At 26.8% G+C, this 288,358-nt stretch overlaps 5 protein-coding genes and 3 long non-coding RNA genes across 11 annotated transcripts in view; 3 read left to right on the top strand and 5 right to left on the bottom strand.

Moving 5' to 3' along the window:
* The first annotated feature begins 27,063 nt into the window (after nt 1-27,063).
* On the top strand, nt 27,064-28,398 carry LOC107171391 (innexin inx2-like). The gene has a single exon (XM_015521631.2). It carries the CDS (start codon nt 27,256-27,258, stop codon nt 28,330-28,332), a length of 1,077 nt encoding a protein of 358 aa, XP_015377117.2. The 5' UTR covers nt 27,064-27,255; the 3' UTR covers nt 28,333-28,398.
* A 24,385-nt stretch (nt 28,399-52,783) lies between these two features.
* LOC149062376 (uncharacterized) lies at nt 52,784-56,956 on the bottom strand. Its single transcript, XR_016189693.1, has 4 exons — nt 56,628-56,956; nt 56,369-56,533; nt 55,336-55,518; nt 52,784-55,277 (listed from the first exon to the last, which is right to left on the bottom strand). It is a non-coding gene; the product is annotated as an uncharacterized LOC149062376 (long non-coding RNA).
* A 108-nt stretch (nt 56,957-57,064) lies between these two features.
* LOC149062375 (uncharacterized) lies at nt 57,065-60,393 on the top strand. Of its 4 annotated transcripts, none has more exons than XR_016189696.1 (3): nt 57,065-57,627; nt 57,727-57,826; nt 57,907-60,393. It is a non-coding gene; the product is annotated as an uncharacterized LOC149062375 (long non-coding RNA). The 4 variants fall into 4 exon arrangements; XR_016189699.1 differs by having other exon boundaries at nt 57,068-57,376; nt 57,480-57,826; XR_016189698.1 differs by having other exon boundaries at nt 57,071-57,826; nt 57,907-58,120; nt 58,189-60,393.
* A 6,952-nt stretch (nt 60,394-67,345) lies between these two features.
* On the bottom strand, nt 67,346-245,793 carry LOC107167940 (uncharacterized). Its single transcript, XM_089216591.1, has 14 exons — nt 245,091-245,793; nt 238,018-238,282; nt 158,609-158,825; nt 126,958-127,202; nt 124,978-125,124; nt 117,032-117,367; nt 109,136-109,497; nt 99,023-99,221; nt 95,396-95,532; nt 85,843-86,083; nt 84,482-84,925; nt 82,613-83,245; nt 69,190-70,074; nt 67,346-68,183 (listed from the first exon to the last, which is right to left on the bottom strand). The coding sequence occupies exons 2-14, from the start codon at nt 238,277-238,279 to the stop codon at nt 67,897-67,899; spliced, it is 4,395 nt and encodes a 1,464-aa protein (XP_089072717.1). The 5' UTR covers nt 238,280-238,282; nt 245,091-245,793; the 3' UTR covers nt 67,346-67,896.
* LOC149062374 (uncharacterized) lies at nt 167,017-168,421 on the bottom strand. The gene is made up of 3 exons (XM_089221792.1): nt 167,839-168,421; nt 167,390-167,622; nt 167,017-167,312 (listed from the first exon to the last, which is right to left on the bottom strand). Exons 1-3 carry the CDS (start codon nt 168,100-168,102, stop codon nt 167,192-167,194), a joined length of 618 nt encoding a protein of 205 aa, XP_089077918.1. The 5' UTR covers nt 168,103-168,421; the 3' UTR covers nt 167,017-167,191.
* Nucleotides 245,794-263,065: 17,272 nt separating the features above from the next.
* LOC107167941 (uncharacterized) lies at nt 263,066-279,481 on the bottom strand. Its single transcript, XM_089215884.1, has 3 exons — nt 279,463-279,481; nt 265,753-265,849; nt 263,066-264,221 (listed from the first exon to the last, which is right to left on the bottom strand). The coding sequence occupies exon 3, from the start codon at nt 264,199-264,201 to the stop codon at nt 263,884-263,886; it is 318 nt and encodes a 105-aa protein (XP_089072010.1). The 5' UTR covers nt 264,202-264,221; nt 265,753-265,849; nt 279,463-279,481; the 3' UTR covers nt 263,066-263,883.
* Nucleotides 271,997-272,306, bottom strand: LOC149062373 (uncharacterized). Its single transcript, XR_016189384.1, has 2 exons — nt 272,169-272,306; nt 271,997-272,107 (listed from the first exon to the last, which is right to left on the bottom strand). It is a non-coding gene; the product is annotated as an uncharacterized LOC149062373 (long non-coding RNA).
* An 8,312-nt stretch (nt 279,482-287,793) lies between the features above and the next one.
* The window catches only part of LOC149062372 (uncharacterized), a 3,331-nt gene continuing 2,766 nt past the window's right edge, over nt 287,794-288,358 (top strand). The window contains exon 1 of the mRNA XM_089215304.1: nt 287,794-287,812. Within this exon, the coding sequence (XP_089071430.1) occupies nt 287,794-287,812 (19 nt within the window). The remainder of the gene's footprint in view (nt 287,813-288,358) is intronic.

The raw sequence follows: 288,358 nt of genomic DNA, 5'->3' as shown, positions 1-288,358 counted from the left end.
GATATTCTGATATTGTTCATAGTCCATTTAATAATACATTTCATCAAACTGAATTCTCGAATATGATTCATTAGCAATTTGCATATTTGTTTTGGATTGACAATTGATCGATAACTGAAAACAAAAATTGTTTGAATTACTATTCAGTATGTATCAATCGAGTAAATAAACTATTGTCTTATACATTACTCGACAAGTAAATATTTTTAGTATTTTATATAAAAACAGAAGTCAAAATATACAGTTTAAAACAAATTATATCTAAACGATTGATTAATCATGATGAATTCTAGTTTAAGAATAATAATAATACCATCAAAAGATGTATAATATGTTGATCCATTTATTTGTAATTGTTTCTAATTTTGATTGATGAGTTAAAATGAAAACTGGATGAGGTCAAAACAATGTTCAAATGTCTTAAAATCACTTTGAGCAGAATAATGATCTCATTCAGTGGACATTAATATTGCATTGATTGTAGTTGTCTAAAGCTAAATTTATATGTAATGGTAAATTATAACAATTTACATGCTTATATTGACATAAAATTAAATTACACAGTCTGGAGAAAATCATTATAAATACAATATGAGTGCATTCCAGATATTCTGATTGTTCATAGTCCATTTAATAATACATTTCATCAAACTGAATTCTCGAATATGATGCATTAGCAATTTGCATATTTGTTTTGGATTGAAAATGGATCAATAACTGAAAACAAAAATTGTTTAAATTATTATTCATTATGCAATAACTGAGTAAATAAACTATTGATTTTTACATAACTCGATAAATTCACATTGTATGTTTTTTATATAAAAACAAAAGTCAAAATATACAAAACAGTTTAAAACAAATTATATCTTAACCATCGTTTAATCATTATTAATTCTAGTATAAGAATTATAATACCATCAAAAGATGTATATTATAATGTTGATCTTTTTTTTGTAATTGTTTCTATTTTTGATTGATGAGTTATAATAAAAACTGGAAGAGATCAAAATAATGACCAAATGTCTTAAAATCACTTTGACCAGTATAAAGATCTCATTCAGTGGACATTAATATTGCATTGATTGTAGTTGTCTGAAGCTAAATTTATATGTAATGGTAAATTATAACAATTCACATGCTTATATTGACATAAAAATAAATTAGACAGTATGGAGAAAATCATTATAAATACAATATGAGAGCATACCAGATATTCTGATTGTTCATAGTCCATTTACTAATACATTTCATCAAACTGATTATCTCGTATATGATTAATTAGCAATTTGCATAAAAGTTTTGGATTGACAATTGATCAATAACTGAAAACAAAAATTGTTTGAATTATTATTCAGTATGCTTCAACTGAGTAAATAAACTATTGTCTTATACATTACTCAACAAGTGAATATATTAAGTATTTTATATAAAAACAGAAGTCAAAATATACAGTTTAAAACAAATTATATCTAAACGATTGATTAATCATGATGAATTCTAGTTTTAGAATAATAATAATACCATCAAAAGATGTATAATATGTTGATCCTTTTATTGGAATTTTTTTCTATTATTGATTGTAGAGTTCAAATGAAAACTGGAGGAGTTTAAAATAATGATCAAAGTATTAAAATCACTTTAAGCATTAAAATGAACTCCTTCAGTGGTCATTGATATAGCTTTGGCTGTAGTTTTGATGTCTTGCAAACAATAAATAAAATACTAATATATAAGATTAATATTACATAAAATTCGTAATAAGACTTTTCTTTCCGTTACCTAATTAGGTACTAAAAAGTTAAACATTATGCTGAATTTATATATAAATGTTTTTAATTTCAGACTCCTTATTTACCCATTTAGTGGTCAAGAATCAACAGTCTGTAGACTCATTACAATGAAAACTGTATGAGACCCAAACAAAGAATAAAAATTGTATAATCGCTTTAATCAATGTTATGATCTCATACAGTGGACATTTAAGTTGTATTGATTGTTGTTATGGTGTCTTGTCAAATTTAAAAATTACAACTTCTCGATCACTATGGGAATATTTCTGAAGCTAAATTTAAAAATACAGGTCAATTATAACAATTTACATGCTTATATTGATATAAAAATAAATTACACAGTTTGGAGAAAATCATTATAAATACAATATGAGTGCATACCAGATATTCTGGTTGTTCATAGTCCATTAACTAATACATTTCATCAAACTGAATTCTCGAATATGATGCATTAGCAATTTGCATATTTGTTTTGGATTGAAAATGGATCAATAACTGAAAACAAAAATTGTTTAAATTATTATTCATTATGCAATAACTGAGTAAATAAACTATTGATTTTTACATAACTCGATAAATTCACATTGTATGTTTTTTATATAAAAACAAAAGTCAAAATATACAAAACAGTTTAAAACAAATTATATCTTAACCATCGTTTAATCATTATTAATTCTAGTATAAGAATTATAATACCATCAAAAGATGTATATTATAATGTTGATCTTTTTTTTGTAATTGTTTCTATTTTTGATTGATGAGTTATAATAAAAACTGGAAGAGATCAAAATAATGACCAAATGTCTTAAAATCACTTTGACCAGTATAAAGATCTCATTCAGTGGACATTAATATTGCATTGATTGTAGTTGTCTGAAGCTAAATTTATATGTAATGGTAAATTATAACAATTCACATGCTTATATTGACATAAAAATAAATTAGACAGTATGGAGAAAATCATTATAAATACAATATGAGAGCATACCAGATATTCTGATTGTTCATAGTCCATTTACTAATACATTTCATCAAACTGATTATCTCGTATATGATTAATTAGCAATTTGCATAAAAGTTTTGGATTGACAATTGATCAATAACTGAAAACAACAATTGTTTGAATTATTATTCAGTATGCATCAACTGAGTAAATAAACTATTGTCTTATACATTACTCAACAAGTGAATATATTAAGTATTTTATATAAAAACAGAAGTCAAAATATACAGTTTAAAACAAATTATATCTAAACGATTGATTAATCATGATGAATTCTAGTTTAAGAATAATAATAATACCATCAAAAGATGTATAATATGTTGATCCATTTATTTGGAATTGTTTCTATTATTGATTGTAGAGTTCAAATGAAAACTGGAGGAGTTTAAAATAATGATCAAATTATTAAAATCACTTTAAGCATTAAAATGAACTCCTTCAGTGGTCATTGATATAGCTTTGGCTGTAGTTTTGATGTCTTGCAAACAATAAATAAAATACAAATATATAAGATTAATATTACATAAAATTCGTAATAAGACTTTTCTTTCCGTTACCTAATTAGGTACTAAAAAGTTAAACATTAAGCTGAATTTATATATAAATGTTTTTAATTTCAGACTCCTTATTTACCCATTTAGTGGTCAAGATTCAACAGTCTGTAGACTCATTACAATGAAAACTGTATGAGACCCAAACAAAGAATAACAATTGTATAATCGCTTTAATCAATGTTAAGATCTCATACAGTGGACATTTAAGTTGTATTGATTGTTGTTTTGGTGTCTTTTCAAATTTAAAATTTACAACTTCTCGATCACTATGGGAATAAGTCTGAAGCTAAATTTATAAATACAGGTCAATTATAACAATTTACATGCTTATATTGACATAAAATTATATTACATAGTTTGGAGAAAATCATTATAAATACAATATGAGTGCATACCATATATTCTGATTGTTCATAGTCCATTTACTAATACATTTCATCAAACTGAATTCTCCAATATGATGCATTAGCAATTTGCATATTTGTTTTGGATTGAAAATTGATCAATTACTGAAAACAAAAATTGTTTAAATTATTATTCAGTATGCAATAACTGAGTAAATAAAATATTGTTTTTTACATAACTCGAGAAATTCCCATTTTATGTTTTTTATATAAAAACAAAAGTCAAAATATACAAAACAGTTTAAAACAAATTATATCTTAACCATCGTTTAATCATTATTAATTCTAGTATAAGAATTATAATACCATCAAAAGATGTATATTATAATGTTTATTTGTTTTTTTGTAATTGTTTCTATTTTTGATTGATGAGTTAAAATGAAAACTGGAAGAGATCAAAATAATGACCAAAGGTCTTAAAATCACTTTGACCAGTATAAAGATCTCATTCAGTGGACATTAATATTGCATTGATTGTAGTTGTCTGAAGCTAAATATATAAGTAATGGTAAATTATAACAATTGACATGCTTTTATTGACATAAAAATAAATTACACAGTTTGGAGAAAATCATTATAAATACAATATGAGAGCATACCTGATATTCTGATTGTTCATAGTCCATTTACTAATACATTTCATCAAACTGATTATCTCGTATATGATTCATTAGCAATTTGCATAAAAGTTTTGGATTGACAATTGATCAATAACTGAAAACAAAAATTGTTTGAATTATTTTTCAGTATGCATCAACTGAGTAAATAAACTATTGTTTTTTACATAACTCGATAAATTCACATTTTATGTTTTTTATATAAAAACAAAAGTCAAAATATACAAAACAGTTTAAAACAAATTATATCTTAACCATCGTTTAATCATTATTATTTCTAGTATAAGAATTATAATACCATCAAAAGATGTATATTATTATTATGATCTTTTTTTTTGTAATTGTTTCTATTTTTGATTGATGAGTTAAAATAAAAACTGGAAGAGATCAAAATAATGACCAAATGTCTTAAAATCACTTTGACCATTATAAAGATCTCATTCAGTGGACATTAATATTGCATTGATTGTAGTTGTCTGAAGCTAAATTTATAAGTAATGTTAAATTATAACAATTTACATGCTTATATTGACATAAAAATAAATTATACAATTTGGGGAAAATCATTATAAATACCATATGAGTACATACCAGATATTCTGACATTGTTCATAATCCATTTAATAATACATTTCATCAAACTGATTATCTCGTATATGATTAATTAGCAATTTGCATAAAAGTTTTGGATTGACAATTGATCAATAACTGAAAACAAAAATTGTTTGAATTATTATTCAGTATGCTTCAACTGAGTAAATAAACTATTGTCTTATACATTACTCAACAAGTGAATATATTAAGTATTTTATATAAAAACAGAAGTCAAAATATACAGTTTAAAACAAATTATATCTAAACGATTGATTAATCATGATGAATTCTAGTTTTAGAATAATAATAATACCATCAAAAGATGTATAATATGTTGATCCTTTTATTGGAATTTTTTTCGATTATTGATTGTAGAGTTCAAATGAAAACTGGAGGAGTTTAAAATAATGATAAAAGTATTAAAATCACTTTAAGCATTAAAATGAACTCCTTCAGTGGTCATTGATATAGCTTTGGCTGTAGTTTTGATGTCTTGCAAACAATAAATAAAATACAAATATATAAGATTAATATTACATAAAATTCGTAATTAGACTTTTCTTTCCGTTACCTAATTAGGTACTAAAAAGTTAAACATTAAGCTGAAATTATATATAAATGTTTTTAATTTCAGACTCCTTATTTACCCATTTAGTGGTCAAGATTCAACAGTCTGTAAACTCATTACAATGAAAACTGTATGAGACCCAAACAAAGAATAACAATTGTATAATCGCTTTAATCAAAGTTAAGATCTCATACAGTGGACATTTAAGTTGTATTGATTGTTGTTATGTTGTCTTGTCAATTTTAAAAATTACAACTTCTCGATCACTATGGGAATATTTCTGAAGCTAAATTTTTAAATACAGGTCAATTATAACAATTTACATGCTTAATTAACATGATTAATTCTATTATGAGAATTATTTTAATGCCATCAATACATGTATAATATGTTTATCCCTTTCAGTGTAATCATTTTGTATTGATGCGGTGTTAAAATGAACACTGTATGAGGTAAAAATCACGATTAAAGTATTAAAATCACTTTAATCGATACAATAATCCTTATTCAGTGAACATCGATCATTGATTGTAGTTTTGATGTCTTTTCACTAATAAATGGAATGCATATATAAGTTTATTATATCATGCAATTTGTAGTAAGACAATTTATACCATTACATAAATTCTAAAAAGTTATACATTTTATTGAATTCTTACATAAATGTATCTAATTTAGACAATTCATTTACCCATTTTAGTTGTCATGTTTCTATATTTGATTGATGTGTTACAATGAAAGCTGGAAATGATCAAAATAAGAATTATACCTAAGTATTAAATTCACTTTATTCCTTATTATGTACTCTTTCAGTGAACGATTTATTGTAGTTTTGATATCTTTTCGCTATCAAAAAGATCGTTGTAAGAGAATGTTTGGAGCTAAAGGTTATATGTAGAGGTAATATATTATGATTAACATGTGATTATTGATTTTAAAGAATAAAAAAAAACAATTATGTGATATTTATTGTAAACATAAATTAAGGTACATATCAATTATTTTATTCAATCACAGTCCATAAATTGTAGATTTCTACTAACTGTTTTTCAGATATTGAATTCAGTTGTTGAATGGAATTCGTTTTTGATTAGCATTTGAACAATAATTGAAATGTTGTTTATAATTAATATTCAATTAGCTTCGACTGTGTAAATAAACTGTTGTCTTAGTCATGTTTCTAGAATTGTATATGTATATTACACAACAATAAATCAATATATTAAAAATTAAATTGAATACATTTTATTATATATTATTATAATAAGACATTTTTTAATATGATGTTTAGTTTGTGTATTTAGATACTAATAATGTTAAAATTTAAAATTAATTTTACATATAATTATATATATATATATATATACATACTTTACTTTAATCTGCTTTAAGGGACTTGTTTATGAAAATTGAGGTGTTGCAATAAAAAATGTTGAATATCAAAATTAATACTTAATGTGATCAATTTTATTGTCTTCATAATGATTTCATATAGTTGATATTTATGTCTCATTGCTTAAAAATTTGAAGTGATGTTAGTATCAGAAAATAAAACATTTACTGAAAATATTGAATTCCTAAATTTTGAGTATGAAGAATATTTATTGTATTTTTACAATTTAACCAACATTTGACATAAAGTGAGTTAAAATAAAATAGGTAAATAATGTTATAATATGTTTTATGAACTAGGTATGTTTAAACCTCTGAATACAATATAAAATTAAATAGAGTTTTCTATATTATTTTAGGGCTATTAATGCCAATATATGAATACTAGCAAGAATAATAGTGTGACTGAATTGTGTCATAATTATTTCAAATTCCAGTCAATGCTATTATCCCTTTTAGTCAACTTGTTTATATTGTTGATTGAAGTGTTGTAATAAAAACTGGAAAGATCATTAGGAGTTATTAAATCTCTTAAATAGTTATTATTATCTCATACAGTATCAAGACATTTATGTCTCGAGTGCGGTTTAGATTTTTTTTACAATCAAAAAAATAATAAATATCACATTATTATCATACAATGTGTTAAGCTCATCTTTATAAGCAGATGACAGAAGTACACTATTATTATTAATTTACAATTATTAACAATTTTTTGTATGGACTTAATTGAGTGAATTTTGATTAATAATGAAAAACTCTACTTGCCATTAATGATTTGTTTGGTAAATACCAATTTGATGATATTTTTAATCTGACCACTAAATTTTGATTTCACAGGTGGAATAGATTGGTGTTAGTTAACAGTATCGGAAAACAAAAATATCATTTATAAATATTAACAATCTTTATAGTATGATGACAATTCGTTCACACATTCATATGCATAAATACTAAATTTAGATTTTATTTAATATGTTGTTTAATGTCTTGTTACGTTGATTCACTTCCAATTAATATATGTATATTAGTTTCTCCTATTTTCAATATTAACATTTTAATAGGATATTCCTATTTAATAAATTGTAATATTTAAATAACATGCTTACAATACTTACATATTTAATGTGTTTTGTGCAGATCTTGAAATTTAAATGTATATGTTGATTGTAGTATTATTATGTTTACTTAATACGATTAAATTCTAATTAGCTATATTAAAATTACTCAAAATCACTATACCTTATCAAACAACAGACTTTTTTATTTTAGCCTACCTCTCAGATTATATTAATTACTTACAAAAAACAATTATGTGAGTATATGGTGAGTTAGCCTAGGGCGTTTTGTTTTATATTCAAAGTTATGATACACTAAAAATATGAACAAATTATCAAATTTAATAATTAAAAACCACTAAATATCAAATAGGTATTGTAAGAAATTTAGAATCAAATAATCATAAATGTTAATGATGTTCTCAGTCGAATTTTTTTTAATAAAGGTGCAAAAACTTGTTGAAAAATTTTCTAAAACAATGCGTTTTTACTTAAATATTAAATGTGATAATAAAAAACCATTTATAAAATCTGATAAATTAGCTGTTTCTCATTACTATTCTTATACTGTGTAGTGTGTATCTTTAAATTACGTAGGTATAGTCTAATTTTAGATTCTAAGCTCAATGAATGTATTTATTTTACAATGATGTGTTTTTTTTTGTGTCTGTGTACACGAAAAGTTCCCGAAATAATGCTTCGATTTTCATCATCATTAGCTTTTCTGATTGGAAAATGAATCTAATTGGGGCATTGGGGAGGTCAAATTTTGAAATTCCCAGTTGTTTTTAAAAGCACCTAGAAAAAGAAAAAAAAAAGGAATTTTCACGCAAAATCAATTTTTGAGAATATCGATTTTAGATAATGGTGTAACTTTAAAACAAATTACCGTAGACACATTAAATTTTCTCTGAATGTATATACTGGAATTTCCTATCATGATAACATTTTCAAAATATTTAAAATCTTTTTAACTTAATTTATATATATATATATATATTTTTAAGTTTTTGTAATAATCTTAAAAAGGGCCCCATATCATCTTTTTCTCTTTATATTTTCTCTTTCCCCCCACCAAAAAAAAAACAACAAGGCTTCATATTATGAAACTGGTTTAGGCATGTTCTATTCATTCTTACATTCTATGGAAACTAAAAACCGTAACGCATCAGCTTTAACTATTATTGTTTGCGTATGATATGAAAAAAAAATTAACTGCACGATAATATTAATTAACTATAGGTAACAATTAAATTACAAGTAAATTATAATTTTTAAATCAACTAAAAGTAAAAAGCAAATGATTCATATTTTTGAATTCCTGCTATTTTGTCCAATCTGGTATCTAACTTATTCGGTGCTAAATTTTAGAAAATGCAATATGTGTAACCATAGGCGGATAGGCCCACCGGGCAACCGGGCATTTCCCGGTGGGCCCCCTTCGTATTTCGGTAATGGAGCCCTTTACCGAAATACACAGTGTAACGTTATCATTTTAAAGATGTAGGTACTTAGGAGTTCTCATATGTGATATGTGAATCTAATATTTAATCATGAATAATTTTAAATTTATATTACTATAAGTATGATTTACTTCAATACCTCATACAAGATTCAAAGTGTCTTAAAAAATTGGTAAGAAACCACTTCCCGATAATCACATTCGTATCGATCATTGTAGTTATCCAGCAATAAATTATAAAACTAATAACTATCAATTATTTAACCCAACAAAATCACTATGCTTTCTCTGTTATTATTTTTAAATTATGTTGTGTATTATAACATAAAATATAATTATACCCGTCAAGTGGTCGCTTATTGTGTTGCCGGTGCGTCCAATTTAAGGGGTTCATTTTTTTTATATCTATAGCATGACATTACTCAGTCGTTTGAAATCTAATCGATAAGTTCTGGAAATCCCAATAAATAATCAACGTATATAAATAATATTATAATAAATAAAAACTTACTACCATCTAAAGGTGCATTTAGAAAGGATTTGACAAAATATCCATTTTAAAAAGACCCTCACACAAGTATTTTTTAACTATGGAAATCGAAATTTGTTAGTTGCTTAAAAAATGTTACCACACAGTATAGATTATAATGGTTGCATTTTCACTATTCAGCATAAAATTCTAAACTTTTTACTAATAAGCTATGCTATTATTATCACTAAGCGAACGTTGGACAATTATTTTAAGCTAAGTACTTTGCAGTTATACATAAGTACCTTTTATCAAGTAAAAAAAAACATTGAACGGATTTGTGTGCCGATGGTGAATTTATTATGCTACACCATTATCCCCTCCTTAGGAATAAAATCTTTGACAAGAGAGTACCAAAAACTTATAACGCAATTTAGTGAAATTACTCATGGACAACTAGTTAAAATTCTGAAATGTTTACAGATCAAAACTTCAATCCTATAGTATAAGTAAAATACACAGACCAATTAGATTTCAAAAACCACCTCAGCGATATTATCCGTTAGTGATATTATGATTTAATATGTCTTGTGTATTTTATAATACTTGTACAGTTGTATTTAAAAAATACTAAGATAGCAATTAATTATTTTACTAAATAATCTATATACTTTTTTATGTAAGGCTAGGGTTGATGCATATTCAGCATTTGTGTATGTTACATGTAGTACCTATGTATATCATAATATTATGATTGTTGAGAACTGTCTATTGGTCATTAGTGAGTAGAACATTTAAATGTAGTATATACCTATTCATTACGATTTATACAGTTATAAATGACTTTAAATTGTCTGTATTGCCACATGTTTGTGTTATTATTCATACTAGTAATCCAAAAAAAAAATTCTAGTAGGAATTGGAACCTATATTTTTGCATAAAAATGATTGCCATTTGTTACTTGGCAGATGAGGTAAGTTCATGCAGAAAATCTTCACATCGATATGGTCTTGATTAAAGGAAATATACCTTAAAATAAAGGTATGTTTGTAGGCGTGTAGTTGATATATTCAAAAAAGCAAACAAGTGAGAAACTATTTGTCTAGTGAGTTACTGTAATGGGTGACTTAAATTGAATTAAATTATATAAAATCATTCAAAAGGAGGCTATGGTCGACATAATATAATGTTATTAAGTATACATTTTAATGATATTATCGTGATTAAAGCAATTTATTTTACTATTAGCCATTGTTACTAAGGTATGTTAAATTTTTTTTATGAAAAAAATGCATCAGAAAATCGTATTGTGTGTATAAAATATAATAATATCTTGAAAAGTTTCAGAACAATAATATTTTTTAAGTTACAAAAAGAAACTAAAATCGTTGTCTCTGCTTAAATATCTGAATTTGTCAAAGTTTTAACTAATGATTTTAAAAAATTATTGTGGACTTACGCTAAGTTTTTTTTTAAATTTCCACTAAGAACTTATGAGGAACTTTGTATAATATTACATTTTTTAACTAAGCAAAAATTTTTTATGGACATTAATTTATTTAAAAAAAAGTATATATAAGATCCAAAATTCTTTATGCTTAATAGCTCAAAATGAGGTAAAAATATTTAAAATAAAATAAAAAATAAAATTTTTTTATAAAATCATTTTATTAAAATGCTAATATTGACTGACAATTCTGTACTATCAATAGTATTAGCTGGCATTCTTGATTTTGCAAATAGACCATCATATATAAATAAGTAGATAGATCACTATATACATTTATTAAAATGTATCGACATATTTTTAATTAAAATAAATAAATTTATAAATACTTACTTTGAATCCTTTATGATCAGCACCAAATGTTGGACTTTTTCAAAAATGCACAGTGAATATCAATAACAGTAGTGTTTAAAACTGCGGCAGCATTAAATTATCTGGATTTAGTGGTTGTTGGATCGCTGTTGTAATATGGCTTCTTTTTATAACAGTATAATAATAATTTTAAAAAGATTTATAAATTTTTTCGATGATAAGTCACACTAATAATTTTCAGAACAAAATATATGTGAAAAACAGGTAACGTAAAAAAAATAGCCACGCTGAGAGCATATGTGGAAATGTAAGTGAATATTTCAACAGCAGAAAACACGACGACATAGGCGAAACGACTGACTGATAAATGAATATACACGTTCAACCGAATACAACCAGTCTGATGGGTATAGTCGGGCGGGGCGACAAATGCCGATGGTAAACATCCAAACGGTGGGGCGTATTCTGGTGGGGACCGTTGTACATGAGTATAATTCTTTTACAAAGCGGACACTACGGACCGGTCCATTTATGGTCGCTATATTGATATAATTAAATAACGTTACAGCGATCCGTCCTTGTTGGTCTGTCGCTGGTAGCGCTGATGACAAGGGATGATCGTGCGAGTGAGATAGACTTTTAGATGGTCAGGCGAGAGAGAAAAAGAGTGTATCAGAGTTATATTTCCAAGAATTTACGGTCCTGAGTGGCTCCAAGAATTTACGATCCTCAGTGGTTCCAAAAATTTACAATCCACACAAAGTACGACGTATTTATACCTTTTGGGTATATGAACTATAATACAATATAAATACAAATGTACAATATTCATGTGAAATGTTTAACGTTGTATTGCACATTATAAGGTTAAACGGTGTCATATAGTTAGGCACATAATAATAAATAACAATTGAGAACCTTTTAGGTTTATCGTGGGTTAAAAAATGTCATATGAATATGCTACGAGTACGATTATCGAAAAATAAATTTAAGTATTAAAACATATGCATATATAGTGTATAATTGTAGACTGCAGTATACCTAGCTTATAATGAAAATATACCTGCAATGTTTACCTACTTAATAATCAGGGACATGAACCATTTAACCAGCAGTCAATCGTTCTTGTAATAAAATAAACGACTTTTACTAATTACCAGGTTTTATTAAGTAGGCGAAGAAACATAAAATGCTGGGTATTAATTTTAATTTTTTTGTTATTATTATTTAAGTGTTACCGGCTCCAACAACTAAGGTTATAACGTTAAGTAAGCATTAATTTTATGTGTTATACATAATTTTTTTTAAATATCTATGCAATATATTATTGTTTTGTATTTACATTATATGTTTATTAAGCTAAAGTTTATTTGTTAGATTACATTTTGAGATGACTTGGTATAATTGACGATTTTTCTTTGTTGATAATTTCAATGTTATGTGACTAGGAATTGTGGGTGTTTGTTCGTAAGTATAATGTATATATGATAAGGTGATTCTCAAATAAATGTTTTATTATAAAACGTGATTGGTATGTATTGCAAATTGGTGAATGGTATTTATTAAAAAGAAAGTCGTAGCAGAAGTGTGTTCGTTTTTTATTTTGTTGACAGCAATATCTTGACATCAGCTGAGGTCCGGAAGTTTATAGGTTGTAACACATATACATATACTAATCTACCAGTTTTTCACTGAACTTTTGATGCATTTATGTTTATTAGTAATTAAGTCCCATTAGTTAATTCAGCTTAGGTTACTGATTTTTCAGCTTTTTTATGTTTATTTTTTTGTTCGTAAATGAAAGATCCAAGAACTATTCCAATGTATTTAATACATTATAATGAGTTTATATGATTTACGTAGATAGGTATAGCTTAAATCAAATGTAAAAAACAGCAATTAATGAGATATCGAAAATGGAAAATATCAATAGTCATCAGATTAGGACTTTAGATAATGTTGTTAAATAAATGTTTATTGTATTATAGAAGTTTGAGACGTTTGAGTATGTAAATTTACTTACATACATAATTATAAAAGTATATACAACATACAAGTATACATTAATACTTATATGTACATTTATTCATGCATGTAATATATTATGTATTTTGAAATTAAATATAATATGATATATTAATTTCCATATGACTTGGTATCTACCAAGCTAATAGATATAAATTACTATGTTGTAGTAATTTTGATCTTATTTATTTAAAAATATTGATACATGTTAAGTTATGTTTTAATCAATCGATCAATTTAGTTTATACCTTAATTTCTGTTGTCTGTGGATATATTTTTTTTAAATTATATCAAAACTATTAGTATTATAATCTGTACGATGTTAAACGTTTAAATCATGTAACATTATTATCTATGATTTTCAAAGTTCACGTATAGGTAAACGGATTTTGATAGGGGTCACGCGATACAGATATTATAAGATAAGGTTAATATGGTTAAGATTGTTAGGATAGACGTAACATTATAATAGACGTATTATTATTATAATTAATTTAGATATCTAGTGCATAAAATGAATGATTTCACTATGAGGATGATACATATATAAAATATACCTGGTAAATTAATATTGTACATTGTAGACTTGTAGTTAAATCAGACGTCATTGTTTTCGGTCTAAATGTACCCTTCCTTTTTGCCTTTTTGGCCAGTGACAATTTTCAGCCAGTGCCTACAGTTATACATAATATTAGCTTAGCGGCATGAAATATTAATTAGTTTTTGTTTGAAAAATTTCAATGGAAGTTTAATTTCGTTCATATTTGGTGTTATGGAAATAGAGATAAACTAGTATTATTTCTTGTTAGTTGTTTGAGACAATATAATGTAAAAAGTGACCCAATCAGTTATAGTGAAGTACCAAAATACCAAAATGCTTTATCAATGATTTTATGTTGACTATCCTGATGACAAAAAAAAAATTGTGATTTCTTGACTTTCAACGAACGCATATTTTTTTAAATAAAAATTATTATTATATAGGTATTATGAGAGTACCTATATTAATTTTTATTTGATTAATTTATTATGTTATAACAGTTTATTGCCAATTGTTTTGTTTTATTATTTTTTTCACACTGCATTTGTAGGTAATAATTTATTTTGAAAAAACACTGGCCGAAAAGGGAACGGTATATTTTGGACGAAAATGTGGCCGCCCGTTAAATCAAACCCTAAATACAATTACCTGAAAATCATTGGAATTCACCCTCAAACTCGTATCGTATCTTACTACGTGAACGACGGTCGATTCACATAATAAACAGGTTTTTGATACATTCATTTTTAGCATTATATTAACTCGATAGAAAGGACATTGTAGTTGGGTCGTTATAGGTGGGTTTATATATTATCAAGAATTCCTCTTGGCGCCCAGACAATTCCACCACACCCTGTCATCAACAACCAGTGAATATTTCTTTTTATAACAATATTACATTAATATTGTAGCGTAATATGCCTATAATAATTAAGTTAGATTATATGAATTTTAAACTAAAATGAAATACCAGTATTTTTTATTTTGAGAATAGATTACCGAAGATATTTAGAAATACTTAAAATTAAATAGTAATTAACAACTTAAGAGTTGAAACTGTGGAGTTAATATTAATGTGATGTATTGTGTTCAGACGTAACGCAGTTTTTGGGTGTACCTATACGAATATAATTTTATAGACTGTATCATAAGTATAAAATATTATATTTATATGTACCTATAGATATTTTTAATAAAATTAACTGCTAACAATGATTATCGTTGGTTGACTAATTAAAAGTTGACATTACAAAATTGCATATGCAAAAAATCATTAAATCAATTAGCAACCTAACCCTATTCATCCTAGTTTAAGATTTTAGTCGTGCATGGCACAATAATCATATAGGTTACCTGTAAAATGACCTATATGTACCTGTAAATTGTAAAAGTAGTTCACACTACCATGACGGGAGCGACGGGAATGGAATTCTTAGTATAATGGAACGCTATAAATAATTTAGAGTTGATACTAATAGCTTTATCTTAATAAGTAAGTCAAAAATTATGAGCGCCTGCTCACTATAAAATACCAATCTAAAACTACTAACAAGAAAAATAAGAGGTGTATATGTTGTTTCGGTAAATAATTTGGTTTGTAAACAAACTCTTGATTTACGATAATATAATTTAATACATTTATCAATAGCCTAAGAATATATACATATTATTTATGCACATTCATCACGTACTCTTATCGTTTTTATTTTTTAAACTTGTATAAATAAATAATACCCCTCTCATTATTAATGTTGTTTTGTGCATTGAACATGATATTATAATACTATACATTATTTTTCAAACAGATAATAATCATTCTACGGTTTTACTTGGGCAACAGTTGAAGATAAAAATACAATTCACAAAGGTATATTGGTATACACATGCATATCGACAGGAATCCAGGATGTATCTTACTTTGAACAATGCACTGTAATATGTGACAGGTTTTGTTTTGTTTGAATTTATGGTTTACACAGTTTCGTTATACTGAAGAAACTGTCCCAAAGAACAAAGATGGCCTTTCTAAAGTCAATAGGTACCTACAACAGAGTAGTACGAGGTCACGAGGGTTGAGAATACACGTGCAAACATAAAAGGGACTGGTTTATGACAATGAATGGCCTATAGAAATTCTTTAAATTGTTTCCAAGAAAAGAAGGGCCTCAAAATGTTTCTAAAACAGTTGTTTCAGAAGACGATAAAATTGGATGTAATAAGTTATAATATAATAAATATAACGATGGTGTAACCTAACCTATGATGTTGTAATTGATCATCAAAGAAAAACCTCTGTTGGATAAGAAATCGTTATTTTATGCGTGAATATCCAATTTCATCAAAATTTAAGTTTAGGACACTAGTTATTTAATATTTCCGAAATAATTTAACTTTTAATTATAATTCTTGTAAAAAAAAATTATTTCTATTAAATTAAATTAAAATTTTTACAATCAACCTTAGGTACTTACAAATTTTAAACATTTTAAAGGTTCTTTAAACTAATTATGAGTTAGTAGAAAAGAGCCATGCCCATTATTCTAATGCAATTATTTTTAAGGTTGATATTCATTTTTAGGAAGGGATTGTGTTTTTGATAAATATTTTTCTACATAATAGGAAGTAAAAAAATTTCAAACCAGTAATTAATTGATTCCAACTATAACCACTTATAAGTAGGATTTAAATGAAAAATGCATATTTTTTGGTTGATCTCAGATAATGCTTTCTAAGTACATAATTTTTTTCGTGTAGTAATGAGTGTTTCAAAGATATATAAAAATTTATTTTGCGTTTTTGTATATTTAAAGCATTTTTAGCACTATTGAATCATTTTTTTTTTTTTTGTGTTTAATGCATATTTGTTCCATATACTGATTTAGCGTATTTATAAATGTTTATTTAAGTACTTATGTTCAGAATAAATAATATTACTCTAAAACATATGCGTGTTGACATCGTAGCAGCATCAATTAAATTTTTCCAATTTTAAATTTTTTTTTTTTTTTTAATTAAACAAATAATAATTATATTTTATTTGTAAATTCCAAATTAAAATACCAAATCAATAATCGTTATATATAGTGAAGATACCAAATATTTGACACTCTACAGTCATTATGATGATTTATAAGTAATGGTAAGTCAATCCTCAATAATCTTCAATAACATTTAACATAAAATAAATCATCAATAATCAAAAAATCAATATAAATATCAAAATAATCAAATGAGAAATATTGTGATTTGTACTAATTGACACATTGAATGCTATAAAAGCCATAGCATTACAACAAATTCTGTCATTTTAGCGTAACTTTAAATTGGTTTATTTTATGGCCAATATTATCGTATTTATGTTGTCATATGACTTTAAAATCATGACTGCTATACCTTGATGTGACCATCAATACGTTAAATTTAAAATGAGAAACCGTTATATTGTTAAATAATATATTATAGGTAGATACAGTAACAGTATATTATATGGTTTTGTCTGTAAATTACTATATGCTGTCTATAAACTAAACCCTTCAATTAACAGAATAAAGGAAAACTTAACTAACCGAGAGAGTCCAATAACTAAAGGTTTCAATATAATATATGTATATATAATATTATATCTTTAAAACATCTAATACAACATAAGTGAATGGATTTAATATTCTTTACAATATTCAATAACAGTTGTCAATTATTATCTTTTGTATGATAAATTATTATGATGTAGGTACAAATAATTGTATAAATTAAGATTAGTAAAATCGTAAAGATAGTAGTTAGATACATATTAAATTATGCTGTACCCACATTAATTGTTATACAGTCTCTGAATGACAATATGTATTGTCTGTGGCTATAGATACGAACCGTGTGTCCGTGTTCCTATATTATAGTCCTGCAAATGCCACTAGATAGTATGTTCAAAAAAAGATAAGTATATGTAACATTTTACCTTAAACGGTCAACAATGCAGCTGCTATAGCTATGTTATAGTTTTCCGGTATAGCTGGTGCAAAAAATACACACCCAGACACCCAGTAACATTACAGAACATCAGCTGCCTCTTTGACATTTCTAAGAAAACACATTTGAAGTACCTACCTTAATTTACACGAGTCCAATGTTTACCATACGTCCCGCTACAGCTGTAGGCGCCGGTCGCCCATGTTATCATCACATGCCGATCACTGGTGACGGTGGTATTATTGTAAAAACGTTATTGTAATGAACATAATAATATGTTAATATGTTATGTACAGAATATGTGGTGATATGATGTATACGAGTATATTATATCTGTATACATTAACCCGTGTTTCTAATCTATATTCGGTTCAAAGAACACAGATTTCCCTAATAAGTACTTACGTACTATAATTTTGTATTAAGATAATCTTTAATAATTTGAAGCATTTATTTGTTTTAACCGCTATATGATTTGATATTGCAGTGGGTAATTAATGCCTAAATAGGAATAAGCAGTTTTTTCAACACTAAGAATTGAATAAAAATAATTAATGAATTTTAATACAAATTTTTATTAAAGTTGGGTAATCAAAATATCGATACGTCTATAAAATGTAAAATAAATCAAAATTATAAACACAAAATACTGGTGGCACTCTTAATTTTCAGAAGTCCTAAAATATTTATAATGTTGATATATAAATGTATATATATATACCGGGTGATTCTTTTATCATTGAACACTCATTATTTCAAAAAGTATCAAAGTTTTTGAAAATATTTTTTTACAGAGTTTCATGTTGTTAAAAAAACAACATTTTTACTAAAAAATTATGTTATTTTAATATTTTTTATCCTTATAATTTTTTAAGTTTTTTACTTTTTTGAACAACAACATAGAGTTTTAATATCATATTCCAAAGCAGAATATTTTTCTAATTATTTTGATACGTAAAAATCGAATTTTGGACGAGTAGTTTATGAGTTATAAGTATTTAAAGTTTATACAAGTGGAGTAGTGGACAAACATTTTGCGGGGTAATCCCGTACCACTCCACTCCGCCAATCTAAACTTTAAATACTTATAACTCATAAACTACTCGTCCAAAATTCGATTTTTACGTATCAAAATAATAAGAAAAATATTCTGCTTTGGAATATGATATTAAAACTCTATGTTGTCGTTCAAAAAAGTAAAAAACTTAAAAAATTATAAGGATAAAAAATATTAAAAAACATAATTTTTAGTAAAAATGTTGTTTTTTTAACAACATGAAACTCTGTAAAAAAATATTTTGAAAAAAGTAAATACTTTTTTAAATAATGAGTGTTCAATGATAAAAGAATCACCCTGTATAATATATCCATCAGTAATATGAACATTTCAACAATTGGATTGAAAAGAACTTTAAAGTATTTTTGTAGTTAAACAATGTATAGTATTAAGCCATAACATGCAGTATATAAATATTTTATAATATTTTATACTCGGTAACATTATTTTTTAATAGTCTTAACTTTTAAATCCACACACATTACCAGCTTTTCAAATAAAAAACAAGAAATTTGTTCTATTTTATAAAATTAAGGTTTATAAAAAGTACTGGTCATTAAGTAATACACTATCACGGAAGTCCGAAGTACTATGGGCAGATACAGACTGTCATCCACCTCTTTTTAGGATAGTTTATATTTTAAAATAATTTTCTAATTCATCATAATACTAAACCGTACTAATTTTTTTTTAAAAACCTTTTAATTCATTAGTTGCGATTGAATTGTTAACTGTTAATTATAAATATAAATTTTGTCAACTATATTATAGATTTAAGAATGAATCATCCAATAATGATGGTCAATATTTGCATTAATTACTCAATAAGTACTCATGAACATTATGTTTAATGATATTCAGATAGTCTTAATGTTTATTATTAAGATTGTAATATCTAATTTTTAAAAGCTAATAGCTATAAGATAATATACATTCCAATATTGGATACCTATACTTTTGATTAATCTAAAACCATTAATCCATAATAATTACTTATCAACGGTAAACATATAGTTATTATCATTAGGTCCAAACTCTAAACATAGTTTTATATTTTTATTTCAAATTATTAAATTTAATAATTTACAATAATTGTAAATAATTGATTTGATAACGTACAAAACCCAAAGGGATATTAATTTAGGTTCAATGTAGTAATAAGATATAACATTTTAAAAAGCAAAAAATAAAAATAATACAACATAAAATTGAGTGATTACAATAACAATTATTAAATACCTACAGTTAATATTCTGTATAATAATGTATGAAACAAAATTACTTTGACATTAATTCTATAAACACATTGTTTATAGATTGTCTACGTAAGTAACATATTACATAATAAAGCGTAAAAGTTTTGCGCTATTCTCAAACACGTATTATTCTTTCATACTAGTAACCGGTCCATACAGAGTTTGTTTTTAGATTTCTTTCTGTTTTAAAAACAATTCTGGAGTATATGTTGTGAAAAATTGAGTTTATTTTTTGACTTGTACGAGTTCGTCGTTAAAGTTTAACATTATGCATTCTAATATTATTAAACCAAATTTTAGTCAAATCTATACAACATATATAGATATAATAACATAACTAAAATTAAAAATAAATAATTTAAATTAATTATAATTATACATGAATGCATTTTAAATATTTTTATAGAAAGATAATAAGTACCATGATAATATGCAGGGATTGAAACCGAAAACATTTTTTCCGGTTTCGGTTTCGGTTTCGAATACACCGGTATTGATTTTTTCCAAAATCAGTTCCGGTTTTGGATCCCGGTATTATAATTTTCCGATTTCGGTTTCGGTTTCGGATACTGGTATTGATTTTCCAATTCCGAATCTGGTTTTAATATCGACTTTGGTTTTAACTGGTATCCAACATCAATTTGAAACCCAAGATGGTTATTATAATTTTTTATAATGACATAAAATACTGGCGTAGGAACCTACTCGCCAGTCGTCAAACATTGCGTGGCATACGATTTAGCATCTGGTTTTATTAAAAATGTATTCATTGACAAGTCCGTGATATAAAACGTAGAAAAAAACTAAACTATTACTAAAAAATAAACTATAATGAAATACTAATGAGGTACCTAATGGCTAATACACAGTGATAGAGTGACCATATAAACTTACAAAAACTTAATAACTAAAATAAGTCTAATGTCTGGTTAGTAAAATTAATATTGAGTATAAATAATAATATTAGCAGTATTGGCTATAGCAGTAATATAAAGTAGCTAAAGTAATAAGTAATAATTAGTAACAACACAAAATATTGTTTACTATGTAGGTACTGTGTACCTAATATAATAGTATTAGGTTATATAACTTTTATTTTAGCGTATCTCGGCCTCGGCGTATACTGTTATAGAATAGGATTAAACAAATTAATCTATTTAATATTCACCAATATAATATAAAATATATAAATATAATAATTATAATATATTCTACAAAATTATACTTGTCATCGAGATCGTAAGACGAAAATTCAATAAGGTTGAACACTAAACACTAGAGCCAATAGTCAGGTAAAATTACGTGTTTACGGTGGATTGCGTTTTCCATAGCTCCTAGGCTTATAACCCGTAATTATGTAACCAAAACTATACAGGAATATAATAAATAATAAATATGATTGAAAAAAATTTTTAATTTCTCATAGACATTCAAACACGTATCTTGTAGTATGTCTGTTCAAAATGTCTATACTGCTATGTACTTACTAACTACTGTACATTTTAATACCTATTTCTTTACAATTATTAAAAAGACACTATGTTTTAGAATACGTTTTAAAATATAAATAAAGGGTTAAAAGACATTTTGTACCTTCGCCTAGAAAAATTTAAAAATGTGTTTAGTGGACAGTTTGTACTTTTTTAGGCATTAATAAAAGTGTATATGGTGGACAGTTAGTATTATTTCAGGTATAGAAAAAAAATTTGTGCATACCATATAATTTGTAACACAGGTAGTTAACAGACACAAACAAAAATAATAATAATAGTTAATGAATTAGCTAGTGAATTTTCTTCAAGTCTGGTTCGAACTCTTTTCATAAGTTACAGACAGAATAATTCAATTTTTTGATTTTCTACGATAATTAATAGCGCAGTTTTTCATATTAGTTATAGCAAGGGTTTTCAGCTTTAATATTTTATCCCTCGAATCGTGGTTATAATCAGTCCATTTTGTAAATAATTCATACTGTGGTATAAATAACAATATTTAAAAAAATTATAAATATGAAAATAATATAATTTATAAGTTATAAGTATATAACTCATCGGTTCTGTAGTTTGATTTGGCGATGTATTTTAGAGTGTATAGATTATGATCTAATGTATCACCTATCACCAAACGTGATCACCATTCGTGATCTACAATTTTGAGCAATTTGATTTTATCTTATCTTGTAAAATATATTTTCCGGTTTATTTATACCGTTCAAAGTGTCCACGATCGATTTTTATCAATTTATTTTCCCTGCATAAAGTGTCCGTAATAATCAACTCAAACAATATAATAGATGGTACAAAGTGTCCGTTTACCAAATTATGGGTTAGTGTTGTGAACCCCTGAATAATAAAATATTATATTTTATAGTATTAACATCTTATTATAATATTATAGTGTCTGTTGATCAACGGCTTGCCGACAGGAATTCACTGACAAGGGGATTCCGCGTCTGGCCAAGCCACAGCCGACACACAAGAAGGAGGTTATAGTCAGTCGTATTAGAATAGAGCATTGTAACAGAACATTATAATTAACGTATATTTAAGAAGATCATTTTATATATTTCTTTTAAAAATTAGTAAAGTATAATCAGTAATAAAAATCTATATCATTAATATCTAATCGTGCGTTTAATTATTTGTGTTGGAACCGCGGTTCCATAACATTTTTTGGTGGCAGCGGTGGGATACGTTACAGTATACTTATACACTACCACGTTCGACTAGTGAAATTTTTATTAATTATTATATAGTGTGGTTAAGGCGTTAGCCAAATTTTTACTAAAAGTACAAGATATACAGAGCCTCAAAGAACATTCAGAACATTCAGATCAATAAAAAGGAAATGGAACATTTAGGACAAATATTGGTATGTACTAAGTGCGTAATAATAATAATAATAATAATAATTCGTCGGGTATACACGAGTACACGTGAGAGACCGAGAATTAAGACGTTCACTAATTGTACACGTCTATGCACTGGCATTCTAATGGGAAATCATCCGTTCTATGTTACAATACATCTTTCGAAACTTTCAGGTTACTATACAAGTGCTAGTTCCTGAGACGCTCTCGGAAGAGGAACAACTACAAATTATCTGTGAATTCCATGAGATTGGAAATGAGATTTTCTCTCATTCAACGAGAAATTTTTCACAAATTCAGAACAATGGGAAAAATGCAAAAGTTTAAGGGTAGACAAGCTTTGTAAACAAGATTCTCTAATCTATCACCGTTTAGGATCTGACTTATGTGAAATATCCTCACTAATGGACCCCGAACAATTCCTAAGGACTTTCAATTTAAAATACATAAGTTTGAATACGAATATTTAGCACAAGTTGACGAAAACCAATGCATGGTTATAATATTATACTCAATATAGTACACTAGGTACTATCTCATGTGCAAATTCACTTCAGAAATTCCCAATAGAAATCACAAATATGGGTAGAATAAAAATTTCCCAATCTTATAAAATAAACATCGATAACTCCATTTTTATGGCAGAAAGTAAATCAAATAGAAATGTTAAATTAGATATTATATAAAAAAATGTTAGAAACATAACTCGATCTGACATTACAGAAAATTTTTAAGGAGTAGTACCACAGAACCTCATAAACACAAAATGCATTAAAAATTTAAATATTTTTGCAAGCAAAGCAATAGAATTAAGTAAAATTATGAATTTACTACCAAATTCAATATTCACTCAACAAATATAATTTCATGTTATATTCATTTATGTAATTTTTTTGTTTTTTAAATAACAATAATTGTATTTATTAATAAACTATAAGGAAACATTCTATAAAAATGTACAACCCTGAAATACCAGAAGAACCCTAGAATAGTATTTAGGAACACAACAGAGTATAATATTTTTCACTGACATAAATGCATTTTATTATCATATTGTACTTTAATTAATATTATGCTGAACTGATCTCCGACATTCCAAGTTGCAGACTCTTTTAAATTTGATGAAACACGGCGATCATAAGACCCCCGTGTCTCATTAAGAGTGGGGGTGTTGTAAACCCCTGAATAATATTTGATAATATTAACATCTTATTATATTATAATAAAATATTATAATGTGTGTTGATCGATGGCTCGTCGACAGGAATTCGCTGACCAGGGGATTCCGCGTCCGGCAGGCCGACACACAAGAAGGAGGAGGTTAGTCACTAGTCAGTCGTATTATAACAGAACATAATAATTAACTTATATTTAAGAAAATAATTTTATATATTTCTTGTAAAAAATTAGTAAATTATAATCAGTAATAAAAATCTGTATCATTAATATCTAATCGTGCGTTTAATTATATGTATTGGAACCACAGTTCCATAACAGTATATTTGGATTGCTGACCTAAATTAAGACCTACAAACCAAATTATTTCGAACAGAGTTATAGATATCAGAAGATATAAAACTATAAATCAGTCTGTTTTATGAAATTCCAAAGCAAATTTCTTAAAATGTCTATTCCTATGCATTAATTATTAATTATCATTTAAATAAGAATAATAATATAAAATATAATATATTATTTAATTGTTAGTAAATAAATATAATTTCAGTATTAAAACACACAATAAGCCATAATGACTAACATATTATTTAGAAAATTATTATCACTATGATTCAATTTTAAGCAATTTTTATAAGTTTGAATAATAAGTGAAGCTTATGATTAATATATAACTAAAATATTATATATGAGAAAATTTGGTTATTTTTTAGCGAACAATGTCCTTTAGAAATGTAACTATAATATGTTCATTGATTAAATATTGTATCAATGATATTTGTATATTATTAAATGATTAATGATGACGCGACAGAATGGTTATGGTTATTTATCAATATTTTTGAAATCTAAATATGCTTTATTTGTGTAGTTTGTACTTTACTTGTACAATATAATATTAACAGTACGATTAACATTCATTGAATAAATGCATGACCTATGAGTCAAAATGGTGCTTAACAACAGCTGCAAAAAGATAAAAATTGATAATTTCTTCAATATAATATTATCGGTGACGGAGGTCAATAATAATAATAATGGAACGTATACATTATACTGTAAACATATTATAATACGTGTTTACTTCCAATATTTAAAATGCAAAGATATCTAAATAGAGGCTCTTATTCTATCAGTATTTCTTTTTATTGCTATGATTATTTTAATTATATATAACACTTAACAATAAATACCAACATAGATTAGACTAATGATACATCTGAGCAGCTACAAATTGACAAAACTCCCATAAAATTATATTGATAAAAATATTTTTATTTTATTAAGTTATTATGTAAAGAAACATAATTTTGTAATTATTTTTATGACATTCACAATTACACACATAGAAAGTGGTATACTTATGACAATTTAATAATTAAATATATTTAAATATACCTAATATATACTGTATGTCCCAAAAAACAGAGTAGGTACACACATTACCCAATAAATATCTTTCAATTCTGCTTACGGGACATTGAACTAGACTAATCGATCATAAATTCGTATGACTTAAATTTTTTTAAGTTCATGTGTTTTGCGCATGCGCAACAAAACTTCATTTTTTTTAAATGTCAAATCTTACTTAAAATAACATTTTTGGATTTTATACCTAAAAAAATATTTTTAGAATAGTCATAAGGAATTTATAATAGTTAATCATTACAAATATATATGTATCATGGTCTATATTTCTATAATATTATATTCACTTAACTAATTATAATACTAGTGTTCAGGCTCTGATCATATCGCATTTACTATAGTGTACAGAATATTTTCTATAAATATAATAAAATGCTAGATTTATATGTTATTACGTTATTACATCTCGTTACTGAGTGTATACAGTCTTATGAGAATAAAATATATGGATAATTGATTCAATATTCGTTAGAATAATAAGTTAGTAGAAAAACATTTTTTTTTTTCGTTGCATATTTGTAAATATTTTATGGGTTTTGTTAATATTTAGCTTCTTTAACAAATGTTTATATTTTTCGTTTTGTGAAATACTCTGTCCGGTAATGATATTAATCGATTTTTCATAATAACTATGTTTTTAATAATGATAATCGTAATATAATTACAAGCAATTTATTTTATCAGTTGGTACTATTGTTAGTTGTTAATGTTTACATGTACATCATGAACAAATGCTTATTGCAATTTATTTCTGGGATTTATAATACAATGTATAATAGTTAAACAATTATACGGAACTCGTAATCACAACCGTTTAGATATATACCGATATAGATATATATCCGGTATAGATATACCGAGTCCCTTCCTAAAGTAGCCTTTTATGGACCCCTGCCCCTTCTTAATCAACTAATTACAACATTTAGTGTCGTCGGATTCGATTGATTTGTCTCCCATAACGCAATCACATTAATCACAGTACCCACGCACACACACAAGTATGAGCAACGTTTAAAATCTGTCGTCGTCACATCACTAACAGCCACAATTTCTGTTTATTCCATCGTGAGCCGTGCATCTTGTTTAAACGGTCCGTATATATACATTTACCCCAGGCCGAGTAAACAGTATTTTTGGTTGTTTTCAAACGAAATCCCCGAGATTCCATTTGATTGAATATTTCAGCCATCAGCAGCTAGCAACATGATTGACGTTTTTGGATCCGTGAGGGGTCTGCTAAAGTTGGATACCGTGTGTATTGATAACAACGTATTCCGGCTACACTACAAAGTAACCGTCGTCGTGCTGGTCATATTCTCATTAATCGTCACCACCCGTCAGTTCGTTGGTGACCCGATAGACTGCTTAGTGATCGGTGTACCAACTCACATCATGGACTCGTATTGTTGGACACACTCGACGTTCACCGTGGACAAAAAGGTTCGCGGCCGTATCGGCAAAGATGCCGTGCAACCTGGCGTCGGGCCCTACCGGGAAGGCCAAGACCTGGTCAGTTATCAAAAGTATTATCAGTGGGTGTGCTTCGTCTTGTTCTTTCAAGCTGTGTGTTTCTACATACCTAGGTATGTGTGGAAAATATACGAAGGTGGCCGGATACGGGTACTGGTTAACGACCTCAACAACGTTATGATTGACAAAGAGCGAAAGTCCAACAGCATGAGTCAGCTGGTAGAATACTTTGCCGTTAACTTACACACGCACAACTTATACGCTATGTGGTTTTTCTTCTGCGAAGCGTTAAACTTCGTCAATGTCGTCGGCCAGATGCTGTTTCTGAACTACTTTTTTGAAGACGAGTTCAAGACGTACGGTCTCGACGTTTTCCGATTCATCATCATGGATCCCAAGGAACGAGGGGATCCAATGTCCCGGATATTTCCTAAAGTCACAAAGTGCACGTTTGAGAAATACGGTACGTCCGGTACCATTCAGAAATTCGATGGATTATGCCTATTACCACTAAACGCAGTCAACGAGAAAATCTACGTATTCCTGTGGTTCTGGTTCATGTTCATTGCTGTGGTGAGTGGTCTCAATTTAGTGTACCGTACAGCTGTAGTGATATTTTCCAAGTTCCGTTTGTTTTTATTGAGAAGGGAATCTCGTCTGTCTCCTTGGAATGAATTAATTACAATAAACGAACAGTTCAAGATTGGCGATTGGTTTATTTTGTACCAAATAGGTAAGAACTGTGAGCCTAGAATATTCAAGGATCTGGTAACAGATTTAGCTAACAGCTTTAAATGGACAGATGTCTAGGTACATTTAATTTAGTAAAATTCTAAATACATATTAATAAATATTCTTAATTTAATTTAATTTAAAATATTAGGTAGAGAAAACTTGGTTCATACAATAAAATAATGAATAATTAAAATGATACCAAATCTCAAATTTTCCTTAGTTCTAATTTATAATAAGTATATAATATCATTGTTTATCAATATTAAAATTAAATAATAAGGTATCTCAAAAAAACAATATTGTACTTACTATCTATCTATTCTTAGAATTAATATATTCATATTCCATTTTTTTTTTTTATCAAAATATTTTACACTGTATACAATTTTAAAAAAAATGTATTAAAAATATAAATATGTGTATTTTTTGTTTAATAAAATAAAACTATTTTATTTTATTAGTTTTAGTACATTATTGTATATATAAACTATATACTATCATAACTAGAATTAAGAAATTTCAAGCATTAGAATACTTACTAAAAAATCAAACCTCAAATTAAGCCATATTGTCGAAGGTCTATTTTTATCATTAAAAAATTATTCAAATGTAATTAATATGATAACTAATAATTAGATATACTTTTGTGTGCCTCTAGGCTGTATTTAAAAGTGAATATTTTTAATACATGCATATGTATATACATGATATCATTATCATCAATGATAATTATTCATCTTATTCTTATCATGTTTAGTTTTAGTTTATTATATTAAAATACCTATTAGTTACAGAATCCATATTATTGCGATATTATTATTATATTTAAATGAACCCATCATATTTTATATTTTTCACTGTCGTAGGTTATCACTAATGGTTGTTCTATAAGAACTGGAGTAATTTTAATAACTATAGATATATATCCAAAATATTGATATAAATAATAAATCAGTACGTTCATTTAAGAACATACAACACGTATCACAATTCATCAAATTTTTTGAGAGAGTAAAATCTGTTTAATTTTAATTAGACTTTTTATATATTATGTAATTGATTTTGATAATACACATTTTGCAATTTATCTGGTAGGCACTTGCTTTGGTCAAATAAATATTTTTTCTCTAATTTTTATAAATCTAGTAAATACTATTATCACCTGTTGCTTTCTGAAAATTTGACATTAATCATTGTTCAAAAAAAAAAAATCAGGGCATTTAGGCACCAGGCACGGCACTGAACTGTTTAGTAAAAATAAAATTTTTTGTGTAGGTAGAATTATTCAGATACTTTTATATATTATGTATCCACTAATTGTACCTTTAGGAACTGTGAGTCAATTAAAATTATTGTAACATAGGTATTTTAGTCGTTCAAAATACCTAAATCGAACGAAGTATGGAAAAAATTAAGTACCTAGTTAATTAAGTAAACTTTTTCTCTATAATGATTTTGCATTTTTTTATTTTATAAAAAAAAAAAAATAATAATAATATTATTATAATGTTTCACAGATTATGCAATCGTTGATTTAAAAAAAATACATAGATAGTGTTCACCAACTATAAAATATTTTTAATAATAAAAACTGGTCTACTGGTGTGTAAATGAATATCACTCTGCTTTACGGAAAGTGCAGTTAGGTAGATCATTATTCATTGAATTGCATTCATTACACATTAGGTATCGATTAAAAATTTATCTGGTACTAGTAGGTGCCGTAAAAATCAAAAATGTTCTGAGCTATGAATTTCGCTGTCAGCAAATATCATAGACGATTAGGGTTATATGAGTATGAAAATATATATCAAATGAAATTTTCACTTTGAAATATTGAAAAATATAATATTTTAATATTTTTTTTAAATTTTTTTGTTTTTGGTATGTTCGACAAAATGACACACACTGAATTCATAGCTGATTAGTGATTATAGGATCACGATTACGTTTTTCTTTGATGTTTATAAATTATAATGATAATTGATAATAGCTAGGTACTAATATAATATAATATTTATATATTATTATATTCATACCATATTAATATACAAATATTATATTATATTAGCTCTATAGGCTGTAAATTATAAATTATAAAAACACTATTATACTAAGGATTTAATAAATATAAAGTTTTTATTTTATTTTAATTCAAATAGAAATAATATATAAGGTTTTAACTCGTAGACTATTATAATAGGGACTCTGGTTATAACTATGTCTAATTAATAATTATAAAATATTAAATAAACAGGAATTAAGAAATTGGTATAGGTAATTCATGTGTTTTGAAACTTTTTTAAGTATGCTTATTATATATTTTAAGTAATTTGTTTTATGTAGTAGGTATTTGAAAAATATTTCAATAATATTTCTGTTCTAAATTTGAATTAAAATGATTTTTATTATTTTTCATAATATAAATTTCATGACATTTTAGAACCCTATGGACGATGATGTATGATCATAGCTTAAAATGTATTTTAATAATATACGAAATACGAATCTATATAACTAATTTTTGTATTTTTAACGGTTTTTGTTCGTTTTCGGGACATTTTTGTGACTATCAAGGTCATTTTTTTTAGTTTTAGGATATTTTATGAAATAAACTGCAATATTTATCTTTGGATATGTACTATGTGTAAAGCAAAATATTACGTTTTAAATTTTTAATATAATAAAATGCTGCTATTTGCGTATAATACATATTAAAAAAAAACTATGGTTCATTATTTATGAGTTATGAGTCATAACTTATGACTAATATGAGTAATAATTTAATCAATGACAATACCCTGATATATTTTATCACATATTATACCTCTAAATATCCTCAATTTTAAAATATTATTGTGTGTCAATAAGGTTTTAAATGTTTTAATATTCTAAATACCTATATTATATTTTAAATATTCTAAATATCTAATCGTAAAAATTCAATATTTATACTCATTTTTCCATCAAAATTCTAAAATTTTTAAGAAAAATACTGGGAAATATTGACCTTTCAATGTAACAACTATATTCACTCTTCCACGAGAAAAGATATTTAAAGTATTTTTTTCTATTATACAAATAATTTTCAAACGAAAAAAATTGCAAAATCAATACATTATGTGCCACTACGTTATGTACCAAAATATTTAAAAATTAATTTGTTACTTATAAATTATAATATTTTGTTTCCAAACATTTAATTAAGTACTGACTTCTATCTGAATTAATTTCTTTTAAATAGTTAAATAATATTAATTTAGAATTCAATGAAATCTGAACACATTGAAGATATTATTTTTAATATAAGCTGAAAAATAAAAATTATTTTATTGTTTATAACTTATATATATATATAAGTTGGGCGTGCCTCTATGACAGTCTTCCCTATTGGTGTTTGAGAGTCAACAATCCGCCTAGTGTGTAATCAGATTTTAATAGGTAGGTACGCCCGTTTTTTAGAAGGACGTTACATGTAAAACGCAAATGCAGCTACATATCTTTGTTTGTACATTAACATGCACTTATAAACATAACATACAGAAAAATTTCAAATGATTATTGTTTAGTACAGTTTTACTACATTATTAGCATCCAGTTTTGAATGTTAATTTAGTGAATTACCTACGAGTAGGGTATATAATACCTATATCAGGCCTTCTCCATACCACTACACACAAATACACAAATCTAAATTTGTATCAATAAATATTTAATCTATAGCTTAAATTATACTTATAGATGGGTAATTAAGTAAATATAAAATTGTAAAAACAAATGTGTATTTATTCATTTATAAACTAGAATTCTGGACATTTTATTAAATAATGTATAAAAATAAGATGAAATGTAATGATAATTTTATTACATCATATATAAATTATATCTTAACAATACTATTGGTTGTGTTGATACGTATTATATAATATATTAAATTTATTAAATTTTAAAATAAATATCCGTGTTGAATATATTCAAACAAATTTTCCCCTCTCATTCTGAATCTCGTTATGAATCCGTCTAAGGTTAAAAAATAATGTTATGGTAAAACGTTTCTATGCAGAAATTATATTGAATTGGTGAGAAAATATACTATGCACAGATTTCTTTAGTTTATCAATTTAACAAATACACTTAATAAAATGCAGTAGATAAAACTCACAGTTTTTATTTATCTCTCGTAATTATTTTACCTAGGTTTTAGGTAAGGAGCATAATATCTCAATTATGCTAAAAATTGCTGGTTAGCAAAGAAAAATTACAAGATAGGAAAAAGGTACACGTCAACTGTACCGATCGATATTTGTATGTTATAAATTGTGTTCGTCAGTCACGTCAGTTGAATGCAATATATTGTGTACGTCAATAATTGCAATTATTGCGCTGATCGATTCTTAAATTGTTTATATGAAGCAGGGCTTGAAACCGAAAATTTTTTTTTCCAGTTTCGTTTTTGATTTTGGTTATTAGTATTTATTATTTCCGATTTCGATTCCGGTTTCGGATGCCGGCATTGATTTTTTCCTATTCCGATTCTGGTTTTAGTAGTTTAAGTTTTAGTGGGTTTAGTTATTTAATATTGACTTTTTTTAGTTTAATTTTAACTGGTATCCAACATCGATTTTAAACCCAAGATGGTTATTAATGTTATTATAAGTTTTTATAATGACATAAAATACTGGCGTAATAGGAACCACTCGCCAGTCGCCAAACATTGCATGTCGTACGATTTAGTGTCTGGTGTATTATTAAACATTTATTCATTGATAAGTCCGTGATATAAAACGTAGAAATAAACTAAACTATTACTAAAAACTAAATTAATGAAATACTTAGGTACCTAATACACAGTGACAGAGATAGAATTACAAAAACTTAATAACTAAAATATGTCTAGAGTCTGGTTAGTAAAATTGATATTGAGTATAAATAATAATACTATATATTTTTTTTTAATAGCAGTATCGACTATAGCAGTATTATAAAGTAGCTACTTTTAAGTTTTAATAACAATGAATAATAATAAATAATAAGTAATAATTAGAAACACAAAATATTGTTTACTGTGTAGATACTGTGTGAATGTAGATAATAATAATGTAGTTTGATCAAAATCCATTAATATAAAAAAAATGTGAAGCTATAAAATAATTATTATATTGGTGTTGTATGTTAGGTATTTAGGTCACGTTAAAGTATGTACCACAATTTGTATGTAAAAGTAATATATAATAAATTATATAAATGCAATAATTATATTAAGGGCTTTAAAACGTTTTTATAACGTTAAACGATTCAAAAAACGATTGAAATCGTTAACGGATTACATATCGGTAAACGAAAGTTGAATCATAACAAACGTATCAGACAACCAAGGGCCGGTTTCACCACTACTTTAAACTACGATTAAGTTAAACCGTGGTTTAATCGGCCGAATTTGGCCGGTTAAATAACTGTTATCAGTCGATTAAGCGTAATCGACGTTTAAAGTATTTGGTGAAAGCAGCCCTAAGGAAATTACGAAAAAATTAAAAATTATCTGTAGAATAAAATTAGAATTTAATTATTTTTGTAAAACTGTGATGGGATTATAATAATATAGTGACTCTAACGCTGTGTCCTACGTAAACGCGACGAACGCGGCGAGTGCGAACGAATTCTATCCTGACCATGCTGTTCCTTTTTCGCGTCGCGACGCGATGCGACGAAATACAAGCTGTTTTGTTTTTTGCCGCGTTTGCCGCGTTCACGTAGGACACAGCGTAAGATTAGCCATTAGGCACTATAAAAATAATCAAAATTAATTAAATAGTACGTTGTTACTTCAGAAAACAATCAAAACATTCCATTATAAATAATAATACGCCATTTTACATAATTAAATTCTTAGTAATGTATTTTTAAAAAGTAACAATAATGATAATATGGTACCAATATTATTGTTAATAATAGCCTTTTTTAATAATTATTAATAGGTATAGAAAACGGCATTATTTTGAGAAAAATATAAATCCCTACGCTAAGAATAAACACATTATCACATGAGCTATTTTTAATTTTTGATCTTTTCAAAGAGGACTCCTAGGAGACATGTGTGGTCCTGGAGTAGAACCTAGTTGGAGAGTTGGACACTGGATGACAATCGGATAAAATAGAGCCACACAATTTTTGTTTTGCAATTTTTATGAATCATACTGATGTAAGTCATAGTCAATCTCACAACCACGGCGCTCTAACTCCACTTAAGATTTAATAAGTTTTTTTTATCTTATTAAAAATTAAAATTCTTTCTCTGGTAATTTTATGTCATAAATTTTAATTTATAATCACAAATACTTATTATATATCACTTATGAATTTTGATGTGTTGTGGCATCGTATACATATGTAGTATGTTTTTCAATTTAATATTTATTTTTATTACATACTACGTAAATTATAAAATCTTGCCGTCTCCCGATCACATAGCCTGTTGCCAAAAAAAGTATTCTTCGATAAAGTATTCTATCACTTCGAAAAATTTTGTTTTTTGACCAACAATTAGTTTTATTTGTTAAAAAATAAATTACGACATTATCGTTTCCAGCCAACACCACCCACACTCACACCGAGTATCACGGGCCCCCGAGTTTCAGAACAGCGAGTTTTCGATGGCAACTAGTATAAAATATAAATTGAATTAACTAGTAACAAAAAAAGTAATTAGCAACTAGCAAGTTATAACATATAACTAGAAATCTAAGTTTCAGTGGCGTATTTTGGGTGATTTCTCGGGGGGTGTCAACATTTATTGAACCTCAAAAACAAAATTTTTACTATTATTTACTAATGTAAAAAGACATTGAATTAATTTTAAACAAATTAATATGTTAGGAATTGACAAGAAGTTTTACATTTGATAAAAATAGTATACTATAAAATAAGTGACAACACTAATGTCCAATATATTAGGACTTTTTTTTAAATATCGGGGAGGTGTCAAGACATGGAGGACACCCCCCCCCCCAAATACGCCACTGATAACCTTTCACTATTTTTCAAGAGTCATGAGCTCATGACTATAGTGTTTGCTCTTCTAAACAAATTAAAATATAATAATGAATTCTACAATTTTAACAACGTTTATAAGTTAAATTTGAATAATGTTTAATGCTAAATTATTCATAAATTTAAACGTTGTGAATATTTAGTTTCTATAACGTTTAAACGTTAAACGCTATATTTTCATAACGTTTAAATTCTTTATAACGTATATTTATATTTATAATATTATAGCGTATCTTTATATATTTATAAACGCTAAATTTATCGAAACGTTTGCTATCCCTATAACGGTAAACGGTATTTTTTTTTATTTAAGCCCTGATTATATTGTGTATAATAATAATATAATATACTATAGGTACGTCTAATATTTTGTATACCCTGTGGAATTACCTATGCGAACATACGGGTACCCGCAGACGAAGACTACTTGCAGCAGTGCAGCTAGTCAGCTAGACTTACCTACATAATAATATATTTTTTTTTTCCTATTTCGATTTCTGTTTCAGATATCGGTATTTATTTTTTCCGATCTCGATTTGGATTTCGGATACCGGTATTATAATTTTCCTATTTCGATTTCGGTTTCGGATACCAGTATTGACTTTTTCCGATTTTGATTTCGGCTTTTAACGGTTTTAACCGGTAATCGAAACCAGTATCGAATATCAGTTTAAAGCCCTGATATAAAGTCTATAATACTATTTTTATTATAACTACGAATAGGTTTTAGTTTTTTACGCATTTTAATCTGATATATCTATATCATAGGTAGGTACCTAAATTTTAAAACCATTATATTTATCATTATATCATTTTATTATTTGAAGATAAAAGAAAATGTGGAAAAATATTGTATCAATAAAAAAAATAATATATATTTTTACTATATTAATTATTTATACAAAATTCACAATTTTATTATACCATATAAACTAAAATTATATAAAAACTAAAATAACTAAGACAGTTTGTGTCATTGATTGTTAAAATGCTTCAATGCTATTGATGTATACTATGAATATATAGTATATATAGTATATATATTATATATACCTACTTTCTTTTATAACCAGCATATACAGATAATATTATATATGAGTTTATGACTAATACGAGTAGTGACTAGTGAGTAATAATTTAATCGATGTCGATATGGCGATATCTTTTTATTACATATTATTATAATATCTAATCTTCAAATATCCTCAATTTATAATAGGTATATTATTGTACGTCGATAAGTAAATAAAATATGCGTATTATAAAATCGTTATATTAGGTAGGTACGCTATATTTTAAGCTAAAAATAAATTATTTTATATTCCATTATGATATTCATAATACTATTATTGTGTATTTAGGTAGATTAAATATTATAAATATAGTAGAATATCGATTATTCGAACCTCTGTTATACGAATCCTTCGCGTTATCCGAACGCTATTTCGTTTCAATACATTAATACATGTGTCCGAATGGTGTTTTATTCGAACGTCAATGCGTAAAATATCATGACGCACAAGCCTAGTAGGTAGCAGTTAATTAGTGCGTAGAAGCTATTCGTCATATTATTTACTGATCAGTTTGTTAAAAACAAATAATAATACAAACGTTATATTAAGTTATCTTTTTATATTCGTAATAAGTAATAATATAATAATATGTTATAAATTATAATAAGTGCAATAAGTCGATAATATGCAATAATAATTTTATATTCATCGTACAAATAATATTTTTTTTAATTTCCATTATCCGAACTTGTATATATTTATACTATCATAAAATATGTTAGGAGTTTAACGCCTGTCTGAAACTTTTCTGGATCACGTAAACTTAGAAATTTAAGATTACACTATCATAACCATAGTAACTACTTTTAAAAATCATAAATAAATTATTAAATCTTTTGTACATCACATAATGGTGAAACATGGTACCATGACAGAAATGAATATTTTTTTCTCTTCAAATAATATTTGCTTTGTATAAATAAGTGTCATATCTATTTTCACAGAATATAATAAAGGTATAACTGAAAATAAAACTAATGCAAATTATTCATCAGTTTATACAATATTAAATCAAAAAAAGGTTAATTAATTGGTGCTTACAGAAAATATATTTATCGAAAAATTGTTTTTTAATGGTTTGAGTATAAAAGAATACAAACGTTTTCACAACCCAGACTAATTTGCTTATTTCCAATTTTTTACAGGGGTCTAGATAAAATTAAGACCAAAAAATCATGTAGGGGCATGTCTGATCAAAACAGCCATAGCCAGTTTTCGTCAAAAGTATGACTTTCCCTTTTCCATCGATTGACTTTTCCTACCAGTTTTTTTATAAGACAGCGTTTTAAAATTATGTTCAAGAAACAATTTCAAAAAGTTTGTGTTTTCTAAAATAATAAGTGTTTTTTAATAAATTTATCATGCCGTATAATAGTACATTTAAGTATTTAATATGACTTGATGGTCAAATTCATTCTGATCATTAAATATTGTTCTTTCCTATCGTGTATTATTTTATTAGTCAAATAGTTTTTTTTACCAAACAACGGATGTTTGTACAAAATGTTTGAAAGCGTAAAAATTTGTAATTTAAAATAGAATTTCTTAAACATTTGTTACATTTAAAATCTAATTTTATAATTTAAATTGAATTTACAACTTGATGATCTCATATTATTTTTGGTGAGACCAATTTTAATAATAGAGGGGCATAGTCCGTTCAAATCTCTCCTAAAAGTATTTACATCATGTATGTTATATGAAAATTTAGATTTTAAATTGAATTTATTATTTTTAATACAACAATACTACAATATTTCCTTTCTTTCTTAATTTGCTGTGACATTATCAGAAGGTCTTTCGTCCATTTCTCTCTTCAACCAAATAAATTATACCTTAAATATATCTCATACCTAAAAGGAAAATACCTACTTAATGACTAATTTATGGCTATAAAATCACAATGGGAAATGGGAATTATAATATGCGTAGAAGCATTTATAAATCGTTTTTGTTATCTTCTAATATATAATTTAAACGGTCTTTTTTTTGTACTAAATTAGACAATTTAAGGACGAAAACTTACCTGTTATAAAGGGAATTTATGTATAATATGTAGGTATCTACTACTAAGTCAGCGAAATTTCAAAAATAAAAATGTAAGTGATTAAACCACTATTGTTCGTCGTTTGGCATTAATGATACGGTATAATTACAATGTAAACAACATAATAAATAATAATGTATAAATAGCGAAAGCCATTACGGCGGATGTTTAAGATGTAACGCATTATAGAGTAGTTTATTAATCGAATGAATAGGCACAGCAGAATGTAAAACTATAAATTGAATACAATATGTTTAAATAATAAATATATCTAATGCAAACAGTCGTCGTTGGAATGTACACGAGTGTACATTACTGGAGTGTACTAACAACAGTGTATATTTTTTTTATAAGTAGATATTAATATTTACAGCCGATATAATACCGTCTGTCTGAATTGTATAGAAATGCATTAACACATACACGCATTATTAAATGAACTCAATAAGATATTATATATGTACATTTTTACTCGGGCAGGACCCATCGCAGTCTGTAAATAATATAATATATATATATATATTAATATTAGGGCGCAGAATCGTGTCGAACAAACAGGAAGCTATTTCAATAGTCGATTTATCAACTACACGTCTCAATTTATATTGTATATGTAAGACGTGGGTACAATGTGTATAATGTGTGTATAGTATCTATAGGGCTGCACACGCTATTTTATAAAATTTATTTTGCACGCATGTGGTGCACAGAAACTGGATTATTAAAATATACTGGTACCAACTTGAAATAAATATAATATAACTTATTATATTGTTATAACAAATGCTTCTGCAAAGTAGTTTCTAATTCTAAATTTAGATGGAAAAATACTGTAGTTTCGGTAGAGGAATAGAGGAGAGAGTGTCCTTTCGTTCAGGTCAAAATAAAACTATATGTCTGAGCATAAAAGAAATCTCCCGCTGGTCACATTCTAGGAACATCACACACACATATGCACGCGCATGGCTATGTAACGAACAAAAGCACAATATTATAAACATTAAGCCCTGTAGTGACATAAGTTATAGCGGTCAAAAATAATTGTAATACTTAAAATCTACCCTACAAAGGCGACAGTTTCAAATACCCACCCAGCTACAATGACGCCACTAACGTACCGATCATTCACACTGGTTCCATGAACATCCGGACCTCCGACCGTGCCGGATTAAGATACGACCAGTACGTTAACATGTGTTATCTGTTTGTATTCATAGTTTGTACATATTAATGCTGTATATCAGTGGCCTCAAACATACGGCCAGCGGGCCACCTGTGGCCCGCGTACCCTTCCTACGTGGCCCGCAATAAAAATATTTTTGATAATATTAATTATAATAACAGTAATTTCATAATATATTAAGTTAAATTTAGATAAATGGATTTTGTATGTATTTTTGCCTTCATTTTGTCTTTAGTTTTTAGTGTATAAGTATAAAAATGACACTTAAAATTTGGATCGCGAATTTTTTTGAAAAAATAGGTATATGGCCCGTAGGTAATTTGAGTTTGAGATCACTGATGTATATAGTAGATACCCCAATGAGCCACAGGATTCTGTAACAGTACAGTATATTATGAATTATACGCGTCGTATAATATACTTGTGTAGGTACCCGCAGTAAGTATATATACCAATATACCTATATGTTAAAGCTACGACCCATCACGCTATGTTCAAAACTGAAGAGGAAAAATAAAATAAAATCTAAAAAATCGCTCTGCTCTTTGTTTCATGGTTTTGTTTGTGGTATACCTCGTCATTGGCTAGATCACTGTAATAGATATATGAAAATTGAATTGAATATTATAAATCAATGCATAGACCCACGACATAATTCTGAGCGAAGACAGTAGTACATTAAAAATGCTCATAACTCACTTAAAAATTAAATTATCGTAAAAAATCAACGTACAAACACAGATAATGTTCTTACCATCAAGTTTCATAATAGGCCGATTCACTGTAATTTTTAAACTAAAGGCGCTACAACGCTACAAGTGTTCTGCTGAGCGTAAATTTGTTATATTACGCACTGGCAAGACGGAGATAACAAATACCACTGTTACGTACTCTTAATGTGTGATTTGATTTCTGTTAGTTTAGTAACTATAGTAAGTACAGTACGTTGAACTTAATAACATATTTTGCCGAAAATATTGCATAGGACTATATTACATAATAATATTAAATTATTGTGTTATATTAACTTAATTATTTATATTTCAATACCAGTGTACCTACCACGTACCTAAAATATAACGATGTAAATAAGGTTTTGAAAATGTAATTGTGTTAAGAAAATAACTGTTTAGCAAAAAAAAAAGCGCAAATTCTTATAATTAAAATTAATATTTTTGATTATAATAAAATATCTAAAATCTTTAATACGCCAATAGTTTATAGTGATCCATTTCTGAAGAATTCTACAATACCTCCAATCCCACAAAACGTTTTAAAATAAAAACTGTAGATGCGATGAGAGAAACGTTTCTATATTAGGCCCACCCATGGTTAGGAATTTACTTTTTCAATTTTGTATACAGAAAATATGTACCGAAAAAATTCCATCTGAGTTTTTAGTTTAAACAGTTAATCACGCATACAGTAAAATTATTTTTCGATAAACAGGATGTCCCACAAAATACATGGATGTACATTTTTATTTATAACATAATATGCTGATTTAGTGATTTTAGCAAGATTTGTTATAATTTCACAAACACTTATTAAATAAATAATTCATAATATGACGTAGTAATTAGATTTATTATTCCTTTTTTTATGTTTGTACCGACGACGCTGCTTGAACTACTTTCGTATAACTGCAGCGACGACTCATTGCCTCAATCGGTTATTTAATAAGTTGTTAATGACATTTTATTACATTCAGGTAAAAAAACATACCAGTGGAAATACAATTTTTTCAGGTAGTAATTATGTGTCAGTGTAATTTACATGACAAAAAGGTTCTAAAAGTTAACAATCGGTGGTATTTTTATGCGTTCATTCAAACGTACCTATTAGGTAATATTATATATTATTCAATTTATATTTATTTTTTTCAGTTATCACGTAAATTCTGCTTAACGCTTAACATATTCATTAGATTAATATACTATAATACCTACCAACATTTTTTTCTATAATATCTTATCTATACACAAGAGTTGGGTGAAATTCTAATTTTTGAATTTTCACTCACTTAATTGTCTATTAGACATAAATACATTCTATAATTGTCTAATTTAGCACAAAAAACGACTGTTTAAATTCTTTCGTTAGAAGTGCTTGATCGCAGAAAATAATTATTTTATAAGTACTTATTCAAATATTATACTCTCATTAATGATTTATAGCCATATAACAATCATTATTTAGGCATTTCTTTTTAAATAATGAGGTGGCCATCACGGTTTTCCCTCATTATAGTTAATTATCAATAAATTCCGCATCACGGCACTGTGAGTCAAATAAATGGATCAAATAGGTAAAAATGTTTTTGAAGTCAACGCCCAATACATCGTAAATATAAATATAGTTAGAATTCTCCTTCGCTTTCCATTGAGTAGGTAATTGTATACTCGAGTTACTCCATACGACTCATATTGACATAAAAGAATCGTAAAATACAAGGCTAGCATCCACCCACATAACATTTTAGACAGTCGACTTACTAACATTAATATTATTATTTACGTAATTTACATTCAGTATAAAATTATAAAATCTATTTCTCCTCACAAACGAGTAAAATACACAAATCACTAGCATGCATAATAATATCTAGGTATGGTAAATATTATAAAAAAATATCATTTTTATTTATTATACAAATACTATATTGGTCTAAATGTGATTTATTCCAAATTACCGAAACCTTGGTTTTTACTTTTCACAATAGTGCAATATATTTATAAGAAAACCATTTTCGTAAATAGGTAATTTACTTATTACTGATGCTATTTAATAAAATTTTTAAATTTCTACGAATTTCCTGTATAACACATCTAGCTACCTATATCCTATGTATTATATAACTGTGGTTATCTAAGTAACATTGTTCAAAAGTTAAAAACTCGTTTAAATACTTAATTTTTTGATAACATTTTAGTTTTATTTCAATAATTATCAATTTAATATTATTTTACATTCGTAATGTTTTATTTTTATAATCTAATATAAATATTTTTATTTAATTAAATTCATGATTCATCATGTTTTATTTTAATTATAATATTATATAGAGATAAAAAGGTCTATGAACATGTTTTACTCGCAAAGCTTTAATATAATTTGAGCTTGAGACCACTGTATAGCATTACGTGTGTCGTATAGCATAAGTGTGTATATAAAATAAAAGTAATATGTACCGAGCTATAATAATAAAAAAAAAAGTCAATCATTATTAAATTTAAAACAATAATATAATAACTATAAGTATAAAATATGCATTTTTTATTCGGGTAAAAGAGAAAATTAAATAATTTTAAAATAATAAATACTAATATAAAAGTTTATAAATAACAATCAAATAACGTACGTATCTACCTAAATGTTTTTATACAAACAGCTCAGTAATCAGATTTATATAATAATATACTAATAATTAATTAATTTAATACCACCGAGTTAAAAACGGCTGTTTGGGTGGTAATGTAGAAATTGTTTGGACTCGTCGCCGTCGGTGAGAATAATATTACAGTGTGGACGACCACGGGTGGCGGCGACGGCGGCGACGGCGGCGACGGCGGCGACGGCGGCGGCGGCGGTGGCGCGGCGACGAGGATTATATAATAATTGTCTTTGCTTTTGTAGCCGGGACAACATACCAGGACCCTATATTATGGACAATTGACGCTGTTCAATACGACTACACTGGTGGTGATCATTCTCAATCGTATAGCTATAACGACACAATACAATTTATATAGTAGGCCTAAAGTCTCATATTGAAGACATACGCCATAAAATTACAATTATTAATATTTACATGATTTACCTACGTTTAATATAAAATTATAAAATCCCTCTCTATCAATAGCAAATAAGTAAAATAAACAGTAAAACCGTTCACAAACATATAATATAATATTTGCAATTATTTTTAATTATTTTCCACCGCAATTTTTAAGACAAATGATAATCATTATCAACCAACATTAAGTTTGTTATCACAAATATATCTGTAACTAATATATAACCATTATAACTAAATAATTTAAATTTAAATTTGTATACATATGTATTTAAAACTGTTAAAAATGACACTACACTTCCGATAATCAATGATCTGCATTATCAGATCAAAGATGTCATCACTTTCATGTATAAAACGATTGGCATTTGTATGGATGAAAAATGCCTTAAAATTATTTTTAAAACAAATACTATGAAAAAATATTTCTCGATATAAATACTACTCGTAGTAAACTTGTACACATAGACATAGTATTACATTGTCATTACAGCTTACAGAAAATTATTAAAAATCCTGATATAGGTAGCATATTTTTAATTTAAACATATTTCATAACTTTAATATATTTGATTAATACCTAATATAATATTTTAATAGCCAGGAACAAATATGACCCTTGGATCCTGAAACTTTTGATGGCTGTCTTATATTATTTTTACCATATCAAAAACATATTCAAGTTCTGTAATCAGTTAGAATGTAAAAGATAAATTATTTGTATGAGGTCACTAGGTACGTCAGTTCATTTTATTCTATTCATTCATTTTAATCTGTAGACTATAGTCCAAACTCCTAAGTAAAGGTCACTTTGTAGTAGTTTTTACGTTTTATTGTTCAAAATTCATAAGGCGTAAATCGTAGGTACACATTGCACAGGTCGGGTAAAAACGTTCATTCCAGAACGCGGACACTTTGTAATGTTATATCGAAAAAAATAATAATCTTATATAATAAAATATAACAAACGGATATCATCTGACCTAAGATAAAATAGGTAGTATTTATGCTATATAGGTAGTATTTATGCTATATATTTACAAAAATTCAACGGATAAACCAAAAACTGTCGGTTTCGTGAAGTACCATTTAAAATTAACAATAACTTATAAAAATTACAAAATCTTAGTTGAAAAATATCGAATTCTAAAAAAAATTATGAATATGCAATTATATGCATTATGTCCAAAATATGCAAAAATATGCAAAAAAAAAATTGGTCCGATTTAAACGAGAATAAGCCAAATCGTGGACAAATCCGACAACCAATCAATTTGGACTAAAGGAAAAAAACATGCAAATGCATATAAATCCTAGCCCTAGTTATATGCATATAGAAATATTCAAATATGTCATATACATACTACGTAGTTTATATGTAAATATAAATTTTGAAGTAAACAGAGTGTAACAAAAAAGCCTGACAAATAAACATATAAACAAAGATTCTAGTTAAACAAAAATAACGAAAGTTATATTGTTAATTAATAATTTAAGAAATATGACATTATTATATCAAGAAATTCCCATAAAAACAATATTTGGAAAAAAGTCGATGCATTTTGATGTAATTAGCTCTAAAAAAAATATTGATACTTAATTTTTAAAAAATGTGAAAAATAGCTGCTTGACTTAAATAAATGTCTTACGCCAAAATTTGTTTAAGAATTAGGTCACCTAACATCAATTATAATAATAATTGTAATAATACGTTACATTATATTTGATATAATTGTTCATGACTTCAGACTTATTTATATTGTACCTATATGTTATGTATACTTAATACTTTATATATTATAATATAAATAATATAATGATAGCATTTTCCACTTTCCACGTTTCATTTTGTAAAATTTAAATATTTATTTATTTATTTGCTTATTACAATTAATTTTTAAGTTTTGATTACCCACTCTTGATTAACCTACATAATATCGTTATGTATCACATACGCTGTTACTTACAACACTAAAACAAGGCAATATATTATAATTAGGTATTAAAATCGAAGGGGTAATCTATATGTTTACAACCTTGTAAAATCGCATTTGGAGGTAGTAATGATATTATAAGTTAAGCTATTGCTAATATTTAATAGTATCTGTTAGAAAAGCTTCTGCATGAAAAAACTGTTGCAAACATATCCGTGGTTATCCGATACATATTGATTGAATTAGCTATAGATAATCTGGATATTAAATAAGTACTTTAGACTAGAGTACAATGTTAGGTAAATTATTTAGAGATAAATGTAATAAGGTTAATTTACTCTTATATTTACTTTTAAAATAGAAAAGTAACTACGTTACTTTGTGATATTATAGGTACAAACAAATTGGTTGGTATTTTTTAAATTTCTTTTGCAATTTAGTCATTCTATAAATAACGTAACTAGAAATAGGTATAATTGTAAAAACATATACAAAAAAAATAAAAAGTTACATTAAAAATATTAAGCACGGATACACGATTGTTATCGACGAATGGATGAATATCGAATCCGAAATAACAGCTGTTAATTATCTTATTAAATTAAATTTTATTAGTTAATATATTTTTGTATTATTCATTCTGTTAATTTTCAACCATTTAGTATTACCTAATAGAAAAATACCACAATGCGGACGGGCCCTCATGAGGAGTACTGTTATAATTTTTTTTTTGACTGAGCATAACAATGGTGTAATATGGTAACATTAAGTGAACTTAGACTTTTTAAGGGGTTTAGTATAGGCAATCTTAAATTTATTGGATTTTATTTAAGACTTTATAATTAAGATAAAACTGTCTGAAATTTATTTTTCTTTCCTCAGCATCACTTTAACCCTTTGAAGCACAAGTTTTTTTTTTTTGATTTTTTTAATTTTGACGTTGTGTTTCTATTATTTGATTACACCATATTATGAAAAAAATGAAAAAATAAATAAAAAATAAAACTTAAGTACTTAAAACAGGTGGTATACCGTATTTACCACCATGCATTATCCATCGCTCAATATCATAACAATATGTATATTATGTTTGGTAAAAAATATAAAACTATTACCTTCCTCGTAATTTAAATATAAATCTTTATTATCTTATAATGCCAAGATCAATTAAAATAATTTTCCAAAAAAAAAAAAAAATTCCCTTTTATAATAATAAACAGTTTTATAGTAAAAATATTAATAATAAAATAAAGCTGATCATAAGTGTGGCCTTTGTTAGAATTCTTCTTAGTAAAAAACATAAAAATAAAAAAAACAACCTTTTTTTATAAAATAACATTATTATACATAAGTATTTTTTTTTATAGAATAGAATAATAAAATAGTATTGTAACATGTTATGTTTTCAATTTATTTTTTATGATATAATGAAAAACAGTTTTTTTTTCCCAAACATAATGGAATGTTACATGTCTCACACAACCATTCAGTTCTTTTTTGTTTTGCTTTTGTGCTGCATAGTGCACATCTTCTTAGTGTACCACGAGTAGGTTGATGTGCAGAACGCTCAAACCGTACTTCTGGTGCTACATGTGGTTTATGATGAGATACTTGGATGGAGTGATTTTTTTTTTCGTTTGAAGCTGATTTGGAGCCAACAAGCCATCAACTACCCTCCTACGAAAGTCTTTTAGTGAAATCTTTTCTAGTTTTAGTTGTTGATGAAGTATAAAAGAATTTACGAATACAGTTATAACACATAAAGAAAAACACCTAAAACCTAAATACCTAACAGATTTTACTTTAGGTTACGCCCAATCGATTCTTCCCGTTTTTTGAGCCTAATAATACCTATTAGATTGTATTAAACCTATTATTTACGCGTGCGCGCGCACACACACACACACACACACACACACACACACACACACACACACACACACACACACACACTTATTATAAAGGCACTGTACTAATTCAAGTATTTGAGTATATTATACTTATATTTAAGTATATAAAATACCAAATATATTGATAGTCGCATACCGACATGGCACAGTGATGCAGCCCGTTTAATATATATGTCGACATGTCGTATCCACATAGTGAAGTCACTAATTTAATGAACCGGAAATCCATATTGTAAAATTCGTCCAGATTGTGAGTTTTGACGAAAATACATTATGTGGACATCCATTTCATGAAATGGACAATATCTACCTTTATTGTGTACTTTTAATAATTATTAAAAAACAAGATTGTTATGTTATTTTGCAATGAATAATAATATCATATTATATATAATTTATAACTAATCTAAACTATCTAACTAAATATTAATTAATAAATATAAAATAAAATAATATAAATAATAAATTAATAAAATTTAACACAAACGCGTATTAATAACGCGAAAGATTATTATACATGTACCAGGAGCGTATGCTATGATCGTGATGGTTGTCGAACGAGTAAATACTACGCTGCCGCCGCCGTGACCGATGCTCATCGCGAGTCGACGATATTAAACTGAACGAGTAGCGAATATCACATGCGACACTGGTACTGTCGACTCAGTTTTGTATATTTCTGTTCTCGAAATGAACTATCTAAATAAATATTGTTGAAAATTGAAATCTCGATCAACTTTATTGCATGAAAATTGTATAATATTATGTATAAATATATATTATATTATAAAAATGGTATTCTTGAATATTATGATATTATGACCTTTTACACATAGACCAGCCATGATATGAGGGGCTATATTATTGCCGAAAATATTTCAGCCGAAAATATAATAATAATACCTATTAGATTGTATTAAATCTATTATTTACGCACACACACACACACACACACACACACTACTCATTGTGATATATTATTTGTATTATAGAATATAAAATACTTAAATACAATAACCATAGGATTTATTATTGGCTATTTTTTTCAATCGTAAGTAACTTGTTTATTGATATAAGTTTTTTCTAAGACATCTAGGTGTTTCAAGCAACTCTAGTACTTTCGCCTTAAATACATCATTATTAAATATCAAAATATTTAAAAACAAATTTATATTACATACACTACACATTTAACTATTTAATAAATACTATTATATACTATAATCCTACATAATATGTGTTTGAACAAATATTGAAAAAATAGGAAATATAAGCCAGTCTTTAAATTCAAATACATATAATATTTTGCTAATAATGAAATATTTTTTCTATATAATATTCACTAACACCTATTTTTTTAGTATTTAAATTGTTAGTTTTTTACTAAAACTAACAATTTAAATACTAAAGGGTATGAATAAAATCAATTGAAACAAAAAAACTTCTGTAAATTAAATTTAAGTATCTTTTTTTTATGAAAAATTAATATTTTTAAGTAAAAAGACATTAATACATATTAAATTGTTCATGTGTTATTGCAGTTCATAAAATACATTTTTATGAATCTGCATTATATGTCATGTATCCATTAAATTAAAGATAGTATGAATTATTGGTAAAGTACTAAAATAGATGTTGATTTGGTTGCCTATCTACCAAGAGATACATAATAGATACATGTTGCGCTTTTTACATTGAAGGAACATTGTAGAAACGTTGAAGTTTCTTTTAGAACCTGAAAGATTGAAATATATGTAACAGGGACGTATAATGTGATCGTGATGTTCGTTGAATACTTCCACCGGCCGTCGAAACTACGCGCCACGCACCAACGACGCTAATACTGAAGAACGATTATCGACTATAACCCTGGTACCAGTGGCGTATTTTAGGTAATTTCTCGGGGTGATATCCAATGTTTAATGAATATATAATATATAAAATTAAAATAGTAAATTTTAAAATAAATGATAATATTAAGTTTTTTTTAAGTTGCGGGGGGGGGGGGGGGGGTTCAGATATGGAAGGCACTACCCTTATCCCTGAAAAAAAACTACCTGGATCCTGGTACTACTGACTCCGTTTCATCAACGCAAATCGTTATTCGTCACTTATCGCGTTCGATAAAAATAAGGTAAAAAAAGCGGGTAAGTCGTGGATGTCGCTCTGCTGCACAGTAGGTTACAAGTGGGTTACTGTAATGGATGGAATTAAATTTGAATCCAGTTATATTATATCATTGTATACGAAAAACGATTCTGAGCGAAGACGGTTTATCTGTCTAGGATATATTATAGATTATTAAAAATTTTCAAATCTTAGATTTAAAACGAAAATTTTTTATGAATTTCTTGTTTGAAATACTTTGCAGATTTTCGTGATTTTTACATATTATGTTGTCAAAATTCAAACTTTGAATGATTGTAAAAAAAAATTGTGACTACGCATTTCTTTTATTTTTCAATTGCTATTGTAAAAATATGATAGGAACCATGTATTAAATTTTCAAATCTTAGATATAAAACGAAATTTTTTTATGAATTTCTAGCATAAAATAATTTATGAATTTTCATGATTTTTACGTATGTTGTCAAAATTCAAACTTTGAATCCTTGTAAAAAAAAAAAATTGTGACCATGAATTTATTTTATTTTTCAACTGCCGTTGTAACAATATGTTAAGAGCCTTGTATTAAATTTTCAAGCTTTTCTGCCTAACAAATACATTTTTATCGATATTAATTTTAAAAAAACTAATAATGTTTGAAAATTTCAATTGCCTATGAATAGTTCAACTTAAGTCGAAAAATTTTGAAAATTGCATGGTGGATAGAATGTACTTATATAAACATTCGGTGAAAATTTCATGTATCTATGGTCATTTGTTTTAAAATTAAATCAAAAACCAAAATCGATTTTGTCGAAAAATGAGTGTGCGTAAAATTTCCCGTTTTCCCCTTAATTTTTAGTTTGAAAAGTATTAAGAATTTTTTACTTTTGACCCCCCAAAGTACCAACTAGATTCACTTTCTGATCGAATGAGGTACTGAAGTCAAAAATCGAAGCATTTTTACTGCCCTAAAACGTGATGACAGACACACAAAAAAAAAAAACACACATCATGGTAAAATCAATACATTCATCGCTCCGCTCTGAATCTAAAAATTTTTTAGCCATTCGAATTCAACAGAAGATTAAAACTTACATGTTTAAATTGACGATAAACAGCAGTACAGGGATCAGTGCTTAGACATTATTGGAATCATTAACCTTGGGACATTGTAGCCAAATTCGTGCCGTGGGGGCCCTATGGAATATGTGTCCTGGTGTATGGTTTAAAGGGTGGACATCAAAAAAAAAAAAATATATATAGTAATATTTATAATATTTTAAACTATACATAAATAAAAATATGAAAAAGACATTTTTTTCACTTATTTTGGACCTTAACAATAGCAAATTATTTCTGAACAAATTTCCAACTATGGTCGAGTAATCAATTATTTAATTGCAATGTTTTATTCAAATGGTATTTGGATTTATATAAAATTATCGTATTCATATCTTATTCCTATCTACCAATCCGATTTTTGGGGGACGGGATTGTTAACGCAGAAAGTAGATTGTATTGAAATAGTTTGATTTGCAATTTGCTTATTTTTTAGTCGCGATCGCGATCGATAAATACAAATAATAGTATATATATAGGTATAATTTACTGATATTACACATATATTATATATAGTTATAATTTAAAACCATTTTATATAATACATATGGTATTATGCAACTTATAATAGTAAACTTAATAATAAAATACAATTTTTTATTATATATACTATATTATATATATGAAATATATATAAATAACGATGATATAAAAATTAGAATAAATATAGTTTTTTAACATTTTCAAAACATTGGATGGACAATTGATATACAATATTTGACACCTACTAATTTTAAAATGTTGTGACTATATTTGGCATTAAATATTCGGAGATCAAATATTTTTTAAATAACTGTATAATATTCTTGAATAAATATTTGAAGTATAACCTAATTCAAATATTGTGAAAATATTTATATTTTCAAATTGCTGTGTGGGGAAGGATAAAATATTGAATAAAATATAAAATGTAAATAAACTATTACAAAGCTCAAATATTTCAATTGATCAGGCTTCAATAATGTTATATTAAATGTTCATTAAATGTTTCTCTTCAAAAAATGCGTAATTGGGAACGAACAAATTTTAAAGCTATTAGTATTAGTGATTAAGTTAAAATACAATCTGAATTAAAAATTAAAAAGAAAGCAGTTATGGGTGAAGATATTTTTGCAAATCAATTTTTAATATTAGAGAATACCTGCTTCAAAGTTCTTGATAATATTATTATGATGGCTCAAATGAAATGGAGGTTTCAAAATTATCAAATATTGCTGATGATTTTCAATTCATTTCTGGTCATTCACTATCTCTATCTGTTACATAAGTTGAAACATTGAAAAAATGAGCAGCTGATTTAGTAGGTAATCAAATACAATGAAGATATAGGTATGCCAAGAAATAAATTAATGAAATGGAACTTTTTAAATATCAAGATCAGAAACCAAAGTTACAAAACGCAACTGTTTTAAATATTTTAAATGCAATTAAAAATATGAACTTGATTCAACTTGCCAAACTTAATGATTGCATTTAGATTGTCACTTCTAAGGAACACTCTTTTAGTAGGTAAATTGAAATTTAACTAGGACGTATTTACAATCAACCACATATGACATATCGCAAGAAAGATTAACTAATTCAGCAATATTGTAAATTGAGAATGAAATAACAAAACACGTTGATAATGAAGACGTAATTGAAGATTTTGTTTCAAAAGTCTGAGAAAATTAAGTTTTTAACTAAGTACATAATACATATGCACATTTAATATAATATATACATATGTACATATATGTAATTATAGGTAATTCATATTTTCAGATCCCCATTTTGTTGTATAATATGAGTGATTTAAAAAATACTATATCCATATTAAAATCAAAAAGGATATTATCTAAATTTTTATTTTTGTAATTTAACCAATTCTGACTATATGTTTTACTGCTATATTTTAAGCATTGTTGTAATAAATGTATTGTTATGATTTTTCATTAAATTTACTTTAACTTAAAGCAAGTTGCATTACCTAGTATTTCATTATAAAGTGTGTTCAATATTATCTGTAATATCTAAAATCTACTTGACTATACAATAGATCTACTTGATCACTTTAAAAAGTGATAATTATTACGATACAAAAACATTCGATCATTTATTGTTAAAACCATAATAGAATAATATTTTAACAAATATACCTATTAACTAATGAATAATATCTACCATAGGCTTATATTTCCATCTTTCTTTTCTAATTACAATTGTTTATGGATAAATATTTTTAGAATTTAGTAACAAACAATGATCATCATAAATTGTCTAAATAGAAAGATTGTGTATGGCTGGAATAAATAAATAAACTAAAAAATAAAACAAAATTATAAACATTTTATCTTAGCGCCTATGAATAGAATTAGCCATTTTACTAATAGGAACCTAAATACAAATGTCAATAGTTATTGTTTACTACTATTTGTAAAACATATTTGGAAACAGTAGACAATAATAAAAATATTGGTTTTGATTTGTAAAAGGTTTTTTGTTACAGTATAATTTCGCCAGTACCTTATGTTACATGTTACATATAAATTATGAATATATCCAAATAATATTATACAATAATGTATTGTGCAAATATTTCTATCTACACATGTTTCAATATAACAAAAGTTATAGGTAATGAATAAGATTTTATTTTGATTGTACTAATAGCTGAGATAAGTTAAAATGTGAATAATTATTTACTTAAACTATTATATAATAATGTGTTAGTTTTTATAGCCATAATAAACTATACACTTATCACTAATATTGTAACTTAATGCACTGTGTAATATTATAAATCATTAATAATATAATATAATATTTTTATCAGTTTAATCCTATAAAATATTATTATTATACATTTATTATATATTAATAAAAGTGAATAATATAATATAACATTGATGAACATATACAATAGACGTTATTATGGTGACAAATACGTTGCTACTTTAAATTATATTATGTTGTACTAATTATCATTTAAACGTAGTTATATATTTAATGTAATGGACACATATTATTGATATTACTAATAATGTCTTAATATCTATGTTAAAATCGGGTTTTTATAATTATTAGGAATGCAAAATATTTTATTTTTTTTTTTTTAAAATAATTAAAGTATGCTCTAATATTTTAGTTTGCTTTCTAATTTTTTTAAGTATTTCTAAAAATATTTATTTTTATGAATAAGTTATTTTAGACTTTACTGATACTCTATAGGATTAATAAATATTGAAGTTGGTTGCCAAGCCCAGTAGGTATTTGCCAATACATAAATGATAAAACATGTAAGCCAAGAAGTATGAACACTGCTGTAATTATTTATAGGTACACTATTACCTAGACATCAGTCAAAAGTTTTGATTATTATAGAAAAAAAATGTTAATACAAATATGTAATTGATTGGTTAAGTGCTATTAAACAACATTAAATTAAAACGTGTAATTGTACAATTCTACTTATTAAAAACAAAAATGATAAAGGAAAAAAATCAATTCTTTAATAGTATTTTGTTATAAATGTACTTACTATTAATATTTTCAAATTAAATTTCGTTTTTTTATTCATACTAAATGAATCTTGCATATAAATGTTTGATTATGTAAGAAATCGACAATATTATGTAAAATTAAGCAAACCATACTTTGCACAAACCAGATAAGAGGACGACACACATTTGTTGATTCCATCTTATAAGTTCATAACATAGCAAATTTATGCTCTGATCACATGTAGCTCTGTTAGTTTAAAAATTAGAGAGAATCAACCTTATTATGAAACTTAATGGTTGAACATTAGCTATGTTTGTAAGTGGATTTTTACAATAGTTTATTTTTAGCAAGTTATGCTTAATATACAATAGGTAATACAAAAAATTAAAAATGCTCGTGGTTCACTACAAAAACTGAATATCATAAGAAATTCACACGCAACCACAGATAAAACTCTTACTAATATGTTTCATAATAGATTGATTCACTCTAATTTTTAAATTAATAAAGGTAATCATGATTTTTTTAGTGTAAATTTGCAATGTTACTAACTTGTTAGATAGAAACACCAAATGTGTGTGAAGCATTTTTTATCTAGTTAGTGCAGAATACAGTTAACTTAATCTTACATATTATTATTGGGTACTTAAATAGTTAATTATTGATCTTTCAGATACATGTAATATGGATTTTAAAAAAAATTAAAACTAAAATTACATTTTATAAAAAAATTATATATTATTAAGGGGATTTCAGCGCACCATTTGTTTTCTCTTTCTAGCCCACACACAACATACACAAAATGTATTTACGTAGTATCATTTTTTTTTTTATCTTAGAATAAAATCAGCTATAACAAAAAAGATAAGGAATCATATTTTTAGAGAATGACATATCTTGAGACAATATTTAGACAAATCGATATGTTATTATATAATGTATTTATATAATGTTATTCTTTATCATTTTTGTAATGGATGATTTTAAACCAAGCTTACTTAAAAACATAGAAAAAATGATTCTCTGCAAAATACCTTTTGTCCATGTTGCGCTTGAGCCAGAGAGAGAAAATCAATATTGCGTTGAAATCTTCTTAAGCAATTTGTTAAACGGGCTTATTATAATAAAATATCAACTAAAATTAAACATAAAAGATTATGGTTTTTTTTATCAGGTAATTTTTTTCTTTGAGTTTTTTGCAGAAATTCAGTTCAAACATAAGCACTCCAAATCAGAATCATGACCCCTGTTGAGAATAGCTAAGGTGTAATGTATTCTGGCGTTCTAAAGAATGTTTTGGTTTTTCTTCTGTTCTGAAACTATAATTGAAAAATTGATTATACAAATCTTATAGAGTTTTAAGTATTTTATAATTACATGTAGGTTTTTAGCAAAATTTAAATCTTCATATTTCACACAACCAGTGATTTCCAATTTTCAGGTTTCAAGATTTCACATCTCAGTAAATTATATTGCGAGATCGTAGAATAGCTGAATGCTTCAAAACATCCAGTGTACAGTGTAGGAACGTATGGTAGACATCAAAATATCCTTTATTATCTATAATTAGTAATACAATATATTATACAACAGTAAAGTATGAATAGTAATACTAAAACAATATGTATATTATGTGAACAAACATAACAAATTTACAGTCCTAAAACAGGTATCACACATAAGTCAAAATATTTTTTTAAATGAACAAACATTATTTATATAATTCTATTATAGTGATATAATTTAACAATAGTATTTAATCAGCTTAATAAGAAAATTATAAACTACTAGTGAATCCCATACACTTTGTTGCCAGTTAAAAATGTTTTTTAATATTCGGTGTATTGGTGTTCAAAACTTGAAGATTGTCATCGAGACATCGACCACTTGATAATGCAAATGTTGGTAAATGCTTTCTTAGTTAACACTTATAATATGGTTGTGTGAAGGTACTGTGCAAATTGCAAGCCTCAAGCTATCATTGTTTAGGCTCTATGTTGAACAGCCAGTGAGTCGGTCCGGATATATTATTCAACTATATTATATTACAGCCTTACCTAAAATATCCAACCATGATGATACATTTAAACAAACTGTTTTTTGTTTATCAATGCCCGTCAATTTATCCCATATAAATCTTCTTTGTATATTTTTATTACGGCCATTTTGATAGTTTTGACCAAATATAAATACAATCCTTGAATGTTGTACCACCCAATTTAAATTTCTCAATAATTTTTTTTATATTTTACCAAGGGGAAATTATGAGCAAAATTCCAACTATAGTTCAAAAACATTTTTAAGTTCCTAAAAATTAGTGATTACATTTGTGAGTCCATAATACAATCAAATAATCTAACTACCCAGCAAATAATAATTTTTTTTCCAGCAATTATTTACTATAATTTACCTCAAAATATTCCATTATTCTTAACCAAGATATGACTTCATGAGAATATAATTATTTTTGGTCTTCAAATTCAAAGGTCTGGAACAACTTAACAAATTTACAGTCGGCTTCTCCCATAATTCCTTTTTCTGACCTGAGGTGCTGTCGTTTATCAGTGTATGATCACTATTTTCAAACAAATAATACATATATATATATATATTGGAAAATATGTTTGGTATAAAATTATAATTTAATTATTATAACTGTTAGCACTTACACACAATAAAATGTCCAATTCATAGTGTATACTAAAGAACAACAACAATTAAGACTTGGAGTGAATGAAAAAAAAGTTTTTTCAACAAAATATGTTTATAACATTATAATATTATTGCAGCTAGTTTATCACTATCCTGAACATATTTTTAAAGTTAATTTCAAATATAATAAAATTTATAACAAAATCTTGATTAAATAACTAACATAAAAAAAAACATTATTTAATCATAACTTATAGGCAATTATTAGGCATTGACCTATTATAATTTATAAATTTATAATAGGTCAATGCTTATAGGATATAATATTAGGGTAACCAAGAGTCAGTGTCTTCGTGTTAGTAACAGTACTTATCAGCTTATCACAAAACATTGTTCGTCCGATGCGGAGCGTTGAGATAGATAACAATATTTATTGTTTATCATTACAATTTTTTACAATTTAAGATAGTATCTTATCCTAAATGACCTAAATGTCGCTGTTTATCCACGGCGGCAGTCACTGTGGTGGCACGGTTTAAGTCGTTTAAAAAAATTTTAAATTTATATTAATTTAAGCCTCTAATATTATAAGGTATATTATCTTAAATCGTGAGTGCTATAATGAATATTATGTACTTTAGTCACCACTACTATATCGTGTATGAAAAATATATTATCTATACACTCAGACTTGAGCGACGACTCTCTCAACCGAGCTACAAAATGTTCGAGTATGAAAAACCGGTCAACCTAACGTCGTATAAGGGTAGGTTCACACATAGTAGTTGGGTTGCAGCGGTTGAACCGCCTAACAAAATTCAAAATGTTTGATTTTAAATCCAATTGCTTTATATGCGTTCAAACTTTAGCGGTTCAGCCGTGGAAACGGTCGCTTCTGAAAAACCGACTGTTATGTGTGGCCCAAGGCTAATAAATTGGCCATTACACGCTACTCAGACACGAGGCTTACATTTTTCTTTCATCTGGAGGATTCTAAGTTTCAATGATTCCAATCTGGTTAGTTGAAGGTGATACGTGGCAAAACCTACAGTAAATTATTGTATTTTGAGTGCCTTGATATGGATGCCAATAATACCAATACATTTTGTTTATTAGTGGCATCAAAATGCTGCTAAAATCAATAGTAATTAAGTCCTGTCGTGTATTGGCAAACATTATCTTTTATTGCTTTGTCCTAATAATATTGTTTTTAAAGGTTAGTACAATAACTGAATAATTTTATATCAATATATTTAATATTCTATGTCAAATAATGTATTTATTTTTTGTATATAGAGCTGATGTGTATTCAACTTAACAGACAAAAATATTCACTTGGTTCAACTCAAGGTGGCTGACAGTGTGTTGTTAAAAAACATGAAACAATCAACTCACAAATCAAGATGACATCTTATTCCTGCATTCGGTTCATTCACCTACCTCCAATTATGGTTTAAAACTAAACACAGTGTTGTACGTAGGATTTTTCAATGGGGAAGGGGAGGCTTAGGTGAGATTTTTGCAAATTGTTGTAAAACTAACTCGGTCAGTTCTTTTTTATTGATATTTTTGTTAAAGGTAATCCATTAAGACGTTCTTCAATCATGGTTGATCTTAAGTACTATTTTAAATGTTTCAATGTTGAAAATGTTCTGTCTAGAGCACCTGAAATTAGCTTTACCCCCTGTGTACACCACTGTCTATACACATCTATTTTCATGAGGATATTTCAGAGGATGCCATTATCTTGTTACAATGGTATTGTGTCAATTCTACTACAAGAACATTTTTATGTGCATACTTTAGATAGTCTAAGTGTCAATAGCCGCAGTTTTAACATAAATATTTCTATCCAATGTACGCTATTTTAGCTATGAGATTAAAGCATGTGTATTGTGTATGCCAACATTGGCATACTTAGATAGTTTCATATGTACATATAAAAACAACGGGCTTTGTTACATACTTAAAAAGTGCCATAAATTAAATACAATCATATTATTTGAAATATGTTAATTAAAATAGCTTTGAATGGAGGTAAAGTTATCACTTGAACAGTAACTTAACCTTTTGTGAATACAAATTTTGTTTGCTTTAAATAGCAGGAATTTGAAACCATTACATTATTAAAAATATTATTCTTTTTTTTTATACAATTTACTATTATAATTTACTTATAATTTTCCTAATAATCTTGTGTTATATTTTATTTTATTAATTTCTACTTTTTAGAAAAAATTATAGTGTATGTTTGTAAATTATATAATTAATGTATTTAATTTTTGTGTCTTCACTGCATAAAGTTTATGTTAATTATTTTATTTTTGAGTTAAAAAGTATATTTGATAGTATTGATGTATTTCAATCTAAAACTACACTTGGTGTCAATATTTGTGAATTGCCTTTTTGTATTAACATTTAGTATGCAATTGTATTTATTGTTATTAAACTTTATCACTACTCACTACCCTGTATATTAGAGCATCGAGTATAGAACATTGTAACATATCATTTTAAGTTATGAAAAGCTTAAATAGTCTGTATTAAGACCAATAAAGGGATACTGTTAATTTTTAATTTATAAGTAATGCAATCAAGGTTAAGCATAAACAAGTTTATAAGTTAAATATTTAGTTATTTTTAACTTACTATTTTTATGTTTTGATTAACTTAAAATTTTATTTTATATTTCTATTAGCTTAATTTTTAATTTTTAATATTTTTCACAGTATAATATCTTGTTTATTTCCATTATATTTATAAATTAGTAAATATAATATTTTTTTTTTAAAGAAATATGTTTTATTTTTGAAAATTCTTTTTATTGTATACTTATAGATAAACATTAATTCATCCTAATATTAATTACTAATAATATAGAGTAAACATTAGTTGTCCGTATAAAGAGATTATAGTAACAAAGTTTCTACAAATTATATTCATAACACTAACTAAGGTTATTATTATAATTGTTATTATTATTATTGTTGTTATCATTATTAGGTTGTTATTATTATTATTGCTCTATACCAATTTATATTTATCATAGAGATGTACTTACAGATATTTATGATAAATATATTGTACAAAGTATAATATTATACTTTTTAGTTTATTAATTATCTACTCATTACTCTATTTTACTATTATTTAGTATTCACTATTTACCTAATACTTATTGTGATTGGTTAGTCTACTTATTGGTTATTGCATTGTTATTTGTTTCATCGCTTATTTTAGATACTAATTTGCAATTAGCAAATATATGAAATACAAATATAATATGATTATACAGGGTGATTGATTTATCATAAAACACTCATTATTTCAAAAAGTATTGACTTTTTTCAAAATATTTTTTTACATGGTTTCAAGTTGTTAAAAAACCAACGTTTTTATTAAAAAATTTTATTTTTAAATATTTTTTATCCTTATCATTTTTAAAGTATTTTACTTTTTTGAATGACAACATAGAGTTTTATTTCATATTCCAAAGCAGAATATTTTTCTAAGTATTTTGATACATAAAAATCGAATTCGGGGCTAGTAGTTTATGAGTTATAAGTATTTAAAGTTTTGATTGGCAGAGTGGAGTGGTACGACTTTTTGAAATAATGAGCGTTGTCTGAAATGTGAATAGTTTTCTAAATGTTAAAAGCTTTAAATTGTACTTTTTTTTTTGTTTATTTATTAACTGTCTAATAAAATATGAAATTTTAAATATTTGCAATATTTACTATATATTAAAACAAAATACTCTAAATTAAAATTAATTACCCTTAAGTGTGTATTTTTTTTTAGTCATTTGTTTTACTTGATTAGTAACCAAAATGTTAGGTTTGTGCTTTTACAAAAAACTTTTGAAATTATCTAAATACTAGTTGAGTAATTAGTTATTTGCTTAATTTTTCCATAGCGATAATCAAAACTTATATTTATTTTTCTAATGTATTTATTAGTCATTAGTGTTCTTATTTTTTATATTATGAATAGTATCAGTATTTTATAACCAAATTAATTTTTAATTTTAGGCAATAATAATAATTAAAATATTTTTATTCTGTAATGTCGCTTTTTGTTTTTATAATAGTATCTAACTTTATTTTTCAAATACAATGCTTGGAGCTTATAAACAATAAGACATAATAATTAAAAGTTCAATAAATTATTATAATCATTTCTTAAAAGGAACTTCTTCTAATGATTTTGTTCAAACTTTAGAAACATAATGAAAACAATAAACATAGTTCTTTTTCCTTGTGAAAGAACTTCATGTAATTCAGTAAATTTCTTTGACAGACATAAACAATTTTATTTATCAATTGTTCCTAAATACAGGGAATTTAGATAACTTTTATAGGAAAAGTTTTTATGATGTTTTTTTAGAAATCAAGTCAATATTATAATAAGCTATATTATATGATAATAACACTGAAAATGTTTAGGGAAGTCTCATTGGTTTTAACTTTTATGGAATTAACAGATTAAACATTTTAAAAACAAAACAACTACCTGATTAAATAATTAATTGCTACAAATTATATTAATACAATCTTGAAATAATTATGGAATAAAAAAATTCTTTATTTAGGAATGAGGAAAAAAATAGTAGGAGAGCCAGGAACTCAAAATGATTCAATTTCTTTGTAAAAACTGAAAATGAAGTAATTATTTTTTTAAAATAACATGACAAGCACTGTTGATATAATTGTTCATAATATTTTATTATACCTATGGTCTCAATATAACTATAAAATTGTATTATTTAATGGTAAACTGGTTTTGAATTTTGATATAATACAATTAATGGTAAGCGATGTTTAATTTAATTTAATATTATTTAGTCGATATAATATACAATATAATATATTATAATAATCACATATCTTTTTGATAACATTTAATATTTACATATTATTATAATATCACATTTTATCTTTCCTTTTATTAGATTTGATACAAATAATTGTATTTATATAATTTGTTTATTATAGTCTCTACTATTACTTATACTATATTTGTGTGTATGTATGTATCATGTTTACTGTGTATTAATACTTTAACTAAATAACATTATATAATCATCAGAGTTTTTGCCTTTTTGGGATTGTAAATTTTGGTTCATTGTATTAACAAATGAATAAGTGATATCATATTGATGTTTAGGATCATTGTGGACATTTTTATCTTATATTGATTATGGGCTATGGCTGTTGAACTAGTTCAAAGGGAGTAAACTTCATTTTTAGTTGTGGGAATAACTGAGATTCAGTTCTGAGTTTAATGTATAGTTGTAGTATATTATTGATTATAGATATGTAGAGGTTCTTTAATGATTTCAATATTATACATATGATAAATCTTAATTTTCAGAGTAGTACAGAATTCTATTCAATTCTTAAACTAAAACATATATTTATATATTTAATTAGTATTTAGTATCTAAATAAATAAAGTGCATTCAATATAGATAACAACTTATAAAACCATTTTGTTATATTTCCCTTAGGAAGGGACGCTCAACAATTAAAACATAAAAATCCTGACTAGTGACTAGTGATAATGGTATATGGACGTTCCCCCCCCCCCCGTGCCTTCCACTGGGGAATTTTAGTACCCCCCCCCACCCATTCCAAAAAAAAAAAGTTTGTAACATTGTGCGCAAACAGTTCGTTCTTGTGACTTGTGAATTTAATAAATTTATAATGGAAATAATTAATACTATAAGAGGTGGTAAACAAATAATTTTTGAAAATTTTGTATATGTTAAACAAAAATTTGTTAAAGTGGGTGTACGTTGGAATTGTGTAAAAAAATCCAAGAACAATGAAAATAGCTGTCAGGGAAGTATTACAACCGATGAGAGCATCAAAGTTATTATTTCTACAACTGATCACAATCATAGTGCCTGCTCAGTTGAATTTGAAGTATCAAAAACATTATCGTTAATGAAAAATAATGCGAAAAATCATTCTGAGCCTCTTTCTATTATATTTTCCAAAGCTACAATAAATTTATCCAACGAATCAAAGTTGTTAATGCCAGCCGAAAATAGCATAAAACGAAGTTTAAGAAGAGTTAAAAATGCATCTTATCCACCCTTACTCCTTAGTACCTACCAATAAATGAGCTGAAAGTGACTGGTATATGGGCAACAACAGGAGGTGAAAATCCTCAACCGTTTTTATTGTATGACAATCAGAATAATGAAAATAGAATAATAATTTTTTCATCTCCAGAAAGTTTGGAATTATTAAAAACGTCAAAATATTAATACATGAATGGAACATTTTCAACTGCGCCTGCAGGCTTTAACAAAGTTTATATTATTCATGTTAAAATGGGCTCAGTAACAGTTCCTTTGGTGCGTACATTCTTCTTCAAAATAAAACAAAAAATACATATAATATACCGAAATGCTTTCTGTTATTTGTGCAAAATGTCCAAATTGTGAAGTGGTACAAATAACAATAGATTTTGAGAAAGCTGTCGTTATTGCGATTGAAAAAGTACTACCGAAAATAAAAATTCACTGTTGCTATTTTCACCTGTGTCAATCAGTATGGCGTTAAATCCAAGAGTATGGGCTAGTCAAAAAATATAAGGAAGACAAACAATTCCAACGAGATATCGCAATGATAACTAGTCTTGCATTTTACCAGTCAATTATGTCAAAAAAGGTATGTACATTATGATTAATAACTATTTTTTTTTCATAAATAGGTAGATGTAGATTGTGGTTGTGTTTTAGGTATGGAAATTTTATATGAAAAATTTTATAACCAAGATGCTGATCAAATTCTTACGTACTTTGATACAACTTATGTTAACGGTCGCTATAGGAATAAAGAAAATGTAGAATTAAAGTACATATTTACCAGAACACCTCCATTATTTCCACCTTCCATTTGGAACGTGTTTGAGTTAACTAAAGCTGATATAGGTAGAACAAACAATATTTCGGAAGGGTGGAATAATAAATTTGCAACCCTAGTGCGCGAATTAATCATCCAAATATTTGGCTTTTTACTGAAGCTTTACAAATGAGCCACTCAAGTGCTTCAATAAAAATTTTAAATTATAGATCAGGAGCTTTTCGTAGTAATTTAGGAAAAGACGATAGGTTAAAAAAATTATGCGAAAGTTTTTCAAATGATATTTTAAATTTTTTAATTTCCGTGAGCTATATCTTACCAGAATAAAGTGATATTTTTCATTATTATTATTTAACTTTGTATTTTAATATTAAAAATTTCATTTTATTCCGTGATATTGTTTATTATTTAATTTAATTTAATTTTTTAATATTAACAATTTTATTATATTCCGTGATATATTCCGAGGTATATTTTTATATAGGTACACTTTTTAATACAAAATAAATTATAATAATTTAATAATTAATAAATTAATATATCTATAGATAACTGAGATTATTGTGTTTACTTTGTTAACTTTAAATACGTATTTACTACCTACCTACATACTAAATATGCTGATTATTCTATACATATATTTTTAATTAATTTAAATTTAAAAAATAAGTAACTCAGAAATAGCTCTGCTGTATAGTAAGTTTTGACTTTTGAGTTAACCTTGGTACTACCTACTTAGGTACTTAGAACCTAGGTATTTAATATATAACAATATATATGTTATAATTTGAATTCAATAGAAAATAGTTGCATACTTTTTATGATCCAAATAGTATGTAGGACCTTAAAATTACATTGGCGTTGCTCAAACATCTTATTAAATTACCCTACAGTTTATAAATATAATAACTAGTAATATAGGTAATTATAATTATAATATAAAGTGAATTATAAATTATAAAATTATAATATGAATAACATTTAATAACTAACAAATTCAAATTTTCTAAATTTTTAAGTATAAAAAATCTACCTTATTTTCTAGTAAATTATAGGTAGAGGTACCTATTTAGAATTTGTACTCAAGACAAAGAGACTCACGGTGATATCAGAAATCAACTTTTTTTTCAAATAGGAATGAGATTTAATAACTTTGATAACTATCATTTGAGTAGACAAATATTTTAAAATATGTTCATACTTATATTTAAATACACAGGTATTAATATATAAGGTATATTAACATTTTCCAGTTTTTTTATTTTTTTGAATAATATGATTTTTTTTTTAATTTTGAAAATTTCATAGATATGCAATTTTATCGGTTTAAATTTAAAATTTGAAAATCTGGAACGACAAAATCTAGAAGATTTTGTACACGTTTATTTTGAGGAAAAAATATGTTTCTACCACTATAAATGGCTGAGGAAAGTTTGAATTACAAAAGCATGTTTTTACGTCCGAATTTTGTCACCAGAACGGTATCTTAATGTCAATAATTTAATAAATTGTATGGTTGTTTGATTAATACATTTTGATATTTGACAAAAATGATCCTATTAGATTATTATGTATTCAAATTACACTGATGAAACCTAATATTTAGTATTTACTAATGTGAAATAAAAATTGCCTAGGTAATTCTTTTATAACTTTTCAATACATATTGTTATTAATACACTTATTATGAATATCAAGCCTCTCATTGTCTATATTATTAGCATATGTTTTAACTCTGCACAAACAACCTTTCTACAGCACAAATTATTGGTGTTAAACTGAAGTGTATTAATACTGAAATATTTTAGTCCCAATACAATGTTTGACCACAGGAAAAAATTCAAATTATTTTAATAGTTAAGTACCTACCTATGTGTAATCTTGTTGTCACTGTTGTCATCAAGACATCAATGAATATTTTTTATTAATTTCTGATAGGTACCTAGTTATCAAAAAATAAACAATTAATTTTTGATTCATTGCGTATTGTCGTTCATTTCATTACTTATAATATTTATAGATCAATAACGACGTACTAATAGCAATATAGTGTAAATAGGTTCATGCAGATATGCAGTGATATAGCCAAGTAGGTTTTTGGGTATTTACCCCACCACCCCCTCAACCAACATTTTTAATAATGTATTATTTATATACGAAAACGTCGAAAACTGTATAATAATACCATAAATGTGTACCTAATAAAAATGTTTCTATGTTAACTTAACACTTTAAAGATGATGATAATTTAAATAATATAGCGTGTAATGTTTTTGGATAACTATTTTTGTTTTAGTTTTAGTTGTTTGAAATTGTCGATGTTTATTTTCGATTTATGCATAATGTCATAATGAAATGTTTGCTTTGAGCGATAAACCTAAAAATTAACCTACAAAGTTCCTTAATTAAGTCAGTCCACAAGAGTACCCATGTATAGATAGATCGTTTTATTTACGCGAAATTGCTTAAATTTAAATAATACAAAATATAAATTTATTCACCTAATTGTTTTTGAATAACATTATATAGGTATGTTAAAAACCCATTTCAAAGGAATTTCAATGTTTTATTTAATTTGTGTGATATTATAATATTAGTGCAATATTTAAATAATATTTTTTAATAGAATTATTCTTGGTATTTTGGTTATTTAAATCCTTATGCCCAGCCCTAAAATTATACGATTTTAGTTATTTTGTTATTCAATAAATATCATTGAAAACAAGGACTTTAAACTTTAGGCCACTGCGTGTACCTATTAGGTAGGTACATTAACGTCAATGAAGGAAGCTTGGGAGACGTAGCCCTTGAATCCTGATATAGGTTTATATAGTTTATAACTTACTACATAATACTATATTAATGATAGAAAAATAAATTATTGACATTAATATAAAATAAAAAACTTCTGCTTATATAAAGGCTGATACACGATCTCCACTTAGAACTAGTGACTTACGAACCACGATACCAACTATAGAGCAGAGCAACTTTATGGTTTGTTTTTTTTCAATAATTTAAGAAAGCCCTTTGGATTTTCTTCTTTTATTTCCTAGAAGTAGAATAAAGGTGAAAGAATTTATGACACAAGAATCTTTGAACATTTATCAATCTACAAGAATATATATTTTTATAGTTTCAAACTGTTAACGTTTTTTCGAAGATTGTGTTAAGAACCACTGTTTTAACTAGTTTATATGCATATTCTGTTAATATTATTATAATTTATAAGTATATGTGTGAGCCGTCGTCGGACTCAAGGAATGTGCTGATGAAGCCTCGATGGCCCGACGACCGGCCTGGACGCCTCGCGCACAGAACGCGAGTGCTGCAGTCCAGGATTGGAGACAGAGCATTACGTTTGTACAGAACATTCAGAGCCTTTTTCTTATTAATATAGTTGTACGTTTAATTTTAATTAAAAATACAGAAAGTTAACCAGTCCGAAAGTGTTTGTGAAATTATTTGTGAGGACATCTCAGGATCGTCCATAACAATTGTTTGTCAAAATTTAAATCCATCAGTTGCTTATTTTTATTTAACACTAATCAATTAGTGGACATGTAATAATAATAATAATTATTAAGTACCTTATTTTAAATTGTAAGTGTTTATTTTTATTAATTATTATATTACCTGATTACCTCAAAATTCGAACCCTACTACTATTATTATTAAGCAGAGTTATGAATTATTTTGATTATAGGTAATTACATATTTTATTCTATTTAGAAACTTAGGTAATAACTAAATAACTACATAGAAATTCTAAAAGGAACAAATAAGAATAACAGTATGACTTATAAGGAATTGGTTATAAAATCATTATCATAAAAAAAAATATTATTAAAGTACATTGATAAATAATAACACATGATAATATATTGATATATACACATAATATTATAATGACAACGGTAAATCAAATAGTATCAACCATAATACAATATGTTACCTAATATAAATAAATAGTTTTTCTAAAAATAAACAATTCAAAAGTTTAACTAACGTTTTTGGTTGGCCTAAATAATATTCTAACAAGTAGGTAGTAGGTAGGTACATGAAATTAAAGGGTTATACCTATCTTAAAACTTAAATTGGTAACACGTCCGTAGGAATGAAAACGTATCAAGACATATTATTTAACAAAAACAGTAACAGTTTCATGAAAAAAAATGTGGAACCACAATATTATTATACAACGTGGTAATGATCACCGACAAAACAGATAATATTTAGACTTTTAGATATGATAAACACAATAATAAATAAATACAATTTATGTATCTAGTTATGATTACAAATAGACCGAAAAAATAAAGTTAGAGCAAAAAGAGAATAAAGTCTTTAAGACAACGATTATATTTAATATAAAACCCTATATATATAATTTATAAATGAAATGATAGTTTTAGATGGACGACTCTCTATGAAGCGTATTTAATAATACCCGAGATGATACCGATATAGGTTCATCTATTACCGGTTTGATTGTTTTAGATATTGTATGTTTATTTGTTAAGATTGCAGCTCCTGTTGGTGTTAAAGTTGTTGTAAATGTTGCCCTTGAAATAGTAGTTGTATTTGGTGTTTGATTCGGAGGTCGGTTTAATGACCATTTGTAATTGCTGTTCATGGTATTGAATTTTGTTTGTGGTAGTTGATCTTTCTGTGGCCTGTTACCACCAACTGATCTATCTATAATAATATATAATATGAAATGCATTTATGAATAAATAAATAAATACGTACATACATTGAGTTATTATAATTTAAAAATGGATATTATTCGTGCATTCAGTTTAGTTTTCTGAAATCTCGTCAGTACAACGCTTCTATTAAAATAATATACCTATTAGGTACTTATATAGAAGTATAAAATATGTACAATCCAAACGTAGGTATTCAAAAGTTGTATAATTGTAATTTTATTGTAAAGTTGGATGACTCAAACATTAAATTTAGTCACGATTACAGAGTAACGTTTTTTTTAACGAAATATGGTCACCATTGTTCATTTTCCGTGGATAAAAACGTGGATGTATCTAATTTAAACAGGAAAAAAATAACGTTAATTGTTGCCTTAATTGGCGATTCACGTGAACATATTTTGGTTTTTAGCGATAATTACCAATGATGGTAATAGGTGAATAATATTTACGACTAGTCATATTACGTACTTCTATCTTCTTAATTATTATCTATTATAACATTATATTATATTATATACTTTAATGCTGAATGGCACTAAGTACAAATTACTGCAGGAAGGAGGTAGCATGACTGGCTGGCCACGTGAATTGACATAGAGACGAATAATTGCAATAAACATAATGATAAAATATAACATATATAGTCGGTAAGAGAAGTGCGATGGAAGACGAGCAAGTCCGTCATTTATCAAGCAAATGTTTCTTTTTGTGCTAGGCTGATGAACATAATAATATTATACTTACGCATGGAACTGGATAAGAGGTTTGCCAGGAGGAGTGACTATAAAACGAGGATTGATATCGAAGAACAACAATTATCTATCGATAACCGATGTATAATATATAATATGGTATAATATTCTTATTGGGGTGAAAATTACAATATATTGTAGGTATCATTGAATACTGATCTGTAACTTTTATTATTTTTAAATGATAATACCTCCCTTGTTGGATAATGTATAAAGCAAATATGATAAATAGGTGTATACCGGTATCAGCCAAATGCAGTGTCGTGGCCGTCGACATGACGATGTCCGGCCCTCTACCGTCGTCGCGTCGAGGGACGGTCAAGGCGTTGCAGTTGACGGCGGACATGGCCACGTCGGTGGCACGTAGTGCGTTGGCGTCGTAGTTGCCATCGTACTCGTTGCAAGCCACCGGAAATGCGGCGGACAACGGTAGACTCACCGCTTCCGTCTCCGACGCGTACTGCACCCTGCGAGACAACGGTTGCGCATGCAGCAGTGGCGTGCAAGCCCCCGATCGGACGTCGTCGGACGCGGAAGTCGGCATTTGTCGCAATCGTCGCTGACGCTGCTGCTGTTGTTGTTGCTGTAGTAATTGACGCTGTCGCTGCTGCTGCTGCTGCTGTTGTTGTTGCTGATGCTGTTGTTGTTGTTGTTGTTGTTGTTGCTGTTGCAGTAGTCGTTGCTGCTGCTGGTTGGGGTGCTGTTGTCGCATGCCATTGACGTCGGTGACCGATGGCGCGGCGTCCGCGACCTTCAGTTGCCCGACCACAGCGGGTTTTTCGGTACCTTCTTGGGCATCACCGCCATCAGCGCTGTCTTCACCTCCTCCATTACATCCGAGTCCGTACGCGATGTGGCCGCGGTCGCCACGACGGTCGCCGTAATTTTGGCGGCGGTACAGTATTGCCACCACGCCACAAATGCCGCAAGACAGCGCCGCGACTACGGCCACCAGGACGGCCGTCATGGCGGCAGAAGTGGCCCGCCAGCGTTTGTGTGGAGGCCGGGCGCGGTCCTCGTCCCAATCCGGTTCCGGGCCGGCGGCGGACGGCGGCAACACCAAAGAAAACGCATCTACCAGCGCGACGGTGACTCGGCGCCACGCGTATCCCAACGCCGATTCTTCTGCGGAACAAAACACAATAAATTAATGGCTATATAGCGATGATTCACGGTCGAGAGGTAATCCTGCAATAGCTTGGCCATATCATTACTTTAATAGATGTTACCGGAACACCAGCTGTATGATAATAAATATATAAATAGTAATTATAGGTATAGTAGATGGAGTATGTGATGCAAACAATAAATAAAAAAGATTAATTCATATGGTATTTAAAAAGCGAATTTAACGAATGCCGGTATATTCAGATACCTATAGGTACTATAGATGTATCCATATTTTTGAGATTTAATCATTAGTACAATATAATTAATCTTGAATTTAAATTTAACTCTCAGAAACTAAGATTAAAAATTTAATAAAATAAATTCCAGAATTTTAAATGGGTGACTATATATCAATACAACGATGCATAAGGTCAAATGCTTTCAAATATTAATACATTACGTTACGTCTTACGTCGTTACGTTCATTGCTTAATAATGTATAGGTACCTTTTTGTAAATCAAAATGTATTATGTATCGCAAAGTTGGCTATTATAATTGGGCAGTTGACATGTTAAAACAATACCTAATAATAAATTATATAGTATAATTTAGTTACCTATAGGACATAGGTATATTATTCATATTTCCTTTATTGATCAATTAAATCAAAATATCGTATTGTATTAAATTAACAAAGTAACTAGGTGTATGTATGAATTATGATGGTCTATAAATAATAATTATCTAATATTGATTTGAAACATTTATTCGGTACCTATTTAAATATTTCTTAATAATTTTATGTTGCAATATTATTGGTTTCTTTTCACATTTGTCACTAAAATTAAAAAAACGAAACGAATAAATGAGTGGTAAAGTACCGGTTCTTTATAACAGGTGAATCTAGACCCAATTAGTATTGTAATTTATGTCTAGAACGAATTTTTTTTTCCAAAATTATGTTATAATATTGCACTACTACAACAATATTATGGTAATTTTTCAAATAACTACCAATAAAAAAATAATAATAATAATACCAAAAGTATTCAAATATTTATGAATAAGATCTCAAACCATCAACTATAGGTACTTAATATGGGTATTAAATAAATTGTGAGGCAGGTATAGTACAAAATATTTCAAAACACACCTCAAAGAAATAAATCATAAAATAATAAAGTCTAAAAATACTACTATGGTAGGAGAAAGTTGTTAGACTACCCTGGGGATAAAACATAAATCCTAACATAATAAATTGATTGTATTTGCATAGAAAAACTATAATAAAATAAACGATAAAACACCAAGTTATACATAATATTGTTATATATTTTGATACTGATACGGAATTAATATATATATATTATATCCAATATATATCTAATATATATTATAATATTAAATGTAATGTATATAACACATAAAATGTTAAGTACCTATTCGCAGTGGCGCATAAAGGTAATTTAAGAGGACATGTAGTTTTAAAAATTAGTCACCCACCCACCCAATTTTTTATTTATAAAAAATATTTTCACTTATTTATAACTGTAGTTCAAAAAAAATAATTATTGTGGACTATAGTTTATGTTATAAATTTATAAACTTCCCTATGAAACCTGTATGCAGTAATATACACCCCACTTCCTCGAGAACACATGCAGTTGCATTACTCGCTAACCTGCCTCGTCGCCACTGCCTATACGTATTGTATACGACTGTTTGGCAAGAAATAAGTGACTTTTATATCTTCTATAAACAACGTTAGGTTGAGTTAAAACAACAATTGACAACGTTTCGCACAAATATTAGAAACTATATGATTATTAATCATATGCAAATATCGTAAATAGTAGGTACGCTGCAGTATGCATCTGCAGGTTAGACAGGTACCTATATAAAATAATAATATATTATATTATCATGATGGTTAGTTAATTTAATGGTTTTCAAGTTACGTAATGAAATTTAGACTTTTATCCAAATAAATAATAGATAATAACAGGTAAATAGCCCGAAATACACTAAATATACAGTAACTACTTCGAACTATATGAACATTTAAAACCTACTTAATATCGAAACGTCATGAAAATTATCTCAAAAAACGATTTTCAAAAAGATTGATTTATTGTTATGATAATATTATTAAACCAACACAACAGGGTTATACATTTGTTGTTATAACAATAATAAAATATACTAATTTCATTAAAAAGAAAATAACTGATTCTCAAATATTATATTTAAATATTTGATGTCATTGTTTATTATATATTTATCTAGTTATATCTATTATATCTACTTACCCGAACTAAATATTTTTAATTTTTATATTATTCTAAAAAATTTACTTTAATCATTATTTTAATTGTCTTTAGTATAAATTTGATTTATAAAGTGAGGAAACATAAGAAATAAAAGTATTACCTATGTAGTCGTTGGTTCGTTACCCATGATAGTAGGCGCGTAATATTGTTACCTATACCTAATCTTGACATATTTAAATTTTCAAGACGAAATGCAGTGGTGCACTGATGAATTACGACAGCATATGCAATTAACAAATAAGTTCCTCCACGACACCATTCATTCTATTTTTAATATTTAAAAATATATTATCGATATGATAGACAATTTTATACAATTTTTATTAATTAGTCCAGAACAGACAATCTGATATTGCAAACCGGTTCTTATATGCAGTTATCCCTGGTACACAGGGTGTTAAGAAAGTCTGAAAATTGTCATTAGACTAATTAGGAATGATAAACGATAATATAATATAATTAATGTGGTGCAGATTACATATTGTACCTAAAAAATGTGCAACAGTGTTATCTTTTATTTCGGCACCTATGTATAGGTATATAAATGTTACCGGAAATGTTGACATTTAGGAAATAATGACAATTCCTAGTAAATGTGGACAATTCCTAAAATCGGAAGGAAATGATATCATCGCCTAGGAATTGTCATAATTTCCGTAGTTTATTAGGCAATGATATCACTAGGACCCGGAATTTGATGATCTAAAAATATATTTTAAAACATTCATAAAATGACATTTATTTATTTTTTTATTTTTTTTAAATTATATTAAAAATGTATATTTTACTGTAAAAATTGATAAATATTGTTTCGATGCAAATTATAATTATTATAAATCAATTAAATAAAACTATATATTATAGTCCTTTACACCATATATAGTAGACACTATCGAACTCAAATAAAATGAGAAATGGAGACACACGGGTATATAAATAAACTTATAAAATTATTTTATATATCTGTGCGGAGACATGAAATTATATCAAACACGGGTTTATGTCGATTGCGATAACCGATTTTAAATACGCATGTGTGTCCCTGGCATAAAATAGTAAGTTTGGTGTCAACTGTCAATATTTTCCGAGATCTAAAAATATCAGGTGGGGAAATGAGTGATATCGATAAAATGGTTGATTGAAAAATGTCATGGATATCGCATATCGCAGTATTTTATTAAATAAAAATGAGTAACTACGTTGCAAATCATAAAAATATTTTAGAAAGCTTAAATTACATAAATTAAAATGTTAAAAAAATATTTGTTTATTTATTGATTATTTATTAAAGCGATAGTAGATTAATTAATAATTGTTTTTGATAAAAGTAGTATTTAAATTTAGAAAATGTGACATCTTTGTTTACTGTCGTTAGGAAATGATAACATATACTAGGCGATGATACCATTTCCTTCCGATTTTAGAAATTGTCATCATTTCCTAAATGTCAACATTTCTGGTAACATAAACACGAGAACAGTAATTAAAGCGTTCCCAAATTTTCTGAACATCTTGTATCATTGTATAATATAAATATAGTTTATACGAGTAGTATGCTTATAATTCCAGTGGGATGAGGCCCAGAGTGATATGAACTTCTCTTCCTTCCGGTCACATTTTTAACTTTTTCATAATCACTAGCAGTTTAGATGTTTATTAGAAATACACATTTCTATTACCTTTCGTCTTATCATATTTACATAATTACTTTAACCAAGTCTTACATATTTATATCTAGCAAGAGCAAATAGGTTACACCTTAAATGCCTTAGAGTGTAGTGATGAAATATTTAAATAAATCAATAAATCAGTTAATCGCTGTAGTACAAGGAAATTAAGTATTATCATTTACATAAGCTTTCATGTGACACTAGTAATTTACTCATATGTACCTACTGCATGATAACGCAATTTTGAATTTTATTCATAATTTTAATTTAATAAATATAGGTACCTACAATTAATAAATGTATCTATTAAATCTAAAAGGTTTTTTATATCTAGCAAGAGAATTGAAAAGTCAATTTCTTTACTAAGAATTAAAATAAAATTTAAATCGAATAATTTCATTTTCATTTTTCTTGTACACTAATAGAAAACTTAGAAATTAGAATATATCGGTTAACATTTCATTGGATTGGTAGTTTGGTATCTATACTTGGAGTTTTTTTTTTTTATACAACATAATACTTTTTTCATTCCTGTTTTTATCTCTAGTTATACAAATCAAAAAAAAGTAAGAATTTTGTTGAAAATCATGTACAGGCTATGTTATTTCACTTTTCAATGATTTGCTAGTCATTAATCATTATTTGGAGTATACCTATATTATAGTATTATACTATACAAACATTTATCTTTCGTGATTTCCCAACCATCAAAACTCTATTATCGATTATTACATTACTAAAACTTAATATTGCTAGGTACTGATAATGATTGAATACTCTAAACCTCTAAAGTTGAACTTAAACCTTTCTCTTTTTCAAATTTATACCTTTAAAAAAAATCATTTATATTGATAAAAAACAATATATGTATAGACACACATCAAAGTTAACCTATGCTTTTAATTTCCAAACTAATATTATATAACGATTTAAAAGTTTAATTTGAACTATCGTTTCGGTCGAGAAAGGAGGTAATGTTTTTACTCAGTTAACAGATTGAACGTTTCTCCCATTTATCAACGAAAACTGATTTTTAACTTTTATTTACAGAGAGAAAAATACAATAATATTTTTTTAAGGAAAAAAATTAGAATAAAACTACATATTATATATATATATATATATATATATATATATATAAATACATGATGTTTGTGTGTGCGTCTTATAACATGCTAGAACTTAAATAATAAAAAAATAGTAAAAATATTAGTAATCATCCGGTAAACGATTTTTCTTCGTATAATATGTTACGTGTTGTATGTGTTTAATGAGATGTATATGGAGTATATGGAGTGAAATTACGCTTCAAAAACAGTTACCCCCAGGCCCGAGGTGTTTAAACATAGCATTAACGAATGTGTACCTATGTATATGCGATAGTTGTGCGTATATAATACATAATATTATGAACGGTAAGTTGGTAGGTATATTAAAGTGTTGTGTGGCAGAATAAACGTAGATATTATTATGACGGTAATTCAATTACGGTTAAGTAGGTAGGTACTTAGGCAATTATTTAAAAGTTACACAAAAATCACTGTTCGTTTTAAATATTAGCGGATGCAGTACTGAAAGAAATTTCCTATCATGCAACCTAAAAGGCACTATATTAAACTAATATGTACCTGATGTATTACCTACATATCATATTGTCTTGTATTGTGCTCCTGGTGATATAGTAAAATATAGGTAACTGTGATGATCATGACTTGTATTATAATTTGCAGGTATTCGAAATTTTCGACTTGTAATTTGAAGATTAAAATTATTAAATTATACACTCGTTCACTTATTAAGGACTAAGGAGAAGGCAGACGAGGTCTAAACTTTTCTAGTCAATGTGACACCAATAGGGTTCCATTACACTACCATTGAAGTAAAGTTAGTTTATAACTAAATACTAATTATTTTTACCTTAATAAAAATATGCACTGCTGCTGTAGATTAATAATTATTCGACACGAGAATTTCATTTGAAAATAATTTGTGTATGAATTTCTATTAATGATCATAAAGTATGTCAAATGGATAGATGACCTATTAGATACGTATACCTAATCAATATTTAAAATTACTAATTAAATATTCTAAAAATATTTGTATAATTTTAATATTTTAATTAAAAAATTGTTTATTATCGTTTATTTCTATACACCCGCATGTCTGTTTGTTGTATGTTTTTATTCAATTATTTTCGAATTATACAAACAAAATGAATAATAACTATATGCATTATGCATATTACGATAAATTAAAGTAAAATAAAATCAAACCAATAGCTATTAAATTAATGGAGTAATGTAATCATGTCTATGTACGTGTGACACAAAAATAGAGAAAATTACGTAGAAATGAAGTGTACGTTTTTCCTAAAATTTGGGCCTAACTTTCTTAATTTGAAGTGGTGCTGCCAGAAATGCTAGTCTAGTGTGAAAACGTATCAGGTTCAGAGGTAAGCATTTTGAGGGTATGTGACCCATGGGTATATAAATTCATGTAAATAAAAAAAAATAATTAAAATGAAAATTACTTATGACGATATACTGTGGTTTATTACATAAACGTACTACAGCGTAGCCAACACCGAAATATGCGTCTTTTCATTTTACACAAAATGGAAAAAATATGTTTATAATATAATTTGAATAATATTTTTGTAACTTGCTGCGTTATTCGAAAAATAATGTTGGTTTCTCTCTTCTATAAAAGAATAAATGTTTTTATTTCGCCTATAACATTATTTTTATTAAATATTGTTATTTAATATTAGTTATGTCTGTAGAAATTTATGTAAACTATAATATGTATTGTATACTTCTACATTATAGGTTACCTAGATACATTTATATATAGTACGATAAGTTTTACTTTGAATACATACCTACTTATACACTTACCTATAAATACAGTGTATATATTATATTATATACATACATCGTATCAAAATAACTATTAACTACGAATAATAATAATTTATGATATCTTTAGCAAGCACCTTTAATATAAATAATAATCTAAGCTTAATTTTTAGTTCACTTACTACTTACACATGTTTATAAAAATGTACCATATATAAAATCCAATAAGTAGTTTGTTATTATGAACAAATATAGTATACTTAAAAATTATAAATAAATAGTTAAACGATTTATATTTCATCTAGAACTGTTTTAAGCTTGTAAAAGAAATGGATTTAATAAAATCTAATGATATATATTTGTATAATCAAAGAAAAATTTTAAAGAAAACCTCTTACTGTATTTAACCTCTGTATTTAGTTCCTATAATTTATACTATTTAGTAGATAATTATTAACTACCTACCAGCTAAGTTATAATATATTGCTGTCTGTTTTAAAATTTTTTTTTTCTAAGAAATCATTTTTTTTTTAAATTTTAACAACTAATGATATTTTACCGAAATAAAAACATGGTAGTAAGATGGTTACAATCAGTTATCCTGTACATTTCGTAAAATTATGATTTTCTAATGATGACTATTAGTTTAAGAGATTTAAACAACTCGGAACAGTATTTCTAAATAATTTCAAAGTTGGCTTAAAGTTAAATTGTTTCTAAATTAGTTACATGCCGTGCATAAGAATATGAACCACAATAAAAATACATTTTATTATGTTAATCTATTATATATACACTATACACATTCATAGATGCATAAAAATTCATTTTTATTTGCTTTAGTTTTTCAATAAATATCGTAAAAAATTTTCTATTTCAACATCTTGTTAATGTGGGGATTTATTTGTGTATAACATCATGCATTCAGATTTAAGCTATTAAATAGGTAGCTACATTTCAAAATAGTCATGATGCTAACTGGTGGTATTATGATTCAAGCTATTTAAAGTTTGTTTACATAACAGAACTTATTTAAGTTATTATTGCTATCCACAATGCTTATTTCTACACAGTAGGTACACATGCACCTAGGTAGTAAATTTAGTTTGAAAATATAAATAAGATTAACAACTACCTAAATCTATTTTAAAATAAAATAAGATGCATAGTAACTATAATTTTATAATACTCGTATTATTTTCAACAATGAAATCACAATTTTTAATTATTTATAGTGAGTTTTCAAAATATCCCACGAATATCATCAATATCAAAACTCAAGAGAGATCAATTATTCCAATCAACATTTCTTAGAACTTATATTTTTCTTGTAATAATTTAATAAAATTATTTTTTTAATTATTTTTTAATTGAACGTTAAATCTTACCCTTACAGTTAAAAGTAAGTTCAATATATCTACCTAACTAAATTACGATTATGGTGAAACGTGCATGTTTTTGATCGTGTTTTTATAGGTACCTAATGGTTACATTAAATATTGATAATTTTATTATTCTTCATCTATATACCTATATTTTAAAAGTTACTGCACAATATATACAATATGTTTAATGTTTACTCTTGAACACTTTCCAAAAGTATAAAACACCTCAGGGCCTGTTAGCCAGCTCTGTTCTTTGCATTTCGCGTAAGTAATATTTTATATACCAATAATATAGCATATAAAGTGTATATTATTATACGTAGTACCTATGTAGATACAAATGCGTAGTGTAAAACGAAAATTTACATAATATTTTTCCTGTGTCTTCGTTTTATTTTATAGTGTATGGCATGTGTAATAAAATAGCGGAATAATAATATTATTATCATGGGTAAACAACATTGTCGTACGAGTCGGCACTTCGGCAGACGTAAAATGTGTTTGACCAGTACAGCTAGTATCAATCTTATAAATTGCTTTTGGTATCCCTAATATCATAGAGGTTGTTGTTGTTTACAGGATTTTTAAACCGTTAACTAACGAGTATAAAAAATATTATACCTACCTACCTACCTACGTAGGTAAAATATAATCTACCTAAAACAATATATTTATTAGTTAGTTGTACATACGTAATTGTCTACTCACGTAGTAACCTAAAACCAACGTATGCCCTACACACTATCGCTATCCATCTATAATATTATTATGTGGAATAATAATATAATAATATAACCTCGTGCCTCCGGTCGTCTAATATCTCTCGTACACCTGCAGATACACAGTCATATATCTCACGTATTAAACATTTATTCTTGTCTCTTGTACAAGAGTCTATCGTACCGGAAACGCACGTATAATCATTTTACTGCTGTTCGTTCGCTGTCGACAGCCGCGGCGGCAACAGTGGTGTTAAAGGTGTTAAGGTGTATAATGTATATTATACGTGTTTATAAGCATATATATATATATATCCCACTACTTACACTCTATATCACCGTCACCACCCATAACAGATTACTATCTCCAGTTGTCGTCGACTGTATACGAAAATGATGCTCTTTTATTTTGAACCAACGTGTACACACATATTTTGTATAATACACACACTTGTTGTTATAATCAAAAATCACACATCGATAAACACAGCTTCCGATTGCACATAGTAGCTACTATTATCATTGGGTGTGTGTGTGCGTGTGCGGGTACAAACGCTACACTATAATAATATATAGAATATTGTTATGCCAACAACGCCTTCGCGGCGTTTTATACAAAGATTCGTACAGTCACAAAGACTGCGAAAACGAAGGAAGCGATACACGTGGTGCCGGAAGTTAGGAGAGAGGAACAAGGATTATCTCGGCTGTTTCCGGTCCGTCGGGCGTGCACGCCATTACACCAAAGCTCCTCATATTTCCCCTTTCAACCTGCGAGAGCTGACAAAAGTTATAATTCTTATAAATATATTTTATTTATTTTTCATTCACACTGCATTTATATTAAGACACATATATTATTATTATTATATGATTGTTGTTGTGCGCCTATAGTATGCGAGCACGCGTTCATAATATATTAGCGTTAACAACAGATAGTATAGCTGTTATCTATACAATCGTTTAATTTGGGTTGCTCGATTTTCCAGCAACTGATTTTTGCATCACTATTTCATTTAAATATTCAACGCATATATTATAACACACTTTAAACTCACTGGCGGAATTTTTGAGAACGCAAAAACTATTTGATCGTAGAGCGTGTACCATACACGCTGTAAATTTATGACGGTAATTTTTTTTAGTACGTACCGTAGTAGAAGACCAAGTAAAAAATATGTTTACCTACGTTTAATTTTACACATTGTTAAAATATTTTACCTTCTACACATCGTAAGTTTTTTAATTATTTTAGCCGTCAACATTTATAGTCCATGATTTTGTATATTCTATGAATAATAATACTTAACAAGTATTACCCAGGTAAGATAAACATGATAGTAAATATTAATTATAAATAAAACTTAATTAATTAATTATTATAATGTTTCTACAATTTAGTGTTATCAATGGATATGAATACTTTTTTTAGAAATTATTTATGCTTAAATATGCGTATACACAAATCAAACAAATAAATAAATAAATATTATTATTTGTTTTATTGTTACTTTTAAAATATAAATACTCAAGTCACTATAATAAAAATGTATATTATATATGAGTCAAATATTATTAATCATACATTATACCTATGCGTGTTTAAGTCGTTAAGGAATATATATTTTATATGAGCGTTAAGCATGGTCCTATTTCCCCAAAACACTAGTTCCTAGATTTACGTCTTGCCGTTTCCGACCAAAACGAAAAAAGGTACAACCGTCGTTTCCGCTTAAATATATATATATATATTTTTTTTTTTTGAAAAAGTTTCCGTTAAATATTGTTTGTAAACCAAATGTACAAAAATTTAACAACTAACAATATGTCAATATCATATTTTGTTGGTGTGTACACAACAATGAAAAATTTCAGATAATGTTATAACTTACTGTATATCATCGTGTAATCATCTGAAATTAATTTTATTTATAAATAATAATATAATGTGTTTTATCACAGAGAAATATTAGATTAAAAGTGCAATTATTAATCATTATATTAGGTACCTGAATTTAGGTACAAACTACTCTGCTGTATAGGTAACATTGAGAAAGTCATTAGGTATACCTAAGTGGCTAAATCACTATAACGTATGTAGTGTATATTATTATTGCCATAAACTTTTGATTCAACTGCACACTCACCGTATAACGGCGTGGATATGTTCGTGGTATAAATAAGTAATAGCCTAATATTAATCTAAATGTTTTGAAAATATCATATCAAAAGTATAATATAGATAAGTGATATTTTAAAATTTTTTAATTAAAATAATGTAATCACAACCATTATTATTTGTTTATATATCCAATTTCCACCACATTTGACGAATGTCAGATGAAAGAGAGTTCCATTCAAAATTTACCGGCACATTACCACGAAGGCTTCGCACCTACACTCCCTTCAGCAATAACTACGTCAAAACAATAATACATTTTTTTTTAAATATGTGAAAAAAAAGAAAAATAATAACACTCTTTTTTTTTTTTTTAACATAAAATTGATCAATTATTAATAAATTATACATTAAACATGGTTCATACATTTTATATGAACTACCTTGCATAATATAATTTCTTATTGCTGTATTTTATAATTATAACAAATTTCAACAATTATTTTGTTTTGTAGGTAGGTACCCGGAGAGAGAATCTGTTGCCGTATCCTGCTGGCTTGCCCCTTTTTACCATCATCTCACAGGAAGGCCTGTGCCTAAAACCTAACCTGCGCAACGAGCCCTCATCCCTCCCGAGAGTCGTACTCGGGCGCCCTGGTGCCAGACGGATAGCGGCTCCCCGGAAACTCAATTAAGGTTGATCTTTGGGTTTCAAGCGACTCGACAGGTGTTGTCGGAATGAACCACCCACAACCCTATCTCCATCTACTAAGACGTTACCGCCACAGCTCCCGCGAGGCCATCCACAAAGCCCTGGGCGTGCGTCGGTCGGACGCGACAACAGCCGACTAGTCATGGGGATGCAGTGCGCGATCGCCGGGCGCTCGGCGCAAAGCTAGTCTGGATACCATTCACCCACGCGGCCAGCGGTTGCAGCCAAAGGTCACGTGAAATGAGTGGTGGGGCTACTCCAGTGGGATTTCGAAAGCCAAATGTACAAAGAAAAAATATTATGGCTATTATAACTGACAATTTAATAATTCATTAGTAGATATTGCGTTTCCAGTGTTCCGTTTCAAAAGAAAAAAAAATAGAAGAGGTATGCCCCCCCCCCCCCCACCAAAATCAAGCACTGCATACATTTGATATATTTTAAGTATGCAGTGTTAATAAAATAATTTTTGGTATTTAATGAAATTGTTGAAATAAATATAATACATCGCTATTAAAAATACAAAACCTTAACCTTTTTGTATATTAATATAATATTTGATATACATAATGATAATTAGGTAGTAATAGATCAGTATAAAGTTTGAATTTTTTAGTGTAGCAATATCTATCAAATAATATAATCGATAATATGTTGATGTAAAATTGAAATACCCAACACTATATCTTATTAACGTGTGTCTCAATAACGATGAAGCCATTGTCAAAAATAAGTAAAAAAACTAGGTAAACCTACCTGCAGTATCTCCAATGTCGTCAATAATGTAGTTGGACCTGTCGTTGTCATTGATGTCGTTAAACGACATTGCTGCAACATTGATAATTCCTTTGATTATCGCAGATATGGTGCCCCCAAAACTGTTGTAAATCCTTCCTCGATATATTCCTGGTTCTACGTTGTCGTCAATTACGAACACCACTCTCTGGACTGCATTCTTAGTATCCAGATTATAATCATCTTTATTGCTATCCACAACGTCTTCTTCTTCGGGATCAAAATAGTAATCCCCATCGTCTGGTACATTGACAATAGTCTTGCTATTCCCATTATTGTTGTCAGTTAGGGTAACGCCGGTCACATTAAATGCAATAACAACTGTTGCATGCGCTTCTCCAGGTGTAGACTTAAAGAGCTGTAAAACGTAATTGGGCCGCTGCGAATGATATTGCAATGACGACGTGTTCAATGTACAAGTAATGCAAAATCGTGTTCTTCTATTAGTGTTGGTGACGATGCCTTCCACTTTGGTACCACAAGGATATGTTGTAGTTGCATTGGAATCTTCGTTTGATAGTTCTTTCTTTGATATTGACCGACAATCAGTGATTTCTTGAAGATTTTTACTGCCCTGATTGATCATTGTTTTATCTATAAGTATAAAAAAATACAATAGGTTGGGGATACATTTTTAAGTTATAGTGCAATTAAAGTAAATAATGGAAAATATTGTATAGGTATATAGGTAATAAGTAATAGTATTTTGAGATGTCGATAATGTAGAATAATTAGTATGGATATCTAGTTTGTCATTAGAATCTAATAACGAAATAAATAATAATTTCAAGCATTTTAAATTAAAATGCTAATATATTAAAATTGTTAATACATTCACAAAACATAAATAATAATGGTGTTTTAATATACGTTAGCTATAGCCTTATAGGTATACAAAACAAATAAATGAAAATTAATAAGTATATCAGTTTAAAGTTGTATGATATCTATTATATATTTATAACTATATATTAATGATATACTTTCATTTTAAATATTAGAATTTTATGAATGAAATATAGATTGTAATTTTATTAGTCTTGTATTAATATAAATAGTTTTTTATTTAGGAATAGCCAATAAGACTACATGTTTAAATCTTAAATTTACGATTAAAAATTTTTTTTTAATTATTTGTTTATGCATTTTTCATAGAATCAATAACTTTTTTTACGATATAATTATAAATATAAGATCGAAAAATATTAAACTAAATACTTCCAAAACGGCAATTTTCAATATTTAACTTAAAATAACTAATCATTCATCTAAATATATTTTTTTCATCTAATTTCATGACTTAAAAAAGAGGTATGTATGTTAATCTTCGATATTTTATAGAAAATTAAATGTAACTACTATAAAATATTGCGGTTATTCATTAGTAAGGATAATAAATTATATGTTTGACGAATTGAAAACTGTATAATATACAGCGTGCTTTCGTGAATAAGATTATGTTAAATGTTAAGATATTTAACTAAAAAAATGCAAAGTGTTTTTATATATATATAACATATATTTACCTATTTGGGTTGGATTGACTAACTAGGTAGGTACTTAACTGTTATTTATATTAATAAATCTAAAAACTCTTATAAGCGAGACCAACGCTAATGGGTTTTTTTTTATGAGGTTATAAGATTTACATTTTGATAATAAATTAAAAAAATGTTTAAATACGAAAGTGTTCTCCAAAATGTCGATTTAGTGAAATACTGCAATCTGCAGTATTTAAATATCAGTGTTAGTAAATATTTTCGTAAAATGTGTTTTTCTGTAGTGGAAATAAATAACGAATGTTGAGTGTTTAATATTTATTAATTTCACCTGTAACACGATAAACGCAGGGTTTATTCTGTATGCCCATTGTGTTGACGGCTCGGCATTCTAGTCGACCGTGAAGAAAGTTTGGGCGAACTGCGCTTGAAGAGGCTGAAGCTGCGGCCGATACGACTGATAAATACGATTTTAATACTGGCGTACTTGTGGTAAATGCATATGATATTCCACCATCACTGCCTTGGACAGCTGATTCCGTAAGTAATGAGTCTAGTTCTCTTATTGATCGCCCAGTTAAAGTCATTTCATTGGATTCAAGAGTGCCTCTATTGCGAGTTTCCAGTTCTGCTGGTTCGGGGTAAAATTTCCAATGGTATTCGATAGTCGGTGGATGTCCATGTCCTGCCCGACATCGGATCTCTGGCCCAGTGACTGCGTCAGTTTTTTTCGTAATAATATAAATATCTTCACGATGCTGACATACCGGGACATCTTCATGGTTTAAGAAACATACAATTATTAAAATATAATTCAATTTTATCAATATTTATAGTGCTTAAATTGGAGAAAAATTAGAAGTCAAGAGAATAAAAAAAAAATGTTCGTACCTCAATATTTAAATGTCTTTTTAGTTATACGATATTATTAGAAGTGGTACATAAAAATATTTTTTAAAAGAAAAGGGACCTTTCACCTTCCCTCAATCCAAGCACTGACAGTTTGTATGTTGTATCTAATCCATAAAATGTATTTAAATAAAATATTTTATATTTTTAATGAGTCCAAAATAAATTACACTTTTCTAGTTGTTGATTTAATAACGAGAAATATAAATATTTGTTTAAATAAACATAATTTGACGAGTAGAAAGTTATATAAAAATCAAGTTTTGAATTTATTTGACAGACAATTATCTATTATAAATATATATTACCTACATAGCTAGTTTTCAAATAATAATATTAAAATGTATTATTAAATTTAATAATTATTCATTATCGTTGAGATGTAGTAAAATATGTATTATAAACAATTTAGTTGATACAATTTTTTTTTTCATATTGATTCAAGAATATTGTTAATTTTTAAAATATCTTCTAAGTTTAACCACATGACAATTAATGTTCGTATAATAACTATACATGTAATGTTGAACACTGAATTACTTTTCATTTCCTAAAGCTTATTTTGATATCTTTACTTTTTTTGGTTGTTTTTACATATTTTGTGTTCAATATATACTAAAACTGACAATATTAACCAAAGGTAAATATATAAAACATTATATATATAAATATAATTACGAACTATTCGTGTTGATCTCATAGTAGTTGATTGTGAGGTATTTTTTTAATGAATATGTCTTAAATATCAAAATATGTTAATAATAATAATAACATTGTACTCACGTTTCACGTACAACCGAACTGTATTGCTAGTCGTTTTGTTGTCATTGATATCGTCATCGATTCCGTTTGTCGCTTGGCACGAATATTTTCCCGCTGCAGCGGTATTCACGGACTGCAAAACCAAACTACCCAACTGGCTGTACTGTATAACTCGGCCAGCCAGTCTGCTGTTTCTCCTGTCACCCCTTTTTTCTCCGTCGTCCGTCCTTCTTTTCTCCGTCTCTTGCGTCAGCCGAACACCCTACGTTGCAATTAAAAGGGGTACATCGTGTACTCACATAATTTATAATATAATGTGTGTAATTAGCTCTAAATAGTGCAAAAAGTGGTTGTTGGCCACGAATACATGTGAACGACGAGTGAAAACAAATTAGATCTGAATTATTATCGTGTTAGAATACATTTTAAAGCAATTCACTTTAAGAGTGGTTTGACATATTTCATGTATATGTATAGGTAACAATATACATATGGCCATCGATTACATCGCCTCTCGTGCACCGAATAATACGCTACTACGTTAATGGTTTATAGGTAAGTACCACAACTACCATCACATATTTGATTGCGTCAAGCTGCAGACTCAAGCATTTTCTCGAATTTCGATGAATATATAGGTACAGTATGGCGGACGCAATAATTTATTGATTACTAATAATCTCAACTCTATGCAAATCCACCATTACGTCATATATACAATAGTGTTGGGTAGCATAAACTAATAATATGCATTGATTATCGCCTACAAATAACCGTCATTGACATGAATAAATTATTCGAATAAAAGTATGAACGGACAAATTGATTGGCTAATTGTATGGTATAAGACGAAATCATGAAAAACATTATTAAGAATTAGTTAATGAAATGAAAACGTATGAATTTTACAGCTGTTTTGAAACCATAATAATATTAAATAATTACTGATTGTTTTGTATATTAATTGGTTTGGATTGTTGGTTATTCATTTATCTATTTAGATATAATTGCATAAGATTTCATGGATTTAGTTATTAAACTCTATTCATGAGTTGATATAATTTCAATTATTCAGCAGATAGATAGTATGGTTATGGTACCTGTCAAAATGTCAAATTAATTCAAATAATTTATTACATTTTATTATATGATTAAATAAATCGTTAGCAACTAATAACTATTGAATAGGTTTGTATAATCATTAACTCCGATATTTGATAATGTCCTTTTAAAGAAATTGATTGTTGTAAGTTCATGACTCATAAAGTTATGATGTAAGATATGTAACGAAATTGAGTGTGAAATAGTGAATAGCTCACTGTTTTGGAGGTTGTGAGAATAACCCAATAAGTCAATAATCTTTTATACCAAAATTCTTCCTGTTAAATCTAAAATGTGCACAAGGCATAACGATGTTTGGTCAAGTACTATATATTAATAATTATGCAGATACCTGCAAACGGTGTTTAATTTAAGATATGTATTATAAATAACATTCGTTGCAAAATATCTAAGTATATATTTTATTTGTTTATAATTATATATCCTCAAAGTCTAGGACACTTACTGTGAGTTATATTACGTATAGGTAACTACATTAAATTATTATTTACAGTATAATACCTACTATAAGATATTCCTAAAATATGTGTGACGGACAATGGGCTGAATCAAATTAGCCGAATACCGAAGAGCCGACTCCATTTGACCGAATTTCATCTAGCCGAAATAATCGAGAGTCAGAATTTCATATAGCTGCCAAAGGGCTGAATTTATAATATTGAAAAATAAATAAATGCATTTTTGTTTATAATATGTATTAAAATGTATATAGTAATAATATGTGTATAAAATAATAAAATTAATGACGATAAAAAAAAAATAGAATTTAAATTGTAGGAAATTCCTTTTGAAAAATTGATGGCATTTATATAATAAATATCATTATCAATATTTATTTGAAGTTATCGCCTTTTATTTGCTAATTTAGGTTTTGGTTTTTGATTTCCAGATACAATTTTTTATTGACCTATAAATATGAATTATTATGTCTTACTTGAAATTAATTTTTTAAGAATAAAAATAAGTACAATATTTACCTAAAGTATTTTGTTGCTCTTTACGCATTTCAATGATTAAACGATAAATTTCTGTTCAGTGCCTACCAAAATTTTCCAACGCTTTTGCCAGGACTCTAAATTTTGACCAAAAGATGAGTTACAAATATAAAACGACAACTTCAAATACAAAATGTTATTGAATTTAAAAATAATAGAAATACTATCGATTTTTTAAAGGAATATCCTACAATTCAAATAAAAAAAATTTTTTATCTACATTCATTTTATTATTTTATACACACATTAATAATGTGTGTATATAATGTGACATTATTATTATATACATTTTAATACATTAATACAATACATATTATAAACAATTGATTTATTTATTTTTCAATATTATAAATTTGGATCTTTGCCAGCTGGATGAAATTCGGCCAAATGAAGTCGGCTCTTTGATATTCGGCTTAGTGAGATTCGGCCTTATGTACCACACCCCTAAAATATATGATTACTAATAATTAGTCTCAAGTATTGTAATCTGCTAATTATGTGTCGGTGTACTTCAAAGTAAATATTTTGAATTTTTTTTTTAAGTATCATTAAGCATAGGTACCTATATCATTGAATAGTTTATTTAAATCCTATAAAAATATTTTCTAAAACATGTTTCACTAACACTGACACTACTTTCTAGTTTCTAGCAGGCGATATTGCAGCCTAGATTGAATTTAAGTCTTCATATTTAAGAACAAATATTCTAATAATTAATTACCTGTTCATTGTAGGAATAAGAAATATATACGAATATTTATGATCTTAATTACTGATAGATATTAAATATAATATAGAAGTTCTAATAATTATAATACTTACTACCATAGGCGTGTCCAGACCTCATTCACAGGTCATGCACAACAGTGGCATATCTAGGGGATAGAGAAACTGCCAATCCTCCCCCCTCAAAAAATTAAAATTAAAAATTAAAATTTCTGTTAGGGTTTGGGCATATGACCTTGAATCATACACATGATGAAGAACAAAAAATTTATAATGAAATCAGAAATTGAGAAAAAAGGTTCATATTATGCATCAAAATGTACAATGTAAGTTGTTTGATCAAATGACACGCATATTATGCTAACTATACAGACGTCTCATGTATAAAATTATATTTTTAATTATTGTCATGATATAAAAAAATATAATTATCAAATTTATGAAAAATTAAAACAATATTATATATATTGGAAATAAATGTTAGTTTTATTGTTTTTATGACTTTATAGTAAAAAAATGTTAGTTAATAATATGATAAAATAAAATGCTGAACTATTTTAACTGTCCTAAAAGGTGACGACTGGACATAAAAATTTATAAAAACTCAATTCTTTGTAAAATCAATGCATTCAATTAAGAGTGACAGTAATACCGATATACCATGCATAGAATACGTTACCTTTTAAAAAAAAAATTGTATCCAGAAATTATCGAATTACCCGATAATACTGAAACATAAAAAAATTGAACATATCGAAAAAACTGAAACATCGAACATAGTACCTATATCAACTATATTATAATGAAATTAATTCTTTAATATTTCAATCTATTTTTAAATTATATACAATTTCCAATGGGAAAATACTATAGTAGATATCACTATATATAAATAATAATTAATAAGTAAATAACATATTATATAGATATATTAGACTTTGTAATTTGTATTATAGTATATTATAGGTATACTAAATAATAAATATATCTAAAATATCTAAAATATCAATATACCGTGTTGTATTTTCTTAATTTTGTCGAGTGTTGCACTGGTTAGTTTGTATATAAATTGATGATAAAATATATTACTATGCAATTCACAAGAATATCATCAACAATCGTTCGTCAGTTATCACACTGTCACAGTATTAATCCTTTGAGGTACGCCGGTACGCGTTCCTCCTATAGTCTCAACTCTCAAGTGGGTTACGGCAGAGAGCATTTTTATGAATTCGTATTTGAATTCAAAAGTGAAAGTTATTAGCTTCATCCCTAATTAATATATAAATATTACATACTATATATGTATATATTTAATATGTTACTAAATAATGGGTAAACAATCTCCAGTTTGAAACTTTTTTAACAAGATAGTTAAAAGTACCAGCACATGTAACAAATATCATCGTCATTTTGAAGCAAAAGGTAGAAACACAAGACGTAACCTAAGTAGACATTTACAATTTCGACACCCAAAGCATTACTTAGAGTATATCCACCAAAAAGTGCCAAATACAAAAGAGTAAGAAAGTAATGCTTAGTAATTTTAACACGATTAAGTATCATTACCTACCTTATTACTTAAATTATATATTAATTCCCCATATTATATTCTCTAGTTCATTTAAGGCAAAGGGATCGATTAAATATTTTTCAAGAAATAATAATTATTATTTTTCTTTATGTTGATCGGATTGTTTTAATATTTTAATTGCTAAAAAGTTTTCAATATTAATTAAGAACACGTTTATTTTAATAAAAAATAAAAAAAATTATGTCAGCATACAGGAAAATAAGAAATGGCTTTTCCCTATAATTTTTTCTTTCTAAACACCTTTCCATAATTATAGACATGAAAACGGATCTTAGTCCAGAGTTGATGAAGTTTTACCTACACATTAATATTGGTTCTAACATGTCCAATGATACCGAAGAACATAATAACGGAGATGAAAATGTTTGTATGGCAAAAAAATATGTCTCTTATACTTAAGCCAAGTCAAACTTGTGAACTAATGATGATTGGAAGTTTTACCTTAGATATATAAGCTTGGACATTGATCATACAGCAAGTAATGCAAAGGAAATTGTACTTACCTATTATTATAAAGACGAGAAAATTTCGCTTTTAAGAAATTTCAGGTGTTATCACTGATAATGGTACTAACATGATTAAACCAGTACAACTTTTGAACTTATTTCATGTTAGCTACTTTGGCATACTTTGAACAATGATGTTTTGGCTGTTCTAAAGTTTAAACCGATAAATTATATGATAAATCATGTGATCAAAATTTAAAAAAAATGTGCATTGGTTGCTTTAAAAAAAGCACAAAAAAACCGTAAACTTTCAATTATAGTAATCCCAGATGCTTGTGAGACTCGATGGTGATTTTACTTGCCAGCACTTGAGTTAGTAAAAGACCATCATTTACCACGGTTTTATATGAAATTAGTTTAAATTCCAAGACTCTAAAACTGTTTCCAAATAATGATGAACGAGCATTTTTAAATTTAATATGTACAATTTTAAAACTTCTTCAACAAATTGGTGAACATATGTGAGCTGATAAAGTAGTAACTGCTTGTAGCCGCAAGGCACCAAACCCGGGAGTCCTCGTGCTTCAGGATTTTTGTCGGTATATTCTTGTTTAAAAAAATAACGTTTTATGTTTGAAATCTTCTTCATTCACTTGTAGCTTAAATCAAATATTTTAAGAAGCTGAATGTAGTTAACAATTTTTATCTACAGAAACAGAATGTGATATCTCAATTTTTGATTTTGGTACTACAAATTCTAGTTTTCAGACTGTGACAGAAAGAATTGATTAAGAAACTCAAAACAATTTATATTTATTTTTTTATAAACATTAACAATATTAGAACATATTAGTTATCACATTAAAAAAACAAAATTTTGGGTCCACTTACAAAGCAATACTAACACACTTATCAAAAATTGAAAAGTCACAAGTTGTGGTTATGTTGGATCCTAGATATAATTCCAAATTTATTGACTCACAGTAATTGATGGTTTAAACCATGTATTAGGGGGGGGGGAGTTGAGATTTTTAAAATATAAAATGGGCGTTGAGTAACTAAAGGTTGGGAAACACACTGGTTTAATCCACATAAAATTTGAAATGAACACCATTGGACGCTAATAATGTACAAACACTTAAGTTATAATATATACTTATTATATAGGTATTGTCTTATATAGGTTTGGCAGCGTTTTTGTCAATGGAAGTTTCAATAGTCAACGCCAACCAATGCCATGATCTAAACTCGGTCGAATTCAATAAATATCTTGACATAGATCCTATAAATTACGATTCAGATTCTTTAAAGTGGTGGAAAGTGTATCAAAATAAATTTCCAATTTTGACCATACTTGCTAAAAATATTTATACGTAAAAGGTACTAGTGTTTCAAGTTAACGTGTGTTCAGTTGTACTGGTAATAGTACCGATCATAGATCATCTCTAGCAACAGAGCACGCAGAAGAACTTATATTTTGATCTATGAACTATTAATTTGTTTTGAAATGATTACATAAAATATGAATTTTTGACTTTTAAACTTAATGTTTATAAATTATTTATAAAATAAATAAATACTCAAAATAATGAAGCTATGGTTGTAGTTTTTTATTAATTGTATGATAAGTAAATTAAATTGTATTAGTGATGATATGTGATTATTTTTAATGATGATTGCTCACAAGGACCAGACGTTAATCAGATTCACACATAAAAATATATAGTTGGTATTACTTTAATTATTTGAATATACCATACAATTGTATAGCTGAAATTTTAAGATAATCGACTGTACATATATCGGTTCATTGGTATTTTTGGTGTACCCTAGCTATAGGTACTCTTATCGGTAGTAAATTTCATACTGAAATATCAATGTAAAAAAATATCGATGCTTATATTCAATGCTTCGCTTAGAACATAAAATTATTTCGGTATCTAATTTTCATTATTTACTATACTTAAACTACCCTTCCACAATGAATAATTTCTTTGGTACGCCACTGTGTCTCACCATAGTGGAAACCAATAAAGTAAAACAAATTAGTTACCTCCCTACTCAATTTGTGAACGGAGTAGGTACCTAATAAATTATCTTAGACTTGACTGTTGATATAACTAAAATTATTTAAAAGTTATAAAAAAAGTGTAATTCGTCGAGTTTTTATTTTCATGACAAAAATATTAACTTTCTCGGGCTATTTGTTGAAAAATAAATTTAAAAAAAGGCATTTGGATATTTGAATTTATCTAAGTTACTATTTATAGCAATAAATATATATTATTATAAAGCAATGAATTAATAGTTATCTATAATTCTTTTTACATAATTTAAAACTGTAATTTATTACCATACAAATACTTATCAAGTATTGAATAAAGTTGAACTAGGTAATCTAACCACATATTTTAGTAGTATTTTTATCACTAATAATTTGTCTTATCTCTGATTTAATCAGTATAAGTATGTGACTAAAGGCTGAAGTGTATATTATCTTTAATCAACTTGTGAACTTCGAATAATTGTTAAAATAAAATGTAATCATTTTGTAATAATTAATAGAAAAAAGGAACTATTTTACAAGTACTGTCTTAATAATATGTTACAGATTACATTAATTAAGGCACTTATTAAGTTTAAGACTTTAAGTATTATTACTTAGTAGGATCTCATATTGTGAAAATTTGGTTAAAACTTAAATTATAATTTTTCAAAAAAGCTGCATTTGAATGTTCGAAAACCACGTAACAGGAACTAAATATGTTTCTATAATTCTCAATATTAGTACGCAGTAACGATACTTAAATGTAAAAGTCATTAGGGGAAAAAGTAACTTGTCAATTTAAAAGTTAATGTTTTTCAACCGCATAAATGTATAATAGATACTTGTTGGTGTCTGTGTAAACATGTACCTAACTCATTTATTTTCAGTCATGCGATAAAGTGTTATTTTATTTGTTTACATTTCGAAGAAACAATAAATCATCAGGAGCTCAGTTTATTAGGTGTATATAGTGTTATTTAAGGTTTCACACAAATACACAATTGAGGGTTTTGTATTATTTTTATTTTTTTATCCGCGGTGATCACGTTGTTGTCTCTTTTGTATCAATATAGGTCACACGTAAGTATATAGTATACACATTACACCTATATAGGCAGGCACTATATGAATAGCGTGTGTCAATTTTTATACCTACCGTGATTGTTTAAGTGTATACTTTTATATTATTTATCAATGCGAAGTATGTGATTTGTTATTTCCCTCTACCATTTTGGTCCATAGTAGAAACTATGTATAAAAAAAATAGGGAGACAAGTGTATTCACGATAATACATACCTATAGTATAATATGGGATGATGGTTCTATAATATGTTTTTCATTTGTAAATGATACTTTTCAAATCTACCACCCGAGAATTATTGTTAGTATATAGTAAAGATGACAACTACAAAATTACTCTTACGGTATAAATAATAAATCTCCCGACAACGATAGGACCTAGACGGGACGACGCGGTGTGTGCATGGAAAAATAATAATACTTGTGTTTGAGAACATCCGTTTTTTCATACCCTTTAAATCATATTTCAACCCCATATTTTTAGCATTCACGTGTTAATAACAGGCGTAGTTCTTTTTTAAAAAAAAACAATACATCCATTATCATTAATTTTTACAGATAATCTATTGACTAATATAGCATTATGATTCTTTTTTCTGATTATTATGTTTTGATTTAAAAATACAATATTTGGATATTTTTATGTCAAATATAATATATGGGGTGTATTTTAATTTATTTAAGGTTTTAATTTATTTATCACACATTTTTTTTTGTATGTCTACTTGAAGATTTAAGCTATCACAACATACAAATTAAATTGTAGTGCCTAAATAGTTATTCATAGTTCTGAAATACATAATCACGGACCGTTAATGTATTTAAATTATATAAAAATGTATAAATCTCTCATCAATGTTATTTTTTTTTCACCTTGGTACAATTTATAATTCAATGTTTCCATTACTTAAAATTGTAATCTATGATTAATGTTGTTTCACATTCTAACAATGACGAATACTGAATATATTTATAGGAATTTCAAATTCTTGGTTATTTAATTAGTACTTACACAAACTTTGAATGATAACTTAAACTTTGTAATACAGAGTGAACTCTTTTTCAATATAACAGTTCAAACTTTGAAATTAGAAATAATTATCTAAATTTTAATTTATATTTAATATTATTTATTTTATTTATTGTACCTTTTTTGAAACATATTTTTAAACTTGAAAAGTGTATAAATGTTTAATTTTTTATTCGGAACGCAATAAAATTCAATATGTTAGTAATAATTATTATTGTCACTAATACGTGCCTGCATGAAATACTAATGATGTATATAGTCTCAATTTTCAGAAAAAAATTAATTCAACTATATTTAAACTAATCCACAGTCGTCGATTTAAAACATGCACACAATTCTGCACCTATATTTAATTTTAAATTGAGTTTAAAAAGCTTACATGCGAGTGTATAAAACAGAAATATTTTATTGCACAATTTCGTAAGAAGCTGAAGATATTATGTTATTATTAACACATTTGTACTTTATTTCTAAAATATATACGACATCGAAACAAACAATTCAAATGAACACCAGAAAGATCGATTACTCACGTTATGGTACCAACTGTAACGGATGGTAGTTGACGGATTGGCTCGAGCCGCACATTCGAAATACACGTCATCTCCAGGACCAATACTACCGGTGTCCAGCATACGATTTCCAAATCGTAACTCTACTATTGGAGGGTCTTGAAAAAATAACATGAAATTATAAAACAACAAATATATAATAATGATGTTATAAATGCGCGAATAACATATTTTAATGAAAATGTATAGGTATTTCATTTATTATTTGTTTTTAATATAATTAACTATATTATAAAAAAAAAAAAAATATATGAAGTTTTGCTATTCTACTAATAGGTAATATACATAAAATGCTACATTAGTTGTATATAACCGATTGAAATTATGAAAGCAAAAGACTATAATCATTAATATACTTGTTCTTTTGCTTATTAACATAACATTTCCTAAACTAAAAGCATATTTACATATTATTTTAGATGTTATACTATAATATGCACATATTGAAGATAGGAATATTATCTTAGAAACATGAATATTTTGGGTGTAAAAAATAATAATCTTGAGACTATGGCCTCGGATCAATATTGTTTTTTTAACTAACAGACCAGATGCTTTCAATGAATATGATGTGTACATCACATATTTATTACCTGGTATTTATTAGGATATCAGGGACACATAATCAGTAAGACGATGTTTCTTCAAAATATTAGAAACCCCAATATTGTGCAAGTTATAGTGAGTTGTGGATAAATCATAAATCATAAATCCAAGTACAATACACATCATTATAAGTAACTGAGATAGAGACTAACCTTATACCTCATATTATAATTAGTGCCTACAGCATACACGTCTTTCGTTTTTTACTTATGAATATATTTATTTGTATCTCTATTGAATTTTTAAATTACATTTGCTATTTGATATTAAATTCTGAGGATAACGTCAATTATTATTTTCTTGGAATATAAAAAAAAGATTACTTAATTAAATAGGACGATTGACCATCATGCTCACCCCGTTTTTTTTCATAACAACTTTATAAATATTCTAATTTTTTAAATTTTGAAATACATTCGAAAACCAAAATATTTTAAACTTCTTGCGAATTTTCGTAATATTTACGAAGTGCCCTGTGATGAAAAATACTTCTATTATTCAAAATACATCTGCCCTATTGTTTACCATAAATTATTTTTTGGATCATTTTTCTGGAGTCGTCAAAATTTTGACATCAAAATCAAAATCAAAATACGAACGAATAGTTTTTGAATTATTTAAATTTATGTAATAACTAATAAGGTTGCGCATACGTAAATTGTGGCTAAATTTTTAATTATGTTAAAAATGTGTAATGTTCTTAAGCTGTTCCTGATTTTTAATCCATTTTAAAAAGGTATAAATTAAGCTGTATCCAGTTTGTAAATTATACAAAACTTTTAGCTCATTAAAGTCTCTATCATTGTGTAATTATTCAATTATATCACAGACATTTTATTTTTGTCCTAAATGATCATACTATTTTTGTAAAAATATTTAGAACACAGGCCTTATTATTTGTAAAATTTCAGACTGCACGCTTAATTTTACTGCTTTAAACAAAAATTATATGCACAACTATCTTAGAAAAAGCAAATTTATCATAATGTATATAATATAATATACAGGGTGTCTAACGAGGATTTACACATAGCGATATCTCTCGAAATGATGGTGATGTCGAAATTCTGGTTTGGTAATACAACTTACAGGGATAAGAACTACAATTTTTCCATATTTTAATGTTTTAGTAAAAAAGTTAAAAAATATATTTTTACATTTAATTATTTCCAATAAAAATTAAAGATAGCCATTTTGTAGAGTTTATTTTTCTGAAAATATTGACGTTTCAAAATTTTATATTCATTAATCTCCTGATTTTTAATATTTTTTTTTAGTTTTGAGAAAAATCGCGAATTATTTAACACCATAATGTTATCAAACTTATTGTGACCCGCCGCGCCGCGCGCATTTCCAGGCGGTCGAATAGGTACTCTCCGTGTTCCTAATAATAAAATTATAAATATTAAATTTATAATCAAATTTTATTTCATCAAAACTAGAAAAAAATATAAAAAATCAGGAAATTAATGGAAATAAAATTTTGAAACGTCAATATTTTCAGAAAAATAAACACAACAAAATGTCTATCTTTAATTTTTTTGGAAATAATTAAATGTAAAAATATATTTTTTAAATTTTTTACAAAAACATTAAAATAAATTTTTAAACTAAATTATTGTAGTTCTTATCCCTGTGAATCTTATTATAAAACCAGAATTTTTATATCTCAATTATTTCGTGAGATATCGCAATAGGTAAATCCTCTCGGAACACCCTGTATATACATATTTATAAGTATTAGAACTTAACAGTGCAATCAAATCAAACGAAAAAATTCTCATATTTTCTATTAGCTAGCATATTATGTAATTTTTGTTTTGTATACCGTAGCGCACACTTGTACATTTGTGGTGCATATTGTGTGAAGCAGTGTACATATAAAAAAGGGCCTGTTAAAACATTCAATCAATAAAATACATAATAGCCATTGGTCAAATTATAATTAATGAATATGTATCAAAAATATGTTATTACATTTTTCCCTAATAGGTATTGTACTTTTTAAAATTATATATAATTTTTGAATTCGAATTTGAATTATATTAATTATTCATATTATATGACTGTAACAATAAACGATTTAAGTATAAATTAGAGATTAAATTTTGGATTAGTAATTTTAAAATGTTGTTTAATTTTATAATAATATATGGGTTATGTATAGTTATTCAATTTTAAAATTTTAACCTGGAGGAGTTTACATGTCATTTTTATACACTAGATAAAAATTTGTGTGCAGCTTACATCTGTGATTTTGTATATACCCTGTACTTTGGGTGTAGTTTAAAATCACCACAAAGGATAATAAGTCTACGATAATGGAGTTGGCAGATATACGTATGGTGGAAATGGTAACCAAAATAATTTAGTAATTTATATTAATCTATCAGTATTTATAATTTATACAAAAAGGTACAATTTATCATAAAAAATACTGATGTCTGAAAAACTAATCGTTGGAATTTCGATTTTATTATATCAACATATCCAGAAAAATTTTCGGCCAAGCCAAAATAACTAACAGTAAAAAGAGGAATTCTAAATTTGAAATTATTTGTATCACTGCGGAACACTCATCCTTAATTAGTCCAAAAATAGAAAATATGATCTTTGAACGAAATTCGTTGTTAAATGAAAAAAATGGAATAAGCATGTTTGGTGATTCAACCCTGTTTAAAAATAATCATTATAACTATAGATTGGTAGTTAGCTTAAAATAAAAATGTTTGAGCATTGATTTTTTGATGATAGAGAAAATTTTAAAAAATTTTTCAAAAAAATATAGCTTTAAATTACGCGTACAATTACATAATTATCTATTCCATATTTATATCATCACATTTAAACTAATTCTTAAATGATATGTATTTTATATTTTGTTAGGTAAATACTATGTTACCTATAGATACTATTTATAGTATAAATTTTATACATACATTATTTATATGTACTTTACATAATATGTTATTAATAACTTACATTGAACATCCAATGTTATTTTGGTTTCGACATAATGGTGGTTAAATGTTTTGATGACCGGATTGTATGCATGACAAACTAAAGTTGATTCGTTGTCGTCATTTTCATTAATAACTGTAGATTTTGGACCCCAAAGTATGAAACTTAGAATACTTGTGGTCACGACTAATTCATCTTTGTCTGTCACTATTTCTGGTGTCTGGAAAATAAACATAAAATATTATTCCTTTGCACCTACCTACTTAATATCAATTAACCACACATTTTATTAGTTATCGTTACAAATACGATGTACACTTGTGGTAAGTATTTTATTTTATACTCATTAAAATAATTCTGAACAAGGATAAAATAGAAGACCTTAATCTTTTGTTTAATATTACATTATCCCTAAAAATAATCGTAACAAAAACTCAATTCGATAAAAATAATAAATAATAATAAAAAGGAACTACTGAATTTAGATTGATGTCTACTTCAAATTATATGGATCATAAGATAGGTAGGTACTACATAGTTATCTAATATTGAAATTTGTAAATAAAAATTAATATTGATACCTTCGTATCATGTTAATTGTAAGTAAATTATTATTAACATATGGTATGTGTCACGGTTTGGTTTATAAAATAAAAAACTAACTATCAATTGTCCAACAAATAATGTGACTTAATACCTAAAGTTATTTTTTTATTTCGATATTACCTACGTATTTATTTTCCGTAAAATATTAAGTCAAACGATGTTGTGAAACGTTTTTCAACTTAAAATTGTACAAAGCTACTTATTCATATAAAATATAGGTACTCTATTGGTGCTTATGTAATGTAAATATTATTTGATATTTTTGAAACAGCATCGAAGAAAAAAATTAACATCACATTAAAAGTTCAAATATAGCGAAGGTTAGGAAGTATAAATTGAATGACATACAATAGAAGTTCATCGACGTAAACTTTTCGTATGCTATTATAACTTATGTTCTTGAACTTAGAAAATAATAAACCACCAAAAATACTTAAAGTACGAAGGCAATTTCGTAATATGCAGGTGTCAACCATATTGTGAACGTACCAAAATAAATACAATTTATATGATATGTACAAGATACAACATAATATTATATAAACTTTACCCTAATGTTTTGTAATGCTTGTAAATTATATACAGTATAACTTTTAATACATATTTATATTGTTCTAACATAATATCCCTATTTATTATGGATTATTACCTACGAATGGACAGAAATATGTATTTATTTAAATAAAAATAAATCATTTGATTGTATAATGTGAGTGGCAATATTTAAAATAATTTTAAATGATTAATTTCTTAAAAAATATGTTCAAATTTGTTCAATTTGTTTTATTTAATCCTAAGCTTCAAAAACAATGGCTATCAGCTAAATTTATAATTATTTACTTTATTTTATAATACCTAAATTGAATTCGTAAAATTCTATTTGTCGATATTTTATAGTCCAATGATTTCATAATATAATTGGTCTACAGGTATTTTGTTTTTATTCTTTTTTAATCGTAACGGAGACATTACATATTATGACTGTCGTTAAGTATATAATTATATGTTAAATTGTTTCATGGGTTCCGCATATTGGACATTTGAGGGAAAGTATTTAGTATGCCAATTTTATTATTAATCTTATTTTGTAAGTTTTAGTTGATGGGCTATTTCGTAGATTATTTATGTTATTTCACTTGACTTTGAGCTTGGTTTTTTCCCCGTTATTCATTCCATTCATTTTGACACACTGGAAATTGAAGTTTTTACATATATCAATGAAAATATTTTTATTTTATTTGTAATAATACAAATATGTAATATAGTCAAATAAAATGTACATACGGTTTGTAAGGCAAAGGTTATTAATTTATTTGTTCTATATTATATATATTTTTCTATATCGAATATAAAATATTTTTTGTAAAAAAAAATAGAGTATGTAGTTCGTCCTTTGATGCAGCATAACTTGATTTCCTTACGGGAATAATACTTCGAGAAGGGAAGTTAAAGAAAGGAATTCAAATTGAATAAACGTAAAGTTATTAATAAAGTAATATTTGTTTTTACTTTTTTTTTTTATCTGATGACGGTGACCCACTTTTAAAATTAAAATGTTACCCATGGGTCTTGTCTCAAAGAAAAATAAAAGTAAAATCATTGATAATTTTAGTCTTGTTCGGAGATTTTATGCATAAACGGAAAAGTTCTATTTCGTATGTGATATAGAAATATTATTATTTTATAATTTAAACCACAATACAGTTGTATTTATCTTTACCGCTAGTAAAGTATACTTCGTTGTGGCCGTGCGCTGGTACTATATTATGAAAATACAATAAAAACACGTATATAATACGAACTCCGTTTTCCCGTCGCCATCACCGCAGAAACTCTAAAAACTTGTTCTTTATTTATTCACAGTCCGTCGACAAACATAATACACAACAAAGTTATGTATACACTCACCGCTACTACATGGGCGGCGGCGGCAACAGGGGCAGTGTAGGACTCGACGAGGTGGTAGCAGGCGGGTGGGCAATGAATATACATATATGTTTTCCCTGCTGCTGCTGCTGTTGCATAGTAGGTTTGTTTGTTCAGGCCCCCTCGTCTTTTGTTGTATACGTTTTTCGCTACTGCCTCTGAGTTTTCCCGTAGAAGTATTATTGTTATTACTATTATTATTTGTTTACACCAACCCGTAAAACTCGCCAAAAACTACAGTATTTCTACTGCCGCTGTTGATTCGTTCGTTAAAAATGTTCGTATTTGTCTTAATATTATACAAAGTTTGAAAGCTTACTGTAATACACACACACACACACACACACACACTTTCATATACACGATATATATAGGTGCATATGCATACACACGTCCACACTCACCGGATGTTTGTTCGTCCGTACGCTTTACTTATACTTACTTGTGCGCAATACTTTATATTTTCTCAAAGCTTACTTTTTGCTTAGGCAACAGACAACTTTACATTACCCGTTTGGCGTGCCACGCTAGCGAAAAAGATGTTTGTTTTAAGCGGTGATCATCCGATGAATACTATCCGGTCGTGGTGCGTTTATCGCGTGTTTATTCGGATTTTTAGGTTGCTCGTGGACCAACCTACTCTGCAAACATCATATTTTTTGTTTTTTGTTCGTGTTATTATTGTTTCTCGAATAGTGCCCACGAACCGTAACAATATTCGTTTTGGTTTGCACATCCTATTCATCTTTATCGTACGAGTATAGCGATGTGCGTAAAACGTTCTGTATAATATAATTCTGTCTCGTAAATAACATCAATGTTTATCTACACTCACAGAACACATGTTTAGTTATTGTTTTGTAATTTTCATAGGTTTTTTGCGTACATTTTATTGTGGTTTACGTTTAACGGCTGAAAAACGAATTTATTTTAATAATGGTTTTACTTGTTTTTCTTCGTGGTTAGGTTAATGTTTACATCTAATTTCTTTATGATTCATGATTATATACCATGTCATTATACCTGAATGTGTTCTCATTATTACACTACGTATTTAGTTGTAATGCCAAATTTAAGTCTTCAGAATTTTTATTTTTATAAAAAAGTTGATATCCATACATATTACATAGGTACTATACTTATGGTAGATTAACAAAATTGTGAAAACTCGTATCATATAGACATAGTTCATTAGTGAAGTCGAGTACAGGAGACGCAAGTACATGACATTTCGTGACGAATGTTCCCCGTTGATACCTGTCAGCAGGCATTTGATTTCTTAAAATCAAATCCATAAGTGTATTTTATATGAATAGTCCTGAAAGATTTATTTTCACGAATTTCGATTTAATGATTTACCGGTGTGCGGGTCTAAACCATAATGTGACTTAAGATGAATGTGTATGTTATTAATATACGTATATATACGAATACATCTGTGTACCACTTATGCATCATAGAAACGGTACCTATATATAACGGTATGATTTTGTGGAGAACTGTGCGATTTTGATGTATTATAGATTTTAATGATGACTATTTTCTTGAAAATTTGTAGTTATGACGACCGCCGCTATAACATAACGTTCTGAAATCCTGAATTTATTTCGTCAAACATGTGTTTTATAAAATTTCCTTCTATCACATACAATAATCAATTGTACGTATTATAAGTCATAGCGGGGGGAGGGTAAATGAGAAATAACCGGACCGATATATTTATAACTCCCTAAAAAAATAATATTAAATTTTCAAAATAAAAAAAAATTAATCTTATAAAAAGTCCAAACTAAAAAATGGAAACGCAGTTTAAAGAAAAATATATTCTGCGTAATTTTCTTATAATAATTATATGTATATATTTTTATAGATCTAAAGCATCGGAAACTATGGGCATTAGAATTTTATGGGGAGGAGAGGGTTGTGTTTGAGTAACGCGTGTATAGTGGGGTGAGGATTCATCGCTAAAAACTTCTAAATGTATAATACAACTTCCTAATTGTTATTTTTGCTGTTGAAACATTTCGTCATTTTTTTCCACCGTTTATTTTTCATGATTTAACTGGATTCCTAGAGTTTAAAGTATAATATCTATATTATCGTCTATCATGTATTAGGCGTATCGATTGTAACTAGGTATTGCGTTTTACAATCATCGCGAACCTAGGTTAACAAGTAGGTGGGATCATCGGTTAGGTTTTGTATAAGACGAACTATATACTATATTATTATAGTGTAGTTATGGTAGGTATGTCGAATTCGTGTACATATAATGCAACATCTTCACTATATGTATAGGACAACATAAATATATATATATATATGTGTGTGTGTACATATATTGTAGGTATATGTATATTAAGACACGTGAACTTTGAAGGATTTATTGAAATGGTTACATTTTTATTCTGAATATGAACAACGCAATATCTATAACGTATTCAAGCTTTTCCTAAAAGTTTTCAAACATTTATTCGACTCCCACATAAATATTTTTAAAGCATTGATTATACTTGGCGTTGATGACAACAGCTAGTAACAGTGAATGTTTACGGTGACAACAACAATAACATATTTGAGTTTAGGAATGACTACCCTAGTCCTATCCCTAATTCCAATGTTCAGTTACAACAATGATTGATAATAAATCAACGAATATATTATTAAATTCTGAGTAGTTATGAATCGAATTAGTTATTTTGGTCGTAGTTATATTTGATTCTAAATCTAAAATAATTTAGTTGATTTAATGAATCGATTTAACTCTCCATTCAAATAGCCCATGCACAAATTAAATCTTTTCGTATTTTATATTACATAATGCCGAAAACCAGTATTATACTAAAATGTATAACTAATATTTTTTAGATATTACGTATACTTTTGATTTAAGTATTTTATGAAAGTAATGTATTACCTAATTGAGGTAGGTAGTATAAAGTTAAATATACTTTTAATTTGTATACCCTCTGAAAAAATAATGCGTCTTATTTTCTTATTTATTAATAAAATAAAATTGTTAATTTATAATTTAAAAAATTGAATTAGGTACGAATGTTACCTATAAGGCCAAAATACACAAACGCATCTCAAATTTGCAAATGTATACAACTTATAAGTTCAAAAAGTGATAACTTATTAAACAACTCAATAGGATAAACAAATTATGTGTGATATTCCATTATGAAAACTCAAGCCGAATATACATGTATACTGTATAGATAATAAAGTAAAAGAAGATTTTAACGAAGGTGCACTTGTTTACTCCTTATATAGTTATATGTTGCAGGCTGGTAACTTTGCTAGCAAATATATGCTTATATAGACAACTAAAATCATAAATATCTATCGATCAATAATTGTGAAATATAACGTTACGTACTTGCATAGGTTTCAATATAAAATATATTGTTGTGTTTATGAACCACTTTAAAAATTAATTCCCAAGAATAAAAGATTTTTTTGCTCGCGGTTAAATAATTATATTATGGCAAAAACTCATCCAGTTTATACACAGATGTTATGGGTTTTGAAATATGGAATATACATTTAATAATTTGAAATGTTTAATACACATCGTTTATATAGCTTTTTTTTATCCTTCTTCTTAAACAAATGATCATAGATAAATTAAAACCCCATTGTTCTTTATCTACAATAAAATACATTCGCTTTTTTTTATTACTTAAAATAATGAATTTTACATTATTTGTGTACAGAAAAACTCATTAATATTTACAAATCCAATGCATTATATCATCTGTCTGAACAAATAGTAATGTTTATTTAAAATATGGTTGAACTGGTGGCATATTTGCTCAATTATGTCACTCATCATTTGATTAAGGTATAATATATGATATAACTAAGTAATGATATTTGTTAAAATACAAATGTCAAGATATGTATTTATTAATCAAATCTGTTATAGAGTTGTCCATTTGTTTTATATGAAATAAATGAGAACAATATAAATTTAAAAATTAATCATTTCATAAGTAATAACTACGTAGGTACGTTGTTTAGTACCTACATCAATATACAATATTTAAACGTGTTCAAAATGATTTGTTTTCCGTAGTTTTAAGAGTCCTGTGATGGTATGAATCATTTACAATAAGCCATTATAATTATTAGTGTTACACATATTTTTTATTCACTCCAACACAATTTCCTAATACAGTATACATCTCCTGAAAGGATAACTCTGGAAAAATTATTTTGGATGGTTCAAAATCTTATAAAAACCTGAAACTGGTTTTTTTTCCTAACTTACTAGCTGTACTACCAGACTATTTTAAAAATATGTGTAAATTAAATTTTGACTTCATTAAATTCCCAATTCAAATACCTGTAAGGCTTGAAAATAAAATATTCAAAATTGCAATGTTTCTATCAAAATGTAACATCATAACTTCAAAACATTCATATTTATAATAAATAAATATTCTAAAAGTAGATAACAGTCGAAAACAGTGTTTAGTGACAACATGCAGGTAGGTATAAGTATAGGTAACTATACATTTTATTTTCACATGAATTTTCAGTAAATATCTACAATATAATTTGTATTAAATTGTAATAAATACATTTCACAACAAAAAAATAAATAAGTATTTAACATGTGTTATTATTTAAGCTAAAAATCCTATGGATAATTTACGTATTTTTTAACCATGAAGACGGAACCCCCAAAACATATCTGAGCCTGCCATTGTTTTAAGCGCTATATTATACTCTCAAACTAAAGTCATATTACACCTATCTCATTACGTAGTACCTATTTTATCTATTTTAAATTTAAAATATTTTATTAAGTACACGGAATTAGCATACAGAGACTTGTAAAGGCAAACCGTAAAACTGTTGATGTGTAAGCTCAATGCGATTAGTTTACTCATTAACAGTTATTAGTTCATAATATTATATATATATTTCAGTCAGAGCTGCATTAATTATTGTCTTTTGGTATAACAATGTTGAATATACACTTACTGCTTAGTTATAATTTTAGGCTTTACCAAAATAATATATTTCTACCTAGTTTAATCAATAATAGCAGTGTTATTCTTGCTAAAAGGCAAATAGGTACGTAATACGTTTCACTTGTTACGATCGTTGTTAATTATTTATACCAGCATCTCCTTAATGTTTTATACCTACTGTTTTGTATTTTTATTTTTTGGTATGATAAATGATTTTTTTCAATGTGTTTTAGGAAACTGGTGTCTATATTTTGTGATTTGCAAATAAAATTTAAATAATAGTCATTGTTGTCAAGTTAAAGTTGTCAATACATAGTATTGTGTCAGAGAAGCAAACTTAATTTTTAGAACAAATACAAATATCGACGATGATGCTGAAATACATTAATTGATGAATTAACTGAGTTATAGTGGTCCGCTATTGTTTTTGATCATTATTCATTAGCTAGAGCTGTGTGTTTATAATAGAACAATAATGATGATAGTAATAATAATAGTAATTCTAGATATGGAAGTGGTTGTTTTGGGTAAACATTCTGTATTTTGCAACAATCATTAAAATAAAATATGTCATATAATTTGTGAATAGGACATGCACATTTCTCTCCCTGCGATTTTCGATGTAAAATCATAAGAGATAAACTACTTTGGGATTATAATATAGAAAAATAATGATATTATTCATTGAATTTCCATAACTATTTAAAAAAAAACATAGTATAATGTTTCAATGCCTTTTTATACTCCATTGGTATACCGGTAGGTATACGTAGAATTGAATGATCATAGGGATTTTTTAATTAAAAGGATTCATATAAAAATAAAAATAGTAATTTCTATAAATAATATCTAAATTTAAATATAATATGTATAATGTTTACAATTATATTATACTTAACACTTAATGAAATTCATAACTGAAAATTAATTTAAAAAAATGCGATTTCTAATACGATTATACAACTCATTATTATATCTCTATCATTAAACTGATAATCGATTTTATCACGCGATGATTATTATTTCGCAATTTTATCTATAACCTTTATATAAAAATCAACAAAAAAAGGTAATCTCTCAAAGTGTAGGTATATTATTTTCACTCCCAAATCTTTTTGTCAACAACTAAGTAAAATGGCAATGATTATATACACTCATTCCATGAAATAAAAATATTATAGAATCAATTAAATAATAATATATAATATATGTATTGCAAACATAAATATGTAAACGATACATTTTAATAAATATCATAATTATATTTATGAGTAATAGCAATAATGTCAAATTACGTAAATTTAAATAATAGAAATAGATTTATGTTGAATTATCTTTATTTAACATTATTTTAAAAACAATTATTAAAATTATTTTCTAAAGTTAAAAAGTGTAGTAATAGTACCTACTACTGCATTAAGTTTAAGTCAAATTGTTAAAAGACATTTTTATTTTTTATTTTAGAGAATTTTTTAATGCTTCCGCGTACTAAGTATAACTGATAAATGTACGTATTCTTTAATTTACATTACCTACATACCGGTAGTGATATTACATTAATGAACTTCGAACTCCATATTACAAGTTAAAAATATTTGTAAAACATATTTAATAAATAATATAATTCTTTGAAATAGGTATAATATAAGTAATAAGTATGGCCTATTAATAAATGAATTAAAAAAAAAGAAAAATAATATGGGCTTAATATATACGTACCTACCTAATGTTAAACCAATACCTACATTGTTGTTTTGAGAATTTGATTTTTATTGAAAATGTACTGCACTACGTCTCCCCATTAAATATTCAAGATCATTAATGATAAGTGCTATTGAATTATGTAGATGTCCGTTGCTCAATTAATTTTGTTTTAAAAACATGTGAAATTTAGGAATCTCAGCCACATTATAGGTATTGAAATGATTGGTGGCGTATTTTTTATTGAGACTGTTACAACAGTAAAAAATAGTAATTATGCTTTTTGTGTGCAAAATGGTCGGTTACAGGACATGTCTTAATTTCAATCATTGTTATTATAAAAAATACAACGTATACTTATCATTAAAGCGTATTTTATGCATTACCTATAACAATAATCCATTCGCACAAGTGACACATTTCAATTTTAGACAATGAGGTGCGGGAATAATATGCTCACTGACACTGTTATTATAATGGTCATAAAAAAAGTATTAACGACGGTTCATCTATCATGTAATCACTTATGGATACGTGCAAAGGGGGGGATTTATTTTGCATCTAGGTCATTAACAGTTTTGGTTTTATCGAATTAAAAGCATTTTTACAACTTTACAAGACTCTTAAATGTGTGGTCTAACCTATTATGTATACAAATACAATTTTAATATTCTTAGAAAATTAATATTAATATTATATTTTATTTTGTTAATAACTTGTGTACCTAATTTATATGTTTTTTTTTATATATAATTCCCTCCACGTAGAATCCTACACACTGGTTGATCATGCACGAATGTCGTATGCCGTAGTATCCGTGTCAAATACTATTGATTAAAATTCAATGTATATTTTACTTCACGTATAATTCGTTCGATTGTATAATAAAAGTAGAAATAAGAAACGTGTTACTTACTTGTTGTGTTTTCACCACTCCAGAGATTGTACCTTCTAAATTCACTGACGTACCGCCTCGTTGTTCTTCCAATAAGACCATCAGGGACGACACATCCATCGTACGAGTGGAATTGGTCGATAAACCAACGTTAAATCGTTGATTTTTTTTTAATAGATACCATTCGATTGTAGCCAATGGTCTAGATCCTTTCGAACGACACTCGGCTTGATACACCCGGTCGGCTCTTATTGTATATTTCTTGTGACCAACTGTATCTTCTGACGCGGGGACATCATTTTTATCAACCACCGGGCTTTCATTACTTTTCAAATGGTTTGTGTATCGCTTTATTGATATGATTTGAACATCGGTGGGTTTCACTGTAAAATAATTTTTAGTTATGTTATACACCGGCGGTACAAATGAGTTGATTATTTAGTATCTGTAGCCAATAGCCATGTATTAAATGTATTATACGAGACGATATTATTATCTATATCATTGATGATAAAATATAAACCAAAAAGGTACAAATAATCAAAGGAAAATCAATATTTACAACATGTGAATACAATAAACCAATTTATAACGATTAAAGGAATCGGCTTAGATAGTAATAACTTTGAACATTTGGTTTGCAGTGAATAATACGAAATAATTATCAAACATATAGTAGGTAGTAGGTACTATGAATTCAAAGCGATTATTATAGGTATCGATAATAGATGAAATTTAAAAAATACAATGTCGCATTTTTAATACACAGATTTTATAGTGGGCGGAGGGTGTTATTTTTAAGAATATCAGTTATTATAAGCCCCAATAAAATTCAAAAACTAAATTTTAATAAGTATTTAATTTACGAAGGATGTATTTTTATTCTTAGATATAGGTATAACCGTAAAGGATAGATTTATAAGAATAATAATACGATGAATGTTATCAGCATTGGCCGACGCTTCATGTGTTATGAATGACAGTTTGCCAAACCTAAGTAAAATAAGTACCAGTAAGTATTGATGATATTCCACCAAAAAAATTTTAAATACTGTCGGAAATCATATTATACACAATATCTAAAGGTAGTGAAACAAAATGGCAAATAAACAGCATTGTAGAAATATTCTGTTTTTTTATGAATTCAAGAAAATATATATTTATATAGGTAGGTTGACAGGAAGTATACAAGTCAATGGATGGGTACGTTATTATTACATAATATTGGAATTGTAACCAAGCTAGGCTTGATGCACCTATTATGCAACCATAATTTTATAATATTTTGTTATATAGTTTTCTAAATGCAAAAAAAAAAGAACGAGGGGCTCTACCAACACTCCCATAAAACATTTTCTATACTATTATCTTAAAATTAGTATTTTTACTTATTATTAATCATAAGAATAAAAATATTGACTTTATACTTGAAGAATATTACCTATAAATAATTAACATTACATATTATGTGAGTTGGGTCAAATCTATGAAAAAAAAATTGAATAATTGACTATTAATGATCATTTTTCAATTTTTGTAGTTAAATGATGTAAAAAGTTGTTAACAAAATAATAATATTATGTAGGTATTTCTTACAGATTTCGGGTCTAACTTTTAGAACCACTAATATTAGTAGTTTAAAATATATAAATCAATAATAAGAATTGTAATTTTAACAATCAATTTAAATACACAATGAATACATTTTTAATTCATATTTTTTATGTATTATTTATCACATTACATTGTACATATTACCATAGAATTCCCAGAATTCAAATATTTAAATTAATAATTATCAACTATACACCTACCTACTTTTATGTTTTAACAATACTGTTGAAGCTCGTTTATCACAACATGGGTCATGTTACTTACAACTAAACGCAGTGTACAAACTTTTCTTACTGTATACATTATGTATTGTATTGTTCATTAAAATTTAAGGGTTGGATTTATGTTTAATTTGTTTTTATTAATTTATTCAAATACATATAATACCTAATTAAACAATTTTAATAACTTTTAGTAAAAATGATTATGATTATAAGGCGTTATTGAATCCCCGACTAATGAAATAAAACTAACAACTCGTTAAGTGTTTTACAAGCAGAGTAAATTACACCAAGGGAAACATTAATAAGGAAGAATTTTTAAAACTTAAATGCACAATATTACTATACATTTTAATATTTTACGATGAGATTAAGAAATTTTCTGGTGTATGTTTATATACATTTTGAATAATCTTATATGCTACTTATAAAAGCTCTGCATGTAGGTACAACATGACTAAATTCCGAAGAAAGTCTTTCTGGGTTCAAACACTTCAAACTAATCTGATGTTTTTACTATAATATATCTTAGGTACATCAATGTAAAATTAAAATGTGTAATTTCTAAACGTATACTTACATAAGAATTCAAAATAAATAAATAAAAACCACTAGTAAAAATAAATACTTTAAAATTAAGAACTGATTAAAAAATAATGTCTTGGAGAAACAAGATTGTAAAAAACATTATAATTCTACAAGATTACAGTGTTATTTTAATATACATTAATTTCTATAGCTTATTAAAAATAGTTACATAGGTAAAATCTATTAAAGTTCACATCTTACATGAAATAATACAAATTTAAAACTATGAAATATAGATACATATAATTTTAAATTGTAATTACAAATTATTTCATTTGTAACTAGAAAAAATGGAAATGTATGCTATTAATTATTCATATCTTTTATGTGATAAATTATTCTGAAAAGTCAATATTTATATTGAGAAAAAAAATTCGGACTGTCAATAATATGAGGTGCATCTGCGAATATGAAATTTTTGCATGCTTATGTGGATTCGATATTTCGTTCCTTAATAATATTAAATGCATAATATAGTATTTTTTATATTCATCTCATGGACTATACAATATATCAATACAATACATAACAATATGATATTTCTTGTATTATATGTATATCATGAAAAAACTAAATATGCCTGATTGTTCTATTAACTTGAAAATTAAAATGTATGTATTTCGACACTTTATGATTTCCAATACCTACATAAAAAATAATAATTCACAAGATTTTAGATTCTGAAAATCATAATACGATGAAAAAATAATGAGTTTGATCCCTCATTGACTTTTTTTTTGTTTTTAATTTATTTTAGGTAATTACCATTTATTTATAATCATAAAATATCAGTGTTTCATTATAACTCTGGACAAAATATAACAAATCGACATTAAAACAAATAAACTTCCACAAACAACAAGAAAATAAAATTTTGTTGATATATATATAAAAAAATAACAAAGGTTTTTGTGCTTGAAAATCAAATGTTATCATTTTCAAATAACTAAAGGTCAATATTATATTATTTTAACACGTAATAAAAATTATCAGTCATTGAAATACACACTCTACTATAATGTCCCTTGTTTATATGATTTATTGGTAAGTGTACATTGGCATATAATCAATAATTATTAATGTTATATATTGTCTAAACAAATTGAATGTGCTAAAATATTCAAATTTACGTTGCTAAAACGGTAAACACATTTGAATAATACGTAATAAATATTTGGTTCAAATGTTCAATATGAAACTTATTAAATCCATGAAATCAAGTATATAGTTATTAGAATATTCAATGAATTTAACGAGAATTAGACTAAACGATCAGAGATAATAAATACCTAGGTACTACAACAATAACAAAATCTATAATATATTAATATGGGTGTATATTATAAAGAAAATGTAGATTTTAGTGTATCTGCATAGGCAACAAAGTATAGTGGTGGTCAGATACGATGGATATTTAAGGTTAATATGTATTATACTATACAATATACAAACAAATATATTATTAACCAGGGAATGGTAAACATCTACCACATTTTCAAAAATGTATGTAGAACTAAAAATGGGTAAATCATTTGAACAATATTCTACTATACGTACATTGACCACCATAAACAAAATGCTTGAATATAGTTTGTTTAAAACTTATGTTGTTATTGGTAGGTCTCAAGAACTTCTTCACTCGTGTTATTATATATATGGTACCATCTTATTTAATTTTTTCAAATAGGTATAATGGACATTTCACGAAATTAACAAACGAGTCAGGTGACAGTAAATAGTGAGTAAAAAAAATGGTAAGTTAAGTATAATTGAACTTATTTGTCAACTGTTAAGCATAGACAGAGATAATATAAAAAAAACCTAAGTCATATATCATGACATAACGGCATAACAGGTCATTTAATAAATATTATCACATAAATAACATTTTTTTAGTCAAACTAATTTGAATCAGTAAATGAATTAAAAACAATTTTTTTAATAATGCAGAAATAAGTTATGGTATTCTGTAAAAATTAAATTCTGAAATCTCAAAGTATATATTAATTATAAATGAATGTTAATGACACTGTTAAGTAGAACAAACTCTTAAAAATACTTTCGATAATAGCCTACCTACGTGGGCAAAATTACTCTTGACAATTACTCTTAATTAGGATTAATTTTTGAAGTTCAGATATATATATATATATATTTAGAATATATACTAAAACTGTGTGCAAATACGATTTTTAATTAAACTAGATGAAAGTTTATACTTTTGTTGAGTGCAATAACATTTACAATTTTAAAGTGCTAAACTATTGAAATTAGAAATTCATTATTGTTTTATTAAATTAAATACATTTTTTCATCGATAAATAAATATAATTTGAGTTTATAAACATCAATCAAATAAATCTCAATTTTTGCATCGGAGTTTTTAAAACGTTTTAAAAATACAACTACAGCATAATCGAGTCTTCAAAATGTTTTCATATTCTATAGTTCTAAAAGTCATAATTTCAATATAGTTTTTCAATTAGCAATTATTGTACACTATACAGGAAAAAAATGTCTCAGATAATAACAAACTCAGAAGAATGTTATATGCTATAATACATGTTAAACATAAGTTTTATTTTATTTATTCCATATATTTTTGTTTTTTTTTTTTTTTGTGACAAAAGATATTCAAATTTACTTGTACAATTCCAAATTATATTGTTTTAAAAGTATAGAAGAAAATGTCAACATATTTGTTTTTATAAAATCCAAAACTTTTTTGCTAAGTTATAATGGACGGGCTTTTTCTCAATGTATTGTGAGCTCAGTAAATTAGCATTTTTTAATCACCAAACAATTGTTTCACAAACTTATTTAAATTAATTTGTTCTTTAATTATATGATAACTTAATGTAGAATTATATTTTGCTTAACAAATTTTAAAACTTTCTTCTGTATTATTTGTAGAATATTTTTGGCCACATTATTTAACTATTAACTAAATTATCTAATCCACTTTTCTCAAATAACTGCAGTTCATCCATCTACGTATGTGATGGTTATCAGTTGCCATTTGGAATAATTTAATATTATAACTGATTACCTGTGGAATAGAGTGAAATGATATGTATTATTCACAATTGTACATTTCAATTAAAATTAAACATAATAATATAACATGTTCATGTGTTCATGTAAATGTAGATAGTCTGATAATTTAATGATTTAAGTTTGGGAAAGCTGATGAGTAATTCCGTAGAACAGACAAATTCATATGAAAAGTTACTTTGAATATTTGGTGAAGACAAAAGTAAATATTATTGATGTTTTTTTTTTTTATTCTATAATCATAATATCCTAATATATTTCTTATATAATATGTCTATATTACTAAAATATAACTTACTAACACAAAATTGTTTTCGATATTTTGGAGTTAAATTTAAATACACTATTACGTAAATTTATTTGATGTGAACTCAAACAGTTTTAATTTATTGAATAGAAAGTAGGTACCAACAAATATTTAACTTCCTAGTATATAATTTGATAAATTATTGTCTTAAATATTCTTTAAATTTCTTTAATAAGCTGAAGCCACCTGAACTTAACGAGATAAAGCCGTTAGGGCTAAATCGTATTTCACGGTACATCATAATAATATTATTATAGTCCTATACCTAGTATAACCTTAAATTATTTAATATAATATAACAATATTTATATAATTCATATAATATGTTTATAATAATTTAACATAATATTTGTGTCAAAACGTATTTATGTTATGTTATCTTTTGAATTTGTTGTAATTAAAAATAACTAGAAAGGTTACTTTGACAAACATGATGTTACTAATACAGAAAAAATCACATATTTATTATTCTATTCATTTTACTTTTCATTCTTGTCAAATTTTACAAACAATTGTAATTTTATATATATTATATAATAATAATAATAATAATATTTATATTATATTATATTATATATTATATTTTATATATATTTTAATTGTTATTTTATAAACAATATTATTTATTCTTTGATAGAATTATTGTTAATATTTTTTATGTTATTGGAACATATTTTGCAGTTGTATGTCTGCGATATTTTTGAACTATGAACAAGTAACAACTATTCGGTTTTGCTATACTTATGTACCGGGCATTTTTTTATGTATTAATAATAATATTCCATGAAATACTTTAAACTAAACTATGCAATTATATTTAAATATATTTAAAGAATATGTATCTACTTGGAAGTTATTAGTACGGTTCTCCCTTCCCTTTATGACTTATGTTTTTATACGTATTTGGTATTTTGGTGAAACGTCTTCTCAAATCCCCAGATTTGTTTTCGTCCCGAAATAACTCCATATGTATACATTATGTATTTATATTATATACATTTTTATAAATTATTAAAATATTGAATGTAGGTATCTATGGGATAAAGGGCGCGGTAACGGAGGTGTTGCCCCTTAAAACGATTTTTATTTTTTTGTTTAATGCTTATTTATTTTTTATTATATAATATGTTTTCAACAATATATAGGTGCGTTTGGATACTCGTCATGATCTAAGATATAACTTATCAACTTATTATCTTCATTAGAAAGTTATCAACAACTGTTTTTAGTGAATTATTTAACATTTCCCCCTCCCTACCACCAGAGACCAGAACAAAAAATTTTTTTTTTAATTGATCCATATTGCTGTTTCAATAATTGAATTTTTTGGTCAACAAAAAAAAAAAACAAAAAAAACACCAGTTCTGTGGTATCACATACGACATACGACAAAAATATTAACTATTATAAAAAACTTTAAAGCTATGATTTCAGTTTTAGTTATTAAATGTTAAATTGTTAATTATAAAATGTATCATTATAATGTGCAACAGCTATGGGGGTACTTCAGTCTCCGTCTTCATTATTTTTCAATTGTATTGATAATGTCAGTGTTCAGAATTATATTGCTGCGTATATCCGATATTATTATTTAGTTATCGCATATTCATTGCATTAATATTTAATACAATATGTAAAGTGTACATATGTTGTCGACAAATGTAATAGATACCTAAACAATGCCTATAAAAATGTATTCGAGTCTGAAAATAATGACAAAAATATTACAACTTTTATATCTAACGATTTAACGATACAAGGCAAATGATTTTCTGCGGCTATTTGAATTAAAATAACAAATAAAGACCGAGAAAGTAGGTACTATATATAGTGGACTTCAAAATAACATGTTATCTTAGGGTTATTATCAGTGCAACGGATATAAGTAGGTATATGTAATATAATATTATATATTATATATTTTAATGTAGGTACTACGCTTTACCTACTGTATACATACTTTTAGCAAATAGTTTCAAGGACTATGCGCAATAACATGGATAGGTTCCTAAACGCCGATTACACATATCCGATCGCATTCGATTTAAAGCATTTATTAAATGCACAAGTCATAATTGGCGGACAAAATGCAATGTAAGTATATAACAATATTATCGTTATTGATTTACTTACGGTTCAAACGGATAAACGTGTGCTCGGTGGTAGCTGGAGGTGGCAAATTTCCATTTACAGCAATTGCCGAAGGACGGGACACTGAATTTAAAATGCTGTTGCTTGCCTGACATGTCAAACGCGCCGTGCCCAAAGTTTGTTGCCGTTGGCTCATTATCGGGTGCCACCTGGTTAAGTTAGTCAACACCAAACGGTTAACGGTCATACCGGTGGCGGCGGTAATACTGTTGTTCGGTTTTTTTCGGTAACCCCGACTGGGGTTGTCTTCAATTAGTTGATACGGAGAGTGCAATACTGCATTTTCATGGTACCACGTCAGTCGAGGACGAGGCCACCCTGCAAAATAAAAAATAAAAGTGCAATTTATTAATACACTATTGTTTTACATACATTGAATTAGGTATTTCGTAAGATAATTAAATAAAACTCCACTTGGCTATAATAATTTTTCTTCGGTTGTAAAAAAAAAAAAACAACCGAAAATATGCATTCCCCTACATTGTACTCTGAAATAATGGCAGACATGAAATTATGAGTGTATATAAACAATAAATATCATGAAACGTGTACCTACACTATTACACTGTAGATATTTTCAAATGCTATAAAACTTCATGATACCTACGTTTAAAAACCGAATTTTACACATAGGTATCTATTATTATTGAAAATATTAAAAACAAATAATATTTTTAGCTTATATACTATATTTATGTGTTCAAGAACAAAAGTTCTTTGGAATTGAAAACTTTAATATTAAAATATTAAAATATTGTGTTATAAAAGAATAGATAAACTTTCAAAAAAGTAAATAATTGTATTCAGTTTATATTACCTATATTAAATAATAAATATATACATTAAGAGTTTACATCGTGGTCGACACTTTCCTTAATATACTTATTTTTTAAAATACAAACAAGTTTAAACTTACATAGGTACCTGAGGAATAACAAGATTATCTTATTGTAATAAATTTCAACGATGCTCATCAGTGCAACTATGTGAATGTGAGTATATTATTATAACCTTCTCCAAAAAAAAAGCTCCAGTTTTGAATGAAATTTTTGAAAGGAAAACAATTGTATTGATTATTTCATACAAATAGGCTATGAGCATATTTCTTATTTTAAAACCAATGCAATACAGGGAATTATTTAGGATATAATAATTGTTTTAAGTGTTTAAACATTTTTTATTTTAGTGAGAATACTTACCTATATAAAACAAACATATTTTAGGTACTTAATTTTAAATTTAATGATATATTATTCAGTTAAGTTAACCTTATACAAATCAATTTAGTCTTTTTAGTTTATAAACATTTATTTTTAATTATCTAAAAAAAAAACAATAAAAGTTTTTTCTGAACATAGATAAGTACTTATACTATATACCTAGTATATATAACGTATTATAGGTAGGTAATAAATGTTTTTGATCTTCATAAAATATTACATGATATAATATTTTTAACTTAACAATACCTTAAACGTCGATATCAAAGGATGTTGCAATTGGTTATTGTTTTATATTTTAAAGGCATTATAAATACATTTCATGTAATAAAAATAAAATAAACTAAGTAATGTTTTAGGTGTAGACAAAACGAAAAAACTAACCAGATAATTCGGACAAATTGAAAAAAAAAGTTTGTACAAATTATAATTACGAATAAGTAAGCAATTAATTATATAACAAGTAATTTGAAAATGTATCATTATTTAAAATGTAGGATTTTGTTATAACTATAAAAGTAGGTAATAACTTTATTAGTAAGCTACAACATATAGTAGTGAAACAAAACTAATCGCATATAATATGCAACTAAGGGTAAAAAATTTTGTACAAAGGTTTATTTGTTTAATAAATAATTTAAATATTACTATTACATACAAAATAAAATTATAAATTATGAATAATAAAATAATTACTAGGTAAATATACCTAGTTCATACATTTTATTTCTATAACTTTGAAATAAGGTTTCCTAAAGTTTAACTGTACAACACGCTAACAGTTTATTTCAATATATTGTATACAATGTTAACTCAATTTGAACTAAATGTAGTTATAATATTATTAACGTTATGATACTTTAATCTTGCCCGTCATTTTACGCAACATATTTATTATTTCACTTCTAAAATAATGCGTGGTTACATTATAAGTCAAAATACATATTAGTTGCAGCTGTAAAATCCACTGTTGACGCATGAAAATTATTTTTATCAAAAATACAGAAAATGAAATAATAATAGGCAAAAGTGAATACTCGAAATAAAATGTATTATTATGTATGTACTCTGTTCATATTCATATTATTGTACATCTAAATAATTTATCAGCAATAAACAACATAATTATTTTAAGTTGTGACGATGTTTAATGTTTTTTATATATTTTATGATGCCAAAATGTTGTCTATAATTTTATTATCTGTGTGACATTACTTTTCGCAGTAATAAACAACCAAATTCAACATTTTCCAAACACTGCCACGTCGTATATAATATGGGTTAAATACCAGGGCATACGTGTAATCTACGCCATTCATTCAGATAAATTCCCAAACTAAGAGTTATCTACTGTGTTGTTTTTGGTCAATAAATGCACCTACCTAGCTATAGAACCACGAACCTTTTACAACCATGAAAAGGCGTCGCGTAATCTTCGCAAGTAGTATTTCTAATACCTGACCAGCTTCTATTTCAATAATACGAAACTTGTTGAATATTAATTAAGAATAAATTCCCAACATAATTAATGAATATATATACATAAAGCCACTAGTTCTCATAGGTGAGACGGAGTCCCGAAGAACGTTGTCGCATCACGTACCATTATTATATAGATATTAATGTATAGGTAGACAGGTAGGTAGTGATATTATTTCAAGACCTGAGCGCAACAAAAAAAATAAAAGTAGGAATGACAGTCGCGAGTCGGATATTGGAAGGTTAATACTATAAAAACACAATCTAGATAGAATATATTATTACAGACATCCTTAGAAAACTGAGACAAAAATATTGTGATGGCTTTCATAAAAAAAGTCAAGTCTTTCTACGGATTAAGCAGTTAAGCTATCAAAAACAAGTGCGATGATCCAACAATATCAAAATCAAACTATAAGTAGGTATACGATTATAATATTATAGAAACGTATTATTATGTCACAATAATAAAGAATACATTATTGGATTAGGCAATGAATGACTGAAAACTATCTGATTAAAATAATCAATATCATCAATATTACATTATTATTATGTTATATTGTATAATATTACTTCATTGCTTTTAGGATTACGACGTATAACAACCACCTATCAATGAATACATTTATAATATGTAGGCACTAGCATCATATTTTAAACATTACAAGAAACTGATGAAATCATTAGATTTTTGGATGTTTTTTCAGTTGTAATTTATTAATAGTAAGACTGAGAATTGAAGGCGCTATAAATAATATAGCTATACGTTAAAAAATGAAACTTAATTCTCTAAAAAATGCAGTAAATATATGATGAGAAGGTTACATGTTATAATATGCTAAAAAATTAACTTTAGATACTATTAGAGGTTCACATTCCTGATATTATTATTAATCGACGACGTTTAAAGCATATTAAGTATGAACATTTACAACCTATGTGTGTTAATCAACATTTTATACAAACGAGTGTAAAAATTTAAATCTGTGGAAATTGATGAAAAATAATATATATAATAAAATTAAATGAATAGGAAAATTTTCATGAAAAAGCAACGATGACTTCGACAATCGAAAATGTCAAAAAAATCTAAGACATATTTTAAAATTTTAATAAAAAAACTGTTAAGAAATTTAAGCTTAAAACAAAATAAATTTTTATTTACAAATGTATATTGTATAACCCTAATTATTAGTGCTTTTGTTCAGGCATTTTCTAAAAAGAATTTTGTAGGAAACTCATTATAATATGTGACACTTTTTAAAATGCGTGAAAAACAAATAAACTTTAGTCGAGGACACGTGTGTCCGAAACTCCGAATTTGTACTGTTTATATGTGCATACAAAAAAAAAAAAAATCACAAATGCATATTTTATTTACAGAACGTGATGATTTTCACGAAACGCCGTCGGCACTATGTAATAACTAAATTCCAACTATTTTCCGTAAAAATAAATAATTAAACAAGTAAATGAACATTGCTGAATAAAAATTGAATATAAATCTATTTACATAATATATTTAAAACATTAGCACATAAATAAAAAAAAGCACGTAAACACGTGAACACTGTGGACGGGACAATAAAATGTAAGCATCTGAGTACTATGTAGTAAAATATTGCCGTTATTGACAATATAGATTATAAAATAATATTATAGTTGGCATGTACACAACCAAAACTGATATATTATATTGTGCACGTACACATGATGTAATCATTGTGGCGGTCATAACGCGAACGTCGATTAACTATTAAAATTACCATCGTAAAATAGTCGTCCGTAAAGGTAAAGTGTAAAGACATTATTATTGTAAATTCGAGATTATTGGATTGGGTTATTGTATATTGGTGGTAATATTATTTACTCCATATGTCACGGAAATAGGCAAACAACCATGGTGTACTTTATAACGTTGTTATATCGAGTTTAAAACGGTTTGCAGTCGGTAACTGAGAAGTCAGTGAATCGAATCAATCCTAAATATATTTATTCAAGCATTTAAAAACTCCAAAAATATAATAAAAGGGAGGAATAACCGTAATTATGGTCAATAAATTAACCAAAATAATGATATTGATTTGAACATTTTTAAAAGTAATTTGTGACTCTTTGTGATTGATTTTCTAAATATCATTTTTCGTCCAGAATAGATCAGATAAAGTGGTTTGAGATAAGGGACTCAATAGGCTGGGTAAGATGGATTTTAATTTTAAAAACAGAATTTTATACTTTTATCGCATTCATAACGTTACTATATGTTCTTGACCGATGCGATGTAACTTTTAATAATATATATTGTTCTACAAAAATATCAATAAACGCTTGTAATATTTTCTTTTTTGTATTATGAATAACAATGAAAATAGTTTTTGGAATATTAAAACCAATTTGACTTTAATACAGTGAATTATTGTTTTTGTATCGAAATCTGTTTTAAAAATCAAATTTAATCAAAGTTTGTATGCCTTTAGGTCTTGCATTTTGGTCTAAGTTTATCAATATTCTTTAAGGAACATCAAAAACCCCGAAGCGTATTTTTCAATAAATGTGAAATTCAAAATTCTTTGCAAAACATTGATGTAAGCAATTTAATAAAAATAAACTGCATATTTTATACAACAATTTCGCAGCATTTTACACAGTATTTTAAATTTTAATTATAGTTGTTTACATCTTAATACGTTAAAATAAATATTCTTGTTTTTTTGATCATCTAATATGCCTGTACTATTATTTATTATTTTAGGTCATTAATGACTATTCAAATTAATTATTTCAAAGTAGAACTTGCCGCAAAATATTTCATTTTTTATATGACGCGCAAGTCGTCATAGTTATTGTGTGTGTAAACACATAAATATAAATATATTTTCTTTTGTTCCAAAAGATTTAATAAAAATATAATTTTAAACATGTCATCATGAATAATGAATAGGTACGACAAGTTAAATACATTTTTATTAAACAAAAAATATTTAGCTCTACGTAGGTAGGAATAATGTTTATAACATGGATATTATAGGAAATAAAATATTTAAATTTATAAACATGTATATTTAGTACTTAAAATACGAATGTAAGGTGGTTCATATATTACAATTCTACCATGTAAAAGTTGAAGCCATATTTAAAAGACAATATTGAAACTATTGTATTCATACATTTTGCGGTATTTAATTAGTTTAAAAACCAGAACACAGTGTCTTTCCAATTCTATTAGTCCATGCTCAATTACCTCACTTCAATGTAGTTTAAATTTTAAACAAGATCTATTGCATTTTCTTATGTTATTTATCTCATCGATGTAACGTATACTATACTTAAGATGAGTATTTATTTTAAGATTCACATATTATGAAGTGTCACTAGTCACTACTGGGAGGCTTCTTCCAACAACTCCTTCGTGTCATTATAAATTAGCCCATATTCTTATTGTGCCTCAGGGTATAGATTGTATATTTCATATAAAAGATTATAATAAAAAAAAAAATCACATACATTATGTATATTTAAAATATTATCATCTAAAATATTGTATTATTAACAATAATTAATCGAAATATTACAATTGTTTACTGTTTTAACTAGGTATTGTGTTGATTTATTTACCGTATGATACTATGATAGTCAAGACTTATGAATAATCAATGCTTTAATATAATATATTAATTGGGTCCAGCCTTAAACCAGTCTCCTTACCCTCTTTATATACGTATATATATATATTGACATATTGTGTATAGTATATACATGTGTATTGTGTATTTATAGTCAACAGCCGCAAATTAACCCCTTCGACGTCACCGGCATAGTCAACACTCGACAGAACCTCAGTAACAGTCATAAAATAAATTATCTTAATTTATTCATCTGATTCTTAATTTCGTTTTGAATTTGTAATTAATTTAAACGGGGATACAACAAATACTGGAATGAATACCTACACCCCACGATGTCAATATAAATTCCAATCTGCTGTGTACAAAAGTACAAAACCGTAATAAATCATCTATAGTAACCCCGTTACTGTACGAATATGAACGCATAGGTAAGTATATAAAACACAGTTAACCTTTAATTTGTGTATATTATTTAGCGAAGACCAAGAAAAAAATTCGTGATGACGGAATCAACGATTCTAAAATGACTGAAGGAAAATTTAGTTTGTGTGACGTTAGCTGTACATATAATGGAAATTTGCTCAAAGAAGCGATCTGATGAAGTACCTGTGGATGAACAAGCCACCGATTATCGCAGATTTGTCGAAAAACGTCACGATACCGTCTGTCAGGTGAAAAATGGCGACAAGAATCATAACACCCATGTAGGTACTGTTGTTTATATATCTGACATTATAACACTTTATTATGTTAGATAATACTTGGTTTGATACTTGAGAGTAATTATTGTTGCATCAAAAATATTTTCAAGTTAATAGTGTTTGGAGGTGCATGCTTCTGGCATATTCATAACATCCACATAGTATACCTACTCTCACTATTATATAGGTAATATTATCATATTATCATATTATGTAGGTATGTTAAATCTTAATATGCGGTGGCGCCCAGACAGGTTAGCAAATATTGTAATTGCATGTACTCTTGTGAGAGGTGGGTGAAAATTACTGAAAGCATAGAGAAGTTTTAAATGTATATAATAGCATAAACTATTGTCTATAATAATTAATTTTCGCAAACTGCAGTAATCAACAAGCGAGTATAATAGTGTAAATTGAGTATAACTGTGAAGTGCAGCAAGAATTTTTTTTTTTAATACAAAAAAAAAATGGTTGGATGGATGGGTAACATTTTTAAATGTGCTCTCCAAAATGCACACCACAGTTAATGTTTTTTCATTATTATAAACTAGAAATTAAAATAATTATAAAAATCAAATTGTTCAGATTATACTTAAATATGATTCTAAAATATTATCATATTACTTATCTTTTTCTAATTTAATTACCATTTCAATATCTCATACATAATATCAACTGTCACGTAGAATTTCAAAAATATCGTACGTATTAATTTCATATACATTATATGCCATATGGTATAGTCTGTAAATTAATTTATATTTGCATTGTGATTTTTAATCCACAAACTTGTTCAGTATAGCCCACATGACCTCGAGAATATTTGGGTAAATATTTAACAATTTTTCAAACACTATAAGTTTTACATAAATAGCTTTGGACAAAATAAGACTATTTACCTCCAACCACGCGGCACACCAATGTAACAGTTGGACTGCCCTCATCGACAACAATCACGTTTCCGGGATTATGTTGGTAATTTTCTGGACGATCCCTTCCAATAGAATTTCCATACTCGACATAAATGATTGGTCGATCGGGAGCGACTGTAACACATAATACATAATTAAATATGTATATGTTCGTAATTGCTATTTGTTTTTATTGAAATCAATACAAAAATATTATTTCATACAGTGTTTCAATAAATACTCATCATTTGGCAACTTTCAAAAGCTTTATGGGTTTTACAGTTTTTAATAGAAAATACTCATTATTAAAATACTTAAATAAAGTTTTTACTGCACTTGCTTGGAATTTAAAACAAACAAATTTAATAATTTACTTAAAATTGCATTTTTAGTTAAAAGAGATACTCAATACGTCCATTAGACATTTTTGTATTTTAAAGGGAGATCTATTTGCGTACCACGTGAAATGAGATACGTATAGATATCGTACAGATGTTATTTTTAAATTTGTTTTATAAATAGGTCTTGTAATATTATTAACTGTGATCAGTGATTAATTTCAGATATTCAGATATAATCTCCCTTAAGCTTAAAAACCATTAGTAATAGTAGATTTGATGTAACACAATCATTCAACAGAAACTTATTGGACTAAAGTAATAATAAATGAGCCTCCCGTTACTCACATGTAATCAACCAAAGTCTGTCAATACCTGTTTGATTTTGATTAATTATAATTTATTAGTGCACCAGCCAATTACCTATAGTATAGTAATGTACATTCTGTACAAACTTAATATTATTATCTTTAGGTGTTGTATGAAGCACTAACTTTCATGTTTTGTTTAAAACTATGATTTATGAATGATTTGTATTTAAAAATTCAGTAATTAGCGCGTTTAATGACTTGTAAGCTTGTAAAGTATCTGGCCGAGACTTCAACTCCCACCCTAAACCCAAGTATGCCAATGACAGATGTTTCCTTTAAAGTTTTGCAACAAACGATACGATATAGGTAACATGAAGAGCGTTGGTCCTTAAAAGTTATTATTTTCGTCTAACATAAGTTTACATAAAACAGATCATTACTTTCTTATATTCAGGCTAATTTTTAAATTAGAGAATACTACAATCAAATATGAGTAGAACTGTTTAATTTGCAAGAAAAAATCGGCATTTATATAAAATTTTAGTTCATAATAATTTTAGGTTCTAAGTTTAGATAATAAACTATATAGGTAACTGTTTTAAAATGATGATTTGTTTTTGTTTGCAAACAGTTTATCAGGAAGAAGTCTTCTAAAAGTTTCTCTCTATAATGACTCTATCGATTGAAAATTGGCCACAGATTGTACTTAAAAAGGTATTTTGGAGATTCTTTAGTAGTTTTCAAGTTAAAATTATTAAACAACAATCAAGTAACTGAAAAAAAATTGTAATATAACTTGCAACAATACCTTATTATTTATAGATACCTGTTTTGGTTATTTTCTTATAAACTAACTGATAATAAAGCTTTTAGATAATATTTATCAATTGTATAACTGAATGGATTCATTTTAATTAATTTCATGGAGTTAGAAATCATTATTTTAAAATCACCTAACTTTTTTGAAATACATTTAAAGGCTGTAACTATAAATTTTAGATTTAAATTCAAATGCGATCCAAACTATAAGGTTATCTATGGTATGAAGGTCAGTGTAATAGACCAGTAAAATTGTCATATGTGTCCACATTTCTTTTAAAAATGTTTCCTATTAGCTTAGCGTAAACGAGTTCTAGAAATTGCATTTAAATCGTACTTTCATTTTTATCCATATGTATACAAAAACTTACGTTATTATTAGAGTATTTTTATTTTATTTTTGGGAGTTTGAGAACAGACATAGCTGAATTATAAAACATTAATTTAATTAAATAAAAATACTAATTGTGTGTTTCTTTCTTTAAATCTCTTTAAATTACCTATGACTGTTAAGTTAACTAATCTGTGCCTGGTAGGAGCTTTTAAGAAATCAATTCTGCATCTATAAATTCCAGTATCGGTGGCCATAGCTCTATCCACAGTAAGATGATCTACTATATCTTGATCACGATGTAGTTTTTCACCGTTGTCTGAGTGAAAGTATGCACGATCACCAAAACCCATTGGTGAAGACCACCATCTCGGTGGATTCGGAATTTTTGCAGATGTCCGTCTTGTATCATACCTGTAAGGAAAAGTAAAAAGATAAATATTTTAAAAACATAGCTACCAAATAGTTATTACATTAAAATACAAGTTTAATAACACTGTTTCCTATAAAAGCAATAAAATAAACTAAATGTTCACGTCACAATTAAATAAATGAATATTTTAGTCGGTTATTACCTATTATATGATTAATGAATAATAAATTGATAGTACGATAGTTAATAAGAAAGACATAAATACTTAAATATAAAAATCTGATTTTTTTCTTTAATACCAGAAACAACAATTATGCTTCAACAAGGTATAGTTTATAGACATTTAATCGTTTTCTATAATATAATATAACAGTTATAATGCTACTTCAAATTGTGAAATATAAAAGATATAATACTTAAATCGATAGGAATGTTAAAAACCAATTTAGTCAAACGAATAACGATCGTGCATTTTACACAATTTATAATTTCATTTGCATAATACAACGTTTGGTTTAGGTATTTACGTCTATTAAGGGAACGCCACACCTGCAGCTCGAATGAGTTTTCTTACAACCAATGTATAACATAACACTTTTGTGTTTTGCAGAAACAAGCCATGCAGCATTAATATTAGAGTGAATCAACCTATTATAAAAATTAAAGGTAAAATTATTATCTTTGTTTTTACGATGTTTCAATTTTTGAGCGAGTTATGAATTAAACTATAAAATGCACATAGCTTTCTAAAAAATTGAAATATCGTAAAAAACCAATGTGCAAACACAGATGCTTTTACCTTAAAATTTTATAATTGGTATATCATTGGTTATTGGTCTAACAAAGCAAAATTAATTCTTTAAAATTTTCTATGCATTATATCTACGTTCGTAAAGCAGTGGTAACGCATCCTCATAATTATTTGTTGAATTATTTGTTTTTTATAATTTTTTTAAATTTAAATTATAGAGAAAAAACTATTTTTGCACAATACCCTCCATAGATGTGATCTAAATATTTACTAGCTGTAGGATTTCAATAATTCACTTTCTTATTGTTTTGATTAAAAACTTAATTAAAAGTATTAAGTTTGTTTGTTAATCGAATACCTCTATGAAAATAAAAATGGGATTACAATTATGAGTGAAAATATTGATATATATTTTTATCTTATTTTGTAACTAGGTATTTCTTACTAAGAATTCAACAACATAAAAGTAATTTTAATTTTCTATATTCAAATGTACCTACTATATTTATAGTTACTATAATATTATGAATTGACAATAATAATTTTAAAATATTCACTGCTTATACTTAAGTCCGACTTTTGTGTGTATATTACGTACAACCATTTTAAGTTAAACATAAAGTGTATTTACATATCTAAGAACATAATAGAAATATATAATATGTGCTTTCTGCTTATTCATATAAAAATTTGGTAGATATAAGTACTGTACAGTACAGTCTATAGACTTAAGTGTATGTATAAACATTATGATTACCATTATCCACATATTAAAATACTCCAGAGTTTAATATCTGTAAAAGTTTATATTATAATTTATATATCTTAATGTCTAGGAAACATATACATTAAAATTTAAGTATACTATTTACAAATAATTTAAAAGTGTATAATTTATATCTTGTAACAGTACACCATCGTACACATAAAACGGTCCTTTTCAGGACCACCAATCACGTCCCAGCATAACAGCACTACCGGGTAGAATAACTTTGCGCCCTCATTACAGAGCCACAAAGCTATTCCACTCTCTGAACAACAAGGGCTACAAAGGGGGGACTGAGACGCGTCAAACAAAACCATTCTCCATACCTATAGCCCCAAAACTGTGCAGACAACACCACTTCCCGCACAAAACATAAACACAACAGCAACGGCGGCAAACGTTTACGATTACGGCACAGATGCGGTGGGCACAGTTGCGGTCAAAACCTTTTTGGTGGCACTTGCGGTCACTACTTTTTTTACATATTTGAACTGGTTTTTACAATACTGATATAATAATAATAAAGTTAAACTTAAACTATATTAAATTTTCTTCGCACTTTTACAAGCTTAGGACTGGCAATGAATATTATTTAATATTTACTGGCGTGCTTAAAAGTTGTTTTTTTTATATACATAATATATGTATTTATTGTAAACTATTCTGATATAAATATAAAATATATAATTATTAGAAATGTCAGTTAATTGTTTGGGTCTACCCATTTACATGGATTAACCAATAAACCTAACCATCTTCAAACTTCCACCCACTAGTATAGTTAACGGCATAGCCATCCCCCCAAAGCAAAGCACCGACATCAGTCTTCTTTCAACATTCAAACCTTCAACAACTCAAACACTAGAAAGAACGAAGACCAGAAGACCTAAGGATTTAGACGATCCACGAAGCCGCTACAGATCACCGAAAAACCAGCAGAATAACTTGAACGACGAACACCGGCCGCAATTCAACACAGGTCCGGATCGCTCAAGACCGCCGCCACATAGCCACCAATCATCGACTACCACGCACAACCGGCATCAAGAGCCCCGCTGTAACGCGCCATCAAAGTAGAGGACGTTTCAATACGCTCAGAGCACCAGAGTCACAGGTAAACGACAAAAGCAATCATAAATAGATTCACTGAAGACTACATACCAGAAGTCAGAAAACCAGACGCTATCCTTTCTGACAACGGATCACAGTTCACGCCAAAGGTATGGACAACTAAACTAGGTAATAGAATTAAACATAAAAACAGTCTACTCCACAAAATATCACTGCAGTCTAGCCCAGTGGTGAGCTATAACAGAGAAATCGGCAGATTACTCCAAACCTATTGCTACGACCAGCACCCAAATGGCCCAACTATTTGGAAAAAAATGAATACTGGATGAATAGAATGAGGTCAGAAATAACAGAAGCTACCCCACTGGAAATACTACAGGGAAAAAAGCCAGAAAACGTAATTGAAAAATGGATAATTTTTCCCCCACAACCTATAAAGACCAAGATAGAAAAGAAATTTTATGCACAAACGCAGACAGAATTAAGACAAAAGTTAGCAAACGTAAAACAAACAAAAACAAAAACAAGAAATTTATTAAATATTAGGTTGGCCAAAAGGTACTAACCAGAAATCATCACCTATCAAATATACACAATAATGAAATAAAAACATTATTCAACTTATTTGAAGGACCGTTCACAATCCACAAAGTGATAAGTGACACAACGCTGGCCATTATCAACCATAAAACCAATTAAGAAGAGCTAATTAATTTCGCTGAAGTCCGTCCATACTACACGGATAAACAAGCGACAGATTAATATCAATTCAAGACAAAAAAAGGTAATCTTCAGCCAACCATAACACGACGAGCTCTCACCGCGATGGTCCGTCTTCATAGACCGACCGCCGTACCCATGATTCCAGCTACACCCAAATTGTACAATATATATATATATATATATGTAAAATACAGAATAAGACGTAATAACGAAAACTCAAGCATTATTATTTCAGACGATGGTCCGTTGTGACCGTGCAGTCTCAATCTATACATTCTAAATGTTATTAAAATTAATATTATCCGTTCTTTTTTAACATTAATAATTTATATTAGTTCTTATTTAATAAGTATAATATAATTAATTATGCTGGGTTTATTGCGATGTTTTGTTTTACATATAGGACATAGGTAACATAATATTATACTATTTACAATGTACTAATTTTTATATAGTGATGTAATATACACTTTAAAAACGATTTGGAGTTCTCTTTGAAGAAGTAAATATTAGGTACCTATTCAAGATTATCTTTTACAAATAATTAAGACTGACGTCTGACTGTCCAAATTGACAAACGTTTTGTGTATTTTTTTTATAATCACCATAAGTCGTTATCTAAATAATTATAATCAGATAGGTAATCTTTGGAAATAATAATTAAATGATTTTGAATATTCTAATATTGTATACTTATATATGTATATATGGTTTTTTTTTTTTTAGTAGATATAAGTACGCTTAGCTGTTGCTAAGAATTGAATTTTCGATAAAGTGTAGATTTGCTAATGGTTTTATAATAATTGGTATTTTATACACTGTAACGTATCACAAGTACCGGATTGTATAAATTTAAATACAATATAAAATAATAATTGGATAGGTATATTTAAATAGTCCTTTTCATATTTTGACAGAAAAAAAGCGAATATAAATTATTTAATACTTGCAGTTTATCTTAATCACTAAAAAATAACGATGATCGATACATATTAAAGCACAATGAATTTTCTTACTGAGCATATAATCTTTCAAATAAAATAAGATTTTTTATTTAAATTAAACAAACTGTGTGTTAAACAATGGGAGATTTAAGAAAAAAGTATAACAATTATAGCCATGGTTTTATTTTTACTTATGTTGTTGGACATATGGTTTTAAAACCGAATTTTAGATGGAAAATAAACGACTGAACACTATATTGTATTTTGTTTATTAACTATCACCACCATTACTCAACCCTTTTTTTTATTTATATATATAAATAAAAAGCTAAGAGCTTTTATTTTGTTTTTCACAATACACTATTTTGAAATAATAATAGTAATGAAAAATTAGAATTTTTACAAGCGGTCAAAAGTCTTGCAGGGGACAGGAAAATGGAGCGATGTGGTCGGTCAAAAGAATAACAATAAAATAAACCCTTGTACGCATACGATTATTTTATCCCATAACGTTATTGTTTTGTATGTTTTCAACTCGATTATGTTCAGATAACGAAAATATAGTATTCCTGGCTAAAATTCAATAAACGAACTTAACCGTTCCAACGTTCTACGTTCTACCACATTATCAATGACAAAAAAACAATACCAATTCATCAAACATAAGTAAATATGAAAACCAAATTATTCGAATAAATATTGTAATATACCTACTAATATGTTGTGTCATGACTTATAAATAACAAATAATTATAATATTTATAACGAATTGGTCAGTCTGTAGTTATTATTGCAGTTGGTTATAATTAAATTCGTATTACAGTAGATATCTTTAAATCTAAGCATAATAATATTACCAACAAAGATAAAATCGCGAAGTGTATTATTAACAAAGTTGATTCAAAAATATTACAGTAAAAATCAGTGGTGGAAATTTCATGATTATATTAAATAAAACCCATGGAAATATTTTAATTTATAATTCATAGATATCTCATAGTTTCGTGACTAAGTATTATTAGCTTTAGACTTAAACTTTTCATTTTGCGTATTTATCATTAGTACATAAATAAACTGATATGATTGTATTGAAAGCGTGTCAACAGATAGCAATCATTGATCGCAACTAAATTACAAAATGATAGTGAAAAACGATCTGATGCATGTTGCTTATAATACTCACAAGTCTAAACTATTTAATAGTTATTTAGAAATAAACCGTTTAAATGAAAAAAAGGTTAGTTAAAAAATATAAAAAAGATGCAATTAGGTGATAATAACATTTCATGTACATAAAGAAAAAAGATAAAATATAATATGATTATTTTCAAACATTAAGTTACGTGCATATAAATTAAAAAATATACATTTTTTTTTTTGGTTTCAATCAATGATAATATTATTTGTATATAATTTCAGAGAAAGATTGGAAACAGATCATCAACAGTCACTATAGAATAATGATTAGTATAGTTGGCTTTTGTTGAATGTCCGTTGTTTATATTATTTTTCGATTATTTAAGTCAAACAAAAGTAAATTAATTAATAAATCTTTAAAAAAATGATTAAAAATCTAATAAAAAAATCTAATATTTTTTTTTTCATGTTCACCAATGATAATTTAATATTTAAATATTTGATTTAGAATGATGACTTACATAAATTTCTTACTTTAATATTAAACAAACTTTTTTAATACCTATCTACAAAAAATTTAATTGTAAAATGAAAACTGCCTTAAAATGTTAAATGTAGAATATATAGTAGAAAAAAACCAAAATTAAAAAAACTATTTACTTCATTAAAAAATATACATAAATACTATACGTAACTAAATAATGGCTTTGTAGTTGAAATTAATAAAGATATAAAAAGAAAAATGTAGGTTAACACTTAATTTTGTTTTTACAAGACGTGTAAGAAAAATTTTGAAATAAAAAATAAAATGGATTCCAATATTAAACCACAGGTACCTGGTACATCCGTCCGATCATTCAAAATAAAATCAAAACGAATTAATCTAAAAGTTCTAAGTTCTTTTTAAAATTCGAATTATTAATAAATACAAATATTCAAATTTAATATCAATTAAAAACAATATAAAAACGTCTATGTGTAAAATACAATCACAGATATCAGTTAGTTGTATTATAATAGATAAGCAAAAGTAATCAATATTTTTAATTAGTAATACCATAGACTTTATACTAAGGTATAATACTTATACTTATACTTAGTATGAGGTATATGGGTAATACAAAAGTAATAAGTTTTTTGGTTTTGATAATATTGATAATACTAATTACCTATAGTTCCCAAAGAAACTTCCAAAGCATAAATCCGTATACCTATTGATTTTACACTCCAGGTCAAAATTTAAAAATAAATTTCTATAGTCTATTCACTCTTCCTAAGAGGAAAATCGTGATTATAAGGAATACATTATGTACCAACTCCTATATATACCTATACTCTGCTAAAGCTTTAGATTCTGTAGTAAAATAATTTATAGTCAACACTCAACACGCCATTACAAACTCGTAGTTATAATGTATTTTAATATGCATATATAAATTCAGTCAGTACACAAGCCATGAACTCTATTATAGATTGTAGAAATCAAATCTGTATAAAAATAATAATAATAATAATAAATCTGTTAGCTTCTGTCAGGATAATAATATTTTTAGTGATTTTATTCATAAAGCTTAGAAAGTTTTCTAACAACATTATATTATTTAAATATAATATTGAACATTTTTATATAGATTGCTGCGTAAGTATAATATGTAAATCATGCTACAAAAAACCATACCTTTCTTCGTACATTGACTAAGAAGCATTTGTTGGTGTGCTACAAGGAAAAATAATTGAGTGTTGTACTTTAAAGCGCCTAGTATTAAATTTTGGAAGTACTGTGCAAGCATTTTTTTTTTGTGTCTAAAGATGTCAATTAATTATTTAAACATTTAATGTTCAACAATAAATATTTCAATATTAATTACTAACTAAAAATCTAGTAGTAAATACCTGCTTAGCATTTATAATTTTTTATTTATTTATTTAAATTATTATTTGTATTGGCAGTCATAAATAACTATACTTATAATTAAATATTACATGTCTTATATCAATAGTACATTTTTTTATTTAAATATCCCAAATATACCATTTTACAGTAACTGCGAGAAGTATAATACGTCATCGGAAGATGATGATGATTAATATAACAAGTTGGCAAGCCCTGTGCTAATATTTGACTGAACACAGACCGAGTACCTACTATTAAATCAACTGAATATCATTAAAGCGACCAGCAAAATTATGGCGGACAGTAATTTTGACGGCGCAGTATCTACCAATGAAAGTTTATTATCATTGCCTTGGTTAGAAAAAATACTTGTTGATGTAGCAGACGATAATTTAATGATATACAAAACAATAACAACTAAAACGATAAAAAAGAAATATAAACTTTGAAACGGTAGTGGCTGCTGAGAAATCGCCATATAAATGATACTAAGTGGAATACTTTAGTAGAAAATATTATAACCATCGTCGAGTCAGAAAGGTTAGATTATTATAGCACAGCGGGGACTAGTGAAAAAATGAAAAAAATGTATACGAATTTTAATATAGAAAAGTATACGTGGAGTGACCCAACTTCAAGGTAAATTATTATATAAATACTATTTTATTATACTATTAAAAAAAATATGTTATAACTACTATCTCAGTATCTCACTGATATATAATAAGAATAAAAATAATATACAATAATATTGTCAACGACGTTTTAATTAAAATTGCATTAAAACAAACACTCCAGGTATATTGTTGATTTTTATTGACAATAGCTCGCATAATAGTATAACGGTCTAAGTTGCTGCAGCCCGTAAATTATTACTCGTCTATTGTGTGTATTTATCAAACAACTATAGTAGGTATATAAAGGTTATTTAAGAAAAAAAATAGCTGCTGATACATCGCTATAATTAACGAAGTGCAGTTTTAGTACATTTTTTCCTTTCTACAACTATTGTAACCAAATTATGTTTACCTCTATATTAACTTCAGCTAGTTTAGTACAAATTAAGCATACAATTTATTTTATTGGTTGAATAAAAAACAACGAACATCACCACCAATAATAACAGAAAATAAAATCGCAAAAGAGTGCGTGCTTATTTTTTTCTATGCTTTAATCTGTCTGATGTATAAATTATTTCGGTTAAAAAAAATATGCAATTCATCGACTATACAACTGTGATAGGTTAAGTTAGGTTAACCTAGGTTAAGGCTAACTTTCTTCTTAATTTTATTTGGATTTTTAAGACTAGTCATTTAGATTTTTTGCAACTTCCTTATTTCTATTTATTGTTTTCTATTATTTTGATGCCATGCTGATATTGAGTGAGAAATTGGTACAGAGCTCTATGGAAGAGCTTACTATATCTCGGTTTTATTTAAATTGAATTGTTAAATCTTAAGCACATCGCTAGATATTGAGTCATTAACAATTTGTTTACATAAATATATTCAGATAGGCGCTGAGGTATGAGAAAAAATTTGATTAAGGTAACTTGAAAAAAATTTAAGAATTATAAACTATTGTATGACCAGAGTTATAGTGGAAACTATATAATATATTTTCAGTGCCATTTGAAAAGCTTATTTTATTTTATAAAATATTTCATATCTAAAATAAAAGTAAAGAACCCTAAAGAGTTTAGAATATGTGACTAGATATCATCAATTATCATACTAAATTTAAAACGAGAGCCGTGTAGATTTAAATCAGAAGAGAAGTACTTTGAGAATAGATTATCGGATTCATTAGGACAGTTTGCAGTCTCATCAGAGATATTACGGACTGATAAATAGATTGGGAATATTTTCATTACATTTCTTGTTAATATCCAAAATTAAGGTCAACTGGACGATAAATTATGTTCAATATCACTTATATTTAAATTACATAGGCAGTGGCAGTAGGTACTTATACATATTTAAGCTTACATTTTTCAGTTAGTTTATTCCTATACTTTATAGTTATTAGTTACTACTAGTGAGCTCTATAGGTTTATCTACGCCTATTATATATGTTTCATCTTTCGGCTTTGATTCTTCTTCCAATTAACTGTGATTCGTTTCGTACTTAGCTTTACTGTTGGAGTTGCTATTTATAATTAGTGGTCAGCTCTGCCTTTCGATTGCTCAAGATGTTAAAAATCCATGGACAGTGTCTTTTAGTTATCTTTATGCAGTTTATTTGGTTTTTAGATGTTGCACCTGGAAATACTTATGTTTATTTGTAAAAGTTATTTGTTTGATAATAGGCTTAGTTACTGTTAATGATGTTATCACATGATGTTAGTTTCCTTTTTTTTTTTTATATACACTATGGCAATTTTTCTTGTTTATTATTATTTCCATCTCACAGTTCAATTAATTATTAATGGTTCTCAATCTATTCTGACATTATTCAATAATTGTCAAACTTTTATCAAAAATGAATAACTATCTTACCTATATCTATGGTAGAAAATTGATTTTATTTTTAGTTTAATACTATCGATACTAGACACTAGTTCATCTCATTTTCTATTATATGTACCTATACTAATTACCATAGTGTGTAAAAAATATTTTGTTCTCTGATAAATAGTCACTCTTATTGCCAATGTTTAAAATAGTGTTTTAATATTCGAAGTTTCAGTACATACATTTTTAATATTATTTTCTTGCTTCCGTATACCTACATTTTAATGATTTTTTTTTTAGTCAATGACCGAGGTTTTTATAAATGTTTCTTAAAAAAGAATTTTTTAGAGGGATAGGTAGTTGGCCAATCGACAAAAATTCATTAATAAAAGCCCAACTGTATGGTGTGCAACAAAAATACGTATAATATAATCGTATTTTAGATTCTGAGCGGAGCGATGAATGTATTGATTTTACCATGATGTGTGTTTTTTTTTTTTTTTTTTGTGTCTGTCATCACGTTTTGGGGCAGAAAAAGTGCTTCGATTTTTGACTTCAGTACCTCGTTCAATCAGAAAGTGAATCAGGTTGGTACTTTGGGGGGTCAAAACTAAAAAATTCTCAATATTTTTCTAAATAATTGAGAAAAACAAACTAAAAATTAAGGGAAAACGGGAAATTTTACGCACACTCATTTTTCGACAAAATCGATTTTGGTTTTTGATGTAACTTTAAAACAAATGACCATAGATACATGAAATTTTTACCTAATGTTTATATAAGTATATTCTATCCACCATGCAATTTTCAAAAAATTTCGACTTAAGTTGACTATTCATAGGCATTTCAAATTTTCGATCATTATTAGTTTTTTTTAAATTAATATCGATAAAAATTTATTTGTTAGGCAGAAAAGCTTGAAAATTTAATACAAGGCTCTTATCATATTGTTACAATAGCTGTTGAAAAATAAAAGAAATTCATAGTCACAATTTTTTTTTATAAGCATTCAAAGTTTGAATTTTGACAAAATACGTAAAAATCACGAAAATTCACAAATTATTTTAAGCTAGAAATTCATAAAAAATTTTCTTTTTAAATCTAAGATTTCAAAATTTAATACAAGATTCCTTACAATTTTTTCAATCTTTATCACAAATAAAAATTCCACCAGAAATTCAAATTAAATTTTATGAGCATTTGAAATTTAAATTTTTACAACATTGGATTTTCACTTTTAGCGATTTCCTTATTTTGGTGTAACTCTAAAACAAATTACCGCAGATACTTGAAATTTTGACTGAATGTTTATATAGGCGTTTTATATATTTGATAAAATTTTCAAAATATTTAGATTTGTTTTGAGCTGTTTACTGACATTTTAATTTTAAATTTAATACAAGGCTCCTAACATATTTTTACAATAGAAGTTGAAAAATAAAAGAAATACACAGTCACAATTTTTTTTTATAAGCATTCAAAGTTTGAATTTTTACAACATATTATGTAAAAATCACGAAAATTCGTAAATTATTTTATGCTAGAAATTCATAAAAATTTTTCCTTTTATATCTAAGATTTGAAAATTTAATACAAGGCTCATTATATATTTTTTACAATAGCAATTGAAAAATAAAAGAAATATGTTGTCACAATTTTTTTTTATAAGCATTTAAAGTTCAAATTTTGACTAAATACGTAAAAATTACGGCAATGTTCAAATTATCTTAGATAGAAATTCATAAAAGTTTTCCTTTTTGATTCTAAGGTTTGAAAATTTAATACAAGGCTCCTAACATATTTTTACAATAGCAGTTGCAAAATAAAAGGAATACATAGTCACAATTTTTTTTTTAAGCATTCAAAGTTTGAGTTTTGACAACATATTATGTAAAAATCACGAAAATACAGAAATTATTTTAAGCTAGAAATTCATAAAAAATTTTCTTTTTATATCTAAGATCTGAAAATTTAATAGAAGGCTCATAATATATTTTTACAATAAAAATTGAAAAATAAAAGAAATGCGTAGTCACAATTTTTTTTTTTACAAGCATTCAAAGTTTGAATTTTGACAACATATGTAAAAATCACGAAAATTCGCAAATTATTTCAAACTAGAAATTTATAAAAAATTTTCTTTTTAAATCTAAGATTTGAAAATTTTTAATAATCTATAATATATCCTAGACAGATAAACCGTCTTCGCTCAGAATCGTTTTTTGTATACAATGATATAATATCATTGGATTCAAATTTAATTCCATCCATTACAGTAACCCACTGTACAGCAGAGCGACATACACGACTTACCCGCTTTTTAATTTCTTAAATTAAACAATAATTTATCAAAAATCAAAATTAATACAAAAATATTCTGTATACAGATAGGTAATATTATGATGTAATTATTAAATTATAGATAATTATGGGTTTGTTGTTTATAAATTATAACATAGTAGTTATTTAGGTATTAAAGACTTAAGATTAGTGTAATTTGGTGAACAACAGGTTTCGTAATAAGTACATAATATACACATAGCAATAAAATAAAATAATTTAAAAAAATATTTATTTATAAATAAAATGCTTAATCATATTTTAGTAAATGTTTAAAAGACAGACAATCATGTAAAATGAAATCATAGTGTTAATAATTTAAATTATATCTGTTCATAGTTTCCACCTTCCAATAACCAAAAATAAAAATAATAATTTTATAAAAATATAAATGAAATAAATATTAATAAAATAAAATGTTCATTGAATACTAAAAAATTTATCTATGAATCACGATTAAATATTTTTTTTGTGATCAAAATATTATGTTGGAATTGCAAACGTAGGTAATTGTTTTGACATCTATGCACCCGCTTCTGAATGTAAAATGTTTTAATGAAAACCATATCTATTTAAATGGTTTTTAAATTTAATCAAATCTCCAAAGAGTGAACACTGCAAAATAGATTATGTATTTAAGCATATTATCTATGTAAAATGTATTATTTAAATCTATTGACCTCGTTTCTCACGAATAGATGATTGATAAAAGTATCATCAATGACATACATATTATTTTTAGATTCCTGGAAGGGAGTTTAAATTTTATATTTGATTTGTTTTTTGTAATTTCATCTCTAATATTTATTAAATAATTTATTATGAACTTCTTCCAGGTAAATACAATTTGTATTGTATAACGTTTGATGAATGAAAAACATAGTTCGATAATAATTGATTGATAATTTTTAGAATTTACCAATATACGTAAAAGCTGGATCTGTAGCAATAATAAATATAAGTGGTCAATAATCAAAATAGAAGTCGAACCAAGGTTAAATTGATATTTATTAAGTTTGGAAATTAATTATTACTTTATTTCGAACTAATTTGATATTGTTTTCTCTCGGACTTCAATTTACATCATAAAGTAATACATTATTTGTTCAATAATCATTAACTTTTTTTTTTTTTTGAGGTTCGGGGGTGCAATAAACAACCTATCATCACCCAACCATATCTACTTCTCTGTGTGACTGCATAATTATTAATTTATAATTCAATTTTAGATTATTAAATAATGATATTGTATAGATTTAATCGGGGAGAAAAATAATTTATCCATTAATGATATTTAAGAAAATAACAATAGAATAAACGTTTTTCAATGTAATCATAAAATAATTAAATATTGGTTTTTCATCCATAGTTAATCTTTAAAATAATAAAAAAACAATAAAAAAAAAGTGTAACGTATTGTTTTTTGTAGAATAAATGAACTGAAATGACTTAAGGTTAATGATTAAGTACGATGAAGTGTTTATAGTTGTGCTTTGTTATGCTATTTTATATACTTGCTTTTGTTTGATTGTATTTTTATCTCGATGGAATTTTTTCTAAATTTTGAGGCTCATAGAGTCATCAAAAACAATGATAGCTGTTTCAAATATGTATTCAACGGGTTACAAGAATGGGCAACTGTCTCCGGAATCAACATTGAAAGATTTAATATGATAAATTGAAAAGCACTAGTGATTTAATGTAACAATTTATTATAGAGGTAGGATTTTATTGCTATATGCCATAATCTAAAAACTCTGAAAATCGTACTTAAATTTATTATTCATTTTTTTTTATTTGTCGTACTATTATAAATTTGTATTCAATTAATATATTACTATGAAAGAATAAAATAAAATGGTCTTACTCGTGTTAAATTGATGAAATTAACATTTATACCTACGTAATAAACCATAGGTTGACTGACAATTTGGTCATTAAGATAAAAATGAGACTTATATTATTTAAAAACTAGATTGTCTAGATTTATAAATAGTTTAATGCATTATAAAAATAGATAGATATCTTAGATTCTCAACAAAGCGATGAATTGGTTTTACAGTTTTTACAACGATGTGTGTGTGTGTGTGTGTGTGTTTTTACCCTTATAAGTTATCAACTTTTGGGGCAGTAAAAATTGTTTGGTTTGCTTAACAGCATATTTCGTTGACTAGTAGGTACTTTTTAGTGGAGAGGGGGGGGGGAAAGTAAAAAAAATTTCCAATAGCTTTTAAAAGTAGCAGGAAAAGCTGAGATTCTTAAGCAAAACCAGTTTTTGAAAAAATCGATTTTATTTTTTAGATATATTTTTTTTTCGGAAAAGATGAATATTTTACGTATTGAAGTACTGATGCCTAATAGTAAAATAAATTAATTTAACCACAATAATATCATCAAATACACGAAATATATAGGTACTATAGGCTGAGTATATTAGGTTGATAGATCGTTTTCGTTCAGAATCGTTTTTCGTTTACAATGATTTTATATTGTTGAATTTAAATTTAACATATCCATCACAGTGACTGCCTAGACACTTAATGTACAGTAAAGTTTCACCAAATTACCCGCTTTTTATACTTAGATCTAAGATAGATTTTTCATTTTCTTTGTCATATTCCTAGAAATAGGTCAAACATGACCATAAAAGACGTATAAATGACTTAAAACCTTAAACGTGCTTTGTTAATAGTATAATGATAATATTATATTATAGTGGTGCTTATTTTTAAAGTAGTATGTATTTGAAACACATTTTTAACTTAGAAAGCATCATGCTAGAAAATCAAAAAATAACAAAAATGAAATTGATCATCTTATAAATTTCTACCAATATTGATAAGATGAGTGGTTTTTCTTATAGATATTTCTCACAAAAATATAAACAGTGGTTCTTTATTAAGTTGTCTTGAACAGTGGTTTTTATCAAGACTTTTGCCATACTGATTATACCTGTACAATGGTAAGGCGTATGTATATATCAGACATAGCGTTCGACGATCGTGCCTCCTGTCATGTCGGGTTTCTACAGGTACCTAGATAGTATTATCATTCAAATGTCGCTTTGGGAAAAGAAAACCGTCACCATCGCATACAAACCATTATGATAACAGTAATAACAACATCTCTCCAGTGTGTCGGTATGCCTCCTACCTATAAACGTGCATTTTACATTTGTATCATATTTTGTGCGCACGGAAGACAGTTACGAGGTGTGAGGTGGAATAAGGGATATGTGAAAACCTGAGGGGTTGTCGGAGTAAAGTTATGGGTAAAAGAAACCGAGGTAATAAATAAAGCGAAAAAGACTCGTGCAGGTATATGTCTGTGGTGAGAGAAAATATTAAATGTACAAACTTGGTGTACGCCTGTCGGTGTCGGAGGCCGCATGAAATACGTGTAGACAAATATACACGAGTGTAGTACTACTGTATTAAATGTATAGATTTGTTGTTATATTAGTTTAGGGTGGAACTGAAATGGGTTAGGGTGGGTAAAAGTGGTAGACAAAGTATTAGACGGTTTTTGCGAACGAGTGGTGCTAGTGGCAGCGGTGATGGCGGGTTGATCCCCAACTCCCATGAGTTGCAGTAAGTATATATCATTCTTTCAAATGTACCTTGCCTATCTCATAGACGTCTATTTTTTTCGTTTTTTCTACCTCTTTGTTGTAAAAATTGTATGGTGAAAATATATATCTTAACACAACGATGCACTAGGTTTTTTCTCGTTAGTAGAACAGTAGAAAAAAATGTACTTATACGGCTATATCCCATTTTGATTTATTAATAATACTTATTTTATAAACAACCGATCTCATTCAAATTATGCTAAATTAATAAATGGATTATTTGCTACTATTTTTAAATTTATACTACGACTTGAGTAAGAATTCATCAATTTCATAATTCAATTTTACCTATTTATTTTTTACAGTACAAACATATCATATTAAATCAAGAAAAAGTGTCTTAATGAATTACAAATTCATTTAATATATCCTATAATATTATAAGTGTATATCGAAATTACTCTAAACATGCTGTTAAACCAAATTTAATAGATTGCAGTGTATTTTAACTTTATTTGAAAGCAAATCTATTTGTTTACAATATTGTACTTCAGAAAACCAAAAACCTTTTCTAACCATTATAACTAAACAATTGCTATAAGAAAGTTTTTAAAGTTTTTCAGTAACTTTTTAGTTTTATGGTTTAGATTGATATTGCTTACCAACAAGTCTAATGTGTTTTTACAAAATTAAAAAATTTGATTTAGTAAACTTAACATTTTAAATCTGAACTTATCTTGATAAAAATTATAAAATATGTATAAGACCTTCCATCGAATATAAGTAACAACATTAATGTATTTATTTTTGAAAATAATTATTCATAGATGTTTCAGTTGTTTTGAATTTTAATATAATGTCGATATAGGTTATAGTAGGGACTGCAGTAATTAAATATCAACTAAAAATATTATAATACGAATGTCTACATTAATACTGAAGTAATTTAAGCTTCACTCAGAAGTAATTTTTCGAATGTGATGATTTTCTATTGGTATCAAATTACTATAGTAATAATAATAATAATAATGTAACAATGTCTTCCTTCAAGGTGATCAAAGCTATACGAGTGTGCCGACATTCTGTCTCTATATCCCCTGCCCTTTTTCATATTTAAGTCTATTATACATTTTTTTAAGGTTTAAATTAAATGTAGAATTAAATATATGGTAGGTATGTCTTGAATATGATGGTTATTACCTAGAACTAAAGATGTAGGTAATAACTTATATTTTAAAAGAAAAAACGAACTACATAAAAATTATAGAATAAGGAGAACAATGGTATCCTGGATTTTAGAAATCTTAAATTAATTAGGTTTAATATAAAATATACACTAAGTTAAACACGTTTAACCAATTCAAAGGTATGCGGTATGCTGCAAGGAGCTTAATTATTTTTGATAATTTATTTAAAATCAAAAAACGATAAGAAATGTGATTTTTTCGCACGTTTTATTATATCATGCGCGTCATTCTTTATTTATTTCAGTTTTAGGTTACTATATATACTTTATACATAGTACATTACTACATTAATATTTCAATTTTCAAAGTAACTATTTTTCACATTCAAAAGATGAATACAAGTGGGATCAAAGAGTAAATGGTTATCTTGTGTTTATTTCAAACAGATGAATGAGCAGATACAATTTTTATGTACTATTATTAGTAATAGTTTATTACTGTTTATACTCATATTTAAAAAATTTCAATCGACGACATCGTGAGCCATAGGGTATTGAATAATTATGTTACAGTGTTATAAGGTAAGTCTTTGGAGTTAAAATTGTATGAATATAATAAATAATACTAAAGTGGAAAAGTGGGGAAAAAATAATATAATGTAGGTACATTTTTGTAGGTATAGAATGAATTTTAATATTTTACACAGCTGTCGTCATGTTTTGCGTGCGATTTTAATTACGAATATACTTTATTGAAACCAGATGGTAGCCGAAAGCTTTAGGATGAATATTGCTTATTGTTTAACAATACTTAGTTGTTTTAGTTCATTTAATTTTGTGCTATAGATATTTTAAGATAAGTTATAGATACCATATTTACTAGGGGTCTGCGTAAACAATTTTTCAGTAAATCTGCGTTGAAAATTGTTTTATAGTTAATAACTAATAATGGTGTATAGGATTCGTTTTTAATAAATTTATCACAAAACTCAATTATATAATTATTATTTAATTAGTACAGTGAAAACTGTCCAAAGCGGAATCGCATGGGACCAACAAAAAATTCCGCTTTAAGTAGTTTTCCGGATTATTCAATTCAAATAAATATCAAATATCAAAGAATATTTTTCAATTTATCGTTTTAAATAATATAATTCATTAAAATTAAACTAAAATATAGGTTTTATAATTCATTCAAGACAATTAAAATATGACGTATAAACATTTAGCATTTCCAAAAGGCAAAAATTATGAAGAGTTTTTTTATTTTGTGACGGTTCCTGCTATTTTTTCTTCTGAGTGTTGTTTGATCGATGGAACCAATAAGATTATCATCTTGTTGATCAATAGCAAACCGATGTAGATTTTTTATTTCAACTTATGCTTCTTTGTATGTATTAATCGTTGTAACTTCTTCACGCATTACTTCTTTTTCGACGCCAGATGAATTACTTTCACAATCATTTTGTGAATGCATTTCTTGGCTCTCCGTTACCAAAATTGTATCAATCATCAAAAACTCATTAACATTATTATCACTATTTAACGATGTACATTATTGTACATTCGCATATCTATATTTTATACCTTATTTTTGGTTTATATTACACATGCGCGTGCCATTTTTCAGGTTTATGCAGGGTTTTTACTTGCATGGGACTTACAAAATCGTTCCGTTTCCGCGTTATGAAGGTTCCGTTTTATTGGAGATGAGTGTCTATATAAAACTATAGGAACGTGCCGGGACCATAGAAAAATTCCGTATTGGATAGTTTCCGTTTTATCAGAGACCGCTTTAGACAGTTTTCACTTTAATAATATTTTCATGATATTATAAACAATTAACAGTTAAATAAAAATGTATGTGTTTAAATATTGTTCTAGTAGTATCTATTAGTTTAATTTCTTTATCATATTATTTTACACGTCCACCTCAACTCTTCAACCAAATATATTATGAATGTAATAATACTACCATGTACATGAAAACAATTGAAACAATCAGTCATTAAATTTTATCCACGTAATAAAAAATATTGGTAAAATTTACAAAGTTGCCGCTCTAATACCTATCTGTAGTACCTGATCTCTAATATCTACCTAGCCACCTAGGTATTAAGTATGATTATTATAGCACTAAAACTATATTATTAATAAATCAGACACTAACCCTAACGGTTCATTTTTATAAGCAATTTATGTTCCATGTTCATGAATAATTACGGTATTATTATCACTAATATATTCAGTAAATTAACATGTAATAGTTTTAGAATTGTGTTTTTCTTGTAGAGTTTCATCGTATGTAAGTATATAACTTCTTCATGTATTAGTGTTTAATACAGAGATAAATCATTAATTTTCGTAGTAGAAGCTCTGAGTCATTTTTCCATTACAATAATTGATTCTATTAATAATCCTATTATTGCTTTAAAATGCACCGCTATAGTCTACACAGAGCCATGATACTTAATTATAGCTAGACGAGTGTCCAATACCAGAAGTCTCAATATTTGATCAGACATATTTTTTATTTATAGTATTTTCAATTGATCGAGATATTAAAATAATATGATGACCTACTTATATAACGTTCGTTTCATTGTGTAATATCTTAGTTATATGTAAGTACTTACTTACTACTTACTCGTAAATTATTTTAAGAGCTCTTAAAGTTTTAAGAATGTCTTATAAACAATATTATTGGGTATCATCTTTATTAACCAGAGCTGTACAGAAAATATTTATCAAATGCAATTGTTTCTTATTGTCTTCAGATAATACTACACTAGACAATGCTAAATGTAATCAGATCAAAACGAGTGATACAAAAATGCTCAATATATTATATTATAATCTGTGCTGATCATAATTATTTATGATATACGTTTTTACATATGTTTCGCACATAATGTACGAAATAGGAAACTTTAAAAATTATCTCGATTTATCTCGCAATGCTTACCTCAAATGGATTATTATACCTAACCTAAAATTACAAAGTATGGTATACTCGAATGAAAATAAAGCAAGTACCAATTTACATCCCAAAAACGGTATTATAGTATTGTAATATCGCTCACAAGTTGTGCTAGCAGTATTATTGGTTCGTTTCGTTTTTAATTCGATTGCGGAAAAAAATTAAGTCGACGTGTAATCAACGCAGTCAGTGTCTATTGTGTCTCGGTGTGCCAAACAAAACCAGTGTTAACGTTTAAAACAATAAAATAGTTTACGTAGTAACATTAATTACTATTAAAAGGCTTCATCGCCGCTGGGCGAGAGGTGGTGATTGCCGCCGGCGGCAGTGTTGGCGTGACGAGTTTTGCGTGCGTGCGTGCCCCTATTTTGTGCTCTCGCTGTCACCCGGTTACTATAATAATAATATAATATAATACAACTCTGTTGGCGCACACGGACACGAAAAAAAAAAAAAGGTGAAAAAAAGGAAAGAACCACTGTTACGACGGACAAGTCGTGTGTACACAGTATCTCTGTCGACCCCGACGGTGGAGGGGGTATTATTATTATTATTATTATTATTATCATCATTATTATTATTATTATTATTACTATTATATTAACTAGGTATAGCTGCTAATTCTGTTTTTCGGTAGGTATTATTATATTATACCAGTGTACCTATATATACAGTGTTGTTCTACCCGTGTCGTGTTTTCACGCACTCATTAAATTCTTGAACAACACTTTATAATAGTAGGTAATACAGTGGCAGAGGTGGCGGGTGCCGCCAGAACCAGTGAAGGCGATATTATTATTATTACGATAATAACCCCGAAACGCGATTATTATAATCGTATATTTGTATGTATAATAATAAAACCATAGCAGCAGCACCTAATACCTATGTAATAGTTCTTTCACTCGTGTCGGCCCTGCCACCAGCTATATAAATAATATGTATAACATTGTATATAACTACTGCGCTCGGCGCGGGTTCGTCTGTTGCTTTTACCCATACGAAACGGGCAACTAAACCGTCTAACCACAACGGGGCATTTTATTCAAACACCGAAAGGGTTGTAATTTCATGAACATGCCCACCACTAGTTGCGGCTCATTTTCGTCATCATAATCTAGCCGAATCGTAAACATAGTGCATGAGTATTATTTTATCATTTTATATTATTCTTGCAGGCACGCCAAATAACCGCGAGAGCAGAAGTATCAGTACGCGTGATGGAATATCGAATAAAAACGTCGAGTGGGTAACGACATGGTTGATTTATTATATAATGATATATAAAGCGATTGACGGAATCCTTTGAGGTGGCCGAGACGAGGGACCTTGTAGGCTTGTCAGCGTTTAATTTTATTGAATACCGTAAACTTTAGAGTGTTCTGGATGCTTTTTTCCTCGTAGAAATAGATGATTTGAGTGTTCCTATTTACTCGTAAGTACAAAATACATCAAATGTGTCATAAACACGACTCTAGGTACTGAATCATGAACAATTTCATTGGATATTACTTAATTTAATTATTTGTTTAAACCTTCGTCAAAGCAATAGCTGGTACCAATCATGGTAAATAAATATTTTTTTACAGTTTAAAATTTAAATGTATATGATATAAATCGAACATTTATTTTAAACATTAGATATATCTATATCTACTTACACATTTTAAATTCATGTTGCAATCAGACAAGTATTTATTTTCCTTCAAACGTCAACATATTTTATTTAGGTACAATCAAATTTTAAGTACCTAATACTGCAAATTATAATGCAGTTTATAAAACCTAATTGAGCTAATCAGATAATATTTTAAAGCTTAAATCTACACCGGTTTATGGCATATGGCAGGTCGCAGGTGGGAATATTTTTTTCACAAAAGTTTAAATAGGTTTATATCATAGTCAATAATATAGTGTACCTAATGTTAGTAACTGTGAGACATTTATTGTAATGTTTAAGACGTGACGATCCAATAAAATTATAATTATTATTATAATCTTATGACTTTTGAGATTCTCTTTTATTTCAAATTCGCATGACTCTTATGAATAATAAATTGCAATTTTTTTAATTTTTTGTGTTCCTTATAAAATCGGTCATTCAGAATGTAATCATAATATAAAACATATAATGACTCTCTTATGACTCTTTCACAAATTCACAAATATATAAATAAAAATTCAGATAAAACTATACTAGTATAAGCTCAATGGTTTGGTCAATCCCAGTGCTTGTCATAGAGGGTGCAGTGGAACTGAGTAGGTAACTAAAACCAATTATTCAGATATTTTATTGTACTTATAAACTTACTATTATTTTTTTTTTTTGGATTACCGTTTGGATTGGTAGGTACTGCAGTAGGTAATTTAAAATTAAGGAATTACATTTTTTTGTTTTACAAAAACAATATTGTTAACAAAATGCATGTATAGATATTGTGTGGTAATTAACCACGGTAGTAAACAGATTTTTAACCCTATGAGTAATTGATAATCACAAACTAGTTATTTATAAATCATAATATTTTATAAACAAACATTTTTAAAACAGTGTTGATAAGTGATAACAAAATTAATCGACTGTAAAATAAATACCTGCAGTAATCTAGTATTACCTGCGAAAGTCTATCAACTACCACTATTGCACACTTATGGATTAAAGTAAATATCATAAGTTATTAAATGGCTCGTGATAATACTGTTGACTCGGTTGAGAAGATAATATCTAATAATGGTGGTGTAGGGGATGACCCATTTATTAATCACTTTAATAAATAATAACTTAGCTTTTACCAGTTTTGAAAAATAATACGTTAATTTTAAATTTATAAATCTATAGCTTTGGAAACTAATTAGATAAGTAATTAATAATAATTGTTTTTGTTCAATCATAGGTAATGTATACAATAATTTAAAAATAAAAGAAAACAAATAATAATATTCTTTGATTTAAATATTTAATATTTATCTGACATATGACAAGTGTAATTGCCTAAAACTAAAAAACATAAAAAAATAGAAATATTAAGATGCGTTTTTAGCAAAATATTTAGTTATTATTTAAAAAATGTATAAATCACTAGTGCAGCGCAGGTGGTAATTATAAATAAATAGTTTGACTTATTTTTAATGAAGTTTGTTAATATTTTCTTCTATAGCAACTTTAAAATTTTAGAGTTAAATACATAATTTGTGAACTATTAACTTTTAATTAAATATAGTTAATGTACACTTAATATAACTAACTCTAAATTTTATTATTATTACCACCTTTAAGGATGATATGTAGTATAGTGCATTATGTATCTCGTATCTGGGATATTCATTCAATTCAAAAACACCAAGTTTATAAGACTATAAGTAATATTATTGTTTCTAAATAAATAGTTAAACAATAATAATAGGTATATATCTACTTTATTGAATCGTAATAAATTTATTAAATACGCTATACATACATCATTAGATGTTTTATGATACATTTTGCATGAAATTAAATTGATTGAAAAATCATTTTTTTCCTTTTGAAGTACCTATCTAGTTGAAACAATAGTTAACAATTATATCACTCATTCGAGAAGAAAATGTGATGACAAAAATGTTTTGGATATTTATAGGTACATTTAATATACTTACATTTATACAATGTACCTGTATGATAGTTTACTCATATTATCCATACAATATTTGCACATAATTAAATATACAATGACCTGTACTTGTTACCTATATGTATATAGAATAATATTTTTTGTATAATAATATCTGTTTTAACACAACTCGTGTACAGTTATTTATTTTACGAAGTGATATAAATGACTTTTTTAAACGACTTAAAGTTATTTAATTTTAATAGCTTTTCGATTTCATAGAAAAATAAATAAAATAATAAAACATTTTTTTTCTTGAATACTATTATCTAAGTTTATAAAGTTCAGAATATACATTTTAAATTGAATTTTCAAGTCATAAAATTATTTTAGTTGGAATAATATGGTAAAAATGTATGACCATATTTATACTATAGGTATATTATTATATAGTATAGATAATAAATTCATAACGATGATATTATATTATGTGTGATGTAATAATCGTTATCGCTCTTTTCGAAAAAATAATGAAACATTTTCAATTTTTAAAACTAAGTTATAGTACAATCTATAACCAATTCAATCTAGTGATTTGAAAACGTGCCACAACAATGTTTTCTTATTATTATGCACTAAATTTAAAAGAAAAATGTATTCCTTTTAACCACGATAGGTTATAATTTACCATGATTCTATATAGGTACTGTGGCCGTAGTTAAGAAACCCTCGGTATGTGCACAAAAATAAAGGTTTTGTGTTTTAAAACATAACAAAACGAAATTCACTATACAGTTAGTTAAATTAAACAATTTAGGCATCTCACTGTATCTGTGCATTATAAATATAATATAACAATAATGATAGGTATTAATTTTAGAAATATTTGTATTATTTATTTTGCGTATTTAAAGAATGTTATCAAGTTTGAATACTGTAATTAGTAATTACATTTGTTCGGTTTTGTAAAATAATTATTTTTGTTGGATAGTTGGACTTATAGATTAAACGAATTAACTTTTTAAGTCTATACTCTAGGGAGAAATTTCAATGTAAAATCTGCGAATGTTCTCTCTATTTTTTCATTTATAGTCTCATGGTTATAGACTATATTATAATCATCCTACCCCCTCCCAAATGCAGCCGATTCAATAGTTATATATAATAATAGCTTTGTTAATGTATACCTATTTGGATAATATATCAATTTATTCAAATTGAATAATCTCTGATTAACTATAAATGGTATCACTTATGATCCATGAGGTTAATAATTTCAAAATTAGTTATATAATATAGTAGTTTATCCAACACCCAAATCCCCTCAAAAAAAAAAAAAAATGACTACACGAGAGTGTGTGAGCCCACCGTTACATTCTGGGGAAGTAAAACTTCTTTCATAAGTATTGGGGCTCGTGAAATTATTAGTAAATTATAAATTACAAAAACACAATGATAATTCATAATCATCTAGCAGAAACCACTAAAGCTATGGCCTATAAGTATGACAATTATTAGACAATAGTTTCGATTTGTGATATAGACACCCACTAAGAAAAGATTTTTCAAAATTCGACCCCTACAAGGGTCAAAATGGAGTAAAAATTTTAAAAATCACAAAGCCAGAACCACTGAAGCTATGAGTATGAAATATAGTCAGTAAATTCATTTTATAATATAAAACCCCCTATGAAAGGATTTTTTAAACTCAACCTCTACAGGAGTTAAAATAGGGTTATATAATATAAATAAATAAAATGTTAATTTGATTGGTTAGAACTATAATCTCTAGAACTATTTAACTGATTTTAAAATTTTTTTTTATCAAAATTTTGAGATTTTTTTATAGAAATAATAATAATATTAAATATTCTTTGCTATTGGTTATTTTTTCATGTCGTTTCATTTTTCATTACGATTTTTTTTCTCAAGAAAGAAGTTTTAGATACTTCAAAAAAATTACACTTATGTAGTTATGTGGTACAATGCCATTACTCTAGAAATTAACTGAAATGAGAGATGTATTGAATAACATTTAAATTAATTTTCAGTTATATATATTTTAATAAAACCTCAGACACTGTACTAACTCAGACATTGTAAATTGTAATAACTAATAGAGTAATTAAATGAAATATTTTCAGTGTTTTTATTAGTTTATCCAAGATGTTATTCAAAAGCAAATGTTTAAACACATGACGTCATGACATAATATTCATGTTTCTTTCTTTGAATTGTCTCATGAGATTCGCTAACCGCACAGCTGCGGTGTTTTCATAAGAATTCAAATTAGCCAACGGCTATTTTAATTATAAAACCTATATTTCTTGCAAAAAAGAATCATCTACAGTGGGGATTTGCAATCTATCCTGCAATACTGCGACTATTTTTTTTTAATTCACCAGCACAGCTTTTTAAACCCATTTGTTTTTGTTGGTTTTTTTTTGTTTTTTGTAAGTTAACCTCTTCCTGTAAAGTATAGTACCACCCCAAGTAGTCGAACGGCAAACAGTGGCGGTAGTGCATGTAAACTCTATTCGGCGATTATCATCATACCGCCATAGCAACAAAGGCAGTAGTGGCATTACGCCACCAACTGTGATACTCTTCGGTGTGCACGCCGACAGTAATTATATTGCGTGGCCGTTGCGACCACGGGGAAAATTTAACGGCTGTGTGAACACCCCGCAGCGGCACGCGATCTCACGCTAAACAACTCTTTCTCGTAGGTACCGCTGGTGGTTATTTTAATCGAAACCATAAATACACACAATATATTCACACAGAATTATATTATGTGTGGTGTACCTACCTACGCGTTTACAACATTATTTAGTGTTTATACACGAGGCTCAAAATATGATTTTAAAGTAGAATGCGCAATAATTCCAAGTGTCGTCGAACGAAATAAATAATATTATTATGTAGGTATACAAAGACTTGTTCTGCGTTTATAATAGCTACTAATAACTATAGTCGATTTTAAATACAAAATCCGTGTAATTATAATACCTAGTATGACAATAGAGAATACCTACTTACTACGCGATGACGGACAGTCTATATGTTAAATACAAATAATTGAAAAATAAAAGTACCTATGGGCTATATATATAGTATATGTTGATAAGTGTAATACGATACACTGCGATTCGATTTAGAATTAATTAATTAAAAAAGTAAATATTTATCTTGATTGATAATAATTATACATTGTTTGATTAGAATACAAGTCTGTAGGTAGGTACTAGGTATACAAAGAGAAAACTGGGATAATTCAATAATGGATAGAATAGCAAAAGCGTAAATATAGGGGAAGATAACGTATTTTACGATTAATTAGTGTAAATTACAAAAAAGATAATTATTAAGTAAGTCCGTGTAAGAAAAAAAGTGCCTAAAGGAATAACAGGGCAGGTATAAAATACTGAATCAAAAAAAAAATTAAAGATATATCATTTTGCTAATTATGTTTTTGTACACACGAAGAAGCGATATCGCGTATAATATAATTTTTTTTAAATATTTTATGGATACATTGCGTATTGATTTTCATTAATTAATTTATAATATTTTCTTATTTTTAACTGCACGTTTGCATTTCACATAATCAATTTAATTTAAGTATGAAGTACAACATTTTCATTTTAGAATAATATTATTTTTAATAATACAAAAAGTACACTTTTGTTTTTGTACTGTACTATATAGGTAGTATATATTATGTTTATTTGTTCTCTTATAGAAGTATAATGATTCATGTTCTCATAGGTAGTTAAAAGTTACAATGGCCACGTGGCTTTAGGGTAGGTACCTATTTACTAAAAATTGGATATAGTTCGTAATCATAGGCATGTTTTAATTTATACTTATGAATTCTCCGTAGTTAGTCGTTGTGAAAATTGTTCAATAACAGAAATCATATATAATGAAATTATTTAAACAGACAATATTCTGAATTATTTATTTAATTTCAGAACAATAAATAACATAATTCTAATAGAAACTTTGAGTTTCAATAAGGTATTCATTTAAGTGGTATATATATACATATATATATATAATATATATGTCGCATCCATTTAGTGAAAATGACTTTTTACTACACCATATGGACAATTTTTTAACCATGAAGTGGATGAAATTCATTTTATCCACATTGTGTAAAATTACTATTATGCATGAGTATTTTGGCATTGGGTAATTGCACGATTTACACTAGATAATTGTGTTTTAAATAAATATAAGAGTTGTTTGTTATAATTTGTAACTCATACATTGTATAAACTAGTTCGTCAGTTGATCTGGTAATTTCAAGATAAGATATAAAATGACTGTACAGATATATAGCAATATACAGATGTACAGATAGCGTATGATCCCGTTGACTATTGTCTGCCAGTTTGTCTTATACCTGCAGTTGTTGACTTAATAAATATAGGATATAAAATATAAAAATAATTGAACATGAGAATATAAGAATAAAACACAAATTTGGGAAACAGATCCGTCAAATATTATATGTTTAGTTGTTGAAAAAAATTAATAAACTGTATAAGCTAGGAACTAAACCTGGAATGATTAAAGGATGGTATGGAGGGGATTGTTTAAAAATATGTGAGACATTTTTAAAGAGTGACGAGATTATGTTAGACAAAGAGCTAACTGTTCGAGAAACTGTGACAGTCATAACAGGGGTAACAGATAGTAAAAATGACAAAGAAATTTCAATAGTTATGCGCAAATATAAATATGTTGGCACTGAACTAATTACAAAGAACAATTGTATTAATCAAAATATGTATATATGGACCTGATAAGAAGACAACATAATATTATATTATGGTGTTATGCATTCCTAATCGTTGGAAAACATAATGAAATGTTATGTTATCATTGAAAATTTTTACCATCGTCATAATAGTAATGTTAAAAATCAAATCGGAATGCATATGGGTGGTTGTATGTTTTGTCGCACATTTTAAATTATACGAGAATTATATATAATACGCATTTCATATATTTAATTCAATGTATGTTGGTATAATAAATTAATTGTGTAACTTAGGTATCTATATTATTCAATTTCATTTGGCATTTTAATTATAATAAACTCAATGTTAAACTTTAATAGTTATACCTAAATATTTTCGACGTTATTTTACTGTTTACAATAATTATTAACGAAAAATGAGGGTTGCAAATTATTAGAAAATTGCACTGTGTACAATTATTATAAGACATAGCTTTCTACTTAATTTTAACAAATAAATAAAATAAGACGTTTTTCATATTTTGATATTTTTGATGATGGTGTATATCATTGTTTAAATATTTAGATAATTTTTTATTTGATTCCACTTACAATATTTTTTTTTAATAATTTCTAACATGACTTTTTTTCACAAATTCTAATATTTTATGTATTATTTTATATTCTGAGCAATGATGTTTTTTATTTGTGTCTGATATTAATTTTAAGAGCAATAAAATGTTTGAACCTTCAACCATGATGGTGGTTTTTGATATTAAATTAGATCATATTAGTATTTTTTGGGGCTAAAAAAATGTGTTGTATTAAAGAAAATCCAAAATAAAGTCAGTCAAAAATCGTAATATTTACGCAGTACTATACTTCGTTTAGTAGAAATTTAAAACAAAATATAACAATAGATAGTTGATATTTCACCAAAAATTTACATCAAAATTGTCTGGACATCTTGTAGTTTTAAAAAGATTTTGGTTGTTTGGATATTTATAGACATGTGAAACATTTAAATATCTATATTTTGTTTTCGATTGATGTATGATAATTTTTTTGTTTGTATCTAAATCAAAGAGCTTGAATAAATTATACTACTTTCCTCATAAGAGTTTTTCTTACAAAAAAATATCGAATTTACGCCAATCACACTTATGTTTTAACCATTTTAAGTTCAAAATTTGCAAATTATTTCAAAGTTCAAGATTTAAAAGAAAATTAACTTAATTATAATGCCTAATTATGGTAAGCATTTATTTAAATGTATATATATATACTTTAAACTTATATATTGAGATAAACTATTTACATAAAAAAAATGTAGCATGGTGAGAATGTTTGATGAATTACATATTTGATGTGGAAAAAATATTATTTAATAAAGCCACTCATTAGTGACACTTCGATTTGATTACTTGTTATAGGTATTCAATGTTTATTCAGATACGGTACTATAGGAGGCCTAAATAAATTGAATTATTATTTATTATTTTTTTTTTTTGTCAACTAAATAGGTTTAAATCAAAAATTAACTAATATTTCTGTATTTTGAATAAATGGGAACGTCACCGTTTTATCTTAACAATTCTTTCCTTGAATACATTATCAACCAAATTTTGAATTTCATGTTGTTATATAGTACGTATTTAATTTATTTGATGTTTAAAATATGAACATCTAAAATATTATCTGGAAAATTCCAATCCATGCAATTTTAGGCTATTACAATATTATAGATCTAATATAGATAATAGTTAATGAGTTTTTTAGAAATATTTTATGATTGTACACATTCTTAATTAAAAAATGTGTGAACAATTATTATAATAATAAATCCGTTTTAGCTGCAGAAATTATGTAGGACATTCTACGAAGGAGCAAGCATGCCAGTTGCCATCTGGAGTCATCAGTCATGACGCTCCTTAAGTTTCGTGTCCATGCATAGCTATCCACCAAATAATTTAAATAGTAATTGAAAGTGTTAATAGGTAATAAAAATAAATTACCTTACTATAATACACATCATAATATTTTAAAACCAGATAATAGCTATCGCGATTTAATTCTTATTTGAGATTTGAATACGATTATCGGTCAAATACCATAAATTTGTTTAGATGGTTTGAACATACATTTAAAATAAAGTTATACTTTAAAAATAAAATAGGATGATTGTTAAATTTCTTTTCTATTATGAGTAATGAGTATGATATACTATTGGAACACAACGTTTATGTTGGTTTTTTTGTACTTAAGAAAACTATGGTATGTTAACTCCGTGTCTATATTGAAAAATAAAATTAGTACATTTTTATAAATTTTAATTTATTAGTTATAGAACGTTCAGAATTTAAACAAAAATATTAACGTATACATTATGTTTTTATACGATTTTTATTTTAATTTCAATAAAAAATACCGTTGAATATAAATATGCCCTAAACTGTTGATTACCTATTTTAATGTGATTTTAAAAGTTTTCAAATTGAATATAATAGCATAATCTTTTGCTTCTATCTCAACAAGCGATATTAACCAAAATAATTCCTTAACTTAATGCAATCAAAATATTAGTAGTGTTAACTTTATTATTTATAAATTTAAAATATTAAGAGTTTTAAGATCCTTATACTCGACTTCTTAAGATTGACTTAATATTTTTCGTTATGTATATATATATATATATATATATATATGATACTTTATACTCCAGGTATCTGTATCTCATTTTTTTGTACATTAAGTCTCGAAAACTATTTGAAACAAAATCTAAACAATTTATAACTTAATTTTAAAACCTTGGCGCAACATTTAATATTATAAATAAGTAATAATATAAGTTTTTTTGGAAAACCTAAAAATGTGTGGATCAATTTTATTAGTATTTTTAATATATTATATATTAATATATTATAGTTTGTTTAACAGTAAATAATCTTTGCTTATAATCGTTTTTGAATACGGCAATTAATCATTGGTTTCAAATTTAAATAGACAACACGCCTCTAACATGTGTTATTTAATGAAACTGTATATATCAAAAGTATTAACCGACTCTACTTTCTCACTTTATTCCTTACATATCTATTTAACAACATACCTAGTTATGTATCTATTACTATGGGCCTTTTTTAATTTTAGTATTATAAGGTTAGGTAAATAAAATATAAATATATATAAAATCCTTAATTTTTATTTTAATACTTAAGTAGTATTAAAGAAATTATAATAGCTTATTTTATACTTTTTAGGTACCATATTAAAAATGAAAATACTTACGTGAATATTGGTTCACTGGAAGTTGGTAGAATTGAGGAGGATGAAGATGCGGCTGGTTCATAGTTCGGATCATTTAGGTTATTTTCCTTTTGTTCTTTGAACCACATGACCATGAAAAATCCAGAAGAGTCTGTAGACTTTCCCGGATCTTGATTTCGTGTGTCACAGGGCAGATAAGCTTTCCCACCAACCGGAACTGCTACTTGATCGATTGGTACTGAAAAATATGAAAACGTTGTAGATATGAAACAAATGAATATGAATCAAACCTGTATTTATATAACAATAAAGTACGCTCTGACACGTGCTCATTGCTCGGTATACTACTCTGTAATTTAACAGGTAAGCTGTCAGGAATTTTTAACCACAGGGCAATATGGGGTAAACACGAATTCAGACTATTATTATACATCATCTCTTTCCACGGGTCAAGGTTTAAAAATTATTTTAAAATAAGTAAATGTTGAATGAAATACATGACACCCATCTGGGAAAAGTTTATATTTCTGTATACTATATGTTTCATCACGTCAAGTGTTCCGGTGCTTCTCATGCAGATAAATAATTATAATGTCTGGATTTTACTAAGGTATTGAGAACTCTAAAATACAGATATCCTTAAAAAAAAATGTAATATGTAATAACGATTATCTCACGCATAAGTGTTAGAATAAACTATATTTTACTTGCAACAAATAGGCAGCTGGAAAATACTCATAAATACTCAATAATTATAAACCTCCATAACATATTATAATATATACGATTTTTTTTTTTACATAAGTACCTACTTTTTTATATGGTATTTAAAATCAAAGATCTTAACAAATCATCGCTTATTCAATAAAAATATTATGTTATATAATTTATAAGTTATAGTGGTTTTTCTAAAACGATTTCTATACACAACATATTATTAATATTACGTTATTTTACTTCAATAATATAATATAATATTGAAGGAGTTAAATGAGTACAAGCTATAATCAATTTGTGTTACCTTCCTAATACTATTCTTATTTCCTATTGTTATTATAATTTTCATCGAGATAAATAAATGTAAAATAAACTTTTCATTTTTATTGGTGTTTGTATAATAACTTAACTATAGATACCTACAAATTATTTTTTCCCTCACTCGTAGAAATTATTTAAATAACTCTTTAATTTCGATATGAGTATAGTACAAAATAATTATTATCGGTGCTGATATGCTACCTATGAAGTTTAGAATTCATGGCATTTATTTGGTATACCTATATCTTAAAAATAGTTAATAATGAATAAATAATTACAACTTAATAGAAAATTCGTATTAAATACATTTAGTAGTACCTACCTACCTATTATATGTATAACTTGTTTGCTTATCTATACATTTCGGAATTTAGCATCGTTATTTTTAAGTTATACCTTTAAGATAATTTTAAGAGACTTAAAGAATAATGTATATTATGTCTGGTAAATTAATATCAATCATGATCCCAATTTTTTATAAACATAAAAATTAAATTAAAAAAACTTCATTTTTCTAATTTAAATTATATAAGCTAATAAAATAAATAGGCTATAATGCGCTTAATCGATATTATAGACAACCTGCGCTATTTAGTTTATATCAACAACAACAATCTCTAATGCTATGACGTGATACTTTTTATTTTTTTTTCTTATACAAAAATAGTTAACCACGAATAAAATACATATCATTAAGTGTAAAACATTACCAATACCATGTTTTAATCTACATCTTATTCAATATCGTCGTCATTCATAAAATAAATATTTGTGTATAAATATTGTAGATACATTTTCCGTATGTTTAATATTAAATGATCACAAAAATAATTTATCAGTACGTGTGTAACCTCCATCCGATACACACGTGTCCTCTCGGTCTTCGCTTATCGCATTTCTTAACTTCCGATAGCAATAACACATACGATGCAATATGCAACACACTACAATTAAGAAGTTATGTTGTTATACTACAGTCCCCTACAACCAAATAGGTAACAACAACTACCCTCGCCTAAATACTCCATCGTAGACAACTCTAATTCAATCATGCCACCCAAATACCCAATACACAACCTAGCGGCTATCACACACAAAACATTCGCAGAAACAACGGCGAACCCATTCTTTCCGAAAAAAAGATCAAGCAATCATCTTTAATACATTAAATTACATCCCACAAATCGAATACATCAAGCACTCAGCCAGCTTACGTCACATAATAACATAAAATTCACTTCACGCTTATCAAACCATAGATTATGTATATATTTCGCCAGTAAGAGTATCGTCGACCATATTATTTCAAAACAATCACACAATGTTATGCTATATTTGTAAACAAACTGGCCATACCTCAAACCATTGCAAAAAAGATTTTGATAATACGATTCTAACTAATAGCAATAACCCCTCTTCGCCGAAATCCGAAGAAATTGTTATAAATACTAATCCACAAAATGACCCAAATACCACGGATAAGGACAGTACAAACATAGAACATATTATCGAACATAATAATTAACAATTAACCAACAACCCTACTCACTCACAGGAATCAGTTGACCACATAAAAAAACCAATCTCATCATATGCCAGCACCAGCGACACCGACAATGCATCCATTACAGAGAGCCCTATTAAAGTATTAACACAACAACAATCCCAAAGGAAAATCAAAACCACCAAACTAATAATAGTATTCTCACAACAAAGCTATTAGAATTATAATCAAACAGAAAAAAAGCAAATGCAGAAACAACACATAATACACACTCTACACCAATTAACAACACTAAAATAAGCAAACCTAACCAAATCTCAACCCGTTGACAAAAAAATTAAACGCTTCAACTCCATAGAACAAATAGTAGCCAAACTAGACGAAACATTAGGCCCCAGCCAAAACTGCCTTTGAAGGAATTCCCTTCCGAAAAATAGACTTCACTCAACTCAGGTACATTATTGAAAATATTTTCAGTGTGGATGATCCTTCCAATCTGTTAAACCAATTTAACATAAATCCGATGAAAATAATAGAAATATTAGACACGAAACCAGAAAATAAAAACCTTAGAATTAAAAACATACTCACGAGGCTATGCAACTCACTCCTCGAGTCATTATGAAGATGTAATCTCTCTTCATTATAAAGAATTCAAATATCCAAAAAATCACCATTTATAACCAATAAAACTTCAATGGAAGCTCAATGGACTCCATAAAAATATCGAAGAAATTAAACTGATAATAAACTTACACCAACCTATAGCAATATGGCTTCAAGAGACTTACCTCAAATTTGACGAATCTCCACCTAATATAAATAACTACCAATATGGTGGTGTTTGCGCACTCATCAATAACTCATTTGCTTGGAAAGAAATCCCTATCCATTCAAACATAGAAGCTGTAGCAATATCAATCACACTCGAAAGAAAAATTACCCTCTTTCATATCTATATTCCAAATTAATTCAATTTTACACTTACGGAATTAGAAAATATTATCAAGCACTTACCACGACCCTTCATTATTATCGGGGATTTTAATAGCCACAGTCTTATATGGGCTTCATATAAAACTAAAATACTAAGTCAAAACAAGATGTTCAATTTTATCAGTAATTTTCTTAAAATAAAAACATTCCAAGTAAGAATTCATCAAACTCTATCCAAGTCTTTCTTACAGGTGAACGGAGTTCCTCAAGGATCTACAATTTCGGTGATGCTTTTCCTTGTTGCTATCAACAACATCACTCAGAACATTTCTCCATACGAGTGTTCATAACAAAGAAATGTCAAAAAATCTTATTACACGAAATTAAACCACATAAAACATAACACCAATAATTGGACATTTCCCTTCGAAATTCGAAGTAATAATAACCAGACTAAGAATTGGACAGACAAAAGTCTCCCACAGTTTCCTAATGTCCAAAGAAGAACCCCCAATATGCACAACCTGCGGTGCCCAAGTCACCATCAACCACATTCTCACGGAATGCCGAACCTACGACAGTACCTGAAGAAGCCACAACTTACCCAAATCACTATCAGAAGCTCTATGCAATCAACCTCAATTCATTACCAGTATCATTCAATTCTTCACAGCCATCAATCTTATATCCAAAATGTAATGTAACTTATATATACATAATATATGATATATACTATTTTTGTAATTTCTATAGTTTCTGTAATTTATAATTTTCGCACTGTAAGCCTGTAATGGCTCATGTTGCCGCGGGTATTATTAATAATAAAAAATTAATAAATAAATGTAAAAACAAATAATCAGCATTTTTTTCTTAATTATTAAGTTATATTGAATATATGTATATAATTAATTATCATATAAAATTAAAACTTCAAATTCCATTATTACTTACAGACTACAGATCAGGCAGTATTAGAAATATCGTATTTATTCACCGTCAGGAATATTCTAGAACATTAATTTTGGTACTTAAAATTAGTTCTAACTCGTCTAAGTTATATAATTCGGAAAAAAACATGATGTATTAATACAACATAAATTTATAGAAAATTAAATGTTTCTTAATATTTTAAAAACGTGTGGTCATATTATTTTTACAATATTACCGGCTTGCATTAAATAATTAATTATCCTCACACAACGTTATAACATTAAGTAGTCTTTGTGACTTAACTGGCTGCAGTGTGTCAGAAATCAGCATACATTTGTTGCCCGTTTGAAAATTCATAATATTTGCAATACACGGTAGTCTATTAAAATGTAAAATATTAAACATATGGTTGTTGGTCAATAACCGTATTAAATCATTTAACATACATCATAAATAACAAATATAATAGGTATTCTAAATAACTTCATCTGCTCTGTAATGATATATTAGCGATTTTGATTAACTAATTGGTCGGCTTTAAATTAACCAGAAATGTATACCATATCCGCGGTCGCGGATTTGCGGAAATGGCCAGTTTTATGTAATTGACAACTGAAAAAAAACGCATGTGCGTATTCATCCATGAAACTATTAATTAAAAAACATCGACATATTTATCGACACTAAAATAATTGAATCATATAATTAGAATTAGAATTAAAATGGATTCAAGGGGCTACAGTCAAACGTGTTGTAAGGAGCAACATATAAGGGGAATTAATATGATTGTATTTTGGTGACGTGTCAATGAGTGATAAGTAAATTAATATATAAGGGACTGGCTAGTATATATCATTGTGTCAATGTGGACCAATAATATAAACATTGTATCACCAGTACAAATGAATGGTTTATTTTTAATCGGTGTATATACGTACGCTTGGGCAAATGTCAATCAATATTATGGTCACTACTTTCAAGCCAATTGAAACGACACAAAAGATGATAACACCAAAAACTGTAGGACAGGTTGAGTGGATTTTGTTTTCAAACATGGATTTCGGATTCATTTGACTCCACTATATGTATGTTTTAACTGAAGGTATTATGTGACATTTAAATAAATATAAAATTAAAAAAATACCGTTTTTGTTCATTGATATTACAATTGACAAAACAAAATGTTTAAAATCACTTCGGTTAAAACATGTTAAATCAGTTAATGAGTCAAAATCCGTTTTAAATTTTAACTTCCATTCAACCGAAATATTACAGTTTTTCATGCGAAATTGTATACATTTAAGTCTCCTTAATATCAGTTTGCAGATATAGGTAAATATAAATATTGGTAGGGTTATCTGCTTATCTAAAGCTTATTAACTGACATTAAAGACTATTGTAAAAAAAACCAACTATTAAGTCTTATATGAATCAATATCTATATAATATAACCTCAAAAAAAAAAAAAAATTAAAACGTCGAATCGTTTGGTCATTTATGTTTTTTTTTTTAAAAAAGAGGATACCTAGTTAATTACCCTCGTTGAAATAAGTTAATTTTTTTAATATTTGATTAAATATTGTATAACTTTCAATGGAATATACTTAAAATTGCAGTTATAAAAAGTTGAAAGATTTTTTTGACTTGAAGGGGAACCAGAGTAATTGCAGTTAGGTATAGTTATGGAAAAACGGATAAAACAAATTAAGGTATTGTAGCATCGAATATACATTACATTACTAATAGTTACTATTATATACTTACATACATTTTTTTCTTGTTTTGGAATCTTATACAATAATATTATGTACCTACCTACATAATTTATAATCATATAATATAATAAATAGTTTACAACATAATATATTGCATTGACAGAGCTTTAGGTAGTTTATTGTTATATTGGTTTTATATCTAGACATAATAATGTGTCTTTTTTATTGAGATACTTTTTTTTCAACAAAAAAAAGGTAGCTGGTAAAATAAGATTCATCTTTATCATGTAAAACGTGCCTGTAGATAAAAAATTGGTTTCATATAAGTCCATTAGGTACCTTTCAGGCTGTTCATATTTAAAAAATATTCAGAAACTTGATAGTATTAAAAACAAACAGTAAAAATATGTCAAAAAGTGTTTTATATTTTATATATCAGTTAAAAAATCTCCGTATAGTCAATAAATAAATACGTATACATTTTAAGGATAGAGTTTTAAACATTAAATGAAAATTTCAACTTGATTAATAACTGAAAAAACAATGAAAGCTTTGCGGTTACGGAATGTATACCTATATATACTCTATTGATTTCATTTTAGATATATTGATATTTATTTTATTTCTAGATTGATTTAAGTACGTTAAATATTTTTAATTATATTACAAGACATGATTGCTAAAAGTTCATTGCTTGGCCGTATCAAATAAAATTTTAATCAATTCAAAAGAATAATTAATTTTTCATAGGTTCTCTTTATGGGAAATGTACATACATGGATAACCGGTGACCGGTGTGCGTGTATACATTATATATAAGTAGTATAACTACGTAGCATTATATGTGAAATAATTGAATATCAGTCTCGATTCAAATATGGTTTTATTTCTAATCTTGAGATCTCGCTATTATTATAGTTACAACTGACAGCAGTTTTAACTCGAGAAGCTACAAAATCGTTTTCCGACATTTTTGGAAAGCTGGTGGATTCCATAGCCTAGGGTACATGGGATTGATTTAAATCCACGTTCTATCAGAAAACGCACTATAACAAAGTTTTATTGTATATCTTATAGAGTTTAGCAGTACAGCGTATATTACTGCAATTAATGTGTTTTGGGAGTGAATGACATAAACTGTATGGTGGCTCATGAGCCTATAATAATAGTGTGAATAAGGCAGATGTTTAAAAAATAAAATATCCTTCTCAAAACTGTTAACTACAAAGTACATAATCATAATATTAATAATGCTATTTGTATGATAAATATCGATTTGTGACATGTACTTTTCAAATGGTGACATTACAGACAATATTTTGTAAACCAATTGATTGTATCATTTTTTTTTAGCGTTCCCTAACTATTTAATATTTTTATCCATAACAATCAACAGGGGCAAAATATTATTTGTCTAAAACGTAATGTAATGTAAACGTATAAACTGTGTAAAAAAAAAAATACAAAAACCATAGAACATTTAAAAATATATAGGTATAAAAATAAATTCAAATTTGATTAAATATTACAATGAAGTATATAATGTATTTATATATTTATGTTTTACTTTCGTTATTTCCTCTTTTATTAAAGAGCTCAGTAGGACGCTGAATGTGAGTTCACTTTCCTCAGCTGGTGAGCCACTGATAATATAATATTGACTGATGAATTATAATATTTAAAAAAAAAAATTGAGATATTTCTTATTTGTGAGAAATCTTTTTTGAATAAAATCAATTCAAGTTTCTACAGACTTATAGTAACTTACAATAAATCTGATATTAAACTCTAAGAAAATTAATTCCTAGAAAAAGGATTAAACTACTGAGTTAAACTTGTATACCGGTGGTTGAATTTATATTTACAAAAATTTCTATCATCGTTGGAAAGTAAATAAGTAGATAAAAGCTATATACCATAATTAGGCCAGGCAAAGAAGAAAAAATGGCGGAAAAAAATCCCAACCAAGATTTTTTTTTTAAGTTTTAGTAAAATATGCCCTATAACATACTAAAAGTCCCCATTGATCGGACTGGAACTTTTTTTTTATAAGCTCGTGAAAGTTTAAAAATATGAGCTTTTTTTAATATCTCAAAAAATATTACAAATATCAAAAAAAGTTATTTACTAGACAATTTACAAAAAAAAGTTTACTTATATATTTTCATTTAAACAAATATTTGGCAAAGATATATTTGTATAAAAATTGACAGTTAAAAAATTATTAATAAATTTCTCTCTCTTTCCGTGTTAAATAGGTTTTACACTGTATTAAATATATTTGTGTGTTCTACAAACTATAAACATGAACGATTGAATTATAATAACATAGTAGAAATTGATATTTTTAAAACTTATGACAGCATACAAATAATTTGTATAATAAAAAACTGCATTCAGTGCAGGCAGATCATACTTTTATGTTTCGCATTCTTCTTCATCTTCTGCGATTCCATCTAATAATTCTGAAAGTGTACAATCTTATGTACAATCAACCTCTATTTCTATAGAATTAGTGCACCATTGGCCTTTGCAATGTCCACATATAATTGAGCACTTAAGACCTGCTTTTCGACAACCACAGTTTTTACCACAACCTTTTGTACAACTACATGATATACATTTAAGTAACTGATCGGGTGCTGGAGCTTAGTAACTGGTAACAAAATATTATTTTGAAATGTCCATCCCCAATCCTCCGGGTTTTTTATATGACCTAGCAACAGCTGCACTTGCAAGTAAACTCTATAAGAATGTTGTCTGACAGCTTCTTCTGTTGGAGGAAGTGACGCAAGGTTAATTTTGTTTTTTGTAGCGCATTTTATAAACAGTTTATAACGTTGTTGGTCCAAATACTTCTCATTTTCTAATGCACCATATAAATATAAAAAAACATTTAACACCATTTGTTGCTATTTCCTCATGAGATGAATTGGAATTATTAAATATTGAAACGATTGAGTTTATATCCTTCTGTTCATCTAGTTTTTGTACGCATTTTTTTTTCCTTTTTGGAATAAAGCTGACGTTGTATCACAACCACTTAGCGCATGATAAAACAATATTTTATTTATCATTGGTTTATCGTGGTTTTGTATGAATTCAGTACTATACATTTTTTTTTTCTATTTTCCTGAGCTAGGTTTTAGAAAATAAATATTATTTTCTCTAGGAGTTAAAGCAATTAGAAATACTAACAAGTCAATGTCCTCACCAACCAAGATAGTTTTAAGATGATAACTTGATACATTTATTGCAGTGCTAACAACATCATCATTCGCTATTTTAACAATAAACCCATGATTAATTAATTTTATTTTAAGCATTTCAATAAATCGCATTTTATTATGATCGTTGGATAAAAAGTTCTCTTTTGAAACAGGAACTACCATATGGCTTTCAAAAAACACATCACTACACTTTTTTTTCCACCTTCGGCGTTGACGCTCTGAACTTATTAGACGCAGTTGAAGCACTAGCTGGTTTTAAGTCACTTACGATGCTACTTTTACGCGTGTACGATTTTCTACATTCAATATGTACCATTATCGTGCCACTGACATTATTAAACTTATTGTCATCACGTATTTGACTAGACTTATTAAACCCTTTTGTTTAACTTCAACAAAGTTACCTAGAGTCTTCTTACAAATATAACACTTTATTAATGACATTTTTTGTAATATTATAATTTTAAAATAAAAAATTGAACTAATAATGTTGAAACAACGTAATATTCACTAAATCGCACAAGACGTTAAGATTGTCAACTGACTCGTTACGACTACGATACGTACACTACTGCCATCAGTACCTACCATCCGTATATGACGGGAAACTATTGTAAGAATAGATTACAATATAACAATATTATTTGGCACAAAACCAGTTTCTTATCACTTATAAATACTATGAGTTTATGACGTGCCGTACAGAATTTCAGATAAAAGTATGTACATCGCGAATTCGCGACTAACCAATTACCAATTCTCTAGCTTATTTACTATTTTTATTTGTAGTATGTTTTGTTATGTTATTATAATTGAATCGTTCACCTTTAGTTTGTAGAACACATAAATATATTTAATACAGTGTAAAAAAAATTTAACACGGAAAGAGAGAAAAATTTATTAATAATTTTTTAACTGTCAATTTCTATACAAATATATCTTTGCCAAATATTTGTTTAAATGAAAATATATAAGTAAACTTTTTTTTGTAAATTGTTCTAATAAATAACTTTTATTTAAAACTTTTTTTGATATTTGTAATATTTTTTGAGATTTTAAAAAAAGCTCATATTTTTAAACTTTTATGAGCTTATAAAAAAAAGCTCCAGTCCGATCAATGGGGACTTTTATTATGTTTAAGACATATTTTATTAAAACTTTAAAAAAAAAATCTTGGTTGGGATTTTTTTCCGCCATTTTCAAAAATGTTGTCTCTATTGCCTGGCCTAAATATACTAAAATAGAGTATATTATAATATTCCTATATTATGTCGGTACACGTATACAAATAATTTTTTTTTATGCAAACTCAGAAAGTTTGTTTTGTTATTAATTATCATAATCATCAATTACTTTTTTATTTCATACCAATGAAAAATTAAACGTTCACTAAAATTAATTTATTTCTTGAACCCGAAACATATTGGACATGAGTCCATATAGTTGATTCAGAAATGGTCGATAACCTACTAAAATATGAAACACTAATATCGGGTATAGGAAATTAACTACCAATTAGTTTTTTTTTTTTTTGGTTACGTTTAAATATTATAATGTGAACCTTTGTCGATTAATTTTTATGCAATAATAACTGTATTTTATTTACAGGTTTTTGTGTTCAAATATTAGTTGGTAATAATACATAGATATTAGCATATTAAATTATATCACAACATGAAATAAAAGGTTCATCGAATCATTATTTTTATTTTTTACTTTTAACTTGTAAAATAACATTTAATTTTGTTTGAAGGCTTGAAGCTTATTTTATTTAAAGTTATTATTATTGTATTCATGTGAATATCCAACATTTAACAATTTAGTTAGTGAATGTTTACGGGCATCAGTAACTGTCAGCATTTACTACAATTGCCCCCCCTCCAACCACTTTAGTTCAACTTTTTTTCACTTGTATTTCTTTGTATTTCTTTTATAAAATAATCTACATTTTACAAACAAAAAACATCGTATTTATAAATATGGTTACAATCAAATAAATAATACACATTTTAATGATCTATACCTACCTACTACATAATATTTTAAAAATATATCTGTGTCTACCAGTTACCTAAGGTTTAGAAATAATAAGCTTTATAAAACTAATAGTGATAAGATCATCTGAACAAAAAATTTTGCTAAATGAAAAAAGTGGTAGGTATCATATATATTCTCAATAATACTTATTATACTACCTATTTTTATTTTAGATTTAGAGTAAATTCAAACAAACTTTGTTCATCATGAAGTGCAAGTTAATGACTGCAAAGAACATTTAATTTTAACATCAGTTGGAAACAAAATATTACTTAAGTTAACTTTATATGAACTCTTAGATGAATTGTATTCCCATAACAGATTAAAACTTTAAAGTTTAATTCATTATATTTAATGTTATTTATAATATAAAATATATAATTTTTCGCAGTAAGTTCAATAATCTTAAATATAAAAGGAGATTCATTTAATAGGCTATATTATTTTTTTTCCGAGTAAAAGTTGAAATTGACTCATATCATTATACTAATAGATAAAAAGGGTATTAATTTTATTTTTCTAAAACATATTTATACATAACTATAATATTTTTTTTTAAGAATCTGCAGGTGCAGTATATTTTTAGCTAAAAGGTGAAGTAATTTTTGTTAGTAGATAACTACATTATATGATTTTATAATTCGTTTTAGATTTCGGAACCATTTATAGGGAAAAACATAATATGACTGTGGGTTACAAATTGCCCCGTTGCCTGACAATAAAGATTTAATATATGATATCACACGTTTGTGTGTACCTAATACTATATTACCGCTCGTATTGAGCTGACCACGTTTGCGTCGTTTATTTTTACTGTCATGTGCTTTAAACAATATTTTGCGATTATAATATTAAATGCTCTTCGCTAACGCCAACAAATTCTAAAACGCTTCTGTAGCGCTATGTTTCATAATCGTTAGTGAATATTATCATATTTTGTTGACGATAACTGGATATACGACATATTGACGGTGCAACAGGAATTGTTGTGTGACCCTATAATTATCCGTATAAATAGACATCGTTTTATCTCTAACCACGTAGAATATTCATTAATATAATTTCTTTTTTACGGTACGTTTCAACGCCTGTGTATGTATACTTATATATAAAATGATTAGTAGTAACTATGTTATTAAAACGCACTGATATATATATTTTATTATAATAAATATTATACATACTGGATACATGTATAGTAACGATAATAATAATAATAATATAGATTGTTATACAACTAATAATATGATGATGATCTAAAATAAGGGGTATGGTGTTGTTATATTATGAATTATGACGGTCGCGGTGGCGGGAACTGCGACGTCATTTAATGTATCCCTAGTAATATTGTTTTTTTATGATGGGTTAGGTGTCGGGGCAAAGAACCAGAGGCTATTTTATTATAAACTCACTCATTACCATAACATTCAATGTCTACTTGGAACACTTATACATGAAATTCCTTCTCGTTTTTATTTTATTTATTGTTTCAAAAAAGAAAACCATTTACCTACCTAGTTTAAGAATAAGGAAACACGATAAATCCTCATATTTTATAAAATTCCATATTATTCTATATTAGCGATACAACATACAGTATAATATATTTTTTTAGGGAGAAATGAACATTTAGGTTCTAAATGACCTGAAATATCACTGTTCATAATTGTAATTTAAAATGTTTTTCTTTCTTTATTATATTTTAACAAAACTAGAGTACCTATCAAACGAGGAGTATATTGGTTGTACTATACGGTTTTTCCTGTAGTAACAATTTTTTTGATAAAAAGTTTCAAGAACTTGTAACAGTTTTATGTAAATCGAGTTTAGTTTCAATCATTTTCTTAGTGATTTTCCTAAGCATAAAGAAAACTATAGGGTTAGTGTTGAAGAAAACGTGGTTTTAATTAAGCTTAGTTCAAATTGATTTTCAAATACTAGGATTAATCTTTGCCTTCAAATTGATAATATCACAACACAAATAGAATACATCCGCTCCAGTGAACCGAATTACACCCACTCAACTTCAATCGTAAATAAAAGTAAAAAAGTGTGCTTTGAATATACTTTTATATTTAAAATATATATAAACATATGTCTTAGGTATTTTTGAATCAAGTCAAAGTAAATTACAAACTTTAAAAGTATAGTGCAGAAATGTATACAAAAAATATCATAGTAAATAAAACATATTTGATTCATAATCTTACAAGTTTTGATAAAATTATGTATAAAATCTGGGATATTTTTGGTGTCTGTGCAGTGAATTTCGTAGATATAATTTTTTTTTCTAAAATATGAAAAATAGCGCTATTACAATTATTATAGGTTGGTATATTAATAATGTACTACCAAATAATCTTCACAAGATCTTCAAAGTGGTTAAAGTTTAAGGAACCACATAAATTTATTTAAAGTATCTCACAAATAATAATAATTCAATAATTTACTGCAAATTGTTATAGTTTATATCTATTACCTTCCTATATATTTCTCTGTGGCTCACAAACATAGTTAAATGACTGCCTCAATAAGAATCAACCGAAAGAGGGGGGGGCTTGATATATATTATAATTTAAAAATATATACCTACAGTGATTTATTATTAAGCCGAACGTCGATATTTCGAAATTTTCGAAAACTAGATCTCAATTGAAATCACCTTGGACAATAAATTGAGTAACATACAATACAACTTAATATATTTAACTTTTTCAGTTTCTCTTATGTTTTGACCATAGACATATAAAACAACTAGATAGCCGACTGTGAATTACATTCCCATAAAAACGTTGAATTCGGGCCGCCATATGCCAACAGGGCAATGTTTATATAAAAACTCAATAGATAAGATACCTATATTGATAAGTGATAATAAATAATAATTCATATAATGAAAAAACTAATTTCTTTTCATATTCTATAGTCAAAATGTCAACTACAAATTAAATTACATAAAGTAGTAATAAGTACATAATATACTACAGTACAAATATTTATATTAATTTTGTTATCATTAATAAATATTCTTATCAACCATGCAATTTTGTAAACATTGCCCTGTTGGCATATGGCGGCTGACTTCAATATTATCCCGTAGTCGGCTATCTAGTTGTTTTTTATGTCTATGGTTTTGACAGAATTAGAGTTTCTGATATATATATACCAATTTCTAAGAATCGGTAGGTACCACAATAATTAATTTATCTATCAAACGATACAATGATTAGACATTTTCAGCTGTCATTTTAATCACATAAATTTACAATTCTTGTTGTTTAAATAATATTGTCCATCAACCATAAAGCTTCTTAGGTACAGTCTGTAATACAAATTCAAAAAGTAAAACATAATATCAGGTGGCCGATACCTTGGTCTTAAAACCCTATAATAGTGAATCATGTATGTACTGAATTGTCTGAATTAAGTTATGGACCTTTGTCTTCTAAGCTTCTAACCATCTAACCTATAAAATAAAGTTATTTTTATTATGTAAATAAACAACAATTTTGTTGTTTGATCCATGTCTTTTAATTTTTACTTAAGCCAAGTTTACATGGGAAGAGCGCTTGGTCGAGAAAACGAACTATTGGGTTGACCAATCTAAACACAAAGTACAGTACTCTCCCACTGGATCGGATTGTTACCCAAACTAAGATATAGCTAGGTTAGGCATATAACCTAATATAATCTATTGTACTCGGCAAATATAAAACACTAGCCGAGTGTCGAGCAGTGGTGTATTTACAAGAAGTTGGGATGGTATCCCCATGACTTTTATTCATCATTTTGCATCCCTAAGGAATTTGGATTCATAGATAAATATTTTTAGAATGCAGAAAACACAATATACTGTAATAGTTACAGGGGAATAAATAATTTGATGACGTATGCTTAATATTGATCCTGAGAAAATAAACATGAGATATAACTGTTGAGTACTCTATCCTTGCAATGTGGAAGGAGGTGGAGGGGGTAGCTCCTCAGCTCAGTGAATAGAATGGGTGTAGATAATAACCCGACGTATACCCGAGTAAACTAGTCGTTACTTGGTCAATATTGATGGTCGACCGAGCAATATGAGTTCTGCGGTCGAATGCAAACTAGCCACAGGTTATTAAAATTTAATGACATTTACTTTATTGAATTAGTTATTTCTTAAAATTATTTCATTTATATGAAAAATAAACATAACATAAATTTAAAAAAAAAAATTATCTAACATCTTTCCAGATATGCCTACATAGATCAGTAGAATGAACTACTACTATTAAGGATTGATATTCATAATTTATCAATGTTTACTATTCCTAAGTCTAATGAGTAATTATATTGTAAAAATGTAAAAATACATACAAATTCAGACTCAATTCATCACCAATCAACACTAATCAATTAACATCTATATCAGGGAACGTATAAAAAAAAAAGTAGAAACTTAATGTCACATCATTGAAATATTTCAAGAAGAGTGAAATTTTCAATTGATATCAAGTGAAAATTTTCAAAATAGTAAAATAGGCATTTAACTTAATATGGGTAATTCTCCATCGATTTGGTTGGATATAATTTTATGTTATATTGCAATAGCACAAACAATAATTAATTGTATTAAAATATTATGCTACATGGCAGAATTTCAGACGGTTCATTTAAAATAAATACTATCATAAAACTGATAAATGTAAATATATTTAAAATAGCGTTTACTTAATTAAAACATAGTAGACGTTTATTAAGACGTAGGTATATTAAATTTTAAATATAAGCGGACAAACAGCAGTGAGACATTTAATTTACATATTATAATGTTCTTTATTTTAAAGTACAAAATATAATTTTGAAAATGCACAAACAAATCTTACTTACAACAATAATATGTAACTTTAAAAAATAGCAAACTCGTACAATACTCTTTTTGTATATTTTTATTTAGTCAAAAAATAAACTATATTAATTTCAAAACTTTGTTTTAAAAGTATATCAGACGAGATAGCTGTACGAGAAGTATTTTTACCAACTACTGATCATACTAAATCAACTACAATGATTATTTTCTATTTCATAGTTTTTGAGATAAATCTTTAAAAAAGTTTAAAGCGTTGATCAAAATTCAAAGTTATTAACTTATGATTAAAATATTTAATGACAAATTATTATGATTTATTTTATGGGGAATCAGCTCTGCTTTAAATCATTTAGAGACTGAGTCTATTCTTGTTTTTAAATTAATAAATACTTTCATCAAATCATTCACATATTTTGCATACTCATGGACAATTTTATCTACATTAAGTGAATACCTACGTAATAAGGTATACGATCTAAAGCGGATCAAGACATTTCGGCGTACCTACGGCCATTTTGGCGTGGGTCTATTTCGGCTTAGTCATTTTTTCATAATTTTACTACACGATAGTGGATCTGGAGTCGATAGAATTTTAATTTTTTGTCACCCTCAAAATTTACATATTTTATCAGAATCTTCCGATCGGTATGTCGATGCACATTTAAAGTAGCACCTCATTTATTTTCGCAAATATACGTAATATTAAGTAAATACCTCGATGGCGGTCATCCTCTTATTTATCTCTTTTACCCGATAAAAAAAAATCAAACATATGAACGGCTATTTAAAATACTAATTGAATTAAAACCCGGGTTAAAACCAAAATCAATTGCCTGCAATTTTGAACAAGCTGCGATCAAATCAATTAAAAATAATTTCCCTGAAGTTCAAACTCACGGATGTCTATTTCATTTGACAAAAAATTTTAGACTTGAAATTAGTTAGTGGCCGGGAATTATTTTCAAAGTATAAAAATGATGCAAAATGTTCAGTTTATATTAAAATGATTTTGGCTTTAGCTTTTGTTTAAATTGACGAAATTTACAATAGTGTAAACTTATTATATTATGAGAACTGCCTGACGAAATATTTTCTCTCTTAGAATAGTTTGAAGAAAACCACATCGGTACAGTTGTAAGAAATCATCGTCGAAACCCACTTTTTCCCCTTATAATTTGGAACTAATTTAGAAATAATCATGCAGAAGCGGCAAATCGTCGGCTTAATCTACAAATGGCAGTTGACCACCCGACACTATGGGCATTTATTATAATATTATGTTTAAGGAGAATACAAAGTAGCCGAGACACCTTCTTTTGCCAATTAGAAACTGGCTAAAGTCCACCAAAAAAGAAAACAAAATACATCGACGTCGATAAACGTATTTTAAAATTAGTCTGCGATTATGATAATCGTGATATTATGAGTTTTTTAAGAGGAAGCACATAATTTAAGTATGATGGCCTGAATATTTTTATTCATAATTTTAATAGCATTCTCCTTATTTTAATTGAATTTGTATTATAGTACATACTTAATTATTATATACAATTTTTATACAAAAATATAATTTCTTGAATGGCTCTACGCCGAAACGGGCCTACGACGAAACGGCCACGCCGAGATGTCCTAGACCGGATCCAAAGAAACCACAATTAATATATATAACACTAACTGTACAAACAAGCCATATTTAGTGTGTATTATTATAAGCTTTAAAAGGTAATAAACAAAGTAAAATGAATCCTAATAATCTCTTTACCGATTAAATACATTACGTTAAAAATATATTTTTTCATATTTGTTGAGGGTACAAAAAATCAAGATAGTCATTATTATATGACGTGCAGTTGTTTAAAATAATACAAAGATTGACAAAAAAACTTCATCTAAATAAATATCCAATGATTATGCATACAAATAAACTATAACAGTATATTTTAAATGGGTAGATAGGTACATGATTTAAAATATATTATTTCTGAGCAAATAGAATTTATCAGTCAATTTATTATGTTAGACAATTTTTATCGTCTATAACCACGAATTTAATACGAGTTATAAAATATTAAAATATACCTAACTTTTTTAAATAATAAGTATATGAACAATCATTTTAGGCACCTACAACCTATTTACTATTTAAATTTTATTTTAAATTTAATACCCTACACGGACTACACAATTAATCATAAATTCAATAAGTCAGTATAATGCAAAACAAAATACGTAATATAGAATAAATTTTTCGAGCTTCTAAAAACGTGGTAAATTAATGTCCTAATCAAGACATAATATTATTTATTATAATTCGATATTATTTGAATAGGTAATTAAATTGTTTATGAGAGTAACATAAATTTACATTTAAATATACAATAATGTACAATGTTAAACAAAAGTTTTCTTTTTTAATTTGTCTTTGAATACAATTGTTCTATAAGCAAAAAAAACAGCGTTCATAAATACAATTATGTGGCAATCATGAAAACTTTTAAAATAAAATTAACTTTGGTAGGTCAACTTAAAATAGTGAAGAAACAAAAAATAAAGGAGATGAAGTTTTGGCATATTTTTTATATGATATCTATATCATTATACTGTATAAGTTTTATTTTAGAATGTTCAGTGTTTAATCATATTTAAAGCTTATTATAACAACAACAATTTAAGAGAACATCAACAATAACAATTTGGTAGACATTTATGATTTAATCTTTTTCATTCAAGGTATATAGGCAAATTTTTTTTAGTTTTTCAGGCAGTTCTATCGTCGTGTTTATACGTACGACTATGTAATAATTCGTACTTTGTAAAAATATACTTTACCTACTATGACCTATACCTTGGCGGAGATGATGCAGAAAAACTTTTCATATTAAAACATATAAAATTCATCGTTTGAATTACACCATAATGGTATTTTAACACTACAACAAATAAATAAAAAACATTTTTTTTTGTTCCGCGTAATACTATACGTTTGTGAAATAAAAAATTTGTTTTGTTCACCAACATACCCGACTCTATTCATTAAATGTAAACGCAATTACACAAATATATAATTACGTATAAAATTTAAATTTACGGTTACAAGATTTTTTTTTAAATATAATTAGTAGATATATTAAAATAATTATAAAAAGCGGACATCCTTTGCATGTTGGTTACATAGGTAGGTTACTTATAGGTCCCTGTTATTAGTGTGCTGTAGGAGTGGGTCCCCATTATCATGTTAAATATATACAAAAAAATGGATGTGATTATATACGAGCCTAGGTTGACTTTAATACTTACTTCATTTATGGAACCTTTCAAGATGTGTAAAATAAAATAGTGAATAAGGATTTTTGTGGTTTACAAACAGTAGAACTTATTTTTGATAAAAATGTCTCAAATGTAATAAAATAATAAATATTGGTCAACGGTTAGTATTCGTGCAATATTACAGTCATAAGTAACAGAAAAAATTATAATTAAGGACCGGATTTATATTATGTACAAACAATTCTCAAAATATGCTTCTAAAAATGCTGTAATATGTTATAAAATATGTATTTATTTTTAAATATGTACTTAAATACACACTTAAAATTTTGTTTAAAATTATGTAAAAATAAGTATTTATTTAATTAATAAAAAAAGTATAAAAAGCCTTTAAAGTATTTTTTCGTCTTCGTCGCCATTTAACATTCTTTATCTTTAATCTATAAAATCTTATCTTAAATCTATTAGTTCATATTAATAAAAACTGAAAACAACAATTGAATTCATATTTTACCTTATTGCATTGGATAATCAGAAGTTCCTTAATGTGTTCAAACGTTAAATTCCTCCGATTATCTGTAAGTATATTTTTATACACTGAAAAACTTTGATCGACCTCAGCAATATTTATAGGAGTGTGCAATATCACTTGCATTTAAATCTTCAGATAGTTCATTGTTACAGTCTATTTCTCCTTCCAAAATCTTAGAAATTTTCTTCATTATTTTATATCCAGTTTTTTTTAGTACATTTGTAAGTTTGGCATTTACGCCAAAACATAATAAATAGCGGAATAAAAATATTCAATTATTCTTTAAAATATATTACAATGACTGTCATTTAAGTAGACAATCGAAATACGTAAATGACAACTGTTAATAATTTAAATTAATAGATCAAATTATATGCACGCCAGCGAGAGATTATCCATGTAAGGTATTTAGAAATAATATATCTCTACATTAATCCTTCTTAATCTTAATAGCTATTAGCTAATAGTGTTGTATAATTACTAATTAAGTTAGTAGATGGTATAGGTACTAAATCATAAATGTATGATGAAGTCCATACAATAGGCATATGGTTAGTTCATTAGACTATTTTTTAATAAGAACTGGAAATTCAACAATTACTATAGTAAAAATAAAGGTTAATATTATTAAAAAGAAAATATTAAAACAAAATGTTTCTTTAGATGTCCACTAATGTTAAATAATTGTAATTAGAATCTTGGAATTTCAGTAGAGATAATAATTTTTAAATATACGGAAATTATATAATATTATATATTATATACGTCTATACTCTATTAAGAGTATGTATAAACTTTTCATTTCATTATAATGCATTAGCGCATTACGAAATTATAACCTCAAATTATTAAAAATCTCAATATCTATATAAAAAGTGAATATCTTTAACCTTTCCCTTATATTACAAAAGTTAATAATGTATCATGAATTGCTATTCTATCCTTTAATGTGTCTTCGCTGTATTTGGTTCTGCCGATCAGCTTCAAAACTTTAGTGACTGTCCAAAGCCACGGTTTTCATTTACACAGTTTTTGTCGGTACACATCAAAGAAAATCCACAAGAATATTAATGATGCTACGAGATGATGGAATCGATTTAAATCTGTGTATAATTAATTAATATAATATGTGCTTATAAGTAGATATAAGCACATATAATATAGTAGGTAGTCATAACCAAATAATTTTGATTTGTATTTCTATTAGAAATGTCATAATGTAAATATTTAATTTTAATATTATAACATTAGGTATATGCCATACCGCCTATACCTGTATGAATTAGATAGGTATGGATGTTCAATATATTGTTCATATTAGGTACCAATGAAATAGTGATATAACCGGTAATATAAAATACGTAATGTACAACCCCAAACTTTGGGAAATTGCCGCCAGCGATACTTGACAGGGAATGGAAAAATTTGTAAATGCATATTTTACGTTTGATTTAATATCGCGTATTAATCCATCAACATAATATGCCGCTCTGTATTCACACAATAACATACTTCTTCCAAGATCTGCAGTTGCAACTTGCAAGAAAAATATCTTTACTAAGTTAGCAAGTATTATATGATTGCATAACAATTAGTAGTATAACTACTGATTTTTAACCTACCTACTAAAGATAGGTTATCAAATTTATTTTTTTTAATTGGTACGTAGACACATAAATAATATTTCAATGATGTCAAAATCATTTTTAATTTTAACTTGATAGATTATTTATAAATCTATTGCAAAACAGAAAAAAGTTTAGTTATTTTTCAATAACGATTTTAAACTGATTAATTTTTTACTTTATTAGAACATTAACTAACTAGATTAGGCACTTAACTTCAACCATTCAACTACTTAGTTGACGCCCATCATTGATTATTGTACCTACCTAATTACCTACATCGCTCTCCAGCCTGCTGTCACAAATACAAAATACATCCATAAACATCCTACCTGCATTGAAAATTAAATCCAATTAATTATTATATAACTTATCAACCACGAAGCACGATTGTTCACGTGGGCCATGGCAGTATTTTCTTAGAAATAAAGTAAATGTATTATTAGCCCACCAATGTGACGATAACAAAAACGGTATCTACCTAAAGTTGTAATAATTCATCGTATTCAGCATAGACTTTACCTTTTAGTAGACTGTAGACAGTAAAAATAAAGTACCTACCTATAGAAGAGCATTTATTATTGACGTACTAATTTTCGATAAAACTAAACCTAGGTAGGTTAAATATTATTATGTTATTATAGGTTTTATTATAGGTACTCCTATTAATCAATATTGGCTAAATCACTGTTTAAATTTCTATATGATGAACGATGATGTTAAAACCAATTTAGATCATAGACATCTAATATAGAAATCTCTGTTATGGATGTAGGGATAATTATTTTTATTATATAAAAATTTAAGGAGAAAGAGGAACATTTAAGTTTTATTATAGGTATATTCATGGTTTTTAGTGCAGAATAAAATTACGATATGAGAAAAAAGTGAATTGGTATCCACAGGATTTAAAACTGCTTTAACTGTCATAATATAAACGTCGAGTCGTTAAAATAGAGATTAAACCAATATTGACCGATTCCTGAATAAAGAATGAGCATTTGTGGACCTCCTTCAAAATAAATGTATAACAAATAGTCAAATTTAATTTAGAAACAAAAAATATTGGTGATGCTATTTTTCGAATCTGATTATTTCGTTATTTACTACATGGGAATTTTTAAATTGAACTTCTTGAGTGTTTTAGAGAACTTTGAAATATTAAAGTTGACACTTTTGAACTTCTCTATACATTAACAAATCTATCCATAATAAAGACAAGAGCTAAAATAATAACAATATTATTATCTAAACCAGAGTAATCAAAACCAATTGGTGGTAATACTTACAATTTTTGTATAATTACCTATATAGTATATACTGGACATTTTGATTTGTAAGCTTGATATATTTAATTACCTAATAAGTATTATATTTTGCATGTTAGGTTATCAGCATTTATTAGGTTTTTCTCTATTCCCATACGCATCATATGGGGTCACGCCGAGATCTTATAGGAAATAAATGAGCACTTTCAACAATTTTCTAATTTAAAGTTGTGCATTCAGTGCATTTATATCAGTTCTCAGTTTTATTAATTGCACTGTGTATATAGAAGATAATCAATTTGAATATTTATCTTCTATCGTACTATCGTAGCACTGGATTTCGTGAATTTGATATTAAAGCAATTATAAAATTAAAATAAGTCAAATAAGTATATTATGCGTTATAGGTGAATATAAACTTAAATAGCACTTTGTGAATAAATAAAAATAGTCTCAGGTTTGTTATTATCGTATTGTAATATCATTGGTGTAATTTAAATTGCTTAGAAGTATTAATACTCTCACCGGTTAGTATGCCCCGTGGCGTTTAGACAAAATTAATGTCAAATTAGTGGCTATAGGACATGAGCATCGATATTGTGTTCCTTAACTTCAGAGAAGAACATTATTATAATTCGATGCTTCTATCAGTTTTAAATCAGGAGACAGGGATAAGTATATTGTATCAACCATGCTTATTATGTATCAGAAATTATTATTATTTTAATAGATGGGTAGGTACTATGATTGTATTTTTGAAAAATTATCGTGATGTAAAAATTTAATACTTACAAAATATCGATAGAAAGTTTTTATAAATTTTATTTTGTTCACTATAATATTATAGACTAATAAATAGTTTAGGATTTTAAAATATACTAAAAACATTAAAAATTACTGAAAAAAATATTTGAGTTTGTCAGTAGTCAGTTATCAATATAACGAGTGTCAAAGATATATAACCAAGTTAAGTAGGTATACATAATGTATATGATATACAGTATATCTACATTTGTGACTTTTAATTAATTACTTAATTTACAAGTAACTTTAAAATGTAACTCGTTACAATTCTTACCTATTATAATATTTAAAATTAAATTTGTACCTGTTCATACAATTAAATTATAGGTACCTAATTATTTTAAAATGGTATCAACATCATTTATGATATAATTTTTAAGTATTTAAATATTTTATTTCAACGAATAAAATTATGAAAATAAGTTTTTTTTATAAAAAAAAAAACTAATATTTATATTTATTATTGATGAATTAATATTAAAGTTTGAACACAATTATTGTTTTATTATACGTGTCATTTTATATTAAACTAAACTACATATATACTTATTTTTCTTTATCTTCATTCTTCAGTTTTCACCTTTGAAATTAGTATCTAATATAACATATTTACGGATATATTATAGTATTATAATAATGAACTATTAGTAAATATATTATTTTATTTTATAACAAAAAGGATTTGTAATATTGGAGTTGAATATCCGAGAGTTTGATACCGTGCATGTTATCTAAATACCTATTAATAATATGATGTATTATATTTAGCTATATGATGTCTTTATACTTAATTTATAACTATATTTATAAAATTATTATTAATATTATAATTAATATATTTATATTTTTTAGTTTTCCATATGCACCTAATCTGTGTTGGGCATAGTCTTTCCAATAAAAATAAAAATGAGTTGAGAAATACCGATGATGAAAAATGTACTTGTAACGTGGAATAAATAATATAATTATAGCATTATTGTTATTCCCGAGATATATGGCTCAGCTGAATGTTAATTTAACACAAATCGATTATTTTTTTGTTGGTTACAAAAATACGCGGTTCACAGCAGGTACTGATAAATCGTTATTATTCTCATTTCTTGTTTCATCTAGATATTAAAATAAATTATTTCAAAATAATACGAGCAACAATAGGTAATATAATCTTAATAATTCCAAAATATATAAAAAAAATATTAATAGTTAGATTGTGGCATATGAGAAATTTTAAATTAAAATATTAAATCTAATGTATTTCATCCAAAGTTTTTTTACAAACCTTAAATTCTCATAATAAGTTATTTATTTTTCCTTGCACTTTTTAATTTTGTATTTGTTAATAGAAATAGTTAATTAAATTAAAGTAATACATATTACATGTGAAGGAATTATTTTATTACCTATTCAGATAAATGATAAATTGTCTACTGTTTTCAGAGTAAAGGTCTTATTCTCGTCTTTGTCTAATAATGATGTTCACTATTTCTGAAAATGTTCTAAATATCCTGCATCAAATAAAACTATTTTAGCTAATAACAAGAATAACGAAATAGGTGTATAATTATATCTATGCGATTTTGTCATTATAAAATTATTTACAAGAGTACCATAAGTATTTCTATTCGTACCTATATCAATTATTCAAACATTGAATAAGCCATGCTTATCAACCGTCCGTTTCTGTTCACTGAACATTCATATACCTACACACTCATACATAGTTGTAATATTAGTAGGTAATAATAATTCATTGGTGGCGGGATAAATTAGCTATATAGATTTTTTTAATATGGTGTATCTATGTAAATAATCATATATTATTTATAGTGTATACCTTTCACCTTACTGCTTGTGGCTATAGTAGGTATACGTAATTGAAAAAAATAACCTCTATACCATATAATTATCAAACAAAATTATACATATAATAGGTAGGTACATCAATAAGCGATAAAACAAATATTAATAAACAAGATCAAAATCTAAATAATAAGTTACACGAGGGCAGTAGTTTGTTGTTTTTATTGAAAAAAATGACCGTTAATTTGTAGTGTAGTCAGAAAATTGATAAGTAAAAAGATAGCGTCCCATGCACGAGTGTTGTTCAAAATGTCTCGATATTTGTCCAAAGTGGTGTAGCGTATGAACTACGCCACGTGCGGTACGAGTACTGAGTACCTAACCTATGCACTATCATCTTTGTCTAGTCGTACTTGAAATTATTTAAATTTAGAATACAATTTATAAATGTTATAATTGGTTTTATACTTTTATAATTAAGTTTAGACATTTTAATTATAGTTGGTATAATTGATATATGTTTATTATGAATCTCGTATTTAAGTAAGATGGCTGTGGATGAATTTGTTATGCAAATTTAACATTAAATTCAATTAAAATACCTAACACAATTACAATAATTATTCTGAAAAAAATTTTCAGTTACAGGATACGAATATATGCCATTCCATCATCCATGAACTTAATGAAAAAACTGAAAAAACTATCACTTCAAATTCACTTCCAATTTAAATACAGACTGACGAATGAAATATTTATAATAATACTAATTAGAAATATTAACCTACATATTGAATCGAAACATAAAACTATAAAAGTACGTGCCAACAGCTGAACACTAATGGGGAAAAAAATTATTTGGTATTGTGGCTTATACACAACCTTGTATTAATGTTTAATGATATATAACTAATGCTGCATAAACCTCTTTTAGATTCTGAGTGTGGTAAGTAATGTACCGCATTGATTTTATAGATATGTTTTAATTTTTTTTTTTTTTTTAACTAAGGTCGTTTTTTTTTTGTGTGTAAAACAATGGTGAAGACTTAAAATGTCTTATATTTCGGTATAGGTGGAGACAAAAAAATAAATATTTTTTGATTTCCTTAATAGGTTTTCATCCAATATCAGAAGAAACTATAATAATAATCATCGAAAACCTTACCTTGGAATGGACTAGTTTGTATGTAAACTTGTTAATTTTATCAAATATGTAGGTATATTTTAAACTCGTTCATTTGTTTAAAGTTTGTAATAAAGGAACAAAAATTAAGTTGTAAGTTATTATTATTTTATTTTTAATATTAATATATTTAGTTTTGTTCAATGTTTTAATGAACTTGCAGCATAGGTAACTAACTTTGGCGTTAATAATATTATATTAAAGTATAAAATAATAACTCGAGTGAATATGTGAATTTCAAATAAGATTTGTTCGATTTCATCAATAATGGTTAAATTATGAAATATTATTATATTTGATTTAATTTTTAGTTAAGTATTTATTGTAATTAAACTTTTTTGTAACTAAAATATAATATTAACTTAATTTTATTAGCTATCTATTTAGTAGTGTTAGGTTATTGCTTTTTTTCACGATTGAATTATGGTTAGTAAATAAATGTTTGATGAAATTGTATGTATCTATATTCATTATTCATTCAATTATGTACACTACAATATTATTAAAACCAAAGTGAACCATACGAGGGTCAATAAAAAAAAGTGAAGAATGAAATTATATTATTTTAATAATCATAAAATTATGTAATATAATAATAATAAAAACTATTTACGTACATTTTCAAAAAAAAAAAAACAAAACACTTGAATATGACGTGAGTATAAGTAGTAACAACAAAGTATAACACAATATGATTAAATACTATGTATACCTATATGCGGTAGGTTATAAAATATAATATGTTTTGGTAGAGGTACCTAAACATATATTTTCAAAACAACTTTATAACAGTACTAATATTTAAATTTAAATTACTTGGTAAAATTGTAGCATCTTAATAATTCAAACCATTAAAACTGTCGTGTTCTATAACGGTCGGAAAAAATACAAATAACAATATAGATTACACTACCTACACGCAGTGCACGGAAATGTGCAATAATAAATTCGGGTTTTCTCGTTTGACCGAAAGCCAGGGGCGTTATATGGGGAGTGTGGCAGACAAGAGCTTATGTAAAATTAACCATACTAAGACTTTTAGGGAATTTCCAAATTTCTAAGAAATTATTAAAATACAAGTCTATTTATATTATGCGTTTAAGGTCTAGACGTGGTCAAACTGTGGCACGCTTGCCCAACATGACACACGAAACATTAAAATAATAATTATATTTTTATTAATAAACAATAAGATAGTAACTCCGTTCTTATTCATCTAAACTTATATATGTTTTATCATTTAATGGCACGCAGGAAAAAATCAAATAACTGTTGGCATTTAAAAAGTCGGAAGAATTTGTTTGGTCTCTAGACTATATTTTTCAATTATTTCAATCCATCAATCATTATCTACCACACTAATATTCTAGATTTTAAACAAATATATTATATTATCAATAACTATATGATATTATATAATTATGATCTATGAACTGAACACAAATTCGATTGTTATTCAAATAGGTATACTTATGGATTATTATAGTCGAAAAAACATAATATCAACATATGATAACCATTAATATAAAATTTTGAAAAATTTGTTCGTTTTACAATTACGTGATTTTTTTTTGTGTGTGTTAATAATAAATTACGGTTTTAGCAGAAAAAATGTTTTATCTTCAAATTTTAGGGTAATATTGGGTAGAAAATTTTGCCTAGTTGGTACAAATTGGTCTATCAAAATTAAAAACATCCAATACTTTTCATAATAAAGCTTAATAGATATTTAAAATCGTCTAAATTTTTAGCTGTTTTTCGAATTAGGTATGTTGAGAAAATATGAGTTCATAAGCCAAAAAGCTCGACAATGTTACAAAATAAAAGTTTCTACATGAATATCTCAATAATGTTAATGGAAAATAATAGAAAATACACAATAGTCACAAAAAAAACAACAAATTTTCTTTAACCGATTTTCGTTAATTTGTAGTAGATAATTCAAAAAGTGTTATTCTTTTAAACCTTACAAGTTACAATATTTCACTCGTATTAAAAATATTACATTTTTATAATCAATTAAATTGTTGAGTTTTGTTCATGTATAAATGTGGATGGAAAAAAAATTATCACTATCAAATGCTAGAAAATATAATAATAGGTTCCTCAAAGGAACTTATAGTATTTCGAAAACCGAAATATAGAAAATACTTGAGACATTTTTTTTTTCATCATCATTTACTTTTCAAATTTTGTCTAAACAATGGTTAGTTTGCAAACTATTAATAATTAACTAGTTTTTTCAGCCAAAATTCTTTAAATATAGGAGGCAATATAGTTTTCGTTTTCTCTGGTCTCTTTTTATGGACACCTTTACTGTGTATTCTATTCATAATAACTTCTGGTATCTATTCCACTCATGATTTAACACTTATAATTATAGCCTGCAGGTCACAGACCTCGCTGGTTAAGCACGTTACCTTCGAACACGTAAACATGGGTTTGCTAACTATCTTTATGTATTTGCATTTTATTTTTAAGACTTATGTACCACCAAGCACTCAGTAGGATACGAAAATATTTTTAAACACAAAATAATCTACAAGAAGTAAATATTTTCTTTTTAGAAAGTTGCGAGACCGGCAAGGCGACGACTCGGCTTGTTGCGGAATTTTCATAAGTGAACCGTAAAAGATAACCATTTCATTATTCTTACCCGTTTTTCGTGAGCACTGCAGAAAATTATACCTAAAACTATTAACATACAGGCTTGTCGTGCTCTACCCACTTTTGAACCCGAAGCAGGGGCGTTGCTTTTGGGTTTTGGCTCGGTCATAATATATTATACATGGCATACATCATACCACGACGTACAAGATTCGTGACGGGCGGCGATAGTATTATACCTACTAATATCGCGTGCGGGAAAACTGAAAACGAAATCGTCTTCAGCCGATGATTTTTCCACTTCGATACTATTGGCATAACCTTAAATTATAGTAAAGGTACGCCACAACAGTATAATAATAATAATATGATCATATGGGTAATGTACGTATAGTGTGTCGTCGTCGACGGGGTAGGAGGGTGATGGTGGTTGACACGCCGAGTCTGCACGAGCGGTTCGGTTTCATCTGCTGTTCGACGCGGCAAAAATATTATTATAAAGACGATAGCAATCGTCGGCGGCGGTGCGAACAATGAGCGCGGGCGATACGGCGCGACGATACGGCACGGTACGCCGGAATATCATAATAGTGGTGGTTAGCTGAAGAGGTATGTAATAATGTGTATAGTCGCAATGCCACACGGACGGCGAAGAATAACACACTTATCGAACGCGGCGAGTAGGTATTTTTCGTGTTTTATTGTTGCGGGCACGTACCGCCTACCCACCCGTCGTCCGGCCGACGAAGAACATGCGCGCCCCTCGCAATATCGGCACCCCCACCCATTCGTATATACCTTTTATTATTATGTACCTAGACACTAAATATTTTATATACAAGGTGTAATAGATAGAACTGACTTTTGGAATAACTTTTGTTCAAATTAATTTTTTTATTAATTTTATTTTTTTGTTCATTAGTCACCCTGGCGCTCTATGTATAATCCTTTTTTGTATGTTTTATATTTTAATATTGAAAATAAAAAAATTTAAATTTAATAAAAAAAATTTTTGAATCCGATTATAAGAACAATTTTAACGGTAAAAAGATCAAGTCAAGTAGTTAATTTCTTAGAATTTTTTTGGTTAAATTAATTTGAAACGCAATAAATTTTTTAATAATAGGATTTTTGAGAATTTGCTAACATGAGTATATTTATTATTAAATTATTTAAGTATTATAATATAATATTAACAATTTTTGTCATACGATGAATTGGAATGATTTTTTTTTTTTTTGGTGTCTATGTTACACCCTGTATATATATATTATACGTATGATGCTGCCCGTGACACGACGTGTATAACACATATTATATATATATATATAATATGTATACACTGCGCGATGTTATGATGATGATGATGATGATGATGATAATAATAATAATAATATTTTAAACGCATACACTGACTGGCGGAGGGCACGTAGGTGCGTATCGCGTCTTATCTGTGTAGTGCGACTGTGTCCGCGCCGCGACTGAGTTGTTTCGAATATTATTATTATTATTATCGTGTTGTTCTGCACGCACACGCACGTACAACTAGACGGAATGTAATAATTAATCCGGAGACGGTGCGTTTAATGTTGTTGTTTTTTCATTTTTTTTTTATTTCTCTCGTAAATATACACGATGACGTATATTATATGTAGGTATACGCAACACACCAGACGGCCGCAAGAGGGCACTATGTGGATGCTGCTGCTGGTGTGTATGTCTACGATTGGGAGACACTTATAACACGTGTCGTGTCCGGTGAAATTTAAATCGGTCGTAATTCGGAATAACTCGAGCAGCAGTCTCTGGTCTGGGTAGGGCGCCACAAGTGCGTGTTAGAAGGACCAATGGTTCTGGGGCCCAGAACTTTAAGGGATCTGGCGTTTATATGTAAATAATTAATTCAAAATTACTTCAATATATTATAATATTAGAAAAATGTTCGGGGTCTGTTCTGTACCAGGGCCAAAAATATTATGTAGGAGGCCTGGATCGGGGTAGTGGTCGGGTTATTTATTTGACGGAAAACCAACCGTGAACCTTCAACATTCGTTCGCCCTTCATTAATTGTTCTATTATATAATATGTCATGTATATGGTGGAGCCATGGATGAGGCCATGATGGTGACGCGGAATGGGTGGCAGTGTAAAGCTCTGGGCGGATGGCCTGTGCCAATACAGCCGTCGCCCGCCGTCAAAATAATAATATTATAATATTATAACAATCTTATTTATATAGTATTATAATCTACGAACTTTCGCATGATCGGTGGCGATGGCGTCGTTAAAACCGTCCTGAGCGGAGGTTGTAGAATTTTGGTGTTCTTCATACCGGTTTAGTGAAAATAAAACACGTTAAATCTTTATTTTTAAACAAATAAAATAAAATAAATCGATTTGGTATAGTATGATTACTGAATAAGTAGAACATTTTTAGAACTATATTTGAATTATAGAGTATGGGTAGGAGCGTAACACGTTTCCACCAAAAGTAGGTAGGTATAGACCTTTTCCTTTTCCACCAATATCCGTTACCAACAAATGAGATCTACCTAATTTAACCACGGTTAATTTACCAAAATAATTTGTATACTACGCTTATATTAAAATATTTAATACAATAATCAGTTCTTTAAAATACTAATGCTGGATTGAAAAAATGATATATTAGTGATGTATTTAGCTATGTATATTGTATCAACTCATATATATATATATATATATATATATATATATAATTGCCAATTGGTTGATATTTTTTTCCAATCGTACAATATAGTAGTATACAATCGTTTTTGCAAAAACGAGGTAAATATTTTTATTTGGTGGAAAAGGGAAAGGCACACTTTTGGTGGAAACGGGCATCGCCCATGGGTAGGTTATAAACAAGTTAACCTTTGTTTTAAGTACTGTCTACTAGATATTTTAATGATTTTATAGTTTTCACTGAAATTTTGTTTCCTTGGCATTTGTAAAATTGTATTGAAAGCACGAGTTTGTTATTCCATCCACTATTTGCGTTTGTTTTCCACATTTGCAATCAACATAGACATAACATGAAAGGTCATAACACTTTATTACTACCTACCACGATAAAAGTGATTTCCAATAGGTATATATAAAAAGTCTTCTCCGTAAAAGCATTCCAGAATCTATCCAAAGGATAAGTTATTAAATAAAAATAAACTTGCATTATTTGTTATTTAGTAATACTCTCTGGTCTAAATATATTTTTAGAAATAACGTTATATTCGTTTTATTTAGAATTTAAGTTTGTGTGTTCAAGAATACTATGAAAATAAGAATTCTAGTGATCTGGTGCAGACATTTGTTTATTTAGGTGATCGACATTGACGTTGTAAACAATACTGAAAGAGCAATTTTATTAGTTACCTACATAACATTCTATATTGCATATTATAAACACGAGTATTCAATAACACTAAGCCATCTTGAAAACCATACTCCAGATGGATTTACAAATCCTCTAGATAAAGCCGAAAACTATTTACAACAAAAACATAAAAACATGTGTTTTCTATAGGTCACAAAAGTATAAATTTATTGATACAAATTAATTTAGTAAAATTAATCATATACTTAGTCTTGCCATAAGTTCTGTCCCTATTTATCAGTTAATATTTTACGATAACACTAATGACTTTGTTTATGAATATAATTTTCAACAATTGTATATTTACTATTTTTGGTTAGTACGATAGTTCACGTCACGTATTAAACATGGAATGTGGTATTAAAGAAAATCGTGTTGCTGTTATTGCGTTATTTAAATGTAATAAAACACCATTAGAGATTTTCAACTTATTGAAACTGTTGAAAATAACGAAAAAATTTGTTTATCGGACCATAAAACGGTTCAACGAGTTCAACACTATAGATGACAAGCCAAGAAGTGGACGTCCGCGTGAAATAAGAACAAATGCAGCAGTCAAAGCTGTCGCACAGAGGATTCGCAGAAATCCACTTCGCAAGCAAAAAATCATGGCTAGAGAAATGAAAATTCCACCAAGAACCATGTCACGAATAATTAAAGAAGACCTTGGTCTTGGTGCTTATCGAAGAAGCACCGGTCAGCGGTTGACAGACGCTTTACGTCAAATTAGAACGACAAGAGCGAAGAAGTTACTTAAGCGGTACGCAAAAAATGGCCACAGACAGATACTGTTTACAGATGAAAAAATTTTTACTGTAGAAGAAAAATTTAACCGTCAAAATGATAGAGTTTATGCTCACAACTCTCGGGAAGCTGCTGAAAAAATTCAAAGAGTAGAAAGAGGACATCATCCAGCCTCGGTGATGGTTTGGTGGGGAGTGTCATATGAGGGTGTTACTCAACTGCATTTCTGTGAGCAGGGAGTCAAAACATGTGCGGTTAACTACCAAAATGATATTTTAGAAAAGGTAGTGAAGCCTTTAAGTGATACTTTGTTTGTAGGAAAGAACTGGACCTTTCAGCAGGATTCAGCGCCTGCACATAAAGCAAAAACCACACAACGCTGGTTAGAGGTAAATTTACCTGAATTTATCGCCGCTCAAGATTGGCCCTCGGGAAGTCCAGACCTCAATCCTTTGGACTACAGATTGTGGAATATTTTAGAGGAGAAGGCCTGCTCTAAGCCCCATCGAAATATCGAATCATTAAAAGCCGATTTGGTAAAATCAGCTGCCTCAATACCGTTAGAAGTGGTGCGTGCTGTCATAGACGAGTGGCCAGATCGTTTGAAGAAGTGTATAAATGCAAATGGTGGACATTTTGAATAGTATTTATTTATTTTAGATACTAAGTTAATAAAGAATAAATAACATCAGTTTTTTTATATTTGTTTTATTTTATTTATTAATTATACACCTTTGTATAAGGGACAGAACTTATGGCACGACTAAGTAAATAGGTATATTAAACAATGAATAATATCGAAAGCAACTAGGTATTGTACCTATAGTTTGAATAGGTAAAAGTACCTACCGAAAACATAGTGATAGATTGTGAAGGACATAACCAAATAGAAAAAATCTTAACTGGATTTCATTTTAGATTCTGAGCGGAGCGATGAATATATTGATTTTACCATGATGTGTGTGTGTGTTTTTTTTTTTTTGTGTCTGTCATCACGTTTTGGGGCAGTAAAAATGCTTCGATTTTTGACTTCAGTACCTCGTTCGATCAGAAAGTTAATCTAGTTGGTACTTTGGGGGGGTCAAAAGTAAAAAATTCTTAATACTTTTCAAACTATAAAAATTAAGGGAAAAACGGGAAATTTTACACACACTCGTTTTTCGACAAAATCGATTTTGGTTTTTGATTTAATTTTAAAACAAATGACTAGGGCTAGGATTTATATGCATTTGCATGTTTTTTTCCTTTAGTCCAAATTGATTGATTGTCAGATTTGTCCACGATTTGGCTTATTCTCGTTTAAATAGGACCAATTTTTTTTGCATATTTTTGCATATTTTGGACATAATGCATATAATTGCATATTCATAGATTTTTTTGTAATTCAATATTTTTTAACTAACATTTTTAATTTTCATAAGTTATTGCTAATTTTAAATGGTACTTCACTACATCACTAACCGGCAGTTTTTGGTTTATCCGTTGAATTTTCGTAAATATATAGCATAAATACTACCTATTTTATCTTAGGTCAGATAATATCCGTTCGTTACCTTATAGTTGGTCGGACGACTGATAGAATTACTTACACAATACACATTGTTATACAGTGAGATAGCACAGAAAAATTGTATTGGTACGTCGTGTGTTGCGTAAATGTGCAGACGTTTATACTTAATAATTTGAATGGTTTAAATAACAGTGTCCAGTATACCGAAAGTTCAAAGTGAAAGTGCCAAGTTACGCCTAATTAAACTAATATTTAATGTAATAATATGAGCTAATAATAAGTAATAAAAAATTATGAATTATAATAAATAATAAAAAAAAATTTGTTTTTGCATATTTTGGTAAATAAAATGCATATTTCACAATTTTTTATTGCATATAAACCCTAGCCCTACAAATGACCATAGATACATGAAATTTTCACCGAATGTTTATATAAGTACATTCTATCCACCATGCAATTTTCAAAAATTTTCGAATTAAGTTGAACTATTCATAGGCAATTGAAATTTTCACCGAATGTTTATATAAGTACATTCTATCCACCATGCAATTTTCAAAAATTTTCGAATTAAGTTGAACTATTCATAGGCAATTGAAATTTTCAAACATTATTAGTTTTTTTTAAATTAATATCGATAAAAATGTATTTGTTAGGCAGAAAAGCTTGAAAATTTAATACAAGGCTCTTAACATATTGTTACAACGGCAGTTGAAAAATAAAAGAAATTCATAGTCACAATTCAAAGTTTGAATTTTGACAAAATACGTAAAAATCACGAAAATTCACAAATTATTTTAAGCTAGAAATTTATAAAAAAAATTTTTTTTAAATCTAAGATTTGAAAATTTAATACAAGATTCCTTACAAGTTTTTAAATCTTTATCATAAATAAAAAGTCCACCGGAAATTCAAATTAAATTTTTATGAGCATTTGAAATTTAAATTTTTACAACATTGGATTTTCACTTTTAGCGATTTCCTTATTTTGGTGTAACTCTGAAATAAATGACCGCAGATACTTGAAATTTTCACTGAATGTTTATATAGGCATTTTATATATTTGATAAAATTTTAAAAATATTTAGATTTGTTTTGAGCTGTTTACTGTCATTTTAATTTTTCAACTTTTTTAGGTTTTTTTTTCTATAAATATCGATAAAAATTATTTGTTCGGTAGAAAAGCTTGAAAATTTAATACAAGGCTTCTAACACATTTTAACAATAGCAGTTGAAAAATAAAATAAATTCATGGTCAAATTTTTTTTTTGCAAGGATTCAAAGTTTGAATTTTGACAACATACGTAAAAATCACGAAAATTCATAAATTATTTTATGCTAGAAATTCATAACAGTTTTTCTTTTTAATTCTAAGATTTGAAAACTTAATACAAGGCTCCTAACATATTTTTACAATAGAAATTGCAAAATAAAAGGAATACATAGTCACAATTTTTTTTTATAAGTATTCAAAGTTTGAATTTTGACAACATATTATGTAAAAATCACGAAAATTCACAAATTATTTTAAGCTGGAAATTCATAAAAAATTTTCTTTTTAAATCTTAGATTTGAAAATTTAATACAAGATTTCTTACAAGTTTGTCAATCTTTATCAAAAATAAAAAGTCCACCGGAAATTCAAATTAAATTTTTACAACATTGGATTTTCACTGGATTTCACATTTAGTGATTTACTTATTTTGGTGTAACTCTAAAAGTCTAAAACAAATGACCGCAGATACTTGAAATTTTCACTGAATGTTTATATAGGCATTTTATATATTTGATAAAATTTTCAAAATTTTTAGATTTGTTTTGAGCTGTTAACTGGCATTTTAATTTTTCAACTTTTTTAGTTTTTTTTTCTATAAATATCGATAAAAATTTATTTGTTCGGTAGAAAAGCTTGAAAATTTAATACAAGGCTTCTAACACATTTTAACAATAGCAGTTGAAAAATAAAATAAATTCATGGTCAAATTTTTTTTTTGCAAGGATTCAAAGTTTGAATTTTGACAACATACGTAAAAATCATGAAAATTCACAAATTATTTCATGCTAGAAATTCATAAAAAATTTTCCTTTTATATCTAAGATTTGAAAATTTAATACATAGCTCCTATTAAAATCACGAAAATTCGCAAATTACTTTTAAGCTAGAAATATATAAAAAATTTTCTTTTTAAATCTAAGATTTGAAAATTTTTTATAATCTATATTCTAGACAGATAAACCGTCTTCGCTCAGAATCGTTTTTCGTATACAATGATATAATATAATTGGATTCAAATTTAATTCCATCCATTGCAGTAACCCACTTGTAACCTACTGTACAGCAGAGTGACATCCACGACTTACCCGCTTTTTATCTTTTCTAATGTTCACCTTTCTTTACTTAAAGTTGTAAAATTCAAAATATCCTGATACTTTACATACCTACCTATACTAGTTCATAGTGACTATTATTGTGAATTGGATGCAGTCATCAATGCCAATATCACTTTAGAAAGGTCGATTTTCCAAATAATTGTAGGACTTTCAAGAAAAACTGTGAGACACTGATATTATATGTATGTATTTCCATAGCTTTAAACTTTTAATAATTTTTAAAATGTATGTAAATATTTTATTATTATATTTTAGTAATTGATTTATTAATTTTAAAATTATTATATTGTCCTTAATTTCAAATCAGATTTGAATACATTTCTAAGTATTATTTAGATTTTATTTCACTACTTATAATTATAACAATAATTGTTTATAAATTATATTTAATTATAAATACATTCTTACAATATTTAGTATGCTTTAAAAAAAAAGGGCTCGAAAATCGGCATTAGTATAATCATTTTTTTAAATTTTTTTTAATGGACATAACTTTGAAATTAACAATAAAGATAACTGTCTTCACGTGCTTATACTGCTTATAGTCAATTATTTTGAATTGGTTCATTTAATGAGTGGGTGTATTATATTGTATTGCTACTTATTTTGTATTAACATTCCTATGGGCATTTGTTTTAGCAGTTTATTGGGTCTTATGATGATTGCAATACTATCTAATTATAAATCTGAAATTTGCATACAATTTTAGTTTTGTTAATTATTGATTTTATTTTAAATAATAATTATTTGAATAGTATTTCACGATATTTGTAAACATTTACTATCACATTCAAAAAATTTTGATTTTTACAATAAATTAATTTCAACATAATATTTTATAAGCTACTAGTTTATCGCGAATACTTACCAGATGACAGACTATCAAAAAATAAAACTATTCCGTAATAATATAGAGACAAATATTAATATCACATTATAGACTATAGTTATAGCTTAGGTTAGGTTATCTATGGATATAAGTATAATATACTTATTGCATATCTGTCTTACTGCATAATAAAGTGATTGAAAGTTATAATACTAACACAATAATACAAGCCATTGCTCGTGGATATATTAGGTACATATAACACAATTTAGAGAAAGTAATATTGTATGATATGTTTTTCAAAATATGGTTTAATATATGGTAACCATCAAGGAGAAAGAGAGAGAGAACTTTCAACCCTTGAACCCTTGAGGCATATACTGATATAGTCTTAGTAATATAGCATATTTTGAAACCATAAGTTCTCCCAAAGTGCTTTGACGCGTCGTAGTAGATGAGAAACTGTGCTCACATGTTAGTGAACTTATTCTGGAAGTGATAAAATTATAATTTAGATAATATATTAAATCCTAATTTCTATCACAATAAATAGAAAATATCAATATTGGAAATTAAAAAAAATTAAGTTGCAATTCTGAACTTTATTTCGTGTCATCAGCTCTGTTCTTTATTTATATTTATTGTGATTTGTGTACATCAGAGCAATTCATAATTAAAATTTGTATGAAAAAGTGTATTAATAAATAGTAGTCATTTTTTGATTCTATAGAGAAACTTACATATTATATACGCAGCTTAACGAAAAACATATTCTATCAATACATCTTTATCAGAGTAAACAAGATATGTCACAGACAATAAGACCCACTTCAACTTTAAAAATCTCCTACAGAAATAAGATAGGTTTCGTTTTCAACAATTTTCTTTAATCTACAGTAAAGGTTTTGCTTAAACTGACAAATACTCGGTAAGTATTTTATTTATTTTCATAAGTCAATCGTAACATGTGTATGTTAGACGATTTTTTTAGGGTTGGACCATGGATAAAGACATCTCCAAATGACTACTGAGGTCGTTATAGTTTCGTGGTCTTGGACGATAAGAAATTTAGCCGTACCTATATGCTTTTATTATTTAATGTATGTTGTTGATTGTTTGATTTAAATATTTTAAACACATCATCCTGCAACATTTTAAACAAACACATTTTTTTTTTTTTATAAAATTAGGGAATCTGCATAATTTTGTTTAACCCTTATAAATATTTCTACCAGTTCCGCTATACTTTTTAAATATTTAAATACTTTTTTTGTTTTTAATTACATTTGAAATACTTACTGACTACTTTTATATATTCTATTTTAAACTATTAAATACAAAATTCCTTTAAACTATATTTTTAATTTGGGTTTTCGATTATTTATTTTTCCCATAAAATGGTTTAAACTAGATGCTGATGTAAGATCAGTACATCATGGTATCGACGATAAAGCAAATACTTTACGAATGTTTTACATGGAAAATAATTTATGTATAAAAATGTAAATGTAGTATTTGAAAGTATTTGAGATACTTTTTAATCGAATAAGGTATTATAATACTGCTAAAAAGTATACAACTATCTAATAGAAATTTAACCATTAAGTTATTCTGTACGATAGTAATACAACATTTAAATTAACAAAAATACTCAGTTATTATATAATAAAATATTATGTATTAAGGTCTTTGAAATATTTTATTTTTATTTTTATTAAAATTAAATAATTATCATTTTGCAATATATTACGATTATTGGCGGAAACTCCTATTGTTGAATTAATGAAAAAATCATCCAACTATTTTGGTGTAATTATATAGGTACATTTTGTTGAACTTTAGAACTGATTTTTGTATTTATTGTATTTAATTAATTACTATTTACTTCATAGTAATTTTACACTAAACATAAATAATTATTAACAGAATAATTATGGAATATAACATATAAATAATATCTTAATTAAAATAGAAACAAGTCATAGCTGAAATATCCATAATATAGTATAACTGATGCTTATATAATATTCTATCATATAATTGGTGCATCGAATATTATTTGTTCGATATAGTTTCCATTATATTTATATTCCATTGAAAATCTTGGTTTGACGATGAGGTTTAATTAATTTAGTCATTGCTTTAGTAATAACTTTATTCTGAAGCATTAGATTGCTATGAATTTAAATAATATTAGAAACTTGAATGATGTACCGAAAATACTTCTAAGTGTATAGTCCCATAGTCATTGTTGTATAATATATCTAAGTACATTTACACTAAAATAAATATTTGTTAGTAATAAATATCTATGAAAACTTTAGTACCTACCTAATAGTAAATCTTATGAGACAAAATTTGTTCATATATGTATGTTGATTCAAATTGTATTACAAAAACTAAAAATTACGAAATCTAATGTACGTGATCAAGAAAGCTTTAAAATTAATAAATTATAACACACATTTTATCACATCTTATCTATTTTTACCCAACTAGATTTACGTCGATTGTAATCCGAAAATGATTTTTTTCAACTATATATATATATATATATAGGTCCTACACTTCTTATATCTTGTAAACATTTAGAAAACTGACTGTGACCTGAGGATGCAACATCATTCAAGTTACTTTTGTTTTGTTGAATACAATTAATTGTAAACATTCTGATAGAAAGTTAGATTTAATATTTACCACCACTCTTATAGAGATGTAATGAGTATTCAACTTGTGTCAAAGAATAAGCAACGAATTGTAATTGATTAAATAAGTTTTTTCATTATGGACTATATAAGTACTTAAATTAATGTTTATCTCCTCAATAACGTATATCACTCAACATATATAACATAGAGATAAAACGCATAAGAAAAATAATTATTTAAAAAATAATATGTTTTGATTCCAAAGACTATATATAGTATATATATCGATATACTATGAGTATAATTTTATCCCATTTGTATTGTATACAATTTATAATGACTATTTACATATATAAGTACATGTACTATGTATAATTATATCTATTAAATAATTAATTTAATTATACTTCATAGTATTAATAAAGTACTTATAATAGTATTTAACTCACTAAAATAAAAATTTTTAATGAAAAAATAAAACTTTTCAAATCCACAATACATCTGTAAGTGTGGTATTTACAATTCCTATATCTTAATAAATACATATATTTATTATGCTTTAGTTACACCTATAACCTAAATAACGTTGTAAAGTATAAATATTATTTTTATGTGCACGTTATTGTAGTAAGGCGGTCACAAATTATAACAAAACTGCTACTTCCATTATCACGTTATCGTGTCGTGTTCATTTGTACTTTTTTAGAGGTATAAAGCAGTTATCGTTTTTAATATAATATTCATAGCCTGTGTTATCTACAACATTATTTCAGCAAAAATATTTTTCATTGTTTGTCATTAGACATTTCCAACACATTTTCGACAAAAAAAGATAACACAATGATACAGGACATTTCATAATAATCTATAAGAATGCATAAAACAGCGATGTCAACAACCCGTTGGCCATCGTTAAGTGCATTATATGATATTTTGTTGGCTGCGCGTTTATTTTGAATGGCCATTTATATCTTTACAAAGCTATGTCTTATCGATTATTCATTTCGAAGTATTGGAGTGAAAAACAACGAAAATCTTACCACCATCATAAGTAAAATAACAGGTGAATGGTCTTAAAAGCATATCTAGTGTTTACGCTGTTTAGTTCTATAAATCATTGCAGAAAACCTTTAATACATTTTAATACTCAAATAATTTACGTGGTTTTATTTAAACTTTTTCACGTTGATTGCAATATGATCATGATCTATGTACCCCACTACACCTACTATAGATACTAGCAAAAATGATGCAATATAATATATATATTTTTTTATATTTTTTTAATCAAAGTGTATCTCGTAACAAAGGCGATAAGGAGTACATGTAAAGTACCTAGGTACCCAACTTACGTCTATAATAATAATATTACTAAAATCGTATAATCTAGTATCGCGTATTATAGAGGTACCCACTGCAGAGTAAGATTGTTTTTAGTGATAAATATATTATTTATATGATTCATATATATTATACCATTGTGGGGCACGGGCGCGTTGATAATTGAGTTGTTAAAAAGTGCATACCAATATTGTGAGAATGGAGGCTTTTATGATTTTTTTTTTTAAATCTAATATTTCAACCATATTTTATTACACCATTAGGTTCTCGTGTCGATGTCTAATCTTTGAATAAAACAACATGCCGCAGTAGTTAACATAATATATATACAATATAATATAGGTGCCCACGTCCAGACACGATCGCCAATCGGTATAATAGTTACGGCTAACCCACCTGCCTACCTATACCATTGTAATAATATAAGCTTATTTATAAATTAACTCAATAAAAACCGTGTTATCGTTGACATCAAAATCATCGGTATATATTATAAATTATAATACGACTGAGAGGTGAAATGTATAATTAGTGTGTAATTTCGTACCGGTACGGTGGTTTATATATACATCAAAGAAGATCGGCGAGCGATGATAATATAGTAGCCACTAGGCTGTATTATTGTTCAGGACTATATATTATAATATTATACAACATATATTTATAAGGAGTGCGTTTTTATTTTCTCATATTATTACTGACATAGATAAGAGTAATTACTTTACTCCTAAGGGACCCGGTGGTGGGCAATGGGAGGCTCTATGCTTTTTTCAAACCATAATAAACGCACGGAAATAACACACTGTTTCACATTAGATACCATTAGACAATTGTAGATTATTGTTATTATAAAAAGAGTGTTCAATAATTGTTGGTATTTACATGTTCAAAAACAATGAAAATACATGTTTTTACTCGCGTCGATATAAGTAATTTATTTCCCGTAATATTACCCAATATTATTGTATATTATCAATGATTATTGATTCAATTTTCAAAAATATTTTGTTAAGAATGCGTCATATTTAGAGAAACAATAAAATCGAAAAATTGTGTGTATTCTGAAGTTTTAAATAAACAAACTATTTAATTCGAAATAATATTGTTCTGATTGTATTGTGTAGGTATATGGCTTAACTGAATATAATTTATTTAACTTAATCATTATTATACATTTCTTTATGTTAATAATCATAACTAAATTGTTGTTATTACTATTATAATACCTATACGTTTACGTTCAAAATTATTTTTATTCAGTTTTATCGTAATAATATATAATATGTATATTATATATTTTATTTTGTATAATAATCATTATTTTTTATTATTGTTAATTTTGAGATATTATTTAACCTTAAGTAACTCATCACTTCATACGTGAAATTTAATTGTAGTAAGTTACACCATATTTTTTTTTATGACGTCAATAATTCACAGTCATAGTTCTGACAGTTAACATTCCGACTTTCGGATTTTGGTGGCTTGGGAGTGAGGAGCAGTAGTATTTCTTTAAAGTTAATTTAAATTTTGAATTTTATTTTAGTCACATGTAAATATAATTATGTACATATTTGATATTTTTCAATTTACTTATTATAATCGTCAAAATACTTAAGAAATTAAAAATACAATAAAATTGTTTTATTTTATTATTATAAATAAAATAGATTCCGAATTGCCGACTACCTAGGTATAGGATCCTACTTTTAATTTAAGAAGCTGACAAATAGTAAATATACTATATAAGCACTATATCAAACGAAGATTATCTTTAGAACCGTTTTTAGCACACGAATACACGCATAATATTATATTTAAAAAAATCTTAATCTTATAACTATTAAAAGACCATCACTTTCAATCACCTAAAACTGTGATCCATACTCCATACTTCTTCATATTCTAAAACTAAGCAACTAAATTTCTGCTTTTGCAATTTTACACTCAATCCTATTTTCGAAAATTCATATTAGGGATAAACTTAGATAACCTGGTATCAGTGGTATCTATATTTCATATGCTTATGTAGTTATGTCAATGTAAGTTAATTGCACGTTTAAACATGTTTGAGTATAATATACATTATACCATAATATAATTCAATATGAAAAAATATATATACTTATAACATACTATTATAATAACATAATAATATTACACAATATATACTCAATGGTGTTATTTTATTGACATTTATCAAATTATTATAAGAATTTTTAAAAAAAAGAAATGAAAAAATGATTGCGTACAGATAAATAACAAATTGCAAAAATATTCTATACTCTAATATAAAAATGATAAATGAACAACTATTAGAGCTGTCGTGGTAAAATAGGTGTGAGAGATTTACTAAAAGTATTTATAGTAGGTGTATAGTTCATAATATTGAATTGTTTACACTGTTAGAAGAGATGACTGGTTTTTTTTAACATTTTGTCATCGTCATTAATGACTATATTTGAGTAAAATGTCTACTTAATTTCGTTTATATTATTTGGGGCTGTTATCAAAGTACTTTATTCCGAGGGTATTATTAATAATAGAAAAAAAGTACTTTATATTGAATTTAGGCCATCATTAGTTATGTTTAAATTAGTTCTGAGAACACTAAAATTATTTTACAAAAGTCTTGAATGAGATTTCTTTATAATTATTTACTATGTAACATACAGTTTTTGCATTAGTTTCCATATGGGATATAATATGTTAAATATAACATGATAAAATAAAAAATAAAAAAGATAATGTTTTTGCATAGGCAGTCAATGTAATAGGAGAGCATTTCGAAAGCTATTAGCCAGGGAAATTAAAACATTTTACTTTTTACTATACTGTATTCAACACAAATTAAAAACTTAAAACACTTTTTCTGCTGTATAAAAATTGTATTCATATTGAAAGGTATATTTATGAAATAAACATTTTTGGTAGGTATTCAAAAGGTAATAATATTAATTATGATGATGAAAACTTAAAACAATAATAAATTAACTTAATACTTAAAACATAAATAGTAAATGAAGAGGGAAATAAAATGTTTGAAGTTAAAGTAAATCTCTATTATTACTATGAAAATTTAATTTATATACAATTGGTATTCGTTCCATTTTAGTTCAATTATAGTTTTAAATTTTATAACTACATTTTATTCATGATAATATATAAAAATAAAAATAAAATGGTAAACATTTTCGCAAATCAAATAAGAAGATCTTGTTGCACTTATTTTTGGAAAATGTTTCGATTACCTACAGAAAATTTAAATACTGTAAGATATATAAAGAAATCAACAATAATTGATCGTCTGGCTGGGAATTGAATTGAATCTTACAGCTTCTCGAATACTTTTCCATGAAAAAAAGTAACAAAAAACTACTCTCATCTTTATTACTATACTTATTATATAGTTCTATCCAGGTATTTATATTAATTGGTAGCTTAGACTTTAATTTTTCTAAAATTAGGTTTACTATTTCATAATATAATCATTTAATAGGTGAAAAATAAGGTTTTAGTCAGAAAAGTTAGGTATAATACGATATTGGTAGTTGTAATACATTATTGTTCTGAATTCTGATACATTTCATAAATATCTAACAAATAAAATAAAACATTTATTATACAGAGTGATCCATTTAAGTGTGTACACTAATTATCTCGAAAAGTATTAACTTATTTTGAATTTTTTTTTAACTTTTAGGTTTATGTTTTTCTGAAATAGTATAATATTAAAATTTTTTCACTTTTCTATCTATTGGTGAAACCACTATCAACATTTTATTTTCAAATAGTAATATATAATTAAAATATCATGAATTAATAAAACCATTTTGGTTGATTGGTTTGTGGGATACAGTTCTTCAAAGTATTAGTGGTTTTTACTAGACCAGAAGTTAGTGATAAATTCGATTTCGCTGAATCCAACGTAACAAAATAAATCCGATTAGTCCAATTATTAGTCAATAATAGTTAATAAATGATTAAGGTATCAAAGTACAATAGTAATCTTTAATTAATTGTTAATATGTTGCATTTTAAAATCAAAAGTTGATAGTGGTTTCAGCGATAAATGTAAGGGTGAAAAACATTTAAATATTATACGGTTTTAGAAAACATAAGCTTAAAAGTAAAAAAAAAAATCCAAAAAGTTAATATTTTTCGAGATAATTTGTGTACCCGTTTAAATGAATTACCCTGAATGCATCTGGAATATGATGTAAAAAGTAAGATCTTCTTTTGTGGATTTCTATAATATCCGTTATTAATAAGTAACATCGTAATTAAATCAATAATGACGTTATGTATCTAAAAATTAAGCGTAACTATAAATATTGTGAATACAAAAATATGAGTTTTTGTGTATTTCTATGTGAATTGATATATAAAAAAAAAAATTCACTGTAAAATTAGAAACATAATAATATTATAATACTCCTTATACGTATATGGTAAATCCTCTAGATATTACAAATATATCACTGGATCAAATCCTGACAGCGAAAAGTGAAAATAGGGTCATGTGATTCGTAATTAAATTTGACATTTAACGTAGTTGTACATTTTAATAATAAAATATATACAAAAAAATTACCACCGCATGAATCCCCATACATGTTAGTAGGATGTTGAAAGCTTAACAGCCAACATAATATATTCGTATATACCTACATAATATTATAATATTAATGGCTTAAAGAGATACATAATATATCACAGAGGATTATTTTGGAATTGAATAAAAAAGAATTTAATTTTTTTGATAAATAGTTAGGTACAAAGTTTAGTTCTAAGCATTCCAGTTATTATTTATTTTCCATTTGTATTATATAGGTATCTAATTTGTATGGTGACTTTTCTAAATTAGGTAAAACGAAGAACTATCATCTACCAAGTAGCTGCGCTAAGTACAAACTAAATATAGACTAACAATAAACATTTTTAAAAGATAAATTAAAAATTTGAATATAATTTAATGACTTGATATTATAGACACTCATCAGTAATCTCGTCCTGGCAACATTTTCGGAGGATAGCGATGCGCTTTCATACTAAATTCAAAAAGAATGATAGATTATAGTATTCAAAAATCAATTTTCAAATAAATATCGTGTATGTCGACTTTTTTGAAAAAATATCCGATGGTCACTATCCTTGACTCTTCGTGAAATTCGTAAACTAAATGGCCTCATCAAAGTATGATCTATAAAAAAATATATAGTAAGACAAATAACTTTTATACATATTATTGAATCATCTATATTAGCCGTCATATTTAGTTAGAATGATAATCAAAATAAAAAAATACAATATTATAATATTATAATATTATATTATTATAAATATCAACACTTTAAGATAGAACAGATATACGGAAATATATTTTTCAAAAAATCTTGAGAATGAAAGTATAAAAAAATTGACTAGGAATAAATTATTAATCTCTCAAAAAAGTTAATTAATATATCGCAAACTGTTTTTTGGATTAAAATTAGCCTGTATTAGACGTTTATTTTTGTTTCAAATTATCTCTATGTATCCCTAAATAATTAATCATGTAATATAGTAATATAACTTAACGGTTAATTAAAAATATTTCGGCACGTCTAATTTGTATTTTATATACCAATATACCTACTGGCCAGAGCATAGTGAAAATTTGAAATTTGATGTTTTATTGTACCTAACACATAACTAAAATTCATTATTTAGTCCTTGTTTTTTTTATCAACATTTTACGCTAACACATCTATATCTGTAATTTAAGAGTAGGTGAGATTTTCTCAGCGGGCCACGTATACAGCCATGTGGTTATCAAATCATGAACATGTCAATCATCGCGTCATTTCATCGCAGAACACGATGTTTTCTCTCTTAATTTTACAGATTTTTATGACTATATTATTTATAGGTATGCATTAAATACACATTACGTATGGACTATATTTTTTGAGAAGTCAAGTATAAACTTAATGGAGTCATAACGCTTACAAGTTAATGACAAAATTTACACGTAAATAGTATTTAGGTATCATGACGATAAGAGCGCTCTCTTATTTAGTCTCATTTACTCGTTTATTCACTCTGAACACATTGATAATGCTTTCTTTTTCAAGTCTATTTTACACTTTTTTACATTTAAATGGTTTAATCAACAAACACTAATATAGTGCATAGAAAACAGCGGGGTGTGTTATATAATAAAATTATTCCCTATGATTTCTTTGGCGTTGTTTTTATAAATAATTTTTATTTCGTAGGCGTATTTATAATTTGTTGTGTTCGTTGTTTCTAAAAAGGTAGTGATAAAGATAAATGTTAAAATAAATTATAATTCAATAACTAGGTATAGTAACTGCGGAACTCAGCTTCTTAACTCTGCATGGGTATCTCTGCAAAGCGCAAATACATTGTTGTAACCACACATTTTAGCTATACATTTATATTATCGTTAAATATTTCCCAATACCTATTTCTTTATTTCAGTAAACTTTTATGTCTGACTATAGACTACTGCTTCAGATAATTTTATGAATTAATCAATGTACCTGCAGAGTGTCCCATAGAGATCTGACATTCTGACAAATGGAATAACTTTTGTTCTAATCAATATAATCATTATTTTTAAATATAATGCACTAGTGCTACATTTTAAATCAATTTTGTAATTTGGATTTTTTAATACTGAAAATAAAAAACTTTAAAATTGATAAAAACGTTTCCGAAACATACATTCAATATACCCAATTTGTAAATCTTATTTTAAGAAAAATGTATATGGTAAAATAAATTATTTAAGTCAAATATCTGATATTTTTCAATATTTTCAATATTTTCGTTATAAATAAATTACCACCGTTTATGTTAAAAAGATTATAATTTTATATGAACATTTTTAAATACCATATCACTTAGGTAAATTTATATTTTTTGAAATTATAATGTTTCTAACATAAACTAGATAGGAATTTACTTAACGAAAATATTGATATTTAAAAAGTGTAAAAAGTCAGCCATTTGACTTACATAAATTTGTTCTACCATATAAATTTTTCTCAAAATATGATTTATAAATTGGGTAGGTACATTATACATTATACAATTTTTAAGTTTTTTATTTTCAGAATTAAAAAATAAAAAATAGATTAAAAATGTAGCGCAAGTGTCTATTATGCATTATATTAAAATTTTTTTTTTTTTAATATTGATTAGAAGAAAAGTCATTTTATTTTTCAAAATGTCAGATCTCTGTGGGACACTCTGTATTTAGTTATTGTTAACATGTAGCAGCCTTTCATTTGTTTTAAACTGTCATTTCATTGCACGTTATTTTGTTTTTTGTTAGATGAAAACTTGGTCTGGATAAAAAAAAAATTGGGAAGAAGGAAAAAGGTTGACTGAATCATTAAATAAACACAAATATATTGAAGAGAATGAGTCTATTCAACAATTAATCGATTTGCCAATGAAAAAAAAGACATCTATTGTTAATTTAAGAAATGTCCTTTCCTTGTTTTTTATTACCTACTATGTAATATTTTTATTATTGTTAAAAGATAAATCTGTTGTTGAAAAAATGATTGTTTGCTTTGTGTGTATTTATATTCGGGTGGAGATAGAACCCCTCGTGAATAACTCTCGATTAAGCTTCAGACGACAATGATAGAAAATGTTCACAATAAATTATGTTATTTAATAAATATATATTTAGTATTCACAACATGATGCTTTGATAAAATAATATATAGGGTCATAACTGCATTTGATGAAGTACATTATAAAATATAACCATTTTAATGAAAAGTAATCGTCGATAACTAATAACTATAACTATACAAAAATTAACTAACCACTTTTTGTGTTGGACATGTACACACATTTTTTGACTATTGGATAGTAATTCTTGAAAAAAAAAAATATAGATTTGCTAAAAAAATTAATTCGCTAATGAATGTTATAATTTATTTATAACTAAAATCAAATAAAAATAATGTAATTCAGAACGACAAAAATTAATTGCGAATTAGTGAATAATTATTTTATGTTTTAAAAATATGTCAGCAATTCTATTTTGTATAAAACATAGTGCGTCTCTGATTCTCTGAAATGCTAATATAATTCAAATTTACAGATTTTAATAGTATATTGAATTGTGTGTACCTACTGTGTACATAAAACGTGTATAAATATTATTAGACTTTGTTGTAGGCTTACATAGCATAATGGAATACCTTTTATTCCCGTTGTGTTCGTTGCGACTTTCATTACCTTACCAATACCATAGAAAATATTATTTAGCAACAGCCTAGAGGTATATCATTGTTCTTTATTACAATACATTAATTTGCATTATTTTTAAATTAAATAATACAAAGCAAATTTAGTACACAGTACTAATTTATATTTCAATAGAGAACGAAATGATAGGATACCTATAACTGAGAACTTAGAACACGATTGGTTATATTTTGGTTTAAAGTTTTATGTGGTTTATGAGTTTAAACTCATAAACCACATTTAGAAACTAAGATCTTAGCATACTCATTAAAAGTTTATCGATAAGTTAACTTAAATTAATGAACTGTTGTATTGAAAAATCAACCAGCTGGTGATATAAGTTTGAATACCTATATTCCGATTAGCTCGTCTACCAATTTATTCAAATTGTACACTAACTATATTCAAGAACTGTTTATAAATTAAACAATGAATACACACACTAACACTTACATAATATATATATATATATATAACATATTATATAGGTACTATAACTTATTACCTAATATTATTTTATCATCGGAAAATGTGTTGAAACAAATCGACAAGCTATGTGAATATCTGAACAACTGTAAATGATTAATCATCTTAGCCATTAATATTAATTATGTTTGTCAACTATTCCAATAATTAATAATTAATTGGTTTTTATTCATTATTTCATTTTCAAGACAATACCGCATGCAAAGATAATAATCGGTGTAGCTGCTTTTTTGTGTCACCGGAAACCTCTTCCATGACACAGTGCGACGGCTTGGCCGGATACCATGAATTGTGTTTACTTATAGGCCAAGCATTGAAGCTTATATTTTTGAAAAATAATAATTAATTACGAATTATAGTCTAATCAACAACCAAGGTGTCAATTTAATAAAGTGATTGCATATTATTGTTAAAATTATATGAAAGGCAAGTATATTTTCAATTAAATCCCTAATATAAGTTCTAAGTTTAAATTATAATTAATTTAAAACTACAAGATAGTTATTATTTTTGTCTTTTTTTTATTTTACAGTAAGAAAAATTATAAACAACGTAAATAAAAGAACTTTGTGTTGCACATCAGTATTAAGGTTACAAATGGCATAAGATTTAATGTGTAAAATCATTTTAAAATCGTTTTTTATAATATTTAATAGTTTTTAAAAATACAAAAGATCAATTTTTCCAGACATTAATATATCAATTTAATTTTTTTCATTTATTATTGTAAAGGTTGTGTATAATTATCTTGTTTTAAATATTTAAAAGAACTAACAATAATTAAAAATAAAAGAGATGAGTGGTGTTATAATTTTTTAACAATGTTTTTCGAAAGATAATCAGTATTTTTCTGATGGTCCAACATCTTTAATTATTTAGCTCCAGAAATGGTTTATTCGCATCGTACATATCAGAGATAAGAGGTGATAATATTTAATTTATTATTTTTTATTATTTAATATATACGTATATATAAATACATTAAATTATTAATGAATAATTCCATTATATAGTTTATTAGGTTCAGATTAACACGGATAACACAGATATTAAATATCATATCTCTAATGCACAATAGTTAGAACACTAGCTTCCCTGTGGAGAACAATATTAATTGTTTTAAGAAAACAATTTTTAGTTCAAGTTAATGTGAAGTAAATTAAGTTATTAATTAGATAGTACAACATTGTTTTAAAAACACATATTCAAAATTAATTATAATGTACCTACCTATAATTTATTGTTAATACATTTAAGGAAAAAAAAAAGAGGAAATTAAGTCGCTTTGCTGTACTGCTAAAAAGTATAGGTTTAGAGTGTAGGTACATCTTAATTTTAAAGTCACTGTAATATTTTGTTATATGTAAATTTGAATGCAACAATAAATCAATGAATACGAAAAAAAAAATTCCAATAGATGACATTTTATCAGCATATATTATTAAGTATATTATTGATATATTCTTATTATTCTTATGACTATTACAATAATTTATTTTATAGTTATTAGTACCTATCTATAGTAAGTTTTTCCCGAAAATATTACATTTATTATATTATTAAAATGGTAGCTATTTAATATAATAGTATTATTATTATAAGCTTTTGAACCAATACTGACTTACTTTAGGATTATTTGTTCCAGTTAAACAACTTATAAGAAACTTTACACTTAATTTTCAAGCTTTTTGACCAAACAAAAAATTTTAATCGAAATTAAAAGAAAAAAAAATTTGTATGTGTTTTTCCGATTTATTAACAAAAGTAGCTACTAGCTAATTTATTTTTTTATTTTTGATACAAAATATATCAAAGTTGAAAATTGAAGCATTTTTTTCTATAAAAACTGTCTTAAGGTTCATAGACAAAAAATAAAAACACTTATCTTTGTAAAATCAATACATTCTTTGCTGTACTCAGAATCTAATATCACCTTATCAAACAACTAAAGTAGGTAAATCGTAAACAACAATAATTATTGTATTTATCTTTGTTCGTAGTATTATATAATATATTTTTGCAAATTGGAAAATTATTTCTAAGCCATATATTTATTTAATTGGCAATATTATTTTATTCATTTTAAAAACTATCAAAGTTCTACTAAACGTACTTATAATATAAAAGTATAAATTTTAACGACTTATTGTTGATAAATAGGACGTTTATGTACTACCTTCATTTTATAATTATATTTTTAAACAAATAGTTGATAATTAACTGCCAATAATTATTTTTTCTTAATTGTGTACCTATTTAGATCTGGACAGTTTCCCAGAACAAAATATTTTATATTAATTAATATACACATGTCGAGAAATTGTCGAAGTAACTGTTGAAACCAAATATTAATTGTATCAAACATTGCTTTAATTTTGTTAGTTGTATAATTCATTTTTAACTTAGAGGTATAAAAACATTTACAAGGACCACGATGACATAATAAACTTGCAATAAAGATGAGATTACCTGCTAATTTATTAAGGTATACAAGTTTGATAAGACACTCACAAATATCAGAGAAACGTACTTTTAACTTTTCAAATACAAATATTATGAACCCTTAACTTTGCAAGAATAAAAACTTTTCGTGTAAATTATTACACAACTACATCTCTATAGGTAAGTACCCTCATAATACATTTTTTTAGACAAACAATTGTTTTAAACATTATTTTGTCAGAATTTTGTATATTCGTGTACACTTTATGATCCATATATTTGAGGATATGCCACTTCACTGCTCCCAAAAAATGTTTTGAACTCATATTAATTTCCAAAGCTTAAATTTGATTTTTTGCTTTATGTTCAGTACCTACGTGATTCATAAAGTAGAACGGCAACATTGAAATAAAGTAACAGAGTAATTTTATTTTGATAGATTGCAATTAAACACCATGCATACATTTTACATTAGATATATATTATTGGTTGTACAAAACGGATTTTGATATATTTTATCATTATGCAGAATTACAGTTTATATAGGTACACGAATTCAGGCTTTTTTGTTATTTCTATAATTATATAAATACAATAAACGAAGTTAAATTTTATTGGTATTAAATTTTTCTGATCGTTTGAATAAGTTCTGTTCTAAATTAATGCTAGTAAGACGTAACGAAAATACTATAGAAAATCATTTAACGTCTTTGGCTTTTATAAATAATTCAAAAATCAATACCCTCAAGTAAAAGTTATATTATAGAAGGTTATCTAATAGTTTTATTTAAATAATGTGTATAGGGAATTAACAAAAAAATACCGTCATTTATATAACTTTTAGAGAAATTATAAGAGCATAAATTAATTTATTAAGTAATTGTTATCGGAATTCATGGTGCTTTTATTGTTAGTATTTCAAATAAAATCAAAATTAATTCAATTCATTGGATTTATCATAAAATTATAAGTTTGATTTTACTAAATTGATTTAAAATATATTGAAATTTTAACTAAATATAACACATCTTAATAATATTATAATATGTATAATATTATATAAATATATATATTATATATTATATATTATATATATATATATATTTACATTTAATATTAAATTTAAAATACAATATATTTACACCTGTCATCTAGTTACAAAACATTTTCTTAGTTAAATCGTATAGATTATTATTTGTCTCATGATAGGATAAATTTATTATAAAAATTCATATTTTTCATCAAAACGATTAATCTTTAAGGAAAAAATACTGGAATTATCAATTTGAATAATATATTATAGAATAGCTTTATATATACAAAAAATGTATTACGAATTCATAATAATGCATAAGGTAGGTCGTTGGTATTTGTCCTCTTTGCCCTCTCCTAAAATTTTATAGTGTGGGCAAATATGTCATTTTTACCCTGTTTTAAACTGTAATTTATTGCATGTATACCCTCTATAATATATTTTTATTTTTTTGTCAAGCATTAAGCTTGCTTTAGTGTTATTTTTCTGTGGCTTAGTTTAATGTAATTACTAATAATTCATTAAAATATTTATAAAAATTAAATGTTAAATAGTAGATACACTTCAATTCATAAAAATTATTAAAAAACTAAAATGCCTAGTCCTGAAACATTAGTGATTTCAAATTATCATTATTTAAGCATTATTTTTTTTTAAATAACTAATGAATCATAAGTGTTCTTTTCTTTTACATGAAACAAAATGAGCACCTACTATCAATATATGTATATACATATTATATATAGGTATATAATCAAAAAATAAAGTAATATTTTTCCAATGGAAAAACTAATAATGCAACAAAATTAAATACCAAAGTTAATTAAAAATAGTTAACGTCAAAGTAGGTACACCTTGATCCTGAATGAAAATTTGAATTTATTTAATGATAAATATTTATTATAATATAATACATTCAATCTCGTGGTGTTTGTTAGAAAACGCTGGAAATCACTTGCGAGGAACATTTTACAAAAGCGATATTTATCTGTAGTTTTCTATTAAAAGAAGGGATATTCATTTTTCCCACAAATTAGTATTATCCGGTACATGCCCTTTAGTGGTTTTCATTTTTTTATAGTCTTGGGATTTTCGCTAACTCAAGCAAACACGGCGTGGGTACGGATCCGATCGTAGAACCAGACCGATTGCTGGAAATCGAGATAACGGGTAACCGTCACAAACCATGAGATAACTGGCAACGGGTCATTAGTTGTTAATCTGATTAGCATAGTAAAAAAATGAAGATGAAATTAGGGTTTATCATTTTATTCTGAAACTATCCTCGCTATAGTTTATCCGTATCAATTGTAATTGCAATTGATGTATACAAGACACTTGTGGATTAGATATGTAGGTAAACAGTTAAGGAAACTTACTATTTGAAAATTATTTCTTGTTTTTGAAGATTTAAATGTTTGTTACGTTTAATATTCAAAAAATAAAAATATAATACAATGGAACTCGATTTTGTTCAATCTTCTTCACGAAAATGTGATGATTAAAAAAAATACATAATGTTACTGTACATAATATTAATTTCAACGTAAAATAATTAAATTATTGCTCACTCCACTCAAAATTTAAAATAATCACTTTGATAGTAGTACTAATAAACATAAATCAAACTTACAATATTTTATTATTTTTCTTTAAAACCCATATTAAAGTGCTATTAAAAAATCTATAAAACATAAACGGTATCCGAGGGATATTAAATGATACCCCTGGTAATATGTTTTAATAATGTTTACAATACCTACCAATATCCTGATAAGAGCACTTAGTTGTAGTCCAGGTTAAGAAATTAATTAGATATAGGTACCTACGCAATGTGTTTATTTAGTATCTTCTCAATGAAACGCGAGCCAAAAAACGTATTTTATTTGGTAATACGAAATTATATAATGTGAAAAACGCGTATACCTACATTTCATTCAATTGATATATTATTACATATGTTGTAGTTGCATATATTCTATACATTTGAAAACCTCATATACACATAATCTTATAATCATTTTGCATGAACAGTAATGAATATTTATTGAAACTTAATCACTTGCCATGTGATGGTCACGTGGGTGTAACTTTATACTATTGCTTTATAATTTCAGGATTGCAAATTTTAAACGTCAAAAGTTTGAGTACTTGATTTTTTTTTAATTAGTTGTTTTAGAAACTACGCATGTTACCTCATTAATGACAAATCAAATGTGGTATAAATTTATAGCATAAATTATTGACGAAAAGCTAGAACATTGGCAGTCGTTCAATATTTACATTAGATCACCAATAAATTCTATGTCCTTGAAGTTACTATCCCACCAAATTCATATTTGGTAATTCTTTAGTAAGTCATTAACTTGTTAGTCAACAACTTTCGGATTATCCCTGAAATTTTAAAATCCGGCTAACTAGTAAACTAGTAAGTATTTGTAAGTCAACAATTTTCGGATTATCCCTGAAAATTTGCTAACCGGGCCACTTCAACATTTTTAAATGTTTTATCCACCCCTACATAGTGGTTCAGAAGTAAGTTTTTACAAGATTAAATTCGAAATCAGTGCCTACATGTATAATTTAATCATTATAAAAAATATAATGCAATTTAAGTTAGTGATAAGTACTTGAGATAAAATGTGTGTAATACTGTAAACATTTCTAGAAAAACTAGGAAAACAATATTTGTGTTATTATTGCAAATTGAAATGATTTTTTTATATAGATTAGACTTTTAAATTGTAAACACGAAATCTCAGGAGCTATTAATCATATGACACCCTACTATGCAGAGGTGGATACAAAATTTCAAAATGTTGAAGTGACCCATCTGGATAAACTTTAGGGTGCCAAAACTTTAAAAATAACAACTTTAAAGTTTCAAATTTGCATTTACAAATATATTTACAATAGGATGTAAAAAAATTTTAAAATGTTGAAGTGACCGGCTAAATTTTCAGAGATAATTCAAAAGTTATGACTAACGTCATATTATGTTGATTTTGTGCTTACAAACGCTTAATAAATTTGGTTTGGCTCAAAATGAATAGTAAATTAAATGAGATAAAAAGAACTATCGAAAAATGGAATAACCCTATGTCGCTCAAAAGAAGAGAGGAAGTCGTACTAAATCGCCTCAGAATAGGTCATACGCATTACACACATGGTCACCTCATGAAAAAGGAGCCACCAAAAATATGCCTTACATGCGGAATTACATCTACAATCAAACATATTATCACCGAATGCAGAGACACAAAAGAGGCAAGACAAAAATTCAACATACCGGAACACCTTCACGACGCACTGGGCCCTGACGAAAAATCCACCCAAAACATAATTTTATTTTTGAAAGATACTGAACTGTACAATTTAATTTAAGTCGTCATTTGATGTAAAAATAAGCCAATGGTCACGTTATCGAGGCTTTTCTCTTAATAAAAAAAAAAAAAAAAAAAAAAAAAAAAAATTTGGTTTGTTAAGATGTTGGAACAATTAATATTGTCCGGCTACAGTGAAGTTAGCCGAGTTTAAACTTTCAAAGACAATTCGAAAGTTATTGACTTACAAATTCTGATTTTGTGTTTGCAAATACTAACTAATGACTTACTAAAGAATGACCAAATATGAATTTGGTGGGACATTGTTGGGTGGTTAACTTCAGTGACATATTAACGTTTTCTTTTCAGCTATTTTTTTCTATTTAAATGTATATGTTTTTTTAAATTTTAGATTTAACATAGGATCTAGTTTATGATCGACAGAAAAATATTAAAGTGGATGGTATAAAGTTTTGGATTAAATATTTAAAAAAATTGTTGTTTGTTCTGAATTATTAGATGAAAATTCTGTCCCCGTTTTTATTGTAAAATCGTAATTATGTATACGTATAAGAACAGGTTATGATAATAACTAATGAGTTATTTTTTGGAAATCAATTTTAACATAGGTAGTTATATATTTGTCCCGAGAACCAATCTCGTATTTCCTATTTTTTAGTATCATAATAATTCTTCTATATAGAACATGAAAAATAAAATATCGGTACAATTTTTATTGCCATAGAAATATTATTACAGTGATTATAATTGCTTATATAATTTACCAAAATAAATAAATAAATAAATTGTTACGTGGTGTAAATAGTTTAATTTTATAATAGTAATTATTTACTATATTATAATAAGCAAAATTTCAGTTATATATGCTACTTTTATTGACAATTTCATAGTAGACAATATATTTAATATTCATTAAATAATTGTAGAGGAATATTATAATACTATGCACACTGTACAGCACAAAAAACATCGTTTCTTTTCACTACATTTTACTAAGTATAGGCACCTCTTGCACTGTATTTAGTGCACAATTCCTGTTCATTCACGAAAATGAGAGATACAGTAAATAAAACTTTATTCAGAACAATACGTGCATTATGATATAAATTAAGTAGTATATACGTCGTCATATTTCGGTTTAAAACAAAAATTATGTTTACAAAACTTTTAAGGAACATAATATTTTAGCCTCTAAAAGACACTTGTCATTTGACTATTATATTCCTACCTAGACTTAGGAACAGAAAGGTGTAGATGGCATTTTGATAGTTTAGATTAAGATAGGTTCTACATATACGGCGGAAGTTGTTCAATGATGATAATTCACCAATACTGACATCTATATATTATATATTATATATATATATATATATATATATATATATATATATATATATATATATAATTTATAGTTCTCTAACCCCAGAACTCATCTATCTACGATATACGGTCCTAGTAGTATTATAGTAGTGGTGTTCCTTGGGAATTGTTCGCGTGTGTACATATACAAACACACACAAGAGAGTATTATTATCGTAATATGTATGTGTGGTATTGGTGGTTGTGTGTGCAGACCGGTAAAATGGGTGAGAGAGAAAGAAAAAAGCTGCGGGCGGCCTTGGAGAGAAAGATTTATCGTTTAGCCACCCCCATATAATAGTAGTAGGAGTAGCTACTACTGTCCAACAGATATACCACTAAATATTCATCAACTAACGTTGCGCTAACCACCATCTAAACTATATATACTCTATATATAGAGAGATGGAGAGAGAGAGAGACAAAGTGGGAGGGAGGGAGATACTTTTGTTATGGAGGAGCTATTATTATTATTATTATTACTATTATTATTATTATTATTATAGAATCTAGTAGTGGTCTGCCGTCTGCAGAGTGGCCATATCCGGGGTGTACGTTATTTTATTTATTACCGCTTGTTAAAAAAAAGAGAGGAAGCTCAAAGTAAATAACGGTAACAGCATGGGTAGCACTAAATGAAAACAAATGCTTAGCCGACACGCAACGGGACAGACAAAACTAAAATAGTGTTTTTTGGTAATTTTCAGCGAGTATATTTATTATACGTCATATGCATATAGGTATACCTATATTAAAGAAAACAATTTCACTCGGCCGCCTAGGTGAGAACAAGCTTAGAAAATATCGTGTACGGCGTGTGTGATGTCGTCTAACGTTTTTCGTATAACTTTATAAACTGTTGTTCATAGATGGGAAGGTAACCCCACCGAAATTACAAGTAAATATTAAACTATCATTACGCTATGAGCATATAGGTATACCAATACGTTGAGCCCGCTTGAAGAGACGACCACTTTGTAAATTATACATACTTAAATCTGCTTAATGTTGTGTAGACAAATACGACATATATAATAATTTGTAAGTAGTTAGGTGCCTTCGTTGAAATCTTACACATAAATAAATCAGCATAATATTTTGTAAGCTTGGTAAAAGTGTGTTTACTATAACTACAGTTCAGTATAAATTACACATTATTATAATAGTTCAAATAATAATTATTTTTACTATCCATAAAAATACCATGTATAATATTGTTTACTCAATTACATATTATTATTATGAAAAGCTACGTACACATTTTCCGCATATTAAAAATACTTGAAATTATAATGAGATATAGTATACTAGGTATCATAAACGAAAAACGCATAATATGAAGGTACATTTAAAAACAGTATCCTCTGCCATCGTCAGATAAATTAACTGTCGGTATTTCTCTATCCCAGCATTATTCGCTTTTCCTATTAAATCTACTGCAATAACAACAATTTACTTCACAATCGACACTGGGATTTTATATTAGCATCGCATATTATAATTTAATAGGTGTTTATTACAATATTACATAATTTACATTGTTTTGAATATTTTCGTTTAATGTAAATTTGTTTTACAGTTTGAACATTAGGTAGTGTGCAACTAATTGGGAGCGTTAAAACAGTAACATAAACTTTAAATGACCATTAAAATTTCATTAATGAGAATTCGCTGCATTATTTGTAATTTGTATTATAATTTATAAGCATTTCAAGATTAAACCATAGGAGAGTGGGCCGACAGATGATGCACACACGCATGCACGAGTGGTATACTGGCCTTATCAACCTTTGAGCAACAATTAAAATTAATTTTCAAATGTGATGCGGATAAATTTTTTTTTTAAATAGGCACTCTTCTAACGATTTAAATAAAATATGCGAACAGTCGTTTTATAATCATACCTAGTTGATGACATTTTAATGCGGGTATGAATGTTTGAGAGAGGATTGTAAAAATATTTGTTATTTTGAAAGGTTAAAATATATATATAATGTGAGTTTATTAAATCTTTTTTTTTCCTGTTCAAACCGACAGCAGAGGAGGCTCTGTGGGAACAATACTGCTCCTCGAGTTTATTAAATCTTGATTATATAAATTGACAGTAAATAAAATGAGCTTTGCGTATCAAAATTTTTTCAAAAATATTGTTCTGTCGATAACAAAAAAACAAAATGATCAATCTCTGTTGTGTTTGCGGAATTTCGTGCAGGAAACATAATATACTTTTTAAATTCTGCTTGCCCAGTGCTGAAACTAAAACTACCATGCAACAATAACGAACGATATTACCTATTTTATCCGAAGTAGGCACACACACACACACACAGCTCTTTCCTTTTTTCCTCATTTTTTTTTTCTGTTTTTGTTTTTGCCTCCCCTTGCGCCGCATTTATTTGCCTTGCAGCAACCACCGGTCGATTATTTTCCTTGCGCAGCGACGGCGGCGGCGGTGGCGGCATCGGCGGCGGCGTTGGTATATTATTATTTGTTTTCTCCCGTTTACCATCCCCCTCGCCTATTTCACCTGTCTCGTTTCTGTATTTGTACACGTTGGATCGGATTTTGTTTTTATCGCCTATTACCCCAACGTTGGTATGTATTATGCTTTACTGCTCTCCGACTATCGTTATTTCGTCTATTACCTTCCTTCCTTCCTTCCTTCTTCCACCACGCTAACCTACGATTACACCATGATGGTTTAATAAAAAGTCCCGCGAATGTATGGATCACCATGGGTATTTATTGGTTTTCCCCTATGTATAGTCGTTCCTAGTTCCCGGTTCCCAGTTTTATATATTGAAAGTTAAACTTTGTACGGTTCTCGTGTAGGAAAATATTTAATAAACCGTCCTGCACGATCCAGTGTTATATATTGTGTATGCTACTACTGTATTATACGCCGTAGCCCGTAGGTATAACTACTTACATCCACGTTAAATGATCATTATGGCGGTATGGGCGTTAGTAGCTGTTATTGTGACCGCTAAGGGTCAATAAACAATATACTGTGAACCAAGAGCGCCAGAAAATACGATTTAAATTAAACTGAAAACATTTTTTTCTTATTTCACACGATCGCGATACCGCAGCATCGACGACCCGTTGCTCGGTAAAAAAAAAAAACAGTTATTATATTATTTTCATTTTTCTCTCGTCGACTGTTGAGCAGTTCAAGTTTACAATGTCAAACTGAGTAGTAATAGAGTATACACGAACTGTTAATTCAAAAATTGTACTGTGTACTTAGTCACGACCACGATACCTATGTTATAGAGCAGGGGTGGCCACAACGATGCGGCTCCCAAGTGAGTATCGTGTGGCTCTCGACACTAAACTTAGAGCAAAATTAATTCATAAAATATAAAAAGCACTTCTCAAAAGTAAAATCCCATTTCTTAATGTATACCCACCCAAACAATAACACTCTGTGTTGTGTAAAAAAACGAATTTTCCTCTATTTGCAATAAAATTAAAAATATGTTTTTATTTTATAAACATACTTACCCATCTTAACAATTTGGCTTATTTCGAAATAACTTCATAAATTTGCGGCTCCTAAAATTAAGGTTAGTGGCCACCCCTGTTATATAGAGTGTAAGTAATTATTATAATATTATACGCTGCAGCTGAGATTATTTCATTGGGTCGGAGCCACAGCAGCCTCGAGGAACAAATGGAGATTTTTCTTTGATAAATGCAGAAGTTTCGACGAGTAGGTACCTATATTTTTACTTCGATAGATTTCGAGTGTGAAATTTGTTTTTTTTTTAACGACCCATTTGCCACAAACGTGAATTGGGACGGGTGCGGGGGTGTGCACGAAAACAGAAAGTCTGAAGGTGGTACAGATAATTTATTATCTTACTGGTCGGTTTTGTTTTTCACCACCGCGGGTTTGTTGCTGTATTTCCGATCGGATGAGCAGCGCAGCAGTTTTACCATCGCCGCGGTTCATTAAATAATTATTATCATTCGTCGGCGGACGTGGAGGAGTGGCACTAGTAAAAGCCGGTCGTCACCACCGATAATTTACCCACCTCCGCTGCATACCAACGATCGTTGTTGGCAATAGTTTTATATAGTCCCGATATATATCTCTACCTCTCTCTTTTATTTCTATTTTATTTTATCCCTATATTATAGTTATATTATATACATACATGAGACATAATTTTTTTGCTCCATGGCTCGCACACCATGATTGTATTTTTTTTTTTTTTATGTATATTTAAACTTTTGTCGACCACCATTGGTATATTATTATACAGCCGCAAAGGGATTCTGTACATGGGTGGTAACGCATACGTCACGGGGTGTGTGTATCAGGCGATAAATAAGAAGATAAAAAAAAAAAATACGAAAATAAACCCGTATGGGGTAAATGAACCGTATCAGTGGCCAACAACTTTCTATATTACCCTTTCTAATCCCCCTTAAATCACTACAATGACAACAGCATAGTAATTATCAAGTTTGTAGAAATAGTAGGTAGGTATATGTATGATACGCACTGCAAACAATGTAGTGCCTGTCCTTAACTTTAAACCCTATTTTTTCGTGTTTATATCTCCATAATCGACACGAAAGCAATAATTACAATGATTTAAACATCACAATATATTATAATATATTATTACCTTAACATTAAGTCACTATACACAAAATGGGTTACTTATTACTTATATATAGGTAAAATATTTATGGCTGTATTTCTAGTTTAATTTTTGTTGTTAACACACTTCAAAACAATCATGCAATATCAAATCCAATTCGTAACTCGTTTTATATTCTTATATGTAACTGTAAAATACCCATTTTAGATTTTTTTTTTTTAATTTCTCAATTAGAAGCCATTGTTAGAAATTTAAAATATGAAATACATTTTTAATTTTTATTTTAAAAAAACGACTATTTTCAAAAACATTTTGAAAACAAAATTTTTATTAATTTTTTATAATTTTTGTAACCCTGAAAATATATAAATGGTACCATAAAATACTGTCAGCCGAATATCATTTTTTATCACGGTATTTGAATGCACCGACATTATAATAGTGAGAGGTTTTTATAGCACGTGCAGTTATTTTTGTATATATTTATTTATTTTTTAATATTAAACAACGGTTTAGATCTACAATGAGAATAAAAAAAAAATTGTATAATTCCTATATTGGATATTGCATAAAATTAATTATTAAAATATTTATACTGAAAATTAGAATATTCATCCACATAAATGTGAAGGATTAAAAAATAAGCAGTGACTATACTATGTGAAGTAAGTATACCTATATGAATTTTATTATATTATACGCACTACGTGATTATGATCCTGTCAATATTTTGGATTACATTTTCTGGAACACTAATTTTTCAAAACAAAATAATAATTATTGATTACTACCATTTATATTTGACATTGTAGTAAATATATTAAGTGGATAACATTCACTACACAATATGCATTAATGAACATACAATTACCGTATACTAACAAAACTAACAAGTATAAATTAGTAGTTACTATGGGATTTGTTGACTTCGAATGTGATTTTTCATTTTATTCTTTTAACATACGGACAGAAGACTAAATATTTACTTAACAGATGAGTGATACTCAACAGTATCATTAAAAGATATAAGCAGTTGTTTCGCACTAAAGTCTAAATCATGATTAGTACCTAGGTACACAAATTCACTGCTGGTTTAATTTCTTTGAAAATAAAAGAAATTTTAATTATTTCAATGAATTTCATTATAAATTTGGTGGAATTAATCCTCCAGTGTATAAAACTATACAAAAAAACTCCTGTTCAGAATAAATGAGTTTAAAAAAAAAAAAAATGTACAGTAGCATCCTGCGGCGCTTTTGTTTTATGATGACATGTCTCGTGTATGAACGATATATATAAAATAGTAAATACAAATATACATGAAATAGGCCTATTTTTTTATTCTTTTTTTTAGTTAATTTGTAGTAGGTATTAATATGTTCAATGCACAGTACTGCTGTGTACAACAACACCATGCGACAGTAATAGGAACGCATAGAACTTAAATCTCATTATTTCCACACATATAATATATATATGTGTGTGTGTATATATATATATATACAATCAGTAATCACATATACACGATAACACATTTTTATGTTTCCAGTTTAACTTTATTGTTGCGCTAGTGGTATTATTATCAAAATTATATCCAATTTCGGCCAAATTACGGAGAAAACTACTATGATTCCTTCATAACAGCGCAGATATACAGGAAGGACAATATACCTATTTTAGCTCTTTTTTGACCCTCCTTCCCAAAACGGATATTTTTATATGATTATACCGGAAGCATAATCATTGAAGTCCGTGTTATAGGATCGTGTAACTGTGCAAGTATAGTGGGAAATAGTATAATATCGCTGTAGGAAGCCGATTGTGATTACATTATCGTGTCTTGAGACGACGGAGTCTGTGTACATTTTCTATAATACGTATACCGCTCACACGCACACAAATATAAATATCCATGTACGTGTATATATTTATGTATGTATGTATGTATGTATGTATGTGTGTGTGTATAACTAGTAATCTCTAATATAGTAATAGTCACGTGAGCAACGGACTAATAATCATAGTAGGGGCATTGGGATAAACGGTTATGGTTATTCGTTATAGTTTGTATTATTATTTTTATTACTTTTATATAAGGGAAAAAAATTGCAATCGTAATCGGTATTACTAGTTCTCGGTATATTATCATAGAAATGACAGTATTAACCCATAGTTGGCACTATAAGGATAAAGAAATCCCACTGTGATTATTTTTGACCATCAGGCCTATTCGGTAACACAACTCCTGGCGTAAGGTATATACGTACCTATATTTCTACCTCTTACAGTGCACTAATAAAATAATATACCTAATGCCTCCCCAAGGTGTACCTATGTAGTATTTACTGATGATAATACCGCCTACGACACAAGTAAGATAAATTAAGTGTATGGATGGGTGGTTAATTATTAATTAACGTCAAAGCTATTAATTATTTTCCATATCACCACATCCTTCTGAAATCCTTGTGATTGACGACGACGATGACGACACACGTTTGCCAACTTTCCGTCTCGTATGTATAATATTACGGTATAAAATGTACACACCTATAATTAAAAATGTAAAATTGCTATGAAATAAAAAAAAGTGATTGGATATTAAAGCACCTATTCGAAAATCTAATGCTGATAACGCGTGTAGTTTAGCAATAGAGTCTGAGGAGATTTAAATAGGTAGATAATAACATTTGTAAGGCCAGAGTTTATGAATAGAGGAGGAACAATAAAAAATATTAATAAATACAATTTCTATCGCTATATTATATTAATTACATATCATATGTTCATATTATCATAACTACTGACGTATATACTCATTAAATACTTGTCTATGGCCTTTGGGGTATGAATGTAGTAAATAAAACAAAAAAGCTGGCGGCCGATCGGAAGGGGTCACCCCTTTGCGTCCTTACCTACACCACTGGGTATTAAAAACGAATGGTTTTATTATCTATTAACATTGAATAGGTTTTCCATTAAAAAATTGTCTAGACATAAATTAACTATAGAACTGGGTAGATAGTTAGGTATACTAGAAAACCACAAAAATAACAATACCATTCTTCAAATCTATTCAAAAAATAAATATTGTAAATAATTTAAGTTTGGATCATAAATTTTTATAATGTATATAGTTTGAATTACTGATGATTATTATTTATTCAAAAAATGTAAATTAGACATCGACGTCAAAGCACGTATGATAATTAAAAATAAATAATTCACATGGGTGACACCTACCAAAAACATGTTAAAAACATTTTTTTAACTGTTAATAAAAATCGCAAAAATCATTAAATCCAATAAATTGAACCAAAAAATAAAATTAAATTAACTAGAGTCTAGTAAAAATATATATATATATATTTATAGATAATTTAATATGGAATTTGAGTAATAAAAAAAAAAGCTTCAAGTGGATCAACTTATTTACTCATCTGTGTAGATTTAAATTTTTATGACTTTAAGATCGGTCTCAACGTGAAGCAAGTTTTCATAGAAAATTAAATATTAATGATTTGATTTTAAATCAATGATAAATTAGGTATCATATGTTTTAAATTTAGATTTGGATCACAATAGTGTAATTTACATGTATATTCTATATCCAATCTAAAATGTTTGAAAATAAAAATCCATCGAATTAAGATTTTCAATCGTTTTTAAAATATTGCTGGTGAAGTAGCTCTATACCTCTATACTATTACTCGTCTAACAGCTTGTACTAAATTTTCAAATAGACATTTTAAAAATATAATATAAAACAAGTTCTACCACATAAAGGTACTATGTATCACAAATATATGTTTATAAAATGATAAAATAAACACATAAATACATTTGAAGTAAGTCTATGTTACAAAGTATAATTTAACAAAAAAATAAATAAAACAATAAAATGACCAAAACATATTTTTGTCTAAACAATATCTCAGTAAATTTATCTGAAGTTTATTCGCTATTCATCAAAAACTACTAACTGTTGATAACAACAATATTACTTATTGAAAGTACCAAGTTACTACCTAGTTAGGTTATGTATAAGTAGATAGGCGCTTAGTTTTTATTTATCTTATAAAAATAAATAATGGCGAAGTTATCTAACTAGTAAATCATTTTGGATATAAGTTTACATTTTTTAGATCCATTAGACATAGCTCAACTATTTTATTATTTATTTTATGTAATAGGTATCCAATTAACATATATCATCTACGTGTTAAAACTGTATGAATACCAACTGATGCTCCAAGTCTTAGATTATGATATTGAATACGAAAATAAATATCTACTCGTAAGTATATACCAAAAATAGGTACTAATCAATAACCTATACAGCCAATAGCCATATATGTATAGTCTATAGTAAACTTCAAACACACTTATAATAATACAAATTGAATTACAATTGTGTTAATAGCAGAACTTATATAGGTACTGTAATTTTAAATTAATATGCTATATAGTATCTAGTACCTATGTGTGTGAAGAAGAACACAGCCGTATATTATGATGCAACATTATTTTGAAATATTCATTTTTACACATTAATTCCTACCGATGCAAATTAACATATTTTATATCACTATTATAAGGTTATAGGTACGTATAAGTATAACATTCCAGTTATGTATAAATAAGTTACTTATCATAAGTATAATATATGAACCTAATTATTATTATTACTCAGATAAAAATATTATTATCTTTTGTCCGTTATCCGTATCTATATGTTTTTAGACATTTATTCCTAACACTTAAAGTACCATTTGTGTCCAATATTCAATCGATAAAGGGGCTATATGTCAGTTATAAAGCACTTATTCTACCCAAAAACGTCTATACACTGGTACTAAAAAAACCCATAAATTTAAAATCATATAATAGTATATATTCATTTCATTTATTGTAAATATAAAGGACACAATATAAATACATTATCATAATATAAATAGTAGGTAGGACGTAGGTACTTATGAGAATATAGGAGAATAACCACATGTGTTATAAAATGCTGAAATTGATTAATAATTTATGAATTATCTGAATATCATGCAGTTAATACTCGAAACTTGTTCTATTTACTCGTATAAAAATATTTATAAATTATATTTCTTATTCAATTTTAGCTTATTAATTTAAAAAATTGTAATCACAAATTTACGTTGAAACATTAAAAATTTAATAAATGAAAAAAAGCTTATTAGTTAATAAATTTGTTTGTCAGATAGTGTGATTGAATAAAAAAATATTAATAACAACTTTTATAAACTTCTAATTTGGCTGAAGAACACACTAAAACAAATTTGATAGAAATAAATAATTAATTTAGCTATTTTTTTTTATCCTTCTCCAGATTTATTTATTGGCCTCTTGTTTAAAATAGCTTAAATCGTATACGTTCCATGTTTTAGGTAAAACAGTAGAACAGGGACCAGGGCCGATAGCTATTTACCGCCCATGATTGGATATATTACCTATATTACCTAACTATATATCTACACGTTGTGAAGTCGAAAGTCTAACGTACATTTTACCCCAAATAAAATAAAACAATTTATTCTTGTATGGGAACCTTGTAAGTAAAACAGAGTACAATTTAAAATATCCAGGTAACTTTATTTTATCAAATGTAATGTACATCAATTTTATTCTGTTGTCTGTTGATCAGAAAATACCTTATGTATAATATTTTTGATGGTTTTGTCCAATACGCGCAGACTCTAACGTATGTATATGATTATTTACTTATTCTATAATAATGCCTAATTTATGTTGTTAATATTTTTTTTTAAATGTTGATGTCAAGAAAAATCCATCGTTGCACTAACGATGCAATTAACTACCTAATTATAAACTACGAAATCATTTGAAGTGTAAAACACAATATTATAATTTATAAGTTGTTATACTGTGGTTTGACTGAATCATGAATACAATATAAATGTGTCTGATATAATTTTATTTTGATAAACTTTGTAATTTTTATTGTAATTCTTCAGTCACTCAGATGTTTAAACAAGATAAATTTAAACAATATCCAAAGAAGAAAGTATGGTTATTTTTTTTTTATGAATATTTATAAATAGGTGTTATTAATGAATATTAAATATTATTATTATTATTATTATTATTTTTTATTGGGGTTGAGGCGTCGGCAACAAAAGTCATTAGAATGTGGAACTGTGGGGAGGAACTGTTGGTTGGAACTTGAACATCGTGGATGTTTGGCACTTTGAATGGGCACCCGCAGGTTTTATTAAATATTATTATAATAATGATTACCCATGTTGCTCGATCGGTGATCACAACAATTACATTTCTTGAATATTTTTATAATTATTAGCATGAAATAAAAGTAGGTATCCACGAAATCTTCTATTATTTGTCACGATCTCACATTAAATTTTTTTGAATTGAAATGTTTTCTAGATTTATTCAGTGTACAGTAGGTAACATACGTTTACGTAAATTATTATTAAATTTTCGTAAAACACCTTTGATAAAAACTAATTCCACTGCAGTTAAGCCAGTTAAGGTCTATTTTTCACATACGTGAGACATACATGTTAATTTTATAGTGAGAAAGTTACTTACATTGCAACTTTAGAATAGAAAATTAAATCATAGTAGGTAGTTACAACGGATAACATTTTTCTAAAGTACATACCTATACGGCTAAGGTACATTATAACTGCAGTGTTGGCGCGAATGAGATAATATACACACATGCGTATAAATTGAATAAGCTTTAAACACAGAATTAAAATTCAACGGAGCCATTTTACCCTTATTCTTATAAGTTATAAAGTGAACGACCAAGTCGCTACCTATTTATATGAAAAAAAATCACGTGTCAGGCAAGCGGGTGATCGGAGTGAAAATATGCGTCTAAATGTAAAATAGTTCACGCCTTTAATACACTGTATAGGTACTAGGGACATACGTCTTGAAAATGTGTTTTAAATTTTAACACATATTTATTATACCATACAAATCAATATATGGTAAAATGTCAAAATAAAATTAAATACTTATAGATTTAATTACGCTTTAATAGCCAATAGGTATATAATGTGAGCATTAACGATCTAAAATTATAGACACATAAGCATTTCTATTTTATGCAATCTAACTGATTATAGGATTATAGTATGTTTATAATATGTAACATCAACATATCAATAATGTACGAATATAGAATACAGTATTATCAAATAATAAAAGGTAGGTAATATGCTTTTTAAATAGTTATGGTGCTAAAAAATAAAAATAAAAAAATAAAAAATATCACTAAATGTGTCATTTCATGAATACGCTAATTTAAATAACGTGAATACTGCAGATCACATAATTTTCATAGAATGTATCATGCGATACTTATAATTAACAATGCACTAGTATATTTTCACCTGTAAACTTTAAATATATACTTTAAGCAATTTGTTACAAAAATTACAACAGATAACATATTATAAAATATCAAAACTATAAAACTTTATTGAAACATTATTAATAAACTATAATTCTATACACGGGGTGATTCACCTAGCATTCTCGCCCCTTTTTTTCTTTAATAATGAATTATTCAAAATCTGATTTTTGGAATCTTTAAATATACTCAAAAACCATATTTTCAAATTCTTGAGATTTTTTGTAAAATTTAAGGAGTGTCCTGTGGTGATACAAACTTTTGATTTTCAGATAAGAACACCAATTTTTTACTGTAAATTATTTAGCGGATAATTTTGATAATTAAACAAAAGTTTGTATCACCACAGGACACTTCTTAAATGGTACAAAAAATCTCAAGAATTTTAAGATATGGTCTTTGAATATATTTAAAAATTTCAAAAACCAGATTTTTAATAAATTCATAGGGGGGTGAGCATACTTGGTGAATCACCCTATATTTTAATTACTGCTTTGTAATTAAATAACAAACTTAATTTGATAATATAAATTGAATATCATTAAGAAACTAGTACACATACCACTTTAATGTTCTAGGTTATCATACAATGAATTTTGAATGATGGCTTATTTGATTTTTGGCATTTTGAGATGGTTAAGTAAGTAAAAGTAAAGTTTTAAATTAATTTATAAACAATACATTATTTTTAAAAACTGAGAAACCTATGGCTTTTTATCAGACAAAAATATTAAGAAAATTTAAGATCACAATTTTGTAAAATATATTACTACAATCAGTGAGAGGTATAGGTACACAAGATATCTAACTTCAAACACTTTAAATATAATTATATAATATATAATATAGTACCCACATGTTATTACATTATGAATGTTAATATACCTAACTTGGTAGATATAATTAATGAATAGAACCATAGAATTTTAGAAGAAAATCAATTAACGAAATCACCAACATAATATATTTATTATATATAATATAACAAGAGAAATAGCTAAACTAAAACCTCATGTCCATAGTATCATTATTTTCCATGATAACTTTCAGTATAAAATATAAATATAGTAGAATAATAGGTTATTGTGTCATCTTATATAATGAAATATTTATATGCCCGATATACTACTATAATTATGTGGTATCAAGTCAAATATGATTAAAAAATAAGAGTCGTATAATACTATACTATATTAGCATAATAGCGTGTTACTCAATATATAACATATGCAGCCAGTACGAAATTTTGACTTTTATAAAAATTAAAGTTTGTCATTTTTTTAACTTACAAAAATGGTTATTACTCTCTCACAGAGGGTAAGTGTCCAATTAAATGTAATTTTAACAACCGTCCAGGTCAACTGCAGCCGTTGTGCGTTTTTTATAATACAAAAAATGAGAAAATAAATAGTAATCAAAGCACTTGTATTATAAAAATTACATTAGCATTATAGTAATAGGTACCACAATTTTTCCAAGAGTAATCTAACAATTGCGAGGAACAAAAAAAATATATTCACTTACTAACCAGTAACCACTCTAAAATTGTGATAATAATAATTGTATTAATTTAACTTTTTAATTTAATTATTTTTTTTATTATACACAAATTTTTAAGTCCGGAAATATGAACAAAATATTAAGAGTTTTAAAATACTTATTGTATATTATAAGTACATGTAATTATGGTTTGAATTTTATTTACATGTATGTAATATTGAACAGAAATACATTTATTTTTAATATCAGTAGCCTAAATCCCTAAATACAAAAGCAAAAACATGTAGGTATTTTATAAGCCTTTATACATTATTAATAACATTTAAATTTAGTTTATATAGTTACATTCGATTTTTTACTATTTCTTTAAAATACAAATTTAAAAATAATAATTTGGTAATAAATAGTAAATAAAAAATAGAATTTCAGTTTATGTCATTCATAGTATTTGTCATTATATAAATTATAATATAATATCTCCTATAATATTAAATTTTAAATAGTATTTTAATCAAAATAATTTTCGTCGTTTCTAAACGTTTGGGTATATTTATTGCCTGATGTTAATGAAACGAACACAGTAACCAAGGAGGATTACCTATCTATAAACTTTTTTTCAAATAGTAGCCAGTATATAATATCAAAGAAAAATTAAATTAACAAATACATAAAAGCTCCTTTATTGATCAATTATGATTACCCTGGAGTACCACCTATTATTACCATAGTCATTGGATACCTACCTAATTTTTCAATACTAATTTGGTAAATAGGATGTTATTTATCAGTTATAAACTCAAAATTAAAATTTATATACAGTTTATACTGTTTATTCACTATATAGTTAAACGCACATTATCTAAATTACGTTTTATTAAAAACATAGCTAATATACCTAACTAAATAAACTAAATAACAATGTTTATTTTTTTTTTTTTTTAATTTTTTTTGAGATCGAAATTAATGATAATTGCCCATAATAGGACAAGAATTATATTAGATTGACGTGTTTTAATTCTCTATAAACGACATGCTAAATGGTGGATACTACATCGTAGTTCGTGTTTGTTGTTCATATATAGCTAATATAATAGGTACGTACCTACTACATCACCTGTTAGTATAGTACTTAAGTATATAATTTTACCTGCGTATAATGGCTAGTATTCGTATAATTTGTTATAAAAACTTATTATTATAAACCATAGTTTATAATTTTATTTTATTAATGTGGAATGTGAAGAAAAATATGTAATGTATACAATATCTGAAATCATTAAGAGTACTGCGTACCCATATAGTATTTACATTGTTTCCGTCTTATTAACGAAGAATTAATCTGTAATTTGTGAAAAATATAAACTTAAAAAAAAAAATTATTTAGTAGCAAAAAAATCAAAATGATGTAATTAAATCACTTTTAAATAAGATAAATTAATAAAAAAAAAACATCGAATTATCAAAGAACAAAACTTGAAAAAATATTGTTTTCTTTTTAAATGTTTTATGCAGCATAATATATAGGTATAATTTATTATTTTTAATGTGATTAATCATAGACAGCATCAGAGACCATTCAAACTAACAATAGATATAGGTATAATCCTGCAAAAATATATCTGTAATTAAAAACTTTGTTTGAATAAGATATCTCCGATAAAATACCTCTTTTATAAAAATAAAAATAATTGAACATGCATAATTTTAAACTACATAATTATTCAGTTGCGCAAACAAGAATTTTTCAATTATAAATATGTTGGGGGGGGGGGGGTCCAAGAAGTACAATTCTATTATTATTATTATGTTAAAAATAATTTATACATTTAAGTACAAAATCAATTACAGAGTCCTATAATATTGCTAATTGTTGCTATACAAATGATCATATTAATTTTAGAACTTCCATAATATAAAGAAATAAAAACGTAAAAGAAAAAAAAAACAAATTTTGATTTTTGGCTCGATCTGAAATGTTAAAATCCCTGCCCTTCGATTCGCTACTGCAATTATTACTCAAGCTTATACGTAGATAGAATACCATTAATTAGTCCGAGTGAAATAATCAGTAAGATTCACCGTGTATTAAATTGGTTATTATAATATTATATAGGTATCTCAACGATATTACATTTACAACTTATGTCTACATAGTATAAAATATTCAATCATCTCAATTTATATTGTACTTATCATGATATTTTATTTTAATACTTTTTACCGTAGTCAATTATATCAAACGATATTTTTTTGGAATTATTTTAACATTTAAGTTATAGCAAATTAGCACTTGCAGGGCTACTTAGCTAGAATAAACAATATTATTTTAAGTATGTTCTATCATTTAATAAGCTAATAAATTGTTCATTTATTAAAATGATAAAATTGAGTTTTCCTAGTTTTCAATTTTCAAATATAATATTCAATTTTCTTAACAATAAATGAATGAATATACATCTATAAGATCTAAGTTTAAAGCAATATTAAAATATAATATTGTTTAGGTATTGTAAAGCAATTTAAAATAAAGTTTAATTTTAAAAATTGGTTCAATATAACAAAAATTCAATGAATTTTAAATGTTTATTCAATATTTCTTAATTCCAATATTTAATATTTAATGTTTAATAAGCTTTTATAAAAATATCTATGCTGTGTGGGAAGTTTGTAACCTTCTCAGCTAGACAGTCTCTATATTTATATCTCATATGTGCAAGCAAATAGAAATTAGAATTGTTGAAATAAACTGAATTTGTTTTTGTAAATATAATAGTACATAATGTTCACAATATTTATCTAGTGGGTACCTATGTATAATTATTAATAATATGATGATATAATTTTAACCATTAAATTAATGAAATTTAATGTTAAGCACTATATTTTCAATCACAAAATAAATACAATATTATTCTAATAAAAATAAATATAATTTTTTTAAACAAACACTGTTAAGAAAAGTTAGTTACATAAAATAAAATACACATATTTTATTAATTTAAATATAATTGATTAATATTGTGATAGACGGGATTTTAAAGTCGTTTCGGAATGAATTAAAGATACTAATAAATTAGTAAAAATATATTTAGACCACAGTTATTATTAAAATATTTGAAAACATATGAGAACACATAACTATAAAAGTACGTTACCTATGATTAAGGGTGGTCACGAAAATGTGATGGTAATTCCTCGAAACGTGCAGGAAGACCTGAGAGTCATACACAGAAACTGAGTGAACAGATTATAGTTGACGGGTATTTTAATCATTATATTTTAGTCATTAGGCTATAATAGTATGTCTAAATAATAGTGTTTTTCATTGAAATATATTCACATTTTTTTGCTATATTTTGATTTGAAAAAGTGGTCATGTAGGAAACCACTTTGTTGACGTAGTACGGGAGGAGTTGGGTGTCCGTCGATATTAAGCAAGTCACTGTAATATTATGCATGTGTTAATTTAAATTCAATAATAAATCATTGCATATCCCTACGAAAAAGAATAATGAGCGGAGACGGTCATCACCTTTATTATTATGAATATTAATTAATTTATTATTAATTAATATTACTTTTATTGTAACTTATTAATTTTACTATTTATAGTGATATGGTTGTTTGGATTAATTTTTTCTGATAAATACCTTTGTCATATTACCTATAATATTTCCTATATTTTTAACCGTTTAGTATTTAGTCATTACCAGGGCTATAAATTTAATGCAATTAAAAACTGTTAAATATGCATGCATATATACACTAAAATCTGACAAAATATGCATAAAAATATACGCTAAATAAGATTAGATATTTGAACTATAAATAAGTCAAAACAAATTTTGGCTGAATCCATTTTTTTATATGGTGTAGCAAAAAAAAAAAAAGCAAATGCATTAAATTCACAGCCCTGGTCATTACCGTATTAACGGTATTAACCGTAGATCGGTGTCAATAGATTTGAGGTATAAATAGGTAATAGCTTAAAACGAATCTAAATATTTTGAAAAAGTAATTGCGTATACTAAAATATAAATAGCTATAAAAAAACTAGATATTTTGTTTTTCAGAAAAAAATGATATTGCAATAAAATTAGGATTAAAGAATATTTATTCGAAAAAACGACACACAACATTTTTCCCAACAAAAAGAACATCATTGAAAACCAATATATTTATCGTTCCGCTCCAAATCTAAAAGCATTTAATATACCACTTAAGTTTTTTTTTTATGGTTAACAATAATGAAAAAAATAAACAAACAAACCCTTAAAATTATGAGTAATAAATATCAATTTAATTCAACACATTTTTTTTTACTCTTAATAATAATTAAATTTAAATTAAATGCAATTTATTAAATAAATATGCTATTTTTTTAATATTTTAAAGAACATTAAGAAACTCAAAATCTCACTGTTAAACAAATGGATGTGACAAAAACGACAGATATCACAGAAAGGTAATTTTAAAATAAATTCATGATAATCAAATTATATTTCTTGGATTTATACATAAAAATCCTGATGAAGATATCTAAATATTTTAGACACAGGCTAGTCTATATTAGCCATGTCTAATATATATGAATCTCAAGGTAAAATTGACGTCGCAAATCTGCATGTCGAAATCTATGATATAATAGCCATCATATAGCAAACAAAGTAAATGTGTAAATGTAGTAAATGTTATACATATTATATTAAATATTTGTCTAAAATTATTATTTTTTTTTAAAAAATATTAATTGTAGGTACCTGATAAATAATTATTATAATTTAAAATAATTAATTAAATTTAATTAATTAATTGTTATTATAATTAAAATAAACAGAATTATATACTTGCTATAAAATTATATTGATCAAAAATCATAACAACAACAGTTTAAAATTTAAAATGTCTACAAATACTCACAAGTGCCAAGTTGTAAGATTTTTAGCAGTGATGAATGTATGAATTTTACAATGATGTGTGTGCTTTTTTTTTTTGTCTGCCATTATTTTTTGGGGAATTATAAATCCTTTAACTTTCTAATTCATAATCTTTGAGAAAGTGAATATAGTTGGTTCTTAAAAAGGGATGAAAAGTAAAAATTGTCAGCAATTTTAAAAATAATTAGGAAAATCAAACAAGAAAAGAAGGAAAAACTGTGGATTTTTCTAAAAAAACATATTTTGTGTTTTGATGTAACTCTAAAAAAATAGACGTAAGTACATGGAACTTTCGCCAAATGTTTATATTAGCATTTTATATGAAAAAATATTTCAGAATATTTTGACTATTTTTGAGTAATTCATAGCTATAAGAAAATTTCAATTTTTGCTGGTTTTTTTTTTTTAAATTATTGACGATAAAAAAGTGTTTGCCTTTTCAATATTTTGATAATGTAATTCAATGTTTCTACTGTAAGTAAAAATTAAAAAAAAGTTGAGGGTAAATTTATAATAATATTTTATTAACGTCTTAGCAAATAAAATTCATCAAAATCACGAAAATTCGCAAATTTTTTAGTTGTAAATTCATCAAAATATGTTTGTTTATCTAAAGTTTGTAAAGACGCTTAGAACAACTACGATCACGGAACTATTTTTTTATTTGTTTGTTATTCAAAAACTATTAACTGTAAGTATTTGGAATTTTTACCAAAAGTTAATTTTATAATTTTTTGATGTATCTCAAAAATTTGAGAAAAAAATTTTAGCTAGAAAATTATGAAATGTACAATTCTTGTAGCTAAACATAGAAAATATAAAACAAGGATTCTCATAAATAGCTTAAACTGTAACCAAAAAATATAAAAATATATATAAACACAGTTTTTTTAAAGACATTTTAAGTTCAAATTTAGACGAAATTACATGTTTAAACGAAGAATAACCGTTTTAGTTATTGTGTTGTAATTTAAAAATATTATTCGTAGGTACTTATAGGTACTTGAAACTTCTAGAATAGGTATATTGTTATATTTTATGCACACAATGACATCTTAAAATGCAATTTTTTAGCCAAAAATGAATATAACCTACTGTAGTAATACCTATATGCTAAAATAAATTACTTAAACCACAATTATATTATAAATTATATACTTTGTAACATTATAGGCGGACAGACTGTACTCGCTCAGAATCTTTTTTCGTGTACAATGATTTCATATTATTGAATTTAAATTTAACACATCCATTACTTTCTAGACACTTAATATACATCAGATCGTTAACTGATTACCTGTTTTTTTTTTTTTTTTATATATATTACATAATACATAGAAAATCGTTATAATATATTAAGTGAATATTTCAAGTATCTACTGGTATTCGTTTGAATTGTAACAAAAAAATCAAATCGATTCTAAACATTCCCGTTTTGCCATAATTTATTTTCATTTTTTCCCGATGATTAAAGTTTGTCTCGGAAAGTCATGGGCATTTTTTACTTTTGAGTTTTTGAATTTCAAAGAACTAACTAGAACCAATTTACTACCAAAAACCACTCTCAAAGTCTAAGACCGAAGTACTACCTATAATAAATATTTTCATAACGCGATGACAGACGAATAAATATAATAATAAAATACAATTGTCGTTATAAAACCAATGCATCGATCACTCCACTTAGAATATATAAAATGTTTGTGAAAAAAAATTTAATATTTATAAAACAATAGAAACATGAAAGACATAAATTTATTAATAAAAAAATAAAAAAATTTTGTCTACTTATTTTAAATATTATAAATTATACACTCACGTGGTTTGTCCAATTCAGACATAACGTCAACAGTCACTGCTTCGTTATCGTCGTCCATCAGTAACAATGACGGATCATGTTGTAATGGCGAGCCATCTTGATGGAGGTGAACGTTGCCGTTATTTCCTCCGGAATATAATTGTCTTCGTTTGTATTTATGACGGCCCCGGTGACTGCCACTGTTACGGAGCGATTCGCAGGTCAATACATTGGACATTGCTAACCAAACTGCAGTTAATAAGACGATGGAACCCAATGACATTGTCTGCAACATAATATTGTTTTGATGGAGGCACTATGCTATTATTTTAAGGTTTCAGATGCGCGCAGCTTTTGGACGTAATGTTGAAATGCCTACTATGTAAATTAAATGTTTTACCAACGGTTCTGAATATAAATTGTTAATTACCTCAACGAAATGTCATTATAATATATGTATATTAAAAACAAAAATCATTAGGTATATTATATAAATATATAATGTTTTTATCATGTTTCCCACAATTTTATTCACCAATATAACCTACGCCATAATATGAAATGGCAAAAATAAAAATGACTTAAAACGTAACATTTTGGATAATATATTAATAATTATTTTGTATTTTTTCACGACGCGTGATTTGTACTAATGAGAAGTCAAACATAGGCAATATCAGATAATTGTATACAGATGAATTAAATATAATTATCATTACAATGTCTCCGGTTCCCCTTTTGTCACTCCAACACTCGTACGTACACGCATGATATGTCAGCTGCATACTCAAAAGTACCTAACTCGCTGGTGGTAGGCCACGCATGAACTAAAATTATTTTATCCATAAACAGACAAATAGTTATTGTTTTAGAGTTGTTCAATACTTCAATCGGACGGGGGAGGGAATTTCAAAAATAATTTTCAATATGTTATAACTATCAATAACAAGAAATGTTGAATTATGTTAAACTCTAAATTTCTATTGGTGGCTAATACCTATGTTTAACTTACAATAATATTAAACCATGTAAATAAATACAAAATATTAGAAACACATAAAAATACACTGCTCATGCGGGTAATTATAATATAATAATAGGAAAGTAAATTCATTTTTTAATTCTAAATTCTATCGAAAAGATTGTAACATTCGTACACCTTATATATATATATATAAATATTATGCCCACACTTAACACACACTATATGATTGACCAATACATAATATACACACTCAACACTTTTCTACCCATGCACATAATTACTTATTATTAAAATGGCACACAGCAGTTAGTTCGACAGTGACCAATACACTTATTAACAGCCATCTACATTAGTAAAGTATTATTTTTAATATAATAATTAATATGGATCTATAAACCAAACGTGTATTATTATTGATAAAATAGCTCATATACGCAGTGCTCTAACCCCCCAGCTACAGAAAACTTATCCATAAGGAATAAAAAACCTTCCCTGGATAACTTATATCGTAACAAAGTCCTCCGATCACATTGCAAGATATTGGTTTCAGAATTTAACATATTAATATCAGTAAATACTTTTAAAAGTAAGTAAAATATATACTTCGGCGTATTTTATCTTAATTATTTTATTACACAAAAAAAAAAGATAAAAATAAGTTCTAAGTTTATGAGAAAAAAAACATAAATTATATCTTATCGAATCTCAATAAAAATATTTACGTTACTATTCAAAATGTAGTTAGATAGGTATATTTTATTTCGTAGTTGTAAATTAATGTGTGCTCTATAGTGTTCAACAGGATAAAGGAATAAATTAACTGCCTCATCAGGTTCCTTAAGTACCTACTCAGCATTTTATATAAATGTATTATTATTATAATATGTACCTTGTACCTATGTAATAGTAAGTATGGTTCAAATTGTTAAAATAAATATGAAAACGTATCAAGTATAATAAATAGGTACCTTGTTCAATAAAATTGACCAGTACAATATTATGGAAAAGGTTAAAAATCAGAAAATGTTTTCGTAAAATTGAATAATATTCTTCTAAACAAATTCGGAAGTCAACACGGATTCAATAACTCCGGTACCCGGCTTAAAAAGGGTCTGTTGTTTTGAATACCTACCGGGCTCAACAACTGTTTCCCAGCAGGTGATAAAATATAGTTTGTGTTTGTCGTGATTCCAGTAATAAACGCGAATGAATGTCGAATAAGGAGTCGTACATCACTCAGACTCAGATTAATAAATAAAAAAAATATACGTGACATATCAGTCTGTATAGTCGTATAGGTCATGTTTTTTACTTGAAATAAGATTAAAATATACGCGTTAATGTTCAACGGCGTAAATCCAAGATGTACGAGTATAGGTAACCCACAATTATATTACAAATAATATACGCAATAATGTTAATCTAGTAATGCCGTTACTATTACTATAGCCTTAAGGTACTGTCTACGGCGATAATAACTACTGCAACCACAGCACAACTATAGTGGTGTAATACCACCAAGTAATAATAATAATAAGGCTGGCTGTCGGATACTCGATTAAAGAGTGGCCATATATGGCTTTATCGACCAGGAGAAAAAGGGTAAAATGATGATGGGTTTTAAAGAGCTATATGTTGCAGCAATAAGGATTTTTTTCCTTCTTTAAAGACTTCAATGCTGCGGGTCCCATCTAAGGTTTTCTAAAGTGAGTGGTAAGTACGCACCAGCACACACACACACACACACTGTACACATTCATACACACCTATAAACAATTATTGCATTTATAAAACGCGGCGCGAGTCGCCGCTACTACAATACAATACTAAATGTACTGGAATACAGTAAAGGTAGGTACAAACGCATAAGCACTCGCACAAATAATAATATACTCGTATGCTCGCACGCGCATTCGAATGTCAAGTAGGCACTGTGCCCACTGTGTTCTTTTATATAGGTACATAATATAATGCGTGTTGCGTATATAAAACATAGTGGTGTGTACACTGTACATAATAATATACATATATAATATATAAATATTTGTGTGTTGGAGACCGACAGTGATTATTTTAATAGTGTAACGTCATTAAATAGCAGAGAAAATCGTGTATAGTATAGTGGCTGAGCCCACGACCAACCCTTTAGCGTAACTATCATCAACACATTTAAAAACAATATGAACGCGTTGCAGACAACAACTAAATCAATTATGCAGATGCAAAGATATAATAATAATAATATTATATATGAATGTACCATATTATATAATATGTATATACAATACATTATTCCATGTAAACAAAGAACAACAATAGACGCGGGTATATAATATACGCACCGCACACGCAATAGATAATAGCCAATAGGAATAACGATAACGTCGATAACGATCGTTGGGATAATGTCGATGAGCACATCAATCACGCTGTAAAAGCACATCTGTCCTTTATATATTTACAATATTATATACGACTAAACGGGTGTCGACGGCGTACGGATAAAGAATTGAGTTACAATATCTCTGCTCCTTTTATTTTTGCTCTTATAGATTTAAAATAAAACAATTGACGTACAAGTAAGTAATATGGGAGTCAACACGGCGGGTTATTTTATATTTATACCGTAAATGCACGTTATTTCAACCAATTCAACACCTAATAAGATAGTAGCTACTAACTCAGTATTATTTGTATGCGACCTCCGAAAAACATCTAATTAGCTACCTACTCAACATTTGTTATATCGCGTGTACTCGTATACAGTATATTATACTCAAAACATAATTTCATACTAAAATGCCAAAACAATGTGTTCTATTCTTTAATTAGAATATCAAACATCCCCTTTCCCTCGACATTTTTGAACAAAATTATTTCTGTTACTTTCTTTGATGTAATAATATGTTCAATAAAATGTACTAGGTAATTATTAACTTATTCCGTAACTTTCTATGAAACCTAATCATCCAAACTTTTGATCTTATTAAATTGTATTTTCTAAACAATTTATGATAAATATAAAAATAAGCAATAAACTATAAAAATATAGTTCACAACTTTCTTTGTATTTATAATCATTGAAAATTTTATTTATGATCACTAAATTTATTTTCGAAAGATATTATATTTTGGTAAAATTAAAAAAAAATAATAATATTTTATAACCTTTAGATTCAAATTGCTTGTATGCTAAAAATAAATTACAAGTATAATAATGAATTATTTTTAATTAGGTATAAGTAGCGTGAAAATGATTTAAAAACTATAATAGCTGTAGGTACATTCGACTTATGTGAAACAGATTTTACTATTTATACCTCTATAGCAGATTATTTTAACATATTTTGTATCTTATTCTATAATGTTTTTAGTACACAACAAATACGTTAAGTACTTAACTGTGGTGTAACGAAGCCTAAGGAAAAATGTGGAAGTAATATGTTGATTACGTGCATCATTAATATTATTATAAATTTTAAAATATGACTAGTGAATTTAATTAAATACATTTTTTGAAGCAATTATAATAATTTTAGTTATTTGTCGTTGACATAAACACTTGTACCTAAAACAAAATCTATCTATTAGTCGATTCTTAATGATGATCACAGACCACAATCTGTCAGAAGTTAACAAAACGATAAAATTTATTTTATTTTTATTATTTTCATAACGACATTTCTTTAGTTAGGTATACCATAGTCAAAATACTTTTAGGTAAGAGGAATTCTATTATATTCATTCCGGTAAAACAAGTTTCTTTTTCGCACACATACTACTCTAGCCATCAAAACAACAATATCGTCTGGCCGTCTGCCAACTATTCAGCATCATATAATTTATAGTTACTCTAATGTTATAAAATATTTTATAAAGGTATTACTTTTATAGATTGGCTGGAGAAAGAAATGCCATCCTCGATTGACGTTTTAAAATTGTCTATAAACTACTTTTAATTTCCAAATAAATGTTAACAAACAAGTTAGTAAAATAAATAATACCCACATTAACAATAAAATTAAGTTCAAGATTTGAATACAAATATCGGTAAACCAGTTCTGAACTCAATATAGTTTATTTTCAAGTATATTCATTATTCATATGGCGAAATTAATCACTTATAAGGTATAATTCAATAATAATTTGTGTTTTATTTATTTAAAATTCAAAATAACATGATGGTTAAAACTAGTTCTATGTCTCAAAGTTGTGTTAAAATTGTTACTAGTAACCAAACAGTTATTTATTTATAAATTATAACATGATCATTTTTTTTTCTTGTTAAGCTATATCAACAAAAATTAAAAAATTGTCAATGAAAGCTTCAAATACATTTAAAAAAACGAAAACAAAACATCAGAAGTTTTATATCAGAAAACTTTTCGTCTGAGCTTTAGTAACAGCAAATAAAGGTTTTATTCACTGATTAAATAATTAAGTTTAAAACGCAGATGAACTCTATGGACAAATTTAACTTAAAAACATTTCAGTTACATATATGTATATTTCATAAGCAGTTGAAATGTATCAACATAATTAGAATATTATATTATGATTATTAAACTTGGATGAATATTACAACTTTTTGTACTTAACAACCTACCTTAAATAATGCAATAAAAATAATTTAAAAACAAAGTGACAAACTGTTATAAAAATATTACGCAAGTTATAATCTTTCACTAACTAATAAAAAATAATCGTAAGTTTTATGACATTAAAATTGAAACCAATTTTTAATAAAATAAAATTCTAACTCACAACCACCTTCCATGTATTCGTTGGAAATAAAAAAAAACTACCATTCATACATTTGTTATTTTAATACCTATATGGCTAAATTATATATAGTTCAATTGAACTATAATACTACGTTTAAAACGTTTATTTTTTTAAGTAAAGAAAAAAACTGAATTATACTGAAAAATTGATGTTAAGCACTCATCTCAAATAATAATAAATCACCACATTCAAGAAAACAATTGAGTACCAATGTACCATGTGTATTCTACTATCGGTAAATATAGTATAGTACCTATAATACTAGTATAATAGTAATGCTTGTATGTAGTGTTACGAGGTTGAAAGTGCTTTTAATATAAATTATGTATGAAGAATAAAACAACTTTTGATTCATGCTGAGTTAAGGTTTAAAGTTAAAATATAATCAACTGACATATTATTCACAATAATTAAGCCTTTTCAAAAATAGGTCGTAATGTCCGTTTTAGAGCCACGCGTATGGTCTACGTCGTGTTTCATGTGCGTTTTTTTTATTTACATTTTATAAGTTCTTTTTCGCTGATAGGCTGATGGCCATAAATTTCAATTGAAAGATACTAAAAATATAAATAAGTAAATACGTAAATACTCATTCTGCAAGTATTTGGAATCTGTATATTATAATATGTTTATAATTAATATTATTTTCTTTAATATTAAAAATAATTGAAATAAATTTGACTAGCTTAAAATATTTTGGCAATAATGTTCATGTTCATTGGGGGAGGGGGGGATTAAATTTTTTTTGTTTTCAAAATATTTTTATAATTTTACCTAATTTAATTTTGTATGAATTACATGTTTAATTGAAAATTGATTTGTTGATCGATGAGACGATTTTTAAGGTACCTACCAGATTCAAAATATTCGAATTGTTTCATGTGTAGTAATTTTCAAATTGTATGTAATCAATATTCTTAGAGAGATATAGGTTCCAAAAAAAGAATGTTTATTAAATAGTAGTACAATCAATTATTTAGATTATTTTAGCAATTCAAATAAAATATAATACCGAATCGAAGAAAAGACAAAAATGATTAATTTTTTGAAATTAGTTTACCTACAAATTAGTATGGTTGATCATTATATGAATTTAATAAAAATTCTAATCTACACTATTTCTTGTTTCTAAAACATGATATCATTATTTATAAGCATTTAAGACAAAATGTTTGTACGTAAAATTTGTAAGGTTTACAACTAAAAATTAATCTACAACAGACGAACGAGAGATAAATAATGTAAAACATTTCCACATAATATTTTTATAATATAATAATGATGTAATATATAAATTTAATTATGTTCATAATTTTTAGCTTACCTATATAGTTTAGCAGTGCCTCAGAATGAATAATTCGAAGTAGTTTTCATCTATTATGATCGTAAGTAAAAATTTAGGTCTTCGTCAATATATTAGCTAGTTATTTCATCGACTGCTCTCGGATATACCATTGGCAGTATATCCGCATAATTGTATTCAAGTAATGTTGCTAATAACCGTTTTATTGAATTGAAATATTTTAAACAATTTTAAAATTAAATTCTTCACTAAATAACTCAGTTATAATTGCGTAATAAGATGATAAAATGAAATATATATAAACGTCGGTGAGTGTGGACTATATACTACATCATCAGTTTTAACGAAATTTAATAAACGGACGACAAAATATACGGCAATAAGTTAATATTACGATACAAGAAAACTTTCTGATACAATTAAAACTCGAAAAAATTCAAACGAGAGTAATATCGTTCTTTTGTTAATATTATTATCATTGTTTTTTTTTTTTTTTTTTTACTCTAAAAATGCATAAATTTTTTCCGTTATTATTATTATTTCAAAATAATTTGTGGACGTCCGTCACCGGACACAGAAAGACGTTAACAACGTCGACATCGTATCGTTTGTAATAATTTACGCAAAAACCCACGTGGACCGCGCATCGATCGCTCAGTACCGGACGGGCATGACTACACCGCACGACAAACGTCCCCGTCGCTGTCGGTCAGCCAACTGCTTACAACTGCTTTCCGCGCGCGTGTTCCTCTTCTAAAGAGGTTTTCCCTGACGCGTGCGACACTAACGCCGCACGCTATGGCGCGACTCTTTTCCCTCCACACTACGCTGCGAAAGGTATCTCAATTAGGTGCAGTACGCGGTAGGGTGGTAAGTATATATACTATATACGATATATACCCACTTTATTATTATTATGTTTTCTGTGATTGCGTTTTTTTTTTTTTTTTGGGCCCGCACATATAATGCATCATCGGACCACGTGCCGTAGATCTATGCACGGTCCGTTTTTTATAGACCGCACCGGACTGATAAATATTAACAAAGATCAGGGCTAGTCCTGGATGAGACCGGACCGATAACATATAAATGAAGTTAGACCGAACGGTCCGTTTTATTCACAACGAATCACAAAATACCGAGACCAAACCGACATTTTAAAAATGTATAAATATAAATAGGAATAAGATTGAACGTGACAAACTATTTTAGTTTCCAAAAGATTATAATTTAAATTAAAATAATAATATTATTAAATCGACGTTCCGAATTCAAATCACTAAACCGGACCATATAGACCTAATTTAAGTTTAAAAGTGGCCCGGACCAGATCATTTTTTTTATAGATTAAAGACACCGAACCACATTAATTTACAGTTACAATAAACAAAGACCAAAAAATATCACACCATGGTCCGGTCCGATGCAGCCCGGATCGATCTAGACCAAGCCATGCAGATCTCTTCGGTGTATGGACGAAATCTGTAGGTTAGTCCGATGCCTATACTGAGCGTTATGATAATATTTAGGGCTGAGGACTACTAGTACTTAAAAATCTAAAAATATGCATGCACTTAGAAATTTAGAAACATGAGCTTAAAATATGCTCTAAAAAAAATGATTTTGTTTTATTGTTTTGTCTAATTATAAATATATAATATTAGATATATAAAAAATTTAAAAAAAATTACAATATGATTAATTTATTAATAAATACTTGAAAAATTAAATGTTTCCGTTGTCTCCATGATAATTTTGTTTTCTTTCTTAATTTTCTTCTTCTTGATCTTCATCTTGTAATAATGTATTTTATAAAAAAAATGTTTATCTACAAATATGTACTAAGTTAACTAAATGTTGTATTACTTACCTTTAGGTACTATTGCATTGAATGATAAGATACTTCCTTAGATTTTCAAATTGAAACGAATTTCTGTTATCTGCTAACAGTGTTTCATAGGCGTGTCCAGGACTCCAGGCCTCCATGGCTGTGGTGGCCATTTATAAAATTTAAATTTTTTAGTTTTTTACTTACTACAATGATCTGTATTTTATAATCTATATTTGTGACTTTTTATTTTTGTATGGAAATTATATAGCACTACTAACCATATAGAAATCCGTGTTTCAACCACGGTAGATTTTACGCCAAGAGGCCAAGAATCAAGTCATTTGGAGTCCGGTGCCCACCCTGTCTCCCCCGTAGACACGCCAATGCAGTGTTTTATATGTTGAGAAAGATCGTTCTGCATCTACGAAAGTGAGCGGTGCATATTTAAAAAATAACAATTAATTTGCTTTTAAGTCTTCGGGTAACCCATTCATAAAAGTAATTTCTCCACTCAATATTTTTTAAATTGTATTTAATGTTTTATAGGTAGCTATTATTTTTTGCTAAAACATCATCGTCTATCGTTATCGGTTTATCGGTCAGATAGTAAATTACCTAACCGATAATAAAGATATTATTTTTAAATGGAAAATTTACAATTTTATTCTTTTTTGTCTAAGCTAATTTAAGAACTTATTTCGAAAATTGTCAAATATGTTCTCAGTTTTTCTAATATACTGAAATATGCATTTATATGAAATAATAACAAAATATGCAAAATAAAATTTTAAATTTGATCTCCTGGTGTTATGAAACACATTCGTTAATTAATAGAATATTTTTATGATATTTCTAAAAAAATATGAAAAAACAAGTAGTTCTCAGCCCTGATAATATTATTTTCAGATTCACCTGCAGTTATATACATATATATATATTTTAATCAATGCGCACACTTCTGAACTGTTATGGGTTGGGTTGGGTTAGGTTAGATTTCAACGAAAAAAAAAACGTTTCTACATGCGAGATACAAAACATTATTAGGTTTATAGATACAGTGTACCGGGTTAGGTTAGGCATACACTGTGTCAATTATCATGTTGATGATTTTACCATTACATGTATAATATTATGTTTAAGGTAAAATATGCAAGATGCTTAAATAAAAAAAGTGAGAGAGACGGCCTGACAGATAAGAAACATCGACATTATTTTGTATAAAAAATATGCACGAAAATAAATTGAAAGAATGGCTTATTAAAAGGAAATAAACATGGCGTTATCAATAAAAAAAAATTATTCAGATTTGTTGTAAGAACAAATATTTTTATTTTAAAAGTACATTAGTTGTTGTCGCTATGCCAAGATTCAGTCGCACTCAACACATTATAGATATTTCACACAAAAATTTATTTCGTTACGATGAAGTATACAAAACAATCATCGCAGTGGCGTCGAATCCTATACATCCAACCGGTTCTATATTGAAATACTATGAGATGGAATTATTTACTTCATAATTATTATTATGAGTGATGGGATGAATATAATATTATTATGCTATTATACTATTCATCGGAATGTAATATTGTTTATAGTGACGAGAAAGATTATTGTTTTAAGCATTTATTAATGTCATCAATAAATTTGTGAATGACACAAATAGTTTTTAATGAATCCACCTTAGATGTTTGTGTATACATAATTTATTACCTATACAAATAAACACATTTTAAAAGTATGATGTGACGATAATAATCAAACACCAATATAGTTTGGTTATCTACATAATAATATTATACAGACAGTTTAATGTTGTTAATTACAAGTTATTGACCATTAAAATTGTTACATAATTTAAACATATATTTAATAATTTCAAATTACTATTTTTTATTTATCAAATACTGTCAATGAATACAAAATCTAAACAGGATATTTATTATTTTTAATATTGTCGAATAATATTTAAATTCATGGAAACATGATTATTTAACATATTTTTTTAAATATTTTATCTGACAATGTTGATCATCCAGGTACGGCGCTTCTCATTCTTCTTATAGGTATCCCGGTACAACCTACCCACACATTTTTAAAATATTCGCATAGCAAATCATTTGAAATAAAATCATAATCTTTAAAAATAGAAATTTATACAAATTCCATATCGTCGGTAGTGCTTAACTGGGCCAAGTGATTATCGTACAATTCTTACGCGTGTCTCAAAACGTCTTATTTCTTAAAATACAATTTAATTTATTATAATCATCAAACTATTTTCTTGCCACAAATCCATGTCACGGGTCAATTTACAATTTATAAGCTTTCCGCGTACCATCATTGAAAACCATTGGTCTAGGCGAAGATTTCAGGAAAGCAATAGGATACTAGTTTCTCCATAGTCTTAGATTAAAAAAGGGGAGGTGAAAGTGCAAACCCTGCAGCGACAAAAGCCGCTCAACGGGATCTGAAGAATAAAGGCTGGATTTTATAATTAATAAAACATTTTTTTTTATTGAATTAATAATAATTATCCAACTAAAGTAATATAACTTTCTCATTAAAATGTACTTAATTAATGCTATTTATTCTATTATTATAGCCGAGAGAAAAAAATTGAAAAATCATATGTAAACAATCATACTGTACCTGAGATATATAGGTACTACAGATCAACTTAGTTGATGCATGGATCCACATTATTAGGTATATATATTGGTTACATTCTTACGTTATTTTGGACGCATTGAAAGACTCGTATTATAGGTATTAGGCACTAAGACACCTTCAGGCTGCATACTAGGTTTTAGACTAGACATTCTTTTGATATAATGAAATGCCATATTATATCCATATTATGTATGAAAACCTTTTTTTTTTAATTTTATAAAATGATCGATTTTATATAGATAGACACTAAGAAAACTGTTGTGATTGTGTAATAATTATAAATGAATAAAGATTCGAATTTAGATATCACTTCTCAAAACTGAAAATTTTTTGGAAAGATATAATTTAGAACATTATTTAATAGATTCTTTATTCACTGACGAGTTTACTATATGTTTTAATTGAAGCGTCTTCAATCTTTGTTTTTCAACTGATAGGTACAGTATTATTAGTATCGAATTTTGTCCACTACTCCGCTTGTCTAAACTTTAAATACTTATAACTCATAAACTACTCGTCCAAAATTCGATTTTTACGTATCAAAATAGTTAGAAAAATATTCTGCTTTAGAATATGAAATTAAAGCTCTAGGTAGTCATTCAAAAAAGTAAAAAACTTAAAAAATTATAAGGATAAAAAATATTAAAAAACATAATTATTTTAATAAAAACGTTGTTTTTTAACAACACGAAACTTTGTAAAAACATATTTTCAAAAACATTGATACTTTTTGAAATAATGAGTGGTTCATGATAAAAAAAAATCACCCTGTATTATAGATATACCTAGATTATAGATTTTATACTTGTTAGTGGCCAGTGTTACTAGTTTAGGCACTACAAGGTATATACGGGTATAATTTGTTTCTACGATCAATGTTAATATACTTGTTAATCGTATAAGTTGAAAAACTAAAAAATTAGGTGTTGAAAATCGATTCTTTTAAAACATACTTTCCTTGTAAAATTGATTATAATTTGTTTTCAAAATTAAAATCCATCTATCTCACAGTTTCTTCGGTGATATTATAATATTTTACTGTTTTACTAATTTACTATCATATCTTTATGTCGTTTTGAGTTCAGCATGAAAACTAAATTGTGTCTCACTGTTTCCGGGTATACGCGTAAATGTTGTGATAAATTTGCTTAACATTTTTGACGCTTAAATATCATACCTTATTTTTATTATTATTATGTTGAAAAAATCTACAGTCTATACATATTATATTCTTTGTACAATGAGTAGGTTTGATAAGAGGAAGAAAAAAATAAGTTACACAACATGAATTGAATGATTATGGAGGATACCCAGTGGTAACACCCTATAAAGCGACAATAAGTAACAATGATGATGATGAAATTTTACCTGGTTAGCAACACCCAACACTTATTCAGCTCACTTATTAAAGAATAAGATCTCTACACCATTGCCTTTTAAGTTTTCGGTGCGGGCTACCAGGGAGTGTCTTCGTTGATAATTTAGAGATTAGTAAATTTGTGTGTTGTTGAAGTTTATTGTGAAATCTTGTGTAATATAATTCTAAAATTTGATTAATATTTTGGATTTTAACAGTGGCATAACTTGGAGTCAATCCGGGGGGGGGGGGGGCAAGCAGTAGTAAAACTAAAAATGCGTTATTAGTTTATTACTATTAATAAATAAAAAAATACTTAAAACTCAATTTTTTTTTTTCATTATAAAACTGATAAAACGATATAAGACTCAACAAAATTACTAAAAATTATACAATATACTTAATATTACTTATACAGGGTGTCCCAAAGAGATCTGACATTCTGACAAATGAAATAACTTTTGTTCTAATCTATATTTTTTTTAAATTTCTTTTAAATATAATCCATAGACACTTGCGCTACATTTTTAGAATACATTTTTTATTTTTTATTTTTAAATACTGAAAATAAAAAACTGAAATATTAATAAATTTTTTTTTCGAAAAATTCAATATACCCAATTTGTAAATTTGATTTTCAGAAAAATGTATGTGGTAAAAACACTTATTTAAGTCAAAAGGCTGATTTTTTACAATTTTTTTAAATATTAATATTTTCGTTAGGTAAATTATAGTAATTTATAGTTTATACATCACATATTATTAAAATAAATACAATAAAAAAATAATTAGATTTTAACATGCACTTATTTAAAAATTTTCTTATAAAATATTTTTAAAAAACTTTATTATTATTTGAAATTACAAGGTTTCTAACATAAACTAGATCGTAAGTTACTTAACGAAAATATTGATTTTTAAAAAAAATTTTAAAAATCAGCCATTTGACTTAAATAAGTGTTTTTACCATAGAAATTTTTCTAAAAATCAGATTTATAAATTGACTATATTGAATATTTCGAAAACATTTTTTTATCAATTTTTAAGTTTTTTATTTTCAGTATTAAAAAATAATAAATAAAAAATGTATTCTAAAAATGTAGCACAAGTGTCTTTGAGTTATATTAAAAAGAATTTATTTTTTAAATATTGATTAGAACAAAAGTTATTTCATTTGTCAGAATGTCAGATTTCTAGCTGTGGGACACCCTGTATATGCAAATTTATTTTAACAAAAGTCGACAACCACGAATGCATGCACCTTCATCAAATTCGTTAATTATTTGATCAATGTTAACTTGTCTATCTCTCTCAATGTAGTCTAGTATATAGTCTTGTATGACCCATTGTAAGTCGTAGGTATGTTTTCAGTTTTTTTAATGAAGAAAAACTCCTTTAATTTGATGCTGTATTGGCAGGAATCGACAAAAATATAATTAAACATTTATTATAATTTTCAAATCCACTTTTAAATTACTTTTTTTTTAAAATCTACTCTATTTTCCAATGAATCTTTTTCAACACTATTTTTTAACATTCTATTTAAAATTATCAACTCTCCTTTTAATTCTGCTACATCTAAACTGTATGTTACAAATACTTTTTTAATAACCTCATTTGATAGGTTCTCTTCACATATTACCTCATATAATGCTAGTAAGATATCAAGATCGTTTTCAGAAAAACGAATTGATATATCATAAACATTAGTTAGTTACTCTAAAAGAGGTAAATAGAAATTAATGTTAAAGAAATTGTTCGGTCACTACTCATTATATATATTATTATTATTATCGGTTGTACTGTTATCGGTGATTCGACCGAGACACCGGATCTATAAAATTATTGTTAAGTCAGTCGACATAGTACCGCGCGACCGAGTGCGCGTCGTTCGACCCTCTAAGCTATTTTGTATTATTAATTGTAATATTTCAAGTTATGTTTGCATCAGCTAAATAAATTTTATACCCAAAGAAAAAAAAAACCAAGTCGAGTAATTAGTTTCATGAGTACCTACCCAAACCACGTACCATGATCTAAAAACACAGAAATGTTGAACATCTATATAAACTGGTTGTTTGTTACTTCCACCATGCTTATTTGAAACTTTGGACATTCGTGGAATTTCATATCTATAACTTTTTATAGACTCAATTGCATGGTTAGCCATATTTTTAACAGTAGCATAATTACTTTTAGGGTCACGTCACACTATCGCGGTTGCACCGCGCGGTTAGAACAGCGTTTGATTTGACGCGCGGTTGGTTACTGTCACACTATGCGGTAAAAACGCGATCATTTGCACATTTGTTGGTCATCAGAATAGATGTGTTGTACTTAATATTATGTGTTAAACCGATCACTGTACAACATTCGTTTTAAAATTTAAAAATTTTAAAAATACATAAGCAACTTAAGCACCTAATTTTAAAACGTTAATTTAATATCGATTTTCCTAAAAAAGATTCTCAAGTAAGTATTTGAATTACGTTAATTAATATTGAAAAATATATAGTATGTAGAACATTATTTCAATAGATAAATAGTTAATTTTAAATACGTATATTTCTAATGTCTATAATTATTTATTCAGCCCTAACCCTTATTAATACTTAATAATTAAATAAATTATATTTAATTTAATAGTTGCATATGTTTAGGATGGATTATAACTATTATATGAATGCTATGAAAGTCATAGCAGTGGAAGAATCATTTGGATATTTAAATCCTCGTGTTGTTAATGAGTTGCGTAGTTATCTCTACAATGCTTCCATTTTTTCTTCAGTTCTTCGACCAATATAAATTATTATTAGTATATATTTAAATTATATTATTTAAATTTTAAGCTCAAAACATGATGTGTCTGTGGAGCATAAGCATTTTATGAAAAATATTTTAGCGTTGCGATGACTGTATAATATGTTTTAGATTCTGAGCGAGCGAAGAATGTATTGATTTCACAATGTTGTGTTTTTTGTGTGTGTGTGTGTGTGTACACGAGAAGTTATGCTTCGATTTTCAACTTCAGTAGGTTTTCCTGTTCAAAAGTGAATCTAGTGTGATAGCTTTCAAAAGCACCGGGAAAAAGCAAAAAAAAAAATTAAGGAAAAACGGGAATTTTTACGAAAAATCAAATTTTGAAAAATTCTATTTTTGATATTGGCGTAACTCTAAAACTAATTACCATAGAAACATGAAATTGATTCATCTGGGACAATTCTGCGTACGCCACTGCATTATTATATATCATTTGATACATAATGTTCCCACAACAAAAACTGACTAGGTAGTAGGTACACTGGCCTGCATGTTCAGATGATGTAACCGATTAAAAATGAACTATGAATACGGTCGATAAAATAGCAGATCCGATCAGATTAGACACGGGACGCTAATTTTATTTACTAATTGTTGGTTTTAATTTGTAATACACTGACAAGTCACCAAAATACCATCATATATTCATTTGTCTATATTTTCTCCTTAAAATACAGTCGATTTTAGTTCTCAGTGTTACGGTTCTTTATTAATATTACTTACAATTGACTCGTGCCATATTGGTTATCAGTTAGAATTACGTTTAAATATTCATAGGTATAAATAATTACCTTTCAAAATTAGATTTGTGCCTCTAAATAATATATATCCGAAAACGCATTCTGGTGCTTCCATCATATATCACAAAGCTACTCATAAATATAGAATAATACAAAATGGATATTTTCGATAGTTGATTTAATCATATCCATATATGCATACCTACATCGTAGTTCTATACAAGTAATATTACAACCAAGTACCAAGTATTCAGAAAGTATCTGCTTATAACAATCTTTTTTGCTTACCTAATCATGTTATATCTATGAAGTCGCAGTATCTATAACCCTAAAGGTTAGTTGATGGCAAACCCGTGACACTGGTGCCCTCATGGCATTCGAAGAATTAAAATACTTATTGTATTATCTTTTTTCTCCCCTTTATTTTAAAAGCAATCTGTACAAACAAGCACATTTAATAGTTTATATATAATAATAATAAAAAAAACAACATATATAATTTGAAAAAGAAACAGCTTTTAAAGAAGTCACCCATTGGTGACACCTACTAAATGTGTTGGATTTACGATTACTTAAGTAGATCGCGATTCCAATTACGTTTAAGCCTGCGAGGGAGTTACCTGGGATATACAGTGAAGCCAAGTCTTTAATGAGAGGATTAGTACTAGAGTTGAGTTTGGAGTGGAAACAGTGGTATTGAATTTTAGCGTAGTCAGTGACATTTATTATTTTGAGGTCGTTGTGAAGTAAAAGGTTTGTCATGTACCACGGAGCACCAGTTAATCAGTTATAGTGCGTAAGGCAATATTTTGGAAAGATTGGATGGAGCGAATGTTTGAGGGTTTGGCCATCCCCCATATTTGAATACCATATGACCACACAGGTCTGATAATTGTAATATACAGTAAAATTTTGGTTTTTAGATTAAGTTTAAACTTAAGGAGGGCTCGGAAGAGATGGAGTCTACTGTTGACAAATTTCCTTTTGTTTTGGAGATGGGGTTTCCAAGTTAAGTGTTTGTCTAAAATTATTCCTAGATACTTTATCTCGTTCAAGATAGGTATGCTTTAATTTTTGAGTTTGATGGTTGGGCAGATGCCAGGGCGTAGAACGAAAGTGACTTGGGAAGATTTGCTTTCGTTAATACTAATCATCCAGTTATTGACCCAGTTATCTATAAATTTAAATGTTCTTGAAGGTATTGTGCAGCTATAGTTATGCCAGTATTACTTGATAGGATGGCAGTATCGTCGGCATATGTAGCAAGTAGAGTGTTGTCGGTGTTAGGAATGTCCATTATATTACCTATATTTTATTTTTAATAATAAATAATAACCACACAATTTGTTTCTCATTATATAATAATATTTTTAATAATTTTATAGCATCATTTAGAAAATAAATAATTAGGTAATTTTTCGCACGTTACGTTAGAAAAATTTGCCATCCCTGCTATAAGAATTTGCTTTTTTTATATAAGTTAGTATACTAGTATAGAAATATAACGCGAAAAAAGTACCAGTTACAAAGTTGATACAAATTATGTATAGAACATTAGAATTAATATTATAAGAAATTTTATTTATTTATTTTTAAGGTTGAATAAAAAATAATTTTATTCACCAAATTAAATTAAAATATTCAATGAATGAATGTACCTATTCTATTATGCATATATTTTACATCTATAAAAAAACTGCTCAAATTTATCACAAAATTGAAACAATATTTTAGGTATAAGTATTTAAGTATTTATAATTGTCATTTTAATAAAAACAATTATATCATGACAATTTAACTATTACTATATTATAATAAGTATGACAACATCAATATAAAAGCCATCAATAAAATTTAAATTAGGTAGTATAAAATTGAATTATTGTATGTAACCAATTATTTGGTGATAAAAATAAGCTTTCCATAAGTGATAAGTCCACTTACCAATTTGCATTATAAGCTTTTATAACATTTTCGTAAATATGTTTTTGGGCTGTTAAAACTTTTCTTTTAACCAACTTTAAATAATGTTTTAATTATTTTTGCATATAGAAATTCAAATCAGCGATAAATACATTTTATTTTTATATGAATATTTTTCCACTGCACTATATCTAAAAATATATCCTGATAAAATACCACGATTCCGCAATTTTTCTTATAGAGGAAATATATTTATTAGCATGCTACTTTTAAAAATTAATATTTTTCAGTGCTATTTTTTGTACCAATATTTTATTAAGGTTTTTATATTTTTATATTGTACTAATCCTATACCGTATATCATTCATCAGAATCTTATCGAAAAAATTTATTTGCATCTACTGATAATAAAAAACATTATACTTTGTTTAAATTAAATTAATGATTATTTATTTTATTCAACTTATTAATAAAAATAATATATTTTTTTTCCCAATTACTAGAAAATAACTGAGAATTTTTTTATTTTGGCACTCCAAGGCTCCAAAGTAGGTACCAATCAAAATTTCGTAGGTACAATAAAATATATTTAAGTTTAAAATAAAATATTTGTACATTCGAAAATACGATATAAAACAAAAAAAAGTAAACAGGCGTCGTTGTTAAATCAATACGTGTCTGGTTCCGTTTAGAACTCAATATAGTCCTTTATACACATAACAATATTATGCATCAACTAGATACTTAACTTATAGTTGATTTTAGGACGTCAGATATGTTTTCTTACGATTTAATTTTATTAAAAATTTAGTTGGGCTTACCCTGCGGGTACTGTTGTTACAGGAGAAGGTGTAACAAATGCGATAAACATAACACGCTAAGGATATTATGATAATTACCAATTATCGCCAAAATCGTCAGCCACAGATACATTTATTATTTATATGTTTACTACACCGAACTGAGAAACTTGGGCAATGCTATTATAACATTCCAATCATTATACGGTTTGTTGAGTGACGGTGCATGTACGAAGGACCCAATTAACGATGAAAATATCGTGGGCAAAAAAACATTTAGAAATAAAACAGGTTTTATAAAATTACGAAATTTACCTCTAAATACTTATCCTCTAGAAAATTTTTGTTTGGTGGTTTACACATGTATCTTAAAAGAAGCTTACAAAAAATGTAATCATCCTCGTTGGTACTAATGCATCATATATAATATTTATTAGTAACAGAATAAACCTAATACAAATTGTAACAATCATACATTAAGTTTGCATAAAATAAAAATATGTTAAGAACAATAATTAATACATAATTTACATTGCATAAAAAGTAATTTATTTAGTTCACATCTTCTTGTCGTGTCCAATTATAAAATTACCAATAATAATTATATTAATAATTTAAAATAAAGTAAAATAAAATAAAGCTAAGTACTTAGATAATATTATATTAGTTACACTATTAAGAATAATGGACGCTGATTTGATTTTCCACAATTCATGAAATAAGACTTTTTAATATATTATTCGCGGAACAAATGGATTTGGAAGAGAAAGACACTAAGAGATTTAAAAAATAGGATTCTAAAATTAAGTTTAGCTAATAGCATAGACAAGCACGTCAACAAGGAGGACTTTGAGTGCCTGTTCCCTAAGAAGATTCAGAGGCCCCTCAATTTTATTTTTAAATATTTTAAATATTATGGCGTTTTATCATCCTAAATCTAGGATGTATATTATATTATAATAGATAGTCTGCCTCTGCATAATTAAAAATTGTAAACCATAATTAAACTACATGATTTGATTTTAGAAATATTCATCACACGATAATTCGGATAATTCGAGATACCACACAATACGTTTAATAATGGATTGAAAATTGGAAAACTTTATTTAAACTTATTCATCAATAAAGACAATACGCTGTTAAAATGTAATATTTTTAAATTGATACTGTGTGATAAGTAGATGTGAAACAAATAAATAAAATGTGATGAAGTATTTGATTATAAGTATTTGGCTGACAATCAATCGATATTCTGAATGATGCACACTTCAGAAATTTTTTCTGTACCTACCTACTCGCTCTAGTTGGCAACTGTCTCCTGTATTATTTGAGTTCCAAATTACAACTCAAACTTCATATATTTATTTATTTATATAAAGTTCGATACACATATCGACTGTTTAATACTGTTTAAACAAATGGTTAGTCATAATAATTGCGCAGGCGCATTGGAAGTATAATGCCTTTAATTTAGAATGTAGGCAATATAACAAACATGCGGTATGTGTAGCCGCACGGTAGCCAAAAAATTAAGCTACCATTGAACGTATCATATAAAGCAGAGGTGCGCAACCCAGGGTTGGGCACTTTTAAATTACAGTAATTCAATTACTTAAGTAATTTGTAATTAGTAATTAATTATTAAATGTTGATGTAATTTGTAATTGGTATAAATAATTACAATTTTTCAATGATAAAAATTTAGGATTTAGGATTTTCTACAATGTACAATAATATATTATATATATATATATAAGTTATACAGCATAAGTTTTATCGAACATTCAGTACCAGTTTTAAAAGATAATTTTATGATGAACATTGCTACAAAATACAGATAATATAGACAGATATAATATTATACATTTATACTATCTTAATTGCCCTTGTTCTATGTATAAATTGACAATCGCACTATACGATACTAAACAATTATTCATTAATTATATTATTTTTATTATTTATTATTTAATACTAATACATAATATATTATCTAAGATTATAATACTAATATTTGTTCGTCAGCACCGGTAGAGAGATTGTTTTCATTTGCTGGCTTTAAAATGGCACCTACTCGTTCCCGGTTGCCTGACGAACAATTCAAAAAACTTGTATTTTTAAAAGGTAACCAAAATTACGGGGTTATCTAATTTATATTATATTTTATTATATTTTTCCAATGTTTTCTTTATTTAAGTTATACACTTTTTTTCATATAATAATATAATTAACTAATACAATTTTTAATGTAATTGGTAATTGTAAGTAGGTAATTCAATTATGTAATTCGTAATTAAATGTTCTACAATCATGTAATTAGTAATTTGTAATTAATTACTTTTTTTTTGTAATTTGCCCATCCCTGGCGCAACCTGGGGGTCGTGAAATTTTATTAAGGGGTCACCACTCACCAATAATTTTACACCAAATGAAAAAGTAAATTTATATTATACACTTGCATACCGGTGAGAAGGGGGTCCTATTATCAAAATAAATTATTTTAGGGGGTCGTGCATCAAAAAAGGTTGCGCACCACTGATATCTAGTACCTATAGACGATAACGATCACAGCAGCTGTTGTGTGACTATTTATGTACAAATAAACGTAAATTTGTTTAATCATATTCGATGTCTGAATTCTGAAAAATCATTCAGAGTCCAGAAACTTGGCACTATAAGATTTCGAATGAAAAACTTATACAATTATTACTTATGACTTAAAACGAAAAATACTGATAATCGTAAGCATTAAAATAATTATCGTGACGACCGCAAGAATTCAAGTTGTTTTATCTACTATATAAGATACCTACACTTGGGAAATTGTAAAAAATGTTTTTAATGTTTAATATTTCTTTAAAATGTATTGCAACATTCATTATTCATTATATATATATATAAATATTATACCCACACCGGCCACACTTAACACACACTATATGATTGACCAATACATAATTATACACACTCAACACTTTTCTACCCATGCACATAATTACTTATTATTAAAATGGCACACAGCAGTTAGTTCGACAGTCACCATCAACAGGAGCGAACTCACCAAATACACTTATTAACAGCCATCTACATTAGTAAAGTATTATTTTTAAAATAATAATATTAATATGGATCTATAAACCAAACGTGTCTTATTATTGATAAAATACCTCATACACAGTGCTCTAACCCTCAGCTACGGAAAACTTATCCATAAGGAATAGAAAACCTTCCCTGGATAACTAATATCGTAACAAGGTTCCCCGACCACGTTGCAGTATTATTTTTATTTTTTTATGTATCTAATCTATTTCTTAACCATATGCATATATAATACACGATATTGAATATGACCATTTTTTCAAGTTTATGTTATTTTCATTATGTGTGTTTTACCTAAATAATGAAATTAATAATCAAAATTCAATAAGCTCTGTAGAAAATTATCTTCTTCCTAACGAAAAAAAATAATATTAAAATCAGACCACTTTATAATGTGTGAGTTTTTCCTGAAATGAATACAATCACACTCACACTACAAATAGTTTACAAAATAGTTTACAAGAACGTCGCGACACGTATACAATTATAATATGACTAAATATAAATATAAATTAATAGCAATATTATAATTTAGTAACTAAACATTTTCCCGTTTATTTACTATTATATCTAATATTTATCAAGACAACAAAGTTATAAATCAATGGGTTGTATAATTTTATAAAATTTAAAATTAACTTAATATAAAGAAATCTATATATAATTAACTTGATGTTAACATGTTAAATAATATGTTAAGAATTTAATGTATTAAGTTAAAATTCAGTTTGAAAAAAAAAGTAACGAGTTACTTAACTTAGTTAATATTAATTTAACGTTTTAACTTAATTTTAATGTTTAACTCGTTAATGCCCAGACTTGCACCAGTTCATGAGCACCAACCACCACTGCAACAACCCATCACGAGTGCAAGAGCACCAGCCAAATCAACCACAATTGGATCCTGCGAGTGACAACAGACTTTTTTCATTTTTAACAAAAATTTAACACTGTTGTATTTATTCCAATTTGAGTGAAAATTTTTATTAACCTTTTTAAGTCATCTGCATACCATAATTAATACAGCTGCGAATAAGGTAAGATGCGTGAACATCAGAATATAATCTATATTAATTTTTATAATTAATTTATAAATATCTTGTTACTACGATGTATTTGATCATATTCTTGAATTACGACCTCAAGAGCCCTCTGACGATCAGGAGGAAGATAATAGCGCAAATTTAGATATTTTATAATACCTATATCTGGTATCATATTCTCCAGCTCTTATAAGAGTGGAAAACGATATCAACCCATTAACATAAACTCTCTCTAATTATATAATATATTCATTTTAATATAACTATTGGCAGGAGCCTTAGTTATATTAATTTATATTTATATTTTATAAAAAATTGTATTTTATTTAATTTCTATTTTTGAGTTATTGTAATATTTAAATGGTCTAATACAGTAAGTTATGTTGCATATTCATAATTTATGTATACTACTTGAAATATAAGTGTTTTATTATGATCGGTGATGGGGACTGTCTGTCGGCCATTAATAAGTAAAACATCATTATGATTTATACAGTTAACAATTAAGAACTATGAAAAATATTTGTGTTATTAATATTATATTAATTATAATAATAGTAATCCACAACAAGTTGTATAAAATATTGTTTCATTATCCACCATGAACTTAATACACAAGTCAAATTTATTGATATTTGTTACAAAATTATTGGGTATAGATAGGTATTAGAAGTTTGATTTTTTTAGACAATGGTAAAAGGTACCTATACTAATATGACTAATACATTAAAAACTGCACTAGAATATATGCATTTTATTTTGAATTAGAGCACTGACTGAAATTATAAATTATTGTTGCCATAGTTATTGTATACATATGACACATCATTTAATATTTAAAATATTACACGGAAAATATAATATGTCATGTAACTTTCAAAATTCTGATAGATATATAAAATAATTAATGAGAAACTATGTTGTCGAAATATTGAGTCCTGTTGAATGCATGATAAGGGTTTTGAACCGGAAATTGTCTAGGCGTTTATCCAAATGTGATTAAAAAGCACGACAAACTTATTTTGTTCCCTCAAGAACATTTAAAACATTTTACGGCGTTGAACCTTATATTACGTAAATTATATCAGATTTCGACGTGTTTAAGAAATAAATTATCAACGCATACCGAGGTTGTTAAATTGTGTAGGTAAAATATATTATGTAATATAATTTTTTAGGTTAACTACGCCCAAGGATTTCTCAAACAGACAACCATCACGATTTTAGAGCCTTAGAGGGATTCAATGTCGCATGTTTCTAAACATTGACTGTCCAGTATTAATATTTACAGTATTTTCAAATGTCGTGGTTGTGACAGGGATATAATGAATGTTAATAATTTTAATTGGAATATATAAAATCTTGTAAAATAATACATTATATTAAATTTTATTTTTAAAGTAGCACAATGCAATCAATAAAGAAACTGATAAATACTTAATTATTTAATTAAGACATTCAATTTAATTGTGTGTTGTTTTCAAATGTTGACAATACAATTTGTATTATTGACTACATAAAAACTAAAATTGGTTTAGAGTTGAAAGAAATGGGTGGATGTCAACAGTTTAAGTGGATGTGTCTGATATTATGGGTAACATTTTGGACTTCAGTCACTGCGTAAAGCATAAACTATATAATTTTATATGAAATTAGTTTGATTCATTCTTTATAATATCTTTGTGAAAAAATACACTTATTAACAAATATAGATATAAAAGCATTTTATTTTTTGTAAGACATTGTTGACAGCAACTTAATTATTAAAATTTTACTTCTAAAGATTGTTTGTAAAATACAATACTACAATAATAAACTACTTATCATGCTAATAAATTAGAATTTTATAAGCTTCAAATACAATGAGATAAATTTAATTTAATTTTTTTTTTTTCATTTTGCATTAAGTATACCTATACTTCAATTTTCAATAGTTGAATATAAAATGAATAAGTTAGTTAAATAAGACAAATAACTAGAAACTACTTATAATATCTATTCTATTATAAAATAATTTTAAAAAAGTTTTCTTAATATTTGTTGATTAAAATGTAGCTAATTTTTTTAAAGAACTTAATTTTATATTAAAAAGTATAATAAACTAAACTACATTCTAGCTTTTTACTGTGATTCTATTAACTAATTCATCACTGGCGTGGATCAATGGGAGGAGGATAAGACGTGATTATAGTATGTATTTTTTAGTATAATAAATAGATCAAATGTCTTAAAATCCAAAAATTTAAAATATAAACCAAATTATTAATATTGTTATTAAATTTTATTTCCGGTGTAATCTATAATTTATTATGACATTATGAACCTACTAAAATGTAATTTGTATTTGTTCTGAAAAAATGTATTCTGCTATTTCATTCCGATCAGCGCACAATTAATTATTGACATTCACAAATCAATACTTTTGTATATAATCTACCTGCCTAATTATTACTATAAGCTAAGTATTATAAAAATGAAGATTATTTAAAAAAATTACTTTTTAATAAACTGTGAGTACTAATAAATTACAAGCCTCTCTTTTTTTTTCCAATATATTCAAACATATCCTCCGGGGAATCTAAATATTCAGATAAAACAACAACTCCAGTACAAAGGTAAGTGTTAAGATCAAGATCAGTAAGATCTTTTACTGCATCTCTTATACATTCTTCCATGTTAACAAGTTCTTGTTCTGTGAATGGTTCAGGAACTCTAGCATTCACATTTTTCAAATGTTCCGTTAAAGTTATGTAAACTTTGCCCGGTTTATCATTTAAAAAATGAATATCTTCCTGGATATCTTTAAGAAGTTCATAAAAGAAGAATTGCTCCTGGGTATACATGTGGATGTTTTCTATGGAATCTGTAAACATTTAAATTGTGCAATATTATTAATCACACATTAATTTACTGGCATGAGATAATTGACTAAAAGATATCTGTTTAAGCATAAATAAACTCTTGAGTTACCAAGTTAATGTGATATAAATAGTTCATATTTCTCATCTGTTGTAATAAATTCAAAATCACATTATTATGTACTTTTATTAGCCTATTTTTGTTATCAATTATATGTAAATAAATATGTTATATAAATCAAATTTCAATTATAAAATATGAAAAAAGAATACCCTTAAATGTTATTTATTTTTTTATTCTTTGATTTTAATCATAATACATTTTTGTAAGATCAATTATTTTATTAAAATTATTGTTAAAATCAGTGAAATGTAAATTTTAAATATTTTCTATTCCAGAAACACATTTTTCATAATATTCCCAACTTACTATCTTACACTATTATATAAAAAATCACAAAGGAAATATTAGAGTTATCAAGATTTCAATTGAAGCTGAAGCAATTTTATTAAATGTTGGACCTTGGAATGTTCTTATCCATAACAAAAACAAGTATCTAAGTAAAATTAATATTACACTGAAATCTAGCAATAGCAAATCATTGCCAGGTCAGCTAATTAAATCATATATAACTAACAACAATATTTCCAAATTAATTATCAATATCAATAGGCCATAAATTGATACTTATCCAATTATATCACTCTGACACCGTCAAAAACAAAATTTGCTTTATTGAACTTTCCCAAAAATCTAAATTATAAAAACTTGGTTCTCTTTTGGGGGTACACTTATCAGTCAAACAAAGAACACAAGATAACCAGAACCAAAATGTTCGTTCAACACCAATTACTAGCATTTTCTACTTTTCTCAATTATTAATTTTTTAATTTTTTTTTATTTTAATTTAAATCTACTTGAAGACAGAATTCTTCTGAAAAAAATCTTCTGCTTTTTTTTAATGTTTGAACATTTGATTTTATCAACTTTAATCAAGAATAATAAATATGTACATATATTTTTCTATTACTGTGCGCAATGTACATAATTTATAAAATAAAATAATAAATAATATCATCTTAAATCAAATTTTTACTTAACTTGAAGCACCCATACAATTGGAACATTTCTTTTGAAATGTAAACAATACATTTTAATAAGGAAATTAAAGCTGTTATGAAATAAATGAATGTATTTATAAACATAGTTATAAAAATTGAATGGTTAAATCTAATTTTCAGAGAATTCTGGAAATAAAATAACTACATAAATTAATTTAAAATAAAATATTATTTGAATAGTTACCTATTGAACCATTAAATTCTAATAGACTGTTCTAATAGACCTGTTTCAATTATTAAGGGATCCTTAATATTTTTGTGAGAACTGTTATGAAAATAAGGGGTATGTTTTAAATTTTGATAATACAAAACTTATAATGGATGTCAAAATAAATAAGGAAGATAATAATATGTAAATTTAGTTGTAAATACTTATTACTTTTATAAAGTGAGTAATCAAATATTTATACTTACTCAGTTTTAATTCTTTAAAGAAAAACCAATGATACAACTTGACGATGTATCCGTACTTCTGGTTGGCAGAAATGAAACAATGACTTCTATACTTGAACTACATGAAAAAATAAAACAGCATTATTATTTATAATTTATAACGATAATAATAACCAATAATATGCATATAATGTCAGACATTCCGATTTTGTCAATGTGTTATTGATAGTCTCTTATATCAGTAGCTAAATTTTAGTAATTAATTAGTTTACCAGAATACAAGAGAGCAATATCATACAAATAGCAATGTTTCGTTCAATTTTTAGCAAGATAAAGTTAAAATTAAACATGATTTTGCATAAAAGCATAAAGAATCCAGTACTTGTACTACTGAGTATAAATGTGGTCAGGACTGAGCAAGATATCACAAATTGAGTACTTTGATACAAAATACAGAGTATATTAATGTTTAGTATTTAATACAACTTTTCAGATAATCTAACAACCACATAAATATACTTAATATTTGTACTGAGTATTTTTTAGTTAGGCAATATTGAAAAATAATATTCTAGTCTTTATATATATATATATGTTACAGTTAAAGTATTGAATCAATTACTTAACACATTGACCGCCATGAGCTCTTGTATGAGATCTCACCAGTTTACTCCCTGCCGCCAAGGGGGTTTTACTTGGCAACAGTTTTGACGATTTAAACAAATATTGATAAAAAAAAAACTAAAAATGATATCTGCAAGCTTATTACACCATCTGAAAGTGGCAACACTGTACTTTTCAAATCCGACAAAAAGTACCGAATATTGAGACTCCGTATGAGATCTCACCAAAAATCGATTTCGGTGAGATCTCATATGGAGTCTCGATATTCAGTACTAGTAATTGTTTTGAGATCTCAAATAAAATCTCATGGCGGTTATGAGTTACAAGACAAAAAAAACCGTGGCGGTCAACGAGTTAATGAAATAACTAAGAAATGTATAAAATAATTAAAACATGTAGGTATTTATAATTTAACCAGTTATTTTAAACATTCCCTGGCATCACATCATTAATGTGTTAAATTGTATACAAAATATCATGTACAATATCGTCATTTTACTGTCCATCATACTAATGATAATCATACATTAAAATCTGGAGCAACTGCACAGTCACTGGGAACTGATCAGTGTTTGTTAAAGAGCATTAATACCAAAAAAAGTGATGCAAAGCAGTGTCTTTACAGAAAAAAAGTACTGTGCAACTCTAAATGTTACAATAGTCTTACATGTTCAAATAAATAATTAATTTAATTTAAAATAAATAAAATCTTATAATATATTTTAAATTTAATGCATTTTTTACTTTAGCGTATATCTAACTAAAATTCCATAAAATAACTAGTTACAGTATGATTTTCATGTATGATTTCATATTTTAACTAATATTTGTAGGTAATTCATGAACTACCTAGTTATTACATAAAAGTATGGAAGTTAACAATTTAACTATGACATATAGATACATAAACTCAGAGTTGGGTAGTATCTTAAATAGAATTGAATCTTATATCTTGTGTCCCGATCAGTTATAAAAAGTGAGAAATATTTTGTATTACAATACATTAAAGAAATACTTTGAAACATTCATTTTTTAATGACTTGAACAATAACTATACTCTAGTTAGGTACATAATGATTGTATGACTATCCCACTTTAGAGGTATAACCAGTATTGGAAATATTTGATGAAATTAAATCTTTAAGATATACTTAATAATTATCCTATAGTTATTCAAGTTTTTATTCGATTCAATAACAGCTTGTTCTCTTTCACTTATCAAACTTATGTTTCCATCTGCTGGATTTATAAAAAATTCTACAAGGAACAGATTTTTCTAATGTTACTTTTGAAAAATTATTATTATTAAAAGATAAGTTATAAATAAATAAATAAAGTAAATAAATAATACTGAATATTATTAGAATACATTATAATCATTAAACATTAATATCATACCAAAATTAGCATAATTCAATATCTAGCACCAAAAGTAGTAATAAATAATATAAATAGCCTTGTAAAAGATACTTTTGAAATATATTCAAGTACAGGTACAGGTTAAAGATATTTATTTTGTAAATATTTAAAATACATACTTAAATACTCAGTAAAAAAAGTATTTGTTTGTAACATATTTGTAGGTATGTTTGATTCAAATTTTTTATAAATATTTATTTTATCTTATAAATCAATAAACCAATTTTATGTTTTTTATTTTATAGTGCATCTAGAATTACAATAATCAGTAGACAACATATAGTATCTAGTATTGCAATTCTTGGCACTGATTTTTAAGTATTTAACCTATTGCTGTATTTAGTTTAGTAATATATTACTATTAACTATTAAGTAAAAGCTACCCAGTTAGTAGATAAACAATAAACCAAGCAAACATTTATAACAAACAATGTTAACATTTATAAATTGATCACCTGTAATACATTCATATTTAATAGGTTCAAACATAAAAAATATAATAATAATAATTATTCAAATAAATCAAAGTCAGAACATACATACCAACTCTTAACGGTCAATGTTTATTCATAATGAAAATTAAACAATTTGTATAATTTATAATATCAAAAATAACAGTCAATTTTAAATTATGTTTTTGTTACTTGGCAATTGTATTAATATCAAAAATCTATTTTGTTTATATTATAACTAAATAAATTTTTTTTTTAAACAAAAAAAACTTGAATTTGTAATTATAATTTTTAGACATACATGAGAATATTTTATTTTACATATTATTGTTTTTAATTTCAATCCCCTTGGCTATATTCTCTTATAGAGTTTGGATTTTGTAGCTTTATAAAACCATAACAATAAAAGCGCTTAAATTAAAAAAAGCATAAAGAAATCACCCTGATTATTTTTAACAAACCTACAAAAGTTCTATAATAGTATTGTAGCTATAAATTTAGTTGTATTACTATTTGATAGTATACAAATTCATAACTATGCCTATAACAGGTTTAAAGTTGTTAATTTAATGTTTTGAATTATAATTAAATATATAAAAATATAATATGTAATAAAAAAAAATGTTCAATTGATTGGATCAAACATAAAACGAGATAAATTCAACAAGTTATGTCCTTGGAATCAAGGTTAAAGATATACCTTTAATCGTGCTTGGAACACATTATAGTATAAATAATTATTAAACAATAGCTTGCTATTTAGGGCTTTAAAAAAATATGATAAAAGTAAATATTGAACTTTCAAATATTTAGTTTCAGAATTCTTTTAGAAAAATATTATTAAACACAAAACAAAAAAAGTAAACATAAAAAGCACCCAAAATATCAAAGAAAGCATCATAAAAAATAATAGCTAAAAAACAAAATTTACTAAAATTTTATTCTTAGTAGTATAAATTTGAAGGTAGAGCTAAGTATTTTAAACTGTAGGAAAAAAGCAAACACCTACAAAATCCAAAATTTACTTACACTGTTGTCTATGCCATTTTGTATCTCACTATGCACAATAGTCAATATTCAATACTATATGAGATTAATGCTGGATTGCATGAAAAATGTATTAATTTAAGGATACAATGAAAATTAATGGACAAGAGCCACTATTTACTTGTTAAATTTAGCAATTTAAAATTTAACAGTTGAATGTATTATTTAAAATAGTATGACTAAATTATTTGTTTTATTATATATATTATGTTGTTTTTGATAAAAAAAAGTGCCTGAAATTAACATTACTATAGTATTTATTTCAGAAATCATATTTGAAAGAATTAATACAAATATACTACATTTATATAAAATGTTATGAACATCAACTATACTGGGTGATTTTTTTATCAAAGAACACTCATTTTTTCAAAATATTTTTTTACATAGTTTCAAGTTCTTAAAAACCAACGTTTTTATTAAAAAATTATATTTTTAAATATTTTTTATCCTTATCATTTTTTAAGTTTTTTACGTTTTTGAATGACAACATAGAGTTTTAATTTCATATTCCAAAGCAGAATATTTTTCTAAGTATTTTGATTCATAAAAATCGAATTTAGGGCTAGTAGTTTTTGAGTTATAAGTATTTAAAGTTTAGATTGGCAGTGTGAAGTGGTACGGGGTTACCCAGCAAAATGTTTGTCCACTACTCCGCTTGTTTATGAGTTATATGTATTTAAAGTTTAGACAAGCGAAGTAGTGGACAAACATTTTGCGGGGTGACCCCGTACCACTCCACTCTGTCAATCTAAACTTTAAATACTTATAACTCAAAAACTACTTGCCCTAAATTCGATTTTTATGAATCAAAATATTTAGAAAAATATTCTGCTTTGGAATATGAAATTAAAACTCTAGGTTGTCATAACTCTAGGTTGGTTTTTTAACAACTTGAAACCATAAAAAATATTTTGAAAAAAGTGAATACTTTTTTAAATAATGAGTGTTCCTTAATAAAAAAATCACCCTGTATAATTTAAATACTATTTGAATTTATCATTTTATTCAATATATTTTAATTTTCGTTAATGAATACCTTAGTATTCAGGAGCAGATTTAGGTGGTGATATGGGTGCTTGAGGTGAGGTTAGGTTATTAGGGTGATCTCAGCTAAAGAATCTCTTTTCCACCTCTGGTATTAATTTTTTCCCTCATTGACGCTCTTTCAACCGACAATGTTAACATAATAAAACATACGCTAAATTTTATTCTGCAATTAGGCCTCTGAATTTAAGAGTGTGAGCTTTACCAACTATATTATTCCAGATTAATGTACATAATTGTCGATATATCATAATGTAATGTTAAAATCTCATTAAATAAAAATACAAAAATATACTTAATTACACCAATTATAAAACTAAGGGCAATTTGCTATGCAAGAAATGAGATTTCCCCTTACCTTAGCAATACCCAGGAAAGCCAACAAAATTACATAAATTTTATTTTATTTAAAAACCAGTAATTTAAAAAAAAAACCCCCCACTGTTTAAACATTTTTATCACTACATGATTTTATTTTTAATTCATTTAAGTATGAATTTTTATTTATTCTTCAATAATGTAAATTTTGATACAATATGAACCAGTCATTAGTTGATTGTTATTTATTGTTGTAAACTTGAAAAGTGAAAATGCACGGTTTATTAATTTCAGTACCATCAACTTAATATTTGTTTAAATAATTATAGTTTAATTATCAATTTTAAGTAACTACATCAACAGTAAAACCTAACTTAACAGATGAGGTATCTGTTCAACAGGATGATTAAGTTCCAGAAAAACTACTTGTCTATAACAAACTCTTTGAATACAAACAGTACAATTTCTCCATGATACCTTGATAACGGACAACGACCTTAGTTCAAACACAATTATAATTCCATATGAATGTATTATGCAACAGCATTGTGTGAGGTGCGATTACACATAAAACCTGGATGGTGAAGGCATTGGATTACGATTGATCACTTACTCCTATAAAAATGTGCATATATTTATCATTATATATAATATGTTTAATTAACTATGAATATATGTGTGTACCTGAATATTATATTTATTAATAGATAGTTATTAACAGATTATTTTCATAAAATACAATATTTTCATTAAATAGTTATATACCTACAACCAAAATGAGTTAAATAAAAAAGATAGTAGAGCCTGCCTACAATGAATACTTATTATTATTTATTTGTTCATGGGTAATAACTCAATTACATAAAGATTATAATTTAGTACATATAAATATGGTATAACATTTGAAAAAATAAAATAAATTAATGAATAACTAAGATACTTAATATTCTAATAATACAAAAAAAACAGTAATATGGTAAAAATAACATTGGAGAAAATACTCAAACTACGAAACTCAATACAGTAATACAATTAATTGTAGATATAAAACTAATAAAAATTTTTTCTTACAAAACTATTGAAAAAATAAACAGAATTTAGATTGAAATTAAAAAATACAATTTATATATCATTAGCGATAGCTATCATTCTATTTATAGGAGCGGATAACGCATAAATAGTTTTGTGGTTATTTAGATAGAAAGTAGTAACGATTGATGATCTAGTTTTAAATTGAGGAACAGAAAAAAACTTAATAGCTCCAGAAAAATGATGAAACCATTTAGTAGTTTGAACAAAAATATTAGATCATTCACTTCTTCTGTTTGATAAGCACTGGATGTTAAATGTATTTAACAGTGGTTAATAAGACGAATGAGGTACATGTATAATATTACATTTATATAATATAACAGATATTATTAATGATCCTGTGATTGCTTGTTAGATTTCACCCAATTTTTAGAAATCTAAAAAAATAATAGGTATCAAAACAGAGACGTGTATGCATATATTACAGTACACACGTACTATTTAAATATTATGTTGGATACACACACATAACACATTTAATATAGGCTATGGGTCTATGCAGTATCCATAGTTTATGATCTAAAACTTATGGCATTAAAAGTTGGCTCCAAATTCTAATATTACCGTGTACCGACCGCAGATCACTGCTGATACAGAGTTGAAGAGTCTGAGGCCAATATAAAACTGATAAATTGTACAAGTGATTACTTAAACGAATGATTTTGCACTATTGGTCTGCTTGGAAAATCTTAATAATCCAAAACAATAGGATTTGTATAACTAACGTCAAAATACTTTTTATAGAAACAAATTTATATTAAGCAAGACACATTGTCAACATAAGAAATGTCGTATAACTGAGATGGCAAAAATAACAATGATACTTTGATAGAAACTTGGAATAAGTAAAAATTTGGATCCAAGACCATAAATAAAATTAATAAAGTATAATAATATAAAAACGCAGTATAATCGTTACACCATACACTTGAATAAATTGTACACAATTGATAAGAACATAAAAATGATAAGAAAGTGTTTGTCCACCTAATCACTATAAACAAAAATATATTGATAGCAGTCATCCGATTAATACAATAATATAAGCAAAACTATACTGACATTATTATGAATTTGAAAATATCAAAAAGGACGTAGACAATTATTAGTGTACTGTGAAGACCATAAAATATGTTGTATAACACAACATAAATGATTACTGAATACTAATTACTGATTAGTAATTGGCCAGTAAGCGTTTAGCTTAGTCGTTGAGGTGTTCTATTCTGTTATGTAAATCAGATAGTCACTCAAGCAAATTTACGTAAAATTGAGTTGATTATAAGATTGACATGGAATTTAAAGCTTCACATAAAATTATTTTATCAATTTTTTTAAAGAAAATCTAAATCACTTTCTATTGAAATAATTTTCAATTGTCATTATGTTTTATTTAAATAATTTGGTTATTATAAGGTCATTATTACACTAAAAAAATAAATTAAAAAATATTTAGTAAGTAAATTATTTTTACTCGTTGTTCACATTTCTCGATATTTGATACAAGCCGTAATCATACAATATATTAGGTACCTACCTATTATTCACTGATACCAAATTAATCGTAAATCTACGATTTTAAATTTATATAATAGATTAACAGATAACTATGCATAATTTTATTCTCAGTTAATTTTTATAATTTTAATTACTCTACAAATTTTAGAACTCGTAAAGTTTAGGACTGTTATTCTAATTAATTTATCACACTATTTGTGTATTTACTCAAAATACATATAATTGGATAATACAAATATATATGACAATTAAAACTAAAAAAAAAAAAACAGTATTTTATGCAAGTATACACTTTGTGTTCAGCAATCAGTATTACATTGTATTGTTGTATGAAAATAGGTAACAACAATACAACATTTGTTATCTGTATAAAAAGTATATATGCAAACGTTCCAGGATGTATTTGTACTTTTTATATAGACACCCCAGGATGTATTGCTCTTTACAATAAAAGTACATAGTCCAAGTTTATATTTTAAATATTGGATAACATTTTATCCTTTGCAAATGAGTTGGCCACCCCGGGGTTATTTTAAATAACATTATATTAACATTCTAAACACATCGTGGTCGTATATTTCATTGTCTGCCTTTCTGCCGAATGAAACTGATCATTTATCACAAATTCACAAAACGTAATTATTACGATAACATTACATATAAAATAATTATTATAATAATGAAACAATGTCCGAAACTCTAAACAGAATAGAACCAATAATAGAACTTAACAGAACCAATTGGTTAAATAATTAGTTTAGACTATTCAATATTGGTTTATATATTTTGCTTTTATTGTAAGCTATTGTGATCAATAGAATCGTTTCAATTACAAATATTTTCATGCTTGAAATACAAGCCATTGTTTAAAAATAATTATTGTTATATTATTATATTGGATAACAACGATTTATAGAAAATTAGAGTATAATTTAATTTAACTGATTATTTAAACTGCATAATACCATTTACAATACAAGTAAGTACCTACATTAGTATAACTAATAAAACAATAAATAATATAAGACAATACATAATATTATAGTATTGCGTACGTAATATTTTGTTTTAATTATATTAAATATTTTAAACATTATTCTAGTGCCGTGTGCAGTAGATTATACTTATATCACGAGTATAATATATTATTTAGTTAAACTATATATCGAGATTAAATTGATATAATCTATTTTTTTTATTATAAAAAAATAATATTGTTTATATGAAATATTTATCTGTTAATACCTCTTATCGTAATACTTTTTAAAATTTTTTTAATTATGTATTTATGTGGGTATAATTTATATACCTATTAGGAACTAAATAGTTTACTAATGACACAAATTTAAAATATGATTCATAGTTCAGACTTTTATAATAAAATATAGGATATAAAAAAAAAGATCAAGATAATTTTTTATACATAAACACGAATAAATCGAAAAGTTTTGAAATATTTGTTTTACATAATTTGACCTAATTATCAAACAACGTTTTACATCACGAATAATAGAAACCAGGACATTTTTCCGAGGATTTAAATTTTAATGTTAGAAAATTAGATTTTATTTTGTATTAGTTTTTACTTGTTGATAAGTTAAAAAAATTTTAAGTCCTTATATGTAGAGTAGTTGACCAACATGTTGCATGGTACCTCAGGCTCACTGCACTCATTATATTTTAAGTACCTAAGAGTATACTAAATTAACTCCTAGTTTAAAATTAAATAATTATATATATAGGTAAAAATATTCTGTCATGGAAAATTAAATGACATTTAAAACGTGAAAATAAAATAATAAAATAAAATTATTGATCACTAAAACATAAATTTCCAAAAACACTTAACTATATATTTTAAGAGCATAAGTATAAATAAATATAGAGATAAGAATGTATTAATAAAAACCTATTTTATTTTAAAATATTGAGATATCACCATAGAGCGGCTCTATATATAGCCAGGCACGTAGCCAGAATATTTATAATTAATGGCAAATAATTGTTGGCACTTTATAATTTTTCATAATTTTCCCGATTACTTGGAGGAGGCTTCTCCATCACATTCATCATCAGGTAGCATGTCATATAAAGAATTTTATTAATTTATAATTAACCTTCTGTTAGAAATTTTTTTTCTTAACAAGTGTACCTATTACAGACTACAGTATTACAAAAAATAGATAGTGCCTGATTAAAAAAAAAAATAACAAATTACCCACATCTTTATTTTGGGATACATTTGTCATGCTATGAAAAATAAATCTACCTACATATTAAGAATACCTATAAGCAAATTAAATTGTTCAACTTCTATTAACAAAAATGAATTAATTCATAAATACTGCCCGGCTAAGCAAAAGTGTCGTAAAAATTAAATTATTAGTTTTGAGAAAAATGCAGTTTTGTATTTTCATTTATTATACCTTTATTATTTGTTAGTCTATTTGATTTAGTATAAAACATATCCACCCTTATAGTTTTTCTTGACAAGGAATGCCATGAAATAATAATTTAAAAGTGTTGTTTGCTTATTATACAAATTAAAATTACTTTTATGTTATTATTTAGCAATATAAGCTGTTGCTACTTTTATGTATTAAGGATAAACGCTGTAAGCAAACTTTACGGCATTATAATAAATCGTCTAAAAATGTATTTACGTTAAATGTATTTAGTAAAATTTCCGTACATAAATGTAAATAAATAAATTATTTAAATATGACAACAAATTATATCAAGTGCACTAATTATAAACATGAGTTTTATTACAAATTATAAATTTGATCGTTAAATAAAAAAATGAAAATAAATTGTCTAATAATTATGAATTGGATAATGCATTATAGTTTTATGACAAATTAATCAATTTTATTTCCAAATAATATTGATGATAGCAATTTGGAAACTATTAATATAATATATCGCCGTTACTTTAGAAAAAAAGTCAAAATGTTAGATAATAACGCTGTATCTATAAACATATTTACAGCAACAGTTTTTTATGCTTAGTAAGTGTGAGATGCGGCATTCTTACTTAATACTTCTATTTTTTTTTTGTTACCTACAGCGTTTTTAAATCTAGATAATTGATTTTATTGCCTGTTTAATGTAATTTTAGGGATATTTTATTTACTTTTATAGTGTAAAACTGATAAGCCTATCAGATGCCGTAACTAACTCATTTTTTTATTCGAGTTACGGCACTTTTGCTTAGCAGGACGTATAACTTAAGTATTTTAATATAACTGAATCACTAAATGTAGAAAGGGTCCAATATTTTACAAAAATCACTTGATTACATAACCTAATTGAATGTTGATAAAAACATGGTTTTGTCCAGAGAAGGCACAAATGTGTATTGGAAAAATGTGGAATAATTGAGGCAAGTGAATTTACTAAGGGAATAGTATCATATCATTTCAAATTGAGAAAAAACAACAATACAGTACCTAAATACACTGGTTTAAATTATTTTAAAAATATCAAATATTTGTGACTTTATTAGTATATAATGTACTGTATATTATTTAATAATTGACTATTTAAGATACTTATTTATATGAAAAAGTAATTTTTGATAAATAAATGATAATTTGAAGCATAAATGGCACATCTTCATGATCTTAAAATCCTTCACATTCTAATAGCTTAATTATATTATTTCATAAAGTGATTTTAGAAACATGTATACCATGCATGTCTTAAAATATATTATTCCATCACATACAATTTATTTCAGATACATTAACCTAACGACTAATAAAGATTTCAAATCGCAAAGATATCATTATCTATTACAACTTTACAAGTGTTTGAGAGAAATTCATTGAAAGTTAGGCCTCATATGAGTCTCATATAAATTTTTTGTGGCTAAGTTAATATATAATTTGTATTCAAATCAAGAACTAAAATAAGTAAAATAGTAGAACTAGAAACTACGGATTAAAATATTATTTGTTTGTAGTAATTTTAGATACTTTTTGAAATGAATATGCCTAACAGTTACAAAACTAAATTTGATATGACTTATATTTTTCTCTAAAATAAAAAAGTATGTAAAAATAATTTTATTTTATTTTTATCAAAAAGGTTGCTGATCACTATAGTAGCTGATAAAATGTGATATAAAATTGTATTGAGTTACATAATATTTATTATTTAAATAAATAATATTTGAATTCCGGAATAAAAATCCACAGATTACGTTGTTACTCACATGAAAATAATTTATATAAATATTTTTTTTAAATAGATATATTTTATATAAATATTTTTTTTAAATAGATATATTTTATATAATACTTTCATTCAAAAAATTAATATAATAGTACCCTGAAATAAAATATTAGGTACGCTTCCTATAATATTTTGAATATAATGTATTAAATATAAGAACTTTAAATGTTCAATATAAATTTAAATATCCAACTTTAATTCAATAACTCAATATATTTGTATATACTATTTTTTAAACAGTTTAAAATCTACTGTGAGTATAGATGTATCATTAATTATTACTACCCACCTATATTTTAATATCATATTGACTTTATCATTCAAAATATTTATTTAAATACAGATGTATTTTATATTTATTTAAAATAATGTGTTATATACCTATATTTGTAATTCAATATTAAAATAATTTTCATGTGGTTATGAGTAATATTGTAGTCTGGGGATTTTTTTCTAGGGTCGTTTGTCAGGAGATTTTTATTCCGATTACCGTAATATTCGTACATTTGAGATTATTATTGAACAGTAACATCTCGTTCTGTTAAACCATGTCTAAATAACTCCCTTTGTATTTTGAATTCTAATAAAATGCATTCCATTTAGAAAACACCAGCTGAATCAATTTAGTATACCTTACTATGCTTTTATCTGAAAAATAATAGTCGGTTTTATACTGTTGAATTTATAAATCATAAATAATACTACTATATTTATAATTAAACCCATACATTATACAATAATTATATGTACGAATATATGTCAGACAAATAATCTAATCATAATATATTGATATTATGATTAACTTATTTGTCTGCATATGGAAAAAAAAATATTAATTGAAATTATCATAGGTAGTTTGAACAATAATCGTTGTTGTGTTTCTGTAACAAAAGCATAACTACATTATAATTACCATTTGTGCATAGGCGGAGCCAGAAGTGTTGTTCAGCGCATGCTGAATCTAAATCGGCCCACCACAATACATGGGAGAGGGGCTTGGGAGGCTAATCCATAAAATTGCCAAAATATTTTAATATAGTTACTTTATATTTAACAATAATTAAGAAAGTATGTAGTAAAGATAACTTAATTACTTATGTCAATAGGTACTGATAAAAAAAAAAAATTAAAAACTCATATTTATAATATTAAATAAACTTCACTCAAAAATATTATAACGCCATTTGTCTCTGAAAATCTACTGCTATTTTGAAATTGTCTATTATAGCATCAATATAAACATTGACAACAATTTCCTCTTCTACTATCAATACCGTCAAAGCATTTTAATCTATCTTTCTTAAAGGAAGATCTCAATTTTTATTTGAATATGGTTAATTTAGAGAAAGGCCTCTCACAGGTACAACTTGTTACTGGAACCACTACAAACTTTTGAATGACATTAAAAAATTGTTCATTGATTTTACTTTTATTACTTATAAACTGTTTTTATTAGGAAATTGTATTTTAATAACATTACTTCTATTTCTAGTTTTTCGCTATCACATTTAAATATTTTTAATAGACAATATAAATCTAAGTTTAGTAAATTATTTAAAATGCAACCTTTAAATTTAAGCTCAACTTAAATTAAAGTGGCCTGCCAGGGCGATTAGGGCGTGCAGCTGTATACCCTGCATGTCCAATGGCTCCGCCTATGCATTCGCGACCTACTTACATTGGAATTTAATATGTATTTATTATTTTAACGGATATGTAACAGTATGCATATTATATTAAAACACTTGGAATGAATTTTATCCCTTATTCCTTACTGCATTACAAGAGTTTTGCATCTTAACTAGGTAACAATGTAATATGGCAGACATATTTTTATTTTTTTTTAATGTTTGTTATGTTTACATGTTTACTTTAATTTAATTTTGAGAGATAAAGAAATGTTTTTCATGTATCAGTTATATAAGCATAGATTTATCTGTATATTATAGTAATATTGCGAAAAATAATAACTTACATGTTTTGGTTGAAGATTTGAATGTACTAGTCAAACTTAGTAGTAATATTGTTTACTCAGTGATCTTCTTCCTTGATACAATTTACTTAAACAAAATAAATAAAATACATTGTTTTATAAAATAAGTAATCACAATGTATGCCTAACAATGCCCACACAACGGTGACCTGTTAAGATTTGTATTGTAATCTATATACTTACTACAATGCGACTATTAACTTTTTATGTCCAAAAACAGCATAGAAAATTCAAAAAAATTAAATTAAACTGATGTATAATAGTACAGTAATATAGTCACAAGGAAATATGGTATAGAAAAAACTGATAGTGAACAATGAAAATTTATAAATGGTGGACGGGGATTTGGAACGCTTGTGACGCTTGTGTGGGGTGAAATGGATGCAGGGCGCAGGTGCAAATTCTTTTAGTTAATATTATGAGCACAAGTGGCGCCTGATTCTCAATCGCGCCCATTTCTACCAGTACAATGCATTATTTAAGCGGCCCGATCGCGTATTTACGTACTCTACCCATGTTCGGTCACGGTATTCAATCCGCGTTTCTGATTGGTCTACTTGAATTGCGCACTAAAATAAAGATTTTATATTTTATTTTTAATATTTTTATTTATTAGCTTCTATAGTATTAAACTATGAGTTATGATAGCTCAACAAATAATACAGACAATATTATGATATTATTATACATGTACAATGTACATACCACGAATAATAATATACAATTATTCATCAATTTAGGAAACACTGGATTTCTCGGCCGGATTGTATTGGAATAAATCGATTTTTTTTAGCAAGATAATAGTATATAAATATTAAATAATAATTTTCAGATAAATTACAAATTGTTAACGCTCTCGGTATCCGCATACGCAACACAACTTTTATTTTTTAGACGGTAAACAGTATTTTCGATACCAAATTCGGCAAAACTGATTTTTTAAAGTCATTTTGACTTATTAACCATGGCTCTAAAATCAAAATTGACTAAACGAAGGCCATTGGAATATTAATAAATAACACATCTTTACGATTTAATGCGCATGTGCGATTGCTGCTTGACTACTTGCAGTGAACGCTTATATAATATACAGTGTCGTAAACATAGTACAAAAAATACACGTAGATATATGTAAGTGTATGAATTTTGTGTAGGTACGTCAGTTTTAATAGTGGTACTAGTGGTAGTTTAACTTTGACCGGGAAAATCGATATTTGAATTCAAACGTCACGTTCCCGCCGGCCAACCTGTACCAACCACCAGTCCACGGTAGGTCGACGCTAACGGTGCGGCCGGCTACAGCTCGGAACGCTGGAACGGCGAAAAGGGCAACCAGCACTGCACGATCGATAGTTTGTCTTTTGTTCGTCCGACACTACATGCGTAGTATACACACACGGTCGTCTTTCTCATTTTCGCCAATTATTGATTAAATAGCGTTTCATATACTTATTTTCTTTTTTGTTGTTGTAAAATACATAGCAAGCGTACTCATGTTGTGACACCGCACACCAACGTGTAGGACTGTTGATCTTTTTTTTGTTGTCCAATAAATTGTCCCTTTTTTTTGTATAGTAGTATAAAACGGGACTACTGTGATAAGGCTTTATTAATTTGGGTAAATTTATCTGAGTAAAGCATAATATCATTTGGGCGAGAAATTAACCGATTGTTAGGTAACTTTATAAATTATTGAATAATAGGGAAATAAGATATCTACGTGTATACAATAATTTTTATAATATTTACCACAGCTAGCTAAATATTATTATTATATTGTTTCGGCTGATTGGTGGAACCAATTTACATATATAGATTAGTGAAGGATACTCGTAATATTTGTTAAATTATACTAAGACGGTGACAAAATATTGGGTTTTTATGTTCTGCCCATATCTAATCTAATAAGATACTATCCAGTACCCATAAAATTAAAAGAAAAACTTCTAATATTTATAAATTTCTATTAATATAAATACGAAAGTTGCCGCTAAGTTTGATTTTAAAGGAAATAACGAAATTATAGTAATTGAAAAAAATATAAATTTTGTAAATCATAATATGTTTTAAAAGATGATAAATTACATATTATTATTAAATAATACGTCTCACAATCATCCTGCAGTATCTACTCCGAAAACTTAAGCATCGAATCAAGTAAAAAGTGCTATAAAAATAAAATAAAATACATACATACACTCAAAACCAGAAAAAATTATACTTCAGACTTCAGTTTTACTTTCGAAACATAAAGACGAAATCATGTATTCCAATGTATCATCCATTAGACAGTGTATACTGTATATATCGTGTCAGAAAACGTAATTTTCCTACTTTGCCTCATACCATAGAAGACACTTATAAACAGCTTTATAAAATTCAAGAAAATATTACTTCTAATGGTAAACAGTTTTGTTTTGTTAATCAAGAAAAAAATAGGGTAAATGGGTATCGCTCTGATATATATATTAGAGATGGAGAGTAGGTTACTTTAATGTATCTGTTAAATTTGATTGCAATGATCATTGTACATGAAAAACGAATCGAAACGGTGATGATTTGTCAGTCTAGGACTCTAGAATATATTATATTACCTAGTATATTTAAATTATAATATATTTTTTTCACTCACAAAATGTTTTCTAAATTGACTCAGGAGTTTTTTTTTTTACAGTTATTTGAAGATAAAACTATATAGTGTTAGGTTTTTTAACCTAAGTATACATCACGAAAATTTTATGAATTTTAAACTTAATAATTTTAGTAAAATTTTCACGATTTTGACATATTTTGTAAACATTTGAACTTTAATAAATGCTTATAAACAAAAATTAAGACAAACGATTTTTATTTTTTTTACTACGATAAATACAATTTATAATAAATCTTGTATTAAATTTTAAAGATTTTTGACGGCCAATTTTTTTTTATACACATTTAATTTTAAAAAAACTTAGAAACCCATAAAATTTCACAATATTTCGTGTCATTATGAGCTATTAATAGGCATATGAAATTTTCAATTAATATTAGTTTATTTCAAATTAATGTCGGAAAAAAATTTTGAAGTCAGACTTTTTACAACATTCATTACAACTTTTTATTTTAAATTTAAGATTTGAAAAGTTATGACAAGATTCATCATAAGTTTGTCTACTTTTATCAAAAAAATGTCTTTCAAAAAGTCATATTAAAGGTTTATATCGTTGAAGTTCAAATTTTTACTACATTCGACATTCATTCGATTTTTTATCCAGCGTTTTTCTTATTTTTTGTAATTTAAAATCATTGTGTATTTCCTTCAATATTTTCAATCTTCGAATTAGAAATACATATCCTGGATTTTGCATTTTGCATTTCAAGTTAAAATTTCGACAAAATGTATCTTTTAAAATATTTACAAATTGATTAGCAGTTAAAAATTTATAAAAAGTTTAATTTTCATAGTTAAGGATTAAAAATTTAAGATTAGTTTCAATTTTAGTAGTTCATACTATACCAAAAAAATCTAAAAAATATATTTACACAATTTTTTATAGTTATTTGAAGTTCAAGTTTGGACAAAATAAGATGTTTAAAAAAAGTACGATTTTATTTTTATTTTATAATTCATAAATATTTTTCGTGGGTGCTTGAAACTTCTATAGCAGCAGTACCAAATGGCAGCCCGCGGTCCAGATACGGCCCTGGGACAAATTTTATTCGGCCTGCCTACAATGAAAAAAAAGTAAAAATCGATCATAAAATACATAAGGGTAGGCTCAAGGGCCCTGTCAGTTTTATTGATTTTCGAATATTTCAAAACTAAACGTAATTATGAGACTTCATGTAAGTAATTTTCATAATTAAAATCATCTAGTTACATTGACGGTAGTTAAAACACATATAGTAAATACTTAAGTTTTTTTTTTTTTAAACTCAAGACAGAAAATGAATTGAAATTTTGGAACTAGGAAGAATAAATAACATATTATTAAGAGGTGATAAATGTGAAACAATTATTTAAGTGTCAGCAGTAGTGTTACATAAAATCAAACTGGCGGTGCATTAATGTTTAGCATACGAAAAATTTGAAAATCTTAATTTTTTCAATGAAAGGGGGGGGGGGCAGCAAACATTTTTCTAGCCCCATTCATACATTTTTGAACTTGTGATTAAACCAGTATCAGACATATTCTGAAAATAGTCAGACAAATCCACACTAATGGAGCACTAATGCTTCAATGAACATTTTTTTTCAAAAATCACATTTGAAGGAGGCTAACGAAATGTACGTTCATCACGGTTCAGATGAAGAATCCAATCAAAACTAACTAAATGTTATTGTTGTCTACACTGAAGTGCACAGATATAGATAGTACTTTTCTTTCATTTTAAATTAAATATTTTCAGTGTTTATTTTATGCTTTTTTTTTTATCGATTTTCTCACTCACTCCCTAATTCACTTATAATTTCACGGCTCCCAATACTTATGAAAGAAGTTTTATCTCCCTAGAGTATAACGGTGGGCTCACACACTCTTGTATTTTACATTTTCTTCACTGCCTTTACTCGAATTTAAATGAAGCATCGTGTGGTGGGTTTATAACTAATGATGGGCAACGATATCAATAATTCGATACGATATCGATATCGTGACAAATTTCCGACATCGATATCGTTTTGTATTGTATGATATATCGTGATATCGAAATAATATTTTTCAAGAAAAATACATGGTATTTACTATTTGACATTTGTAGGTTTTAAGCTATAATAAATAAATAAATAATAATAGCCATTAGCTGATAACGTTTGATGCACGTGTTCCGGTGAAATGTCAATTATTGTACACTATTAATAATCCATAGTAATGTTATCTTAAAAGGAATATTTTGATGACTTTTAAGAGTAACACGGTATAGTACCACTGGATATTCCATAATCCACAGTCTAATTTGTGTCGTTGGTGCGGCGTAAAGTCCGTTACGTACTCAGTTGACCGTTATATTTCTGTCATATATCCTACAGTGATAATTATTTTCAAATTACAACATTATTTTTAGTGATGAGTGAATTAAAATTGGTGCCTCTACCTGGTACTAGGAGTGGAATTTGGGAAAAATTTGGATTTCTAATTAATGATAGTGGTGTTATATTAGATAAAAAAAAGTATTCTGTCGAGCGTGTAAGAGTTCAATTGGTTATAGTGGAAATACATCGAATTTAAATTCACATTTACAACAGTGTTTAAGTGTGAAACCAAAAAATAACACTAGCAGTATTGCGACATATTTCAAAGGACCAACAGCAAAGCTACCTCTTAACAGTAAAAGAAACAAGGAACTTACAAAAGGTTTGATAAAGTTTATAGTTAAAGATCTAAGACCCCTGAGTATAGTAGAAGGAGAAGGCTATAAGGTTATAAGTTATAACACACAAGATTTCTTATCAAAACATTTTTGTCGTTGTGTAGACGGGAAGTGTACGTATTTTGCACAACTTTAATGCATTTATTTTATGGTTTACTCTGTTGGGTACTGGTAATGCTAGGAATGAAGGACAATTATAAATAGTATGTGGTAAATTACAATTGTAGTATTTGGTCATATCAGTAATAATAAGTAATAATAATATCAGAAATAACTTTTATTTCCTTTCAAATTCGAGCCTTATTTAATACTCATTTGTGATACCGATTCTACAACTTCTATTATTTTAAAGCGTTTTTCCAAAAACGTTATTAGTACTTGAATTAATGGATCTCTAAAGAAGCAATTGTTTCTCATGATTTTATGGAGCCAATATCTAATTAGTTTGTAATTAAATTAATTAACATAAATGCCCAGCCTCAAGAGGATTTTTCCCTCAAGGACTCCAATGCGTTTTTGTGACTATTTAATTTATCAATTAGTTTTCGCAATTATTTTGATTCTTCAGCCATCACTGATAATGCATACAAACCTTTAGTATGCGATTGAATAAGCAAATTTTTACTATTATACCTACCTGACAATCAAACTTTTCCATGTGATAATATAATTTGAGACGGTCATCTCCATGCCTTGTATGACTTGAACCACTTCATCAATGAAAAAATGAATATCACTTATTCAATCGTTTGTGTGTACCATAATCCCAAAAATATCGTAATATATAGACTATTCACTATAGGTATCAGAAAATATTGCCATAATTATCGCTGCTATTTGTTTTGGTGCATTACAATTATTAACAAAATCCTCTAACAGTATTTGTCCTCACCTGTGGGACCAGAACAACCATGTTATTTGCTTCATTACTGACCATAACGCCGATGTTACTGTTTTTTTGGATTTGCTCATTTCTTTTTTTGTACGTTAAATCTTAACACATTCAAACGGCCTTAAAATATGTTTCTTCAAAATCCACTCGGTAGGCCGTTGCTTTTTCGCTTTCTTTGTCATTCAATATATTATAACAATCTGATTGTACATTGGACTTGCTCAAATTCATGTCAAACATCCTCATTATTTTTTTCGGCAGCATTTCAACTCTGTCATATTGATTTCATTATTTTTGTCAACATTTTCGAGATGGCTTTCAAATTTTGTTAGCTAAGCTTTCAATTGACCTCTATGAATTTAGCACATAATTTAGCCATATCTCTTCCCTCTATTTTTAGGAACGAAAAAGCCTAATAGCGTATTTTAGGAAGAAACTAGATTATAATATGGACGTGACTTACCTCAACTTTAACCTTTTGAAGTTGGATTTAATGCTCTAATGGTATGTCTAATAATCCTCTCTTTTCGAAAACTTCACCTTTTTTCCGTTACAAGACTGGATTATTGGATGGTTATTTATTTGAGTATTTTCATGCATGCAACTTAAAAATGTTTTAAATTTGGTACTGTGTGAATTTTAATTTAGACTGCCAATTGCCATTCACAAATGTCACCGATTCCTTACATCCTGGTCGAAGAACCAATGTTACTTTACGAATTTAATTTGTGTACAGTATATGTACTTCAGCAATAAGAATATGTGGACTCCAGTTTTCATTTAAGATATTTTTGACAATAGATCAGATATACTATTGGATAAATCACTTTTGCGGATGTTTTACATTTGGGACCAAATTCACCTCATTTTCTTTCGGCCCATTACAAAAATAACTAAATTAGGTAAAAAGAGAATTATGTGTATAATCAAAAATAATTAAATAATTATTAATGAAATAATTTAATTACCACATTCGTTATGATAACCAAATACATGATATGGGATATTTAAAATATACTGTTACAAAAGGATACTTTTTAGTATACGTGAGGAACTGAGGACCATTTCTTTTCTGAATGCTATCGATTTTCTTACAGCACGTCTATTTATTATAAATTATGTATCTAGATTAGCATTTAATTGGATAAATAGAAAAAAATTAGCAATTTCATAAACATCCAAGTCTTAATCATACTAAAATTCAAATTAAAAGTCCGTTTATAAACGTTAGTACGCATTCTATTGAATGTATGGTAATTAATTTACTAAGGCGTCCAACATTCAAAGTTTTTCGTAAAATCCCTGGAACAATCAGTCCCTGATAAACACCTTCGACGAGTAAAAATATCTAGGATACGATTGCAATATTTTCTCAGTATATGATTTATGCATCCAATTTTTTTTACATGAAAACCAGGTTTGTAAGATTTAGAAAATGTTAAGTTTTATATAACTCTTGATTCACAAATAGCATTATACATGGAGAAACTTTGACGAAAACCATCTAATATTATGTCAGATTCCATAGAAATGAAGCTTCCAAATAATTGAATAACCAAAATTGAGTGTACTGAAGACAATTTAGGTGCGAGTGTACGACAGCCAAAGTCAACAAAATGTAGCTTTAATGGTCAAATTATCATATAGGTATAATAGGACATTCAATTACTCAGGTACAACTTAAAATAGTTACCATTAATGTTAATTAATATCGAATGGTATTGAATTTATCAATTATATCTCTTAGTCTTTGGAATTAAGTATGTATTTTTAAAATTTCAATGAGTATAGTAAATAATAATTCGTCATATTGTGTATAAAGTCAGTCCTAGACCTTACATGCATATTTTTTGCCACTTAAGTGGTGTAACGCTTATCTTTTTATATTAGAAATTTATATTGTTTCGTGGATTGTTAGCGGTACGCCTGAATTGTATAGAGTAAGCAGCTACATGAACATACGCCATTTAATACTGCAGGTAGGCAACCCAATACACATCAAGAAAGGGCGATGACCACGAGTGGAAAAGTGAAAACTATTTATATTATAAGTATTTGGATCTAGGAAGATGATGCTATTTATTGGTGGTAGGATGTGCTCGTTGATCAGTTTAATAGTACTATTATCCACAGATTTCTCAATGTTTTAGACTAGTCTAATACTAAATAAATAAATTACGAAATTGTATTATAATATATCTACACCAAATTAAGTCATTAATGTTGCATATTTATTATGAAAATATTAAGATTACATACCTACTCAAATAACTGACAGACAACAGTTAGGGTAGTTTAATATTATTTTAATTCAACGAAAAACAGAATATTCAATAAAAAAATAATATATTTTCATGTATTTAGTAAGACAGTATTATATATAAACTATAAAAAAATTATTATTATTATTATTTATACCTATATAAATTATCTGATAACAAAATTACAATTTGGAACAAAATCCCCGTATAATAACGATTAAAAATTTTCAAAGAAAAGTTAGGTTAGGTTAGGTTTCTTGTCACTAATTAAGTTTTCTCAAATGCGTGCTGCAGGTGTTATTATCAACTTATTGCCATCGTCATCTTATCACAATTTTAAATGGGTTGTGCCGATTATATCAGTTATAATATT

This window comes from Diuraphis noxia, unplaced genomic scaffold, assembly GCF_037042655.1.
Source record: "Diuraphis noxia isolate RWA-SAM2 unplaced genomic scaffold, SU_Dnox_SAM2 contig0001, whole genome shotgun sequence".
Classification (NCBI taxonomy): Eukaryota; Metazoa; Arthropoda; class Insecta; order Hemiptera; family Aphididae; genus Diuraphis; species Diuraphis noxia.
The sequence above is the reverse complement of the archived record's forward strand: the minus strand, read 5'-3'. Positions and strand labels throughout refer to the sequence as shown.

Bases quoted from the DNA above. Each gene is read 5' to 3' on its own strand.
- LOC107171391 (XM_015521631.2), top strand. From the start codon at position 27,256: ATGATTGACGTTTTTGGATCCGTGAGGGGTCTGCTAAAGTTGGATACC.
- LOC107167940 (XM_089216591.1), bottom strand. From the start codon at position 238,279: ATGTCATTGGGTTCCATCGTCTTATTAACTGCAGTTTGGTTAGCAATG. The intron at 109,498-117,031 runs GTAAGTAAATCA...ATTATTTTACAG, and splicing joins CACGTTTATCCGTTTGAACC to TGAAACCCACCGATGTTCAA. The intron at 84,926-85,842 runs GTGAGTACAATG...TAAACCATGAAG, and splicing joins AGTTCGGTTGTACGTGAAAC to ATGTCCCGGTATGTCAGCAT.
- LOC107167941 (XM_089215884.1), bottom strand. From the start codon at position 264,201: ATGTATACCCAGGAGCAATTCTTCTTTTATGAACTTCTTAAAGATATC.
- LOC149062374 (XM_089221792.1), bottom strand. From the start codon at position 168,102: ATGGTAGTTCCTGTTTCAAAAGAGAACTTTTTATCCAACGATCATAAT. The intron at 167,623-167,838 runs TAGAAAAAAAAA...ATGAGGAAATAG, and splicing joins TAAAACCTAGCTCAGGAAAA to CAACAAATGGTGTTAAATGT. The intron at 167,313-167,389 runs TCAAAATAATAT...ATGTAGTTGTAC, and splicing joins GAGGATTGGGGATGGACATT to AAAAGGTTGTGGTAAAAACT.